This window comes from Peromyscus maniculatus, chromosome 11 (genome assembly GCF_049852395.1).
Source record: "Peromyscus maniculatus bairdii isolate BWxNUB_F1_BW_parent chromosome 11, HU_Pman_BW_mat_3.1, whole genome shotgun sequence".
Classification (NCBI taxonomy): Eukaryota; Metazoa; Chordata; class Mammalia; order Rodentia; family Cricetidae; genus Peromyscus; species Peromyscus maniculatus.
Window position 1 is genome coordinate 103,943,489 of NC_134862.1, and position 224,234 is coordinate 104,167,722.

Consider the following 224,234-nt stretch of genomic DNA (forward strand, 5'->3'; position numbering starts at 1 on the left):
GGGGGGGGGGCGGAATCCAAGGAATCTTTTGAAGGGGAGGCAAGTAGAGTTTAGATCCAGGGTTGAGGAGAATTTGGAGAGAAACCATCCTGGGTGCTGTGGATTAGCTGTACTATCTTTGTGGTATTGATAACTTCTATGATCTGACAACTAGGGAAATATGGATGGTCACGGGAAAATTAATAGAAATTCTGTAGATTTTTCTGGGAAAATGAGTGTAAAAGAGAGATGGGGGTGACAGCAGAAGAGCTGGATGGGTCAAGTGGCTGCTATTGTCCCGCTCACTTTTCAATAACTTTTGCAATTTTTTGTTTTGTTTTTGGTTTTTTTGTTTGTTTGTTTGTTTTGGTTTTTCGAGACAGGGTTTCTCTGTGTAGTTTTGGTGCCTGTCCTGGATCTCACTTTGTAGACCAGGCTGTCCTCGAACTCACAGAGGTCCACCTGGCTCTGCCTCCCGAGTGCTGGGATTAAAGGCTTGCACCACCACCACCACCACCATGGGCTGTCCCACTCACTTTTAAGATGCAGTACAGAGTCTACTGTGACTATCACTAAAGGCGTCTTCAGATTTGTGTTATTTCCTGATCAGCTAAAAACCTTAGTCCTGTAAACTCAGGCTCACAGTGGCCTCCTATCACACTTAAAACTTTAAAATAAAGAAAACAGAAAGGAAAAACTTGACCCTGCCCAGACGCAGCCAAGATGACACAGGGTTAAAAGTGAAGTAAAGGAGTTCGAAGACCTACTATCCCGATCTGCCCACTTACGGCTGGCCTGGCAAACTTCCAAGTCATCTGTCTGCAGCCCCAATCTCATGGCTCAGGTCCTGGGCCTCTGAGTTGACCGGGAACTCACGTTGGCAGCAGCCAAAGAGAGGGGCCGGCTCCGCCAAGACACAACAGGGAGGGGATAAGGCAGCATCCCCCACCCCCTCCGGACAGGGAGCAGGGGAGGAGAGCCAGTATCCCCCACCCCTGCGCAGGGCGGAGGAGCGCGTCCCGCGCCCGGCGCCTCCTGCACCGACGCATCTCCGGAGCAGTGCGCGAGAATGCAGGTCCACAGGGACGCGCACGCGGGGCTCCTGCTGCCGTGGGGATGGGTGGCTCTCTGCCTGATGAGTCTGCTGAGTGAGTATTAACCGCTGAGGGCCAGGCTACGGGTGGGGAGGAGGGAAAAAACCCCCGCTGTTGACCTCACCTGGGAATCCTTTGCTGGAGCTAGGTGTGAGCTTACTCTGATAATGCTGGGAGATGCCTGCTCCTCATTGAGTGGCTGAAGGTGCAAAGCTCAAAGTTGGAGCTAGAATGAGGATAGAAGGAAGGAAAAGTTCTGTAACTGTCCTTGATTCAGAAAGCAAGGGCCCAGAGTGGGGCCCAGGGAAGGGTTCAGGCACCCTTTGTTCCTAGGACATGGACATAAAGAATTTATGAGGGTAACCAATTCCAATGAGGGCCAGGAGACCCTCAAGGAGGACTGAGGAACGTTAGTGGAGGAGTTTGTAATAAAGAACTAGCGGAGAAAAGGAAAAATTTTTAAATTTAAGATTAGAAAGCTAAACTAGAGTCGCCCCTGCAGACACCACGCAGATGCTAGTGGGAAGGTGCTTTGATGTACACACCAAGTCCTTCTGCTCGCCAGTCTTCGTCCTGCACAAACCCACACTCATTACTCTTTTCTTGCCCTGCTTTCCTTCAGATTCTAAAGCTAGTGGGCAAAGACACCTCCTGCTGCCCACACATACTCGTACTTATTAAGCTATTCCTCTTTGGTTGGCAAAAAAAAAAATAGTATTCACTCAGTCTATAGTAAATTATATTGCATTGGAGGGTGCTGTTCATCCCACCTCATGTTCTTACAAGTTTTCAATGTTGGGATTTATTCCTTTTGCTTCTAAATCCCCATCGTATATCTTAAAGGTCACTCACCATGGCTTCACAGAGTGACCTAGATCTGCCCAAAAGGCCTCTTTGTCCCCAGTCTCCTGTACTATTGTCTTTGGGTCCACCTCAAAGAGAGCTGGCTGAGGAGAAGTTGAATTAGGTTCTGGATTCACCTGATTGGCAGCTCTGGACATACCCTTTTAGATGGAGTAAAACTTGCTGAAGACTGAAATGCCCAGAATGATGCTATACTGTGCCTTCATAATACAGGTGCATGACCATGGGCTGGAGTTCTCATTAGATGCTCTCTTGGTTACTCAGCTCAGCAGTGATCCAGGCTGGGGTGGAGTGCTGCCTTTTATTTCCTCAGCTGGCCAGTGTCAACCATGTCTTGAGCTGAAGGAAGGGGTGGTGGTGAAGAGCATAAAAACCTCTGCAACCCTTGGACAAATACGCTGATATCAGTGTCTCAGCTTTCGGGTAAAGGGCAGGGCAGGGGCCACCATTCCCAACCCAGCCAGACTTCATGGGCCAGTTAAGGCTTTGTACTTTTTCCAAGAACTTCCTAGGGTTTCTGTTGAAGTTCTTTTGTTTGTTAATACTGTTGTTTTCTGTCCTGGAATACATTGCGGAATAAATTAAACCAATGACTGTATGTAATTTAAAGTACCCACAGTGGACAACAGCAAAAATTCAGTGCTGCTGTTACTGGAAAATTTGGTTTTGAATGGGAATTCATTCTGAAGAGATAGATTTCCTCTGTCCTTGAGAGAAGCTGGTATAAATACCTACTAGCCAACCACAAGTGCCACTTTTTCAGGGGCAAGAGAGATCAGTGACCAGAGTCTAGGTTGTGGCTGGGGACCACCAGTCAACACTTTCATGCACCAGCTGAACTAGAAGCCTTTCAGGTAACTAAGGACCCTTTTTACCTGGGTATCCTTCCTTAAGGCCCGTGTTACCCCTTACCCCAACACTACCTTCAGCTCCTATTCACATTCCTTTCTTCCTTTGGATCCTTTGAGTCTGCTGACCCCACACCTATATCCTGCCTGGGGTTACATGTAAAAGAGGGGAGGAGGGAAAAAACTTTTATCAGATATTTTCCAGAAGGGAAAGGCCTCTACCCTTTGCTACATGATGAGGAGGAGTAAGAGTTTAGGGGCTGCTGAGTAATTCAGTGATCTGAGTGCTCCCCCTTGGAGGGCCAAACCAGGCTTCACAACCTTTGCAAATACACTTCTTCATCTTGGGAATTCCTGCCGGGCTGATAAGCAGGCAAGGGCCTAGGCCTCTTTTTCTTACCCCTTTGGCCCCACCCCTTGGGCTTGTTCATTGAGTTGCCCTTATTGCTTTTCTTTCCTGAATGGTCTTTGTCTCCAAAAGTCCAAGGCAAGAAGTGCCAAACTGCAGCAGATAAAGTTAGCCACAGAGTCCTAGAAAAACAAGCAAAAAGAGCAGGCTCCACTGTCTGTGATCTGCCTAATTTTCTCTGACTTTGTGCTTGAGGACCTGGGCTTACTCTCAGGGTTTCCCAGCTCCAGGCTCCAATACTTGGACTTCCCTCTCTCATTGATTTTGGTTCATCTAACTAAATGTCCTGTAATGCGGCAAACTAAAAATGGGAAGGCATGGAATAAACACAAATTTGTCTCTAAAAGAAATGTTCACAGTGGCCAGGGTAGAATTTACATATTTTGAGGAGGGGGGGGCTTTGATGTTTCTAATGATAATATTTTCTTATATTGGCTAAGAAATAAAAGCAGACTGTCTTTAAGTTTGCTCTTGGGGTCCTGGCTGTACTATAAGGAGAATGGTACATGCATCTTGGGGTGGAGTGGGGTAGCAATCCAAACAAACTGGGAGGCCTGGCAAGGTACACTTCCCTGGACCTACACTTGGGAAAGGCAAGGAATGAATCATTTCCCTAATGATGCAAAGGAAAAGGCCTCCTGGCTTAACTGGGAAGTCTGCTACTTCCTGGAGTGGAAAATAAAAGTGAGCCTTAGAGAAGTGGTATCCCTAGGTAGTTTGCTCCACTGCTTAAGAAAATGTGTACATGGGTCTTTGGTAAGAAATCTTAGAACCCTAGACAAGCTCTGAATGTCCAAAGGCAGGCAGGAGGCAGGGTGGCTAAGTGGGAAGTAGAGTCTTGTGTTGGGGTGGTCTAAGAGAAAAAAGGCAGAAGGACTCCAGAGCCCAAGGTGAGCGCAAAGGTGAGTTTCTTCAGAGTTGGAGGACTTATAGGAGATTTCTTACAGAATAGCTTTATTAGCACAGCATTGAGTAACATTTCAAGGTTGTGCCACTATCTCTTCTGACTGCTCTATAATTTATTCCATGTTTTCAAACCTCTGGCAAAAACTGCCCAAGTAGACCAGGTTTGCCTGAGAAGGACTCAGAGAGACTAAGGAAATGGTTCTTGGCTGGCTGACCTGTATAAGTGACAGTAGTGATCAGAGCAAGGCACTGAGCTGGCACCCAGGAGTGAGTGGCACCAGAAAAGTGAAAGAAAGGCAAGTGGGAGAAACAGAGGCCTCTTGGGGATCCAGAGAGGTGGAGGGATGAAGACAAGCTACTTGACAATAATGGGGAAATCGCAACGTAGTGTGGATGTTCATGCCAGTTCATGCTGACACCTCTGCCTTGCCTCTGAAGCTGAGGAAAGCTTCTGCCAAGCCCTTTGTTCTAGTCCAACAATGGCTCAGACTCAGGGTGCATGGCAGGTGTGAAGGGACCCTAATAAGATTTTCTGAATATTCACTTACCTACTAATGAGCTCATCCCATTAAAGCTATCTGCATTAAGTTAGTTTCCTGTATCGCTGTGAAATTAGCCTTTCTCTGACTTAAAATCATTGTCTTATTTCTGTTCTTTGGATTGTCCCAGGATGAATCCAGTCTTCATGAAAATCCCTAAAGACCTGTCTAGTCAGCCCCTCTCCTAGAGAGATTTGTGTAAATCACAGAGCTGCTAAGGACTAAGGGTGGAAAAGAATCAAATGATCCCTTGTTTTGTATTTTTTTTTCAGGACTTAGTGAGATCCTTTGCATGTCCTTTGTGCTTAAGGGAAAAAAATGCATATACTATGAAAGTGAAATTAGTCTACAAGAGGGTTATTTATAAACTTTTTCTGTGAAGGGCAAAATAGAAAGCATCTCAGGTTTGGGATCTGGATGTGGCTTCTGATGCATACAACACTTTGTCTTACTTTATGACACTTGAAAATGTAGATGACATGCTTGACTGACTGTCTGACTACTTGCTATCAACCCCAATGCAGAATTTGTCCTAGGAGCCATAGTTTGCCAACACCTGATCTGAGTGAAATCACGTCTTTAGCAATGTGACTTGGATTGTAGAATTTTCCTCATTATATGGAGAAACTGGATGTCTTTAGCAAGTCACTCCCTAATTTAAAAAATTTCCTCTTTATACAGAGCATTAGGGGTAAAAGTGCTTGCCATGCAAGTTTGAAGACCTGCGTTTGATCCCCAGAACCCAGATAATAGGAGAGAAATGACTGCAAGTTGTCCTCTGACCTCTTCGTCTGCTGTGGTACATCCTTGCCTGCCCTCACACCTCCCTCTCTCTCTCTTTCTCTCTCTCTCTAACACACACAATAATAATCATGATAAATAATAATAAGCCATAGAGCATCAGAATAAGACTAGAAAGTTGTAGGTGGTGTGAGCAGTACAGCTCAACCCAGTTGCTTATCCTAACGCCCCAAGATCTGCCAAGCATCCTGAGTAAAACACACATATGTAAAAAAAGTCTTGACATTCAAGAAATTTATAACTTAAGTGAGATGACAGTTAAACCTCTCCTGAGGAAGCAACTTGTGTGACTTTATGCCAGATGAGTGATAGAGATAAGTACTGATCTGGAAAAGCAGAAGGAAGGGCCTTTTCATGATAGCCATGGACCAGACAGTCTGGCTGCTTTGTATTTCCTCACCTTCTTTGTTTCTCAGAACAACCACAGGCAGGGCCTGCTTTGATCCCACTTTACTGGAGAAGTTTGAAAGTTGTAATGGCCATGGAGCCACACAGCTAGAATACAGGAGAGAAGCCCCTACAGCATCTATCTGCAAGGCATGGCCTCTTTGTCTCTGGTAGTTTGTCTTCAAATCAGTGGTTCAATGGCTCACCTCTCAGGGAGTGACTTTACCTCAGATACATCCAGAAAGGCTGGACAGCTAGCGGCTGGCTGAGGATGGGATCAGAAAACAGCATCAGAAAAAAACTAGAACTAGCTTGGTGTGGTGGTATACACCAGCAATTTCAGCACTCAGAAGTCAAAGGCAGAGAGAACAAGAGTTCAATGCTGACCTTAGCTAAAGTGAGTTACATAAAGTATGGTTTAGCCTGGGCTATATGACACCCTATCTAAAACAAGCAAACACACAAACACCCCAAAAACTCTAAAACTAAGGATATCTGAAAAAATTAGACCAAGAATGTTTGGAAATTTGGTTATTTGGGTAATAACTTATTGAATATTTTAGAATATGTAACCTTTTTACAAAAACTGAATCTCCAGTTTACTAATGTTAAGTAGATTTTTTTAAATGTATTGCACATGCCTCTGATTCTTCATAATATCCCCTACCCTAAGGACTTTTAACTTTTGTGACTCAAATGGATCATGAAAATAAGGTGGTTTTGTTGCAGTTGATGGCATGATTAATACATATCAAGGTGTTTATTTCTGTTTAATGTGACTATAAATGACTCCAGACCAGTATGTGTTGGTACTTAGGTCTGTTTTTAATTTAGAAATTTCAGTTTCTTAGTTTTCAGCTCTTGCATCTCCCTATTTGTTTCTAATTTTCATCTTTGACTGGAATATCAAGATTGCCAGGCTTCTTAATACTGTATGTGAAAATAATTGCTTCTAAATAAGTACCTGTAAGGCCAGTGTGTGAATTTCACTATACAAACTCTCTCTGTTACATCTGTTGGTGTCTTAAGATTCTTATTTAATAACTTCCCAATAGCTTATCTCCTGTCTTGCTCTAGGTTTATTGAATGAATTGATAGAAGCTGGAAAGATGACTTAGTGGTCAAGAATACTCACTGTTATTGCAGAGGATGCAGGTTTGGTTCCCAGCACTCACTTGCTAGCCTACAACATCTGTAACTTAAGTTCCAGGGCTTTTGACCCTTTTCTTCTGGTCCCCTTGGGCATACATGTACATACATATCTATGAGAATAACTAATCAAGTAGAGTCTTTGAGGTGGCACAGGACAGACTAGGAACTAAATTCATGAACAGTGTTTTACTTAGTTCGGAGTTATACTATCTTTGTTGAGGGATGAGAGAAGAGCTCTTCCTCATGTCTGTGTGTAATGAAAGAAAGGTTTCCTTAGTTTTTCAGCATCTGAAAGGCTTTCAGTGAGTGTAGGCTGCTCTTATGCCTTTCTAGAATGGGAATCAGAAGTTCAGAGAAAGAAGGCCAGTGTTTGATGGTTTAAGTAGTGGATATATGTAGAAAGAGAGAACAAAGAGACACATTGCAAGTCTTAGTACAGCCTTCCTTCGTGACACACTAGTAGTGGCTCCTGACCTATGGCCATGGCATTCCCTCACCTATGCTAGTTCTTACGAAGCCCTTCACTTAGCCTTGCCTTCTGCCCCTTTTCTTTGTCCTGTTCTATAGGCTCACAAGCTTTGCTGCTTACCCTAGGTTTGGAGCTATACATCTGAGGTTGGGTCCTCTTTTCATTTTCAAACTGTCCTAAGAGTTGGGGGTTGGGGGTGGAGATGAGACTGCTACAGCTGGGAGCACATCCCCAGTGGGTCCATAGCCGGCTTGGATCCGGAGTTGATTATTCACTGTTCTGGAACAGGCACCTCTGTCTTCAGAACTAGCAGCAGGTCTCTCTTCACATCTGGAAAAGTTCAAAAATGTTTGTCTAGATGAAGGAGGCCCCTTGGGGGAGGGGTTCAAAAGCATGACATCATCTCAGCCAGGCCCAGCTTCCTTTGGAGAAAAAGGAGGTCTGGGCCAACCTAGACCAGATGGGATTCCCAGGAATTGACGTGTTTGAGTAGAGCAAGGAGGGTGTGGGCAGAAAGGGGAATTCAAAAGATATCTTAGAATGGTACATTGAGAGTATGATTCCTTTAATTCAATATCTGAATGCTACCACCACTTGACCCTACAATGAATTCATGTCTTAGGGTCAGGTTGGTGGGGCCCTATCTTAAGAAGGAAGTAGCTTAGGTTGGCTATCTATCTAAACTACACACGTCCTGTTGTCTGCAAAGGCTTTGAGGCTGTATCCAGATCTTAACAACTACCAGAGTCAGCAAGACCCATGTCCTTTGCTGCTTGACCACATGATCTATATTCTTTCCCTGATCAACTACTAGGTGACATAGGGTTTTCATTTCTGGAATGAAGATGGTAATATCACTTTGTGGTGGTATTGTGTTCCCCCAAATATTGTGTACCTTAATAAACTTATCTGGGGTCAGAGAACAGAAAAGCCACTAGTGAGGCAGTGAAAGCACACGCCTTTAATCCTAGTATTCCAGAGGCAGAAATCCATCTGGGATCTCTGTGAGTTCAAGGCCACATTGGAAACAGCCAGGCATGGTGACTCACGCCTTTAATCCCAGATAGTGAGTCTTTAATCCTAGGGAGTGATGGTAGAAAGCAGAAAGGTATATAAGGTGTGAGGACCAGAAACTAGAAGCATTTGGCTGGTTAAGCATTTGGCTGGTTAAGCTTTCAGGCTTTGAAGCAGCACAGTTCAGCTGGGATTCATTCTGGATGAGGACTCAGAGGCTTCCAGTCTGAGAAAACAGGACCAGCTGAGGAACTGGTGAGATGAGATAGCTGTGGCTTGTTCTGTCTCTCTGACCTTCCAGTAGTCACCCCAATAACTGGCCTCGGGTTTGATTTTATTAATAAGAACTTTTAAGATTCCTGCTACATCACTTCTTTCCCTGTTTACCTGGTACATAATAAGACATGATTCCTGTGCTCAATATTAATACAGTCTGCTTGTTACAAGTTAGGAAGAAGGTAGAGGTGGGAGTTGAGACCCTGACTAGCACCTTATGGAAAACATTCTTGGCCTTGGGTTGACTAGAAGCTAAAAGTCTGACTTCCCTCTTGATTCTGATGACAATAGCAATCAGTCTACATTGTTGTTGACCTTGGAAAATGGAAAAAATATAGCGCTAGATTCTAATCAGGAAAATTTAGAGATGTACTTCAGGGTGTGCTGGAACCCTTAGGAACTTTCCTTGCAGATGGTATTACAGTTGTGAACTATGGAGCCTGAGTCTATCCTGGCCAATGAACAAAGAGGCTCACGTCCTGTATGTTTGAACTTCACATTGGTAGCTGAGGCCAACTTATAAACTAAACAGCTTCATCCTCATACCTTAATCATATACCTTCTCAGTCACTAAAAAAGCTAACTTTGAATTTGGAACTTTTTGGAATTCTGTCTTTATGAGGCTGATCAGGACAAGATAGGCCTTGGCCCTAGCTTACTTCCCTTCTTCCTATCCACAACTCTGGCTCCAGATCACTTCTCTTACTTTCTTCCTTCACATGACTCAGGATCATGGTGTGAAGGATCTTGCATGTACACATAGGATACTAGTATACCCATATGCTAGCTAACCCTTCTCTCTTCAAATGGTCATTCCTGGACCTTGGGGGTACACAGTGTGGTGCTGCAGTTCACCTCTAGAAGGATGAGCCATCATAGGTTAATACTGGTCTGGATGTGAACAAAGAGCCATTTTAGCAAAGTGTATAAAGACTTGTAGTCTCTAAATTGTCATCGTGAAGGGAGGGCCATCCTGATTGGCCCATATAGGAGGTAGAACATGCTTTGGGACCCATAAGATACAAGGTCAAGGTTCTCCTTCCTGAACCTAAGGATATATAGAATAATGGGGGCAAGAGTATTCACAGGGTATTCAGAAAATGTATACATCGAGAATCATTCTACCTTAGTAATTTGATTTTTCTGACAACTCATGTAAAAATAGACAAACTACCTATATTTAGGGATTATTAAACTGAGGTACACATGCATGAAAATATATGTTCCTGGTAAAGCCAGATAAGGCTCTGTGTCTTCCTTCTATGAGACAGTATGGGAAACCAGGCCTTAGTTCTCTAGTCCCATCAAGAGTTTCAGCTTAGAACCTCCTGAAAGTCTTCAGGTTGCTCCTTGCAGTTGAGTTCCTCATTTAAAAGAAACAGTGAGTTCTAAGGTCCTGAACTTTGAAAAAGCAAGACTGAGAATGAAAAATCATTTAAGGGGATTTTCATAGAAAAAGTATGAATCTAGACTATTTTCAATAATTAGTATATTGGATAGAGGTTGACCAAAAAAAGAGAAGTATGTAAAAAAAGGAACTAGGAACATAGCCTCTCTCATATTTTCAATCCTTGTAATGTTTACATAGGTGAAATCTTGGTATTTTGCTAAATACATTAAAAGTATTGTGTTGTTATAGTTTTTAATTATTTGTGACATTTCTATGTTTTATAAATGTTTAGTATATTTTCTTAGGGAAAACCTAGTATAGAAAACTAGTCTGATGTCCAGGAGTATATTATTAATGTTTACTCATTGTCAGGGGCAGCAGCAATCTTCAGGCAGATTCACCTTAAGTCAAGAAGATGAATCAGGTGTTGTCATGAGGCTCCAAGGTCAGGTTCTGACATTTCCTTATTTCCCTGTAACCTCTGGGCTCACAGATCTAAACAACTTGACTTATGTTGCGACGGAGACTACTGCCCCAGGAATATCTCCATCAGTTCCTACAAATGAGTCCAGTGAGAAAACCACCAACCCTAACATCCCTGGAAGTACCAGCTCCTACTTGTTCCCTCAGGGCAGCAATGAGACCACACCAACCATCTCAGGTAATCAGCTAGTAGAGTCTGTTCCCCACCACAGATGGGGTCACAGAAACCAATGCTTCATGCAAGGGTACTCTTTTTTGTTTTGTTTTTTTGTTTTTTTGTTTTTCAAGACAGGGTTTCTCTATGTAGCTTTGCGCCTTTCCTGGAACTCACTTGGTAGCCCAGGCTGGCCTCGAACTCACAGAGATTCACCTGGCTCTGTCTCCCAAATGCTGGGATTAAAGGCGTGCGCCACCACCGCCCGGCACAAGAGTACTCTTAAATAAGTTCTAAATGGCATTTTCTATGCTTGCAACATTTGTAGGCCATATATGACAAGTGGGTCCTGAACAGGACTGATTCTTGTATTTATGCTAAGTTCACCTGGTAAAAGAAAGGATCAGATTGGATTCCATCAATGGATGTCTCTGTTCTCTTCTAAGTGATGGAAGATGGGTCTGGGTTCAAACTATAGGTCTTTCACTTCTGTAGGATAGAATCATTTTCGATTTCAAAATTGGAGGGTACCTTGATACATTCTAGATCATGCATGTCCAGTCTGATACCTGAAGGCCTCATGCATCTCAGGTTAGCTATGAGGTCCAACATACTGGTAAACGACAACATGTTACAATGTTAAAAGGTTGGAAACCCTTGTTTTATATTATAGCTATGGTTCCAACAGCTGGCTTGAAATGAATTAGGTCAGGGTTAAGATATGAAGTAACTGTCATCTCACCAAATTCCTGTTTCTGTGCAGAAATCACAAAGTGAGATTGTGTGTTTCTGAGTGTATTGTGCAGCTGCATACACACACTTGTGTTTTGGTGTATTCCAGAGACAATGATCAACTTTACCGCTGCCACTGGAAATACTTCAGGCTCTGGAACCACACAAGCTTTTGTGCAATCACAGACGTCCCCAGCCATCACCCTGCCTACCACTTCAGACAATGCTTCCACTTCAGAGATGACCTGGGAGCCCAGCGTGCCGTCTGTAAATGTTTCTGATTACTCACCTAATAATATCAGTTTTGAGATGACATCAACCACTGAACCATATGCATACACATCATCTTCTATTGCCCCAATTACAATCAAGGTGGGTGAGTTAGGCTCAAAATGGCAGATTATGCCTCACTCCCTATCCTTCTGCTCGTATCAGTCAATGAGATTTGGTTCATCTTGAAATCAACATGAAATCTTGGAATATGTACTTTATGTATTACTAGAAAGGCTAGACAGGAAGAAGAAAAGAAGAGGGTTCCCAGTCCAGTGAGAAGTCTGATCTTTGGATTTTGCACTGGGGAGATTCTCAGAGATCCTTCTACTTCTCTGGTTCTTCAGAGGCACCATTTCTTTTGGGGAATATTTAGATCTGTCCCCCTGTATACTGGGGTTTCCTTCCTTAAAATGTGTAGGGCAAAGTGTTTCTGACATGGGAGGGCTTACAGAATGGCAGTAGGTCATCTGCAGAGGCAAGAACTGGACACATAGGGATTTGACCTTCTTGGCCTTGAGCCTGTGGCAGTCAATAGTTTTCAGCCTGAAGGAAGGGCAGGAATATGAAGGTCTAAGAACAGCCATGAGGGGCCTATTGTTCGTTTGTTTGTTTTTAAAGAGGTAGCAGAGACTCCTCAGGGCCAGGAGGAAAACAGGTGTCACCAACAGCTGCCTGACTACCCCATTGTCTGTGTAACTGACTGAAGGAAAAACAAAAACAAAAGAAAAACCAAAACAATTTTCTCTTTTCCCCTTAAGCATCACCCAAGCCAGGTTTCCCATGATTTCCAATAGCATCTTGCTATAAGCTAGGATAGTAACAAAAGGCTTTATTCTCTCTTTGGGAAAGTTTATGAAATAGGAGCAAACAATGTAACTACACTGAATACCCTTAATCTGAAAAGCTTGGGTTCAGGTTTTTTATTTTGGAGTATTTAATTTGATTTTAGAATATATAACATGAGATCTTGAAGATAAGAACCAAGTCAAAATGTAGAACTCATCTGTGTTTCATATATACCATATGCACATAATTTAAAGGTCATTTTATATCACACTTTTCAATAATTTTATGTACTCAAAAGTTTGTAGTTTGTATTTCCCACTTGTAACATCACATCAAAAAATTTTAGATTTTCAAACAATTTATATTCTGAACTTTTGGATTAAGGGTGCTCAATTCTTACTGCAAATCTCACTGGGCATGTCTGAAATCACAGCAACCAAAAGGCTGAAGCAGGACAATTATGGGTGAAGGCCTGCCCAGGTTACATAGCTACATAGTGAATTCTGGTCTGTAGCCTAAGCTACAGAGTAAGAGTTTGTCTAAAAAATTAGCTAAATAAATATAAATCCCTAGGCCTCTGAGAACTTTTAAATTTCCTTTTTCCTAAACTTTTCAAGAGAGTACCTTGCCATGAAAGAGGTGGGGGGAAAGTGAGGGGCAAGGATACTTGCATATTTACTTTGTCTTTGTTTTAATGTAGGGAGAAATCAAATGTTCAGGAATCCGAGAAGTGAGGTTGGCCCAGGGCATCTGCCTGGAACTAAGTGAAGCAGCTAGCTGTGTAAGTCTGCCTTGACCCTATTCCTCTCACACCCACCCCAACCCCTCTGAACACCTGAAGCCGTCTTGGATTGGCCTTACTTGAGTAAGTTGTTTGGGAGCTTAGCAGAGTCAGACTCTTTCTAATATTAATCCTTGGATTTGGACAAAAAGAGGTCCCATCTAGTGAGCATAAAAGGCAAAACCAATTTTAAATAAATTTTGTTATTTGATGTCAGATTTTAGCTTGTTTTTATGTTAAGAAAGTCCTTGTCATTGCCCAGATATTAACCAGCCAACTAAAATTCAAATGATTTTATTATTCACATCTAACTTTTTAATGTACACTGAATTTATTCTGGTGTTTATATTAAGTTTTTATATGACTTGGTAATATACTTCAGAGATACTTTATTTGTTCATGTTGATTATACTTTTGTCCATTTTAAATTTGTTGTGCTTTTACATTACAGTGCTTTTAATATCCAGCAATCCAGATCTTTCCTAATTATACCATAAAAGTGTGATTTTCAACTCTATTTTTTAGAAAATCTTTGGAGATATCTGTCAAGATTCTGTCCCCTCACTCCCCAAAAGTCATACAAATTTGAATAGGAACTTGCTGAAATCTTTTTGTTTTTCCTAGTCTTATTTTGTATCTTTCATCATCTTTTTTTTTAATTTAAAATGTTTCTATATTGGTCTCCACTACCCCCCACAATATATATATATATATATATATATATATATATATATATATATATTCTTTTGAATAAGGATGGAACCCAAGTCGGTGTACATGCTGGGCAAGTATTTCATTGCTGAGGCATATCCCCAACATTTTTCACTGTAAGTTTGATGGATTTTTAGCAAGGATATCCTAACATATATTCTAACTTACTATTGCTTAGATATTAGAAAATAATTGGAGTTTGAATATTTATCTTCAACTTGTGTCTTTCTTGAATCTGCTAATTCTAGGAGAGTCTCAGTTCTTTTTCATTTTTAAAATGAACTACAAATTATCTGCTATAATGTATTATTTTTCTCATTCTTTTTAGCAGTAATGATTCTTATTTCAGTTTCTTGTCATACTGCATTGGTTGGAGTGTATATGGCATGGTGTGAATTTTTGTGTGTTACAGTAAATCCTGTTTCCTGGCAGTAACAAAGCCCTGGAGTAAGGATGGAGGTGAAGGAAAAAGTGCTGTTTTCTTTTACAGTAGAATATTTTCTTATGGGAATGCAGTGAAGGGAACCTTGTAGGTAACAGCTGACATGGTTTGGACAGACTTTAGGCTGTAGAGACATGCCTTACTTATTTTGGCTACTCAAATGACTGGTTTCTTACTTACAGCTATCAGGTAGGTACCTCTGACTTACAAATCTTTTAAAACTACACATTAAAAGGACCATTTAACGTAGAGCATTTGAAAGTGGCAGAAATCATAAAGACACAAGTTTGAAGAATGAAATCACTCAATGAAGTTTTCAAAAACATTTAGGATGAACATAATAAAAAAAAGTACAAGCAACAGTTAGAGTGTGTCTGATGCCAGTTTTTAACCTCACTAATTAAAGATAAAAATAAAATCATTCCATCTATTTAATTTTACCTATCATCCTGATGGAGTATTTTTATCTATCTATCTATCTATCTATCTATCTATCTATCTATCTATCTATCATCTATCTAGCTATTATTTATTTATTTATTTATTTATTTATTTATTTATTTATTATTTTGAGCATTACACAGGTCTGTGCCAAAGTGCTTACTCATTGTGCCCAGGGTTTAGAGACAACTGCAGAGCATTTTTCATATCAGTCTGCTGTTCTCAGGATCTAATTTAACTAGGGTCATTGTCTAAGACAAATGATATTCCAGAAAGAACTGCTGTTTCTACCTGTGGTCTATGCTGTTAGTCTGTTTCATTCCTGACCAGAGAGCTCTTTGTGTGTCACTTTGAGATTGGTGGAGGGTGATTAGGGTCTGGAAAGAGCAGCTGCCCCATGTGAGCCAACAATGAAGACTTCTACACTGTTCATAAAGACTTCCATTGCAGAATACACGTGAAGTGCTGTCATCCTCTGGTGTTTCCATCACTGTCCATCCATTTCTTCCTCAGAACATTTCCTCCCAATCCACAAGCAGCAGTGCCTCCTTGTGCTCCCTGGGGTAATTTTTCTTAGACAGCACTCCTGGATCCAGAATTTCTAGCCATGGCTCCCAATATGTTAAGATTCCCTTCCTTGAATCCTCTTAGTTGAATAGTCTATTGCAGAGGTTGTAAGGGCACAGTCCCTTGTAGCTGCCATAGGTTGCGTGTTTGCTTTGGTGTCAGAAGGTTTTGAAGTACTGGTTCTAGTAGTACAGAGGTTCTCAACCTATGGGGTGTGATCCCCCTGGGATCGAATGACCCTTTCACAGGAATTGCCTAAGACCATCAGAAAACACAGATATTTTCATTATGATTCAGAACAGTAGCAAAATTATGAAGTGTGTTATGAAGCTACGAAGTAGCAAAGAAAATAATTTTATGGTTGGGAGGTCACCACAACATGACTGTATTAAAGGGTCACAGCATTGGGAAGGTTGAGAACCACTGCACTAGTGGGAGACTTCAGGCCCTACCCACAGCCCAAATTAGGAACAGGAAGGATTTTCCCTATTAACACATCCTGCAGAACTCATTTGATACTGATACCTACCTGCATCTAGTACAAGTTTCAACAGAACTGTATATGTGGCTCTCAGCCCTCCCAGCCCTCCCAGCCCTCATTTTGCAAGTTACATGATGAGCAACCAAGGTGCTAGCTCATCTTGTGTGGACCATTTAGATCTTTCTGTACAAACATTCTGTAACACTTAATTCCCCACTTACTCTAGTTCTGCTCTGCATCCTTTACTTCTGAGCATCCTGTACATGCTCAAGGATGGCAGAGATGTTTTCAAGCCTGTTTCCATATCTTAGGGCCCTTGTTAGTAGAGCATGTCTCCTCGGGTATAATTTCCATTCTCTCTGTTTCACTCTCTGCTTAATTTAGTGTTTATAGTCATGATTCCCAAGGTCATTTCTAAAATGTAAGACAACTTATCATAGTCATTTGTGCAGGGGAATTCACCAACATTTTTAAATTGTGATAAAATACACTTAACATGAAAAGTACTACCATTACAATTTCTAAATAAAACTGAGCAATGTTGAATACATTCACACTACACCTTGCTGCCAACATCTCCAGAATTCTGTGTATCTTCCTATGACCTCGTTCCTCATCCCCCCAACAACTGCTCTCCTTTCTGTCTCCATGAACATGGTTATTCTAGGTACTGATATGAGTAGATTGTGACATAAATTCCTTCCATATTAAGACTGAATAATATTCCATTATGTGTGTGTCCTTCATTCTGTCTGTCCACTCATCCATTGGTAGACACTTGAGTTTTTCCACCTTTTGGTTATTGTGAATAAAGTGGCTATGAACACTACTGTTGACATGTTTTTTGGCACCTTAATATAGATTCTTTGAGATAAATACCCAGCTGTAGAATTGTTAACTTATATGGTAATTTATTTTTGAATTTTAGAAGAACTACCATATTTTTGTTTGGTTTTGTTTTCATTCCTGGAGATTGAATCCAGACCTTTGCACATGCTGAGCAAGCTTCTATCACTGAGCTCCACTGCAGTCCCTCTCACTGTTTTTGTTTTTGATAGTGGCTACACCATTTGACATTTCTGTCAACAGTATACAGGGCTCCAGTTCCCCCACATCCTTGTCAGCACCTGCTCCCCTACACTCTCTGGTTTTTAAATACACAGCCATACTAATGCTCATGAATAATTATCTCATTATCTCATTGTAGTTTTGTTTACAGTTCCCTGGTGCTTAGTGATATTGAAAATCTTTTCATGTGCTCCTTGACCATTTGTGTATCTCTGGAGAAATATCAACTCAAGTTCTTTGTTGCAAGTATAGTTTTTGGAACCAATTTATCTATTCAGTGCCATGTCTGTTATATGTACTATTTATATCCATACAACTTGAAAAGATGAAACTGGGTAGTTTTATTACCTTTTCTAAGTTTATTTCACATTTCCTTACTTACACATTAAACTAACTTCCTTTGAGGCAGGCTGTTTCCAACCCTCTGATCATACACAGTCTCTGCCTGCCTTCCTTGCCCTCTACCCAAACACTAAAGATCAGTTCCCTTACAGAAAACATCAGTTACTGATGAAGGACTAATGAGGAAGACTGTCTATTGAAAAGAAATATTTGGAGACAATCTAACTTCCTGCCCTTCCTTAGTTTATTGCCTATTTGTTGTCTGACTTGTAACAACAGTCCTTTAATTATTCCAGTCTCTTCAATGAAGATATGGATTTTGCCAATTTAATACAGCAAAGAATGTAAGATTACTTTGAAATAGGTGGCTGCAGGGTATCTTAGGTAGGGTTTTTTATTGTCATGATAAACACCATGACCAAAAGCAACTTGGGAAGGAAAGGGTTGGAAGTCAGGGCAGGAACTCAAGGCCAAAACTGACACAGAGACCATGGAAGAGTGCTGCTTACTGGTTTGCCTGCTTCTGCTTTCTCGGCCTGCTTTCCCCAGTCTAGGACCACCACCTGCCCAGGAGTGGTACTACCCACAATGGCTTGGGCCCTCCATATTAAGAAAATGCACTACAGATTTTCCTACAGATAAATCTTATGGAGTCATTTTCAATTAAATGTCCCTCTTCCTAAATAACTTACAACTTGTGTCAAATTGACCAAAAAAAAAAAAAAAAAAAAAAGAAAGAAACAATGGGAGACAATTGATCCTAGAAACTCTAGAAACTTAGCATTGGGAAATACTTCCAAGACCCTTAGAAATGTGCCTGCCCCCTCCTCCCCACCCCGATACCTGATGTGCCTCTTTAACATGGTCAGAGGCATCACAGAATTTGAGGATGCAACTCTACAAAGGTTAGATGATATTATTTTTTTAAAAAGGAACACGTGAGCACAGATTCAGTTAGAAACTCTTAAATGTGATTCTCATGAACAAAATGGTGAGGCTGTGGCTTCTTCCTGCCCACTCTCTCATGATGTTTGTCCCTTGGGGGAGGATGTTTATCCTGGACATCCAGAGAAGCATTGTGTTTTGTTCAGGATCCACCTGCTTTTTTCCAGCCCAAACACAATTAACTGAGGCTGGTAAATTTCAGAGTAGGAGGCTGATCACTGTTATTGCCTTGAATTTAATCCAAAAAAGTAACCATGCAGTAGAGAAACTCAAGGTAGAGGCCAACCAGTTGGGGTGTTGGGCTGAACAAGTCCTTGAGTTCTTTTGTTTATTTGGTACAATAAATGCATTCTGGTTTCAAAATTACATGGCATGCACCCTCACTCTTACCACATAGGCACTTAGGAGTCTAACAGTTTAGTCAGAGGGAAATGACAACAGTAAGATGATCACAATTTGGATCTCTAGGTAATACACCAAGAACTGTGATTATTAGTAATAATAGTAACAGATGCTGTTTGTACCAATCAGAATCCTTATGTTTTAAATATTTTTATACATCACTGTTGTGGTCACCATATACCCAGTTTAGAGCTGAGGTACTTGATGATGTTGCACAGTTCATGATGACTTGAAAAGAGTCTAGAAAATTGGAGAGCAAGAATTAATGTCCAATTTGCCAAAGACAGGACTGGCTTCCTGGAAGACATGGAATTTGAGTTGAATCTTGAAGGACATGGAGCAAAACAGAGAAGGTAGAGTCTTTCCATCTTCTTTCAGCTGTAGTGAGGCTGGACAGGCTGTCACACAACAGACTTGCTTCCATGCATTTCCCTACCAGCTTTACCTGAGCACATTGGTTTATTTCTGCTAACACAATCCAGATGTTTCTTTGCTCTCTTTTGCAAGCTTACGTGTTTTGTTATAATTTTCTTATGGTAAACAGTCTTTGTAACTCAGTTTCTTTATCTATAAAATGAAAAGAATAAAAGAATTACAGTACTCGCTGTCTAGAATAGTGGGAGAGTCAAATGAATTAATATGTGAAAAGCACCTAAGACAGAGCATTGGTCATAGTAACTGGCATTTATTTTAATTGTCATATATCTATATCTATATCTATATCTATATCTATATCTATATCTATATCTATATCTATATCTAGACAATAGTTTTGATCATATGAAATTAATTCATAGCTACTCTTGTCTTCCACTTTATCCTCACATAGGGGAATCACACACACACACACACACACACACACACACACACACACACACATTTTCTTTTTTTTTTTTTTAAAGATTTATTTATTTTTATGTAGTGCTCTGTCTGCATATACTCCTGTGTGCCAGAAGAGGTCACCATCTGCATATACTCCTGTGTGCCAGAAGAGGTCACCAGATATCATTACAGGTGGTTGTGAGCCACCATGTGGTTTCTGGGATTGAACTGAGGACCTCTGGAAGAGTGCTCTTAACCTCTGGGCCATCTCTCCAGCCAGCCCCCACACATGTTTTCTGACAGTGCTTTACTATGTTTTGTTATGTTAGAATGGCTGAATATTGTCAAAGCACAGCTTCTTAGCACTGGAGAATGGGGGAAGGTCCCATTTTGTTTATCTACTTTAGATTCTGTGGGAGACCTGTCTCTTCTCTTCTTTCAGGAAACAAACATTTGAACTAAAGACTCACGAAGATTCCAGACTCATTGTGTGTAGTCTCTCTTGTAACCTGAAAAGCATGGTACCAGGGAAGGTGCTTTGCCCAGATGGAGAGGTTGTAAGGCTAGCCATGTCCTGCTGGCCTCACTCATGCCCAGTTATTTTCCTACTGCTTTCTGAAATCCCCCAAGGCCTACGGCCAATCTTGACTTTGTCTGGTGTAATCACAAAGGAGATTTTACTGCCTAAGACCTCAATAGAAGGAAAATACCCAGGCTCTTTTCCAACAGTGAAGACCTCTGGACTAAACCATGGGCAGCAGACCTGCCTCCAGGCAGGAAACCTCCAGAAGGCTCAGGTCTGATGGTAGTTACAAGCTCCAAGAGTTTTCTCCTAACAGGAATGTTGTCATGTCCATGAGGCATTTCCTCCTCTGACATCTGCCATCAAAACTGGGGAAAGTCTTGGTTTGGGTTGTCTAAGGGAGGCCACTGTGGTAGGAGGCTTTACAGTAAGTTCAGGGCAATGGGGGAGCCCATTCTGAAGGACATAGCCACGGCCTCCAATTAGTGCTGTTGCTGAGATTCAGTTGCTGAAAATGATGGGGGTTTATCTTCTGAGTTCCTAAGTCCTGTGGACCAGTCAGCAACCTAAAGGAGGACATGGGAACTTCACTATATCATTGAGAGCAGGGCTTGCTGACAATCTTGGGATAGAAAGAGGGAAGAAGCACTGGGGTACCTGTGTAGTCAATACTCATAGGCTTGTTCTCTACTCCTCACTTTTGTTGACTTTTTTCTATCATTTAGAGCTGTTGTAACCTTGAAGCATAGAATTCTTCTTAGTTATTAATTAGTATTAAACATTCACTATTGCAATGATACCATGTTTGTGGTGATTATGAATTCAGTTTGAGCAGCATGCATATATAGGCAATTATTGAATAAGAAAATATTTCCTGTTTGTATGTACACATCTTATTTCTTTCTTACTATAGTTGTTGCACATAATTTAGCAGTGGTGTTTTAAGTTGTAATTCTAGAAAGAATTTCTTGTGGAGGGCATAATAATGTGACTTGAGTCAGAATTCTTACCTTACTCTGGGTAAGGTTCAGTGTTACTAGTTATTACATCTCTTGCTTTTTATTTTCTTTTTTCTGTCTTCCCAGGATGAATTTAAGAAGGAAAAAGGAGAGGGTCTAACCCAAATACTGTGTGGGAAGGAGGGGGCTGAGGCTGATGCTGGTGCTAGTGTCTGCTCCTTGCTTCTAGCCCAGTCTGAGGTTAGGCCCGAGTGTTTGCTGATGGTCTTGGCCAATAGCACAGGTAAGGGCCACTTTGGGGGCTTGGGATTGACTAGGGCTGAGTCAATGGGGTTCATGTTAGAAGATCCTGGTTGGAACTCCTATACCTCAGCTTCAGAGACCACAGGTGCTGGGAAGAAAGGTCTGGTTGAAAATGCTCATTGGATAAAAGAGCTTCTAGGACAAGATGGGAAGATAGATCAAGATGAGCTGGACTAGCTTCTAGATTTAGCAACCCCTGTTTCTAATTCTAGAACTTTCCAGCAAACTCCAGCTTATGGAAAAGCACCAGTCTGACTTGAGAAAGGTATGTTCACAAGATAATGCATCTTAAGGGGAGCACTGGGTCAGGAGAGGAGATGGTGACCTCTTCAGGCATCCCCTTCTTTCCATCCTCTGACAGTCTGCATCAGGGAGTTGTACCCAGGGATATGGAGTGGTCTGGGCTTCTCACTAGAGGTTCTTTCTCACAAGTGACATGCTGCCATTTGTTTGTCTTTTCCTCAAGCTGGGGATCCAAAGCTTCAATAAACAAGACATTGGGAGCCACCAGAGCTATTCCCGAAAGACTCTGATTGCATTGGTCACCTCGGGAGTCCTGCTGGCCATCTTGGGTACTACTGGCTATTTCCTGATGAATCGTCGCAGTTGGAGTCCCACAGGAGAAAGGCTGGTCAGTTCTGGAGTAGGGGGGAAAGAAATGAGGAAGATAATGAATTTCTGGGGAGGTCCATGGATATCATGAAAAAGAGAGAGAGAACTACCATAAAAAATATTTCTAGTATTTTTGAGATAGGGATATGCATGCATGAAGACATTGTATCTACAAAAGAGAAGGAATAAGATGTAGTAAATGGGGAGAAGGTTAAACTGAGGCAAGCCCACTTGCTAGTCATTGTCACAGCTGATGGTTTATGTCATCTATTCATTTTGTCCTGGATAGTTCAGCTGGATAAAAGAGAATAGGCTGCTAAATTGGACATGCTTATTTGTAAACACATTGAATGCCCGGTGGGTGCCATTTTGCTTACAAGCATGGAACATATGGAATGACTATCTACTCTTGAAGTATTCTGGATAGAGGGAGGGAAAAGGCTAAAGTTTGAGTCTTGCCAGTGGCTGGTGTTTACTGGGGAGGCTCTTTTGTCCCTGAGATTGGTTTCTTATGGGGCTGGTTACTGAGCCACATTGACATGGTGTGGTGCCTCTCCTCTGTCCTTTCTCCTCCAGGAGCTGGAACCTTGATGGCTGTTGGGAAGAAAAGAGCCTGCACATGTAGCTGTACCTGCCCCCTCCTCCTACTTCCTTTGTGCTCTCCTCACAGTACCTCACAACCCTACTTACCAGATAATGCTACTTTATTTCTACACTGTCCAGGGTGAAGACCCTTATTACACGGAGAATGGTGGAGGCCAGGGCTATAGCTCAGGACCTGGGGCCTCCCCTGAGACTCAGGGAAAGGCCAGTGTGACCCGAGGGGCTCAGGAGAACGGGACCGGCCAGGCCACCTCCAGAAACGGCCATTCAGCAAGACAACATGTGGTGGCTGACACAGAACTGTGACTTGGCTGGGTGGGCAAAACTGGGTGGTATCTGGGAAGTGGCAGCTCTGCCTCTGACCTCATGCTGCCTCCAGCTCATGTCCTACCTTCTCACTTACATACACTTTAGAGACTGTTCCTAGGACTCTTCACCTATGGGGAGGCAGATAAACTTACCTCTGAACATTCAGCTCCCTGAACCCAAACTCTGACCTTTGGGTCAAGTTGTGATGGGGAGAAGCCTAGGTCTAGAGGAGCTGCCAAGGTTGGTGGCTATGTATCACTTGTCTTGGATCCTTTCTTCCTCTTCCCTTGCCTCTTTACAGAGGCTCTTGGGAAGACTAGCTTTTCTAAGCTACAACTTCCTCCCAGGAAACTTCACATTTTACTGTTACTTCTTTCTGTTTTCTTTCCCTACTGTAGGGAAACCAAGGTATTCACTGACATCTGCTCCCTTATAAGGATATAGCCAGAAAACAGTTCATCCCTTATAACTCTTCAAGACACTATGGATTTAGTCACCAACTTCTCTCTTGGTCGCCTGTTCCTGAAAATCTGTCTACAGAGGCCAGGACAACTTTCTATCTGAATCCTGGTACTGGGCTCCATGTTTTAAAGCAACAGCTCACTTGTTCTCTTGGGGTCACACAGGAATTCTCATTGGTTCATTGTAGACAGGACAGTGGAACAAGACTTTGAACTGAGCCTCTGGTTTTTATTTTTTTTTTTTATTTTTGTTTGTTTGTTTTATTTTGTTGCTAGGGATTGACCCCAGAACTCCACACATATTAGGCAAGTGCTCTACCATTGAGCTGTATCCCCAGCCCTCCTCCTTCTTATTTAGAGATAAGGTTTCATGTAGGTGACCAGGTTCGCCTTGAACTATGCAGTCTAGGTAGACCTTAAATTCTTGCTTTAGGCTTCCAAGTAGCTTGAATTACAGGCCTGAGCTACCAGGCTCAGTTGAGCTAAGCCTCCTGACCTGAGCTCTTCAGAAGAATCCTCTTGCTTTGAGGCCCCTAGTCTTCTCTAAAATCTATGACTTCCCCCACCCTCTGACTCCTGGGGGAGCTGTGGCCTCAGTCCCCTGGTAGATTCCTTTCTGTCTGTGCCTTTCCTAGCCTAAACCCCTTCAAGATTACAAGCTTCCTCTCCTGGGGTTGACCCAGGACCCCTTCTCTTATTTTTTCAGAGGGGAGAACAGGGATCCTGATTTCAATGAGGCTGGAAATAGAACTTTCCAGAGATATGAGGATTGGGTGGATTTTTTTCTGAATAAACAGTGATGAGTGAGAATAATATAATTAAAGTGATGATGAAATCTGTGCTGTGGCCCCATCATGCTGAGTGTGCTAAGTGACAGGGTGGTTTCCATATGAGGTCTGGGGAGATTGTGTGGCAGTGTGGGGGAGATCAACCAAGGAGGAGGTCAGCATACGGGAGGGACACAGCTGCCAGACAGGATGCCCAGAACTTGTGATTTTGTGAAACGTTCCCCTCCATGTTGGGAGGCAGAGAGGCTAGAAGCTTTCTATAGTGGAGAGAAGGGCAGGCTGCAGTGCATCTCAGGAGGAATGCTGGGTATTCAGAAACACCATTCTGAAAAGTGGGGCATGTAAGTGGCTGCATAAAAACATACAAAACAAAGGAAAAGATTTATGTTCTAGGCAGCCTTTGTTACCTAATCATCCTCTAACCCAGCTCATAGTATTTTTAACCAGGAACCACTATGTGAGGTCTATTCTGGAGCTGGCTGCCAGCTCCCAGATTCAGCAGCCATATGCAAGTACTTGCCCACCCCAGATTCCAGGTGACCTACCCACATGCCTCAAGTAGTGGAAGAGGGGTGCTGCTGGATTTTCAGAGGCCCCTGGGAACACCCTTAAGTGTGTCAACAGTGCATAGGGGTTAAAGGCTAAACAAAGTTTGCTTCTTCCAGTCTTATCTTGTCAAAGCCAGACATACCCCCAACCCATTTCTTTCTGGCATTTGTCTAACTTTGCTAATAGAGACTCCTCCCTAGGATTAAGGAAGCTAAGGGACAAGGCTAGACCTTGCCCAAAAGGTGGTGGCTATTTGGGGGATCAGAGAAAGGCAGGATGGTGATTGAACATAAAAGTCTAGTTAGCCGGGACTGGAGAGATGGCTCAGCAGTTAAGAGCACTGACTGCTCTTCCACAGGTCATGAGTTCAATTCCCAGCACCCAGCACCCACATGGCAGCTAATAACTGTCTGTAACTACAAGATCTGACACCTTCACACAGACATGCATACAGACAGAACACCAATGCGCATAAAAAAAAAAGTCTAGTTAGCCTCCATTTAATAGCATGTCTTGCAATGAATTACCAGTTAAGGGTCTGGCCCTGGTTAGTGGTGTCTGGAAAGTAGTTAAGGACTGGGAATGGAGTCCTTAGAAACATTAGAGGGAGAAAAGAAGCAATGGGGCCTCAGGACCATTTTACCCTGCATTTCTGAGGATGTAGGCTTTAGGGGAAAGGTGTATATGTGCTGGGGGCAGATGGATCAGTGGCTACGATGGCTGGATAGCTTATTCTAAAGGCCTCATTTGCTTCCTAAAGCATTACTTTTCCACTAGGCCTGAAAATCATGATGCAGCAATAGCACCACCTGCTGGCCCTGCTGGGTTCTCACTGTTCAGCCTCAGTACTTTATGTTTGTTAGATTTCTATCTGGTGGTGTTCTACCTGTTAACAGTTTAGTACAATTTATCTCATTCATAGCACACACACACACACACACACACACACACACACACACACACACACACACACACACACACACACAGAGAGAGAGAGAGAGAGAGAGAGAGAGAGAGAGAGAGAGAGAGAGAGAGAGAGAGAGAAACAATGGAGAGGACTTTAAATATATATTTAGTTCAACTCCCTATGTACAGCTATTCCACACTAAGGCTTTAGGAAGGATGTCCTGAATGTGAGGCTTCCTTTCATCTTAGCATCCTGCTCTTCTGCAGAGGCTTCTAGGTACCTTCAGCTGGGTGTTTCAATGCCAGTGGCATGTTTCAGAGTGAGTTCATGATTACATCTTTGCATCATTTCACAACTGTGTACTGTTCCAGGACTCAAAAGCCTAGCAGGTTCTGAGCCTAGGAACAAAAATCTTAGGAGGCTATGAGGCTCTGCATTCATTATGGTTGCACACATGGATTCTTTTGCCAGCTTTCCATCTAAGCAGATAAATGACTGTCCTTTAAGTCTGGACAAGCACACTATCCCCTTTCTATCTCTTCTAAATAAATCAATCCTATATTTCTTTATCATGGCATAAGCCCAGGTATAGGCAAACAATTTTGTGTAATAGGATACTACTCATTTCCTTATAAACCTACTCATGGCCCAATGATTTTCTATTACAATTTAGCCATTCAACAAGTTTTATCAAGTATATTCTGTGTAGTGGCTGCTCTAGAGACAGGATGAAGCAGACATTCATTGAACTTCTAGCTCTAACAGAAGAGAAAGACAGCAAAAAATACTCTAGCTCAGCAAACATACACATACATTTTTAAGTAATTTTCAGAACTATGAAAAATACATATGAGTTTATCTTTTAGTATATTCCAAGACCCTTGGTGGAGATTTAAACCTTAGCTAGTACTGAGACCTGCAGACAATCACTGTGATACTTTAAGAGTTGACCTGATAACCATGACAGCTACCAAAGGACAGAACCCCATTTGAGGAATTGCCTTCACCAGATTGGCCTGTAGGCATGTCTGTGTGGCATTTTCTTAATTGTTGATCAATATAGGAGGACAGTCCTGGGAGGTATAAGAAAGATAGCTGAACAGGAGCCTGAGAACATGGCAGTAAGAAATGTTTCCCTACAATCTGTGCTTCAGGTTCCTGTCTTGAGCTCTTGTCCTGGCTTTTCCTTGATGTAAGCCAGGTAAACTCTTTCATCTCCAAGTTGTTTTTGGTCAGTGTTTTATCACATCAACAGAGACAAAACTAGGACAGAAATGAATCGTTCTTTTTGTAGCTTTTTAATGGAACTTTTGGAGAAGCCTTCTTCATTTTGCTAGCCATGTTAGACATCACTGGCAACCAAATTGATGAAATTGTTTTACCTAAGAAGTTTGGATTCAATAAGCAAAAGAAAGCCTGCCTTGTCTTCCCTGATCACAGCTTACCAAAGATGAACACAGCACAGTGTAATTCAGAGACGACAGCATCAGCAGGTGAAGCAATCAGAGCAGCCATTCATTGATGGACTCTGGCAACTTAAGGGTCTCAGACACGAAACTATAGGCCAGCAGTTATTCTAAGCTCTAACTCATCTGAATGTCATTGGTCTTGCTCAATCAATTCACTTTCCTCTGAGCCCCAAGACTCTCCCATGGGAGGATTTCTTGAGTTACCCTAGGTTCATGAATAGAACTGCTTGGACCTGCCTGAGCTGCTTTGTGGTCAATCCATGAGGCTCTGGAGTCAGACAGCCTACAATTGGATTTAGCTCTGATATTAGCTATGTGACCTTGAGTATATTACATTTCAAAGCCCCTTACTTCTGTTTCTTCATTTATGAAAAAGGGTGAAATAATATATAAAAAGATGCTATGCTACAAATTACTGCCCTATGCCTTCATTAGGGTGGGGCAGAATTAATCCTAGAAGTACTTTGCTCATTGGTCAAAGAAAACTCTTCAGTAACATTTGGTTAAAGAGCAGACAATGGGACTGAAGTGGCTAAGAAAGCTTATTGTTCTTGTAGAGAATGTGAGTTCTGCTCCTAATACCCACATTGGATGGCTTACAATCACCTGTAACTTCAGTTCTAGGGGATCTACTGCTCTCTGGCCTCTGTAGGCATCAGCATAAGACATGGTGCACATACATTCATATAGGCACACCCAAACATCTTTAAGAGGAAGGGCAGATATAATTTTTCTCTGACCTCAGATTGAAAATAGCCTAGAGTGGAGACTTTGTCCAAAAGCTAAATTTCTTTGCATAATAATCTACTGTTTGCAGAAAGATATAGGAGGCAGTAGAGAGATGGCTGAGAATCTTAGAGAGATGGAAACATGACAGCAGCAGGGCTCAAGGTGCAGAACAGCTGGGAAGGAGTATCTTGGAGCATCAATAGAGGACTTTAGATATGGCTGCATTGGTGAACCTGTAAGTATCCTGTGCTGTGCCCTGCTTTCAGTAAAAATCTTTGTACAAATGGTCCTGTGTTCTGAAGCCTTAAAAAGAAGAAAAGACAATAGCAACACCTTCCAGAAACAGCTTGAATTCAGCTGGCCCAGGATTTCATAGGCAAACATGAATATGTCAGTCCTTTCTCCAGGAGTCCTTGGAGATCTTGGAAGAGCACACAGTTTTCACATAATTTTGTATGGGGGCTCAGGCTTTTAAAACAGACAGACAGACAGACAAACAAACAAACAAATCATGATTTAAGAAGGCTGATAAAAATCAGGTTACATAAAGATTAGATGAAAGAATGTACAAGAAGCAATTAGCTCGGAACATAGACCTTGATTGATAAGCACTCAACTAAAGGCCTTTATTATTTTGATTTATTATTCATTTCCTCCTATTTTCATCCCTTGGAACATCAAGGCTTCATAATATACTCATAAATTATGCTACTCATTTATTCTACTAGCATTCATCAAATTATCTTCCTATGTATGAGGTATATTTAACAGCTACTGAGGGCTTAGTATGTCCTAAGTACTAGACAAAATTTACTTCATTGGATCCTCAGATGAACCTTAGGGAGAGACAAATGGATTCCCACTTGTTACACAACTCTTCTTGAGGAGACTTGAATAAACATGTCTTCACCCCAGATAGGGCAACCAATGACGGGCCAAAAAAGCAATTCCATTCAGCTTGGTGAACCAATGAGTTTATTGGGCTTGAGTATAGGAACATGAGTGAAGGGTCACTTACATGCTACTCATGGGTGATTCACAAAGGTCTCCATCACCAAAAAGCCCCATCACACCACAGATGACAACTAGTGAGTGCTACTTTACTGGAATCCTACATTCTCTAGCATCTCCCCAAACCACATGAAGCTGGAGCAAGATTACACGAAACTTGGGGTAGGACAAGACTGCATGGCTAGAATTGAAATTGAAGGTCCATTGATCCTCCCCACCCACCCACCTGGAAGGAAGGCCTGATCTTGTGAGGGTCAATTGTGAATGATTATAGCTGTTCTGACTTCAAGATGGCAATGGCCATGTCATCCCCAAAAGATAAAGAGTTCCACAGCAACATTTTACAAGTGGGAAAACTGAGGCATAGTGAAGTGAAGGGACTTATTTTAGATCCTCTGGACAGCCAATGAGGAAGCTAAGATTGAAATCCAGGCTACTGAATGTCAATATATGCTTTTAAGGCCCATAATAGGCTGGTTCTGAAAGACAAAGCTGGTAGGCTATAACCATTGGTGGAAGGGGCCATGAGGACAGGGCCTTTAAGAAGCAAGCATGTAAAAGTAGCTGGATTTTCACAGTTCCTACAGTTCTTAATGGCATGAGAAATGGTGACATCAGCACTTCTGCCAGAGCTGCCTGTCAGCTGAATTGACTCTTCTATACTGCTTGAGCACACTATAGCAAAGGAAAGGAAGGGAATGAAGAAAAGGGATTGATTGAAGTTGTCAATAGCTAGAAGTTGACTAGTTTACCTTAATGTAGCACAACAGCAATAAATAAATTAATCACTTGAGGGTAGGGAATGACTTTCCTATACTCAGTTATTAAAGGCTTGTATCACTAATTAGTCTATTAGTTGGAACTGTTCCCTCCCTTCCACATGTTATCAGCCTTCCAAAGCAGGGAAAACCCAGCCTTCAGGGCAGAAAATAGGAGAAAAAAAGATGCAGCAGATACAAACAGCTGGGCTTCTGTGTGTTTTAAAAGCACAGCTCTTAGTGCCTGGGGCAAATCCACCTGCTACAAGGAAAGGAACATTTATCAAAAACCAAAGGGCTGTTGTCTTTGTTGAACAGAAAGGGAAAAAAAACCGATTTAATCTTTAAAGAAAAATAAAACACCATAATCATAAGAGGACCCATGAAAGATAGTTCCACTGGGTGTTTCCTGGAGCTCAAGACAGACAGACAGACACACACACACACACACAAATTCTGTGCAAAGTTGGCATCAGAAGATTCATCAGCAGAGAGGGGTTCTCTGCCCGATGCTCAAGTGCACTCATCTTAAGGAACTTATGTGTATAGAGTTCTTACTAAATGCCTGATGCCATTTCTGTCCTTAATATTTATAATGCCTTGTTTGATGAATTCATTGATATTTTCAAAGTACCTTCCAGTTGTTTCTGGGAATTCCCAGAAAGAAGCCTCAGATGAGCCCTGACCCTAACTGTGGTCAGTAAGAAAACTACTTTGCTCTTGCTCTCATGTTTTTGCAATCACTGGTGCAGGCCTCCTGCCTACCAAGATCTTGGGTAAGCCTCTCATCAAATTCCTTCTATGTGAGAGTGTGGTAATGCACACCTACGTACCTAAACTTGGGAGGCTGAGGCAGGAGAACTGCAAGTTTGAAGCCAAACTGGGCTGCATAGAGAGATTCTGTCTTAAAAAAAAAAAAAAAAAAAAAAAAAAAAACACTTTTGCATAACAGATAAGTTTACAGCTTTAGGCAACAGCCATTAACATAGCTAACATTACTGCATATGACTCACAAGTCATTATTGAACAGTTCCAAAAAGCTCTGAGCCTCAAAGCTGTTTCCATATCTCTGTGAAAGGAACACTAGAAGAGAATAACAGCCTTCATACTCCTTCTGTGCTTTTCAGGCTCCTAAGCGCCCCTCTGTCCTCTGCCTAGTTGATAAACAGACGTTCTATGAGCATAAAAACCATCAGACACAGGGTAGGATTTTGGGGCAGGTGTTTCCACTAGCAATAGCCCACCAACAGCTGTTTTATCATCTTGCTTAATTCACATAACAGCTATGTGCTGGGATATTATCAATCCCATTTTACAGAATGGAGAAATGGAGGTTCAGAGAGGTTAGTTTGGCCAGATGTCTGCAAGCCATAACAAAACATTTAATAAGAGTTTGATAGCTGTTTGGTGATGAGCACAAGTGTAAATATGGAGAAAACAGCCCCCAGCTGCTGGTAATCTTGGAGCCTGAAAGTGTCCAGTGTCATATAAAGATCATCTATCAATTGAGATTATCCTATTAGGATGCAAAGGAGGACAAAAATTCAAGTATATGGTTAGCCTCAAGGTCAACTACTCTTCAGCCCATTTCTTCCTATTCTGAAGTTTTCCCAACCAAACTACCTTATACATCAAAAATCCTTCAGAAGTTCTGTGTCTCCATTTGTTAGCTACATGACTATGACATATGTGCCCAAACATTGCTTCCTCCTCTAGAGCTGGAAGGGAGGAGCAGGTTGGGGGTTGTTGGTGGTAGAAAATACCTAGACTTGAAATGCAACCTCAAACTTCTGTTGCCTGGTGACTAGCTAGGTAACCTATGGAAAATGGTGTTCCATTGATTCACTTCAGTTTCCTCATATGAAAATTCCTCAGCTGTCAAATGAAAATGTTACTGCAAGGATCAAGTGAAGTGATATAACATAACTGGCTAATATATAGATGGAGAAGGTTTTAAAATTGTAAAGTACCACATATATTTAAGAGCAATCCTGGGTGTTATCATTCCCATTTTCAGTTAAGGAAATTGAAGACTCAGGTTGAAATCATTTGAAAATGGTGAGTGGTGCTAGTATTTAAAATCTGCCTTCTGTCTTCTAGCCAGGTGTGGTGTTACACACTAGTATTCCTAGCACTCAGAAGACTGAGGCAGGATTGTGAGTTTGAGGTCTGCTTGGGCTACACAGTGAGACATTATCACAATAAACAAAAAATCAAACAGAACAAAACAAGCCTGATCTTACCGAATTTCAGAGTACTACTATATTTGCCCCAGGGTCTCTTATCTGGGGTGTGTGTTATAGTCTACCTTTCATTTATTTAATTGGAATGTTCATGCTTCTACATAACATCAGATATTGTGCTAGGCATGGAGAACACTGGTGCAGAGGTATCACCAAGGCAGGGAAAGCAGATGTCACAGAAGTAAATATCGGTCTTGAGGGACTAATGCCACAAAAAGAATGGACTCAGAACAGAGACCCAAGAGAAGGCAAAGGGGATAGCCTTTGAAGTTGAGTAGGGTGTAGCAGGGAGAGTGTTCACTATTGAGTGGGAAGGAGGCTGCTGTTTAGTATGAAGGAAAGTACCAAGAGGGGAGGCTGGGGACACAGTTAAGGAGATCTTTGAAGCCTAGTGAGCCAAGTGAAGAGGTTTGGCTCTCATGTGGTTTTAAGCAGAGAAGAGATTGATACTTTCAGAGACCCTTCAGTCTGAAATGTTGTCTTTCTTCTGAGCTGCTATAATAGAAAACTATTGACTGGATAGATTACATAACAGGTGCTTATTTCTCATAGTTATGAAGGCTGAGGAGCCCAAGATCAGTATGCTTTCAAAGTTTGTTTCTGGTAAAGGTTGGCCTCTGTTTTTGCAGGTTTCTTTCTTCCTTCCTTCCTTCCTTCCTTCCTTCCTTCCTTCCTTCCTTCCTTCCTTCCTTCCTTTCTTTCTTTCTTTCTTTCTTTCTTTCTTTCTTTCTTTCTTTCTTTCTTTTTAAAATTCTGTCCTCTTGGTTTTGCTTCAAGTGGTAGAGAGCAGTGAGAATGAGCAATTTCCCTGGTGTATTCTTTTATATTTTTCTATATATATAGCCTAGGCCAGTCAGGAACTCATGATGTTCCTGCTGCAGACTCTAAAGTACTGAGATTGCATTTGTGTGTAGCTTGCACTCTGCAAATGCCCCTTCTTTAAATACATACATTCCATTCACAAAAGTTTCACTTTTATGTCCTAACTATATCCCAAATGTTCTACCTCCTGATACTATTTCATTGGATCTCTGGATTTGAAAATAATTTTTAAGAGGACACACATACAGCCCACAGCAATTGTGGGCCTGGATCTGAGCCTGGTGAGGCTGGAAGAAGAAAGTGTAGCTGAGGTGGAGACAAATGTGGAAACTCTCTCTCTCTCTCTCTCTCTCTCTCTCTCTCTCTCTCTCTCTCTCTCTCTCACACACACACACACACACACACACACACACACACACACACACACACACACAAAATGGTTCTGAGCTGGGAATAAAGAGGAAGAGGACCTCTGAAGTTTGATTTAGAAAGTAGAGTATGAATAGCATGTGTTACGGAGTTATTTCCATACTGCAACATACCCTCCTGGAGGCAGTCTTCTTACGACTCAGGAAGCAAACTAAATGTATAAGGTTCAAAACTGAGGAGTCTCAAAAAGCTCCTGAAATTTACAAGTCACAAGGCCCCACCTTAAGGTACACAATATTTTGGGGAACACAATACCACCACATTTCCTTTCTTTTTGTCTAAAATTAAAGAAATAACTAATACAAGAAAAACTATCCAATAAGTATATACAATATATACAGCTAAAAATTACATTAATGATGTCTAGTCCATTAACATTTGACAGATTCAGATAAAAACTCCATTATATATATTAACAATGTCCAGTCCAGTAACATCTGATAAACTCAGACCAAAAAATTTTCATTACTTATTTAAAATTTCATTCTTATTTAAAATAAGTAATTCCTTTTTAAAAGTAGCAACAGCTTCGGAGAGAAGATAGTCTGAGCTGTCTATACATAGGTCAGGAAGTTCCACAACTGCAGATTTCATGAATTGTCACTCATGATGGGAATTGGGCTTTTCAGTCATGCAGCCTCAGTTATCCATGTTCCTATAAGGCACCCCAATAAATTCACTGGTTCACTAAGTTAAACTTGATTGGAATAGTTTCTTTGGCTGTCATGGATTGGTTTATTCATATCTCCCAGGAAAAGTCACAAAACATAGTGATTGGCTGGAGGGAGTGAAAATCTTTGGTGACATTCTGGTTTCTTCTATCAGGTGCAATGGGTAGGGGGTGGTGCCCCTTATTGGACTCACGGACACTAGTGGTGGAATAAATAACTGCTGCTTGGCAGGTGCATTCTGCATGAACTTGTATCCTAACTCATCTAGCAACCACTGAATTGAGGCTGCTTTGTGCAGAAGAAAAAGAAATGAGAAGATCTTGCCATCTTAAGGACTCTGTTTTCCAGCCATGGAGTTATACCTGGGAGACTATATATTGCTGTTGGAGCAACCAAAGAGAAGTAGGGTACAGTTTCCTCTGGGTATCTCACTGCTAGCTACCACTTGGATTTCCCTCAATTCCTTCACTTTGAATATTTATAAACTATTGTCAAATAAATGAACTATGTAAATTACCTTAGTTGCAGAAGGAAAAGACTGATCTTAAAAGAGTTTACAGTCAACTACAGAAACATCAACATGTGTATGTATATCTAACAGTGGTTAAAAAGCAGAATGTGATGCCAGAAAATCAAGGAGAAAGAGGCTTTTGTGCTAGCCTTTAAGGAAAGGAGAAGGAGGAGGGTGTGTATGATCAGAAGTAGAGGCGGCTAGACTGGCCAGAAACTAGGCCCCTCTACAATCTGTCGGTCTACGCTCTGCCTCCACTCCCCATCGCTGGGACTACAAAAAGATATTTTTATAGGCAGAAACATGAGCTCAGAGACTGGTGAAGATGTCCCAGAAAGACAGCAAAGTGGCAGTTTCAGGAACTGCCAACTGGCTTACCTGCCACAGGCACCCACAGAGGTCTGAAGTTGGCGGTCACGACACTGAGAAGCTAAAAATATCCTGAAATAGCATGCAAAACTCTGCTTCTGTGTGAGTGAGCATTTTTTCTGTAGAGAGGGCCCCCAGTTCTTCTCCAATTTCCTACTGGTCTAAGTTAGAAAACTGTCAAGAAAACATCCCCTGAATAAGAATTTACAGGTACACGAAAGCATAGTCTTTTTCGACCGAGCTCCAGGAGTGACCTAGATGTACACCTGTGAATCTACCTTAGTTGCCTGAGCCCGACCCACATCTCCTACTCTTTACCTTACAAGAGGTGTCATGAGAGAGAAACTTGGGAAGAGAAGGTCAGAGAAACCAGGACTAGTGAAGAAAGGTTAGCTTGGAGCCGCCCTCAGATTAGGGCGGGCCTATTGGCGGCGAGAATGTGATTGGCTGGCTGGTCAGATCCTCTGCGGCATTTCGCACGGATGGGCGGAGGCGACCGCGTTCCCGGCAGGCGCAGCGCCGGACTTGGCCGCAGGGTGGCGCGGCGCGGGCGCGGAGCGTGGGAAGGGCGGGCGGAGCTGAGTCCGCAGCGTTGCGCCTCCCGCGGGTTGCTGCGCCGCGGGGCTGCGATTGCTGTGCTGCGCCGGAAGCCGCGGGCCGCCCAGGTAGGAGCTGCGGGGCGGGATGAGCCAGGCAGGCCGCGCGTCGCCCCTGCGTGCCCGGCCAGGCCGCGCTTACCCCTCCGTTGCCGCCTCGCAGGCAGGCGGTCGCGGACGGCGGTCTGGGCGGTGCAGGCCTGAGGGGCCGCAGCCCCGGGCTCACGAACCTGAACTGCGCCCTGCAACTCAGCTTCCCTGTAGGCGGCGAGCGTGGTGCTACGCAGGGGTGCGGCGACTTGGGAGAGGCTTCGGGGGAGGGAAGCAGAGACAGGTGGTTGAGGGGGCGAGGGACGGCGCAGCCTGTTTGAGATGTGGGAGCTTGCTCCTTTTAGCTCTTCAGAGGCATGGAGGTGCATGAGGGAAGGCCAGGGTGTATGTAGCTTGGGACTCGCAGGTGCAGCCAGAGGAGATGCCACCGGGCAGGTTCTGTGCGGTTCCCCTTCCCCATTAATAACGTGGGTGTGGTAGTGACGATGGGAGACTTGGATGGAGCGCTGAACTGGCCAGCTGCGCCCCCCTGGCCGGTGTGCATAGTCACCAGCCACAGACGCCTGCGCCGCTGAGAGGGGCGGAGGAGGAGGAGGAGGAGGAGCAAGCCCTCTGGGTAGCTGCTCTAGCAACCTAGGCAGCTGCAGGGATGGGGCAGATAGAGTCAAGAGTTGTGGATAGCTCTACGTGCTGCACCTTAAGTTCCTAGGTGGTGGGTCATCTTCCTTATGGGGAAGTGAGGCTATAGGGAAACAGGGTGAATATACTCAGGACTCCTTCGTAGCTTTGTTTGTAGTCAGGGATGGGATTTGGCACTTGACAAATATGCTTTTATTATTTTTTTTTCAATTTCACTTTTGGCGTAATTTGTTTTTTGTTTTGTTTTCTGGTTTGTTTGTTTGTTTGTTTTTTTAGAGAAACAGCAAGTGACACAGCAGAGGACAACTGGCCCAACCAAACCTGTTGCTGCTGCAGTGCTTGTTATGTCAAAATAGAGGGGTCTCTGGACCTTACCCCTCCCTTGCCAAGGCTCCTGGGTGTCCTTCTGCCAGGCTGTACAGAGTCTGTCTTTAGCCAGGGTGGTGTTGGTGTTGTGGTCCCCACCTGCCACCCAGCAGGGGAAGAATGCCAGAGCCAGGCAAGTCTCTCTGTCCTCTTAGGTGGAAGGAGCAGGTATAGGCAGGGCTGAGGCAGCAAGGGCCTGGCTTTCTTTGGCACTGGTGGCAAGAGAGTGTGTGCCAGCCCCTTGGGCTGGTTTCCACTCCTGCCCTGCCTCTGGCATTGGATAGCTACGTTGGTGCTATTGGGGCCGTCATGTTATATAACACTTATATAACCTCCCAAGGTGATAGCTTTCTCTGTCTGAGGTCATGCCGATAGGGTATAGATGTCTATGTAGGAAAAAGGATCTGTGGTTTTTGGATGGACCTTTTCTCCCAGCTCATCCCCAGCCAGGATTCTTTTGATGATTTTGGAACAGGAGAGGTTTAACTGGATAGGTACCCAGTACACTCCAGCAATTCAGTACTGAGGAAGGTGCTGGCTGGGCAGTTTTCTCCATTTTGTAATTTTATTTCTCCTAGCTGAGTGGATTGTTTGGTAGTGTGGATGCCATTCTTGAGCTTTGAGTCCAGCTGTTGGTTTTGGAGCTACCTGGCATGGCAGGTGGGTGTGGTGAGATAACCCCTAAGATGTGGAACACATGGTACATTGTGCTTGATAGTGAGGATCAGCTCTGCCCTTGAGGTTTTGAGCAACAGAGTGCAATGGTGATACTGGCATTATAAGACATTTAGAGCAGACCTAGGGGACAAGAGGTGGTCAGGGAAGGGTGTACAGGGAAGCGGATTAGACAGCAAAGATAAACATGGTGTTCTTTTACTGTACTCTCCACTGGGCTGTCCATGGTTACCAGGGCAACAGAAGCAGTGGTGAAATCATGCTTTTCCTTCAGTGGAAAAATCTGGTCCCTCCTCCAACTCCTCCTCCCCCTCTCCCTCCTCCTCCTCCTCCTCTTCCTTCTCTTCTTCCTCGTCCTCCGCTTTCAATTGTCTGCCAACCCTGCCCATTAGGAGGGCAATGCTCTTAGGCACCAAAGACTCCAGCATACCCTCTTAATGCCCTTCATTGTCCGTTTTTTATCATCTCCCCCTTTCCTGCATCTCTTAGCTCCCCCTAAAGCTCCACAGTTGGCAGTTGCGTGGGAGTTGGAATACATGGAGGGGGCAGGGCATCGACGTCATCACTGGGCAAGGTTAGCCAAGCGTGGGCAGAGATGTGATGCAGCAATGACAGGAACATGGAGAGGGTCAGGCATTGATCGGCTTGGCTCTTCAAGCCAGAGGTTGTTTTCAGAATGGCAGATAGGTAGGAGCGGGGAGTGAGATGGTAGAGGCGTCTGCAGATTGCGCTGCTCTGGGCTCAGTGTGGGAAGTAATGACAAGCCTCACGATGAAAATCAGGGTTCACTCAATTATTGTGCGCCCCTTAAATTAGGTAAGGTTCTGGAAGCTTGGAAGCCAGAGAGGTAGCAGTGAGCCTTGACCTTGAAAAGAATGTATGCATGGGAGGAGGATGAGTAAGCATATGGGGTAAAATCCTATATCTACATCATGGTAAGCCTGGCATGGGGTGGGGGAGGTGGTACAGGCAGAAGACAGCTAAGGTACCAGACTGGAGGTGGGAGTTAGTGTGAAGCCTGTGGGAATAGAAGGGAGAGACAGGTCAGACAGCCGTTTTGGCTTGGGGACAGGACATGGAGAAGGAAGGTGCTAAAATTTTGAGCCTTAATGGTTGCTGGAAATAGGAAAGTTAGTATTCAAACTTTTTCAAGGGAGACACATTTGATTTGTTTTTAGATATCTTTGGGATGACATTGGGATATCAGTATAGAAATATTTATGGTCAGATTTACCAAGTGTGTGAGTCAGTTCTAGGAAGAGCTTGAAAGTACAGGTGTATGCCTTGTTCTTGTTTTTTATCCCAAGACCCTTTCAGACTCCTGGGCTAGCTTCTGTCAACCATCTACATCTTCTATCATACCATATCTATTTTTAAAATGTAGATTTTTGTTTACACTTTCTTCTTTTTAGTAGCCATGTCTGAGTAATATAAAACTGACACATGCAGACACACTTCCTTCCCTATATTGGCCTTTGCCATTCACTCAGAGCAGTGGTTCTCAACCTGTGGGTTGTAACCCATTTGAGGGGTCAACTGACACTTTCACAGGGGATGCGTAAGACCATTGGAAAACAGATTTTTTTATGATTCATAACAGTAGGAAAATTACAGTTATGAAGTAGCAACATAAATAATTTTATGGTTGGAGGTCACCACAACATGAGGAACTGTATTAAATAGTCACAGCATTAGGAAGCTTGAGAAGCACTGACTTAAAGGCTCAGGAAGTGCTGTTGACACGCTTTCTTTCTGTCTAACATTTGCTGAATAGGAGTACAGAGTCAGGGTCAAGCTCCCAGAAATGATGTCTAGATCCATTTCTACTTTTGCTTACGTTTCTGATTCCAGGTTGGTTTTCAGAATAAACAGACTGGACTTTTTTAGTGCCTTATAGTGCAAGTAGCAGAAATGGAAACCTGAATCTCATAGTAGGGGTACATAGCTACATGATGGCCTCTGTTCCTCTCTGAAACATGAAATGCTAAAAGAGCAGATCCTAGTGAACAAAACTATGGCCTATAGACCAGGTGCTTATTTCTGTACTTTATTGGATCTTAGAAATGCCTGTTGCTTATGTATTACCACAATGACATGGTCAAGTAGGTACAAGAGCTGTATGACCTGCAAGCTTGAAATATTTACCATCTTATCCTTTAAGACATTAAAGATAAAAATTTGCCAACCTTGCCATAGGCTACCATGAGAGCACAAGTCTTCACTGGGAATTCTTGCTAGAACTGGTTCAGACCTCAAAGGTTCTTGAACATTGTGTATTAGATATTTACAGTCACCTCATGAGAAGAAAGTAGATGGTCAGAATAATTCTGTATTGGGAAACTCCTTTCTTTCCAAGCCGTTTCTGTGGAGCCTGGAAGGTACCCCACTCTGTTTTGAGACCTGGAGTCTAGAGTTCCTGAGCAGAGCTGGATTGTGGCCATGGTTTGACAAGTTGTTGTGCCTGATCCTCAGGTGTGTGCAGAGGAGCTAGACTGACCCCAACCAATCTTGGGGTAGATGAAGGGAGACTAATGAGTTCTTTAGTGTCCTGCAGGATATTTTCTGGTAGTTTTGCTTTGCCCTCCCAAGGGTGCTAGTCTAGAGATTTGTCTGCAAGCAGCCTGTTTGTCTTGTGTGATGATGGTGCCCATCCATACTGTTAGAACAAGGCCTAGGCTTGGGATTGTGGGAGGTGCTGTCTCTCATCTTGGGACTGGAATCAGCCCCTAGGTTTCTTACAGTTCAACTTTCTGGAGCCCTTTTGTTTCCTGATTCCCTCCTTGTTGACTTGGTCCTCAGCCTGGAGTCTTAGTAAAAAACCCCTAGCTGGTAATGGGACTGATTTAAGACTTGGTGCTATGAGCTAGCAGCAGCACAACAGCTGGAGAAATTTGTTTGGTTTAGGGTCGAGATAGAAACTGAAAGAGACTGGTGGCAAGAGGAAACCATATGCTCTAATCAGTGGGGATAGAAGGGGTAGCAGGTTTGTTCCCATTACAGATGGGAGGGAGAAAGAATAAGGTGTCAGTAGGAGGAGGGAACAAAGGATCCAGAATAGCAAAGAGAGTCGCCAACCACACCCAGAGTTGCTTTTAACTGGTAGTGGTGAGACTGACTCCAGGAGTTTCCTCTTCACCTCCTGATACTTCAAAAGGCCTCATCAAATACCCTTTCTACCTTTCATTTGTAGAATTAGGATGACCCCATACTATAGAGGTTTAAGTACTGTTGAGACAAATGCATTGACTTGAGTTATTGATTTCATTGTCTGGATATTTATTAAGGATCTGTGTTGGGCAGTATGTGAAGTTCTGAGGAGATAGGGAAGTAAAGCACTTACATTCTGGTCTGGAAGATTCATGGACAATTTGGATACCATTTGTATGGTGGTTTGAATAGGCATGGCCCCCATAGACTCATGTGTTTGAATGCTTGGCCCATAGGGAGTGGCACTATTAGGAGGTGTGGCCTTGTTGGGGGAAGTGTGTCACTGTGGAGGCAGGCTTTGAGGTCTGTTATATATGCTCAAGCTAGGCCTAGTGACACAGACTCCTTCTGCTGCCTACAGATCAAGATGTAGAACTCTCAACTCCTTCTCCAGCACCATGTCTGCCTGCACACTGCCATGCTTCCTGCCATGATGATAATGGACTAAACCTCTAAAACTGTAAGCCAGCCCCAATTAATTGTTTTCCTTTATAAGAGTTGCTGTGGTCACAGAAACCCTAACTAAGACAGAAGTTGGTATCAGGAGTGGGATATTGTTGTGATAAGCTTGACCATGTTTTTGGGACTTTGGGTTAGGAAAGCAGTAGAATGCTTTAAATGCTGCTTAATAGGCCATACTAGTAGGGACATGGAAGACAGTTGTGCTGAGGGTGATTTGAGCTGAGAAATCCTGGCTCAAGAGGCTTCAGAGGAGAATAATTTTAGTATGTTACCTAGAAATCCTTCTTGTGATATTTTGGTGAAGAATGTAGCTGCTTTTTGCCCTTGTCTGAAAAGTTTGAGGCTAAAGTGAAGAGTTTTGGATTAATTGCATTGGCAAAGGAAATCTCAAAGAAGCCTAATATTGACTCTGTCCTGTGGTTATTAGTGTTTGCTCTTGTGAAGATTTATAATGAAAAGGGGCGAGCTGAGCAAGTGAAAATACAAGATGTACAGATTGAGGAGAAAAGGGGCACCAGAAAGCGGAATGGATCTAAGTCCTGTGTTCAAGGAGATAAACAGATAAAGAAATGGAATAAATGGAGTGAGGACCTCAGGGCAAGACCCCACCCAGTTAAACTTCCAATTTGTGAAAAGGAATTAAAGAAACACTTAGGTCCAGGCATGGTGGACCTAACCTCAGTACTCAGACCTTTAATCCCAGTACTCAGAAGGCAGAGGCAGGTGGCTCTCTGAGTTTGAGGCCAGCCTGATCTACAGATAGAGTTTTAGGACAGCCAAGCTTAGGCAGTGAAGGAAACCATCAAACCAGATGGTCAGTAAAGATTTTTGAAAGAGGGGGCCATGTTCCAACCCCAACAAGCAGCAGAACTTGGCAGCTTCAGCCATGTGGTTCTGGCTTTAGAATCAAGGTTAGAAGAAAGGGGTTATGGGATCTCAGCTACAAAGGAAAGCCACTGAGGCCAGGCATGTGTCAGGGATGTCCCTGCATGGAGACCTAGAGAGGCCATTGTGTGAAGCTGTGAAGATGAAGCCTGGATGGCCTTGGAGACCCCATTATGTTGGAGATGCCAGAGCTGTGGGATATCTGCCAAGGAAAGCTGCTAATGGAATGGAACCAGTCCAGAGAAAGAAGTGTGTTGCAGTCAACAAAGCTGAAAGGAATTGGCGAGCTGAAGAGCATTTTGACATCAGACATGGAGGTATAGAGTTTGGAGTTTGTGCAGATTTTCCCTCTTGCTTTAGTCCAGTTTTTCCTCACTATTCTCCTTTCTCTATGTTTTGGAATGGTAATGTAGATCCTATGTTGGAAGTATGTAACCTGTTTTTTGATTTTGACTTTATAGGACTTTATAAGAGATTGCATGAATCTCAAAAGAGACTTTGAACTTTGGACTTTTAAATATTGTTGAGACTGTGATAAGAGTATGGGGACTTTTGAAGTTGGACTAAATGTATTTGCATTATGTTATGGCTACAAGCCTTATGGGAGCCAGGCCCCGATAGACTCATGTGTTTGAATGCTTGGCCCATAGGGAGTGGCACTATTAGGAGGTGTGGCCTTGTTGGGGGAAGTGTGTCACTGTGGAGGCAGGCTTTGAGGTCTGTTATATATGCTCAAGCTAGGCCTAGTGACACAGACTCCTTCTGCTGCCTACAGATCAAGATGTAGAACTCTCAACTCCTTCTCCAGCACCATGTCTGCCTGCACACTGCCATGCTTCCTGCCATGATGATAATGGACTAAACCTCCAAAACAGTAAGCCAGCCCCAATTAATTGTTTTTCTTTATAAGAGTTGCTGTGGTCATGACGTCTCTTCATAGAAATAGAAACCCTAACTAAGACAATTTGTGGTAGATTATGTGGTTTAGAGGATGTCTGCATCTGTCATATTTGTTTCTGTTACCTTTGTTCTGGATTCAGAATTTGGTACACAATAGACATCCAGATAATTATTTGGTTCCATCTTTATTTGGTTTGACTTGGAAATGTGCAGAAAGTAGCTGAGTAAGTAGATGGAAGAGAGGAACTCAGAGTAGCAAGAGTGACACATTTGGGAGAAAATTGATGTTATAGGGTATACTGGTGATATGATAGCATTTAAGGAAAAGGATAGAGAAGGGTTTAAGCTACATGGGCATAAGCTCCAGTGTCAGTGGAGCTTTGAGAATGGTGGGTCAAAGGCTGAGTGCTCTCAGTTACTGCAGAGGACTAGAGTAAGAAGGCAAAGCTAGCCGGGCGGTGGTGGCGCACGCCTTTAATCCCAGCACTCGGGAGGCAGAGGCAGGCGGATCTCTGTGAGTTCGAGGCCAGCCTGGGCTACCAAGTGAGTTCCAGGAAAGGCGCAAAGCTACACAGAGAAACCCTGTCTCGAAAAACCAAAAAAAAAAAAAAAAAAAAAAAAAAAAAAGAAGGCAAAGCTAGTATGGCCCAGAAAGGGACTGCACAGGAGATAGAAGCTAGTGAGATGTCAGTGGACTAGGGTGAGTGTAAATATGAAGCCCATGATTCTTAGGTTAATAGGTTGGCGGGGATGGAGAAAAGACAGAACTCTATTCTGCAGTTCTCCATTGAAAAACTGACAGTGTATGTCCCAAAATACCACTCAGTGTGGTGGGGCAAATGCACAGGTTTTATGGCTACTCTCTGTAAGTATTTACAGAATTTATTCCACCCTGTACAAAGGTGGAATTAGTGTTATAAACCTGTATGTTCCTGTTGCCCAGTGTTTCCACAGGTAGTCAGAATATGGCCTTTCTCATGTAAATCTCCACTTGTATTCTCCCATTTTACCCCCCATCCTGGAGTTACAGCAAATCTTAAGTGGTAGCATTTTTGAACAAACTCTATTATATATCTCCACCTGATAGGTTATTTTAAGAATGTAACTCTGTTAGTGTTATCACACCTTGAATAAGCAAAAATATCCCTAAATATGACCTGTTTTACAGTATGTGTTTAAACTTCCCTGATGGTTCATTAAAAAACAAAATTCTTTTTTAAGTCATGCTGTAAACAGGATCCATGTTTTATTTAGTTAGTAACTTGTAAATCACTTGTTAATAAAGAATCTGCTTTGTAGTTTGCATTTTAGCTTTGCTTATCTGCCTACCTTTATCCCCATCCAACTGCCAGAGCAGCTTTCCTGAGGTTTGTTCAAACATTGTTATTCTTACTGTGTTTATGGTTTCTTGGTCATTTATTATTTCTTTAGTAACCCTTTTTCCCTCCCTGTTTCCTTCTCTCTCCCCTCCCCTTCTCTCCCTCTCTCTTGTCTTACTTTGTAGCACTGGCTGGTTTGGAACCCACTGCATGGACCAGACTGGCTCCCAAGTGCAGAAATCTTAGGCATATGACACCATGTCTAGCTACTAACTATTCTTGAGGTCCTGCTCTCTGCCAGGCAATGTATTAGACCTTGGACAGATACCTGTGAGAAGATGGTCAGGGCCTGACTGTCATGGATACTACATTCTAAACAGTGAGAAGTACTGTCAGCTTTTCTTGTGTGCTGTATGACTATGACTCATTTCCATGCTGCTTAATCTGCCTGTTTTAGGGCCTAGGGTTCATGGATTCATGCTGTCATTTCATGTGGTTGATGAGAGGTGTCCATAAGAAGCCAGATAAAGTTCTCTGGCTTGCCTCCTTTTCATACTCCTGTAACTTGCCTTTTGTAGTGGCATTGCTTTACTATTGTGTTTAATACTCTGACTTGAGTGTGTGTAGCTCCGACAGTTGGTGAGCTTGCTTAAATAATGGATGTCAGAGAGAGTAAATGAAAACATTCAAAAAGCTCTTCCCAATTGGTACAGGTCTTGGCAAGTATCCAGTGGTGCTGGTATAATAGAGCAAGTTGGATCCATGTTTTTGCTAACTGTGGATTGGGTTGGGCTCTTGCCTGTTCTACCAGCTGGTCAGGTGACAGTTCCATGTTTTCAGTGTGCTGCTCTTTGCTGAAGCTGTACATTGTTAAGCATCTGTGCTACTATAGGAACAGAATCTGCTGATACAATTCAGGCTTATGCTAATAATTTACATTTCCCTATGTAAATAACTTCTCCAGATTTAAAAAATAACCTGTAATTCTTAGATATTATTAGGTTTATTTTTGTTATTTTTTTTTTGCATTTTCAGTTGAATTTCAGCTATATTGTAGGATTGAGTATTACAATTTTTAAAAATACTTTTTAGTAAATGTATATTCTCAGATGTAAAGACTGGTATACTTCTAACATTCATATGTTCTCTATTATATACTTAGGATAATACATAATATTTTAAATTTAGCATGATACCTGTCTCTAGTCACTGAAGGTTTAGAATTTGATTTTTTATAATAATATTTTGATACATGAACATATTAGTTAAACTTTTAAGTATCCTCCTGTATATATGTTATATATAGCATTTCTATATTAATAATACATAGTTAAACACAACATTGAAAGTTGTCAGTGGTTGTTATATGTGGTGCTTTCTCTTTTTGTCTGTTTGCTAGTTACAGTTCTGTCCTAGACAGCCCTTGTCTGTTGGGTATCCTTCCTTCTTGACTATTCAGGACATTGCCCACTCCCCTACCCACATCACCTGTTTTCCCTCTGTTGGATCTTTTCCACTGGCTACTGTTTTCTCATTTAAAGAAGACCCAGATTCTACTTTTTAGACTTCTTTACTCTCATGTTTCCATGTCCACCTAGAATCCCACCACTCTTGATTGACATGCTCCTGACACTTCCCCTGGTGAGCACCTGGGATCTGACTTCATTGGTGGCTCTTCAGCAGGGTTTGACAAACCTGGTCCTGCCATTTTCCTTGAGGCTGACTTCATCTTGTTTCCAGGGCATCTGTTTCTGGTCTCTTATTGCCTTCACTGGCCATTCATTTTCAATATTCTATCCATGGGGCACTTCTTTATCTTTTCCATCCTCACTGTGAGTCTTTTCTACATCAAGTCTTTAAATGTCTTACTTATAATGTCTCTAGTTCATTTCAAGTCACAGAAGAGAAATAGCAATGACCATGCATTGATTATTTCTGAAGTTGCTTGATGAGTTTTATTTTACTGCTTTCTCTATAATTTTATTTATGTTATACATTTTCCCTAATGAAAAGTTAAAGTCTGTGTGATGATGCTTCCCATTTTTTTTTCTTTAATCCAGGCTTTCTCCTGAGTTGTAGACCTGTATATGGGTCTGCTGGTTTAACATCTCAGTACTGATATTAATAGATATTTACACTGAACATGTCCCAAACTGAACTAACTTTTTTATTTAGTTTTTTCATCACAATGATGGGAGTGCTATCCTTTCAGGTGCTTATTAGAACACTAAATGTTGTATTTCGTTTTTCTCATTTTTGTGGTCCTCTATCCCCACCATGTGCAAATCTCTAAAGTACCCCCACATCTGACCGGTCAGAACTGCTTCCCCTGCTGGCACCTTGGCCAGTTGCTGTGATCTCTGCTTCTCTGTCCCTCAAAGGCTAGAGAGAGTTCTTACAGCAACTAGAATCTTCCTGTGAAGCAGAAGTCTTGTTATGCTCTGTTGTACTGAAACCCCAGTGGTGGCTTTCCATCACTGAGGAAATACTGTGGTCCTCAGTGAGGCCCCCCAGAACAGTGTAGCTTGTATCATTACTGTAAAATAGAGACACAATGTAAGAAACATTGGAGAATCACATAGGTAGTTTTAAAATATCTGGCAAAGGGAATGAAGCTGTTGAAATTAATTGTAGTCCTGTATTTTATTTAAGCTTGTATGTCAGAAGTGTTTTTATTTCTGAAGTGGGTTACATTGTCCTTGTTTAGTTCACTGTTTGTGCTGAGTCATAGCACATCTCCAGTGGTAGCTAGTGACTGCCATGTGGTACAACACAGGTCTGTAGGACCCAGCTCCTGTACTACTGCATCTCCATCCTCTCAAGTTCTTTTTTTCTTTAACTACACTTTGTGCCATCATCATTGACCTCCTTCATGTTTCTCAAGCACTGTGTTAGGGGCCTTTTTATCTCTAGTTCTCTCTGTTTGGAATCTTCTTCCAACTCAGCCTATGTTTTTCTCATATTTCCTGTGTCTTACCTTCTCAGGGGCCTCAGGGGCAGCCCTCACAATTCTCTAGTATTCTCTGTAACCCTTCACACAGTGCTTTTTCTCTATCACCATTTAATATAATAAATATTTCTATGACTGTGGCTTATAATAAATTTCGGTTCTACTCAATTATTGAAAAAAAAATAGCCAAATGAATGGAAACACATGAACTATGAACCAAAGGCTGAGGGGCCCCCAGCTGGATCAGGCCCTCTGAATAGGTGAGACAGTTGATTGGCTTGATCAGTTTGGGAGGCAACTAGGCAGTGGGATCAAGTCCTGTGCTCATTGCATGAGTTGGCTGTTTGAAACCTGGAGCTTATGCAGGGACACTTGGCTCAGTCTGGGAGGAAGGGACTGGACCTGCCTAGACTGAGTCTACCAGGTTGATTGCAGTCCTCGGGGGAGGATTTGCTCTGGAGGAGGTGGGAATGGGGGGTAGGCTGGGGGTAATTTATTATAAGCCATAGTCATTTGTTGTTCCTCATATTTAAAGGCCTGAGTTTCACCAATACTTACTGCTTGATGGGCTGGAGGATAAGTCCATCCTATGACCCAGGACTATAAAGCTGTGTTTCATAGGCTGGGTGGGAGGGGGGAGAATAGGGCAACCCATGGCTGATATGTAGAACTGAATGGTATTGTAAAATAAAATAAAATTTAAAAAAAAAAAGAACAACAATTAAAAAAAATATTTCTGTGCTGGTTTGAGTAAGAACGTCCATAGGCTCATATATTTAAATGCTTAGTCATCAGAGAGTAGCAGACTTGGGAGGGATTGGAAGGTGTTGTTATGTTGGAATAGGTGTGGTCTTGTTGGAGGAAGTGTATCAGTGGGGTGGGCTTTGGAGTTTCCCAAAGCCCAAGCCAAGCCCAGTGTCTCTTTATGACAATGCTCTGGTCATGGTGTCTCTTCACAGCAACCGAACACTGACTATAACAATTTCCATCAGTATCTTTTCTCTTTTTGTTCACTGGAACAGGAGTTATATGATTAGTGATTTTTGTCAGTTTTGTCCCTTGCTTTGTTTCAGAGCAGAGACAGAGCCTTTCATGTAGGAGATAGACATTTGTTGAACAATTAAATGGAATTAATGACTAAGAATGCTTATTAGTAAGAATAGCACAAATGAGTATACTGTATTGCTTTGGAATATGTTGGTGTCATCTAGTAGTTTAAAGTTCAGGTTCAAGTGAGTATATATTTTTCTTAATAGAGATTTCACAAATATGTATATGTTAAGGAAGTTCTAGATTCTATGTAATAAATATCAGTTTCTGAAACTCAGCTAATATATTAGTTTTAATATTTCTAGATATCAATAGTTACAAACTCATTGGAAGAGTTTGTATATTTTTATGTTTTAATAGCTGGATTCAAGACCATTCATTTGGGGAAATTTTGAAACTAGATATTTCTAGTTAAGTTTATGTAGATAGATTTTAGACATGTCCTTAATTGAAATTGGCAGTGTCATGACATAAGGTGGAAATTATTTCTAAGAGCTTGTTTTCAAAATGTTTTTTTTTTTGAGGAATTATGGCTTTTGCTCATTTTTAAAAGCTCAATTCATTTGAAAGGGACAGATTTAGTATTTGCTTCTTTAAAGATATTCCTAAACATTCTGTTGACAGGCATTCATCATAGAAGAGGTCAGCAAATTTTCAAACTCTCCTAGCTAAAAAAAGTATAATTCTTCTGTAAGTTGAGCTACTTTTTCCATATTTTGTGAGTCAGTCAGGGACTGCATAGTACTTTGGCTTCAGTCATCCACTGTGTTAAAGAGTGTGTCTGTAAGTAAGTTTGCACGTCTAACATGCCACTGCCCCTCTTCTGCCCTTGGGATCCTACATAGGAGGCCTCTTGTACATTAGGTAACAGTTGCCACACAAATTTAAGCATCGTGCCTGTGTCCATAAACATGCTAAATAATAGTTTGGTTTGACTTATTATTTTCCAGCAAAAAATAAAGGATACTAACATTTTCATCTTCATCCTAAGGTCCCTCCTTAGACATACTCACTCAGAGGTTCTTGACCACATTACTTCTGCTAACCTCGTCTTTGTTGTTCCTCATATTTAAAGGCCTGAGTTTCACCAATACTTACTGCTTGATGGGCTGGAGGATAAGTCCATCCTATGACCCAGGACTATAAAGCTGTGTTTCATAGAATCTGCCAGAACAGATTTATTTGGTAGCTGCTGAAGACATTGTATGGAATGATTTTGTAATGTTAGGGAAGACATCACTGAGGCATTTATTGACTATGTTTTTCTAGTTTCATAATGTGACCATTCTAGTCATGACCATGCTGTGATTTAGGGGGCTAACACTGCTCTGGAACAACATTCTGAAAGAGGTAGCCATGGTAGCTTGAGTAGCCAGCTTACTCCTTTAAAGCACATATACATGAATGTATATAGCTGCATACTTACACACAGACATATTTGCACATATTTTGGGGGCTGCTGGTATGCCAGTACATCTGTATAGTGTGTGATGGTCAAATCAGGATCATTGATGTTTCTGTCTTCTCAGATATAATTTCTTTATGTTGGAAACATTGAGAGTCCTCTTTGCAAGACCAGCCAGTCAGTTAATCAGTCAGTCCTATGCTAGCTGTTCTGAATTAAACAGTAAATTATTGTCAGCTGTAGATGCCCTACTACACTGTAGGAGATTAGAAATCTTTTGTCTATCTTACTTCACTGTCGTGAATTGTCCACTTTCCGTGCTTTTGACCCTTTCCTAACCTTTGACCACTGTTCAACTTTCTGCATCTGTGAAGTCAACTTTGTAGCTTCCACACAGCATTCCATGCCTATGAGAATGTGTGTTCATCTTTCTTTGCCTGGCTTATGTCACTTAATGTAATAGCTTCTAGGTCATATGGCTTCAAATAACAGGATTTCAGTCTTTTTTTTTGGTTTTTCGAGACAGGGTTTCTCTGTGTAGCTTTGCGCCTTTCCTGGAACTCACTTGGTAGCCCAGGCTGGCCTCGAACTCACAGAGATCCGAGTGCTGGGATTAAAGGCGTGCGCCACCACCGCCCGGCTTGGATTTCAGTCTTTTATGGTGAAATAATATTCTACTCTGTGTGTGTGTGTGTGTGTGCGTGCATATGCACCACATTTTCTTTGTCCATTCCCCCATTGATGGACATTGAGGTTGATTCTCTCTTTCTCTCTCGGCTATTATGACTAGTGCTACAGTAAACATGTCATAAAAATGTCTCTTTGACATACCAACTTCAATTCCTTTAAATATATTCCTTGTATTGGGATTTCTAGATTATGTGGTAGTTCTATTTCCAGGGTATTTTTTGTTTGTTTTGCTTTTTGAAATATAGTCCAGACTAGCCTAAAACTCATGATCTTCCTGTCTCAGCCTCCTGGGTGCTGGCACTGCAGGCCTGCACATGCCACGCCTGGTTTATTTCTAGTTGTTTGTTTGTTCCATTTTTAAGGAACCTGAATACAGTTTTCCACCGTAGCTGTACAAATTTACAGTTCTACCAGTGTGACAGAGTTACCTTTTTTACTTTATCCTTCCTGGCATACTACTACTACTACTACTACTACTACTACTACTACTACTACTACTACTACTATTTTATTATTATGTGCTTTTGATAGTATCCATTTTCATTAGGGTGAGATGATATTCCATTGTGGTTTTGATTTATATTTCTCTGATGATCAGTGACATTGAATATTGTCTCAAATACTTGTTGGCTGTTTGTCTTTTTAAAAGAAATATTTGTTTAGGTCATTTGCCCATTTTAAGATCAGACTATTTGTTTTCTCCTGTTGAGCTGTTTGAGTTCTTTATATGTTCTGGATGTTGATCCTGGCAGGTACGTAGTTTGCCAGCATTTTCTCAAGTTCTGCAGGTTGTCTTTTCATGCTTGTTTTCTTTTCTGTGCAGAAGTTTCTACAATACTTCATTGTCATCCAGCTTTCTTAAAGAGAAGCAATACCTCTTTGTTGCATTCTTTTAGTTCTTTCATTCACAATGTGGTCCAGGAACGTAGGCATACATCCTGGAAGGGCCCTTCTCCATTGTGTTTATACAAGAAGCTATGGATTATACATTTGGAGTCGTTGTCCAATGGTTATGAGCAGAAGCACACTTTTAAAAGGTGAGCTGCTGGAAGGAGACTTACTGGCTTTGGCCTGGTTATAGGCCCTCTATGCTATCTACTGCTGGGACTAAAGGCGTGTGCCATCATGCCAGGAGAGAATATTGATTTTCTAAGACATGGTTTTTTACTCTGATACCCAGCTAGCAGTAACCACAGATATAAAGACCAGTGTGTTGTGTTTCTGGGAAGGTGGACTGTAGAAAGGAGTCATTAGGATTTCATATTACTGTAGTCTGGGCTTTGGAGAATTCCTTTACTATTAGATCCATCAGGGTAGGCTGTCTAGAGGAGGAGGTGGCAACTTTTCATAGGCTACTTGGAAGACTAGAAAGACTAGACTAAGGATAGTTTTTAAATGAATTATTTTATCCTGTTGTTTTTTAAAAACAAAACTAAAATTGTCTCTATTTAACTAACATTAACAAACAGACTTTAGGCTCTAGGATTTTGTAGCATGTCTGATGTACAACTAAACTGTTAGAAGACGTGAACACAGGAACAGTACAGATGGCCTTTCTGTCTGGTGCCACAGGTCTGTTCAGTTCTGAGGCTACTTTATAGGGTGAGAAGTGCTGCAGCTGGTGAAGCATGTTGGCCAGGAATCAGCCTGTTGTGCTTGTTAGCTGGACCAGCACTAAAGGTATCATTGGAGCAAGAGGAAAAAGATCATGGGCCCTGGGAAGGCTTGAGGACTGGGGTAGTCCTAGCTGAGGATATTGCAGAGAAAGGACTTAACAATGGGATGGTATGAAATCAGTATAATGGGAGATCAGCATTAGAAAATATGCATGTATATGGATAAGTCTTAATGAAACTTCTTATTTTGTGTAGTTAAATGTTAGTAAAAAAAAAATATGTGTATATATAATAGAAAAATTGAAATGTATGATATGTGATAAAGGTATTATTTCATGAAATATTTCTTCATTTTTGCATACACACACACACACACACACACACACACACACACACACACACACACACATACACACACGACATATACACAATGGTGCAGGAGTTACTTTGAGTAACCTGGGCCTTACTTTGGGTCAAGCTCTAGAATATATAGGAGTACTGTCCTGAATGGGTTCCTGTGTTCTTAGCATAGACAGCAGGTTCCAGCTACTTCCCCAGAAGCTATCTCTATGGAAGCAACTGTACTGAAGACTTAAAAAAAAAATTTTTTTTTTTTTTTTTAAAAAGCAAAAAAACCTAGGTAGGTCTGAGGCTGTTTACCCATATGTGAGATGCTTCCTATTGTAGAGGAGCTGGGGAGAGAGGCCAAACAAAGGCAGGGATAGGAACAAATGTCTCTGTTCCTCCCTTCTTACTCAAGAGTTTCTAAGAATACAGATGTTTAGCCCCAGCCCTTGTCTCCTGCTTCCTGCTTTAATAGCTATTTCCTTGCTTTCTAAGATTTATTCTTTTTTTTTTTCTTTTTTAAATTTCCCAGCAGAAATATTTTCCACATATCAAGGTCTGGGCAAGAAAAAAGCCATTCTAACTTACTTTACTCTGCTAGTGTTGTGCTTCTGAGGTTCACTGAGGAAGGTGATGGAATTCACATACTTAGGTTCCTAGTGGATGGTAGTAGCTGACTCTTCCTGGTGATGTCACTGAGGTCTCAGAAACTCCGACTCAAAGTTACTCAGGCTTCATGTGTTTATTTGTGTGCCCTGCCCCCCTTGAAGCATTTCTCAGATCATGGCTGCTTCTCTGTGCCAATGGGCCTGCAGAGTACTGACCCACATGCTGTACCTCACACAGAGGTTTAAATTAGGATCTTTAATCTGTAAGAAGCTTACAGCTTGTGAGTAGCCAGCTGCTCTGGACTTGATGTGGGCAGAACTGAGCTTTGACTGGCTGTTGTGGGGTTCAGTAAATCATGAGGGTTGATGATTTGGTAGCAGGAGCCACAGGGCCTAGGAGTAGGTGAGTAGGGCCTTGTATGATGGAATGGGGCAATGATGTATCCTTGTGATTGAATGGAGGCTCAAAGTGCTATGGGTCTGTTCCTCCTGAGCATTAAGCCTAAGTACCTGCTGATGTGCAGTTAGCTCTGCAAAACATGCGTTTTCATATCTATAAAACATGTGTTTTCATCTTACATATGTGAATCTGATACACCTAGCACAATGCCAGTGCTGTGAGGAAAACTCAGAAGTGTGAGAATTGAGCCTTTCCTCATGTTACTTCTTATTTATTTGAGGGACAAGACTAAGCCCTGCTGAAACATTCATCCACAGGCCAAGTATTTGATTTGGCTGGTAGCTGTTTGTTCAGGGTAGCCAATTATAAAACTCCAAAATCATAAGCATGGGACATTGATAGAAACACTGACAAAGGAGGCAGTCCTGGGCTCTGAATGGTAGGATTTAGGAGTAAGGGCAAAGCACAGAATGTGGGAGGAAGGTGTGAACTGAGACAGAGAGGATGGATAGGCAGGCAGTGTTCGGACAGTAGGAGCCTTATCTCTTGTTCATGTCCTGTCAGTCCCACATACTTTCTCATTTCATGACTTAACCTAGCTCTTGGGTTCCTCCTTTCCTCCTGCATGTTGTTATAGTGATTCCTAATTCTTATTGAGCACTTGCTACCTATCAGTGTATGCATGACACAGAGTGTCTTGTTACATATTGAGAGCAATCTTGCCATAGGTGCTTAGTGTTTAGTAGGCACTTTATAGCCAGCAAAGATTGAATAACTTACCCACAGTGATGTAGCAGGAAGTGATTATGTCTGGAATCCCTACTAGTATGTCTTAAATTTCCAGAAAGTAGAAGCTGAATTCCCAAACCTGTGGTTGACAGACTTGTGCACAGAGGTCCTCGAGTCTCCTAAAATGTGCAAAGCCCAGACAAGGTAGCCGGTGTTTTGTTTTTTTTGTTTTTTGTTTTTTGTTTTTTTTTTTTTGGTTGGGGAGAGGTTGCAGGGGTGTCAGGAGTTCAGGGCTTCCTGGTTGATTCCACTGTAGAGTCTGATTTAGGATCTGCAGCTTGATCTCTGTCCTTTAAGGCCTCTAGTATTTGACTGTGTGTGCTCTGTCTCCAAGTTTTTCATAGAGCCCTGTATGGAGGGTGATTCTTTATCCGCTTATTTGGTGACAGGGTATCTTATCCTACCCTACCCTAACAGGGCACAGTATCTTGGACTCCCAGAGAGAGTGACACTGGTGTGAGGAGGAACAGACCTGGTAGGGTGATTTTCCTGGAGCCAGCAGCCATTTTCTCTGAGTGAAACCTTGAGTGCAGAGCCTACTCACAAAACTCAGGAAATCTCTGACTGGTTACTCACATATTCTGCTCTCCTGGGTCCCTGCCTTCAGTGGGGAAGAGGGAGGGTCACATGAGGGCAGATCTCAACAAGTTCTGTTCCTCTCTGTCCCCAGATGAACCTGAAATGGACACGAAGTGCCGAGTCGCTGGGGTGGCTGGGAGCAGCCCTAAATTTAGCAAAACTGTAGCTGTTGGGGGGCCGGCCTGGAGGAGGCCAGACCCAGCTGAGTGGACTAGATTTATAGTCAGCAATGCGGTCAGCATTGTCTCTGCTTAGTGTCACCTCTGCTGGGCAAGCTTGAGCTTATATAGCATCTTTTGGTTTCTAAAGACAGAAGTTTGTTGGGCTGTCCTGCAGGGGTCCCTGGCTCTGCCCTCAGAGACTAGGCTTCATCCACACTAAGGAAACTATCCCTTGGTTTTCCACTTACCCACTCATCTATTCCTCCCTCCCTCATGGTCTGGAATTCTTATTCTGCATAGCCATACCTTGGACTGTAGATTTCTTTCATGTCTGTTGGCAAGCTTGCTAACCTTTACCCCAAGGCCCTGGAGAGAAGATCTGAGCTTTAGTAGCTCATATGGCTTCTAGGATACTTTTGGGTATTGTAATCAAGGCAGGGGTTTTGAGAAGAGGAGTTGAGATGGTTAAACAGGGTTTTAAGGCCCAAGATGCTCTCTTTTGACTCCTAGAAAGTGAGCCAGCTGATGATAGTGGTTGTCTACATATCACCCAGAGTCAGTTGTGATAGTTTGATGTACAAGTCTTAGACACAAGTCTTAAAAACGTCTCTCTGGCCAGCTAAGACCTGTGTCCTGATATGGGCAGTTTGAGGGGAAGTGGCTTGTAAGATTAGAGAATGGCAGTCTGTGGGTAACAACATCTTCCCCTTGGGACTGTTCTCCCAGCCCTCAGATCTAATGGTGATTGCTTGGTCAAAGGAGGCTCTGTCTCATTAGTGTCCCAGGAGATGATAATCTGGCCGAATTTTCTCAGATCTTTAAGAGTGATGATTACACTGTTGGTCAGGGCTGGAATCATATCTGTGATATGATTTGCTAGTATAAATCACTATGTCTCGGTCAGGAATTGTTGGGCCACTGCCATTATCTTTGTTTTCTTCCCCCACTCCCATGTGTACAGGGATCTTGACAAACACTTCAGTGTCTTGCCATACATAATTGTACCCAGAAAGATGTTTCCAGGCACTTGTCACAGCTCCTGCCCCTTTAACACACTTACACCCCAGGCTGGTCACATGAACTACACAAGGCCATGTTCCTGGTGCTCCAAGCATGCTAATGATGCTGGCATGTTTAGGTGCTAATACCTTTAAGGGTAACAGGGAAGGATTTGCAAACAGGCATCATGTGGGAATGATTCTAGTCTAGCCTGGAGCTGTTTTCCTTCCTTCTGTAGCTGAAGTATTTGTTCTGTCTTGCAGAACTTCTGCTTGCTGAAGTTCTCTTAAATACAAGAAACACATACTTATTACCCTGGAGAACATGATATTGCTTCCTAGATAAAAGACCCAGCCTTTGGCTAAATATGTCAGTGTGCAACACTCAGTAGCCATCATGTGTTTTAGTTATATGTCTGCAGTTGACAAGTTGCTTCATTCTGGAAAGGGGAGTGAGTCTCCCAAGGAGGAACTCTGCTGGTTCTGGTTGGTAAAGGAAGGGGTCCTTGTATAGATTCTGGAGCATGCTGATTTTTTTAAAGTACAGGATAGGTATTAAGCTTCTTTCTATGTAATCTCATTCCCTATACTCTACAATTGTAATGTCAGAGTGAAGATGTGAGTGATCCCTATGTCTAGGAAAGAAGGGAGGAGTGGAGATCAGAGCAGAAGCTAAGGGACCTGGAGGATGTGTACATGCTCTTGTTGGGTGCTTCAGACATCCATGCCAGCAGTTTGCTGATTGATATTTCCTGTGTCCTTTACACTTACCATGTTTCCCTGTCGTTGAGGTAGCACATGCTTTTCTTGTGGTGAAGCCCACAGTTAGGAAGGTACTTTTGCTCCAGAGAGTGTACAGCTTTCACAAAGGATGTTTGGGTACCTGTCTTTTTATATTCTTCCCTTTGTTAGTGAAAATCACCAGGGTTTATTGCATGGTAAAAATCCTTGGTGTTCTTCAAGTTCAGGTTTATTTCTTGCTGTCTATTATAGGCAACTAAGGTGAGGTTTTTGGTCTTGAGCTAGCTTCTGCTGTCTCAGCTGTCAAGTAGCCTGGCAGAACCAAAAGTTTCAGGAGTCCTGATCAGTGAAGGCAAATATTTGAATGGATCAGCAGATGAGTACGTGTATTTAGAAACTCACCCCAGAGGAAGAACCCTGGGTAAGCCTGGCTGCTCATCCTTGCTTGCAGGTCAGAGCACACCCAGGCTGCATCCTCTTGTCCTAGGCCAGCTGAGGTCATTTCCTTATGTACCCAAGGCTGCCTACACCCAGCCACTGTTTCCTGTTTTGTGTCAGGAAGTGCAGGTCACTCGTCTTGTGACCTCAGGGTGGCTTTTGCTCATTTACCAGAGTTTTTTTTTCCCTTACAGTTCAGATCCAGAACTTGTCTTGTACTCCCTCTGTGCCTTCTTCTCTGACCTAGAGCTTTGGCAGCCACTGGGAATTACAGCCCTGGAATACTGATTCCAAATTGTGCATCTACTGAGTTTCTTGGGCTTGTTTTTCACAGACCCTTTGCCCCTAGCTTCCACCATTTCTGTCTCATTAATAAGTTCTGTTTCTTATAAAAAGTGACTCCATTTCACTATATTCATAAGACACAAATCCATCTTTAGACTCAGTCTCAAAAGAGTATATAAAATTTGACAAATTAAAGAATTTTGAAAGCATATTTCTTTTCTATGGGAGTAGTCAAATGTTACATGTCTGCCATACCTTCAAATGTGGTAAGAATGTGCTTAGAGGTCTATATGTGGCTTTTGGATTTTTTTGTAGCAGAGATGGAGGCACTGAAATTTGTTGTTGGTGGAAAGTCAACCTATTTGTACAAAAGTCCGTTTTCTTCAAGTTAAAAAATAACATTTAAAATTAGTTTATTTTTCATAATGTTTTTACTGACCTATAATATGTACATGTAAAAATATGACCGTTTAATGTGCTCAGCACAAGGTTTATACAGCCCATAAATAGCTCCAAGATAAGGGAAAAAATGGGAATATTACAATCTCCCAAAGATGCTCCAAAGTATTTTCTTGTCACACACTACCCATCCTAGGGTGGATACTATTTTCATCTAATTGCTAATAGATTAGTTTTCTCTGTTTTAAACTTTATATAAATAGAACCATACAGAATTTTTACTTTGTAGTCTGGCTTCTTTTACCCCTTTCTGTTTATGACATTCATCCATGTTGTGTGCTATTTTCTAAGAAGTGTAGTATTCCATATTATTAACAGACCACAGTGGGTACCCCTGATACTGTGGTGGATGTTTGGTTGTGCTTAGATTGTCATTGGAAATAGTACTACGTGACTATGTTTGTTCACGGCTTTTGGTGAATGAATATCAACATATTTATATGTTCTAAGCAATTTAGTTATGAGACCATTACTGAGTATTCTTAGTTCTGTCATTAGTGGGTAGAAGCTCGGGGACCACCATTGCATATTTGGTCTGTTGTTGACCTACCTATATAGTAGAATGTAACTACTATACAGCTCTGTAAACATATGCATGCATATATGCATGTGCATATACACTTATGTGTGTACATTTTTGTTGTATTTGCTTAGAAGTAAAATTGCCAGATTATATTTTTAAGGTAGTATCAAAGCAGTTGTACCAATCATGCTTCCAGCAGGAAAAGTAGGAAAGTTCTAGTTGTCCCATGTCCTTGCCAATATTTGATGTTATCTTTCTTTTCACTGCTAGTTATAATAGGTGCTGTGGTCTAAACATACACTTTAATGCTTAGCCTTTTGCTCATTTCATAATAGGTTTGCCTATCTTATTCTTGCTGGTTTGTAGGAAATTCAGTATTGATATATGTATTGTAAACATTTTTTCCTTCCCCTAACTTCTAGTCTCTCTATTTTCAGATTAACCCTTTGAAAATACTAGCATTGTATACAGTATTGTGGAGAATATCTTATTGCTAACCATATTGAAGTTGGGCCACATTGATCAAAATCATCTGCAAAGAACCCCTGAGGTATTGGTTATATAGGGTAGGACAGGATCTCTTCAAGTTATTGGCATATGAAAACTGATGTCTTTGGGACACATCAAAATAAAAATGTTAAGTGTTTGCTGTGTGTTATGTGGTATTCTAGACACTCCACATAGGCTGCCCCATTATTCCTAAAGGAATCTGGCCAATTAAGTGCTATTATTACTCCATATTCAAGCAATAATAAATAAATAAATAAATAAATAAATAAATAAATAAATAAATAAATAAATAAATAATAAATAAGTAAGTAAGTAAGTAAGTAAATAACTCACTCAAAGAAGTTTTATAAATGCCCAGGGTCACAAAGCTGGGTTCCAGGCTTGCAGAGTTTGTGCTGTTCATGCTATTCTGTACTATTCACTGCACAGAGGTTTCAGGCAGTAAAGTTCAGGGTGGCTGGAGAGAGCCAGGAGTATTATTGCCAGCCTGGACTTCCCTCCTGAATGGGGTCTTTCTTCTTGATAGTTTGTAGTACCTAGGAGGAACATATTAAACTCAGGAGGAGACTTAACTCAGGTTGAACCAGAAGAAGCTCCTGTGCATGTCTTGCCCAACTCTTCATTTGACAGTCGAGGAAATTAAAAGTCCAGTGAGAGGTTATTTAGTAATTAGCAGAGCTAGCACTAGAACCAGGTACCACACAGAGTTTTTCCTATGTCAAAAATTAAGAGCTGATGGGAATTGTGCAACTGATAAGGAGAGAAGATGGAAGGAAGGCCTTGAAGAGGTTAAGACTGGATTTAATATGGGAGAGGAGAGGGGGTGCAGGCTAGAGAACAGCCTAGGCTGGATTTGGATAAGGAAGCTACTTAGAAAATGACCATTGACTAGATATCTTTTTCAATCTTATTAAATATGATTTACAGAGACGTGCAACATGCTAGAGAATGGGCAAAAGGACTGAGTAAGAAGTAAGGATTGTACCTCAGCTGTGCCTAGACTTACCTGAGGCTTTAGGACTTCTTTTTGCAGAGCCTGGGAAGATTTAGGATTGGAGACCCACAAAAGGGACTCCTGAGATGCTCCTCCGGGGGACCAGCTTCTAGGGATTCTCACACGTAAACAGTGACATCACAGTGCACCTGGTCTCAGTGGGCTACAGGTGGTATTCGAAGGGTTTCTCTGTGTTTGTCCATTGAAACTTCACAGTAATTGCAGAGTAACTGTTATATCTGAAAGGTGAGGAAACTGAGTCTCAGATATAATATCTTTCCCTTAGAGGTATATATGGCAGAGGCAGAATGTGTGAGCTAGTTTGAGGATTTGGCACCAGTAGGATGTGTAGGAGCTTCTGGAGCTCAGCTTCTGACCATTTAGTTCCTGGGTTTTACCCTGTTGAAGTAGCTGCCCTGGTGCTTCAGAGAGGGGCGTGTTGCCCTGTGCATTTTTTATAGATTAGCCCCTGCCTTGTGGCAAAACAAGTCAAGTAGAAAAAAACAAACCAACATTTCATGACTTCCTGCAGAAAAAGCCACAAAGCTTCTCAAGTAGAGGTAAGACCACCCAGAATCCCTGGATATTTCCTGCTAAGGGGCACAAGGACTTTAACCTTACCTGTGGTGACACTGAGATCTGGCCCTCATGTTGCTGTTTCTTCAGTGGTCACTGTCTCTGACCCTCTTACACCTGTAAAGTTTAATATAGTGGCTGGGGCAATTCCTGGAGACCAAGGGTCTGTCCTCAGTTCTCCACAAGCTAATTCAGGGATTTTGAGAATTTCTGGGTTCCCTTCTGCAGAAGGAGGTTGGGTTTGAACAGTGTTTTCCAAAGAAATATAGAACATTATCTTCAATCAAAATATTACTTAGAGCTACAGAATATAAAACAGTAAAATAAGCAAAAATTTTTCAAAGAAGAGAAATAAGAAGAGGGGGAGATGAAAAAGGGAAAATAGGATGAGGTCATTAGATTTGGTTGGGAATTGCACTCAGTGCTGCTGTTCTGCTTCTGCATCTTTCTACATATGGTTCCTGCCCCTCACTTTGCCTTTGTTCCCTCTAGTCTCATGGACCATTTTGAATTACTCTGGGTCTTCTTTAGCTTCTGTCTTCTCATGGAATCTCAGTGCTGCTTTTTATTTCCTTAGCTTCTAGGTTTCTATTGCATTTGTCAAACATTTCAGTCATTTAATTCTTCATACTACCTAATGAACGCCTCCAAAATACATAGGTTATTTTTTGTTGTTATATACATACACGGCATGTGCTTGTATTTGCATTTGTACATAAATATCTGCATCTCTGTATGTGTGAATTCATACTGCACATAGACATGCACATACCGGTCCTTAAGGAAGAATCATGGGCTTTATTCCCTAGTGCCTAGTACATAACCTAAATGAGTCACCAGAGAAGTTTTGTAATCATGGGGTTTCCTTCCTTGCTATCCTGAATGTCTTGTACATTTCAGATGATACTCAATTAAGTATGATTGTGTAGATTGTGATTTGTATCTGGAAAGTCTTGGACTTGAATTTTGGTTCTGCCTTGTACTAGCTTTAAGTCCTTAGGAGACATATGTAGCTCTACTGAGGTTGGGGTGAGGCTCTGGCATTCAACAGGTACTTAGTGAAGGCCTGTATGAGATAGGCATTATTCTAGTTGTTGGTAATTCACCAGTTTGTAAAACAATAGTTCTGTCATAAATCTTATGTTCTAGTCAATCTTCAGGAAGCCCCCCACAAGGTTGTTCAGAGAGGAAGAGGAGAAAAGAGGACTTTAGACAGGGTTGGGATTGTTCCTGGATAGAAGTTGTCCTTTGGTCTGAGTGTTGCACAGGGAGTTCTGTGTGGTATTCTTTCTGTAAGATGAAGAGGGAAAAGGCTGCTTGGGTTTTCCTAAGGGACACGAGCTCTAAGACCCAGAAGGGTGGCCACAGGTAGCCTCATTAATAATAAAGCCAAATTTTAGTTAGTTGTGGCCATAACCATCTTGTTTCTACCTCCCAAAGAGAATGCTTGGAATCAAGGACTTCCCAGATGGAAGAAGTGTGTGAGATATGAAGTGAAATATCATCCAAGGGGTTTCCTTCTGCATTCTGAGGAAGAAGCAGCAGAAGGGGACATGTGTATGAGCAGTAGTCAGCTGTCATAGTCTGAGGTGGGGGACACAAATATATAACAAATCTATTTAATGTCTCCATGTCTCAGATGTACCGTGTGTTCAAGCAGCCTGCCCTCTCTTGGGGGATTTGTTTTTATTTTCTAAATTGACATAACATTTGTTCACGTTTATGGAATACAGTGTGGAACTTTGGTACTTACATACAACATGTGATGATCAAATCAGGGTGATTAGCATTTTTTTCTTTCTTTTTATTTTTTCTTTTTGGTTTTTCGAGAGGGTTTCTCTGTGTAACAGCCCTAGCAGTCCTGGACCTAGCTCTGTAGACCAGACTGGCCTCAAACTCACAGAGATCCGCCCGCCTCCTGAGTGCTAGGATTAAAGGTGTACATCACCATTGCTTGGCATGACTGTATCCTCCAACATTTATCATTTATTTCTATGTATTGGAAACCTTTGAACTTTTCCATTTATTTTGAAATATATAACAAATTGCTATAGAATATAATTGACCTACTGTGTTATAGAGTGGTAGAAGTTATTCTTCCCATTCAGCTACACCACTGTATTTATTGCCCTTTTTCCATTCCTCTCCCTCTTCCCTCCTCAGATCCTGGAAATCACTGTTTTCCTCTCTACTTCTATCAATTTTTTAAGCTTTTACATATGAGTGAGAGTACATGGTCCTTGTCTTTCTGTTGCTGGCTTATTTTACATATGAAATTATGATGTCCAGTCTCATCCATTTTTTAAATGATAGTATCAAATTATTTTTAAGAGTAAATAGTATTCTATTATATATAAATACCACATTTGAGCCAGACAGTGGTGGCGCATGCCTTTAATCCCAACCCTTGGGAGGCAGAGGCAGGCGGATCTCTGTGAGTTCGAGGCCAGCCTGGGCTACCAAGTGAGTTCCAGGAAAGGCGCAAAGCTACACAGAGAAACCCTGTCTCGAAAAACCAAAAAAATAAAATAAATACCACATTTGTTTTTCCATTTCTCTATCAGTGGGCATCTGGGTTGATTTCTAGTCTTGGTTATTGTGAATAATGCAGTGAACATAAGAACTATAAGCATCTCTCTACTGAGGGTGATTTTGAGTTGAGTTGAAGTTGACCTTTCCTATTCTTCAACTTCCTCATCTACAAAGTGAGGATAATACTAATTATACATACCACATAGGGTCATTAAAGGATTAAATGTACATAGAAGGGCTTAAAACAATGCTTTATAATCCTAATACTCTATGTCTGTAACTCTTATTGTCTGTCCCATTTGTGTGGCATTGGTAGGCTTGTTTGATTTGTCTGTGATCATGAGCTTGTTGACAGGATATGTCTTACATTTCTTATTCCCTGTGCTTATCTCAGTGCTTATAGCCTAGTGGACATACTGTAAAAATGTTTTGAAGAAACTGTGACCTCAGGATGTAGGCTGAGATTAGTGGGAAGGTTGAAGTGGCATCAGAGCAGACAGTTTGTGAGAAAATGAAGGGAAATGCTAGGGCAGATTAGGACCAAATGACAGCAGTTAAGTTTGTCACTAGGGAACCATGCAAAGTTATAAAGTACAGGATAGATGTGAAGGGTCATAGTTGCAGAGAAGATGCTGATAGAAGTTTCTAGACTGGGTTGGAGGAGAGAGCCTGGCCATAACAAGGTGGTTGCGAGGGTTCTGCGACACATGGCTGCAAGTCACGAGTTGTGTGGGCAGGAACATTCTGCCTGCATTTGCTCTCCCTCCTCCTTAGCTCAGTGCTAGAGGAAACCAGTCGTCAAATTGTGACCTTCCCTTGTCCAGCCCTGACTGTACCCAGGCCTGGTATTTGTCTGTCTGTGTCTTACTCACTCAGATATACCTTGCATGTGTTCCCAGGTTTCCAGGCTGCATGAGTCCTTGTATCACAGACCCAGTGCGGCTTCAATCCCTCTCGCTCTCCAGCCTTTCTGTGTTTTATTATTTTCATTTTAAGTGAGAAACAGTGAGGCATCTGGAAGTAAGCCATGTGCTTTTGTTTGTTATTCTCACCAAGGACAAGCCTGTTCCCAAGCTCCAGGAGCAGCACCCTAGATCCCTGAGGAGGGTGGTATGAGACAGAATTGGAGAAGAATCATCCTACGGAGACACTGCTTGGAAAACACTCCTGCCTGGGTGTCCATTTTGTTTCTGCCTGGCCACAGTGCTCCCAGCTTTTGCTTGTCTCACTGATTTACATTGCATTAAAATCAGGCGGTATTCTATATCCTTGTGGTGGCTGTGGCCAGAATCCTGGTCCCAGCTTCTACTGGCTGCTGTGACACTGTGTAGTGGTCATACCACCTACCTGTGGCACTGGGTTCTGTCCTCATGTCTTGTGGCTCTGGCCACAGTTGTTTGAAGGTAAACAGAAAAATAAGGATTTATCTTAAAAGGATATATCGGGCCGGGCGGTGGTGGCTCACGCCTTTAATCCCAGCACTCGGGAGGCAGAGGCAGGCGGATCTCTGTGAGTTCGAGGCCAGCCTGGTCTCCAAAGCGAGTTCCAGGAAAGGCGCAAAGCTACACAGAGAAACCCTGTCTCGAAAAAACCAAAAAAAAAAAAAAAAAAGGATATATCGGAATATAAAAAGTTTCTGTTAGCCTTTAATTAGCATCTCCCACATTCAGGAAACCTTCTATAATTGGCACACAGAGTTTGAGAACACCATTGCTCCTGCTTAAGCAGTGGTGTGTGATGAGAACAGACATTTATTAAACATTTTATATTTATAGGCTAGGCACCATGCCAAGCACTGTGCATAGATATCTCACCTACATATTAGCCTTTCACAGTGGCTGCATGCCACAGATCTTACTAGTGCTGCTTCATGGATAAAGATCTTGTAGATGGCTTCATGTCCCTCAGCCAATGTGAGTCTCCTGATTTCTGAGCCTACTTTACCACCCCAGTCTGCATACCATGGGTGTCAGAGAGGATGATTTAGATTTGGAAGTCTTGGGTTAAGTTTATTATGGAACTTAAGCTATTTTAGCTGATCTTGTTTTTCTCACTTGCTTATTTGTAAACTGGCAAACTTAATATTTATGTATTTCACAAGACCTCCTTAAGAGAGTAAATCAGGTGATTTGCCATGAAAGTATTTTATATACTAGTTTAAGTTAATAGCAAGGAAAAATTATTTAAAATTATAATATAGTAAAAGAAAGGTTCAGAGGCATTGGTTTTATTTTGGTGTGTGTGTGTGTGTGTGTGTGTGTGTGTGTGTGTGTGTGTGTGTGTTTAGTACTGATGCACACCAGGGGTTATAAGGTATGTAGATGGGGAGCAGTTCATTAGGGAAGGGTAGGCTTGGGGAGCTCTCCTGAGAAGCAGGAATGTCATTTATGTGTGCAGTCCTGTGAAGTGACTGTCTATTGATTGCTAACTGTGCCTACTTGAAAGGCTCAGTTCTGACCTGTTTAGTAGGACTAGCTGCATGAAGTGGCAAGGGTTTGCAGCAAGCCCAATGTGGAGTGAGTCATGAAGCCATGTTCATGATGAGGAGGCTGCTCTTTGGGTAGGTGAAAAGCGTGGGGAGCAAGTTTAGGGACTTGACCTTATTTAAAGGCTCTGCTAGGAGAGGGGCAAAGACAGAATCCATGCCCAAGGGCCTTGGGACGAAGTTGGATCCCTAGAAAGGTCTCTAGACCAATAGACTTCTATTATTCCACATTCCTAGTGCTGGTATTAGTGAGGTACAGGGTTGTGGGCCAGCAAAGAGGATTATGAGGAAGGCAGCTTCTGCCCATGGTCCTTCTGCAGGCCTCAGGGACATGGCTGTGTCTGAGAGATAACTTGGGCCTAAGCAGGCTCCAAATCACTGAGAGCAGGGAACATTCCATGGTGAAACTTTTCTTCATTTTCTTGTCCAAGGCACAAGGCTTACTCAGAGTTCTTGCCATTTTATTTTAACTTCTTCCCTGGTTCTCTGTGAATAAGAAAGGAGACAAGATGTTCAGTCTTGGGACAGTGAAATGCTAGGGTAGCTTGCTGGAACACGTTTTTCATACAAAGGTGTAGCTTATAGGTTGGAAGCGGCTAGTCAGTAGTATGTTGGCATTTTATAATTCTGAAAATAATACTTGTAGGTAAGCCCCAAAGAAACTGTCTTATGTTCCCATTCCTGTGTTCATTGGTCCATTTACATAGCAGATGGTTTCTGGAGATGGGGGGGCTATAAGACACAGTTCAGGTTCATGAGAAGCATCTCAGCAGTGAGATTGTTTTATAACTGTTCCTAAATCATGTTAGCTCTAGAAGCTATTTTAGGAATGCCTTTGGTTATGAACCATATCTTATATTTAATTTTGATTCTCTTTTCACTCCTGTCCTGGATTCAGTAGCAGCACTAACAAACACTGTGCCTGGCTTTGTCTTAGGTATTCGAAGTACTTAGAGCTCACTAGTTCATCAGAGCTGGCACCTACATACAGTCATCTCTGAGGGATAACCTTGGACATTGTCCTGTGTGGTCACTTTACCTTACAAATGTCAGAAGGACCTGAGCTTCCACTTGGGGCTCTGAAATGCTAGGACGGAGGCAAAAAAAAGTGGAGAGTTTTGCTGCCTTTTGATCTTGGGTCTGTGTGTGTTTGTAATAGGCTTTCAGTGCACCCAGGATATGTAACAGCTTGTAAAGCTCTGTCTTCCCACCTGTCTTATGAGACTAATGGCTTTCCTTTGCTTCTTTCCCTTCATCTACTACCTTATGAGGTAAGACCAGCATTATACTGTCTCCTTAGCAGAAATCTATATGTACCACAGGGAGATACTGGGATCTCTAGGGTTTGATTTGCTAGGTGAGAGTTGGTTTGACCCTGGTCTTTCATCAGTGTGACAGGACATCTGATTTCTGTGACTGTGCCTCAAACTGGTGCAAAGGAAAAGGAAGTCAAATAAGATACCTCCCAGAGATGAGTTAGGCTTGTGCTATTCTTATGGGAAAAAAGCTGATTTTAGCAGAATCTGCTAGAGGGTGAGCTGAGTGCTGGGGTTTGTGGCATTATAGGTTAGTTCCTCTGCTACTGCTTGGTGACCCTTTCTAGAAGCAAGAGTTGGAAGAGAAAAAGGTTCAGATCAAAGGAAGGGGACAATAGCAGAAACCTCAGAGGACCAGTATGGCCTGGAAGGGGCTCTGGCTCTTTAGCTATTCCCAGTGGGTTGTAGAATGTAGAAGCTGACCTTTTGACAGGGAGGTCTCATGTAGCAAGTGCTGATGGGACCTGTAGTAATTAGCTTTGAGAAGATTGAGAATTTTGAAGCTTTTCTGGGCCCTGTCTTTGCAAAGCCCACTCACTGGAGGCAACAGCTGAGCCCCATGGGACACATGGTATACTATCAAATTCTGGATTTCATGTGTTGTTGGCATTTAGAGAAGATGGCAGGCTTGTAACCTAAGAGTGCACTACATATAGGAAGACTTCAATAATGGCTTTCTCTTTTTTCTTTCCTTTTGCTTTCTCTTTTTTCTTTTCCTTTCCTTTTTTTTTTTTTTTTTTTTTTTTTTTTTAGGTCCTAAGGATTGAACCTAGGACTTTGTGTATGCTAGTCAAACACTATACCACTAAGTAGGATATGGAGTGGGGGCAAAGATGGGGTTATAGAGTCAGAATGGAGAGTCAAGGCAGCCACAGAGTAGCTCTTCTGAAGATCAGAATCTGTGAGACTTTAGGTGCCTGGACCATTTCAGAAGTCTGTCCTATTCTTAGTCCCAGTTAGGAGGGAAAAAGTCAAACTAGAAGTTCAAGGAAGGGTGATTAGCCAAGAATTCTTGAAAGCCTGAGAAGGTGAGGGGAGTTCTAACACATTACTGTGTATTTTGAAGAGCACTACTTTTGCAGCTGTGAAAGCCATGAGTGGGAAGTTAGGTGGCCATTCCTTTTGTAGATTCCACAGTGTTCACATATGAACAAATATGAACCTTACAGTTTTGCTACAGCAACGGTAACAATTTGGGTAAACATATTTAGCAAATACACTAAGTTCTTTACTTATATAGATGCATCACAACACTGGGAAGGATGTGCTGAGCTTGTTAGGCCATGAGACTAGTAACCCACTTATGATCTCCCACGTTGGATACAAATCCAATTCTTCTTGTCTAGGTACCAGGTAAAGGCAAATGATATTGAGGATTCCTTTGAAACCCCTGAATTCTTCTTTTTCCTTTTCTTTCTTTCTTCCTTTCTCTCTCTCTCTCCTTCTTTCCTTCCTTCCTTCTTTTTTTTTTGTTTGTTTGTTTTTGTCTTGTACATTAAACCCAGGGCCTCAATTTTACTAGGCAAGTACTCTACTATGAAGTTATAGCTTTAGCTCCAAACCCTAGGATTCTGAAGGCTCTGACTGAAAAGTCACTCTAGGCCATTTGGAAGGGAATGGGAGATCAGTGTGCTTAAGTGCAGGGATGGTAGTTGGTGCTTTTGGGGATCTCACTGTGATTACTGTTTTGTGGCTATGGGTCATTGTGATGGTTTTGATTAGGAAGATTTTATGAGCAAGAGAATCCTGTGGGCTCTTAGGTAAAGGCTTCTCTAGGTAAGAAGGCTGGTGAATCCCAGGCTTAGCATCTCAATACCTTCTGCTTTCTTTTTTTCCAGCCCCTGCCTCATGACTTTGGGGTCATAGAAGCTCCAGAGGTGCTTATGTCATGTCAGACCCATAGAAACTTCTTGATCGTGTCCTCAGCTTCCTTTCTAGCTCTGCCGCCACAGAAATGTGCAAGCCAGTAGAATCCAGGTGCTTACCTGAAGATGCAAAAGAACTTGAACCATCTTATTCTGGGGTCAGGTGGACCCAAAGAGCTGGCCATACTTGGTTTCCCTTATCATCTGCCTCTGCTGATGGGGGTTTCTTGGCCATGGTAGAGTTCCTCACAGTACTTTATGCTAACTGTGCATTTCACTGGGATAAATGAGTAGTCATTCTGTAGATACTGCTTGATTTCTAAATGCTTACCCTGGCCTCCAAAGGAGTTGAAGTTTTCCGAGGGAGGTTGGTGAATACCCCTTGCAAGGTGTTGGGAAAGTTTAAAGTGAGATGATTTGTCTTCAAAGTACATTGGACATTGCTGCCTTGCCTTTGGGGTGAGTACATTGGCTTTATAGGGTTATTATACTAGAGCCTAGCTTGAGAATAACATCCCAGAGGGCATTAGAGAGTGGAACTCCCTGGAAGAATATTACTCTATTTTCCATCTGCGTGTATTCATGATATTTCCTTACTCTGATCAACAGCTCTCTCCCTCCAAACTTTAGAAGATACTTCACATTGTCCCACATTTTGTGGAACTGTACTTTTGATAAGATTTTACATTATGACTATCATTATGTAAATATATCCCGGGTACTGTCCTAAATGATTGTGCTATTAGTCCCTCCTCTGTCCAGATGATGGCTTTGGCCCTGGAATTCTTATCTCTGATCTAACTCTTCAAGCTAACACTTGGTCATTGAAAGCCAGGTCCTGTGACCTGACCATATGTGATAACTTTGTTCTCTCCTCCTCTGTCTTAGGCTGTGGGTCTTGACATGCTGCCCTGGATTAAGGCTAAAGCAGTATAGAAATGAAAACTAAAGTTAGGGCCCTGTGTGTTAATAAGTCTTGATATCTAGATCTGACCCAGTGAAACAAAGCAGGATTTGTTCTTTAATAAGAAACAGACTCCATTTTTAAATCACATGTCACTAAGCTTGTATGGTCACATCAGTCAGCATAGTTTGGAGAGTGTTCACTTGTCCAGGTTCTACATGCCCTAGAGACATCAACCTGTACCCCTAGGGTCCAAGACCATCATATCTGCAGCCTGGTCTGTTCTGTGGCACAGGCTGTAGTCCGCAGTTGAGGAAAGGATTACAGATCTCTAGTTTTGGTTCACATGGCCCAGCCATGCTCAATATCTGCAGATTATTTCCATTCATTGACAGAACCAAGATTTTAAGAGCAGCCAGCCAAGAGACCCACAGGGAGTCTCAAGACTTTGTGCCCTTGTCCCTGGACAAGGGCCAGGTCAGTGGCCCCCAGGTACTATCAGGATAGCAGGTACATGTCACCTTGCCAAAAGGGGTTTTGCTTACATCCAAGGAGTGAGCAGGGCAGGAGTTTAGGTTTAATGATCAGTGGCCTAGGTTTCATAGATACTTTGGCTTCTTTCACTTTCATATGAAGTACTGGGAAGCAGCCTAGGCAGGACACTTTGGAGCCTAGATTTCTGGAATGAGAGACAGAATGATTCAATCTGTCCAAAAGAAAGTACCTGCTTAAAAGCAGAGCACATTGGTCACAGTGTCTGCTGTCCTGGTTCTGATCTTACCCCAAACATGCCTCCTTGTGATATAGCCCTTTCCATATTCTACAAGGGGCTCTGGGTGTGCTGAGTTCATTTGTGTTGTGAATTCAGAAGCTGGCATGTCTACTGTGCGTATTCATCACTCTTCTTTTGCCCTTTTGTCTTCAAATCTCACCTGTCTTGGTCCTGAACACACTTGCTCCTGTCTAGCTATTCCCATAAATAAGAAACAAGATGTTTTGTGCCTGGTCAGTACTTGGATGGAAGACTTGCAAATGCTAGGTATTGCAGAACTAATGAGTAGCTTTTGTTGTAAGATGTTTAAAATCATCATCTTCATTGTTATTTTCCTTGCCACAGTGTTAGCTAGGATCAGTTGAACTGCTTTCTTTGGGTTGGGCTTTGAGCTGAGTGATTTTTTTATTGTCTCCAAAAAAACCAGTGATCTACAGATGAAATTGAAGCAGGAAGTACATGAAAGTTAATTGAGTTGTTCAAGTTTATATAACTAGTAAAGACACTGCACAAGAATTCAGATTTAAATCTGTTTCATTTGAGAGTCAGGAATTTTTAACCAGTCTTTGTATTTAATACTATGTATTTAATAAATGTTTGTGTAAAGTTGGGATTGCTTCAATAGGCTAGCAGTCTTCATGGTATCACTATTAGTAATTAGAAGCAGTTTTTGAATACTTACAGTAGTAGGCTTTCCAGTTCTATGGAATAGATATCTCCATTTTGCTGATTAGGAAACCAAGACTTAGAAAGACCAAGGTTACTTGCCTTAGGTTGCACAGCTAAGTAGTATAAATTGGGATTTGGGTGCAGGTTATCTCTAGAATTCTAAATCTGCACTCTAAATCCTTCTGTTTTTGCCCATATTAAATAAGACTCATTTTCTTCCTCTTCCTTTCTTTTTGCTTCCTTCTTTACCTTATGGTGCTTTTCATAGTTTGTACCTGCTCTTCCTATTTTCCTTTTCAGATTGTGTCTGTTCATGTGAAGCTTACTTCATAGGACTGACTCTTCAGTTTGTGTTTGCTTAAGCCTTATAATGACCTCTACTGCAGTATGTCTCCCCTTTCCCTCTCCCACTTTCCTTCTCTCTTTGAAGTGCTGGGGGTTGAACCTAGGGCTTTACATATGCTAGGCAAGCACTCTATCATTGGTCAATATTCAGAGCCCCCTCCCTTTTTGAGCATAGTGCTGTGTAGCATAGGTAGGCCTTAAACTTATGATCCCTCTGGATTACAGGTTTACACTATCATGCTGGTTCTATTTTATTTTTGACTAAAAGAAAGGAATAGGAAGCCCAGAAGTAGACACACATGTGTTGAGACCCCTGATTTATGACAAAAAGATTTATGTACTACTGAGAGTAGGGAATAGATAGTTGTTTTAGTAAACACTGCTTGTTCAGTGGGATAAGATTGAGGAAAGAAATGAATCTGGACCATATAAAAAAATTTCAGCAAGATTACTGATCTAAATGTGAAGGTTAAAGCTTCATGTATAAGCTAATAGTATCTTCATGACCTTGGGATAGGCATACAGTTCTTAAAGATGACACAGAAAGCCCTCACTATAAAGGAACAGCCTTATAAATTGGATATTAAAATGAGAAGCTTCTATTATTGTGACCTCGGTAAAAAGTAAAAACAAAAGCAATGTGGAGAATATCCATCCATGTAGCGTAGCACCTGAGGATGGAAGGCAGGTCACATCTAGAATATGTGGTCTTCCAACAGATCCTTAAGAAAAAAAAACAAAAAAACAAAAAAACTCCGCCTTTCACTCCCAGTGAGCAGAAGAATGTTCTGCACTTAGGAACATGAGTCATAGGCAGTTTTTTCTCCCGTTACCACGTTTTAACCTATCGATCTTGAATTACTGGTGCAGCCTGATGGTTGACTTCAGACCTGTTTCTCCTTTCAGTAAGGGCACCAGGCCTTTCATTTCCCATGCTGCTTCACTCAGCTATACCTCTTTTTTCATGAATGTTTTGTATATATATATATATGTCTTTAACTCTCCTTTTGCTTATAAACTTTGATCAGTTATTCTAAGAATTTTTCTCTCTAGCTTTTTCCCTCTTTGTTTTTCATTTCCCTTTTGTTCCCTCAACCTTCTTGCTGAGCCTTAAATCTTTAGGTTGTAAAAGCTACCATACAATATCTCAAAAGACTTGGGGAGAGCATGCTTGTTCTGTGGGGCTCCAGAGACCGAACAAAGACCCACAGGCTCATATTTACTTACATGAGGTTTGTTCTTTGCTGTGCTACAGTTGTCCAAGTTCTCTAAAGAATGGTCAGAGTTACCACAAAGAGACAAAACAGCATCTTGGCTGCACTGTTTTCTGTGGAGGGCCCTATGCCTTGGATGGTGTTAGATTATGATAATCTCTTCCAATCTTGTCTCTAAAGCCCTGATCAGACCTTCCACAGACATTCAGGGGAGTAGCCCTCAGTGGGAAAGGAAGCCAGTGTACTAACATGATCTCTCTGCACTGCCAATTGGTCAAGGTGGGCTACAAATACCATTACTTTAATGGTAATCATGTCTACTTAACAAATACTTTTAATACAGCATTCCACCTGCATCCATCAGGGATGGATCTGAAAGCTTTGATTACCTTTGTTTTCTTCAAATGACAACATATGTGTGTTGGTTTTCTTTTGGAGCTTATTCTTGTTGCATCCCTCTCTAGCAGTACTTGTTCTCCCTGGCATTACACATTCATTATTGGACCCATGAACACCCTGGAAGTTTTGTAGGTGTATGTGGACTTTGCAAAGTGTTTGTTTGTTTGTTTGTTTGTTTTGTTTTTGGCAGTGTTTAAAATCTTGGAGCTTAACATAAACCTTTTGTTCTGAAAAATTAGACAGTCTGGATTCTGTGATCTCCATTTTCAGATAGCCCTGAGCACAGAGCTGGAGGGGCAGCCTACAAGGACTAGCATATTCCTTCTTGGGACATTATTTCCCAGAAGACTGCTTCTCTTCTTTATTACTGTTTTTTTCTACTTTATTATTTTATTACTGGCTGGGAGACATCGTAGTTGGTTATTTCAAAAAGGGAAGTATGGGCTAGCCTGGGCATTAATCAGTATGTTTACTATTAATTCATTGGAAAAGCAAATTCAAGCTTCTAAAGAGTAGATTTCTTTTTTAGTATCCATAATGCAAATTTGAGAATGCTTAGAGGATACTCAGCTGGCAGATCTGTTTGAGGTGTTGGCCCATTTCCTGTACTTCTGTAGTGTGTATTAGCTTAGCACTCACTAGGTACTTCATGAATGCTTTACCTCCTGAGGTCACCAAGCCCCAGCTATTTGTCCACTCCCAGGTTCTTAGCAGAAATGCCTTCCACATCTAGTACACCACATATGCATCTAGCTGGCCACTTCCATGGGAGACTAGATTTATGTTTAGTATATCTAGGCTACACACTCGGGCCCCAAATGTTCCAAGAGTGTGTTAGCTTCTTGCACAGCTCCCCTGCTTCCCCTAAGGATCCAGTCTTCCAGAGCTGGGCCTGATGGGAGAAAAGAAAGGCAGCAGACCAGCAGGAATCCTACTTTTGCCCACTGATGTGGCTAATGGAGTTTGTGACCAGTACAGAGTGCATGCAATCCATACCCTGGACAAGGATGGGCCAAAGTTTAGCTCCACCCCTTTAAAGAAAAAGAAACATTGTTTTTGGCATTTTGAAATTTTGACCCATGTCCTTTGGAGGCCAAGGAGAACTAACTGTGTCTGGAGAATTTGTTTAGTCCCCAAGGCCTGTAGAAATTGAGAAGCTGAGGAACCTGGAGCTCTTGGGCAGGAGCTGACGCCCTGCCTTTTCAGGTTCCCAGGCAGGCCTCTGAGTATAGATGGCAGAGTTTCTGCTCAGGAGTTATCCTTGCTGCCCGAAATCAAATACTAACCATAGCATCCCGTAAAACTGCTTCCTTGTATGTTTCACTAAGTAAACATCCACCCATGTTTTTGAAACTGAATTCATCTCTGCTTCCTGGTCATCCCTTGGGTTTTTCTGTTCTCAGTGCTCCATAGAATTAGGTTAATGGAAGAGACCTAGAATTAATCAGAGGCACCTAAGATAACTGCTTTAATCTTAGTAAAATTCTGAGGAGGGTAAATGGACTTGTAGGAAGAAAACGGAAACAAATCTTCCTACACGGTGTCATGCTTTGCGAGCTGTCCCTGCTGTCATGGGCATTTCCCTGTGAAGGCTTAGCACAGTCTTGCTGTGGTTGTAGACCACAGTGGCCTCACTCCTCAAGTTCTGTGGCCTTGTATGTCCCTACTCTTGTCCTGTGCATCTCTTGACTAGTTCTCATGGTTTACCTCTTCTCAATTCCACTCACCCATGACATTCCTGTTGCCATGGGACTGAGAAACCACATCATTTCACCAAGTTTGTGAGATTATGGGCTAACTCTGTGCCTAGCCTGCTTCCCTCTGGTTCCCTTTCCTGAAAGAGAAGGCTCTCTGGCAGAGCTCTTTGTTTATTTGATCCTGGGCTCATGGATAAATCAGGAATGTCCTGATATGAACTTAGGCATGGGGGGGGGTGCGCGTGCGTGCGTGCGTGCGTGCGTGCGTGTGTGTGTGTGTGTGTGTGTGTGTGTGTGTACACGTGTGTGTACATGTTTTTCCCCATGGAGAAGGAAACTGGCAAATGGGAATTTGGGTAAGCAGAGAACCATTCTGGGGGACTTGCTTTAAGTGACATCAAAGCCATATGCCTTTGGTCATCAGACCAGTAGGTAACTTCTTTATTGGCACACTCTACCCTGCCTCCCAGAAGGTGTAAATTTGAAGCACTTTCCCCTCTGTTGGGAGCCTGGCATAGATGCCCCAGGCTTCTTTTAAAACCAGGGAATACCAGGTTGTCTTCCAAGAGGTCCTTCTCTCTGCTGACTAAAATGTTGGCTAGAGTGGTTGTGTAAAGGCTATACAGAATAGTGGGTGTAGAAGAGGAGGTTTCCTGGCCTCTTGTTCCTGTTCTTCTTACTGAAAGTACAAGATCCTGATGTGATGCACTTTATGAATCAGCTTACCGCCCCCAGGACCCGAACACATCTGAAACATCTGGTTAGAGGCTGGATGGTTTGAACACAAGCCTTGTTGAATGTGTCTGGTTATGTAGGGTTCATTGGGTTGGTATCTGAGCTGTTATTGGAAGCATTCTCAGAGAAGGGGGATGTTAGAAGTTCTGTGCTTTGGTGCAGTTGAGAGCTGTCGTTATCCTAAGGTAACTTCCACCTGCCTCTGAAGCATTAGTGGAACACCTTCCTCATAAGAGTTTCTGGGTATGTGGGTACGCTAAACTGTTGCTCAAGGATTGAGGGTTGGGCTGGTGTATGTTCATCTTGGTTGGTTACCAGTCCTGAGGGAAGAACCAGTTATTGGCTACCTCAGGTCCAGGCTTGGCCGTCTCTCTGTTTGCTGTCATTTATGTTGTCGGAAGGCTCTTGGGAACAAATGACTCAGCAATGAATTGCAGACTGTGTGGCCTATGTGCCTTTTGGGAAGTAATTGGACAAACCTATCCAGATCCTAAAATTTTGACACTGAATGAATAGAGAGCTACATTACACTGGATTTCTTCAGGCTGCTACTTGGTTTGTTTTTCAAATACCTGGCCTGATAGAAGGATCTCATTTGTGGGTTAGGCAGACACTGTTTTAATTATGCTTTTTATCCTTAGGAAATTCAGGATATAAAAGTCCTGATTTCGTAGCTAAAAACGAAACAAAATAAAACAAAAAGATTTTAAAAATGGAAGGAAAGAAGAAAAAAGCAAAAATAATTCCAGAAAACAGCCGTAGCTGTAATTTTGGATTTGTCTGTGGCAGAAAGAGTTAATGGGATAGGTCTTATGGTGAGGTCTATTTTAGCCTATGGCTAGGAGAAGCCCATATGGCTCAAGAAAAGATGATGCAACATTTAGTACAGGACAGGCCTGACTGGGCCCTGGGGGCTGCCACTCAAAGAGTTAAAGTTAGTCTTATTGCCATGAAACTCCAAAGGAAGAGGAGAGGCTGCAGGGACAGAGACCTGTGTGTTTCAGAGCTGTTAGATATGAAAAAGGAAAAAAGGCTGAAAAGTGTGGCCAAGAAAACAGAATGTAGGTCCAACTTTTTTTTTTCTCTCTCCCTTGTTTGACCAGCCTTGGCACTGCCCTCTGCCTCTCCAGGGGAAAAGCTGCAGTTCTGCTTCTGCAACACAAGGAGCAGAGTGGAGAATTTAGATCTGCGTCACAGAGCTCAGAGCAGAGAGAGAGAGAGAGAGAGAGAGAGAGAGAGAGAGAGAGAGAGAGAGAGAGAGAGAGAGAGAGAGAAGAGGAGAGAGGAGAGAGAGGAGGAGAGGGAGAAAGGGAGAGAGAGGAGAGGGGGAGCCAGCACGAACACACAAGCTGTCGATAGGTCTGCTAGCAGCAGCCGTGCTGCAGCAGAGAGAGAAAGCAAGAAACAAGTCGTAGCAACACTGGGCACCAGGTTCTGCCAAGCGTTCAGAAATCTGTTGGGGGCCAGAGGCCTCTGGGTAGCCTAGGCTAAGATGTCACGCAAGGTGCCATGGGCGGTTCCCATGGGAGGAGGTGAGATGGGGGGGGCAGGAGTGGGGTGGCAGGGGAAGACTTAATCAGAGTGGATTCTGGAACATTCAGGACTGCGACACCTTGTATCTGGATAGAGATTTGGGTCTGCGCAGGAGACGACTGGTGGTCCAGTGAGGCTTAAGGACTTGATGGCGTAACCTACTTCTTCCCCACGTATGTATTTTGTGTGATGAGGGCAATGTCTAGGGTATGTGGGTGCTCTGCCTTTTCTCACCTCTCTTGCTTTTTGCTATTTTTCCTTCCCTTGGAGGTTGTTGTTGTTGTTGTGTTTTCCACTTTAATTTCTTCTCCCTTAGTGTCAGCTACTTAAGCCTGACCAGGGTGGGGGAGGAGTGAACCAGCCCTGGCTTCTCACTTAACCTCCCACCCTTTACCCTGCTTTCTTCTGGTGGACAGAGAGGCTGGTTTTCCAGGTTGTTTGGGTGTCAGCGTCCATCTGTGCAGGTCTCATGGGGAAGGAGGAGAGTGAGAAGTGACAAGAAGCAGTCAGGAGAAACTGTTTTTCCAGGCATTCCCTTTTAAAATGTCTAGTCCTGGGCATCTGGGGTGGTAAAGAGCATAAGCATAAGGTAGGGTGTGGGCTGGGAGAAGTGGGGTGAAGCTGGTAGGTTGTCACTGCGTAGTTGAGAAAAGTGGAGATTGGTGACGCAGTCACTGTTGCATCTTGTCAGGAGCTCTGTGGGGACAGGTAGTGAGGCTCCTGGGATCTGTCAGGCCAGCAGAAGGGTTAAGGATGAGCCTAGGTGGAAAGCTAGCATTTAAGGATTAAATGTCATCCTTTTGGCGTTGGAAAGTTGTTTACCTTGCGTTCTCTGTGTCTCCATGTTGGCTCCCTTCCAGTTCACATGTGATGGCCTTCCCTGTACTGCTGCATCATTAACTAAGTGACTGAGCTGGCCTTCTATTGGCCAGGGGAGGGCTCTTACTTCAGATACTTCCTCTCATTGGTGGGAGGGCCAATGGCAGGTGAAAAGCTCTTTTTGGTTGGCTGAGGACAGGGTATCAAATCTGAATTTGCATTTCACTTGCTTAAAGGGGAGGGGGAGAAGCCCAGCAGCTTCTAAAATCTCTTTTAGGGGTGTGCGTAGGTGCGTGTGTCTGCCTGCTTCAGACTGCCCAGTCGCAGCTTCTTCCTTTACCTTTTTAAAATTTCAGTCACTATAAGGAAGAAGAGCTTAGAGTGCCCCAAACTTTTTTTTTTTTGAAGGAGGAGATTGGGGAGACTGGTTTGAAGAGGATTGACCAAATTGGAAGAAAATATTTGTCCTTTGCTTTGGTGTCAGAAAAGGGAATTTTCCGATCTGCCACACCTCAGTGTTGCGGCAGAAATAATTCTTGGCTCCCCTGGAAACCATCAGGCAAGGTAGGGCAGAGCTGCTGCTGCTGCTGTTGCGACCACCCTGGGCTTCCTACTGAGTGGGCTGCCCCCAAGTGAAGGGATCTGCATTGATGCTCTGATCATCCAGAGGTCCTTAGATCAGCTCTGAGCTGAGTCCACTCTTGGAAGAACCTGCCTTTTGGAAGCTGCTGCTATCTTGTGCTTGGAAAGGTGAGCATGGGGACTAACCTCAGGATATTGCTTGGAAACTAGTTGTTGTAAGGTTTTCTGAAAAATGAGTGGGTAAAGGTTTGAAGAACTCCCATTAAAATGATGTGTCAGTCTAGGGAACTAAGAGATGAAGAATAAAACTGGGACAGCAGCAACCGTCTTGTATTGGGGGAGGGAAGCTGGAAAATCAGAGTTCTGGCATCCCATCTTGTCCCTGTGGTGGGTCTCATATTTGTGGGAGGGGGTTTGCTGGGCCCTGTACTATGCGTAGTGGCCCCACCCATGACTGCGCATCCAGAGCATGAGCGCAGTGCGCCCTGGGTCTCTGGCCTGGGACAAACACCTCCCTGCTTGTTATATAACTCAGAGTGGCCTGTGCCTTCCTTCTCAAGCCTTCTTTGCAACTCTACTTCCCCACTGCTCGGGGCTCACAGCTGAGGGTCTGATGGGGAACATTGGGAGGTTCCTCCCTGTATGGGCTAGCCCTTGCCCACTTAGTGACCAAATTTGAATACAGAAATGGTCTGCTGTCTCATTTGGGGATGTGGGCCCCAGAATGTCCTTCTGAGTACCCTGTGTCACCTATGGTCCCTGGGGCTTGGAGGTGGGGGTAGTGTCCTCCTTTCCCTTTTACCCTTTCTGAAGAAGACCTGACAGTATTAGTGTGAGGGAAGGTGTGAAAGCCTATTGGGAGGGGTTGGCAGTTCCCCTTCCCTGTCTCTAGCTTTCCTTTCCCTGGCTGGGTTCTGGATTCCTTTGAGGCTGCCATTTTGAAGCCATCCCTGCTGGTCTTCCACATGGTGGCTGGTGCTGTTGGTTTTGCTGGCCCTGCTGTGCCAATTCTGGGAAGTGGGTGGGGGTAAAAAAGGGGTCTATGATAGAGGGGTACAGGCACTACATATATGGATGTAACTATGATTGCTGCAGTGAAAGTGGTCTGGAGGCAGAACTGCCCGATCCCACCCTTGGTCACAAGAACTGGGTCGGGGTCTAAATGGAAACCTTCTGGGTCAGGGTTCCATGACCTAGGGCCCCATCTTTAGAGTGTCGGCACTTGGCTTCCATACCCTAGTTAGCCTGAAACTCAGAGATGTTCCATGAAGAGCCTAGTGTTAGGGAGAGTAGAGGCAGACACAGCAGCTCATCTGAGATGTGGCAGACCTGTGTTTTGTGTTCTTCAAATAGGCTCTGTCTCTGGCAGCCTCCACATGGGGATGGGGGTGAGGTACACAGCAGGCAGCAGTGTTTGGTCGGTAGCCCTGCCTTTCCCCCATGCCCCCTGCCAGGGCTACAGTTCTAACTGCTGTCCTCTAGTGAGGCTCCCTGCTGCCCAACCCTTTCTAGGCTCTGCTGCGGATAGCGGCCATCTTGTCTTCCTGCTCAGAGATTTAAAATGGTTTCCTATCATTGTCAGGTTGAAATTCCTCCCATTCAGTCGAATACTCAGGGCTGTCTGAAAGTGGCCTTAGCTTTCCCAAGAAGCCTTCCTCAGGTAAAAACTGGCCAACTCACATTTCTCTGCTTTTATTTTCTCCCTTTTCAACACTGGTGTTTTCCATGCCTACTCTCTACCTGTTGCAGTCCCACTGTCTTCATGGAGCCCTCCCTGAGCACCCTCTGAGAAGAAATCCCTGTAACCACTGTTATAAATCTCCTTTCTTTCACGGTATTTTGTTGTGTGTGGTTCCGTGTGTTTTCAATCAGAGTTCGTGCTCTAACAAGAAGCCTGGGGAAGAGGGAGGAAGACATCCCTATTCAGGGCTTCTGTTGCTGGATGCCACATTAGACACTTCAGGAACAGTTACTTGTTTGTTTGTTTTTTATCATAACCCTTTTAAGAAGAGTCCTGTGGCTGACAAGAATCCAAGTCTTCCAGAGTCTTTTTCCTGTATGAATCTTCCATGTTTGCAAAATGTTAGAAGGCGACACCTTTCAATGTGGCTATTTTAGGGATATTGTAAGTCTCTTAACACTATATTAGGTCATTCAACTGGTCTATATCTACTTTGTAACATTCTCCTCTTCTTGCATAGCCAGATTTGGTCAAGGTGATATATTTTTTGTAGATGAAATAAACAAACCTTGGTTGTTTTTTGTTTTGTTTTTCCCTGCCTTCCTCCTATAAGAACAGCCAGAGGTGGGTAGGTAGGAATCCCTTCAGAGGAGGGTGAGCCCCAGGCATTGAGGCAGGTGAACACATTGGATTGGTCATACCATGTCTGTACCCCAATCTCAATTGGGTAATTTTAGACAAGTCATTCTATTTCCAACCTAAGTGACCTTAGTTTTTGAAGTAGAGCCCTAGCAGCCTATTCTGTAGGCATGTCCATTGTATTGTCTGTTCCTTGTAGATTTGTCTGAAGCCCTCTTTTCCTGCCTGGGGACTTATGACATGTAAAATGAGATAATAGCAGGTGACTACCAAATTAAGGGAGATTTATGTACTTCTGTGCTGTCACAGCAAGTCCAGAGAGGAATGTCTCAGTAGTTTGGACCTCAAGCCCACAAGGTGGTGGTGTTCCCCCAGGGGTAGTGCCCCTTTGTTTCTAAAGCAGGAAACAAAGGGGCACTGGTGGTAGCAGAATAGAGGTTAAGCAGGGAGTGTTCCTGGGTAGGAGCCTTTTGATGCTAGGTTTGTTTCTCTTCTTGCTGAATCTCAACAGTGGCTGCATGCTTCCTGATGCTGTGAGCCCTGTGGGAGGGGAATCTGAGCACCCTGATGGCCCTCATCACCAATTCTGGGCTGTGTAGCTGAGAGTCCTCTGTCGACAGCAATCTGGGCCCTGGTGATAGCTGTTTTGGTGTGTGTGTGTGTGTGTGTGTGTGTGTGTGTGTGTGTGTGTGTGTGTGTGTGTGTGTGTTTCATTTTTTTCCTCTTTGGAAGATGACTCAGTGTATCAGGAGCCGGGAGATGGAGCTCTCAGCTGAACAGCCAGAATGTTCTGACAACATGAAAGCAGCAAAAACAGCTCTTTGGGGCTCTGGGCCGATTCTCAGCCTTGGGGCATTTTTAGGGAGGGCTAGGTAGTAAGAAGGCCACTGCTGTGTGTCATGGATGGGGAGACACCAGACACCTCACAAGGGTTCTGAGACCCTTGGATTTTAGATTCAGAGGAGAGACAGCTGGTTATTCAGTGGGCTTAGAAAACAGTACCTTTTTACACCCCCCCTTTCTTCTTCTCCTTTTTTCTTCTTTTTTTAAAAATTCTTCTCACTGGTCCCAAATGATAGACATATTTTTCAGAGCTGGATACCCCTTTGGGATTTCTCAGTGGGTCTGTATGTCTTCTTGAGGGTAGAAGGTGACGGATTCCTTCTTCCCAGAGTGGCCAAGGAGATCCTCCATGACAGTGTACTGTAGTCCCCTGGAGTAGGTGCTTTAGTAGAGGCAGGATGCCGGAACACCCTTTGTCTGCTGAGCTTTGTGTGGATGGTAGTCCACCTCACTTGCTCTAACCTCCCCTGTAGTATGTCAGCTTTCCCGTTCCTTGTGGTGGCATGTCAGAGTTTACTTTTTCCTTCTATCTTCCTCGCTTTCTTTGAAATGAATTCTCTCTGCATCTTCCTTCTGCCCCTTTAGCACATCGTCATGGAAGCTCAGAGTTCTAGGCTTTTCCTGCAGCACTTTGCTAAAGACACATGACCCCTTGCCCCACCCATCATGCCTCCATTGCAATTGTATCCTGGTCAAACTATTACCCTTTTCTCTCTGGCATTTTTGACACAGTCTAAGGTGAGGAACAAACAATTTAAGTTTGGGTATGAGAGACATCCTGGCCCTGAGCTTCATCCAGGCTTTTTCCAGGTACCACTTTTAATTATTACATTTTCTAGCCACTGATTTTAGTGTAGACATTTGGCACCAGAGCACTTCTTCTACCCAAGGACCACCTAGAATGACTCATTTGGGATCTCTGGGAGGTATGTCTGAGGACCAAATGGGGGCAGGGAGATATGACTGACATCACAGCAGAGTGGAGCAGAACAGGCATAGGAACTAGCTATAACTATATCTATACTCACAGTGCTCTCAAAGGTATCCAAAGCCTCTAGCTTTTGTGTCCGAGTAGAGAACATGATGACTACAAAGGCTGCATATGTGTAGGAGTTGGGTACTTGAGGGTTATACTTCTTGGTTCTGAGCTATGCATATGATGAAAACCTGACTATCATGTTTCAGAGAACTTTGTTGTTTGTTTGTCACTTGACAAAAGGGTAGTGGATAGGTACTCAGATGTTGTGCCCACAGGTACTGGTCTTTTTCCACATTACTCTGCCCAGGGTTATCTTGCATCTGTCACAGCTGAGGACTATTATCTCAGGGGCTAGATATAAACTCTGATTGCAAATCATTGCTTGATTAATTTTGTGAGCAGAGCCCAGCTGATCTACCTTCCTTTCTCTTCCCAACAGAGAATCAACAGAATACAACTCCATCTCTAAGTAGGTAACAACCTCTTGGCAACTCAGACTCAGCTGAGGATGATGTTTGTGCATCTGAGCCATACTGCTGGTTAAAGCATTTTTATAGAACAGAAAAGAGGAGCTACTTGACCATTTTGCTTTCAGTAGGTAAGTGTTCATCTTCATTCTTGTATGTTCTTTTCTACTTTCAAATATGCAAAGTCAATAAATATCTGTAATCCTGGGTGCTATACCTTCTTCCTCTCCTATGTGCCCTCCCTTTGTCCTTCAGAAGGAAAGGCTGGAATTTAGTATTCATCCTTAGACTCACATTTTAGAAGCTAGTTTTCTCTAAAATGGATCCAGTAGCCATGTCCTTGGTGAGGAGTACTAAGAGCCTCATGAAGGACCCTGCTCCACTCACTGTGGCCAGCATGTGCTGAGGCTCTTAGCTGGCTGGCTGCATGAGGATGGTCCTTGCCAGCACTTGGCATAGATCTGCCAAGTTCTAGCTCCAAATCTCTAGACTGGTAGGAACCTCAACTATATATAGCCTTGAGCTAAGCCGTTCTTATCAGACGTGTCTACCCTTCCCTGTGGGAGAAGAGTACTTCTATCATAACCACAATGTGGAGAGTGAGTTATCTCCAAGGGCTGGAAGGTATATATGTCCATATCAGGCTTTGGTCTGCCATACTTATTCTTCTTTTTCCTATTTCAGATGCTGATAAATGAAAGGTCATGCTGGATGAAGTTGCTGAGGTGGAATGAGGGCCAGTAGGATGCCATGTTTAGAGAAGGAAAGACTTGGGCACTCAGTATGGCTAAAGGTGGTTATGCCCTACATCAAATACAAGCTTCCAGTGTCTCCTCTGTTTCCTGCTTAACTTGCCCTACTCAAGAATATCTTTTGACCTTTCTTCACTCTTTTGACCTTTTACTCTCTGTGCTTTCCTACAACCCTTCCTCTTCTTCCCTTTGATTTTTTTCTTTAGGATGAATGAGAACATTCTCAGCTGCTGATCCAAGAGCCATGTCTGTTCTTTCTGTTCTTTATCTTTACCCCCATTTAGCAAGGCAGGGAGAGGAAGTTGTCCTGGGAAGGAAGGTGGGTAGTGAGTAAGCCCATAGTGTTGGGTGGTGGAGTATGGTAGATTAGATAGTCTTTTCCTTCTCGTAGGTACTCTTGATTCACCAATTTATGTGGCTCCATGACCTCAGCTGTGGTCTGATGTAACATGGACCTAGTCTTGTTGGTGGACTAATATCAGGCTGCTGATTAGAAACTAGAAGCAACAAAGGAAAGGCCTGAGCCTTCCTCCCAGATAGGTAGAGTATGTTTGCTTCCTGGACCTGTTCCCTCAAACTTTACCATTCAGAACCTCCAACAATTGCTCTTTTCTTTCCATTCCTCCATTCCTGGCTTTTCTGTGAATGGGGTGAGTAACTGGCAGAGTGCTGGCATAAGGTCAGCCAGCTCAACTAGCTAGGCTGTGAGATATTTGGGAGACATTTGGGCAGCACTGTAGACAGGGTATGATAGTACCAGGGCACTTTTACTTCCCACAGTTGTGGGAAGGAAGCTTCTTGGCTGCTGACATCTAACCTGAGCTTATTCTGGGTGTAGTTCCTTTTACAGTCCCTAAGGTTCTAGGAACTACCCAGGGCTCAAGCATGCTCTTTCCTCTGAAGAATGGGTATTTTGGACACACTGAGCTTTTAAGGAGCTTAGGCTAGGTCTGGGGTCTAAAGTTTAGACTGGGCTGAGCAGTGACTGGATTCTAGCTTTTTCTCTACTTGGGATTTTCCTTTGAACAAATCATTTTCTTCTTTAGGCCTTCAATTGTCTTCAGAATATCTCCAGTCACTTGACAGGGAAACACTTTTCCTCTGCCTTATAACAACAGCAGTGTTGAGTTAAAGTGGTGATGTCCCTCAAAACTGGAATGACAGCTCCATTGTAGACACAAACCAGAAAGCAGACAGCAGGTGCTTGCTGCGATACTCAGAAGTCCCAGTCTATCATTGCTGGCAGTGTTCTTGGCCCTTAGGGCTACTAGGAACTAACTAGCAGCCAAATGTCTAGGGTCTAAAGAGGAAAGGAATAATCATGGATAATTCTACTAGGTACCTGTAGAATCTCAACCCCAGCCAGGTCATGCTACTTACACTACTGGCATTATGTAGATGTGTTTCACCTTCCCTGCCCCCTCCCACTACTGTCCAACGAAGATTAATGAATCCGACTCACACATTTGATTGTCTTGTCTCTCCCCTTGAGACAAGCCTCTGAGATCCCTGCCAAGAAAGTAAGTTTGGATGAGTTATCTGTTATTTTAAGGAGCTGGACAAATTCAGTCACTGCCTCAGTGGTGTGCGAGGGACAGCTGGGGAATGGAGGAGCAGAAGTTTGACAAAAAGGTAAGTTCAGTCAGCTCTACAGATGGGAGGTGGAAAGGAATAAACATGGTTCTTCAAGATGAACCCCACTGGGAGGCTGAAGCCAGATGTGCTGCTAGCTGTACTTCAGAACCCTAGGTCTTGTGCCCAACTCTAGTGACCTCTGCTACCATTCACAACCCTTCCTTTGCCTGATTGGGAAAGTGGGTGGAGAGCAGAGGATCTTGGCTTTTCCTTTTGTCACACAGCTGTCTCTGTAAATTAGGGCTGCACCACCCTGCCCATTTCCCTCTTTCAGACCCTCATCTAATGCTTTGCTCCTAGTCACTAACCTGGCTTCTGCTGTGTGACAGGCAGAATTATGCATTGCCAGCCAAGCAGGCAGGACAGTTAGCATGCCTTGTAGGATCTAAGCATGCCTGGCACTTTTCCCTTGGCCTCTGAGTCTGTGAGTTCTGGAAGACAGCTGTGGTACTGAAGATGAAATAGCATGGCTGACCATAGTAAAATGCAAGGTGTCCTACCCAGGGATCTGATTGGTCCACACCATCTGGGTTCCATGGTATCTTTTCCTTACTAGGGCTATGAATTGTTGAGAGCATATCTTGGCTCTATCCTCTGGCTTTAGTGTGTCCCCAAGACTGCAGCCTTAGAGGAGGTCACTTTTTTATACATATGGCATGCCTCTGGAATAAGTAAGAGATACTGTCCTTTTAATCAGCCTGCCATCTATAAGGGGGCATTGCTTTCCTTCCTTTTCCTGGTCAGTGGCCATGAGGAAAGTATACACTGGGTTTGGTTCCTTGCTGGTTCCTTTCCACTGCTTATGGTTGATAAGCAAGAAAATACTCTTGAGGCCCCATGGTCTGTACAGAGCCTGGTGCTGTAGAGTCATGCCCATGTGGGTAGAGTACAGGAATAGGGTGAAGGGAACCACACAGGGCCATGGTTCTTTGTGTTTGGATAATAGGAACAAGTCACAAGGGCGTGGGAAGACACATCCAAATGTCTAGACTCTAGGCAGGGTGGAGCCAGGATGAGTCTCTAGTGAAGAAAGGAGATGGCATATCTTGGTCTCCATATGCCATCCATGGAAGAGGAAACTGTTCTCCCAGTCTTGGTTACACATATATTATTTCCTTTATATTGTTAGTGAGAGTGTAATTATTGAATGATTTAAATTAAAGTCACACAGTTGATGAGTGATGTTGAGATTTGATTCAGCACTTCTGATTCCAAAGCCCTTGTTTTCTCCTCACCCTTGGGCTGAGGTCAGACATTTTTGTGAATTAACATCCTCAAGAAATTATATAATCTCAAGTGAAAGCAAACTCTCTATGTCCTAGCAAGGCTGTGCACATTTTTGGGGGAGGTGAGGCAGATGTTATTTGGTGTCTGTGGAAGAGGGAAAAATTCTCTTCTAAATTTAGCAGAAAGTACTAGGTGCTGGAAGTCCAGAGGCCCAGGACTAGATTTCTTCTTGTGCTGTGGGTGTAAGAGTGCCAATAACAAAGCAGCGTAAAATACACAGTAGGCATAAGTAACATTGTGTGTAGATGAGGAAGATACCACCCACTGAAAATATGGTGACTAATTTCTGTCATGTCAGCACTTAGGAGGCTGAACCAGGAAACTTGAGTTCCAGGCTTGCCTGGGCTATGTCGTGAGACCTTATCTCAAAACAAAACAAAACAAAACAAAACAAAACAAGAGAGAAGAAAAAGGGGTCCAGATGATAGACAAGTCCTGAAGCACCTCAGTACCCTGGGAAACTGTCTTAGTTGGGCTGTCTTCCAAAAGATTAGAACTGATATGGACACCAACTCCTTTTTTCCCTAGGTATTAAAAAAAAAAATCCTTACAAGTTCTCTGTGGCTCACAGAAGCCTGTACTAGGTTAGGAATCAAGGCAGGAGGAGAGGTCAGACTCTGAGCCACCATCTTACTGTTATTTTCACTTTGTATGGCTGCCCTTAACCTCTGTCTTCTTCAACCCTCATCAGGCATTAGCTGCCTTTGTGCCTCAGTCTAATCACCATGCCTTTCTTGTCTGTGCAGCACAGGAAGCATTCAGGTCAGGTCTTTGCTAAGTCACTCACTAAGTATGTGCTTACAGGAGGCTAATTTGAATCCCAGTCTCTGCTAGGACTATGGTTTCTTCAGGAAACGGACAAGCCCAGGTGGGGAGAAGTCACCCAGTGTTAGATGCTTTGTGTGCTGTGTGCTCTGTGAGGTTGAGGTGGGCCAGTGGTGCTGAGCCACAAGTGCTTCTGCTCCATGGTGTTCAACTTCAGGACTCAGAACTTGTTTACTTGGAAAGAGGTGACCCAGGCTATGCAGTTCCCTCCTCCTTGGCCATTGCTGCTTGGGACTACTCAAAATATAGGAGCTGCCATTGGCTGAAAGTGCCAAAAGCTGCACAGGGATCAGGTGATGTGTGGTTAGAGGTTATAGCATGGGGAAATAGGTCAGGGAAAGTGGATTTATGCTGTTTTGTGTTCATTCCCATGAACACAAGTCAGTTTACTTGTCTGTGAAACAGGTTCTGAATGAGGATCCTGTTGGAGGTTCCAACTCGTGTTACCTCTAGGCCTGTCCTGGATGTTTGTGCAATGTTTGCTTAGCCAGAAACTCAAGGCCAGGAAAATGAACCCAGGTGAGAGAGAAAACCAAGTTTTGTTCCAAAGAGGCACCCTAGCTAGTGCTAGTGAGAATGATGGTTGGTGATGGGCTTTGGGTAGGTAGTAGGAATGTGTTTTTGCATGGGTGGCAGTGAAGAGAAAGGGTTAACTGAGTAAAAGTAGTTGGTGAGGACCTACTAGGTGACAGGATAGGACACTGTTCCCTCTTAGAGACAAGAGATGTGCATATGAGAGCTGGCTGTGGTGCAGGACATGGATTGGAAGACCCTGTATGTTCAAGGGAGGTGTTCTGTTCAAGGCCTGCTCCTGTGCCTCCTTTGCACAGTAAGTGTGGTTGGGACTCAAAAATTCTCCAAAGCAGCCTGGGTAGGAGCTCCTGGGCCAAGGAACATGTGGAACAGTCTTAAGGATTCTCAGGAGCTTTAAGAAGCCTTAAAGTCACTACACACTTATATCTCTTGACATTAGCTGGTTCACTGAGTCATTTCCCAACACTGCGCAGAGGGGTAGCATTGGTCTTGCCATGACTGAACTGAGCCAGGGAGAGCTCTCTCAGGACCCAATTGCTTGTTCCCAGCTTTGGATTTCCAACCCAAGTCCTCTACTCCAGCTAGACCAGGGGTTGGAGTGGAGCATTGAGGTCCTTAGCAGTGTTCTGGATCTCTGAGGGCTTCACTTCTTACTTTGCACATTGGAGAAGAGAAGGAAAACTAAGAATATCTTTATTCTCCCGCCCTCTGTTTCTCTGACTGGTTGGAGCTCTTGTGAGAGCTGGCTTGCACTCAGCTAGAATGCCAGGCATTCCCCATGTTCCTGAAAAGATTTCTTGTTAAGGCATTTGATACCTTCAGAGTTTTTCCAATGAATCCGGGCATGTTTCTGCCGTGTGTTGCTCACTGAGAGGAAGTCTCACTGTGGCAACTTTGAGGTTTTTCCCGTTCTGTTTGTGAGGGATCCCTGGAGCTTTCCCAGCATGTGTGTTGTGTCTGTGTTACCTGTTTGCTGGCTAACATATATCACCCACTGGAAGCACTGGCTAATGTGCTGCATAGTCATCAGCTCAGAACCCTTGCCGCATGATCAGTGTGGAAAAATAGGCCTCCCTTGTATAGGAAAAGCAGGTCAGAGGAGTGATGGGCACCAGGCTTCTTTGAGTCCTGAAAACAGTCCTCAATTTTTTAAGGGGTGCTGAGGCTGAGTATTGGGATGTATGACCTCTTGACTATTCAGCTTCTAAGTGACCTTTATTTTAATAGATCAGGGCTCTGACGAAGGGCTAGAGAAGTGCTTGCCTTTGCTTATCATGAACTTGGACACGAAGGATTAGACTTTCTCTGGGAGTGTTCCCTTCAGAACAATTGAGGTTGGACAGGGTCAGCTAACATCTGTGTCTGTTGATAAGCGTCTGTCCCTCTCTGTTCCCTGAATGCAACTATAGTTTGAATGGGAGGGTGCATGGGAGTACTTTTGATGGAGGATGCTTGTAGCATCCTTCTATGAATTTGTCTTGTATTAAAGTTGGTTCTGTCTAGTCACCTGGAGAATGAAAAATAGAGTGGACCCAACCCAAAGCTGTGAGGGAAATTCATGTAGATGTCATGAAAGGCCCCTGTGTAACTTTGCTGAGTTCCTAAAGGAGGGTAGAACTCCTGAGGAGGAGACTTTGGCTGCTCTTGTCAGGTCTGCCTAGCCCTGAGGCTAGGGACTTTGAGACAATCCCTGAAATTATGTGGCCAAGGTACTAGGATATAAAGTGGCTCCTTGGTTCTACCTTTAATCAACCCTGGCTGCCTTTATGACATCCTTAAGCTGGGAGCATAGAGGAGACAATGTAGGCACAGAACCTATGCCTATAACCCTTTTTCCTTTGCAGAGAGCTTATGAGAACTGTTCTTGATTCTCATATAAAAAGTAGAGAAAGTATATATCTTCCAGGGAATATCTGTTCTATTCCTGTATTTGTATCATTACTACTCCTACCCTGTGCCATTACTGAAGTGAAGTGGACACTTGACAATCATTGTAGTTGGGAGAAAGGTAATAAGAGGAAGTAAGATCAGATGAGGTTTTCTAAGGAAGAAGGTAGAAGAGTTTGAGTAGACTCACAGCTCTGGGAATCACAGGCATTGGTTTTGGTGCTAAAGGCTTAGTTGTGTGTTGAAGTGGACATACTACTTAGAGGGAACCAGGAGTGTGAAATGATTAATTAATGGCTCAATGAAAGTTGTGCTAAGTATGGAAAATCCTATGTCCTTTTGAGTTATTTGCTAGCTGTAGATTTAGTACCAGAAGGCTTGATAAGACAGGCCTGTCTTAAGTTCACACTTACTATTGACTTTCTTCCTCCCTTCTTTTCTGTTTCCTACTCTCTTACATTCCTTAGCCATTTCTGAATATAGTCATTTTAATCTATGGAGGATTGGACCCACAGATGCTGAAGTCCTTCTGTCAGGTGAAAACAATTTATACACATCCTCTCGTGAACTTTCAACCATGCCCAGATTTCTTATAATATCTAACTCAAAGCAAATGCTGCCAAATAATGGTTATAAGAATTCTTTAGAGGATAGTGGTAAAAAGTCTGTGCATATAAAGTAGTTTAGTTCATATTTGTATATACATGTTCATGCACAATGATTGGAGTACAGGGAGGCAGAACCTGGGGATATGGACGGCTGACTATAGTATGTACAGTTACATTGCTACATTCTTGAAGTACAGGTCTTCTGGTATCAGTGAATGAGTGACTTTGATTTGGAGTATAAACAGACTGCCCACTGCAGGGACCTTTCTGTCTCCAGGGTTTAGCTGCCTATAGACCCTGGTAGAGATCAGGTTGCCCTATAGTAGATACCTAATTTGGAGTGGTGGTTGTTTAGGTATGCAAATCCTAAACCTGATTAGCTGTTATTTCTTTTCAGCTCAAATCCTAATATCCTTGGATATCTAAGACCACATGCTGCTCTGCTAGGTGCTAGGCACAGAGAGGGAGGGGACACTGCCTCTGGCCACTGGCTGGCTGCTCTCCAAAACAGGTGAACTTTGTGTTCAAAAGGAATGCATTTAATCTTTTGGGCCTAATAGGAGTTACTTGTATTTTCTCTCCTTTTTGCCCTCCTTTCTCTTCACCCCCACCCTTGCTGCCTCCCCAGCCACCAAAGAATTTAATCTGCTGGACAACAAACAATACAGTTATAAAACTTTGAAAACAAGAGGGTGCGGCCTCCCCAGTGAGGAAAAGGGCATGCTGGGTAATGGCCCCAGGGAAAATGCCAGGCTTGAGACTGAGCCTGTGAAAGCCCAGTTGGCTGGGTACCTGAGTGCCTGCCCTGCCCAGTTCTAAACTATCCCCAGTCCAGAAAGGGGACAGAAAAGGGCTTGTAAAGGGGAAGTTGTTCATGTTCCCCTCTGATCTGATGGGAATGCACTAGACTGTGAAACTTCCTCCTCTGCCTCTTCTGACTCTCTCTTCTCCCTCCTTCTTTTCCATTTCCCCCCTCCCCCCTCCCTGCTCCTTCCACCTCCTCCTCATTTTTCTTGAGACTAGCAGACAGAAGTTATAACTGAAAAGGGTTAGAATAGCATTATAGGTGCCGCTACTAGCTGGGACTGCCAAAGGTGAAACAGGGTTTGGGGCTTGTGTTGCCTAGAGGCTCAGACATATCTCTGCTAAGCCTAACCTCCCTCCCCGACCTGGAGCAGTGCAGCCACATATGCATCATAGCCTGTGCTCCGGCCTGTGTACTGCCAGGTGTGTGCCCAGATACTGGGCAGAACTGCCACTAGGAGATCAATAGGTCCACCCTGGGTTCCTGAAATGCTTTCTTCTGAGAGTGTTTTACCCTCCACAGGAGGAGTGAGGTTTGTTGCAGAGAACTCCTGGGAACCCAGTGAATAGGCACATGATCCAGTGAGTATGGCATCAGATAGGATGTTCTGTCTTCCCTTCCCTTGCTTTTTGGCAGGAGGAGGAATTGACCAGTCCTGGCTGGTGAGTTAGGGAAGTTGAAATTGGGTATCTCTGCCCTGACCTGATTAAGCTGGTCCTTATTGAACCCTCTCCACTGAGCCATATAGACCATTTGGGAATGTTAAAGGTGTAGGCTATGTAGGTCTGGGGCCATGAACTTTGTGGTCGGCATTGGAAGACCACAGGCAGGCTTGCCTTTCCTCCTGTGGCAAGCTTCAGCTTCCATGGAAGTGCTTCTGCGCAGTTTCTCCTTCCTATGAGAGCAAAGCCCTCTGCCACAAGGAGAGCACATTACTCTCTAGCCCTCACTCTGTACCTGCCTCCCTCCTTCTTTACTATGTGTATTTCATCCCAGAAGGCAGCCGTAGTACCATGCTGCTGTGGGATGTTCTGTATGTCCTGTGGGAGCCCGTTCTTGGGTTCCTCGTGGCTTTACCCAGCAGGTCCGCATAGAGGATGATTAGGACCACGGGCCTGAGTGCAGGTGTCTGAGATGGTCTGCACTTGGCTGTGCTGGAGGGGGCTGCTGTATCTTATGGGGATGCAAAGAAAATTTTAGGCTTATGGTGTAGTCCGTGAGGCTGTATTGTCTGAGCCAGTTGCCTTGAAACTGTTCTGGATGTTAGATTATCTGGGCCATGGTGTCATCGGAGACCTTTCAGGGGGTCTTGGCTGGTGAAACCTGATGTATCTTAATCTGGAACAAATCCATAGCCTCTGGCTTTCTGTTGAAACAAAAGCAGAACTTCTTTTCCAAAGCAACATATCCTTACATCTAAATTTTGAAGTCAAGGTACCTTTAAAGTATACATATTGGTTTAATTCAACATCTTTCTCAATCAAATGTTTTTTTGCAGTTAAAAATCCCAAAGACAACACAATCCAGATTTTCTGTGTAATATTCATCTTTACATGGCTTTTTTATATTAATTTATCTTTTTTTGTTTCTTTTAAGCCTACCTATATTTTAAACACATTGTAAACTATTTTATCTGAATCAGTCTTATTGTGAGCCTATTGTTTTAAACTGCAGCATTCTAAGACTGAAAAGGTGTTGTGGCTGCTGGCTCCGCCCACTTCAGCTTCCCAACATGGCCGTGGTATGTTTTCCTCCAGTTCTGTGAGCCATCAAGTCTTACCATGTTAAAGTTAAAACCTTCTTTTTTTAAAAAAAAAAGAAGAAAAGGGGAAGTGCTGTGGATATCACACTATATAAATAAAACACTGATGGCCAGTGACCAGACAGGAAGTATAGGCAGGACTAACAGAGAAAAGAAATAAAAGAACAGGAAGGCAGGAGACACTGCAGCCACCACCAGGACAAGTAACATGTAAAGATGCCGGTAAGCCATGAGCCACGTGGCAAGGTATAGATTTATAGAAATGGGTTAATTTAAGATATAACAACAGTTGGCAAGAAGCCTGCCACGGCCATATAGTTTATAAATAATATAAGCGTCTGAGTGATTATTTTATACGTGGATTGTGGGACTGTGGGGCTTGGTGGAACCTGGAAAGAAGCCCTCCAGCAATACTCTGCCTTGTCTAGCCCAGATATTGTGCCAGGACCTAGTGCCCTGTATGGAATTGCACTAAGTTTGGGAGCTTTTGAGACCCAAGACTTATTCAGTAGCATTGAGGAAGGGACAGAAAAATCTAATTTTTAGAATGTGGTTGCCCAGGAACATAGGTCTCCATATCTCTAACTCAGTGAAGCCAAGAGAGGCTGGCCTCCATGGACTTCTGAAGCCTTTGCTTCTCCCTTGGTTACCCAAGCAGGCACTTGCAGGACACACTGGGTCTCAAGGGTACTATGCCCACTTTGGGAATCAGTTGTCATTGATGTTAGGCCAACAAGTTCCAAATTCCCCTTTATCCATGTATTCTCAACATATATCCCTTGTTTTATCACCCTTTCCTCTGATTCATTAACCACAGCTATCCATGTATCCTCAACATATATCCCTTGTTTTATCACCCTGTCCTCTGACTCATTAACCACAGCTTGTTGGCAGCATTCCCCACCTACCCTGACAGCCAAAGACAAAATGTCCTGGATGCTGGGCCTGGGCTACTACTGAGAGTGACAGGAAGCCAGGCAGCCTGTTCAATTCATATATGTGCAGTCTCTCTTGGAGGTAAGATGTTCCTTTTCTTTCAAAAAGACCTTCCCTAGCCTCCTCTCCCAAAGATAAGTTCTTTTAACTGGTGGGAAGCCCTAAATCAGTCTTCAGACGCAGACAAGAAAATGGATGGCAGGCTTCTGGCACCCTCCCCCACTCTGGCTGGAACTCTCATCATGCATAACTGTGACTCAGCACCCAATGCTGGGTTAGGAAGGAGAAGCTACTGCCTGGCTGGAACCTTCCCACGTTCTGCATGTGAGCACATCAGACAGCACAGGCTGGGCCAGCAGGGTGAGGTTTCTGGAGCAAGTATTTTCCCCCTCCCACCGATTTTCTTCCCACATTTTTTGGGGTTCTGTTCTGGGCTCAGGATATTTAGGATTCTAAAAATCATAGCAGTGGTCATAGATCACTTTTTAGTCTTTGTTTTTAGCCAGTGGCCCATGAAGAGTATTTAACCTTTAATTGTACTGTCTGGACTGCTTGAGTTGGTTTTTCTGTGTGTTAATTTTGTATATCTCTAGACAGAATATGATTTTGTAGATTACTGTACCTCTCTTGCATGCTGTTGCCACCTCTGGCTATTTCCTTCCTAAGCACTGTGTGTGTGTGTGTGTGTGTGTGTGTGTGTGTGTGTGTGTACACTAAAGCCATTCAGGATGATGGCAGGGCCCTAATTTCAGCATGTAGGTAAGCAGGTGTTCTGATTTACAAGGAGTGACCTTGCCTCCGCCCTTCTGGTCTCTGCCTTGCCAGAGAAGTGTTCTGTTATGGGTGGGTAGAATGGCCCCCAGAGAGAAACAGGTACAGGAACAGATGAAGGCTAGAGAATGGTGTCTCAGACTTCTTCTATGTTTAGTTACCATTGCAGTACTGCTAAGTGAGGTAGGGTGATTTCTTTCCTAGACAACTCCATCAGACCTTGTAGCTCGAAGTTTACTTGAAGCCATTTAATTGAGGAGGGGGATCCTATTACTCACACTGAGAGCAGAGCCCTAGCAGCCCAAGGATTTCATGGGCTGCTGCCAAGACATGCAGGTGACTTTCAGGCCTGGTGCCAGAAAGCTAGAGCCTTCTAGAAAGCTAGAGCCTTCCAGACTTTAACAAATCACCCAGTTATTCCAAACTAGTGAAGAATCATCACCTTGTTGCAGAAAAGGGACATTGCTCAGCTGACTATGGGAATTCTGCTTTTGTGGAATGCTGAGGCCTGAGTGGAGTTGGATGGACAAAGGGTCTGAATGCTAAAACTACTTTTCTTTCCCTCTTCTGTAGCTTAGTGTTTAAATCACCATTCAGTGGTTCTTATCTACCAGAAACCAGGGTTTGCAGTCCAAGAGTGGAACCCTAGACCTTACCTTTTCCTTCACTGGTAGTTTTCCCTTGTCAGGCATAGCACCTCCCCTGGGCCTGGGCAGCATTTCATTTGCTGGGTAGGAAGAAAGGCATTAGCTTCATGCCATGCTGAGAACCAAAAGAAATAGGTGTTTTCTAAATTAAAGCAAACAGGGCTAGCCTTGGAGAAAGCTTTCTAGAGCTGAAATAGGACAAATGGGGGTGGCAGCAGAGGGAGTAGGTGGAGAGTTGCCAAAAGGAGGTAACAGCACAGGCTGGGAATTCTGGGAGGAAGGGTGTGCCCTGTATCCCTGCAGGATATCTCTTAACATAGAGGAAGGGGGACTGAGGATACTAGCAATAGGAAGTTGCTAAGAAAAATTTGGCTGAAATGATAATCAGAAAAGCTGAGTATTATCATATGCAAATCTCATCTGTTCCCTTCATTTACAGGGTTTTGACTCTTGTTAATAACTTCCATCTAATATATTTACGACCTACCATCTAGTTCATAAGGCCCTAATTTTGGCAACCAGTGTCACTGTCACTCGGGAACTCAGTGTACAAATTTGCCTGCAACTCCTCTATAGCTGAGACCTTGGAGAAGCCCAGGGAGGGTGCTGAGCCTTCTGTTTCTCCTCTGGCTGGCCCAGGTTCTTAGAAGCTAAGCCTGTCAATGTCATTGGTAGGCTTCATTGCCATCATCTTCCCTATTGCTGGGGAGGACAGAGGCACCAGTGGGCAATAGAGCAAAAGCAGGTTCTAGACTACCTGACCCCTTGCAGTACCAACACCATGCGCCCTCATCTTTAAGCAGGTGTAGCATATATTACAGGGAGTCTCTTTCACTCCCATCCAGATTGCCTGGGCTAAATACCCTTCCCCAATCTAGCTAAGAGTTCTCTTTGGAGATTAGAGTCTAGCTGTACAGACCAAGCAGTGGCAGTGGGCAGAAGGACAGGAATACAGACATTAGTCCATCTGTTCCTATGACTACAGTTTTTTGTGCAGACATCAGAATAATACCTGCTTCATTGGACTCTTGGAACAACTACGTACTGTGACTCTGGATGTTTACATTATATTTGCTCTATTACCAGATAGCAGCCATAAAAAGAGATAAGCTTACATCTGGGGAGGCCAAAAAAGAGTTGCTGGGGAACCAGAAACATACATCTCTATTCTTTCTTCCATGAGATCCTCTTTCTTTGGGTTGTGACATCAGAGGAAACACACAGCAAAGAGGCAGTCCAATTTGAAACATAGTTTGTAAATCTTATTTTCAGATAAATTTTAAAAATATACCTCATTTTGTGTTAGAGAATTATCTATATAATACAATAAGATACCAGCTTTTAAAAATATTCTGCGTTAAATCAAATTGCCAGCCTATGGGGTCATGGGATGGAAAGGATGAACATGTGCTCTTTTTGAATAATACTCGTGGAAGAGTTGTCCTGACACAGGTGCCACACTTGTGTTCAGTGGTTAACATCTCATAGGTCACTGTCCTGAAGGAGTGACATAATATATGACACTATGCATCTTGGGAAATACTACATAAATTCAAGTCATTACAATTGTACATGTGTAGAATGGACATGGTTCTTTTATTTCATTGTGTATAATAATTTATAATGACTAATGTGAAGTCATACAGGGAACAAGCTTTGCATTGGTCTTGTCTGCTCAAAATGTTGACTGTGACTCTGATGCTGCTTTGCACAACATTGTACAGCTGTCCTCTGCCTCTGACAGGCACGATGATTCTCAGAACTAAGGCTGGACCTTCTGACTGCACTTCTCTGCTTTCTTCAGTGAGATCCTCTTCTTCTGGAAGCTGGTTTCACATGGTGGCTTAGATTTTTCCATCTTTGTATCTAGCACCATTTGAAATCAGTGTTTTAGGAGTAAGAATTGCAGCACAGCAGAGGTTAGGCTACAGAGAAGCAGCTGTACACAGGATTGGCTCTCTCCTTCAAGAAGTCAAAGGAAGACTTGGAACAGTGAAATTTGCTCATGAGTCTCTTTGGTTTAGAGGCAGTGATAATGGGCAAGTTGTTGTGTTCAAAATAAATGCGAGGGCATGATCAGGGGCAGGGAGTGATCCACTTTATCCAGCATTCCATGGGAGGGGGAGGGTGGCTTGGTCCTGGTCCTGTAATTTTCATCATCGTCCAATGATGTTCTGGGTGTTGATTGTAGCAGGAAAGGGAGAGTGCTCCGTACATGGAGAACTGCTTCACCCACATCAATACTGCCTGCCTGTACCTGGAAGATGCCTGGAGTACTTAGCCATGGTTGCAACACAGCTGAAATGAGACTTGTCACTTGTCTGCCTTGAGGTTCAGACCTGAAGACCACCACTGGCCCATCTCTTACACAGGCTGACCGATTTCTCCTGGTGTTCAGAGTCTGTTTTTGTCTAGCACCATTTGAAATCGGTTATGATGTAGGGGGAAAAGCACCAGTCTCAGAGCCTCGTGATGTCAGCAGCAGCCTGTCGTTTCCTACACAGGCAGAGCAGAGAAGGAAGATCGAAGTTTCCTAACTTCTTTAGTGTATATGTATGTGGTGGCAGAAGTTAGAGATAACTTAATGGAGTATCAAAATTAAATTGTTGTAATTTATGATATCCTCAGTTGCGCTTTCTGACATGTGGTACATGTTAATTGTATAAACTGGTTACTGTTGAACCGTCTTTCTGTCAAGAGTATGTTCATGCATCCTGGCTTTAATAAATAATTTGCTATATTCAGTTTATCATGTCTGTGTTTTTATTTGTTATTTTCCATTCATAATTCTATGGCAATGAGAAGTGGGCTCTGGAAAGTTAATTTGCTATGCCAATTATAAAGAATTGGAAGTAGGTTGCTATAGACAAACATTAAAAATGAAGGTCATTAAGACAGGAATGAAATTCTAAAGATGAAAGATTATCAGAGACAGAAGGTTGGAGCTCTAGGCTGGGGGATGTTACTAAATAAGTAGACTATTCATGGTTCCAAGGGAACAGTGGACTCTGACCCTCCTCCTGTCAGTGTTGCTGCAGGGAACTTACTTAACCAAACTGTCATGCGGCCCTTAAAGGGGAGCAGGCTAATTTCAGTTCCATTTGTAGCAGATGGAGTTCTACTTTCAGCTGATAGTTTATTTCAACCCTTGAATAGGCGGTGAGACAATTTTGTAAAACTGTTCAGAGATTTGACAGCATTGGGGTGGTGGGCAGGGTTCATACTTGGAGAACCTTCAGGAAGAAAGCAGGTGGCCCCTTCCATAGAAGTTGCATAGCTAACTATGAACTATCTGCAGTATAATCATTTCAATATCATTTCAAGCCAGTGGGTTTCAATAACTGATGGCAAATCAGCTGCCCAGGAAGCTTTTTCTGAGCCCACATCCCAGTAGTCTTACCCCAGATGGCTGCCTTGCCTATTGTGCTGGAAGTGGGAGGTGAATGGAGCATTTGCTGGAAAGACTTCTCAGTGACTATGATACATCCTGCAGCTGCAGAGCTATTTCAAGCTTTTGATTGAAGAATACATGTTCTAAGTCTCAGGATGTGGTAGTGGGAATGGCAAAGTCCCTCAGCTGTATTGTTTAATTTGCCCCACTAAAGTAGGAGACTGCAGCTCCTCTAAGTATGACAGTTTGAGTCTGTGGTATTAATTACACATTAAGCCTTTTTTTTCTTTTAAACTTAGCTACCCTGTCCAATGCTCCCAATTAATTATATTGGAAAATATAATTAAAATACCCCCAGGTCGTGATTCTAGTTCTTAAATGAGTTAAATGCTAGAAGTTTAATATCAAAGCACAAAAACAATGATACAAGATTTCTTTCCATAACAGAAAATTATGACATCCTTATTGAATGCTTAAACAGTTCCATATCCTGAAGTTCTGAGAAGCAAAATGGAACCATAACACCTCTCAAACAGTTTTTTTTTTTTTAAATCTGGATGCTTAGAGCCCTTTATATAAAATTGCCACATGCAATTACCAGTCATAATTGATTGGTAATGCAGATTTTTTTTTTTTTTGGCAATACCCTCCTGAGTCAGGCTTATGAAACCATGCTGTCAACCCAGGTAGAAGGTCTTTTGTTGAAACATTATTAACTTAAGCCTTACTAGACTTTTTAGAAGTGAATATAATGCACTTTTGTTAACTGGAGGAAGAAAGATCTACAGTCAGTTTAGTAGATCAAATGAATTAAGTCTGGACCCTAGCATCTCTAAGAAGTTGGTCCAGACCTTCTATTTGGAAGATGGTATATAGTCTCAGGAGTAGCTAGCACACTGATATGTCCATACTTTTTAGGGAAGCCTAAGGTAGTCCCTTTAATATGTTATATCTGGGGCACATTCTAACCCAGTAGTACCTTGCCACAGCTTTGGTCACCAATAAGGAAGTACTATTTTAACTGGTCTCAGAATGGGGCTCAGATCAGTCTAGTGTACAGTCAGGACTGAGAACCATTTTCCTATTTCTGAAAAGCCCATACTATTTTGGTCATAGTTCTTTGCTTCCTTCCAGTTATTGTGTTGGTGCATAAATTTCCTATAACTGCTCTAACAAATTAGCACAAATGTGATGCCTTAACACACACATTCTTAACAGTTCTGGATAGCAGGAATCTGACATTTTTATTGGACTGAAATCAAGGTGCTGTCAGACACAAACCCTTCAGAAATATGAAGGAAAAAGAGGTTTCTTGCCTTTCTTTGTCTATAAACAGGCTATATTCTTTGGCTTGTCCTCTTCAAGCTTCACTGATCACACTGTCTTCTCTGATTAGTGTTCACCTTTTAATAAGATCACGATGTGATTAACCTGTACATCAGAATTTGAGAAGCATATTGCTGTGGGAACCTACAGAAGGAACTCGTCGTGTTTGAAGCTCACCTCAAGTTTAGATTTAATATTTTTTGAGGAGATGTTGCAGGTGGAGGTAGGTAAGCAGATGACCTGATTTTTCCAAGCACCATACTTATTGTGTTCACCTAAGCATTAGATGTTCCTTGAATTCCCAGTGAAGCCACAAATGCCAAACACCAGGACACCAGAACTCCTGTTTCTAGTGGTTCAACACAGGGTTTAGCATTGCGTTGTACAACAGTATTCATAGCTAAAATTTTGTCTGCTTATTCCTCACATCACTCTTACTACCTGTCTCAAGTTTTACTGATTTTGTCCAGTCATGTCAGGAATCTAGGTGGGTAGTTTTCCAGCATTGTGTGGCAGTGTATTCACTTGCTGTATGTAAGCAAGCAAAAAGGGAAATTGTGCACTCACCTCTGTTCCCCCAGTATTATATTTTCTCCATATTAAGAAGTAAGGAACAAAGAAATTGTTACTTTCCCAAAAGCAGAAGAGAGCTAGTGTTCTACCTGACATAAAATAAAATTAATGGCTCTGAAGTTCCAGCAATGACAACCTCACAGGGAAGGGGCAGAGGACTGTCAAATACTCCAGTCTATAGGATGGCGGCAGTGCTATGTCTCAAAGGTTGACAGCTCATCTAGGATAAACCCTGGATGAGCCTAGAGATCCAAAACATAGGAGAAAACACTCATGTATCAGATTCACTCAATTCTGAATCAGTTCTAAAAATTAATAGGCTGTTAAATTCTGCTCTTAAGTAGGCAAATTGTTAAAATATGCAAAATCTAGTCTTGGTTAAAATGTTAGCTATCTGGTATCACAAGCTTTAGAACACTGTAGAACTGCTCATTTCCCTAAAACCTTAAAATTACTTTAAAGTGAAAATTCAATTTTGCCTCCAAGCCTTTCTAGCATAATTTAGACAATTTATTGTTGGTTACTGTAAAAGTTCTCTCTGTATTTTATGCCAATTAAAAATATACTAGTCTCATACTAATTGTCTAAAATGCTTTAGTCAATGTAATTTCCATTCTGTGTTGATATTCACTAATATTACTATTATATTTTAAAACTTTATCATTGCTTATTTTGACAGACATTAAGATTTCTAGGCAAACAAGGTTATGTTAATAATCTGTTAATGACTTTTCCCCCAGTGCCAAGAATTGAATCTAGGGTCTTGTGCATGCTGAGCAACCTTTCTGCTAAACTACATCCCCAACCCATGAACAACATTAAATTCAAGTCTTTGAAAATTTTTTAATGAGCAGAATTAAACTGTGATTTTTTTTAAGTTTTTACCCTCTTTATAAGTTTATATGGAGAGTTGACTGTCAGGCCTGAGAATCACTAATGCAGGTTCTCAGCCTCAGCTGGCAGATTAAAATCATCGGAGAAATCAAAACCGCCTGTGTTCAGGTCACACCTCAAGTTAATAATATGAGTGCCCACTAGGGTGGTTCTTAGTGTCAATAAAAACTCCCTGGGGAAGGCTAGTGGACAGCCTCAGGTGAGAAACATTGGCTTGGCTCTACTTAGTCTGGCTTACTTCACATCTGCAAAGGCAGCAAGAACTCTTTTTGCATAAAGAAAACCAAATCCTATTAGTTACACAGGTCAAGTTTTTACTTTAATTGGTAGACTTTATTTTTTGAGTCCTATGAATGCATTAAAGTGATATGAAAGTTACATCTCCAATTAGACACATATATAGAGTCTTAATGTGGCTAACCTAAGGCTAAGCAATAAAAGATTAAGAGCCTGAGGAGTCAGAGCTTCACAGGACAGGTAGGACATGCATTGGCCTTGGAGATACAAGGATCTGGAGAGGATGTTAAGCATTTTAGGTAACGAGATTGAGAGTGTGGAAGACACAGATGTGTGCTTACTGCACAACCATTATGTGCAGTGAAAATGTGAGGCATAGGGAGAAGAATTGGAATTATAGAAGGTCTGATGTCATGCTTGGAAATACGGCCTTCTTCCTGCAGGTAACATGTCACTGAACATTTTGCTCAGGACACAGGCACTCAGGGCTCAGAGTTGAAACCTTGGTAAGCTGGAGGGTCTGAGATGTGAGGAGATGGTAAAAAGGTTAGACACAGATCGCAGTTAGAAACAGAATATTTACACTACACACACCTACACACACACACACACACACTACCACAAATGAAGCTCCTGCAAATATATAATTTTACTTTTGCCAGACTTGAAGAGCCAGTTTTCAAAAATGGAACAGTAATGACTTCCACACATGGGACTTCTCATTTTGCTTCAGATACAGCTCTGTAGTTAAAAGAACATTTTAAGTTCAAATATGCCTCTTTCTCTATCATTTAGACAATCTTAAAAACAAAAAACACTTTCCCTCATACATTTGTATAACTGACAAATTATTTGGTAAAAATAAAAATATAGATTTATACATCTTAAATATAAGTACTAATTTGAAGGTTAAATTTGAAGCAGAACATGCTATTGATTAAAAATATTTTAAATTAAGTTTAAAAACAGTAAAGCCATTTCTTGTTTTTAAACAATTAGTAAATTATTTTTTTAACCTATCTTTTTGTTTGTTTTTTAAATGCTGAGATTATAAGTATACCACGAGGCCTAGGTACAATTGCTACACTTTTTAAAAGTTTGTGAAAATGAGTACAGACTTCAATTTTTCTTAATTCAGAGTTTCTGGGCAGTTTGTTTTTCTGTTCAAACATTATCTTTCCAAAGTATCCACTGGGGGGCACAAAGGGAGAGGGGTCACTCAGAGTGACTGCAGGTGTTTATACTCAAAACAGGATTCACCTTTATCCAGTCTTCCCAACACGATGCTTCTTTGGCCATTCTATGCTACTGAATGTAAAGTTTAAAACACACCTTAGAAAGGACAGCTAATCAGGAGTGGCAGTTTCTTCTCTCAGCACTAGTTCCTCAGCCACTGGGTTGGAGCCTGGTGGAGGCCAAGCTCTGTCCTACTGCTTGAGTGTGACCTGCTAACAGGGCTCCTTCAGTACAGCTGACAGCAGGTGTACCTTCAGTAGAGTAGTTAAGAAAAAGGCTTCCCCTGGCAAAGGCTATGTGCAGTGCCTGTTTTCCACACTCTTGAAGTTATCTGATGAATGTATTCTTTACAAACAGCTTAGGTGGCTTGTTTAAAGACGTGTGTTTAATGAAAGAAAGTCATGAATAGCCAGAACTTCAGAGTGAGTGACTCAACAAAAAGGCTACAGTGTTCACTTTGTAGATTCTTGTTATGGGTGTCACAGCCATATAGCCTTTTACAGAAGCATGCAACTAGCTGTGAAATCTTAGTAGTGTTTCTTTGGCTGGTTTATTGATGTTCAAAAAAGTTAAATGCCAGACATCAAACTTCTAATTTATTTAAATCATTGAAGTTGTCAGAAAAGTAGGATTTTACTCTACTAACATTTACATAGTTCTGCTATTAATATTCTCAGTTAAGGATTTCTAAATTGTTTATATTCCCAATTTTTAGTGTTCTGGTTTTAATGGATCAGAGCTGAAGGGGTATGTGCATTCATGAAGGCTTTTTGTAATGAACCATATAGAAAATATATTTTTAGAATTGTCAAAAAGAGAAATCTTAAAAATTAACATTTAAAAGACTTCAAAATCACCTTCTTTTTAAAACAAATAAAATGTAACTTTTAAAGACAAGGTTTTGCTTTAAAATGTAGCCAGGCTAACTTCAAACTCACCATTCTCCTACCTCTGGACTATAGGTGTGTGCCACCATGTTAGCTGAAATGTAATTTCATTATAAATTATATTTCTCTGAGTTACACATTATTATGAAATTAATAATTTCCCAATCTCAAGTGAGTCAGGATATGGTATTGACATGCTTTTAAATACAAATGATAGTTAAAGGAAACCAAACACATTTTCTATACAACATTCATACACATTTTAAAGTGTATGAATTACACATTAAATTGTGAGCACTGTGACCCAATAATTGCATGCATGACAGTGGAAACAGTGACTTACAGATTAGAACCAACAGATACGTTGCTTCTTGAGCTTTGTGGCAATGATGCAGTTTTCTCTGTTTGTGAGGTTGACCTTTTCAGGGAAGTGGTAGACTTAGCTTTAACCCCAGTTTTCCTACAAGACAAGGTATAAGGGCAGCATCAAAACAAATATAACTACATGCAGAAATTAAGTTCCAGAAACCTACTTTGAAAATAGGCATTTTTTTTTCTTGTGGTGTTGGGAATGGAATCCAGTTCCTAATACATACTAGGTAAGTACTCTACTACTGAGCTATATTTTCCCAGCCCCAAGGTAGACAATTAAAAAAAAATACTTTTATTGTATTGAGTCTGTTCATGTCTCACCCTAAAAAAACGAAACAAACAAAAACTCTTCTATTCTTGTGTTTTTGATCCCCTCTAAAACAAGTAAAGCTGCTATGTACATAGTACTTAGTAAACGTTTCCTTTGTTTTGATTTAGGACCATGGGAAAGATGAGGGAGGCATGCAGGCTTGTCTAGTCTCAGAGTTTTTCATCTGATGAAGTCTGAGAGAAACTGTGATTCTAAAAGTCCATACTGTGGCCACTCACTTTTGAGTAGAGAAAGCTGCACTCTAGGCCTTGCCTTAGGAAACTGACTGCAATAATTTAACCCAAAACTTAGAGCAACCAGTTATTTACCAGTGTGCATGCATTCTTTAGGGATGACCACACAGTGCAAAAGCCAGCAATGATTACCTGTTCCTGTCTGTGAGCTAGGCTGTCATTATGATCCTGTCACTAGACTCATAACAGCAGTTTCTTAAGACTGCTATAGTAAGTGACTTAATAGTTTAGCTTATCACTGAATTATCTTAAGAGTGCTATATTTTTCTGTTGTCAATTTTATTTAGTGGAATCTTTTTTCTTTAATATTTAAAAAGAAATCCAACACTCAGAAAAGGTTAAAAAAAAAAAAAAGCAATGATCTTGCATAAATCTAGAGTTTGGGTCCTAGCCTCCATATCGGGTAGCTCATAACCACCTGTAACTTCAGCTCCAGGGGATCCAAGGCCTCTGGCTTCCATAGGCACCTGTATTCACATGCACATAATCCTCAGACTCATAAAAATAAATCTTTCTTTAAAAGCAAAGATAAGTTTGGAATTGCATTTTAAAAGCTATTTTAATGAGGAAAAATTGAAACTGAATTTCTAATCGGTTTTTAAAATTAACTTTAGCAGTCACTGAATTATCTCTAAATGTTTACCCACACTTTCAAGCTCAGTTCTAAACACTGCTTTCCGAGTTAGCTTTCCTCAGCTGTCCCAGGAGACTAGAAAGTATAACTGTCATGACGGGACAGACCAGAGGCCTCTCCTAGTTGGCACATTTTGTCTTTCCTCTACCTTGTGATCAGAGACACCAACTTTGTTCATGAAACAAGCCTTCCCATGAGCCTCTGTGGGTCTTGTTCCCAAGATTTCATGGACTAGGCAAAGGTGTTATAGGATCTGCCCTAACTCCTAGCCATGTAGATATACATTGTAGCACAAATAGAGGAACAGTTTTTTTTTTTCTTTAGTTTTTAGGCAGCCTTACTAGGTGGTCCTGGCTGCCCTTCATCTCTGGAATCTTCTGCCTCACCTTCCTGTATCCTGGTATTATGGGTGTGTACCACCATAACACTTAATTCATTTAAATCCAAAGATAAACTGGTGGATGGAGTCAGAAATCTTAAGGTAAAACAACTATAATTTTTTTGGGAGGAGGGATTCTAGACATTTCGAGATGGTTTCTCCATGTGTCCCTGGCTGTTCTGGAACTTGCTCTATAAACCAGGCTGGCCTCGAATTCAGAGATCCACCTGTCTCTGCCTCCCCAGTGCTAGAATTAAAGGTGTGCACCACCACTGCCTGACACAAGTATAATTTTTCAAAAACTGAGGCTACATTGTTTTTCTATAATATGCCAAATATATTTTGGTTCAGAGAAACAGGTAAATACCTTTATGGAATTAGTTTTAAGTTGGAGTTGTGTACATTTGTAAAATGTAAACTGTATTTTGGTTTCTATAAAGGGGCATTTTCTTCCCCTGCTTGCACTTGAAATGAACTGGTTCTGTTGACTGTTTCCCTTCAGGCTCAAAAAACACTTTTATGTCTAGGTTTATAGCTGTTTCAGTAGAGACAGTTGGACTACTAGGAGGGTACTGGGTCATAACTGTTTAAGACTACTTCACAACAGAGTCCTGTCTGTGTTAAATTTGGAAAAAGAATATAAGAAAACATCAATAATTTGGTGAAGAGAACAGGAATCTAAGCTTCCTCTTTTATCTTTCCTGCCAATATATCTGAACTCATGAGACTGGTGTCTTAATATCAACCAGCTGCTTTTCAAAACAACATTTTACATTGAAGATAAAACTAAAATGCTCAGAGAGTTGTAAATTTTACTTCTCTGTAGCTCTCATCAGTTAGGTATGTGTTAAACAAAGGAAAGGAAAGGGGCTAAATAAAGTCACTGCAAAGGAAGAGTTGCCTAGTATGGGGTTTCTGAATGAAAATGATCTCCAGGCTTATCAACTGAGATTTCAGGATTCTCACTCAAGTACATAACATTAACTCTGAAATCACATACCACTCATCAGATGAGCACATATGACAGAGCTGTTCTGTGTTTACCTTTGAACCACTCTGTAATACTGTAAAAACTCAAGTTCAGGTTTGTATAATTTTAATCTCGGAGGAAAACAATATATATTAAATCTCTTATGAATCATCTTTATGACAAGTCAAGTGTTTTCTGATGCATCTTGACTTTGCATTGGGTATAATTTCTTTCTATGGTATGAATTTTTTCTTTTCCATGCAATTTTCTCTTTATTTCTTTGCTTTTTCCTTCTTTCTTTTTTTAGGCAGGGTCTCACTATGTAGCCTTGGCTAGAATTCACTTAGGCTAGCCTCAAACTCAGAGAAATCTGTCTGCCTCTTCCTCTTGAGTGCTGGAGTTAAAGGCATGTACAGGATGATCCTCCAGTAATTTACAACATGACCTCTAAATTTAGGGGTTGTAATTTTGGTATGCACTTTCTAAACAATTACACAATATTTTCCTATGTATTCTTTGGTACATAAAATTGTAGAGGCCAGGAAATGGTGGTGCATACCTTTAATCCCAGCACCCAGGAGGCAGAGACAGGTGGATCTCTGAGTTTGAGGCCAGCCTGGTCTACATAGTGAGTTCCAGGACAGCCAGGGGTATACAGAGAAACCCTGTCTCAAAAAAAAAAAAAAAAAAAAAAAAAAAAATTGTAGAAAAGTCTATTGAATGCTCAGAAGTTTGAGGGTCAAGTAGAAAAAAATGCTGAAATTAATTGGATCCTTGACTTTCTGCACCTTGTACTCCTCAGATGTCTGTACTGGTCATAGTTTTTAAGCTGTTTCATTTAAGCCCAATTTACAGATGATAACATGACTGAACCAGTAAATATTAATTTAAGTTATTCCAGGTAGTAAATATCACTAATGGAAAACAATAAAAATTACTGTCATGTATAATAAAACATGAATTATGCAAATAATTTTCATTAATGGAATAATTCTTACCTCTCCAGGGATGTAAGTAAGGAAAATCATGCATATGTGGGGGGAGGGGAGTCACAAGTTAAAACATTTAAACAAAAAGCATCTGTGGTTCAGAAGCACACAGACTTGTAAGATGTGAGTCAAACAGTATGTTGCTTCTTCAGCTGATCCTGTTTCCTCAGACTGGAAGCTTCTAAGTCCTCATCCAGATGGATCTCAGCTGAACTGCTGCTCAAAAGCCTAAAAGCCTAACCAGGCTCTACTTCCTCATGCCTTAAATACCTTTCTGCTTCCTGCCATCATTTCCTGAGGATTAAAGGCGTGAGTCACCATGCCTGGCTGTTTCCAGTGTGGCTTTAAACTCACAGAGATCCAGGCAGATCTCTGCCTCTGGAATGCTAGGATTAAAGGCGTGTGTGCCACCATTTTCTGGCCTCTATATCTAGTGGCTGTTCTGTTCTCTGACCCCAGATAAGTTTATTAGGGTGCACAATATTTTGGGGGACACAATATCACCATAAAGGGATGAAGGCTAAATGATCTAATTAATCATGATTTAAAAAAAAAAAAAAAAAAAGAAAGAAAGAAAAGAAAAAAAAAGGAAGAAAGAATTGGGTTTGGAGATTCCAGACAGGGGAACAAAAGAGTTTCTAGGGGTAGTTATTCTAGAAGTCATGGAGCCCTCTTGCCCTTCTCTGACACATCTTTTCCTCTGCAATTCAAATTCATGATTTATAGTTGGTGGGTCAAAAGCACAGGTAAAATAGCTGAGCTTAGGACTGACATCTAAAAGGGAAAGTTGTGGAGATCTACCTAGCTGTGGAGATTTGAATTGAACTAAATAGCAGACACCCACTGGTGTCTGCTGCAGATCTGACAGATTTCTGTGTGCGGGAAATTGACATTTTCTCACAGAAGTCTTCTGTGTTGATTGTCAAGTGAGATTAGAGGATAACAGGAGTTTATTTATTCCTGTTAACTCAGAGACAATGAAAGCCACTTTGAGGGGAAAGGTTATGGACATTAAGCACTATTAAGAAAATAGCACAAAAGATTTAAATAAAACAAAGACCGACTCTTGTGAACCAGGCACATACATTTATATACATGTAGACAAAACACGCCTACACATAAAATAAAAATAAATCTTTAAAAAATATATAGTGGCTGGGCACAATTGTGCATACACCTTTAATCCCAGCACTTGTGAGGCAGATGCAAGTGAATCTCTGTAAGTTTGAGGCCAGTCTGTTCTACATAGTTTCAGGAGAGATATTCACTATGAGACAGAGACAGAGATGGAGAGACAGAGACTTTAGTGACCTTAAATATCAGAAAGGAAAATAAACTAAAAGACAATGAGTTTGACAGCGTTTTTTTTTTTTTTTTTTTTTTTTTTTTAATTTCAACAACATTGGCCCATGGATAATTGTATACAGTGGACCATACAGCACCCTTGGGACTGCATTAGACAGTAGGTGTCAGACTTATCCCATACCAAAGGATCAGAAGATCTCCAAGTGATTCATGGGCCTACAAAGATGTATTGCTTGCTATGTTAAAGAAGAAATGCATCTGATCCCTTAGGAGAGTAAATTTAGGGATAAAATATTACCACTAGGGAGGCAAGGCAGGAGGATCATCACAAGCTTGAGACTAGCCAGGGATACATAGATATTCCCTGAAAAAAAGAAAGAAAGAATACCCCACACGTATATGAACTTCAGTGTTCTGAAGCCAAGCATTCTGAAAATTAAATTACTTTTTTGTTTGCTGGAGATTTACTCAATGCCTTTGCATGATAAGCATGGGAAGAACCTAATTTTTAATTTAACCATCATATGTTATATTGGCTTCTTGTCATTAAAAAGGGCAAAGTGTATCCTGAAAAGGGCAAAGTATATCCTGAAAGACTATCAATGCAATTTATATTTTAGCTCAGAGGCAATTAAGAGTTATTCTTCCAATACCATTCTTGGAAACTTTTTCTAAAAGTGTACTACTGTATACATTGCACTGTTAGAAGACAAATAATTTTCCCAAAGTATTTTTAAATTGAATATTCTGATAGACCACTGTAGTGTTACATATGAACAAGAAAAATGACAAAACAAATTATTTTTAGATTTTTAAGTCACTATTGAATATTTGTGAGGACAATGACCAGGTAATTGCTTAGCTTTAAAAGACCCATTAACTGATAGCTATACAGTCTGTATAGTATATTAATATTTCTAGAAATCCATTATGAATTTTTATGGAGTGATGTTATAAACAATAACAAAAAAGGCAATGAAAATCTACTTTGTTTTACTTTCTTTGGAAGTTATTTCTACACAATCCTTTTACAGTAATAAAACCACTGATAGTATTCCTTAGTAACATTGTTTATCAATGTAATTTAAAGAAATACAATCAATAGATAAATCAAGTGTTATTACTAGATGTCCTATAAATACAAGATTTGAGATTCAAATAAAGGAATTACAGGTACTTAAAACAGATAATAAGGTAATATTTAAAAGCTTCAAAATTTATTTGCTTTTTCTACTTTTAACTCTGACATAGTCCCCTCCCCCTTTTTCTGCTGATGGGTAAGTAAATAAAAATATGATTGACAGAGAAAATGTAAAACCCTAAGCAACGCTCTATTACTTCAGAATGGCTATACTAATGATATAGAAGATCATTAAAATGTATAGGATTTGGGACTGGGCAAGTATTTGAGTGACTTCCTCAATCTAGCTGTGTGATGTTTTTACTTGAGTTCATTAGAATAAAATGATTTTATTTAAAAATAAATAAATAAAAATAATAAATAATAAGTAAATATATAATAATTATAATAATAAATAAAAATAAAAATTTATATAAATAAAAAGACTGAGCTTTTTATAAGTGAAGAATATATTTCTACTTAATAGCCCAAACCTGATGATTAATTTAAAATGAAACATGAAATACGGGTCTTGCATTTATTAGGGATGATGTCAGAGCTCTTTTATTTTTTATTATTGAACTTTCTTTTTTATTTGTTCTTTGTGGCTTTTACATCATGCATATCGATCCCATTCATTTCCCATCCCTTTGCAACCTCCCCCCTCCACAATTAAAATAAAATAAAATTTAAGAGAAAGAAAAAGGAAAAAAATCTCGTTGTGGAAGCTTTAGTGTGACATAATGAATCACACAGCAAACACTTTTATCCATATATCTTTATGTAATATAAAAGACCATGGCCCTGGGTGGCAATGAAGCCACCCACCTCAGCCTGCTTTTCACCACATTCGCCTATTCAGATATACCTTGGAACTGTTTTAAAGTAACAAGAAAAAAAATGAAATTACCTAATTCCTATCAGAAATGTCAAAGCACTAATCTGATCCATGTCCTAAAATTTTTTCCAAATCTTATATGTAAATTTGCTACATTTAATTTTGATACTTTGAATCCCTATTTTCACCTATGGACATACCATCCTGAATACCTTTGTCTCTTCTAAACCTTATTTCTTTTTAAATATATGTACTTGTAATTTTTCCTGTTCTAATCCCCCTTTGTTTTCATTTTTATAGAGGTAGAACACAGATAAAAGATAATAGAGTGCCCTGTGAATTTTAGCCCTTCAGCTACTTTTAATTCATTCATTAGTCTGTAGGACAAAAGAAACATTTAGGAGAACAGAAGAGAGAAATCAAATGGTGATGGTCTCAATCACCCTGGTTAACATTAACAACTTTATAAAGAAATCAGGCCCCTACATAGCTTCTTACCACTAGCCAAGTTATATAAATGTAAGCTTTTAATCATAAAATTTTAGTGACTTTAAAGTGAAAATATCACACCGAAATATTTCAAATATAATTTTGGCAACTTTCAAACTTAGGAAATAGGATTTACCTAGAGCAGGAAAAACTTCATAATGACCTTGCTTCAATAAGAAACTAAAGCTTCAAACTCCATAGAAAACTTTCCTGTAGCCATAATAGCTGCTAAAAAAGCAACTTCACACAGATCCTTATGCTGCACTGATGTTAAAAACAGCTGACCATGTTTTAGCAAAGAAATGCAATTTGTAGGGCACATGACTGCAGGCATACTTTAAAAAGGACGGTGCTCAAGGCAGAGGACAAACCAGTTGCACAAAGGCATGCTGAAGATCATGGCTAACTCAGAATACTTACCCTTTCTTCCTGTACTCAAGATATCTGAGTATGATGAGACAAACTACAACAATGCCAACAACTACAAGAAAAGGAAAATGAATAGAATGTAACTCTTGGAATGATTGCCAAGATTCAAAATCTAAGCAGAAGAAATAAATCAGTCATATTTCAGTGGTAACCAGTTAAGCATTTAGATTCCATCTGCACTCTTTATTCTCTAAATACAGTTCCCTGGAATCACAGTCTATAGTAAGACAGAGGAGAGTCCTGGCTGAATTTAAAGAAATTATCAAAAGCATACTTGGGATGAACATTCATAGTACATCATCTTAAGAAGGCTTGCATTGCTTACAGGCTACTTCTAAGTAGACATACAGAATATGAAATAATATAAATTAACAGAGGGTAATACATAAAAGACCACGTTTTCTAAGTTTGTTCATCTCAAGTTTAAAAACTTTTAAAAATGTACTGTTTTACAGTAACAATTGGATTTAAGCAGTGAAAAGTTTGGGATACGTACTTGAAGTAATAGCAATCAGAGCAATAATCCATGCATCTAAGGAGAAAACAGAGAAGCCAAGCATTTAGAAGTCTCTAGGTTAGTTCAGCTAGTCCACACTTAGGAGTTTATTTATCTACTTTGAACACAATCATTAACATAACTAAGTCATTTTGATCATAGAACACTTGTAAACCTGTTTCTAGGTTTGGGGTTCAACTTGTGAACTTCAATTTTCAGTGTTATTTTTTTTCTAACCCCATCAGGTTATTTAGTAAAGGTTATTACAGAATTAGAATTCATCATATAGAGGAAAACCATTACACAATATACTATCTTCTTATATTTGGTTTAGTTCAGTATGCATTCTATAATGTGTTATAATTTTTAAAAAAATCAATTTCCCCAAAAAGTATATCTGTAGAATGTCATAAGTTTCAATAATTTAAACAAATCTATTTGTAGTTCTTACAAATAATATTCTGCCTTATCAGGGTCCTCCCTGTCTTCCTAATGCACTCACAACCACCCCCCAAATGAAGACATAATCCTAAATACCAGACCTTCTCTTTGCAAAGTGTAACCTAAAAGGTGGAATTCAGTAGCAGAGCATTTATGTGACATGCTCAAGAAATACCAGCATACATTGATGAGCAGTATAGAGGAATTTAAACAAGCATAGTTGACTAACTGGGTGTTCTGGTTTACTCTGGCCAAAAGCAACATGGGGAGGAATTTGTCTGGTTTATACTTCGCTGAGGGAAGTCAGGGCAGGAACTCAAGGCAGAACTTGAGGGCAGGCCTGCCAGCTATTCCATGCAGCATTACCTTTAACTAGGGAAATCACTCACCACTAAGGAATTACAGCAGAAACCATGAAGACTACTGCTAGATTGATAGCAGGTTCATGCTTACCTAGCTTAAGAAAGCTATATATACAGTGCAGAACTACCTGCCCAGGGAATGGTGCTGTCCACAGTGGGCTGAGCTCTCCTACATAAGTCAACAATTAAGACAATCCTCTTTCCCCATGCCTACAGGCCAATCTCATCTGGGAAATCCCTAAATTGATACTGCCTTTTCAGATGACTCTAGGCTGTAGCAAATTAACAGTTAATGCTAACTAGGTCACCAGAGAACATTAAATTCTACAAATTCCTAAATTTTGAAAGTATTTATGTCTAATAATGTATTTGTTTCTAAAGTTCCATACTTTTAATTAAGTTGCTGTCAGTCAAAGCATAAAGTGTTAGTCTCAATTCTGTGTGGGGAACTTGCCCCCACCTTTTCCCCCAGGGTACCCATGAGGAGTGAGGGATAAGAGATTTAGACAAAAATATAGAGGGGAGAGAGAGATTATGTTTCTACATAGGATAGTCTCAGGAGGGCCTGGATCCTAATCCACCAGCCCCTTCTGTCTCTTATAAAGGGCTTTTTAAAGGAATGCCAAGGGGTGGTGCAAAAGACCTCCCCCAGCACAGCCAAGTGCAGGCCCTTCCAAACACCTGGTAACCATGCACATGGTCAATCTATCCCCTTATACAGCCCTGCTGGGTAAAGCAAGCTCAGATCACACTAGGAAACCTCTGTGGGTTCCCACAATTCTGCTCTTCTCATTTCATACACACTTATCACATGTTTAACAATTTAAGAAAGCACTGGATTTACTGGCATAGTGACATATAATGACCACAGAACCTGAAGCTAAAGCATGTATAGACAGTTCACAAACTGTGATGGTTTGACTGAGTGATTTTCATTTTACATTGGTAATACACTGATGAATATTCAGCAGAAACCAGTGTTGAGCTTTGAATTTTGACCTTTGCCTGGGTTAGCAATATGACATGGGACTTTATCTTAGATCTTGGGCAGCAGTGGACAGCCACAGTTCCTATAGAAGTAGGATCACACAAGTGAAACCCAAACTTTGACCATCTGACCATCTGTGATAATCTTTAGGCAAATGTGCTAAGTACATTTTCAATTTACCATGGGTTTATCATACCCAATCTCCTATGCATACAGAGACACAAATGTATAAAAGAATAAGCCAAATGTGATTTTTAAAAAAAGAATCATTGGCCGGGCGTTGGTGGCGCACGCCTTTAATCCCAGCACTCGGGAGGCAGAGGCAGGCGGATCTCTGTGAGTTCGAGGCCAGCCTGGGCTACCAAGTGAGTCCCAGGAAAGGCGCAAAGCTACACAGAGAAACCCTGTCTCGAAAAACCAAAAAAAAAAAAAAAAAAAAAAATAAATAAATAAATAAATAAATAAAAAAAGAATCATTACTAATCTAGTAAGTAAAACATAACAGATTTTTGTCCTACTCATTATGTCTTTAAATTTCACTGAATTTAACTGTTGTAACTACACTTGCCTTTGTTTAATGTACTTTGTATAAACTGAGGCCTACATAAATTGTGCTAAACCAGTCTTTCACAGAAAAACAAGTTTGTCCACCTTATAGCACTTTAAGGTCTGTGTACGTCAGACACAAAGAGGAAGAGAATCACATGGAAGGCAAGTTGTATTTTATGGACTGTAACCTCAGCTTACTAACTTCCCTATATTCAGGCCCTTCTATGAAACTGTACTTACCTATGTATCATTCTATAGAATAGTACTTACATTTGTCATGGTATCAGCCCAAAGTAAGTAATCTTAAATTACTTAATCCTAAATGTCAACTATTTCTACTGACAAGATATGCTTCTTAACTGCCAGTAACTGAAATGTATGATATTTCCATGTTAACTGTTAAGGTCTCATACTTCAGGGGTATAAATAACTGAAACAGTAACCTAATTCTTGGGCAAATATTCCTTCACGGGGATTAGGATATCCTAGAAAAAAAAAGAAAGAAAACTGGGTTAAGTAAAATAGAACAAAAAGAGAAATAAATAAATAAAAATAAAAATCCTTTGAACTCTCAAATTTATTTTCACCCATATATAAAAACTCCTAAACTTTCATTTTCCTTATAAACACCATTAATATATCTTATTTTGAGTAGTGTCATAGAATCCCACAGTTTCATTTTTTCATTATTTGCTGTTTACAAGTATTCCCTATAGTAATATTATATAGTAGCATAGAAATTTGCTTATTAGTATATTCTCAAAACGAGTCTGCAAATTTCATGAGATTCTAATTAAAATAAAAGATACTGAATTGGCTCAATAAATACTTCAGTTATCAACCTGAAATGGAAAGAAACTTTCTCAACAAAATAAATCCCATATAAAAATAACCCACAGTTAATATTATCAATAATGAAAGTTGAAAACTTTCCCTCTAAAATCAGGAACAAGATTTGGTGGTACCCATGTTTGCCACTTATAGTCAAGATGGTATTGGAATCTAACCAATGCAATTAGGTAAGAAAAACAAATAAAATGAATACAAGTTAGAAAGGAAGACATACAAATATATGTTTGAAAATGGAGTGATCCTTGTTTTCTTGTGCTGTTGGGGGTTGAACTCAGGCCTAAACTAGGCTAGGCTAACTTTGGAAATCAGTATGGAGGTTTCTCAGAAAATTGGGAATCAATCTACCTCAAGACCCAGCTATACTACTCTTGGGCACATATCCAAGGAATGCTCAAATATATCACAAGGATACATGCTCTACTATATTCATAGCAGCATTATTCATAATTACCACAACCTGGAAACAACCTAGATGCCCCTCAACCAAAGAATGGATAAAGAAAATGTGGTACATATACACAATGGAGCACACTCAGCAGTAAAAAACAGTATCATGAAATTTGCAGGCAGATGGAACTAGAAAATACCATTCTGAGTGAGGTAACCAAGACTCAGAAAGACAAACATGGTATGTACTCACTCATAAGTGGATACTAGATGTAAAGCAAAGGATAACCAGACTACAATCAACAGCTCCACAGAAGCTAGGTAACAAGGAAAACCCTAAGAGGGAGGCAAGGATTGCCCTGGGAAGGGGAAATAGATGAGATCTCCTGAGTAAACTGGGGGTAAGGAGGGCAATGGAAGGTAGGGGAAGAGGGATGGGAGCATGGGGGAATGGGATGGTTGAGCTGGAACAAGGGCAGACTGGGAGAGCAATGAGGGAGATATCTTGATAGAAGACATGCTGTGTGATGTCTTTCTGTATGCTGTGAATATGTGTTGCTTTGATTGGTTGATGAATAAAGCTGCATTGGCCTATGGCAAGGCAGCTTAGAGGCAGGTGGAAATCCAAGCAGATAGACAGGAAGAAGAAAGGCAGAGGCAGGGAGACGCCATCTTGCCATCCAGGGAGCAGCATGTAATGGCACACAGGTAAAGCCATGGAACATGTGGCAACATATAGATTAATAGAAATGGGCTGAGTTTAGTTATAAGAGCTAGGTAGCAAGAAAATTGAGCCATAGGTCATGGCCATAAGTTTGTAAATAATAAGCCTCTGAGTGATTATTTTATAAGCAGCTGTGGGACGTGGGTGGGAGAGATTTATCCTGACTACAGTACTGGGCAGGACCAGAGAAAACTTCCAGCTACATTTGGCTGCCCAATGTGTTGGCTTGACTTTCCACCTAAAACTTGAGAGAACTTAAAAAAAAAAGATTCTAAAACAGAGCTAAAAACAGTTTCCTAAATGTGTCGCTCAGGCAAGCTGTGAGCTACAGTATGGTGGGTTTGCAGCATGTGGGCTTGACTTGCAGCATGGTGGATTCCTGCTGTGGTACACAGAAGCATCTCTAAGCTGTGCAGTATGCTGCATATTAGCTTTTGCTAGTACAGACAAAAAAAAGTTTCTGAGCTACACACTACTGGATGGAGGCATGGACCCACTGCCTCCCAGAGTCAGTAGAATGACTCCCAGAGCTGGAGGTGAATTACCTCTGCCATGTTGAAAAGCTGAAATGGGCGGAAAAGGATTATAGATTCACAATAAGGCAAATTCAGATGGAATAAACCTCTAAATGGTTTACATTATGTGTAAAAGTGCATGTAGGCTTGGAAGAGAGAGGAAAAAGAAGATAGACAGTTATATAAAGAAGTGTTTTTTTTTTTTTTTAAAAAAATAAAGTCTTTAAAGAGACAGTAAAAGTAATATAAAAAATAAGCCAGGTAAAGATGGGAATTACATAGAGAATCTGGATTATATTGTCTTTGGGAATTTTAACTGTAAAAAGACATTTGATTGTAAAGGCTGCTGAGTTAAACCAATATATATATTAAAGGTATCTTGACTTCAAAATTTGTGTCTAAGGATACATTGCTTTGGAAAAGAGGTTCTGCTTTTGTTTCCACAGAAGATGAGAGCCTATGTATTGCTTCCAAGCTAATATGGTTTGATCAGCCAAGACCCCCTGGAAGGTCTCCAATGGACCATGGCCCAGATGATCCAACATCCAAAAACAGCTTCAATGCAACTGGCTCAGACAATGCAGCCTCACAGACCATTCCAGTCAGGACTTGACCATAATTCTTAATTTTCTCAGGATCCCCATAAGATTGCCTGTGGTGGTATTGTATTTCCCCAAATATTGTGCATGCTAATAAATTTATCTGGGGTCAGAGACAGAGCAGTCACAATATTAAACATAGAAGTTGGCAGTGGTAGCACACGCCTTTAATCCTAGCATTCCAGAGGCAGAAATCCATGTGTTCAAGGATACAGACAGGCATGGTGACTCATCACACCTTTAATCCCAGAAAGCAAGCCTTTAATCCCAAGGAGTGGTGGTAGAAAGCAGAAAGGTATATAAGGCGTGAGGACCAGAAACTAGAAGCATTTGGCTGGTTAAGCATTTGGCTGGTTAAGCATTCAGGCTTTTGAGCAGCAATTCAGCTGAGACCCATTCTGGATGAGGACTCAGAGGCCTCCAGTCTGAGGAAATGACCAGCTGAGGATCCGGCGAGGTGAGGTGGTAGCTGTGGCTTGTTCTGTCTCTCAGATCTTCCAGCATTCACCCCAATACTTGGCTCTGGGTTTGATTTTACTAATAAAACTCTTTAAGATTCCTACTACAATTGCCGGCACCCTCAACCAGCAGGAAGTAGTATGAGAACTACGCCCAAATTCCCAAAATATTGTTTATGTATATTTATTTTTATTTAAAGGAGGTTGATTATAAATGCAATCTCTTTCTAAAGAAGAAAAGGGGATATAGATATGATAGGATAAAGAGTAACAACTTGTTTAAAATATTTTACATTTCTATGGATTTTAGTTTATTGATACAAATTTAAAGTTAATTTTGTTATATTGTACATATATTTCTACTCTCATTTAAGGTATTATGTTTATGTAACTCATTTAGATTATAATGGGTAATTAAGAAACACAGATTAATAATTAGTCTTTTATGATAATCAAACTTATAGTCATGTTAGTTAAGTTTTCTAGGTATATATAGATATAATTCAATTAGGTGGGTAATCTTCAAACACTTCAAAGACCTACAGAATATGGCATTTAAAATGTTTCAAAAACTTAGACTTTCTGGACAATGAGACATGTCTGCTCCTGGCAGCACCAATTTACTTCAAAGAGGAAGATGGGCATCAAAGACACTCCATATGGAGTTTATCTTCTTCTTGGCAAAAATAGCTATTTGGGCAAGAAACTGTTCTTGCCTGGACTGCTGATAATATGTTATATAAACTGGACATGCAGGAAGGTGACCACTGAACTTTACAAGGTGAAATGGTTCTTCAGGTTCCTGCTTCACAAAGGAGACTGCCAAATATTCTACAGCACACAAGGAGAAGCAATTTAAAAACTCTAGACCTATTGGCTGAAGATGGATGCTCCAACATTACAGAGGAATTTTGGATGACTGTCCAGGCAGGCAGCTGTCTCTGTCATTTCCAGAATTTTGGAAGGTGCTTACAATGCATTTCCTGTTTACTGTGGTAATATTATATCCTTCTGAGGTCTTTGATGTAGTTGAAGACTAAATAGTTATAATTTTCTTTGGTTGTGATAAAAGATAAATTAGATATGAAACTTTAAACTCACAAATATAGGATAGATGATAGAACATTTTCTTTAATTTTGCCAAATACAAATAGACTAGATGTTGTAAGTGTAATTCTTGCTTGATAACTGTTTTGTTATATGTAATTTTACTAGGTTAAAATTAAAACCTTCCTCTTTGATTAGAAAGAAAAGGAGAATTGCTGTGGGATGTCTTTCTGTATGCTGTGAATATGTGTTGCTTGCTCTGATTGATTGATAAATAAAGCTGCATTGGCCTATGGCAAGGCAGCTTAGAGGAAGTGGAAATCCAAGCAGATAGACAGAAAGAAGAAAGGCAGAGGCAGGGGAGATGCCATCCTGCTGTCTAGGGAGCAGCATGTAATGGCACACAGAACACATGGCAACATACAGATGAATAGAAATGGGCTAAGTTTAGTTATAAGAGCTAGCTAGCAATAAACTTGAGCTAATAGGTCAAGGCTATAGAGTTCATAATTAATATCAGCCTGTGTGTGTTTATTCGGGTCTGAGTGGCTGCGGGACAAGGGGACACAGGAAAACTTTCGGCTACAGAGATATCATGGGGATAGGGAGAAACTAGGTGCGAGGGAAGTTCCCAGGAATCCACAGGGATGACTCCAGCTTAGACTGACTACTATCAGTGGTGGAGGGGGTGCCTGAGCTGGCTTACCCCAGGGATAAGATTGATGAATGCCCTAACTGTCATCATAGAGACTTCATCCAGTAACTGATGGAAACAGATGCAGAGAGCCATGGCCAAGCACCAGGCCAAGCTCTGGAAGTCCAGTTGAAGAGAGGGAAGAGGGATGCTATGAGCAAGGGGCATCAAGACCATGATGGGGGAACTGACAGATGCAACTGAACCAAGCCAGTGGGAACTCATCAAATATGGACTGACAGCTGTGGAGCCTGTATGGGACTGGACTGGGCCCTCTTCATGGGCAAGACAGTTGTGTAGCTTGGTCTGTTTGAGGGGCCCCTGACAGTGGGAATAAGATCCATTCCTGGTTATGAACTGGCTTTTTGGAGCCCATTGCCTATGGTAGGACACATTGCACAGCCTTGAGGCAGGGGGAGGGGCTTGGACCTGTCTCAGCTGAATATGCTGGGCTTTGCTGATTCCCCATGGGAGGCCATACCTTTTTGGTGGAGAGGATGGGGGATGAGCCTGGGGGGAAGGCTAGTGGGGAGAGGGAGGAGGAATGAAGGGGGACCTGTGGTTGGTATGTGGAATGAATAAAAAATTTCTTAATTAAAAAAAAAACATGCTATGCTATCATTCTACTATCACTTTGCTACAGCCTCAGCCACAAGGTGACATGAACTTTTATGTAGGCAGTCTCCCACAAAAGCCTACTAAAACTAATGAGTTCAGCAAAGTTGAAGGATACAAAAAACAAAGAACAATGAATACTTTATAAAGGAAATTATGACAACTCTACTTGCAATACCATAAAAAAGGTAAAATACTAAGAATAACCCCAAGGCAGTAAAAGACTTACACAGATAAATCTATAAAACTTTGCTATAAATGATTCAAGAGATAAATACATGGAAATACATGGTTGTGGTTTGCATATAATGCATCCCCCAAAGGCTCATGTGTTGAAGACTTAGTACTCAACTGATGGACCCAGTCATTGAAAAATGGTGGCATTTTTGAGGACTTTGATTAAATTAATAGAATACATTGATAGATATGTAACTTGGTGGCAGCATTAGTAAGTGGTAGCAACTAGCAAGTGGGCCCTGCTGGAGGATATAGGCATGCCTTTGAAGGTTATGCATGGTCTGTTTTTCTCTAATATCTAGCTGTTAGAAGATGAGTAGATTCTTCTGCTACACACTCCCACTTCCGTGATGTTCTGCCTCCCCTAGGTCAACAACAGTGGTGTTAGCAGAATATAGAACAAAACCTCTGAAACAGTTAGTGAAATTATGTCTTTTTTTTATTTTAAATTGTTTCTCATGTTTTGTCATAACAACAAATCCTAACACAGAATCCTGTGTTTGTTAGACAAAAGATTATTTTAAGCTGTTTATATTACTCAAAACACTTTACAGACTCAGTGTAACCCCCATTAAAATCATGATGACACTGTCTTTCTGCAGAAGTAGAAAAATCTATCCTATGGTCCATATGGACCATAGGATTATCCATCAGTATGAAATCTGAAGAACACAAAGTTGAGAGAACTCATACTTCTTGGTTTCAAAATATACTAAGATATATTAATTAAAACAGGGTATTATTGATATAAAGATAGGCATACAGACCTATTGAATGGAATAGAACTCAGAAATAAACACGCATACACACTTTAAGGTGATTTTTTTTTTAAACGAAGCACAGGAACAGTCATTGGGAAAGGGTGGTCTCTTCAGCAATTGGTTTTTAGAAATTAGATATTTTCAGCCAAAAGAATGAGGTTAGAGCCTTAAAATATATAAAAAATAATTTAGGTGGATCAAATTATTGAAGATGATTCTAAAACTCATAGAAGAAAACATGGGGAAGCACTTCATGATTTTAGATCTGACAATGATTTCTTGAATGTGACACAAAGTATAGGCCACAATAACACCAAAGTAGATTAATCATATTTCATTAAAATGACAAGTTTTGTACACTAAAGGACACTAGCATAAAAGCAATGTAGAGAATGAGAGGAAAAATTTCTAAATTTCATATTTGATAAGCTATTATAGAATATCCAAATTACTCTTAAAACTCAGTAGCAACATACCCAATTTGAAAAGTCCAAGGACTTGAATAGATATTTCTCCAAATAAGATATATAGATGACCAACAAGCTCATGAAAAGATGCTCAACACTTCACTAATATTAGAGAAATGGAGATAAAACCAATATGATATATAATCATATTTACTAACTTGGTACTATGACTTGAGTGCTTTCTTTCTCTAAAACTCAGGCAGAAATTTTTGCTGGCATAAGGGTATTCAGATGATCAGGGCACAAATGTGTCATGCCATTATCTAGGGACTGGGTTTATTATTGCAGGAGTGAATCTGCCCATGTTGCATACACTGTTTCTCCTACCTCTCTTTTCCCTTCTGGAATGCTATGATGTAGCAAGAAGGCATTTGCTAAATAGCAGCACTTTGACATTACATATCTCCCTGAACCCAGAACCATGAGAGTTAAGTTTCTGTCCATTGTAAATCAGCTCATCTGTGGTGTTCTGTTATAGCAACACACAAAAAAAAGACAGATTGCTCTTGTTATAAAAGCAAAACAAAATGAAATGAAACAAAAGACCAGTACAAGTGAGAGTGAAGATGTAAGAAAATAGTATAAAATCATGTAGCTGCTGTGGAAGACTAGGACAACATTTCCTCAAAAATGAAATTGAATCACCTTATGACCTAGAAGTTCTACTCTTAGATATACATCAGAAGAATTAAAAGTGAAAACTTTGAACAGGTGTCTAACTCCATGTTCAAAACAGCACTGTAGAGCATAGCTAGGAGGTATACACAAACCAACCTTAGTTTACCAAAATGAGCAAATAAGCAAAATGTGGCAATACAAATAATGGAGTATTATTCAGACATAAAAGAGCCTAGCACAAGATGAAAGTTACATGGATCTTAAAAAGATTTAGTTTGAAAGGATTTAGTTATAAGAAGTAAGCAAGGCTTGTGTCAGGACAAATGCTGTATGACCTAGGTATAGGAAGTACTAAGAACGGGCAAAGTTATAAGGGCAAGCAAGGAGAACAGTGTTCAGCAGGTGCTGGGAGAGGGAAGAAAGTGAAGTCATTTAACAGTGAAAGTTTCAGTTAGGGATGATGAAAGGGAATTGGTTGCACAAGAATGTCTGTGTGTGTGTAATGCCAAAGAATTGTCTAGTTAAATTGTAAAATTAATGTGAGAGCAGTCTAGAAGTTAAAAAAATATGTCAAATGCTAAAAAAAAAACAAGAGTACTGTAGTTTAAAAAAAGACCTGTGACTTTATGTACAGTGAAAAGTTTGGCAAGCTGTCTTCTTCCAAGCTGAAGAAGCTCTGCTTATACTTCCACTTAACTATCAGCCCTTCTTAGCCCCTAAGTGAGGAGGAAGGAGGAAGCAACCTGTTACTCCTCCCCACAAATACCATCATGTGTTTCAAGCATACCAACAATTTGATACAAAGAACTCAGATATATGAATGAAAATGTAATTCCCACCAGGGGAACACCAAAATCCTCTTTTTATTTAAAGATTTAATTTTATTTTTTTAATTCGTGTGTGTGTGTGCGTGCGCGCACGTGCGTACATGTGTGTGTGTGTGTGTGTGTGTGTGTGTGTGTGTGTGTGTGTGTGTGTTCCATGTGTATGCAGTACTTGAGGAGGCCAGAAAAGAGTATCAGATCTTCTGAAGTTGGAGTCACAGGTGGTTGTGAGCCACTCCACGTGGGTGCTGAGAATCAAGGCAGGGGGACTGAACAAGAACAGGGTTTGCTCTTAGCTACTGAATTATCTCTCCATCCCCATTCTCACGTAAAGCTTTTTATATGACATACAACTCAGAGCTATTGGAGGAATAATTAATATATCTAATCACCCATTTATGTAAAACTTCTGGACACATATGACCACTAGGAGATTAGTAAAGTATGATATATACTATGCAACTACTATGGGAATAAATCTAAATAAATCCCAATCTAAGACATTAAGTGAAAGAACAAATTGATGGGAAATATGTGCAGTTTGATATAATTTTTGCTTTAAAAAAAAAGGTGGGTGAGGAAGATAGCTGAGAGATGAAGCACTTGCTACATAAGAGTGGTGATCTAAGTTTGGATCCCCAGAAATCTACATAAACATAGACAGTCTACCTGTATTCCTAGCCTTGGAAAGAGGGGATGGGATTCCCAGAGACTAGAGAGATTAACTGTATCTGTGAGCTCTGGATTGATGGAGACATCCTGACACAGTGAATAAGGTGGAAGAGGGAGTGAGCCTGAGTCCCAACTTTAACCTTAGATTTCCACAAGCACATGCATATATCCTACATGTGTATCCACATACATGTAAAAACACACATGAACACACACACACACATCACACACAAAATAATGAGGAAAATGGGAAAGAAAAAGTAAGAAAATGTTGATGTACAAAAATAAATAAAAACAACCCTAAAATATTAGTATCAATTAACCTTGACAACATTATATAATTTAAATCTATAAAAATAAATCTATATCCAGCAGTATAGAAAATTTAAAACTTATTAGTGTTAATAAATATACTAGAAAAACATTCATTTCACATTATAAGGGTTTTAATTTATAAAGAACAATTAAATTCAAATCAATAAAATTTTTTTAGAAAAAAATGGTAAGAGGATATGAATAAATGACCATTGGACTCAGTGGCAAGAATCTAAAGGCAAAGATCACTTGAGATAAGAAAGCCTGAGCATCTTTACCCCCATCTCAAAAGATGCTTTAAAATGTATTTTTAAAAAGTTCAGCCTTATTAAAGAAATGACAATTAAAACAAAACACCATTTTTTATCTATATCTCATTGAATTCTTAATTACATCAGTAGGATAAAGAACTATCAAACCTGGGTAATTATAAACCGGAGGCTTGGTGGGATGAGTAGGTTTAGGACCTAGAAAAATAAATTGAGTCTGTTAATTCATTAAACTTATTAATATAAAGTTATGGATTTAATTCCAATATTGAAAATTTTTAAAATATTACCTATCAAAGTAAAAATACATATATATTCTGTACTTTATAGTTCTATTAGGGATTTAATGTATGAATATATTTGATCTGCATATATAATTGCATAGACCTGTGTACAAGACTGTTCATTACAGTTTTATATTTTAAAAATACAAATGCTAGAATATAACTAAAAGTAAATCATAAAGAGAATGTGTTCAAGGTAAGCATGTGCACCCTAACAAGTCAGATACCATACAAAGGGTACTGTAATCTCTCCACTTGTCACACACCATCAGACCTGCCATAACACGAGTACCGATGGCTGCTGCCACTGCCGCTTTCCAATGCACATCTTTCTCTCATGGACAATAAAAAGTGACTGACAATTCTACCAAGATTTTTTTTAACAGAAGAATTTCTCTTAGTTTCACTTCTTTTTTGTTTTTTTTTTGTTGTTGTTGTTGTTTTTCGAGACAGGGTTTCTCTGTGTAGCTTTGCGCCTTTCCTGGAGCTCACTTGGTAGCCCAGGCTGGCCTCAAACTCACAGAGATCCACCTGGCTCTGCCTCCCGAGTGCTGGGATTAAAGGCGTGCGCCTCCCGGCTTAGTTTCACTTCTTTATGAACCTTTTCTCACATACCTTGTCTTCCAAATAGGAAACTAAATTCGTGTTTTATAAATATTTTATCAAGTGCTTACTGTCAATGCTTTCAAAAATTTTCAACAGAGACTCAACTATGATATAGAAGGAAGCTACTGGGAGGTGTCAGGTTGTTGTAGGAATTATCAAAATGTATTCCAGAGTTTGGCCACGGTGGTACATGCCTCTAATCCCAGCACTTTGGAGGCAGAAAATCTCTGTAAGTTCCAGGCCAACCTGATCTACACAGTTTGTTTTAGTACACAGTGAAAATCTTGTCTAAAAAAAAAAAAAAAAAAACAATAAAAAAGAAAGAAAAAGAAAGAAAGAAAGAAAGAAAGAGAAAGAAAGAAAGAAAGAAAGAAAGAAAGAAAGAAAGAAAGAAAGAAAGAAAGAAAGAAAGAAAGAAAGAGAACACATTTTAATTGCTGGGTAAGTAACTGAGCATGTACAATTCTCTCCATCCTTTAAAATGTTAAGGAAATAGGAAATACTTTAAACAAGTTAGAACCAATAATTGAGATTTACTTGAGTTCAATATCCTTGTTAAAGCAACAGGAATCCAAAGTTCACAGAAATGAAGTCAGTTTGGTTAGGCAGAGTCAAGCTAGGATCCTGTGGACAGCCAGTCCTGTCTGATGCTCTTCCTACCACCCTGGGTGAGAATGATGGTTCCTCCCATCATAGCAACTTCTCCATGCTTAACAGCAGCTGATTAGGAGTCTCCAAAAAACCTATTTCACTTCAGTAGCACAGGCTTCCTAGCTCTCAGTTGTTAAGTAATCTGGTTTCTATTGTCAACGCTGGCTGGTAAAAACAAAAATAACAAACAAAAATTTTAAGTAGGTTAGGGGAGTGGGGAGGAAATGCAAAATACTAGTCTCATTCTGGAGGCAGCACAAATTTCTATTTACATGCCCTACTTTAGAAAAAAAAATTGAAAAGCTGGGCATAGTGCATGCCTGTAATTCCAGCACTGAGGAGACTGAAGCAGGAGTATTGTGACTTTGAGGCCGACTTGGGTATATACAAGACCCTAAACAAAATGACTAACAAGACTCTCACCCCTAAGCTGACCACAGTTCAGGAAATGAAACATTACCTGAGTCTAACATGATAAGGAGCAAAAGTGTAAGCAAATCACTTGGGGGGAAAAAAAGAACAAAGTAGCAAAGCTGAACATGGAAAAATCATCAACAAACAGAAGCCAAGGATCTTCCTTTTCATAAGATTGATTCAAATATTGAAGACATGTAGTTAACTTTAAGAGTATCCTACACACCAAGTATTGTGTTAAGTCCTTTAAAGGCATCCCACTTAAGTATTGAACACTGTAAGAACAGTACTAGATCATTTTACACATGGAAATACACATTTAAAATTGATGTGCCGGGCGATGGTGGCGCACGCCTTTAATCCCAGCACTTGGGAGGCAGAGCCAGGAGGATCTCTGTGAGTTCGAGGCCAGCCTGGGCTACCAAGTGAATCCCAGGAAAGGCGCAAAGCTACACAGAAAAACCCTGTCTCGAAAAACCAAAAAAAAAAAAAAAAAATTGATGTAACTTTTCTAAGTTCACATTCCTATTTATGTGTGGAGCTTTAGCAAACAAAATAGAGTTACCACAGCTGACAAATGATATGGCTGCAAATATATTCTTTCTTTCTGTACTACTAAATGACTAAAAGTGTTGAGTAAAGAGACACTGCAGGAATTTTAAAGGGTATCTGAAAAAAATTACCAGGAATTTAGTTTTTTTAAAAAAATATAAGCAGGAAATAGTTAAATATGAGAATGAAGATTTTGAACTGGGAGTTGGAACTAGAAAACAAAATAACAATGTCAATTTGGAAAAACACAAGAGTTATCACTGGCCAGGTGGTGGCATTTGCCTTTAATCACAGCACTCAAGACAGAGGCAGGCAAAGATCTCTGTGAGTTTGTGGCCAGCCTGGTCTACAGAGTGAGTTCTAGGACAGGCTCCAAAGCTACACAGAGAACCTTGTCTCAAAAAAAAATATATATATATATAAATATATATATATATATATATATATATATATATATATATATATATATATATATATATATATCAGTGGCCCTTCCACTAGGAATTTAAAGGTTTTCAGAAAAATGGAAGCAGAATTTTACTAAACCTGAATAACTCAAATGTTAGAGGTTTTATACTGGAATAGACCACATTGGAAATCAACCTTTCATTACCATGAGCCATGCCTTTCATTCTTAACTTAATTATAGAGCAATAATCAGGCTTCAATTTACTCTGAAAAAATGTTGCAATCCACTTTTTATATAGAAATATTCTTAAGAGAACTTACATACTGCTATACTCTATCTAACAAACTAAAGTTTCCAGAAAAACAACAAAAATCCCAACAGCAGAATTTTATGTCATATATATGGCACAGGATGATTATAAGCCTGAGCTATGTACCAAAATGATTGCTTTCCAGGTATCACAATATTTAACATCAAAGAAATTTCAAAACAAGCAAGCAAACAAAAACTACCTGAAAAACAAAGAATGGACATAAGACATCTTTTGTACCTTTAAGGCACCTTGGGATTGGAGGCTCCCAAGTACTGTTAGCATCGCAGACCACTGTATCACTGCCGTTCATGTAAAAACCCTCCATGCACTCAAACGTCACTGTTTCTCGGTAGGAAAATTTTTTTTCAATTCCTGGTGTCATTCTTCCATTTTGTAGTACTGGAAATGGACATTTTACCACTGAAAAGAGGAAAATCACCCAGAATTTAATAAAAGTGTTGTTTATTTTTCATTTCAGTTTTCTGAAACTTTTAAAACTATAACCCAGAGTTAAAGAAGAAATATATTTTGTGTTCCAAATATGAGCACGCAGATCCCTCAAAAGTTTACAATAATACTCAACCTATGCTAGTACACAGGATATTTTCCGTTCTTCCCTATTCCTTAAGTAAAATGAATCACAATCTATTATCATAGTCTACTAGGAGAATTGTGGGAGAGGGACAAAATTTCTAGGCTAGGCACTATGGATATGTCAAACTATACTGTGAAGTGAAATCTAAGCAGCAGCGGAGACCAGATCACATTCAGCTTGGTAAGCTTAAGTGTTCTTCCTTTTCCCTGTGGACCTGAACTTATGTCTGATACCATTTCCTTTCAGACCTTCCTTACAGGCAAGTTGTGAACTGCCATGTGGGTGCTGGGAATTGAACCCGGGTCCTTTGGAAGAGTGGCCAGTGCTCTTAATTGCTGAGCCATCATTCTAGCCCCCTTTAGCAATTCTTGTAGGTTGGCTAGTAAAGTTCTCAGCTTTTGTGTATATGGCAGTGGTTCACTTATTTTTAAACCTTCTGTCTTGAAGGATTTCTTCTTGATAAAAAAAAACCTATAGGTTAATTATTTCATTTCTTTTTTAGTACCTAATAGATACCATTGTTTACCAGCCTCAATTAAGAGAAGCCAACTGTGACCTCTTTTGAGTGTTAACAGCTTTTGTGGTTGTTTCTTTGACTACTTTTAATTTTTTTCAGTAGGTGTAGCAAACTACAAAAACCTACAAAATTGCTTGCTCTGTGTGTGTGTGTGTGTATGTTATACATGTTAATTTTCTTATAACTGTAACAAAATATCTGATAAGAAACAAATTAAGAGAGGAAAGGTATATTTTGGCTCACGGTTTAAGAGGACATAGCCCATCATGGAGGGAAGGGCATAGTCACAAGCATCTCCTTGGTGGCAGGGTTGTATAACTAGGATTTCTCGAATCTTAGTGGAACAGGAAGCAGAGAACAGACAGGATGTGGGACTGGGTTATAAAACTTCAAAGCCCACTCCCAGGGACCCACTTCCTCCAATAAGTTTCCACCTTCTAAATGTTCCCCAATTTCCCAGCCAGTGTTCAAACACTGAGGCTATCTGGTCCATTGACATTCAAATCACTACATGTACCATACAACCCAACAACACACATTAAGTGAAAACATGTAAATAAAAACATGTTGAAGGATGTTCTTGCTACCTTGTTTACAATCACTCCAAACTAGAAACACATTCACCTTGTGGCATGAGAAATAAGTATCTATTGCTAATTGAAGTAATGAATTAATCCTTAACAACAAAAATAGTGAATTCCTGGTTTATGCAAAGCCGCAAATTGTTTCCATATGCCATGTGCTCAGTCAAATAGCCACTCTGAAAGGTGGGTGGTCCACTTCCATGCTCGGAATAGAAAACAGACTAGTGGTTGGCTGGCTGTGGAACTAGGAAAGGAAGGGTGGATTACAAGCAGACCTGGAGACATTTAGTGCTGGAACTTCTCTGTTTGGACTGTGGTAGTTAAGTGTGCTTCTTAATATGTTTGTCAGATCTCCATAGTACTTGAAAGGATGCGTTTTACTATATTCACATTATAGCCAATATCCCTAACTTTAAATAGATACTTCATATAACTAAATATAATAAAAGAAAAGATTAGTTAATCTGAAGACAGGTCAATGGAAATCCAACCTTATTTTAAGAAGAAATTCTTAAAAGAAAATAGGCTTATAAGCTTATGAGGAACATTAACAGTCAAATATAAATGTATATACTAGTGTATATATTTATTTAAGTGTATGTGTATAAGAAATTCCCAAACGTATTCCACAAAATGCTTGCTCTGTTTTGTGTTGTTCTTACCAGCAATTTGTTAGTTCCAACTACTCCACATCCTTGCCAGTACCTGGTACTGGTGTGTGTGTGTGTGTGTGTGTGTGTGTGTGTGTGTGTGTGTGTGTGTGTGTGTGTGTGTGTAGTATCTCAAGTTGTATTCAGAAACAGTTTTACTCTTTGTTTTTCCTTCTCATAGTTTATTGTTCTGGTCAGGAGCTCCAGCACAGCACTGAACAAAGTGATAAGAGTAGATTTTATTTTATCTAGATCCTTAATTAGAAAGAAATGAGTCTTTTACCACAATGTTGACTATAGAACTTTTGTAAGATATTGTTATCAGGTGAAAGGATAATTATATTCTCCTAGCTTGCTGAGTCTTATCACAAAAAGATGATGAGTTCTATCAAATACTCTCAGTTACTTTTTGCAGTTGTTACTTTTTTTTCATCTAATAAGATGACTATATATATAGGGTTAGAGTATATATATACTTCTTGATAGTGAATTACATTAATTTTTGCAAAGAAGCAGATTTGTAACCATGAGTTACAAGGGTGAGTCCTGTCATCATGAAAAAACTTTTCTTTTTAATGTACCACAGGATTTGCTCTCATATTTTGTTGGGCATTTTTATTTTTATATTCTTTAAGGATATTGTTGCTAATTTTATCATTTTATTTATAACTTTTGGTCTCAGGACAATGCTGTTAACTACAAATAATATTTCTCTAAAAGATAAGGACTATTGAGGTGAAGTCAGTATCTTGTGTCTTTGAGAAATGTTAGTTTCATTTAAATTGTCAAACTGATGGCCATGAAACTATGTGTAATATTCCCTTATCATCCTTTAAATGTCTGAAAGATCTTTAGTGATGTCCTCCTCCTCATTATTTACAGTTTTTTTATTTGTTTTGTTTTATTTTCTAGACATGGTTTCTCTGTGTATCCTTGGCTGTCCTGGAATTCACTCGGTTGACCAGGCTGGCTTTGAACTCACAGAGATCTGCCTGCCTCTGCCAGTGCTGGGATTAAAGGTGTGTGCCACCACTGCCTGTTCCTTCTCATTCTTAATGTTGGTTCCTCCCCACCTCCCCCTGCCCCATACATCTGGCTATAGTTTTATCAGCTTTATCCATCTTCTCCAAAACACAGCTGTTGGTTTCAATTATTTTTCTTATTCCTCCCTCTCATTTCAGTTTCATTGATGTCTGCTGTATTTCAGATGTCTGCTGTACTTTCTTGCAACTTGCTATTCAGGTTTAATTTGCTCTTTAGATTACTACAGTGGAAGGCTAAGGCTAGGTCCCTCAGTCCCTGATTTACAATTTTTATTTTTCTAAAGCAAACATTTTGTGCTAGGAAATAATACTTCAGATGAACCCTGGCAAATCCTGACCATCTGAGAAGTTGTTTTCATTTTTATGTATTTCACATACTTTCCAATTTTCTTGCTGACTTCTTTACCAATAATTATTTAATTATTATTAGATGTATCTTGCATAATTTTCAAATTTTGTGGATTTCTACTTTCTTGAGATTAGGTAATGTACTTTAAATTACTATTATTTTATATTTGTTTAAAAATTGTATTAGTCACCAGTCATGGTGACATACACCTTTAATTCCAGCACTGATGAAGCAGAACCTAGAAGAAGGCTAGCCAGGTTTACATAGTGAGACCTTATGTCAAAATAACAAAAAGCAAAAGACAGCAAAACAAAACAAAAATGTCTGTATTGTTTTCTATTTTGCAGATGTTCCATGTACACTTGGAAAGATAAACATTTGCTATGATGCAGTGGTATTTCTCTTTCAGGAGAAAAATCTTTTCAGTGTCTCCATGTTTTTGGTAACTAGTGTCTTAAACATGTTAAGTTTAAAAAAAATACAAAAACCAAACATTTTTGCCAGATTTTACTATTCTTTCAATGAGAGGGCTGCTAATTGTAATCTATTCTGGCATTACCTATAGCTAGATTGTTCTGTCTTCCTGTAACACAAGATAACACTTTCTTATTTTCCAGCCAGTATATGTTAAGAGTTTTGGTTCTTTCAAACAAAAATATTATACTTCATAGCTATAGGTAGTAGCTCACACTCTAGAAAATGAGAAGGAAACTCCATAACTAGAATTTTTTATTTAACTTAACATTTATGAAATTAAATTAGAAAACTGTTTTATAAGAGGATGAAGGACATATAGTCACTATGTTTATTTTTAAGTAAAACTATTTACAAATGAAGGAAAGATGATTACCTTTACATTCTGGAGGCTTGCTACTCCAGGTGTTATGGCCAGAACAGAAGAGCATACTCATTCCAATAAGGGAAAACTTATCTGGTCCCGGCTTAGGATCACAACTGTAAATTACTGCTTCACGGTATTTGAATACTTCTATATCAGTAAAGGTGTGTGTTCCATTTTTTATTTTTGGAGGTGGTAAACAATAAACTTCTTTATAAAATGGGAAAAAAGGGAAATAAGTTAAAAGCAAGGTAGTGTATCTACTCAAGACAGTGTTAGGAAGCTCTCTAAATCATTGTCAACAAATTCATCAATACAAGATTTCTATAAGTTATTTACAACCCCAATTTTCATCTAGAAAAGGGTTTCTATGAGAAAATTCATCACCTCATATTTAAACCACTAATACAGAAATGACCTTTCAGGACAACATTCATTTTTCTAAAGGAAAGAATGACTGTTTCATGAGGTCATGCTAAGTTTTGTCCTAGTCAATAGAAAAGATGCTGACCATCTGGTGAAAAACTGCTTGTCATGAACAAAATCAAGCTGAATACTGATTGAGAAATGTGCTTTAAGGTACAGGTACATTCATTCAATAGGATGGTGACTTAGACTCATATTAACATGCTGTCATTTATCATTTTCATCCTCACAGTACAATGTTTTTGCAGAAGTGACAAACTTTGATAATTGAACAAACTAACACCCAATATCTTCCTCCAAGCCAAATATTAAAAAGATTTGCAAAAACATAAAGCAATGTCCCTATTCTTACTTTCAAAATTTCAATAAAAACATGTGAGATATATTAATATGTATTGAGTTTATTGCCCTTAAAATATATCCATTATAATTCCAACATGATCAATATCAATAGATATAACTGTAAAGAAAAATTTGGGGGGTACTTATTAATCTAAAATCATAATAGGGTTCTGAGGCCAAAATAGTTGAGACCTGATAGTCTAAATTTTAAAAAAAGAGAATTTACTTACTTTCACAATGTGGGGGAGGACCATTCCAATATGCATGATCACCTTTAAGCACACAGTGTAGAATTGACATACCAACTACGTAATAACTAAATGAGCAAAGAAAAGTTACTGTTTTCTTTGGCAGTTTATGGTAAGATATACACAATAATGAAGGACAGTTTTTTAGATAGTTTTTTTCTGTACTATAGTAGTTGAAGGATAGGTTTCTTAAATAAGTTAAGAAACTGCTAAACAAATCTAACTAAACTTTAGTCAGATGAAGAATTTCTGTCTGTGAACACACACTGTCCAAGAGCTGTGATGTCTAGACACATCTGATGTGACCCGGCATCTTTGCTATCTCCTACAATCATATTACTTTGCTTCTATGTCTTTAATCATCCATTCTGCTCTGGGAGAATGGAGCAGAGGAGAAAAGCTTCCTTAGGAAAGGACTGCCTGGGCTCTAGTCCCATTTCTATGACTGACTCAAACTTGGGCAAACCATTTAAAGTTTCTCTTGTTCCTCAATTAAAAACATGCAAATAACTAAGAGTGGTGGCACACGTTAGTCCCAGAACCCAGGAGGTCGAGGCATGTGTAGTTCTGTGAGTTAAAGGCAAATTTGGTCTACACAGCAGGCTCCAGGCCAGCCAGGGTTACATAGTGAGATCCTGTCACAAACAAACAAACAAAATAAATATAAATCAAACATCTCGTAGGATTGTTCAAGAGAATTAGATAAATTTGAGTCTGGAGCACAGCAAGTAGAAATAATGTGTTATATTGTACTAACATATCTTGTACTATCATATTATGATCATAATGTCTTTCTAGGAACTTGTCAGAATTAATCCTGTCAAGTCTCCCGATTATTTACATTCATAGATTATTATTCTGGACTCTCATGTGATCACATGATGTATTCTTATCTGGAATCCTTTGCTATTTTGTTCTGATAACTTCTGTATCTACTGGGTTTCTCAACAGGCTTAGTCTTTGAAAAAGATTTATGACCTAAACTTTGGTTCCTTCAAAGTACCTAGAAAATTTCCTCCACATAGCTTTACCTGAATGTGCTCTTACTTGACAAAGTTAAAAAATTATTGCCAGGCATGGTGGTGCATGCCTTTAATCCCAGCAGGCGGATCTCTGTGAGTTTGAGGCCAGCCTCGTCTACAAAGCATGTTCCAGGACAGCCAGGACTGTTACACAGGGAAACCTTGTCTCAAAATACAAAAAGTAAAACAAAAAAATCATCAATGAAACTCAGCCAACTTTCCCCAAGAGTCACAGTTACTTCTAAAAGAGCTCTAGAGAATAACAACTTACTCAGTGGCTAATGCCCCCTTTGGAGACACTTTAGGTTACATAGCAGTCTGAAAAATAAGGTTTTCCAACTGAAATATTCTGTGGTAAAGATGAGTTATATTACATTTTGACTTGTTAACACCTTCCAGAATTCTCCTTTGGTTAGTTGTTCTACCTCGATTTCATGAGAGCACCAATTTAACCTTGAGTTGGCAGTAGGTCCACTTGACTGTCAATGATAAAGTCACCATGATTATCTATCCCTTTTGGATATGTAGCCCAGACTGCCCTCAAACTTATGGAGATCCACCTGCCACATCTTCCTGAGTACTGAAATTACAAGATAACCACCACCCTTGGCAGATTACTCCATTCTTAATGTTTAATCATAGACATTATAGATACAGCAAGTATGATACAGATTTGTTTTCCTTCCATTTCTTTATTTATTAAGCATCTCTCTTACCTCCATAAAGTACCCAAATGTTGTTTGGCTAGGAGCACACCTTGTCATATAGTGAGCAAAATTAAAGCCAATTTACTTGAATGCTTAAAAAGAGAAGTAGAACAATGGAATCAGGAACATTTACCTTATTTCCCATAAGGAGCAACTTACCCATCCATACATGTAAATTGAGCTCGACCACCCCATGAAATTCTGCCATCTAGGAGGTGTACTTTGCCAAATTCAGGTTCTGCTAATGTAGGACATTCTATTTCTAGAAGAATATAATAATAAAAAATTTAATTCAACTTCAAAGCCAGTTGCACTTGAACTAAAGTAAAAAAAGTCATACTTGGTTCTTTTGAGTTTATGGATTATTTTTCTCTAATAGTTATGAGTGTGGTGATATGAATAAGATGTCCTCCATAAGGGCATTTGAATAATGGGTCCCCAGTTGATGGCTGTTTGAGGGAGATTAGGAAGTAGAGCCTTGCTGGAGAAAGGATGTCACTAGGGCGTGCTTGGAGGTTTCAAAAGACTTGTGCCATTCCCAGTATACTCTCTGGTCCTACTCGCCATTCTGAGACATAAGCTCTCAGCTGTTCCTGCCACCATGCTTTTGATCTACCATCATGGACTCTAACCCCTGAGACCACAAGCCCAAATGAACCCTTTCTTTTATAAGTTGTCCTGGTCATATGCTTTACCATAATATCAGAAAAGTAACTAAAACAAAAGACAAGCACAGATTGACAATTACAAAATCAACTAAATTTCCAAGAAAAAAAAATCCCCATAAATTTCTCAAAGCCTGGAAAAAACCCTCACATTTAAATAAAAGCTTTGTTTCACATAGGAAAAGCATCGCTGCAATAAGGGCATATGCACCCCATCCTAAAAATCAAGCAAAAAAAAAAATGAGTTTACTTACTAGCACAACCATGATCTGAAATAGGGAACCATGTATGATTTGGTTCACAGGTAGCAACCATGATGAATGGATACAGAAATATGTATCCTCTTTTACACTTATATTCTATTGTCTCTCCAACCTCATAATAGGGTTTAGTTTCTTCCTTGGGTTCCATAGCTTCAAATGGTGGTGGTAGTTCACAGGCATCTAGGGATAAGAGGGCAAGAACATGAAGATGAAGTGTGAATATCACTTTTATCAACTAAGAAATGTTATTTTGTGGCAGGAAGTACAGAAAAAAGAAACGTTTTTATCAAGATTCTAAACTATTAGTACATGCCTTTCTTTACTCAAGCAGTGGCGGTAGTGCAATAATATCCCTAACGAGTTTAAAATAACATCAGCTTTTGGGTCATTTCAGAATGAACTGAACTTTTATTCAAAAGTAAAGCAAGGAGACATGGTTAATGGTTTTGGTTTTTTTAAGAAGAAAGATACGAGACCATCCTGTTTTTAAGGTCTATGTCTCATTCCTTATCACTTCTCTAGTACCCAGTACCGAAGTTGAATGAGTCCTGTGATTAATTCTTTACTCTCTTTAAATTCAAATTCATATTCTTTATTAGTCAGATAATTTGCTTTGATGATATATGAAAATCATGTTTTATTTGCTGTTTTTCAGCCAGTCTTAAAAACAATTTTTTATTGGTTTAGCTATAAATATTTCCCTGTGTTAGTGCTTCTTTCATATTACACTTTACTGGTTTATTATGAACTCATTCTGCATTACTGCTATAATTAGAAAGTGAATTCCAAATACTGTGGGTTGTATTTTCCTGAAAGTACAGTAATAACAGATATCAGAACCTATAACAATAGTGATGAGGATTTTTATAAAATTAGAAATCCAACACTCAGCACTCTTCATACTCATTATTTAAAAGTTTCTCCCTCTGTAAGATGAGAAAACTGAAGTATCACAAGGCGGAATAACCTTTTCAAGAATGCATTCCAACTATGTAGCAGACTAAGTGCCCAGTTAGGCAGCCTGTGTCTGGGCCACACTGGGCACCACTGCCAATGCTGTGACCCTTGTCCTCATCTGGAACTCCCCAAAGCAGATTCCATCCTATCCTGTGTTTAGTCCTCAAAAAATTGCCTTTTATGGTGCTTGGAGGCATTACAGCAGCTCTAGTTTAGACTCAAGTTGTACTAAGTACATCAGGTAAAAACATCACAGCCTGAACTGTTCCAAACTAGGCCCTCGCTTCTCATGATTCTTTCGCACTCTATTATTCTCTTGTCGTTTTTTGTGTCAAACTAAGTAGTTGCTGGTCAGTTGTGTCCTACTTGGGCTGTCTTTGCTTACATTGCTCCACAGTCCAGTTCCTAGCTATGCACACTGAGCAACTCTCTCCTCTTTATAGACACCTGGAGGGAACATCTTGTGCCTCAACTATGGAAGCAGCACTCATTTCTCTTCCTTTGGGCTGTCCCCTACCAGGGTATCTCAGCTAGGTCACATGTTGGCTGTGTTCAATAGTTAAGATGAAATCTACTCATCAATGTGGCCACAATATCCAGCACCAGCTCTTCACAGTGGCATAACAGTACAATAAAACACTTGCAAGGATTATATTGTCATTTTTTTATAGTGAAAATAGTCATTTTAAAGATTTAATCATTGGAGAAAGGAGAGCCATTTTTTTTGGGTCTGTCTGCTAGTATTTTATAACTTAGCACCTGATCATATAAAGACTATTCCCCTACACTGTAGCATACAGAGTAAGGACTGACATACTAGAGTGTAAGCATTTATTGATCTTAGAAAGACCTAAAATAGGTATTAAGAGCAGACACAACAGGAAGCAGCAGCCTTGTTCAAAGAAGCAGCCGCTCTTCTGAAGGAAGGAGACCAACCTAAAAATCTGACAGATTCTTTTCTGCAGTCCTGATGACAGGCTTTCTATGCTGGACACTGTCATAAACCCTTTTCCTCACAAGTTGAGTTGTTCCAAAAATGAGACCCTATTCTATCCTTCAATTCTCCCTGCCTACCACATGAGTTTTTCTTTTATGTTGTCCAGGTTTCATATCTATCTTTAGTTTTCAGATTTTATATTGTTTTCCCTCCTCTTCATTTCTACCTCCATTTATGTTATATCCTATTTATTTATCTGTTTTTGTCTATTTCAAATAGCTTCAGAGTCTTCTTAAACATTTGGCTTGAAGTCTATTCCAAACATTATTCTTCTAAAAAACCATTGGCTTCTTATTATTGCTAGTACCTGCCCTTTCTCTTCCTTGTGAAGTGAATTTTTATAGAGATCAGTGAAAAGTAAAGCTCTTTAAACAACTTTCCTCCTGCAGGAAGGAAGAATCTTCTCTGTGCTCTGTGCCTTGGCCAAATATGATATTTAACATTCTGGTACTTGAGTTATGTAAGAGTGCCAACACTAAGGCAAAAAAAAAAAAAAGCAGCCATTTGAAGTAGTAAATGTGAAAAAAGATAAGATCTATGCTTTCCAATGGGGAGTGGTAGAGAATAGAAAAGACAATTTTAAAAGTGATTGCAAGTTGAGAGGAGGATAAGCTGGGCTATGTCTACCGAGGGTAGTCAGAGGAGGTCTCCTTAAGAGGTAACACTACAGTGAAGTTTGAAGAGAAGACAGTCAAATATGTAATGTCAGGGGATGGTTCCATATACGGGAAAAACAGTAACAAGTCAGTGGTTTAAAGTGGCAAAGTTTGGATTGTTGTTTGTCCTTCCCCCAGTGATTTTTTTAAATCTAGTCAGAAAAGCATGCTCCTTTACTCCAGAGCTTGGTTCTATTCTTCTTCCTCTTCCTCTTCCTCTTCCTCTTCCTCTTCTTCTTCTTCTTCTTTTTGGTTTTTTCGAGACAGGGTTTCTCTGTGAAGCTTTGTGCCTTTCCTGGATCTCGCTCTGTAGACCCGGCTGGCCTTGAACTCACAAAGATCTGCCTGGCTCTGCCTCCAGAGTGCTGGGATTAAAGGCATGCACCACCACCGCCCGGCAGTTCTATTCTTTAGTGTGAAGCTTTGGTTAATATTCACCACTCCTAATAAATATAAGCAAATATTTATAGATCATCTACTATGTATCTGTCACTAGGGATCTATCAGCATAATGAAGTGCCTGCTTATATTCATACACATATATGTGTGTGAACAGCCAGTGGAAGAGGATCACAAGAACAACACTGGTTCATGACTGCCTCCCAGAATATTCATCCTTAGACAAGCACAGAGTCTGGAACATTGAAGGCAAATGTTGCTGAATGGATGCTACTAATGAGAGATACCGAAATACATACAAACTATATGTAAAGGATTGTGTGTGTGTACCAGGATTTTTCTTTTGGGCCACTAACTAGCTCTCAAATCATGACATGGAAACTTATTTAATGTTTTGAATGCTCATCCTAGCTTAGGCTCCTTTCTGGCTATTTAAATCTATTTAACTTAAATTAACCTGTTTCTCTTCATCTACCTTTTTCCTTGGGGGCTTTTTCCTTTTCTCTCTCTCTCTCTCTCTCTCTCTCTCTCTCTCTCTCTCTCTCTCTCTCTCTCTCTCTCTCTCTCTCTATCTCCTACTTTCACTGCCTGTGTCTTCTGGCTAGTGGCTGCGTGGCATCTTGATCTAGGCATGTCTCTTGTTGACTCCTCTCCTCTTCTCCTCCTCATTCTCCTATTTATTCTCTTTCCTTGCCAGTCCTGCCTATCCCTTCTCTGCCTAGCTATTGACCATTCAGCTCTTTAGTAGACTAATCAGGTGACTTAGGCAGGCAAAGTGAAACAAATGCACCATATCTTTGCATAATTAAACACACATTCTTACATTATTAAACAAATGCAGCATAAACAAATGTAATAATACACCTTTACACAGTTACAGTAATATTCCACAGCATAAACAAATGCAACATGTCTTTACATAGTTATAATATTCCACAACAGTATGTATCAGGGACAGACACAGAGGATTAAAAAACAGGACACAGAAATATTGTTCTTTGTGTAAATTTTATACAGTAAGCAAGTATAGTACTTATTCCATGTAATGAAACACCACCAAAATGTGATGGGAGAAACCTTGAGTTTTTGTTCATGAGCTGAGGTGAAAACCAGACTGTTACTTATACTTGTCTTAGGAGTGATGTTTAGATTTTTTTTCTACTATGACTTTGTCTTTAAAGACGATAAACAATGTCTCAAAGCCATTTGGTAATACCACCAGTCACTGTCTATATTGGCTATGATAACTCCAAGTCAGGAGGAGGGGTGTGAGGAATATGATCAAATATGTTTTATGTGAAAAAAATCTAATAAAAATGTAAAGCCAAACAAAACAGCCACTTGTAAACCAAGCCCATTTTGCCTCAGGCAACAAGTAAACTTGACTCAAGAAAAAACAAGCCAGGTGTGACTTTCCCTTCCCTCTAAACCTAGAGAGTTGCTCACCCACAGCACAAGCAGTGCACTCTGCCTTCCCCAGAGGTAAACACCAGGGCTACCCTAATTCCTGAAAACAATGCAAACTGCTACTAACACAGCCAGGCTCTGGATGAACATCTACTCCTCTCTCCACTCAGGCAGCTTACCCCTTAAGTGCTGCCCACCAAGAAAGTCTGCACTTTGGGAATGGAGACTGCATGGTCTCCACATTACACATTTGCACAACTCTAGAACTCTACCAGGTCCTCCATCCCAACCTTGCCCATCGCAAACTCAGATGAGCTCCTCGCTATCCACCTGACCTACAGGCTAGGTACCAACATCCCCAAGACACGGGCTCTCTCCTGGATCCTACCAGATAAAGTAGACAGCAGGAACAGAAGGGCCTCTGCGCAAATGCCCAGGAAGCACCACCAGAAAGTGTAGGTCTTCCTCCTGCGGCGGGGAGGCTTTGCGTCCGGCGCGAGAGGCGGCGCCGTCATGTTACAAGAATGAAGGGAAAACTGAGCGCCAGGTAGTCAGAGAGCAGCTTTTGAGCTAAGTGAACAGACGCAACAATCCTGAAACTAAAGTGTGCTGGGCGACACAACAGGTGGGCGTGGCCAGGCCGCTCCCAGGAGGTTAGTGACTTAAGGTGGTGCTGGCTAGGCCAATCGGCTGGCAGTAAGGCGGGGCCTCAGTTCAAGGGGCTGGAACAATGGGGTTGAGCTCCTGCCCAGGAATATCTGGCTTGTCAACTGTCAGGTGTGCTGCTTCTGTAAAACATTTAACTCCTCCCATATGTAGCTGCACTCCTCCCAAGTCCTCTAGGGCTTTGCTGCACCCCTCGGCTTGGGTGGCACTCTTCCACAGTCAGGGTTGTGCTCCTCTACGGGCTGTCTCCTAAGTGACATTGCTCTGTTCCTCCCGCAGCTGCTCTACAGCGGCTCTAGGGTGTGCTTACCAGCTAGAGCTGACCCTGGCTCACATAAACGAGACTACTCAACTCAGGAAGGGTGAAAGACCAGTTGGCCCTGTGATCGTTGCTCGGAACTTGAGCTTGAAGAATAAAAGCACGGAGACCTAAAAACAGAGGCCTGGGAGCACAGTTGTGGGTCATGGCACAGCCAGCACCCCAGGTCCTCATTTTATCCATGCTGCTTCTGTTCGTTGTTGTATTTGGCATTAGTCATATCGCATTAGGGAAAGTACCTATATTTTCGTCGTTTGAATTATCTACGGTCTCATCTCACAATCCTCAGATCTCAAAGGTTTGCCCACTGGGTTCCCAGCCTCTAAAGTCATTCCCCCCCCCCCCGACCCACGGTTGCTGTAAATTATTGTACAGAACATTTCCCTGGGGCAGCGAGCATTGCAAGCCCACTCTTGAAGTGGAGCTACCCTCTGCCTCAGCCCTGCTTTGGAATGCTTTCAGTGACTGTGTTGACAGGATCCTGACAGCTGCCTGAAGTCTAGAGTCAAACCTTTGGATGAAGGAGGTTTCAAAACAGAAGTGGTTTCTCCAATTCATGGGAAATATTTGGTTTAACTGTCAAAGAGAAGCAAACAGGGAGGAACACGAGGCATGTGCATCAGAAAAGGACTCAACTTCTTGTAAGGTTTTTGATGTGTGGCAGGACAGTGGAGTGGAGGGGCATTTATTAAGTGGTGGAGAAATCAGCTGTTGGGTGCTTTTTGTGTGTGTCCCTCAGAAATGATCATGTTTACATTATGTTTTTCAGAGAGTGGGGTAACACCTACAGGCCAGCTGACCTTTCTGCACAGTGGAGCAGGATCTAACTTACTCTCTGAAAGTTTAGAAAAAACCAAGTAGAGAAACAAGGACTGTTCTTAGAAGGATACGTATTTTGTCCATTTTTGGCTTTGCATCTGTTTCTGTGCCTCTGTGTGTGTAGTGTGTTGTGTATGTACTTGTTAGTATGAGTGCATGCACCTGTGCATATAGGTATGTGTATGTGCATGAGTGTGCATGTGGTTGTGGGAGGCCAGGGATCAACATCTGGTGTCTTTCTCAGTCACTCTGTCTTAGCTAGGGTATCATTGCTGTCAAGACACACCATGACCACAGTAACTCTTATAAAGGAAAACATTTAATTGGGGCTGGCTTACAGTTCAGAGGTTGCTTATTATTGTCACGGTGCAACATGGTAGCACACAGGTGCTAGAGAAGGAGCTGAGAGTTCTATGTCTGGATCCACAGGCAGCAGGAAGAGACTGTGAGCCAGTAGGCCTGGCTTGAGCTTCTGAGACCTCAAAGTCTAATGACTCACTTCCTCCAACAAGGTCATTCCTCCTAATAGTGCCACTCCCTATTGATCTGTGGGGGCCATTTTTATTCAAAACACCACATTCCCCATCTTATTTTGTGAGGCAGAGTCACTGAATCTCAAGCTCATGGAGCCAGCAAGCTCTAGGAATCTTCCTGTCTCTGTCTCTCCAGCTCTTGGCCTTAGAGCACTCTGGGGTGTAGCAGGAATCTTAGAAGGTCTTATTAATAAAATCAAACCTGAGGCCAGTTATTGGGGTGAACACTGGAAGGTCAGAGACACAGAACAAGCCACAGCTAACCTCACCTGGCTAACTTCTCAGCTGATCTTGTTTCCTCAGACTGGAAGCCTCTGTGTCCTCATTTCTGAATGGCTCTCAACTGAACTGTGCTGCTCAAAACCTAAAAGCTTAACCAGCCAAATGCTTAACCAGCCAAATGCTTCTAGTTTCTTGTTCTTATGCCTTATATACCTTTCTGCTTTCTACCACCACTCCCTGGGATTAAAGGCTTGCTTTCTGGGATTAAAGGCATGAATCACCATGGTTGGCTGTATCCTTGAACAGATGGATTTCTGCCTCTGGAATGCTAGGATTAAAGGCATGTGCTACCACTGCCTATCCTCTATGTTTAATATTGTGGCTGTTATATTCTCTGACCCCAGATAAGTTTATTAGGGTACATAATATTTTGGGGGAATACAATACCACCACATTTCCCCCTTTTTTTGTCTAAAATTTAAAAAAGCATATAACTAATACAAGAAAAATTATCCAATAAGTATATACTATACAGTCAAAAATTACATAACAATGTCTAGTCCACTAACATTTGACAGATTCAGAGAAAATAATTCCATTATATATCCTATTTTGGTAAGTCCAAAATGTACCTAATTCACTTTCTATCCTAACTAATCTTCAACTCTAACTAAGTAACCTTCAACTCTAACTAACTAATCTTCAACTCCCTCAGAGACCCAAGAAAGAAATAATATTACCTAATAAATGTAGCTGGAGAGTTTTTCTCGCCAAGTCCCGGCAGTCGGATAGCCCACTTATAAAATAAACATACAGTCGCTTATATTATTTAAACTGTTTGGCCTAATGGCTCAGGCTTCTAGCTATCTAGTTCTTACATCTTAAATTAATCCATTTCTATAAATCTATACCTTGCCACGTGGCTCATGGCTTACTGGCATCTTCACTTGCTGCTTGTCCTGGTGGCGGCTGGCAGTGACTCCTTCTGCCTTCCTGTTCTCTCAATTCTCCTCTCTGTTAGTCCAGCCTATACTTCCTGCCTGGCCACTGGCCAATCAGTGTTTTATTTATTGACCAATCAGAGCAACACATTTGACATGCAGACCATCCCACAGCACTGGGGCTTTTATGTGGATTCTAGGGATCTGAACTCAAGTCCTCATGCTTCCACAGTGGCACTTAAAAAGTCAATATATTTTATTACAAACATCCGAGAGTTCTCTAATAGATAATATCCTTTTGTCAACAAGTTGTCTTTTTGTGTGGTGGTGGTGGTGAGGATGGGTAGGTGGGAGGGGGTCAGTGGCCTTTGCATAGGCTACTTTTCCTTCCCTTATCTTTCATATCTAGCTCTTCCTATGGGGATTGTCTTAGACAAAATACCATGACCAAAAAATAAATTGGGAAGAGGTTTATTTGGCTTACACTTGCACATCACAGTTCAGCATCAAAAGAAGTCAGAACAGGAGCTCAAGCAGAGCAGGAACCTAGAGGCAGGAACTGATGCAGAGGCCATAGAGGAAAACATCTTACTGGCTTGCTTCTCATGACTTGCTCAGCCTTTCTTTTCTTTTCTTTTTTCTCCTTTTTTTCTTTTCGAGACAGGGTTTTTCTGTGTAGCTTTGTGCCTTTACTGGAGCTCACTCTGTAGCCCAGGCTGGCCTTGAACTCAGAGATCCGCCTGGCTCTGCCTCCGGAGTGCTGGGATTAAAGACATGCGCCACCACCTCCCGGCTCAGCCTGCTTTCTTTCAGAACTCATGACCACCTGTTGGAGGTAGTCCCAAACACAATGGGTTGCATTCCCACATCAATCACTAATTAATAACCTACCGGCCTACATACAGCCTAATCTTATTGAGGCATTTTCTCAATCGAGGCTTCCTCCTCTCCAGTGACTCTATCTTGTGTTAAGTTGACATAAACTAGCCAGCACAATGTCAAACCAATTATTGTATAACACATCCTCAAAGCATCTATTAAAACAGAAACTAGCAATAATTATAATGCAAACCTTTTGTTCACTATCCAGGAGTCTGACATTCTCTTGAGATCATGAGCATAGCTCAAAGTATCACACATACACACAAAGAATAACGATATGGGGCCACTTTTTGTTTTTTCTTCACATGTATATATGTGTAGTATGAACGCATATATGCATGTGTCCATGAACACATGTACACACATCCTTGTATGTATGTGTGTGTCACACACACATACCTTTGAGGCCTGAGGTTGAAATTGGGAATTTTTTTTAAAAGTTGTATTTATTTTTATTCTATGTTTATGAGTATTTTGCCTGAATATATGTCTGTACACCATGTATATGTAGATGAGACCAGATGAGGGTGTTGGAACCTCTGGAATTACATCTGGAGTTACAGATAGTTGTGAGCTGAGCCACCACATGGGTTCCAAGAACTGAACCCTAGGTTCTAGGCAAGAGTAACAAGTGCTCTTAACCATCTCTCCAGCCCCAGAAATCTTGTTCAGTTGCTCCCCAACTTTATCTTCCAAGGCAGGGAAGGTCTCTCAATCAAATTCAGAGCTCACTGTTACAGAGTTTTATGGTCTTATTAAATGGTCTTATTAATAAAATCAAACCTGAAGCCAGGTATTGGGGTGAATGCTGGGAGATCAGAGAAGCAGAACAAAAAAGCCATAGCTACCTCACCTTGCCAATTCCTCAGCTAATCCTGTTTCCTCAGACTGGATGCCTCTCAGCTGAACTGTGCTGCTCAAAAGCCTAAAAGCTTAACCAGCTACTAGTTCCTGGTTTTCACGCTTTATATACCTTTTTGCTTTCTGCCATCACTTCCTGGGATTAAAGGCTCACTTCTTGGGATTAAAGGCGTGAGTCACCATGCCTGGCTGTTTCCAGTGTGGCTTTAAACTCACAGAGGTCAAGGCAGATCTCTGCCTCTGGAATGCTAGGATTAAAGGCGTGAGTGCCACCATTTTCTGGCTTCTATATCTAGTGGCTGTTCTGTTCTCTGACCCCAGATAAGCTTATTAGGGTGCACAAAAATTTGGGGAACACAATACCACCACAGTTTAGATAGCCAGTTTGCTCAGGTGATAATATCCTCAGCCTTCTGAGGCTAGAATTACAGGAGGGATCCTGGAATCTGAACTCTGGTCCTCTTACTTGGGTGTAAGGGCTTTAACTGCTAAGCTCTCTCCCTAGCCAGGACCATTTATTTTAAAAGTGTGAACGTGTGATTATTAACTAGGTAAGTTCTTTAAAAAAGTAACATATAATTTATTAATTTCTCTGAGGTACCATGTGATGTTTATAAAGTATATGTCCATATACATTGTATAATTGTGATGGTTAAGGAATCTCCATTCCATACCAGGTGCCCTCCTAGTACCTTTTGGCCTCTGGCCTAAATTCCTGAAAGATGAGCCCCTAGCATTCTTAACCCTCTCCAGAATGGTGAAATGGCTGTGAGATAATCAACTGCTTGCTTGCACTGGCTTCTGTAAACATACTTATTGCTGTGCACAGGGGAGTGAGACAGCTCCTTTATTGCTATTTACATGGGGAAAGAGACAGATCCTCATGTAGCTGAGGGGAGTGAAACAGTTTCTCATACAGCTACAAATTCCACAGAAACAAGATAATTGTGGTCTCCACCTTTAAAAACCTTCCCTTAAACCTTTCTGAATAGCACATCTTCAATTTAGCCTTAAGGCTGCTCTGCAAGCAGCTTCAATAAAAATTTTAATTATAGTCTGGATTGAACTGAACTCTGTTGTGGTGGTATTGTGTTCCCCAAAATATTGTGTACCCTAATAAACTTATCTGGGTTCAGAGACAGAACAGCCACAATATTAAACATAGAAGTTAGGCAGTGGTAGCACACACCTTTAATCCTAGCATTCCAGAGGCAGAAATCCATCTGTTCAAGGATACAGCCAACCATGGTGACTCACACCCTTAATCCCAGAAAGCAAGCCTTTAATCCCAGGGAGTGGTGGTAGAAAGCAGAAAGGTATATAAGGCGTGAGGACCAGAAACTTGCAGCACTTGGCTGGTTAAGCTTTTAGGTTTTGAGCAGCACAGCTCAGCTGAGAGCCACTGGGATGAGGACACAGAGGTTTCCAGTCTGAGGAAACAAGACCAGCTGAGAAGTTGGCCAGGTGAGGTTAGCTGTGGTTTGTTCTGTCTCTCAGATCTTCCAGCTTTTCACCCCAATAACTGGCCTCCAGGTTTGATTTTATTAATAAGACTCTTTAAGATTCCCGCTACACTCTGTAACATAATATCTGTAGACGAATTTCTAAACGGTCTTATGAAATAAAAAAAAAAAAAAAAAAACAAAAAAAACAAAAAAAAAACTAGGAGCCAAATATAGGAATGAAAACCTGAGAGAGATCAGAGGAACAGAAACAGCCACATGCTAACCTCACCTCACCAACTCTACAGCTTCCAAAAGCAAGACTTCCTATCTACCTATGCCTATATGCCTTGATATTCTGCCATCTGATTTGTTCTCTCTGTCCAGCTACATCACTTCCTCTTCCTGCCCAGCTCTGCCACTTCCCGTCAGTCTGTACAGACCTCCAGGGTTAACTAGTGTTGGAATTTAAGGCATGTGCCACCACACCTGGCTCTGTTCCCAGTGTGGCCTTGAACTCACATAGATCCAGACAGATCCCTGCCTCTCAAGTGATAGGATTAAAGGCGTGTGCTAACATTGCATGACTTTTGTTTACTATAGTGGCTGGCTTTTTCCTCTGATCCTCAGGTAAATTTTATTGGGAGACACAGTATATTGGGGAACACAATACATCACCACAAATATTCAAATAAGTTAAACATATCAATCTCAATTATTTATCATTTCTTTTTTTGCATTTTCATCAAGTTTTTTAAAATTTATTTATTAAATTTAATTTTACATATCAGCCATGGATTCCCTTGTTCTCCCCCTCTCCTGCCCCCCCTATTTATCATTTCTTTATAGGAAAAAGTTTATAAATAATACAGAGCATGGTACAAAAGAACTTTCAAAGTAGAAGAAATGCAGTGTTTAGTTTTTTTCAGACAGTCTGTTGAGTAATCTTGGTCACTTTGCCCTATCACCATTTAAAATATTTTTAAATAAGCAAAAGTTACTTCTATTCCATAGAGAAGGTGGTGATATTACATAAGCTTTTTATTGATATGTTTAGAGTGTGTTCTTTTTTAAAAATGTATTAGTAATGGCTACTGTTACACAGAATAATTATTATTTGTTTTCATATATTTTTGCATTTTCCTAATGTTTTTTAATGAACCCATTCCATATTATGAACATTTTAAAATAAGAAAGGAAAATGATGGATTTATAAAGCAGAACTCTTGGACTACATCTTTCTTTCTTTCTTCAAGTCATTCAATTTTCTGTCCACTCAGTCTTGTCCTCTAACTTTAGGTGTGTGATTTCAATATAAGGTAAGGGTGCAAGGGAGTAACAACCAAGCAGGCAGGCTAAAAGTGAATTTTACTGGATGCTGTGGAAGCATTATTATCCCTAAACAAAATTCTCTGAATGTCTGTGAAGTAATGTCAAAAACCTGAATCTTAGATCTTTCTCTGTTGAAATGAATTGGCCTCTTAACTAACATAGAATCCCAGGTATCCTCTAACTTTGCAGTTTTTGCTGATTTTTGTTTTTGTCCATTTTGTCAAGAAGGGACATTAAAAATCACAGGATGTTTTCATTTAGATAACAGCATGATGGATAACTGAACTATCAAGAATTCATATGCCAATAATCAGGATGCTGGTATTACATATAAATGCAGATTCATCAAAAGTGTTCATTACCCTCTTTTCTGTTTTTCGTGTAGGGCACAAGAAAGTATGATGTAAAGGAGGATGTGGAGTGGAAAGAAGAAATTAATGAGTACTTTCATGTTTTTCCTTCTGTCAGTTAATAAGCAGAGACTTGATCTGGAAAATACATAGGTCATCCACAATGCACAAAGCATTTCCTTGAGTCTCTTTAGAAGTGTGCTTGTGGCAGAGGTGTAAATGATGGCTAAGCCTCTCAGAGGAAAGTTAGCTTTAGAAATTGTGTCCATTCCTGTTACTACCATGAAAAATAAGCAAGGATGGCATATTCAGTACAAGGTACCCAAGTTCTCCCCTAATAAAACTGCTGCCTTTCCTTTATGGCCTGAATGTTGTCCCTCAACCAGTAGACAAATCCCTAAGAGGTCCACCTGCCTTCCATTGGTTACTGCCCACTTGATTGCTCCTCATTGTTTTCTTTCTATCAAGACTGGTCAGCATCACCCACCTATACTCCTATAAACATTCTCTCCTTCACCACATAGCTATATCTTTGACATATGCCTCCACCTTTTCATTTCGCTTTGACATCTGGCCTGGGCACACAGGTCTTGTGCTTAGTATAGATTCTCACTCATTGTCTACAAAATGTTGCCAAAAATAATTAACCTTAATGCTTTGGTAGACTGCAGTCAAGACTGACCTTGATCTCTTTATATGACTTTTGATCCTCTTGCCTCAGGGTTTTCCAGAGTGATTACAGGAGTCAGTCATCACATCTGGCTCAATATATACAAAATATTCTGTGTATTTACCATTTTAAAAATGAATTTATACCACTTATTTATTTATTTTTATTTATTTTTGAGAAAGGTTAAATGTCATGAGAGGCCTTGAACTTGTAGCAATTCTTCTGTGTCAACCTCTCAAGTGAAGGAATTACATGTATAAATTTTATACACGTGTAAAACATTACAGGCAGGATATGCTTGGTGTTCCAAACAGTCATCACTTTGCAATGTGGCTATTTAGGAGGCCTCTTGGGTGAGTGAATTCCGAGGTGGGCTAGTGGAACTTGGGCAAAAAGAAAGATGGGAAAGAATTTCAGGTGGGTAATCTTGCATATACAAGTCTAAATAAATGATATTTTGAGCACTTTCATGGAATGTTTTAAAAACAGTTTCCTGTAAAAACAACCCTAGCTCCAGTTGTTATTTTCTTCCTACAGTGTGACTACATGGTTAGCCTGGAATTGATTCTGCACAACTTTCCCATCATAGATCCCAACAGTAAAGGAAACAACTCAACACCTAAGAACCTTGGATGAAGATCTTAGAGAATTCCCTCAAAGCACAGCATTCTATGTCATTCTGTCTCAAAAAATTTTACATTATTACTCTTTTCCTCTTTTATTCATTTATATGTGCTATTAAAGAAGTAGTATGATTTTCCCTTCAAACTTCTGGACTAACATAAAAAGACATTGTAGGATGGCATACTGCTGTCACCTCAACTTTCCTATTCCCTGGTGGATTATCCATGATGACAATAGTCTCTTGAGGAAGATGATCACTAAAACTTAGGGGATAACATAAATTCTAAGTTAAAAAAAATGAATATTTTATTTTCTTTTATATATAATATGGAAAAACAAGCTTCAAGACAAAAGGGAAGAAGTGACTAGGAAACCAGAAAATAAACAGAAAGATTTGCAAATTCACCTCCATTGCAGAAGAAAATAGTAACTGTGGTTTTTTTTGTTTAAAAAATTTAAGTTGCCTGTATTTAAATTCTACTGATTATAAAATGCCTTCCTTGTGCCTCCTATTTTTTTTTCCTGAAGGCCTCTTCCACTGTTCATTGCTGAATTACAGATTTTAGCCATATATATCGGGAGAAAAGGCCAAGTTTCAATTAATGTACATTTAGTCAGAAAGAAGGACATAGAAGAATTTTATTAAACAATGTGATGTTTTTGCTTCTGCTTATTAGGAGAGCAGCCCAATTCCTTTCCAGAGCATAAGCTGCTATTATTTGTGTGTGTGTGTGTGTGTGTGTGTGTGTGTGTGGCTTATTTGTTTAGACAGGATGTCAGGTAGCCCAGGCTGATCTCAATCAAACTCCTTATATAACTGAAAATGACTTTGAACTGATCCTTTTGCCTCCACCTCCCAAGTATCAGGATTACAGACCTGCACAGGTTGTGCTATGAAAAACAGCTCTGTGTGGTACAGAGTTATGTGAGGGGCCCAAGGACAGGGATGAGGTAACTGAGTAAGAAGTAGAGATCTGAGCAATCTGTAAGACATTACTGAATAAGGCAAGGGAAGAGGATAGAAATCCAGGGCTTAAGGGGACTAGCCAATAAAACATTTGTTGTCACTGCTGGACCTCTGATAGAAAGTTGAATTTCCTAGTGTCACTTGTGACCACAGAGAACAATGCCATGTCAGTTTACAGTGAAAAGCTGTTGGTATGTGAAATTGTCAAAATTGGAGTGATCTTATTTACTATTCAAAACTGCTTTAAAAATAGGACAAATTTGTGAGTATCTAGGGCTTGGTGGGCCATGTGGCTTCTGGGCCTGATTCATCGCTCACCTGCTACTAGGGTTGGAAAGCAGCCACTGACAACATGACTGGGTGAGTACGCGCAATTAGAATGGCTTATGCAATACGAGAGGCCAGCTGAATTTGGCCCAGATGGCAGTTGGAGCCTTGGAATCATTATTTGGTTTTTACTTCAGTTATGTCATCATGCTGCATTCGGTTGTAGTATTACTTCTCTTTCAACCCCAAACCTTTGTCCGATATTTGACATATAAGGGATTGTGGTGAGGACGCATGGAAGAGGTGAATGATGAGTTAGGGATGGAAAGAGATACAGTAGAGAACAGAAAAGAAAGAGAGAGAAGCCAGACGGTGGTGGAACATCCCTTTAAGTCCAGCACTTGGGAGGCAGAGATGGGCAGATCTTTGAGTCTGAGGCCAGCCTGGTCTAGAGAGTAAGTAAGTAAGCCAGCATAGCCAGAGCTACACAGAGAAACCCTGCCTCAAAAATTAAAAAAAAGGGGGTGGTGGTGGTGGTGGCAATGGGGGGAGTCTCAGGAAGTGAGGAACAAAAATCAGTGAAAATCAGAAATCAGGAAAGAGGTGAAGAGCCTTAAGAGATCCAAATGAGTATGTGGGTGTCCCCCTAGAGATGAGGTACTTGGCTTCCATGGGAAAAAGCAAAGCCCACTGCTCCCCAAAGGCTCATAGTACACACCTTGACAGTTCCCATGCAAAATCATAAAAATGGCAATAATCCAGCTCAAGAAGTTTCCAACTTCTGTGTGTAATACCCTGTTTGAATTGTTTCTATTTTTGAATCTTAGTTGCTGCAAACATTTTGAACTCAGGATGTGCATAGATACCTGCTGTTCTCCTGACTTGCGAGCAGAGCTTGAGGGTGAATACAGCTGTCTTCTTGAGAATTGAAATGGATACTCACTTCTTTACACTTTTCATCTGTGGTATTGCTAATTGGTAGGGAGAATAAAAGTAAAACTATATGAATCATGTTAATTTTGAAAGTAACTAATAACTTTCATTTTGAGATTTAAGTTATAGATTTACTAAGTAAAATCTTGGATTAGGAAATACTAAACCCATTATGTCAGAAGACTTTAGCTTATCTATATATGTATATCCACACCTTAAACAACACATCTTACTATTTCTAAAATAATTTTGGTTAGTAAATAGGTTTACATAAGATTTTGACAACTTCATATACTAATAGCTTTTCAATGCAACCTGATACAGCATCATTGTGCTCTGTGATCATTAGTGATGTTAGGAAGTTCTACCTTGTATCAAAGTAATCCCCACCATTAGCACAGTAACAGCAGGTGTGATAAGGAACCCATCTTCCTTTCTACCTTTAGGCTCCACATCTACATATTCAACAAACTGCAAGTCAAAGCCATTCAAAATAGCTGCAACTCTGATGAAGTTGAGTTCATATAAAGTTCTGAACATAAAAAGGCTTTTCTCTTGCCATTTTCTCTAAGCCACATAGTATAACTATATAGTTTAAAAATATTTACACAGAATTTTCATTGTATTATATTGTCACAAATAATCTAGAGACAATTAAGATATGTAGGAGGTTACAGGAAAGTACTACCCTCTTTTTATGTAAGGTATTTGAACATCCAAAGATTTTGGTATCAGTGAGATTTCTAGAACCAAGGGCCTTCAGATTATAAGCGATGATTAGATACAGTAACTTACAGAAGAAGAAAATATTTAATTATTTTTAAGATCAGTAACAATTTAAATAATATCTAGCATTTTTCTGGCATTCATTATAAGCACAGCACTGCGTTCAGTAAGATAGGAGTTATTACCTCATAGGCAAGGAAGATGAAGCCTGAAGGTCAGTGTTTTGGCCAGGGATTCATAGCTGGTGACTGACAACACACTCAGGTCTGACTATAGGCCCCATGCTTTCACCAGAAATGCTACACTGTATCTTCTAGGGTAACTTAGCAAGTACTTTATATAACATAAACAACAAGTATGTATACTGCTGGATTTTTTGTGAGTTGGTATTAGAGTTAAGAACAAAAAACACAGATAACTCACTTACCACTACTCCTCACCACTCAACTCCTCTTTACCCTCTTAGACAGAAGCACGTAAGACACAGAGGAAGACCATGAATCACAGGCCAGTTTCTCTAGCACATGGAAGGCCAGTGTGAGACTGAAGATAAAGAAGAGTGAAGGCTGGTGATGTAGTAGTGAGACAAGCCATGTTGGAAAGTGTGCATAAATGATGAGTGGCACATGTGGGTGAGGTGGAACCTGCTGAAAGAATGTCCTTCTGGTTGGTTACTAGTGGTAATACAAACATAGGAAAATGCTTTTATAGATAATGGCTCTAAGAGTTTTGTTACTTCAAATATCATATCCAGGTAGGTGTCAATTTTTTCTCTGACTGGACAGGAAGGCTGCTTTGTATAGACCCAGGTATGATTAGAAACAGCAACAGGAGAGCAAGGTCAACAGCTCCAGTACATGCCTTATTAGACATCACAAACTGTCACAAAAAATACACTGGGAAATATCAGGATGTACAGAAGGAAATTTTTAGTTTATTGTCCCTGCACTCCATTTTCTTTTCATTGTAGTAATAGACTAGAGCATGTAAAAGGAAAGGCCATGGTTGGATACACAGGAGTATGAGACAAATCCAGTGAAGTGTGGGGGCAGGAGAATATTATAAAGAGGAAATACTGTAAAAAGGTAATAATTAGGTTTGGTAATATCTAAACTATTTGGTACCGTTGAACTATAAAAAATTAGTTCTGGATGCTGAATGATTTTACAAGATGGTAATTTTAATGATTCTCAACTGGATTTTTAAAAAGTAGCATAAAGAGGTCAAGATCTTTAGAATGATGATTTAAAATGTGGCTCAGAGGACAAAAGAAGACAATAAATGCTAAAGCTTTTTATAAAACCATGATGATTATGGTTATTCTTATAAAAATCTGGAGTACTTACTATATAAGAAATAAGAATCCACAGTGACAGTAATTATTTTGATATCCTGGCCATGGCCCACAACTCAGGTGAAGCCCCCTGCTCCACCAGAGGTCATGCAAGCCACCAGAACTCCAGGTAGGCTGCATGCCGAGGGACCCACTTCACTCTCTCAGTTTCCCCCAACTCAGGTAAAGTCCCTCTGCTCAACCACAGGCCACTCTAGCCAGAAAGACCAGAAAGGAAACAGAAACCAAAAAACAAAACACCCATCCGATACAAACTCAGAAATCAGCACCCAGACCTATAATTACCCCAAACCCAGATGCTTGGACACCAGTGCAAGAGCACAACCAACAATAGCTAAGGAAATATGCCACCAGAGCCTGGCTACCCTACTACAGCAAGCCTTGAATATTCCCACACAGATGAAGCACAAGAAAATGAGCTTAAAAACAACTACGATAGGGGTCCTTAAAGAAGAAATGAATAAATCCCAAGGAATACACAAAAAGACAAACAAAAAACTGGAGGAAATGAATAAAACCATTAAAGAAAGCCAAGAAAAAACAGATGAAGGAAATGAATCTAAATGTTCAAGACCTGAAAATGTAAACAGAAACAATGAAGAAGATACAAACTGAGGGAATTCTGGAAATGAAAAATCTAGATAAGTGAACAGGATCTACAGATACAAGCATCACCAACAGAATACAAGAGATGGAAGAGAGAATCTCAGGCACTGAAGATATGATAGAAGAAATAGATATATCTGTCAAAGAAAATGTTAAATCTAAAAAATTTCTGACATAAAACATGAAGGAAATTTGGGATACTATAAAAAGACCAAACCTAAGAATAATAGGTACAGAAGAAGAATCCCAGCTCAAAGATGCAGAAAATATTTTCAATAAAAATCATAGAAGAAAAATTTCCTAACCTAAAGAAGAACATGCCTATAAAGGTACAAGAAATTTACAGAACACCAAACAGATTGGAGAAGAAAAGAAAATCCTCTTGCCACTTAATAGTCAAAACACTAAACATACAGAATAAAGAAGAATATTAAAAGCTGTAAAGGAAAAAGGCCATATAAAGGCAAACCTATTAGAATTATATCTGACTTCTCAATGGAGACTCTAAAAGCCAGGAGGGCTTAGATAGATATCCTGACGACTCAAAGACCAGAGATGCCAGTCCAGACTACTATACAAACAAAACTTTCAATCACCATAGATGGAAAAAATGAGATATTCCATGATAAAGTCAAATCTAAACAATAGCTATCCACAAATTCTAGTCCTACAGAAGGTACTAGAAGGAAAACTCCAACCCAAGGAGATTAACTATACTCACAAAAATACAGGAAATAATCTCACACCAGCAAAACAACAAGGGAAGCAAACACACACACACACACACACACACACACACACACACACACACACACTACTGTCACCACCACCACCACCAAAATAACAGGAATTAACAATCATTGGCCACTGAGATTTCTCAATATCAGTGGACTCAATGCCCTGATAAAACGACAGACTAACAGAATGGATGTGAAAACAGGAGCCAACCTTCTGTTGCATACAAGAAACACATCTCAGCATCAAAGATAGCTTTTACCTCAGAGTGAAGGGTTGGAAAAAGATTTTCCAAGGAAATGGACTTTAATGGATACAAGAAAATGGAAATAACCTGCATCCTTTCACACCATCATGGATTAAAGCTGATTTCAACAACAATAGAAATAACAGAAAGCCTACAAACTCATGGAAACTGAACAACTCTCTACTAAATGACTACTGGATCAAGACAGAAAGAAAGAAATTAGACTTCCTAGAATCCAATGAAATTGAATGTACAACATACCCAAACTGATGGGACACAATGAAAGCAGTGCTAAGATAAAAGTTCATAGCCTACATAAATGCCTACATAAAAAAAATTGGAGAAATCTTACACTAGCAATTTAACAGCACACCTGAAAGCTCTAGAACAAAAAGAAGCAAGCACACCTAAGAGGAGTAGTGGGCAGGAAATAAACTGAGGGCTGAAATCAATAAAACAGAAACAAAGAGAGCAATACAAAGAATCAATGAAATAAAAAGTTGGTTCTTTGAGAAAATCAACAAGATCGATAAACCCTTATACAAGCTAACTAAAAGGCAGAGAGATTATCCAAATTAGCAAAATCAGAAAGAAAAAGAAGGACACAACAACAGACAGAAAAAATCCAAAGAATCATCAAGTTATACTTTAAAAGCCTATACTCGACAAAATTGGAAAACCTAAAAGAAATGGATAATGTTCTTGACAGACACAACTTACCAAAGTTAAACCAAGATCAGATAAACAACTTAAATAGATTTATAACCCCTAAGGAAATAGAAACACTCATTAAAAGTCTCCCAACCAAAAAAAGCCCAGGGTCAAACAGTTTTAGCACACAATCCTACCAGCTTTTCAAAGAAGAATTAATATCATTACTCCTCAAGTTATTCCACAAAATAGAAACAGAAGGAACATTGCCAAATTCATTTTATGAGGCCACCCAAGCCACACAAACATTCAACAAAGAATTACAGACCAATTTCCCTTATGAGCATAAATGCAAAATTATTCAATAAAATACTTGCAAACTGAATACAAGAACTTATCAAAAAGATCATCCATCATGACCAAGTTGGCTTCACCCCAGAGATGCAGGAATGGTTCACCATATGAAAAGCAGTCAATGTAATCTACCATATAAACAAACTAGAAGAAAAAAAAAACACACACACACAACTATCTCACTAGATGCTGAAAAAACCTTTGACAAATTCCAACACCCCTTCATAATAAAAGTCTTAAAGGGATTAGGGATACAAGGGGCATACCTAAACAAAAAGACAATTTATAGCAAGCCTGTATCCAACATCAAATTAAATGGAGAGAAATTCAAAGCAACTCCACTAAAATCAGGAATAAGGCATTCTTTTCATACCTATTCAATACAGTACTTGAAGTTTTAGCTAGCATGATAAGACAGCAGAAAGAGATCAAGGGGATACAAATTGGAAAGGAAGAAATCAAAGTATCATTATTTGCAGACAATATGATATTATACATAAATGACCCCCCAAAATTCTAATGGGAACACCTATAGCTGATAAACACCTTAAGCAATGTGGCAAGATACAAGAATAAGTAAACACACACACACACACAACAACAACAACAACAACAACAACAAAAAACCAGTAGCCCTCCTACATACAAATGATAAACTGCCTGAGAAAGAAATCAGGGAAATACCCTTCACAATAGCCACAAACAATACAAAGTATCTTGGGGTAATCCTAACCAAGCAAGTGAAAGACTTGTATAACAAAAACTTTAAGTCTGTGAAGAAAGAAACTGGAGAAGATATCAAAAGATGGAAAGATTTCCCATGTTCATGGATCAGTAGAATTAACAATATAAAAATGGCCATCCTGCCTAAAACAATCTACAGATTTAAGACAATCCCCATCAAAATTCCAACACAATTCTTTTCAGACCTTAAAAGAACAATACTCAATTTCATACGGAAAAACAAAACAAACAAACAAACAAACAAACAAAAAACAGCTAAAACAATCCTGTGCAATAAAAGAACTTCTGGAGGCATCACTGTTTCTGATTTTAAGCTGTAATACAGAGCTATAGTAATAAAAACCACAAAATAATTGGCATAAAACCAGAGAAGTTGATCAATGGGTTTGAATCAAAGATCCAGACATAAATCCACATACCTATGGACACCTGATTTTTGATAAAGAAGCCAGAAATATACAATGGAAAAAAGAAAGCATCTTCAAAAAATGGTGCAGGTCTAACTGGATGTCTATAGGCAGAAGAATGCAAATAGATCCATATTTATCACCCTGCACAAAACTGAAGTCCAAGTGAATCAAAAGACCTCAACATTAAACCAGACACACTGAACCTGACAGAACAGAAAGTAGGGAATAGCTTTAAATCCATTGCCACAAGAGACAAATTCCTACACAGAACAACTATAGCACAGGCATTAAGATGGACAACTAATAAATGGGACCTCATGAAAGTGAAAAGCTTCTGTAAGGCACATTGTCAATAGGATAAAACAGCAGCCTACAGAATGTGAAAAGCTTTTTCACCAACTCCACTTCTGATAGAGGGCTAATATCCAAAATACAGAAAGAACTCAAGAAACTAGACATCAAAACAACAACAAAAAAACCCAAACAATCCAATTAAGAAGTGAGGTACAGACCTAAACAGAGAATTGCTGTGTGATGTCTTTCTGTATGCTGTGAATATGTGTTGCTCTGATTGCTTGATAAATAAAGCTGCATTGGCCTATGGCAAAGCAGCTTAGAGGCAGGTGGGAAATCCAAGAAGATATACAGAGAGAAGAAAGGAGAGGGGGGGAGAGAGAAGCCAGCCACCGCTGTGCTGGGGGATGGTCTGTATGTCAAATTGCTCTGATTGGTCAATAAATAAAACACTGATTGGCCAGTGACCAGGCAGTAAGTATAGGCATGACTAACAGAGAAGAGAATTGAGAGAACAGGAAGGCGGAAGGAGTCACTTCCAGCCACCGCCATGACAAGCAGCATGTGAAGATGCCTGTAAGCCACAAGCCATGTGGCAAGGTATAGATTTATGGAAATGGATTGATTTAAGCTATAAGAACAGCAAGAAGCCTGCCACGGCCATGCAGTTTGTAAGCAATATAAGTCTCTGTGTTTACTTGGTTGAGTCTGAGCGGCTATGGGACTGGCGGATGACAGAGATTTGTCCTGACTGTGGGCAAGGCAGGAAAACTCTAGCTACGCCGCTGAAGAAGCAACAAGATGCCAGCAGATAGGCAACGCCATGGCCACATGGCAACATACAGATTGATAGGAATGGATTAATTTAAGTTATAGAGCTAGCTAGCAAGAAGCTGAAGCCATAGGCCATACATTTTGTAATTAATATAAGCCTCTGAGTATAAGTGGCTGCGGAACTGTGGGTGGGAGATTTGTCCAGACCTTGGGGCCAGGGTGGGGCCAGAGAAACTTCTGTCTACAGAGAATTCCCAATAGAAGAATCTCCAATGGCCAAAAAATGCAAAGAAATGTTCAACATCCTTAGCCATCAGGAAAATATAAATCAAAATGACTTTGAGATTCCATCTTAAACTTGTCAGAACAGCTAAGATAAAAAATATAAGTGACAGCTAATGTTGGTGAGGATGTGGAGCAAGAGGAACAATCCTCTATTACTAGTGGGAGTGCAAACTTGTACAGCCACTATGGAAATCAATATGGTGGTTCCCCAGAAAACTGAGAACTGACATATGTCAAGACCCAGCTACATCACTCTTGGGCATATGGCAAAAAGTTGTTCAACTACATTCTACATTCATAGCAGCTTTATTCATAATAGCCAGAAACTGGAAACTACCTAGATATCCCTCAACCAAAGATTGGATAAAGAAAATATGGTATATTCACACAATGGCACTTCTAACAGTGGGAGGGGGTTATCTTTGACTCTTTTGCCTGCTCTTGAGACCCTTTTCCTCCTACTGGGTTGCCTCATCCAGCCATGATATGCAGGTCTGTACCTAGTCTTACTGTATCTTGTTATGCTGTTTGATTGATATCATTAGGAAGCCTGCTCTTTTCTGAAGGGTAAGAGAGGGGTAGTGGATCTGGGAGAGGAGGGAGATGAGGGAGGTAGAAACTTGGAGAAGTGGAGGGAAGAGAGGCTGCAGTTGGTATGTACTGTATGAGAGAAGAATAAATAAATAAAATAATAATTTTGTGTGAATAAAGGTATTTCCTGCTCACAAGAAGCTGATGATCTGGGAAGGAGTGAGTAGAATCGCATGGAACAGGAGGTGATATTAATAAATAATAGAGTGTGAGGAGAGGAGTTTTTCAAAATCCCTCAAGTATCACTACAATTTGTAAGGCAATGTTTTTGTTTGTTTTTACTTTTTTTTAAAAAAACTAAGCTGGAATAAAACAAGCAATTCCTTAATTGGGGGCAGGAATGGAATTACACAAGTAGATATTCTAAATCTGGGAAAGCTGGGGATTACAGTGACATGTGAAATCATCAGTGTGACAAATGTTGCCAAATTTGATATATTATGATCAACTGTTTGTCCACTCCCAAAATGACAGATTGAAATCCAAAACTGCAATGTGAGAGTATGAGGCAAGACTTTGAGAAATAATTGATTCCTGAGGGTGAAACCCCTGTGATAGAGATTGGTACCCTTGTGAGAGCTCATACCTTTTTTCTGCCACGTGGGGACAAGTAAGAGGACTGTAATTTATTAATTGTGAAGTTGATTCTCACTAGGTAGCAAGTAGGCTCTCCAGCCTTCAGAACTGTGAAAAATCAATGCTCATTTTCTAAGCTACCCAATTTTGTATTTTGCTATAGTTAGCCACATAGACTGAGATGGCTGATTCATTAGAACAATGAACATGAACTGTGAACTAGGTTTAGGACTAGTTAAAATGCATTCTGATCTTTTGCAATACTCTTAGTAATGGCTGACATGTTTATTCCTTTATTCATGGTAAATATTTCAAGCACCTCTGTGTATCAGGGACAGCCAAATTTCAATGCTTCTACATTGGCAGCCTAGGATGTGTGTGCCATAGGATACCCCATTCAACTTCTGGTGCTGTGATCAGTCTATGTTTATAGGTCAGCATCTGCTGTATCTCAGCCACAATAAGATGTCAGCAGCTTCATACCTTTAAGAATCTTTAATACTGTTAAGAAACTCCTTCTGCCTGTTTGCTCTTTCTTTAATTTCTTCTGAAAAGGTTGTTTCTTTTTACCTATTATTTTTTTAAGTGCTGGTGGGCGGGCATTATGGCTCAGTGAGTAAAGGTGCATGATGCCAAGCCTGATGATCTGAATTTGATCTTGTGCCCTAAATAGTGGACTGACTTCCACAAGTTATCCTCTGACTACCACATTGGTGTTGTGGTGTGAGTTTGTGTGCGTGCACACATGTGTGGGCACACACACACACACACACACATTTACAGTGATTTTTATTATATATACTTCTTTTGGTGTAAATATATTATTTTGGGTAACCAAGGCCACCTTCCTGAGAATTACCACATCTGTCTTTATGGAAGTATGTTCTATTGCTTTGTTTTAATTTGCTTTGCCTTCAAGAAACATAAAATGATTTAATTTTTTCCTTTATTCATTCTCTCTCTCTCTCTCTCTCTCTCTCTCTCTCTCTCTCTCTCTCGCTCGCTCGCTCTGTGCATATACATATATACATATTTGCATGTGTGAGAGTACATGTATGTGATGTACATGTTAGGAGTCTTCCTCTATTGCTTTCCACATTATTCCACTGAGACAAGGTCATTAAAACCCAGAGCAAACTTATAGGACAAGTCTGTCTAGTCAGCTTGTTCCAGAAGAGTCACTGTCTCCACCTTCTGTGCACTGGAGCTATGGGAGGGCCACCATGTCTACTGGCATTTACCTAGGTGCTGGGGATCCAAACTACACTTGCCATGCAAGTGCTGTCACTACCAAGCCACCTTCCCAAGCTATCTTTGTTTTGTTTTGTTTGAGACAATATTATTCTGTGACACACACAGGCCTCAAACTCATGGCTATCCTGTCTAAGCCACCAGAATATTAGGGCACAGGTGTAGACCACAGCTCCCTGCTGCAGTTTTTTTTTTTTTTTTTTTTTTTTTGAGAATGTGGCAATACTCACCGTTTTTTATATTTCCGAATCAGCCAATAGCAAACAATGACAAGTAAAATAAAGATCACCCCAAAGACAATGCCTGAACAAGAAAACAAAATAATTAAGTAAAAAACACAATACAGAAGTTCTAAATTCTGTCTTAATAGCTAATCACACTGTTGGTTACCAATGACTCTTTCACATGTACCTTTACTCCAGGTCTGCTCTACCCTGGTTTTAATCCAGAACATCAGACCTACAACCACAGTACTATAGTTATGGGTGACCAGAGCATTCTATAAGCTTCTTCTCAATAATACAGCCCATCATAGCAATGGTGCTGCTTGGCTCAGCATACAAGGCTTACCTAAGTCTTTAATGTAAGGCATGACACAGGCCACCCTATGCAATAGAAATCCCCTTGATATCAAACTCTGTATTAATCCATTTGTGCTGGTTAAATAGTCAACTTGACACAGTTAAGAGTCACTTGAGAGTCTGTCAGGAATTATCTAGCTCTGGTTGACCTATGGGCATATCTGAGGGAGGTGTCTTAATTACATGTATTAAGGTGGCACCGCAGACCTACACTGCAGGTGGCATCATTCTCAGGCAAGGTATCATGAACTGTGGATGTGAGCAGCTGCTTCAAGTTCCTGCTGCCCTGACTTCCTCATAATCATGGATGATATCCTGCAATTATTAGCTAAAAATAAAAGCTCCTTTCTCTTTTAAGTTGCTTTTGTCACAGTATCTTATCACAGAAACAGAAACTTCAAAGGTGAAGACAATACAATATCCTTCTATCTCCAGACACAAGATTCACTCACATGGTGGTCTTATGACTTTAATGGTACAAATTATCAGGGTGACTACCCAGAAACATATTTCCAGGTACAAAGCAAAGAGGAAGTTGTCTCTCCTGCAATGTTAAAATAAAGAATTGTCGACAGTGAAGAATGTTTACCCATTCAAATGATTCAAAGATGAAGTCCCTCAATGTGCACAAGGATGCCAATCTTATGACAACCCTAAACCAGTAGTTCTCAACCTTCCTAATGCTGTGACCCTTTAATACAGAGTTCCTCATGTTGTGGTGACCCCAAAAACAAAATTATTTTCATTGCTACTTCATAGCTGTAATTTTGCTACTGTTATGAAACATGATGTAAATATCTGTGTTTTCTGATGATCTTAGGTGACCCCCGTGAAATGGGGTCATGACCCACAGGTTGAAAACTGCTGCCCTAAAATTACATTAATTTTAATTGAACTTAAAAGAAGGTATTTTGACTTCTTTTTACATATCATTTATTATAAGTAGGTACTTACTGTTTCTGATATTGGAATTTCTCAGCAAACTCATAACAAGACTTACCAGCTATGAGACTGATGTTTGTGCCTAAAAGAGAAACAAAGCCACATAAATGTTAATGGCACATAATGTGGCCACATGGCTGCTTTGGCTAGTATGGTTCATTCTGATATTAATCTAGGAGTCAGTTATTGTTTTTATAATACAAAAAGCCTTTGGTGTCACTCCTACAATCTCATTTTATCATTTTCACTCACCGAAAACTTCTTTATATTTTTATTATAAAATACTATCATTACAGAAGAACATTTATAAAGCTTCTTTCACCTCAGAAATGGCACAGGACTTCTGAACTAGGAAGATCTATGAAGTGAGAAGACAGCAGGGCATTTGTGCTTTTGAGAGATAGTTGGGACCAAAAAAGAAATAAACTGGGTTCTAATAAAGCAGTTGCACCAATGAAAGGGATCCTGGAGCATAATGAAAATGGACTTCAGGACATGCTTTGCATATCATACTGGGAGCCTCACTGAGAATTACAATGAAGACTTCTCTGAGTTTTCACATCTTCTCTGAAGATGAACTTACCAGTCTTGAAAGCAACACCATGCTTACATGTGTTATAACAAGATTAGTCCTTGCCTAAATGGCTGTGATCTTACTAACAGGTCACTGAGCTGGTGATGTGGTAGGCTGGAGAATGTCAGGGCATTCATCCTCTGGGATTGGTACGCAAAGGTAATTGTTCTTCTTTTAATTGCTCTCAAAAGTTCCCATAGTGAGCCATTCCAAGGCTATAGCAACTTGAAAACTTACTCTCTAATTTCCTTTTTTAGGAAGACTAATGGCTGGTATCTTGGGTAATTTATTCTCAGTCATAGGGTCAAATACTGTTTTTTTTTTCTTTTCGTTCATTTTTTTTCCCTTCTACGCTCTCACTTGGCTCTTCTACCCATAAAAATTTCAAGGTTTGTTACCAGATGGTATTGAAAGGATTAAGAATCCAAAGGAGGCTGCTTTAGTCTAGATCTCAATCCAGAGAAAAAGTTCACAAGTGATGCAGCACAATCCATGGCATTTACCCTAAAATCTGATTCCAAGAACCTTCTATTTGGTACATATTTGGCCCCTTTTGTCTCTAACTCTGTGATGGATAGTTTTGTGTCAACTTGACATCTGCTAAAGCTATCTGAGAAGAGGGAATCTCAATTAAGAAAATGCCTAAGCCTATAGGGCATTTTCTGAATTGGTGACTGATGGGGGAAGAGCCCAACCCATTGTGCATGGTGCCATGACTGGGCTGGTGGCCCTGGGTTCTATAAGAAAACAGGCTGAGAGAGCCAGTAAGCAGAGTTCCTCCATGGGCTCTGCATCAGCTCCTGCCTCCAGGTTCTGGATCTCTTTGGAGCTCTTGTCCTGGCTTCCTTTGATAATGGACTACAATGTGGAAGTGTAAGCCAAATAAACCCTTTTCTTCTCCAGTTGATGTTTGGTATCTTTATCTAATAGCTGTCCTCCCTTTAACTACAGTACTGGAAATTATTCCTCTTGACAATTATTAATGTAGGACTTTTGTTCGTTTATTTGTTATAGCACACTGTCTCTAACGGTATGTGCCGTGACTGATTGTACCTAGGCTACATTATTTTTGTGGTTTGGGGCAAGTTATCTAAGCCCTTCATGTTTCAGTTTCTTTATCTGTAAAAACATTAACATTTATTAGAATATATCTATCTATCTATCTATCTATCTATCTATCTACCTATCTACATACCTATCATCTACCACCTATCTTATGCCTATCACTAGCCTTTGAACATCAGTACTAAATGTTCAATATACTTTAACTTTTATAATTATTACCATTACAGCAATAGTACTTATGATAAAACTATTAACCTTTTATTCTATTTTATATGTATTTTCTATCTCTTTAGTACTTTCTTATTTACATTTCAAATAGGTCAACAGGTCCAAAATGTGAACAATTTTTATAAAATGTTGGCTTCTTTATTTGTTGGTAGTGCTAAAGATCAATGAAGGGTGTTTGCAGAAGACAAGGTGGAAAGACTGTAAGAGCCAGGGGGATGGAAGAGGAAACAATGCCTTTTGGACATAACAGGACTGATGCACATATGAACGCACAGAGCCTGTGGTAGAATGCACAGGGTCTGCATAGTTCCAAGCCAGATGGAGTCCCAGCACTGAGAGGGGGAAGTGGACATGATCTCCAACTGACAACAGCTTTCAAATGAAAACTTATTTTTCTCCAATGGAGTCTCACTGGGTACAAAGCTACACTCAAAGACAGGCCCCATGCCCAGCAGTAGATGACCAACTCAAATGAACACAGCGGTATTGGAGATTTTTTTTTCTGTCTTATGTTGCTTAACGTGGGCATTTTTTTTTTCTTTTTAGCCTTACTGGTCTTTTGTTTATATATATTATGGTTTCTGATTTTGTGGTTTTCTGTGTGGGTATATGTCTCTCTGTGTATGTGCTTCTTGTACATTTTCTACTCCTGAAGTCATACTTGAAGTGATTTTACTAACATCCTAACTTGTTGTATTTTGAGATAGCATATTCTCAACTCTCTTATCCCTACACACTGTAACACCTCATCACAGTAGGCACCGGAAGAGATAGATGACTGGGCAGTCAGTGACTTTGCTGGGCAGGGGCTCCAATCCTTACATTTTGTACTTACGAGATACACATTTGGCCAGAGGAGGATCCCAGCTGGCATCTGACTGGCACTGGCTCTGAGAACTGCCTTCTAGAGTATACCCATCCTCACATTCCAAAGTTACATTATTTCCATAGTAATATTCTTTCATTTTCAACTCTTTCTGGACTCCACTCATATCCTGTGGGAGGCTACATATCACTTCTGCAATTAGAAAAATCACAAGAAAATTAGTATTTTGTTGTTAATTGAAACTGCTATTATAGAAATATTTGCAAACCCAAACTTTGCCTTCTACAAAAATGTGCATATTTTCAATAAAGAATTATTGTCACCTCTCCAAACTTTTTATGCTTTAAATATTTTTCTTTCAGTTTTGGTTTACAGTAAGGAAATGTGGGACACTTGTGATTATCAAATCTGTAGTTGGAAATTTTTAGAAAGATCAGAAGTTAGGACAACCATGATTGAGCCCTGGATCCATGCAAGCCACACCTAAAGAAAATACCAATTTTATGTTAAATCTCTAGGTATAGAACAGAGTATGATATTTGAGCTCTGGAGTAAGTGAATACTTCCAGTCTGCTTTTGTATATAGAACAAAGAAGTTAGTAACTTGCGATTCTAATTTTAAATACTAACTTTCTATTTAATTCCTTTATTTGATTTCACTCATCCTTGAAATTGCTTTCTTTTTCTTTCCAGCCATCAATATCTTCCTCAACTTCAAGTAAAACCTCTTTTTCTGTTGTAATTGTCTAAGATTTACCTAAAATATGTTTCTCTCTAAAGGTATCAACAACGTAAAGTGACATTTCTGCAAGTGTGGTTTTTCTATATTAGAGTATTTTGACTGATTTGTTAAAAGTAGCCTTTTGACCCTTCTTAGAACAGAGTCCAAGTTCTGGAATGGAGCTAAGTAACATTCCAGGTGATTTTGCTACTATGATGGATGGAACTATAGATGAAAAGACACTGGTGTAAAGTGTGCTTTACTGGTTAAGAAAAAATGAATTATGCTAATAGTGGAGAGGGTTGATTCAAAACAAACTTTTATGAAAGTAATCAACTTCTGTCAATAAGTCAAACTAGAATATAGAAGAAATTCTAAAAGGGAGGGTGTGGGTTAAAATATAAGAAGTTAGAGCAACTAGATTAAAGTATCACTATATATACTCACTTTCACACACAGGAACATGGCTATCCCAAACACTGTCCCTTCCAGACAGAACACAATGACTAGCAGAATTTCCTTTTAATTGAAACCTAAGGAAGAAAATGGTGGTGGACTGTAAAAAGTTTTGGTCAAAGTAATACTCAGTTCCCAGGTCTAGCCAAAAAAGCATCGAGGATTTTGAGGAAATGGAACCAGGAGGTGGAAGGGGTGTGCAGATGCTAAGCTACTCAACTACCACAGCTTCCAGCAGGTGGGTAAAACTGAACTGCAATATAAAGTCCCAGCCTAAACTAAAGAAAGTAGTGAGGGCACAGCCAGATCCTGGACCTTTACTCAAAAGCACTGATCAAGCTAAAAGGAACCTGGCGCTGCTCACTGTCACAACTGCAAACCCAGACTGCTAATGAACACCTTGCTGACACTGTCACTGGGAAAGTCGAGTTAACTGGTAGGAAATAGAGATTGTTCTTATGTCTCAGTTTCTGCGATTGTTATCTAGGAAGCTCACAACAGCATGCTAAGCTACTGAAGAATAAGTTACACTTTTGTAAGTAATTCAGAGAAGCAGATGACTTATGAAGTACATGTCTATGGCCTGTAACAGACTAAAAATTTATTAGTGTTTTGTTCTTCGTGGTGGTGGGCGTTTTGTTGTTGTTGTTTGTTTTTCCTTTTAAAGCACTGGGACTGGAGAGAAAAATGGGAAGAGGAGAGGAGCCAACTTTTGTATGAAGTCATTTAAAATTCTCAAAGGATGTTTAGACCCTTATGCCCTCCTAAATCTTATTTGGCCCTAGTATTTGGTGCCTGCCAAAGATTCTGCGAAGCACTGGAGGGCAGGTTCTTTGTTGTCCATGACTGGTAGTTTCACAGAAGCGTGTCTGCTGTGAAGAAGGTTTATGACCTCACCTAAAATATTAACATCAGACACCATGGTCCCAACTCAGAGCCCAGAGCCTATTGCTGATTCAATGATACAACAGTGGGCTTTAAAAAGCTGCCCCTTATTTTTTGTTTCTATTTTAAATTCTATTAGTAAGGTATTAATTTTTTCCCTAAAACATTGCTAAATGTATTGTTATTTGTATAAGCTTTTGTAACATATAAATTTTCTCAAAATCACTAGTGTTATTTTCTATTTAGAAAATGATTTTTTCACTTAGTGCATTACCTGTATATTTGAAACCAGTAGGTTTCCTTCATATCTCTTTTATCAATTCTACAAGTCACCACTCTTTCCTATATACAGCATCAGAAATTGTTTCTTTCCCATTTTGGATAAGCTCAGACTTAGTTTTAATGTCCAGCAGATCAAGCCTGCTCACACTCACCCTGGATTACAAACAAAGGACACTTTGGCTCCAAGTTGAAGATTTAGTGGAAATAGCACACGTCCATTAGGAAGATGTTCCAGGAAAGCACCACAGGATTTCACTGGAGAAAAAGAGCCAAACAGAAATAATAGCAATGTGTGGAGAAAAAAACACAAGTCATATATGTCAAGCCAGATGACAGCCTAGAAATCTGCATATGCAGGAGCCACAGGACTCTGAAGTGCAGAGAAATAGCTCCATGGAGAGTGTAGCCTGGCTCACAGCAGTAAAGCAGGTTCTGCTTGGGAGGGAAAAAAATCATCTTTGTTTGGGGGTATACTCCTAGTGTTGGATTTCTGGGGGCAGCTGACATATTAAGGGGGAAAAAGTCTCAAGGTGTGGAAAACATTTCTCTCAATGGTAAGCTGGATCACAGATGCCAAGAGGATCACAACTATGTGGAAAAAGAAAGAAGAAAAACAGAATAGCTTTATTATATAGGACAAAATAAACAACCTTTCTGTCAAATGTGACAATACAATTCAGACACTGTGACTACACCTGATGAATCGTGAGTTTATTGTTTCTCTCTAAGATGTACACTAAGGTCATAACACTCCCAATTTCTTTTTTGTTTTGTTTTTCCAAACAGGGTTTCTTTGTGTAGCCTTGCCTATCCTGAACTAGCTCTGTTGACCAGGCTAGGCTCAAACTCAGAGATCCACTGGGATTAAAGGTGTGCACCACCACTGCTCAGCTACACTTCCAATTTCTACTGACCCTACACAAAATTAAAGACTGATTATTTATTTCAGATTCCCATACTACCTTTCTAGAAAGGCATCACCAACTTTAAGTTTCACATTTTAGGCAATAAGGAGAACCTAAATTTTCTAACATATTTCCCAGTGGGCAACCACAATGGTGCTAACAGATTCTATTCGGATCTTTGAATCCTACTTCACTAGAGAACTACCACACTTTGCTCACTACACAGCTGGTGCTGTTGTCACTCATTTCATTCCATTGAGAAGACAGTTGGATAGCCATTGAGCAAAATCTTTTAAAAAACCTCCAGTTATCATAATGAGAACTATGCACTATACATTAAATATTCTAACAGTCCTAGGTCCAGCTTCTCTTTAAGCCAATTGTTTTGAACTCAGGGAGTGAGGATGCATGTGAGTCTTAACACAATTACTTAAAGCTGCAAAATGAGGGGGAAAAATCACACACACACACACACACACACACACACACACACACACACTAAACAAAATCCAAAACCACATATCAACTCAGTTCTCCTCTCTGAACTTTAGACTTCTCTAGTAAAACATGGGGTATTGGTCTAGAATGAATGATTTCCATGAGAATTTCCAAATATTTTTGATATTATAATAATTGTTTTGAGGGCTCATCTTTCAAGAGCTTCCCTTGACTAATACATTGAGCTGTGATATTTAAAGACTAGGCTGATTAAATTTCTAATGATTCCCAGTCTCATGCTATTTATTGCCTTTTAATTGTTTGTTATGGGTAGAAATATGAAAACTACAAGTTCTATGCTCTAAGACAGTGGTTCCCAACCTTCGCAATGCTGTGATCCTTTAATACAGTTCCTATATTTTGATGATCCCCAGCCATAAAATTATCTTCATTGCTACTTCATAACTGTAATTTTGCTACTGTTACTGAATCATAATGTAAATATTTCTGGAGATAGAGGTTTGCCAAAGGGGTCTATGCTCTAGAGGCTTTAATTAAGTTCTGCCACCTGGAAGATATATATCATTATAAAGGGCAAGATGTGACAGACACCTTTATGCATCCAGGGACAGCATCAGTTGAGGCAATCTTGGTGACTCTCAAGTGAGCAACAGCCACCCAAATTCTAGCAAGAGTAATGACCAGCAAGGACTGGCTCTATCCTGGAAGCAGTGGCAGGGTCTGGCTGTGTCAGCCATGACAGTGTCAACCATCACAGGACCAGCTGTGTCAGCTCTACTCCTGTAGTAACAGTAGCTCCTTGATCTTTGGCAACATTGTCTTCCTCCTTTTATTCTTCCTGTCCTTCTAAGATTTTATATCCCATTATCAATAGGAAAGCCTTCTTTCTTTTAGAGTCTGCCAGATGGGCAACCTTGGATTCTAATCTTTGCTCTGCAAGTTACTATGTATATTGTCTTAGAACATTAACCCCTAAGCCTCAATATGGAAGGAATGGTAACTACCCCATAGCTTCATTTTAGGAGTTAAATATGCATCCATTTAATATGATTAGCCATGGACCACTCATTACATATTAGTAAGTATTATACATATGAATAACTGATATGGGCTGGAGATGGCAATACATGGAAAGAACTTCTGTGTATGAGAACTCCCAGGATGTATCACATTCCTTGTTCATATTCAGCTCCTCCTCAATTTGAACGGATGTGCTTGTAAGGGTGCACAAACACTCACACAAACACATGTCCCTTCTTGATTTCATATTCCCTCCCAAGAAAATTTATTTATCCACCCTGTTCATCTTATGCCCTCTTCCAGAACCAACCCTTAACTCTGGTCCTCCAACACCCCATGGCATTGCAGGCTCTCCAAGCCCTGGTCAGACTTACCCTTGAAGCAAATTGGTAACTCTGGCTCCCATTTGTTTAGGTCATGACACTGCACACTACTGGCTCCTTCCATGCTAAAGCCAGGCTGACATTTAAACTCCACAATATCCCTTAAGGAAAACAAGCTTTTGTTTTCTGACACTATGAATGCATTTTCAACATGAGGAGGTGTACATTTCTTGAGTTCAATGCACTGAGGAGGAGGGCCACTCCAGACTCCAACTTTCTCTTCATTGCTGGTACAGTGTAAGGATGCCTCACCCACCAGGTTAAAGAGCTTCTTCCCTCTTGCATCAGATCTGCAGCGATAGGTAACCACCGTTCCATAATGATAATCTTCTGAGGTAGTAAGTAAATCTCCATTGGCAATGGAGGGGGGATCCTTACAAGAAATTACTGGGTGAAGAAAGCAGATTAAATTTTATTTAAATAATGATAGGGCAAATCTAATGAATCACTGAATTGAAATATTTATACTCATTATAAATGAATACAAATGTTCATTAAAAGCATTTAATATTTATTGACTTGTAGATGAGTTTTAAAATATTGCTATTCAGGTGCACACAGTAACATTTGTTCTGTCTTTCCTACCTATTTCTTATAAATACATGCAGTTACAAGTACAATCGACTTTTTCATTTGAAATAGCTCTTTGATTATATTACAGAGTTTATATCAGTTTCCAGATTTTTCTTCTTGCCTATTAATTTGCAAATTTGTTGTTAACTGAAAGGAAGATTAAAAAAAACATTCACTAAGAAAGAATAAGTGGTGAATGAAACACAAATGGATAGTACGAAACATATTTTGAATTCCTTCAAGTATGTAAGAAAATTGGTGAAACTGTAGATTACTATATACTAAGCATTTGAAAATGTAATGGATAAATGAAAATACAGACCATTAATATTCATTCAAAAATATGTAAAATGCTGAATTTGACCAAGAACTTTTAAGAATATAAAAAAAAAATCACAAATAAGATCTTTCAAATTTTCAAGTAATACACACATCCAAATATAATTTCAAGTACTTTGAGACATGTAAAAGACAAAACTCTCAAGTTTATTATGAGATGGGTTTTTATGACATAATTCACTAAAAAAACTAAATATACTTAAAATGAAGAAAGTGTTTGGCACTGGGCTGCTGTTCCATGGAGAAGGGGGAGCCGAACCAATAGTAGGGAACCAAGAGTCTACTGAACTTGTGATGGGCTTACCAAATCAAGGGACAAAAACTGGAGTCCAGAGATTCCTAAACAAGGAAGTCCTGGTAATATCTTGTAAAGAACCATACTCTTAGAATCAGGGTTGACTTATAACTGCTATTTCCAAGGCTGGAACTCTTCAAGTACTGTAGATGGCCAAGAAAAATTAAAATTCATGATACTGAATCAAAATAGTGCCATTTGGGCAGTGTCCTAGAGCCTTGCAGAAAAAAGAAATGTGTTCTCTGAAGAGTGTGGGTTATTGCTGTGTTTTAAATATGGGTAAATTTTCCTCAGAAACAAAGCACTAAAGGCTTGGTATCCCAGGTGGCATGAATGCAGTGGAACTTTTAAGAAGTTGGCCTCCTGGGAAATGCTTAGGTCACTGAGGATGTGAACTTGAGAAAATGTGGGACCATGACTCTTCCTCCCTCTGCTTTGGCTCATCACTTCCACATGCCCCTGCCCTGAGATTTTGCCTCAGTAGAGGCCCAGAGCAATAGAACTACAAAATTAGGGAATATACCCTTCAAAATTGTCAGCTGAAATAAATACTTTATCATACAAGGCAGTTGTCGCAATTATTTCATTACAGTGATAAGCAATTGACTTCATTAATTTTGTGTTTGTCTCCTTTATATTGAGTCACCTACAAGCATGTTAACCATTCAAAGAGAGTCTCTCTAACCTTGCTCATCCCTCAAACTTCAATCACGGTTTCTCTGTAATTCAGTCTGCTTTGTTGTTATAGCAGGGCTCTAGCAGACCTAATAGTCTAGTTTTGGCCACTGGTCCCCAGGAAGCCATTTAAAGAGATGGCAAATAGCAGAGAAGGGAGAGTTATTCAAAGAGAACACACAGGAAAAAGGAGGAGAAAAGGATGCTCACTGATCCCAAAGCCTGTCTTCTGGGTATTGAAAGGAGCATATAGAGGAAGAATTGGGACAAAGGACAAGAGTTACTTATGATTAAGCAGTACTACCTGCTCTAGGTATAGTCTCCTTTCATTGATCATTGTCTCAGCTCTGGTCCTACAAGGTGGTCTGAAGAAGACCTTACTGCTGGAGAGAACAAGGTGGTTCTCTGGAGATTACTTCTGTACCAAGTATCGTCTCCCTCTCTTGGCTAATTATATATCAGGGTAAGGGGTTGGGGTGGAAGGAGGCTGTTCCTCATGATTTTGCAGATTCAGACACTAATTAACAATTCATCTCGGGCTACCTTTAGTACTCTAAATAGCCACTCCTTGTCTACTTCTGTGTCAGACCTAATATTCTGTGACTAACAGGAAAAGACATATTTTGGATATATTAACATAACCCTGGATTCTACTAATCAGAAGTCTAGGAATACCATCAGGCAGCATCTGAGGTCTAGCAGAGGTTTCTCTGCTTTACTTCAGCCCACCTACTTAATGTTTCCATCAATGTATTTTAAAAGCACCTTGATTATTTTCTTTTGTTTTGTTAATCTAGAAACTTTGTGAGGAGAAATTCCTGAAAAGAAGCTGTGTGTGCAGAGACTGGTTGTGGCTGATTAAAACTTCAATACTAGAGAGATCAGGATGTTGTAGGTCCAGAGGCTAATTACCTATCTTGGGCTAGTTCTAGCCTTCCAGAACAGCCATTCCTTCCCTACGTATTTGTCTTAATTAACATTCTGTTACTAACAGAAACCTTTTGGGATCTATTAACAGAGATCCTAGCCTGGCTGTGCCTCCTGAGTGCTGGGATTAAAGGCGTGTGCCACCACTGCCCAGCAGGGTATATGTTAATTTACAATATTCAATGATTACAGTATTCAATGATTACAGAAACAAGACAAAAATATTTTTATTTTCTGTATGCTCTGAGGGTACATGAAACACATGAAGTAAAACAGAGGCCAGTCAGTGTGAGGAGAAGGCCCCAGAGTGACCTAAGGGACAAATCTCTATTGGAATCCCAGTGTTGGTCAGGCCAAGTTTCCATTAACTAGTGTGTATGGTGATATTTTATTTGTATTCAAATGTTATTTGTATGTTAATAACTAAAGTTGCCCAGGTGTCAGAGCTATTAGCAAGCCATAGGAAAGCAGGGCAGTGGTGGCGTTCGTTTGTTATCCCAGCACTTGGTTAGAAGAGCTAGGTAAGTTTCTGTGTGTTTAGGGATACAGCCAGTATTGGATACACATGCCTTTAATCTCAATACCAATCATAGAAAACCTGGAGATCTATGCAGACAGGCCGTGACGAGGTGGTCATGTGGTTGGGTTTACAACCAATGAGAAGGCAAAACAGAAACACTATAAAAAGACAGACACACAAGAAGTGGTTCTGGTTCGGAGAGGTAGGACCACCGCAGGAGGAAGGGTAAGGTTTTAGCTCTTAGCTCTGACCTCTTGGCTTTCTTCTTTGCATTGGTTCTGTGTTTCTTATTTAATACGACCATTGGTTACATCTACAAGTGTGTTCAGTCAAAGTAGGCACAAATTCTAAGAGGATATGCACGTGGGTGAAACTTCTGTAAGTAGTGGGGTTTAGAAGAGCCATACAGTATCTTTTACCTAGCTGTTCCATAGAAAAGTGGTCACCAGGGGGTGGTTGTATGAGTCAGATATCTGGAACAAGCACAACAAAGAAGCTGGGGGAAAGCAGAACAAGAATTTCCTTCAAGGACGACTAATTTCTACTCCTGGTATGAGAAAGCTATCAAGTAGTTCCACTTATCCATAGGAGACACAACCAAAACCATCACAGAAGTCTGAAATTTCAGCTAGTACCAGGCCCTAAGATATTATTTAATTTATGCTATTACTCTCTCTAGTGCTCGCCCTAGCCATGGTCCTCTTACTATTTTCATGCTTTCTGCACTTTCTTCAGGTTATATATTCACATCTGAGTTTAATTCATTCATGGGGAATATAGTTTCATTTTCAGGAAGATAGATGGAACTGGGCATCATCTTGTTAAAGGAAATAAGCCAGACTCAAGAAGGCAAATATCACAAAAAAAAAAGAAAGAAGAAAGAAAGAAAGAAAGAAAGAAAGAAAGAAAGGAAGAAAGAAAGAAAGAAAGAAAGAAAGAAAGAAAGAAAGAAAGAAAGAAAGAAAGAAAGAAAGAAAGAAAGAAAGAAAGAAAGGGAAGAAAAGGAACATCCCAGGACAAAGGAGAACTTAAAGGAAGTTGCAGTTGTCTTCTGTCTTAGAGTTCCTATTACTGTGATGAAAAATCATGACCAAAAGCAACTTGGGGAGGAGAGTTTATTTGGCTTACATATCCGGAAACATAGTCTAGTGAGAGAAACCAAGGCAGTAACTCAGTTTGGGAAGGAACCAGAAGGCAGGAGCTGATGCAGAGGCCATGGAGGGGTGCTGGTTATGTTCCTCATGGCTTCCTCAGCTGGCTTTTTTATAGAACCCAGGACCATCAGCCCAGGCCTGACACTTCCCACAATGGGCTAAGCCCACCCACATAATTAAGAAAATGCCATACAGGCTTACCTATAGCCAGATCTGATAGAAGCATTTTCTCAATTGAAAGTCCTTTATTCTCAAATGACTCTGGCTCATGTCAAGTTGACACTAGCCAGAACATCTTCATTTACTTGAAGAACAGATTATACAAAAGCGATTTTAATAAAGATTTAAAAAATCCCTTATAGGGCTTTATGTTTACAGCTTCCTAAAAGGCATGAGGCCCTGGGTTCAATCTCAGCCCTCCAAAAATATACATATAATTCCAGAGAAAATATGAAGTACATGAGTCAAGGTAACAGAAATAAAAATTTCAACTTACTCTGACAAGTAGGTGTCTCGTTATCCCAAGCAACATTTTGATCTGAGATTACACATACAGCAGAGGAGGAACCAATGAGGCGGTATCTACACACAGAATAAAGAATGTTAATTAATCCATAAGTAATTGCCTACTTAAATTGCTGCTTCCCAGAGATTACTACCTTGGAAGCTTTAGGACATTTTTTTTCTTGTCAAAGACCATGAGTTCTCAAATCTTACATTCCTCTTTGGACTTTTTGATTTTCATCTTCACGATTCGCAACTAAATGAGATTTTTCTTTTCATTATCTTATCATACAATCTGTACTTTGTTTATACAAATGTATAGTTATTTCCTATAAGTCTTATTTTAAAGATATTACAAGCTTCCTGAGGGCAAAGTAAATGCCATGTGTATGTGTGCATTATACTAATATCTATGAATTAAGTTATACTGTGAAAGCATTAATGTCAATGCCTAGATAAGGGCAAGATTCATTATCCTAGAATCAAGGGACTCCAATCTGAACAAAGTTGAACCAATTTTTCCTACTTGATTAAAGTTAGCAATACTCAATTAATATGCTACAAATTGTCTAGTATGTCATAAAATAAAAACAATTCATGACAATTATTTCACAGTAACTTAACTCTTATACCTACTTTGTTTTATACATAAACATGTCATTTTGGGAAGTACAACTGTAAACGGCTATGTTTTATGTTTACATTTAAATTCCACTTGCTCATTTTCCTATGGGAAAGAGACCTTTTCTGCCCTCCCCCCCCTGCCCACCCCACATACCTTCTTCTTTTTTCTTTTTTGTGCTTTTGGTTTTTCAAGACAAGGTTTTTCTATGTTTTTTTTTTTTTCTTTTTTCTGGCTTTCCTGGAACTCATTCTGTAGTCCAGGCTGGCCTTGACATCCAAATGCTGGGACAAAAGTCATGTGCCACCACCAACCAGTGGGAAAGAGACTTTGACACAATTTTACATGTAGGCTTATGTATTTTCTACCACAGCAAGAACTAAAATAGACACAAGATCTCTTGTTCTCTCTATTTACTGTGACATTCCCTTTGTGTCTTCCCATTCCTGATTTTTCTTGCACATTCTTATTGCTGGTAATCATTTCTATAATTACATAATTTTTAAAAAATTATATAAAGATTCATATAGAATGTAACCATATACAATTAGCTTTCTACTCAGCACAATCCTAGAGATTTATCAAGCAGTCCTTTTTGTTATAGAGTCCATCACATGGATGCACCATCATTCATCTAACCATTTACCTATTGTTGGACATTTGAGTATGTCCAAAATCAGGGAGATCCATAGAGAAGTAGGTAGTTGTACAGAAACAGGACAGGGCACATTTTCATTTAAGAATGATGAAAATGACTTTGTGCTCCTAATCTTATAGAAAAGACTGCCTTTCTCCACTGAATACAATGTTAGTTGTAGGCTTGTCATATGTGAAAAATATATGACATGAAACTATAATACTTCTATGACTAATTTTTAGAGAACTTTTCTAGTGATGGAAAATTTGAATTGTTTTTCAAGTCTTTTCTTCTTCTAGCAATGACTATGCTTTTACACCTCATTCTGTCAGTGTGATATATCACATTTTCTTTGTACACTGTCAAGTGAAGCTTGCATTTCAGGGATAAATCCCACTTAATCATGATGTATGACAGTGTGTATGTTGTATGAGCATACATGGGGTCTGTGTGATAATGTGCCTATATGTGTGTACAAGAGGAGCTCAGAGCAGGATACCAGGCATCTTCCTCTATCACTCTCAGTCCATTGTCTTGAGAAAAATCTCTCACTGAGCTGAAAACTCACTCGTTTGGCTAGGCTGGCTGGCCAGCAAGCCCTTAGGATCTGTCTTTCTCTCATGCTCCTAGTGCTGAGATTACAGGCATCCATTTTACATGGATGCTGGAGATTCATCCCACTCACCCCAGTGTATGCACTTGTGAATTCTGTCTGATAGTAATTTGTAAAGAATGAATGTTTATAACATGTTTATTAAGGATACTGGCCAGCAATTTTCTTCTGTTGTCAAGGCTGGTTTGGTATTAGCATAATACTGGCCTTGTAACACAAATTAGAATCCAGCGGTGAAGCCCACAGGTCCTAAGGTTTCCTTTGTTGGAAGGTTGTGGTAAGTAATTGGAATTTATCTAAGTATTTATCTTTTGCCTCTTTAGCTACATTCAACTATATAGCTTTGCTCTCAAACATGTATCTGCAATGCCAACTCAGAGTCATCACAGCTTCTTCAGCTTCTTTCTCACAGTTAGATTCAGGATTCATTAGCAATGCAAAGACTGTGCCATCTGGTTTCCTAGCTTTGGTTTCTCTGAAACTCTTCTCTAACTCTTTGTGGTTTCTCTCTCTATCTCTCTCTCTCTCTCTCTCTCTCTCTCTCTCTCTCTCTCTCACACACACACACACACACACACACACACACACACACACACACACACACACACACACACACACACTGGTTGTTTGAAAAAGAATGGACCCAAAGTTTCATATATTTGAATGCTTAGCCATCAGGGACTGGCACGACTTGAGAAGAATTAAAAGGATTAGGAGATGTGGTCTAATTGGAGGAAACATGTTACTCGGGGTGGGCTTTGAGGTTTCAAAAGCCCCCACACCAGGCCCAGCCTATCTGTCTGTCTAGCGATCAGGATGCAGCTCCCACTTACTGCTCCAAGCCATGCTCCCCACCATGATGATAAAGACTAACCTCTGAAATTGTAAGGAAACCATAAGCAGCACTCTTCCATGGCCTCTGAATCAGCTCCTACCTTCAGGTTACTGCCTCTTCTGAGTTCCTGTCCTGACTTCCTTCAACATGAACAGTGATTTGGAAGCATAAATCAAATAAACCCTTTCCTTCCCAAGTTGGTTTGGTCAGGGTATTTCATCACAGCAATAGTATCCCTAACACATACACAGAGAGTGGTATGTGTGTAATGCATAACCTGGAAGTTAATATTAGTAATTAAGAATGTTTTAACAAAAAACTTTGTATTTGCCTCAGCCAGAGTCACCAAAAAAAGAAGTACTATCTGGTAATGGTAAGCTATTGCCATTGAAACCATGATAAATACCTAGTGAATTTATTGTTACTCAATAAGTTCTGATATTATGAAGAGACAGAAACGAATTAATCTTTTTCTAACACAGTATATTCATGGCAGTGGTCTAATTTTTTACATGTTTTATAAAATGTTCTATGTACACTTGAGAAAAATAAAGCTTCTTCTGTTATTTGATGGGCTGTTTCATTTATAACTGCTCCTTTTTTATTGAGTTTGATGAATGATCTGTAGTGGGTAGCTGTTCCAGCTTTGATCTGGAAGGACCAACCCCACTGAGGCTTCCATAACTGTCATGCCTACAAGGCGGAGCGGAGAGAGGACCCTTGAAGACCCAGGATCTGAATGGGCTGGCTCTCTTGGTTCCTGGACCCTGGATGCTGGAGGCAGACCGAGCAGTTTTCCAGAGAACACTGCAGGACTGTGCTACACCTTTCCCTGACCCTGTAACCTATCTCTTCACTTGTAAGTTACCCCACAAAATAAACCTCCCTTTTAACTACGTGGAGTTGCCTTAATATTTTAACCAATAATGATCTATCTATTGTTGAAAGTGGAGTATTGAAGTCCTGTACTAATATGGTATTGCTTTCAATTTCATCCTTCAATTCTGTTAATATTTGCTTTACAAATTCATGTGCTCTGATGTGAATATGCATTTTTAATTGTTCCATCCTTTTACTCAATTGACCATTTTACCATTCTATGGCTAGAGTGCATCTAGTTCCTCTGAGCTTAACATGACCATCACCAACAATTAATTGTTGTAATCTATAGGAGAACTTGGCCTGCAAAAATAAACAGAAAATATAGCTCACAGCTAGGTCAGCATGCATTTATGGAAGGAAAAGGAAGGGTCACAAGACCCTCACCAGAAATTACTGGTGCCATTCCCTCCTGCCCCAACTACCTACAGTCATGAGGGTTACTAGGATTTAGAGGAGGCAGAATATGGACTGGAAGGTGGAATACTTCAGTAGTGTAGCTTTTCCTGAGTTATCCATGCCAAGGGTGGGACTTTTTGGTGATGAAGTTGCCTTTGTGACAATCATTCTCCTGCAAGTAATACTGATAAATACATTGATTCATCAAGCTGTACTTGAATAGAATCTTTTCTTTGATCTGTCATTGCCCTCTTTACCTGTGTGAATAGCTAGCTGTTTCTTTACTTTATCCAAGAAAAAGTTATACATCCATGATATTGCCTATTGTGATAGTTTTCCACTTAGTTTCTCTAATAATTAATGATCACCCAGATTTATTCCACTTGACATTTTCATGGAGTATCATTTCCCTTCATTTGCTTTCATATTATGTGTCTTTAAAGCTATAACTTAAGTTTTTGTAGGAAGTTGCTTATTGTATTTATTCAGCCACTGGGATTTTTTTTAATAGAGCATATAACTAATTTTCTTTTCAAGCAAATTATTTAGAGGTAAGGAATGGCACATATTAATTTTGTTTTCTGATTGATTTCCAGTCTGTTTCCATTGTTTTTCACTTGTTTTCTTCCTTGGTAATTTGATGATCCACTGGTAATGGTTATGTTTGATAACTTTATCTTTGTATATTTACTACAAGTAATCGTTGTGATTAGTTCAAAGCTGACAAAAAGACCTTATAGTAATAAGAATGTTGAAGCCGATGGCATCTTAACTAAGGTGGTGTGAAGGAAGAAGGGGGAATAATGAAAGAGGAGGGGGTTAAATAGGGTGGAGAATGAGAAGGTAAAGACTGTAGAGAGGGATAATTATCCTAGTCTGTCTCCACTGCTGTGTTAGAACACTGATCAAAAGCAACTAAGGTGAAAGAAAGTGTTTAATTGGCTTACACTTCCATGTCACAGCCCAGCATTGAGAGAAGCCAGGGTAGGAACCCAACCAGGACCTGCAGTCAGGAAAGCAGAGACCACAGAGGAGTGCTGTTTACTGGCTCACTCTCTTGCTCATACTCAGTCAACTTTCCTATAAAACTAAGGACTGCCTGCCCAGGGATGGCACCATCCATAGTGGGCTGGACTCTCCACATCAACCATCAATCAAGACAATGCCCCACACACATGTCCACAGGTCAATCTAATGGAGGCAATTCCTCAACTGAGATTCCTTCTTCTCAGATGTCTCTAGTTTGTGTCAGGCTGACCAAAACTAACCAACAAAATAACACTAAAGAACTTTGAAAAAGTCATATAGAAACCTACTACTATAGAAGATTTTTAAAATACATACACATATAAAAGAAGCTTAAATGGAATTACCATATTACCTGGGGACAATGCTTCTTACAGATACCATAGTATATTAAATAAAAAGCCCACAGTGTCAGGTATAGGCTGCCTCTTCTTGAGTTGTCAATCAGTGGAGTCCCATAGATGCCCCCTCAAACATAACAGGCTATTACCATTGCTCTTGGTGACTTTTCAGGACTTGTTGGTAAGACCCTATTGCTGAAGTAACCACACACTTGAGTCATAGAATATGAAGGAATCAAGGCGGTACTAACCTGGAAACTTCATCCCTATTGGCTGGCTTTCATGGTACTTGAATGTTCTAGGTACCCTACTATGTGTGAAAAGTCATCAACTGTCTTACCCAACTATAAACTCTTCAAGTGACAATAATTACTGGCATGGCAAGATATGCCTGGTCATGCAATACTGACACAAATATTAAAAATAATATCACTGATTGGATCTAAGGCCTGCTACACAAATAGGAATTCATACCTGGTACTGTTAAATGCACCAAAAATCAGAGGTTGGCTAGTTCATGCCCTAGAGGAGACTCCAATAATATTCTTTTGCCAAATAAATATAGTAATAAACTGCATTGTAAGGTCTTATCTTTACACCCATAGATTCCACTGGACAATGTCCAGAGAATAAGGAAGTATAGGGTGGTCAGCTTTAAAAAGGACACCAATAACATATATTCTACACCCAAGGCTCAGGGATCAGCATAGAAAGAATGGCAAAAGGATTCTAAGAGCCAGAGATAGTGGTTGACTGCTAAAGCACAGCGTTTTCTGGCCATGACAGGAACACTGCACACATGAACTCACAGCAGCTGTGACTGTGTGCATAAGACCTGCCCAAGATCAGGCCTGCCAAAATCCCAGAGTGGATGGCGAAGGAGCTCAAGAAGTCCCAAACCTAGCTGAGGAGCTGTTGGCAATTGATGGCTGCTGTGGGAAGGAGAGTAAATTTTCTTCAGGGAGGTAGTCCCTGATAAGTTACCTATGTTTCAATAGATGGTCTTATACCCGGTGAATAGGCAGCACTAAGTGGATTCAGTGAGTCACGGTACTCTAATGGGATCTATAAATTGATTTGTTGTTAGAGTCTTCAGACATATTGGCCTGTTGTCTACTTCAGAAATGTATGGGAACTTCCATTTCTTTGCAATTTTGTCAACACTTCCTACTGTCTTCCCTTTAGAAATGTTTTCATAGGCGAGACAGTATCTCAGCATGGTTATAAGTTACATTTTGAGGACCATATGGAGTAAATATCTTTTTATTATAGTCCATTTGTGCATTTTCTTTCAAGAAATGCTTAATCCTTTGCTTGTTTTATGCTTTGTTTTGTTTTGAGACAGGGCTTCATTATGTAGACCTAGCTGGCTTGGAATTCACTATTCAAACCAGACTGGCCTTGAACCCACAGATTTATTTGTTTTTTTAATTATGTGTACATGTGGTCTTGTGTGTGTACATGCAGTTCCAGTGAAGGCCTGAGTGTGTATCAGTCAGTTCAATGGAGTACAGGCTGAAGAGATGCCAGGAACCGACCCAGGTCCTCCGCAAGGGCAGACTATACACTAAACAATTGAGCCATCTCTTCAGGCCCTCCTTTGCCTATTTTAAAGTTATTTGCCCTTTCCCTGGAGTTATAAGAATTCAGCTGGGCAGTGGTGGTGCACACCTTTAATCCCAGCACTCGGGAGGCAGAGCTAGGCAGATCTCTGTGAGTTCCAAGCCAGCCTGGGCTACCAAGTGAATTCCAGGAAAGGTGCAAAGCTACACAGAGAAACCCTGTATCGAAAAACCAAAAAAAAAAAAAAAAAAAAAAAAAAGAAAAAGAAAGAAAGAGGGAGAGAGAGAGAGAGAGAGAGAGAGAGAGAGAGAGAGAGAGAGAGAGAGAAAGAATGCTGTGGATATCGGATATCGCTCTATATAAATAAAACACTGGCCAGTGACCAGGCAGGAAGTATAGGTGGGACAAGGAAGAGAATTGAGGGAACAGGAAGGAGGGGGAGACACTGCAAGCCACCGCCAGGACAAGCAGCATGTAAAGATGCCGGTAAGACACAAGCAATGTGGAAAGGTATAGATTTATAGAAATGGATTAATTTAAGATATAAGAACAGTTAGCAAGAAGCCTGCCACGGCCATACAGTTTATAAGTAATATAAGCATCTGAGTGATTATTTTATATGTGGATTGTGGGGCTTGGTGGAACCTGGAGAGAAGCCCTCCAGCAACAAATGGCGCCCAACGGCTCGAGTTCCCACCTTAAACCTGAGAATATTTAATAACCAATTATGAATAGAGCCAAAACCAGGTTCCTGCTTCATGTCTCATATGGGTAGCTACACATTGCAAAACGCGGGTTTGAACTACTGGCGGGTTCCTGGCATGTGTGTTTGATCGACAGTATGGCGGTAATGAGGCGTCTGCCAGGGGCACATTATGCTGTGTGGTAGATTTAGTCTTTACTAGTATTAAAGAAAAAAAAAAGGTTTCTGGTCTACACTCTGCTTTGATAAAAGCGTAGACCCACTATTTCTGAGACTTGATGGCTCACAGAACTGGCGGAAAATGACATGTTGGGAAGCTGAAGTGGGCGGAGCCAGCAGCCACAGCACCGTTTCAGTCTTAGAATGCTGCAGTTTAAAGCAATAGGCTCACAATAAGACTGATTCAGATAAAATAGTTTACAATGTGTTTAAAATATAGGTAGGCTTAAAAGAGATAAAAAAAGATAAATTAATATAAAAAATCCACGTAAAGATGAATATTACACAGAGAATCTGGATTGTGTTGTCTTTGGGATTTTTAACTACAAAAAAAAAAACATTTGATTGAAAAAGATGTTGAATTAAACCAATATGTATATTTTAAAGCTACCTTGACTTCAAAATTTGGATGTAAGGATATGTTGCTTTGGAAAAGAGGCTCTGCTTTTGTTTCTACAGAAAGCCAGAGGCTATGGATTTGTTCCCGATTAAGATACATCAGGTTTCACCAGCCAAGACCCCCTGAAAGGTCTCCGATGACACCATGGCCCAGATAACCCAACATCCAGAGCGGTTTCAAGGCAACTGGCTCACACAGCCTCACAGACTACCCCATAGGCCTAAAATTTTCTTTGCATTCCCATAAGATACAGTGCCCACCTCCAGCAGGAAGTAGGAAGAGATGCTACGCCCAAATTCCCAAATATACCAAGCTGACTTTAGAGGTGGAATTGGCTTACTCCCCCTCTATACCCAGAAATATTTAAAAAAAAAAAAATGGTTAAGAGATTCTTGTGTACCAAATCAGAAGAGCCCTCTGGTGTGGGACACAGAAAAACCAATATTTTTATTTAAAACAGGTTAATTATAAATGCAATCTCTTTTTAAAAAAGAAAAGGGGATATGATATAGATATATAGGATATAAAGATAAGAAAAAGGGTAGATTAATGAACCTACTTTTAAAGAACAACAACTTGTTTAAAATGTTTTACATTGGTATAGATTTTAGTTTATGTTTAAAATGTTTTACTTTTTTTTTTTTTTTGGTTTTTCGAGACAGGGTTTCTTTCTGTAGCTTTGCGCCTTTCCTGGAACTCACTTGGTAGCCCAGGCTGGCCTTGAACTCACGGAGATCCGCCTGCCTCTGCCTCCCGAGTGCTGGGATTAAAGGCATGCGCCGCCACCACCGCCTGGCTTAAAATGTTTTACATTGGTATAAATTTTAGTTTATTGATACAAGCTTAAAGTTAATTTTGTTATCCTGTATATATATATTTCTATTCTTGTTTGAGGTATTATGTTTATGTAACTCATTTAAAATTGTAATGGATAATTAAGAAATAGATTAATAATTAGTCATCTATGATAATCATATTTATAGGTATGCTAGATAAGTCTTCTAGGTATACATACATATATTTCAGATACATAGGTAGTCTTCAAACACTTCAAAGACCTACAGAATATGGCATTTAAAATGTTTTAAAAATTTAGACGTTCTGGACAGTGAGACATGTCTGCTCCTGGTAGCACTGAATTTACTTCGGAGAGGAGGATGGGCATCAAAGACACTCCATATGGAGTTTATCTTCACCTTGGCAAAGATAGCCATTTGGGCAAGAAACTGTTCTTGCCTGGACTGTTTGATCAACTGGACATGCAAGACCCATGGAAGGATGACCACTAAACTTGCTTGCTTGACAAGATGGTCCTTCAGGTTCCTGCTTCACAGAGAAAACTGCCAGACATTCTACAGGACACTGAAAAAAATGACAGAGAGACTCTAGGCCTGTGAGCTAAAGACAGATGCCCCAACTTTACAAAGGAACATTAGATGACTGTCCAGGCTGTCAGCTGTCTCTGTCTACCCTGTAAGACTCCCGAAAGTTGCTTACATCCTTCTCCCATTTCTCAGGTAATATTATATCCTTCTGAGGTCTATGATGTGGTTGAAGACTAGATAGTTGCAATTTCCTCAGTTATGATAAAAGATAAGTTAGATATAAAACCTTAAATTCACAAATATAAAATAGATAGGACATCTTCTTTAATATTGTAACTGTAATTCTTGCTCGATAATTGTTTTGTTATATGTAATTTTACTATGTTAAAGTTAAAACCTTCCTTTTTAAAAAAAGAAGAAAAGGGGAAGTGCTGAGGATATCGCTCTATATAAATAAAATACTGGCCAGTGACTAGGCAGGAAGTATAGGCGGGACAAAGAGAGAGGAGAATTGAGGGAACAGGAAGAAGGAGGGGGAGACACTGCAAGCCACAGCCAGGACAAGCAGCATGTAAAGACGCCGGTAAGCCACAAACAACATGGCAAGGTATAGATTAACAGAAATGGGTTAATTTAAGATATAAGAACAGTTAGCAATAAGCCTGCCACGGCCATACAGTTTATAAGTAATATAAGTGTCTGAGTGATTATTTTATATGTGGATTGTGGGACTGCAGGGCTTGGTGGAACCTGGAGAGAAACCCTCCAGCAACAAAAGAACTCATATATTATGTAAAAATCTTTATAAATTCTATGCTTTAGAAATATTTTTTTCTATATGTGTTGTCTCAAAAGTGTTCTTTGAAAAGCATATGTTTTAAAATTTTTGAATCCCTAAATATCATTTTTATTTGACTCTTATTAAGAACAGAAATTTAGAACAAAGATTTCTCACAGATAAATCTTTATAAATTCTATGCTTCAGAAATATTTTTTTCTATTTGTGTTATCTCAAAAATGTTCTTTGAAAAGCATATGTTTTAAAATTTTTGAATTCCTAATTATCATTTTTATTTGACACTTATTAAAAACACAGATTTAACATTCAGAATAAGGTTAAGGCAAAACTCTTACTCTGTGTTGAATAATGAGGAGTGCTAACATCAGCAACACCATACCTGGTAGGACTTCATGCCAGACATGTTCAAAGAGTGATTTCTGTGGTTAAATTGTGTTCCCTAAGTGATATTCTGATCCTGTAAACTCGTATTCCTGTCAATTTGACAGTATTTGCAAACAGGACCTTTGCAAATATAATTAAGTTAAATTTAGGGTCTTTAGAATGGATCTTAATCCAAATAACTGGCATCACTATAAAAAAAGAGAGAACATTGAATATAAATACACACAGAACAACAAATAAACACAGACACAGAGAATAAGCAGTGATATAGATAGACAGAAATTAGAGTTGTGCTCTACAAACATAGGAAGGCCTAGAGCTTCCAGAAGCTGGAAGAGGTAAGGAAGTTCCCTCCCCTAAAGACATCAGAGGGAGCAGCATCCTGCCAACACCTTATTTTGGACTTCCAGACTCAGAACGAACTCCAACAATTTCTCTCATTTAAAAACACACTGGTAGTCATTTAGCAACCTTAGCAAACTAATAAAAGCTGTGAATTTAAGACCTGTTCTTACTCAGAGCTCCCTAGGCTTCTCTCCTAGCAACATTCATGCTGGATTTCAGAAGTCTGTGTGGTTAGACTGTACCATCTCACCCAGTGGGTGCCTCACTTTCTATTTATGTTGCCATAGTTAGGAACATCCCCATAAGGCTCCTAGATAAAAGGCTTAGTCTGCCAGGCTAAAATCTTATTGGGATGTGGTGGAATCTTTAAGAGGTGGGCCTTAAGGGACAAAGTTAGCTCACCAGCTGTATGCCTTTGGAGAGGGTACTGAGATCTTATCCTCTTTTTCCTTTCTTTTCTTCATGTCAACCATGAGGTGAATGGTTTACATGTTTTCCATGTTCCTGCTGTAATGGACCATGCCACCATAGACCAACGCAAGAGAGTCAAGTGAACATGAACTGAGATTTCTTTAACTATGAAGTAAAACATACCATTCTTCCTTTTAATTAGCTCAATTATTTTGTTATAATAATGGAAAGCTGCTAACATGTGTTGTCTTGATTATTCATCAGGGATAACATATCTTTTCCACCTAGTCATGTAATATTTTTGTACATTTCAATCAAGAATTAAGCACTTACACTTAAGCCTTGTAAGGCTAGGCAACATTCTGATGGTGTGGACTCATTGTAGAGCACTTACCTAGCATGTTTAAAGACTTGAGTACAACCTCTAGCACAAAACAAATCAAAACACAACCAAAAACCAAATTAGGAAGTAACAGATTAGATGTCTTTCCTGAGACCTGCTGAGAAAGTAGTACTACTGTTCCAGAAGTCTTGAATGAAGAGATGTTGTTGTCAACTCACCCTGGATTACAAGTATAATTAATACTGGATCCAAACCGAATGTCTGTGTGTACATGTACTATGCCATTCTCAGGATCTTTAGGAGTTTCACATGGTTTACCTGTGAGATAGAAACAGAATTTTGGAACCAAGTAAAGTAAACTAAACTTTCCTTAGTTTATGAGGTTCTAACCTGACTGTAACTTACTCTAGAGAGCATACATAATTGTAATATTTCACAGATTTTTGCCACTTTGAGGAAACTTAATCAGACCCTACTTTCCAAAAGAACTCCTATCCAAGTTCCTTCCTATTTTCACATGATGACTCCCCAAAACATGTTTACTTCATTTATTCCCAAAGCATTCCTCTGAGTGTTCCAATTCACAGACCTCAGAGTCTAGGATTTTTTTAATCTCTTAGTTTTAAATACACTTTTCTTTGCTTCAGAATCACTAATTACTTAGTGACACCTGTTCAAAGTTGGACACACTAAGTGAAATATCCTGAGGATATTTTCCCTCAATCATGCCCTGTGATGGTCATTATTATTAAATTTATTAACAATTGAGAAGACAGAAGCACAGAGTAAAAAGATATGACCTACAAGAATGATCCAATGTACCATACACCTTAGATAACATTATTAATGGCATGTGTCATAATTTTAAAATCCAGACAAACTGAAGCAGACCCTACTATTTGTCACAAAGTATCTACGGTTTGTCAGCTTCCTCTGCAGTTACTCACGTATACATATATCTTCAGCACTTGTCCAGTCTGAGTTTTGTTGGCAGATGATGGAGAACTGCCTCTTGAAATATCCTGGGCGGCATTCATACATCAAAGATGTTCCAATGGGAAAACTGGATTCATCAGTTTTATTTAGACGGCTGGCAAATGAAAACCATGGTGGGTCTGTGCACTGGCCTGGAAAATGAGACCATAGCAACATTACTTTTAACGGAAGAATTTCTAGTGCACCTTTTCTTTCTCTCCAATATACTTCATAGATGTGATCAAAGAAGGAAAATAATAATAGTAATAAAAGGAATGATTTCTTTAATGCTTATTTTTATAAGGTTTTAAAATAACTTTACTTAGCATGTATGATTAAAGTCTCTACTTTAAGAACAATTTTCAGATTTATTCATTATTTATTCAAAAACTGAAACTGTATTTCATTTTGTGAATGTATTTTCTGATACATGTTTTTATTTCACTTCTAGATTCAGTTATCTTCCCATAAGGCTTAGCAGAATTAACTTAATTACCAGTTAGGGTCAAATAATAAGTAATCAATAATTATCTGCTGGAAAAAAAATCACCTTAATTTAACTTCAGAAATATTACATTTTTTTTTTTTTTTTTTTTTTTTTTTTTGGTTTTTCGAGACAGGGTTTCTCTGTGTAGCTTTGCGCCTTTCCTGGAACTCACTTGGTAGCCCAGGCTGGCCTCGAACTCACAGAGATCCGCCTGCCTCTGCCTCCCGAGTGCTGGGATTAAAGGCGTGCGCCACCACCGCCCGGCCGAAATATTACATTTTTGTTATGACTTCTTTTCCTTCTCAGACTCTCAGTTAATTAACTCAAGTACAAGGGGTGGATTAAGGCATACAAAAAATTTGAGCAATGTACTTCTAGCTATTTTTTAAACTGATTGCATCTTATTTTGCATATGGCCAGCTTTGGTATGTATGCTAGTTTAAAATTATTTTATATATTTCCTCATTTTGGTGGGTCTGCTTGTTCTGTTAGATGCTAAAAAGTCATGTTCAAATATTCTATTTGATTATATACTTGTTGATTTTTTTTCATTTTGTCTACCTTTTTATACTGTATGATTAGAACATGCAAATTTAAACATATTTCATGAGAGACTAACCTTTATCATAATAAAATATCTCTAATTTGATGTTGTGTGTGTGTGTGTGTAATGTGTCTGTATTTGATCTGAATACAAATATTCATGATTTTGCATTGTGTGGTTGCATGATCATATACGTGTGTGTGTTCAAATATTCTATTTGATTATATACTTGTTGATTTTTTTTCATTTTGTCTACCTTTTTATACTGTATGATTAGAACATGCAAATTTAAACATATTTCATGAGAGACTAACCTTTATCATAATAAAATATCTCTAATTTGATGTTGTGTGTGTGTGTGTGTAATGTGTCTGTATTTGATCTGAATACAAATATTCATGATTTTGCATTGTGTGGTTGCATGATCATATACGTGTGTGTGCGCGCGCGCACGCGCGCGCGCGCGCGCACGTGCACACACATGCAAGGAAGCCTGAGAAGATGCTGAAAATCATTCCTCTATCAACTCTTCCAATTTTCTCATTGAAGCAGTGTCTTTCAGTGAAAAACAGACCTTGCTGATTTGGCTAGTCTTGCTGGCCAATTACTCTGGTGATCCCCTTTGTATACCTTCAGAGGCTGCCACACTCAACCAGCATCAACATGAGTTTCTGGGGATCTGAACATGAGTTCTCATCCTTGTACAAGTACTTTAACTGCTATCTTTCCTACCCTGTATCAATAATTTTAAATAGAAACACATATTTATTAAAAGACAATAGTATCATAATGCCATTTAACAAGCTTTAAATTGGTTTGTTTTGACATGGTGTTTTCCATCCTTTTATATTCACCTGCCCTGTCTTGAAATATGTGTTTTATTCCTTTTGTTTGTTGTAGCAGGAGTCTTAAAAGTTCTTATTAATAAAATCAAACCTGAGGCCAGTTATTGGGATGAATGCTGGAAGGTCAGAGAAGCAGAACAAGCCACAGCTAACCTCACCTGGCCACTTCTCAGCTGATTTGTTTTCTCAGACTGGAGGCCTCTGAGTCCTCATCCAGAATGAGTCTCAGCTGAACTGTGCTGCTCAAAACCTAAAAGCTTAACCAGCCAAATGCTTAACCAGATAAATGTTTCTAGTTTCTGGTCCTCACGCCTTATATACCTTTCTGCTTTCTACCACCACTCCCTTGAATTAAAGGCTTGCTTTCTGGGATTAAAGGCCTGCATCACCATGCCTGGCTCTTTCCAATGTGGCCTTGAACTCACAGAGATCCAGGGATTTCTACCTCTGGAGTGCTAGGATTAGAGGTGTGAGTGCCACCATTTTGTAGCCTTTGTATCTAGTGGCTGTTCTGTCTCTGAACCCAGGTAAGTTTCTTAGGGTGCACAATATATTGGGGAACAAAATACCACCACACTTTGTATTACTGTTTTACTGTTGAGTCATTATGACAGACTTTTCAAACTTAGGCTACAATGTCTTTAGAATCTCAGCAATTTTTAATGACAGTCTAAAAGAATATATAACAGTTCCATTTATTAAATATGTTCAAATAAGATAGGTTCATATCACAATTATGCAAAGAGTTTTGAGGCCTTATGTAACGTCTCAAAATCTGGAATCAAACTGAAACCACCCATTTCATTTTCTGCTCCAAATTAATTTTCATGTGGTACCCTTTCCATAGCAACTGTTAAAATCCAAGTTTACAAAATTCTGGCCTACTATGATCCATCTCTGGAGCCAGAAGCTACTCTGAACTAGTTCTTGTAGTGCATACAGTAACTGAAAGAAATCAAGAATTGTTGTTTTCATTGCAATTTTAAAATCTTCCCATGCTGGTGAGTCTTTCTCAACTTGACACAAACTAGAATTACCTGAGAAAAAGGAACCTCAATTGAGAAACTGCCTCTACAAGACTGGCCTGTGTACATGTCTGTGGGGTTATCTTCTTTTTTTTTTTTTTTTTTTTTTTTTTTTTTTTTTTTTTTGGTTTTTTCGAGACAGGGTTTCTCTGTGTAGCTTTGCGCCTTTCCTGGAACTCACTTGGTAGACCAGGCTGGCCTCGAACTCACAGAGATCCGCCTGCCTCTGCCTCCCGAGTGCTGGGATTAAAGGCGTGCGCCACCACCGCCCGGCGGGGTTATCTTCTTAATTAATGATTGACTTAGGAGGGCCCAGCTCACTGTGTGATGCTGTTCCTGGGCAGGTGAACCTGTGTTGTAGGGGAACAAGCTAATAAGTAGTATTCTTTTGTGATGTCTGCTTCCAATCCCTTGAGATCCCTGAGTTTCGGCCTTGGCATCCTTCCCTCAGTGATGAACTATAATCTGTGAACCAAATAAACCTATTTTTCTCCCATAGTACATTTGGTTACTGTGTTTATCATAGCGACAGAAAGCAAACTTAACACTTTCAAAGTATTCCTGTGAGTCTGCCATGGCTCCAATGCTCCCTTAGCCCATAATTTCAGACATTTGGACACATGACAACTTCTTTAAATAGGAACTGACTATTAATATTTAATAAAATTAAGGTTAAATCTACCATCTTACTGTTTCTGTCTTTTGTGTTTCTGTTCTTTCATTTTGTTTTGATTAGTGATTACATTTGTTATTCTTACTTTTATTTTACTTTTGTTTTTCTTTCAAAAATAACATGATCTCAATAAATAAACATCTACTAACAATATAATTTCCCCAACAAGAATCACAGAAATGCTGACTCCATCTACTTCCAACCTTTGTTCTATTACTATCAAACATTTAAATACGATGTGTATTTTAAACCACTGCTAATCATCTTCAGTACTAATAATGTATGCTGTTTGCTGAATGTTACTTGCTACTAGGCTGGATGCTAAAGGCAATCGACTCCCTCATGTGGCTGAACTGCTATCTATGGTTTGGATGTAAATGTCCATCACTGTCACTCTTGGATTGCAGTGGTTGGGGCTGTTTTGGAAGGTGGTAGAATCTTTGGGGCATGGGACCAATCTGGAAGTGTGGGACAGTAAGGGCATGACTTTCAATGATATATCCACTTTGGGGTCAGGCCAGTGCTCTCTGTTTCCTGTTCTGCTACCAAGCAAGAAGCCACCTGCTATAGTCTCCCACTGTTGCAGATGGAGGGGCTCCATTTGCCATGCCTTCACAACCAGCATGGACTGAACACTCTGAAAACATAATAAGTTTATTCTCCTTTAAAGTATTTACATTAGTTATTTTGTCCTAGTGGCTAGAAAAGCAATACACTAAGTAACTACTTCCCAAAGATACCCATGTTCTAATCCCTAGAGAATGTGAACATGGCATTTTATGATAAAGTGGCTTTGTATGTATTACTAAACCTTTTAAGATCTGCCAATTACCCTGGATTTTCTGGATAAACACTAAATGTATTTACAGTAGTCCTTTGGTAAGAGGTTTGCAAGAGATGGAAGGATATTTGAAAATGCAAAGCTGCTGGCTTTGAAGTACAGCAAATAGCCATGAGCCATGAGATGTAGGCAGCATCTGGAAGCTGGAAAGAGTAAGGAAACTCATTTTCCTCTTTGGCCTACAGAGCAACATAGCGATCTAGACTTGAAAATCTAGAATTAACTATAAGAGACACATTTCTTTTGTTTAAGACCATAAAGTTCAGGGAATTTGTTTCAGTATCAAGATGAAACTGGAAAGACATAGTATTGAAAATAATAGATTCAGAGAGACCAGACTTTGGGACCTAATGTCCTTCCATTCCTGCTTTGATGTCTTGGGCAAACTGCTTAGTATGTCAGTCTCTGCTTCATCTTCTTGACGAAGATGACATTGTTTACTTAGTAGGCTTCCTAGGAGTATCAAAGGAAATGTATGTAAAACATTTACTAGTATCACACACACAGAGGGGTGCTGGTAAGTTGTGTTATTCATATAAAAGAGAAAATAGTATCACTTTACAGTATGCAGCTAAAGTGGGCATATGTAACTATTTCCAAGAGGTTTTTTTTCTGTCAAAATTTGTAGGAAATGAGCCTATTTTGTCAAGAAAGCCCTGGTACACCTTTGCAACTGATGATTTCAGAGATCTTCTGAATGACACATTTCACATTCAGCCTGGGATTTATTGTTTACATCTCATAAATTCTTATCATGGTTCCTAAGCATAAATCAACAGATGTAAGAATTCCTAAGGCTGATTTTTTTTCCTATTGACAATAGTTATTAGAATGGGGACCAACTCTGGATTTCGTATTAAAGTAGAGGATTCACTTCAAAAAAGCTCATGTTCCTAATTTGTCTCCTATATTAGAATGGCTTTGGCTGTCCCCACACACTCCACTGAACCATAGGTGTTCTGTTCTGTGTTTTCACATGTGTGTTTCATCATCTTCAACTTGACTTGCTACAAGGCTCCAGCTTCCTACATCTCTGTTTCTTCCAGACATGCACTCTCTATCCCTAAACACATCCTAAGTGAGTTCATTTTATTTCTCTCTAGTTTTCACTCTTCCTCCACATCTCAGCTTACATACCATTTGCCTGACCTCCTGAGAATATGAAAATTAAACCACCTGTTCTTACTTTACCCATTATCCTTTTTACTATTATATCAATATTATTATAATTTGTGATATTTAAATATGCATGATTTTGATAGGATTTCTTTCAATAGCTATCAGAGATAATTTGAAGGTAAGAGACCAAATATCTTTTGTTCCTCTAAATAAATACCTGGCCCAGAGCTTAGCACCCAATTACAAGCAGTAGATGTATTTTGCTGCCATGAGCAAATAAATGATATACTGCAAAATAAGTACCATCAAGAGTCCAGACAGACTACATCCCAAAAAGCCCTAATTTGCAGAGTCTTGGCTAGAGTCCATATATTTTTAAGTTTCAAAGTTAATATCACTTTGAGAACTACTATATAAGAGGAAAAACAAATAAAAAAACCTACTAAGTGAAAAAAATAATTCCCGTGAAAACCTCTGTGATAACAACAATAAAACCACTGAGTGAAAGTTTCTGTGATTTCAAATATTATGTTTTCACCTTTTCTCTAGCTGACATGTAAGATGAATGCAATGCTGATAATTGTCTCCTCCATTAATCTCAGGCAAGGGAATCAATCCCAAGTGTAGCATACAGTTAAAAGAAAAACAAACAAATAAAAAGGCAAGAGAAGCTGATCATTATAGCAAAGCTTCCAGGGAGAGGCTGGAAAGAGTTCTAAAGCAATACAGAAATTTACTGGAACTATTCTTAGAGAGATGTTTCTTTCTTTTAATTATCTACACTTATTGAAGTTGAACATACAAATACGGTATGTAATAATAACTATTAATTTGTAAAAAAGACCAAATGAAAGGGTACATATGAACCTTCAACAGAGAAAGGTCATCTAGTTTCCTTTGCCTCCTGTTACCAATCCCTCAAACTATGGCTATTTCTATGATAGGTACGTTAACAGGCACTTCATAAAGTCAAAACTTTCATCATTCAAGTTATTTTTATGCATCTATTAAGATATAATGCACAGAGTTGATAAGCATTTAAAGTACATGAATTTATTATGACTTGATATATATGTATGCATGATGAAACTCTCACTGAAATAAAGACAAGCATTTCCCTCATACTCCAAGTTCCTTTGTCCTTATAATCCATCTGTTTGCTTCCTCTGAGTATTTCCAGCCTGCTTTTTCTAACTACAAAGACTTAACTTAGAATGTCATGTAATTATCATACAAATGTCAGTCTTTGTTTTCTCATTGGTCTAGCTTTACAAAGTGTAATTACTTTGAGATTCACCTTGGTTACATGTATTTCATGGCTGGTAAATATTCAGTTAGATAAATAATATGTCAAAATTTAACTGAAGGACATTTTAGTTGTTTCCACTTATTGCCTACAACCAATAATGCAGTGTTGAAGGAGCTGGAGAGATAGTTCAGCAGTTAAGAGCTCTTTCTGGTTTTCCTGAAGACCCAGGTTCAATTTCCAGCACCCACATGGCAGCTCACATTCTTCTGTGACTCCAGTCTTAGGAAATCTAATGTTTTTTTCTGTCCTCTATAGGCACTGAATGCACATGGTACACAGACATACATGCAGGCAAACACCAATACACTCTAATATGGGTAAAATAAAAATAAATAAAATCTAAAAACAACAAACAAAACAAAAACCACTCAGCTATAAAAACTAATGAAGATGTCTGTTGGGCACAAATTTCTATTTCTCTTAAGGAAAAACCAAGGAGTAAAACACCAAGTCACATGATAGGAATTGTTTGATAGAATGCTGAGCCACTTTCCAAGAGTAGTGTCTTACCTGCCAGTAAACAGAACATAACAAATTTAGCTACTTTACTTATCGCTAACAATTGATATGGTGAGCCTTCCTAATTTTAACGGTTCTCATGTATGTATATTGTTATCTTATTGTATTTTTTGGCCCTGAATGACATAACCTCCTTTCAAATCGTCTATTTAAGTCATTGGCTGACTCATCATAAGTAATCATGATTGTGAACTCATGACCACTTCCATGACTGTGCTGGAGAGGATGAGCTGTCAACCTGAGTTACACTCTGGTCTACATACTTTGCTCTTCAGTGAAGAGATTCTTTGAAGATTTTGCTTAAGCAATTTTATCAGTAAAAATAATGAGCTCAAAATTAAAAAAAAATAAACTTTGAAATGTGGTATGCATAAAAATTTAAAAGGATACCATACAAATGGAATAAGATTTTATTTTATTTATTATTATTTTTACTATTATTTTATTACTACTATTATCTTGTTTTTTTTTCAAGAGGTTTCTCTGTGTAGCCCTGGCTGTCCTGGAACTCACTCTGCAGACCAGGGAGGCTTGAAACTCAGAGAGATCTGCCTATCTCAGCCTTTGAGGACTGAGATTGTGTGTGTCACCATCACCTGGCTTAGAATAAGAATTTTAAATACTTTAATAGACATAATGATTTAATATCATTAGTTAACACTGAGTGACAAGATATTATCACAGATTCTGTTAATAGGAGTGTATATAAAGCTGTATCTCAACTAGTATTCTTGATATTTTCTAGATTGTTGTTGTTGTTACTGGTTTTTATCTGACAGCATTTCTTCCTCTGAGTGCCTTTTACATACAACTTAGGTATGTGTGTATCCTTAGACAGATAAAGGGGTAGTCTGTGCAGCAATCTTGTTTTCTGGAATTACTCTTACTATAATCATCTTCAGTGAGTATTTCTGATGTGTAAGACATGTTGGAAGTTGCTTTTCTAAGTGAGGTTATTTTGGCTAACATTAGATAATATAAACCATAAATTACACATCTGAGAATACAGAAACTGAGATGCATTATGAAGTACAGGAAACAGACTCTAACTCCCTTCCTTTGTCTTCTCCATGCAGCAGAATTAACAGAAATGATCCTACAGGAGTACCTTAGGGCATGCCAGAGTCTACCAACTCCAACAGTATATTAGTAAGACTTAACTACTGTGCCATTTTACCGCCTTGAATGTGGTTTATTTCAATGAATGGCCTGTATGAGCCTGAGAAAAAGGTATATTCTACTGTTGTGAGAGGATTCCAAACTTGCCAGTTATACTGGTGTTGCTGAGTTCTGCTGTGTGTGTCCTTACTGTTTTTTTTCCATGATACATCTGTTTATTTCTGGTGGAGGGGTATTGAAGCTTCCAGCTCTAAGATGGGTTTATTTATTGCTGCTCACAAGTCTGCCCATTTTTGCTTCATATATTTTGATAATGCTCTCAGAGGCACACATGTGAATACTTGTTAAGTGACTTGCTGGGTCTGATGTCCTCAGTTGTAAGTAGCAGAGACTAGAAATCCAGAACCTATTTCTCTGTAAGTATACATACCTTCGAGGTGAAGCTCTCCACCATATTTTGTTTAAATTACAAAGTGCTGTGGCCAGTTGGAGCATTCTAGTGGTATTCTCCATTTCAACTCTGTTGACTATTGGCTTGAGTCACAGTTGAAGGTTACTATGATAACCTTGGTTTCCTTTGCACACGATAATGCCTGTTTATAACTATGACAAAACTGCCCCAACATTTCAGCCAGAAGATGACAAAGCCACAAAGATCCCTAAGCACTGATAGGAGAGTCCCAACATTCTTGGTATACTTCTTTTCTAAAAATAAAATTTCATCATATATCTTCATCTGTCCAGTTACTATGTGTGCCTGGGAAGATAAAAATTTAAGCACAACTTTTTGCAGAAATTTTGTTTTTTCTCTACTCTCAGAAAATTAGGTTCAGTTAATATATGTAATCGGTCTAGTGGAAAACTTAAACCTCCAGTTGAGCAAAAACACAGGACTAGCCCATCGGTGGTGGCGCACCCACTTTTAATCCCAGCACTGGGGAGGCAGAGACAGGCAGATCTCTGTGAGTTCGAGGCCAGCCTGGGCTACCAAGTGAATTCCAGTAAAGGCGCAAAGCTACACAGAGAAACCCTGTCTCTAAAAACCAAAAAAGGTGAAAAAAAAGTAAAAACAAACAAAAGGTGAAAAAAAAAGTAAAAGCAAAAAAACACACAAGACTGTCATTTCAAATGTCATTGAGTCTAAACAATGCAAAAAGACTTCAAGGAAGTCTTTCTGTAAGAAAGTTCTTACTGAAGAGGAAGGAAGGGAACTTAGAACTTCCATAGCACTCTATTTTGTGCTTAACCATCACTAAGTGCAATATGTAAGTTCTACAGTCTTTTTTACTTGCAAATATTTCATTGCACCCAGGGGCTTCTTTGCCCTTCAAATCCTAACCTAGGTTGGGAATGGGAGGATCTTCCTTCAAATGGGAACTCAAGTGAGTAGATGAGGTTTGGGGGCAGAAGATAAAGTACACAGTCACTCGGTTTGGTTGTCTAGGCCTTCAGAGCAATGAATGAATTAACAAGGGCCCAGGGATAGAAATAAATTAAGCAGCAGGACTTGGGTTAGACACTTAACACCAATTAAATAGCAACATCACTTAAGAACTCAGTATTTGCATTTCACAGATGAGGAAACACACAGGCATATTTACTTTTCTCACAACCAAATTCTAGGATTAGAAATTGCATCTCGCAGGTTTACACAACGTCCTCCCTCCCCCCTAACCCCTACACCTCTTTTTTTCACTACAATTTACTCTACACTCAGTACAGACAGCAGGTAGGAGACCAAGCGTTCCTACCGGCTGAGTACAATCTGGGTTCAGAGCTCTGCACTCACCCACAAGAAAGGAGCGCTGAGCACCCCCATGGGACCCTAGACCACCGCTGGAGTCTGCACTGCGCCCATTTACCGCGGGTTTCGCTGCAGGGCACATCCTTGCCTCCCCGCGCCTCCCCGTGGCTCACCTAAAGTAGATGGCGCCAAGGACAGCAGCAGGACCGCCAGCTGGACTCTGCCTTGGCAGAAAGCTACAAGGCGTCCCACAGTGCCCAGACGCTTTGAGATCCCAGAAACCTTCATTTTCTTCACACGGGTCTCAAGCGCTGTAGAATCGCAAAGCAGAGAAGGCAACCCCGCCCAGGGTGCGGGAAATGGCGCTGAGTTCCGGAATAAAGGTTTTGACCACAGCTTCCCCTTGTTGGGCGGGGTCTTGTTTACGACTTGTTCGTGGGGTTTCTGTGGAAATTCTCCTGGGAGATCGCTTCACGGATGCAGGCACAGAACAAAAAACCTAGCAAGTCAGTTCCAGGATGTCTCTTTAATAAGTACTTTGGTTCCAAAGAAAACAAGGCATTATGGGAACGCGGGTTGACTATAAACCGGCCTTACCGCTCTACCCCTCCCCCGCGCCTTTTTTTTTCTTTCAGAAATCGAAAGGGTGGAGCCTAATCAAGGGTGAGCCAGCAGTTGCAGGCCCTGTGTAGTATACAGTTAAGAACTTATCTCCTTGTGATAAATTCAGATGTAACGTGCCACAGAAACAAAAATTAAAGCAATAAGCTAACCAGATATAAAATTTATACACATATGGACACAATTCCATGTCCCAACGTGGAAGCAGTTCCACAAAGTTTCATAGTTTTACAGAACAGAGAAAGTCTTAAATCAAGTTTAAAATACATTGGTGGGTACATCAGAAAGGGGGTACATTAATGAATGTGCTTTTCCATAGGCTCAAGATGGTATCTGACTGCACCCTTATTAGCTTTTGGATTGGTAGAAGCTAGTTGCCTGCTAAGTTAATAGATTCCAAAAGATTACTTATTGTTTGCTTGCTTGCTTTGTTTGTTTGTTTGTTTTGTTTAATCTATTGTCCCAGATGTTAGTTCTGACACAGGGGGCAAAGAATGGCTATTTCAGAAGTCCAAAAGAACATAAGGTAATTAACCTCTGGACTTCAACATTACAATCCCTCCACAATATTGAAATTATAATTAGCCAGTCAGTCTCTGCAAACACAGATACCTTTCAGGAGTTTTCTTTCACAGCCAGATGCAGCTTCTTTTCAGAAGATTTTGTTCACAAATATAATGTCAATGCTATTCAGCCTACATTAAGACTGTAGTAATGAATGGGGGAGATCAGTCCTTGCCATCATCCAAGTGAGATTTGATGACAGGTGAACAATTAATAAGATCCCAAAAATGGATTTAACAGGGTTTGCTCTGGATTTCAGTTCCCTTCTTAATAATGATGATGAGGAAAGGAAGAAAAAGAAGGAAGGGAAGGAGGGAGGCAAGGAGGGAAGAATCAAGAAATAGCCCCCTAATTAGAGATGGATGGTGGTACTTTTTGAAATAACAAATATAGAAGGCCAAGTTTAGGGAACAGGATTAAGAATTCAAAGATTACAAGATAGAGCATGTGAACAAAAATGTCCACATTCTGTTTTCAGAACCTGTGGTATGGCAGAAAGACTTTGCTGATTAAATTAAACCAAGAATGTTGAAATGGGGAGGTAATCCTGACTATCAAGTTGGGTTTGACAATCCCAAGGATCCTTACAAGAAGGCGGTACTAGATCAGAGATGGAGAATAGTGAGAACAGAGATCAGAGTTTGTAGCTGTGTAGTTGCAAAAGGAGTGTGTGTGTTCCACAGGGATCCATGGAATGAAGACACAGAGGCATCTTAAGAATGAATCTAGCCTATCATGGCTGCAGGGGGGTCCAGCCTGGAAAAACTGAAGCACTAACCCTTTGCCTAGGGCATATTTATTTACTCCATTTTACAGTTTAGATAGTTAATCTCTGTACCTTCAAAGCAACCCAAAAGGAGCTTCCAGAGACCAAATGCCAGGTGCAAATTACTTGATTTCTCAGGTACCTTGGTTTTCTGGGATTCCTGGACCAAGTTTTGCATAGACCTTTGATCCTTGGGGGACTCTCTGATCCTTGACTCTCAAACAAGATTCACATAGAGTGATAAGAGAAGCAAAAGGTAAAAGAAACAAAAGGTGTGGTTAAACAAAGGAAGGAGTAGGGCTAGGTGCTGCTCTCTGGAGCCAAGCCAGGATCTCAGGAATACCACTACAGAAGCCCCTGTTATTAAAAATAAATATAAATAAATAAATAAAATTCAACTATCTTAAAGGTTATATAGCCTTACAGTAAATATAGCCTTCTTTTTATCTATTTGTCTTATAATCTTACGCAAGTATACCAAAACACATTTTAAAGCCAATAAAGTTACCATTGCTAAAACAAGGGCAACACCTGTCAGGATAAGAAATCTATTAAAGTGACTCGTAGGATTGAATGAGGCTGTGGTATCTGTTAGATTTTCCATAATATCCATTTCTGTTGTGTCTGGTAACGTTTTTGTAAAAGTTTTTTTGATTTATTTTTGTAAATCAAAAACCAATTTGAGAAGAATTAGGGTGACCCAACAAATGTATTTTAACCTTTTTTAAATCATATTTGTTCTCATTAAATCTTAAGGGTGTGATACAATAATAAGAAACATTCCAATCACATTTTAATTTTAACTGTTCCTTTAAAATCTCTAACTGATCACCTAACAATATAATAGCTTGTCTTAGTTTAGCTAACTCATTTAATATCTCATTATCAATTTTATTTTGTTTAGTCCAAAGTTCTTTTGAATGTCTATGTTAGTCTCTAATGAATTTAGTGTTTGGATTTCTTTATGAAGCACTACTCCAGCCGTCACTGCCGTCGCTGTCAATGTAATGATTCCCATAATAACTGTAACCACCAGTCTAGCCATACGATGTGTTCTTTTTAATATTCTTTTAACAAGCTTCTGTACCAGGATCATCCCAGGAAAGTCTTGCCATGGCCTCGACAAGGTCAAATTTAAAAACATACTAGAATTAACACAGGTATGAAGGGTACACCATTCACAAGTGATGCTGCAATTATTTTGGTGCCATTGTACAGGCCCCTTTAATAGCAAATAAGGTAATGGTACACATGCCATAATAGGATGGCTTTGATTTAGTCTAAAAAACAGTGTATTTATTATCCTTAATGTATAATTTTTTTCCCATGCCTTAAGAGGGTGGAAGCTAATTTCTACAAGTTAGTCTGAATTGAATCGCCAAATTGTAGGAAAGGACTTGCCATTCCAACTCCATGTTATCGAATAGGTTTATTAATAGAAGCACTGATTTCCACACTTCCATTTATATTATACTATTTCCATCTTAACTCTGAGTGAGAATATTTTTCTTGAGGTGAGCCGTAAGCGCTCCAATCAATGATGTCTCCATTGGAGATATTAATTAGCATTCAAGGTTTTTTACTCTTTCACTGTTGCCAATGTACCCAGATTCCTTGTTGGTAACCCTCATCTCATAGATTGGTAGATTTATGGAACTAGTAGCATTAATCTCTTGTCCTTTAAAATCAGACATATGAAGACTATAAAACTTATTTCAATAATCTTTGGTCATATTGACTATGGATAGCCATGCTTGAGAGGTAATTTTTAGGCATTGAATTCCATTTCTCAATCAAATAGGAATTCCTTGTGTTCTAACAGTGTAATTGTCAATCATTTTACCCTCCTTCATTGGCTGAACAGGACCTCAGTTGTCATAAGGACCAGGTAGCCAAGAAGATTTATTAACCATTACAGGGATATTCTTATCTCCCTAACTTACTGTTATGTTAATTGGGGAATTGGGGATTTAAGCCCAATAATCATGATCCATCCCTTTTACCTGTACCGTTACCACAGAAAGCATGGCAAGAAATAAGTTTGTAGCATTTAGAAGTTTGTACTTGTGAGTTATGTGAAGTATCATCTCTCCTTTGTCACATAAACTCTTAAGCTGTCCCCAGGTGGAAAGATTAGTTGTTGTAAAGGTCTCCTGTGGAAACATAAGCATAACCTCGGCCCTAACTTAACATTTTCCCTGGACTATTTAGATGTTAAAATATTTATAAAGCATTGACTGGCTCAATTCAGCAACTCTTTATAACTCAATTTTGTTCTTGTTTCATTAGTGTTTAAAACATTTTTAAATTAGTAGGTTATTATTAGATCTGTCTCTGGAGGGTCTTCCTATCCCCCTTCTGTTTAACAAGCATCTCTTTATAAGGTCTAATCTATCCATATAAGTATTTTGTAATTTATGTTCTACCAAGGATAATTGTTTTTTAGCCTCAGCTGTAAACTGTCTTGGATTGTTTAAATCCAAGTCACCTTGTAGAATTTTAAACAATTAATAATTTTTGAGTAAACAATCCTATTGTAGGCTGCAACCAGTTAATATCGTCCAAAAATTTTTGAAAACCATTAAGAGCAAGCAGTTTGTCTCTCCCAATCTGTACTTTCCATGGCTGAATTGTCAGTTTACTTAATTTATAGTCTAAATAGCTAAGAGAATCTCCTCTTTATATTTTTTCAGGAGAAATTTGTAATCTGCAACAGGGTAAATTTTTTCTGTACCATATTAAACATTTTTTTCTAAGATATCTGTATCAGAAGCAGCCAATAAACTATCATTCATATAATGATAAATAATAGATTGAGGAAATTATTTATGTATCATTTTTAGTGGCTAATTTATAAAATATTGACACATTGTTGGTCTACCAGCAGTGTCCCCTACTCTAAATTTGGATAGCCAATTTTTATTTTACCTTGTCTTTGTATAACCTTTATTTATCCTTTTAATTTTTTTCGATGCTCTCTCCAGGAATATATCCCAATTTAAACATTAATTTATGAACTATTTTTGAAATTGTAAGAATATTAATTTGAGGTCTCCATTGTTGTAACAAATCTCCTTTTTATAAATTCATGGCTATATCAGCCATATAAGGCTTTAACATTTTTATTTGTTCTTAGGCTCTAAACATTTAATCCATTTTACATTGATTTATTTGAGATAAGGTTTAAACGTCTACAAATAGAGTGGAGACTTCTTGTAGAGGCCAGTTGAGATCCCAGGATTCTTGTGAAATTATAGATGCATCCAGCACCAGAATCTAACAATCCTTCAATATCACTCTTATTTAATTTTATCTTAATTTAGGCCATTTATCATTGATAACTGTTTGTTAAAACATCTTTTTTCTTGTGCTTTTAAAGCCTTTAGTTCTACATATAGGCACCATTTTGTGTTTAAGATATCACTAGCTTCTATTTTCATGGTCCTTTTTACATATGTCATCTATAAAGCCATTAAATACAATCTCTATAGGATTTGAAGAAGTAACTTTAGGTAATACTATCTAGAGTATTTTTATAAAATCTTAAAAATACTTGTAGATCCCAAGAAACACATTAATGTAAATCGCCAATTATTAACAATGTGGATCAAACAATTTATCTGTATTTTATTTACTGGAAAAATAATTTTGTAACCTCTTTATCAGTAAGAGATTATTTTCTATGGGTTTTTATCCTAGCAATCACATTATTTAATAAGCTAACAGCCCAATCTGTTTTAGGTGTTATATTTTTATAGAATTAAACCAAGAATTTTTAGAAAGCAACTTAAAGAGCAGAGACAATTTTTCAGTAATGATCAACAGACAAGAGCATATTCAATATATAGTTGAAAATTATGAATCCTGTTCCTTTAGTTTATCTACCATGAAAATCAAACATTCATCCAACATTTATTAGACAATCAAAAGAAGAGAACATCCTCTATACATTGAATGATTAATATCTCTGGAAATTTAGACAGCATTGACTTAGCATTCCCTGTCTTTACTGTAACCCTTCTTTACCAGAAGTTGGGCCTTTTTAAACTTCCCCTTTCTCCCATGAAGGGACTATACTAATAATGAGTTATTCCCACCATAAGGGAAAAACAGAAAACATTTCCCATGAAGGGATCTTTAATATTGAGTTATTCCCACTCTGAGGGAAAAAGAAAAAACATTCAAAACAAAGTTAAGCAAACATACAACAAAATTTTAAGCTCTGGGCTTGCTTGCTAGCTCAGCCAGCAGCAGTGAGGCCCACCTGCTGACTCTTTGTAATTCAGTTACCACCACTCTGTGCTTCCAGGCTGAAAGAGCTCATAGTTTTAGCTACCCTGAAATATTTATATCACAAAGAACCTATTTCCTCTATTACTACTGGGAAGAGGCTTTTTTTCTTTCCTTTATTTCTCTTTTATGGGGCCTTAAAATCTTTAGGCCTACTTTCAATATTTTCCCCCTTTTTACTGGGAAAATCCTTTTTGCTTGATTAAAAATTTTTCCCCTTTCGACTAAGAAATTTCCTTTCCTTCATTCTTCTCTATTGGGAAGATTTCCTTTTTTATTCCCTTTCTTTCCCTTTTCTCTGTTGAGAAAGGTCTTTTTTTAAATTATTATTTCCTGTCTCAGGAGCCATTCTATTTTTATCTTTAAAAATTGTGCAGTTACTGCTTTTTATTTTGACAAGCATTTAGCAACTGTACGTTTTGTTGCTCCTGAGATGGGGAGTTTAAATTCCCCATGACCCTGCAAATCCTGGAGTCCTCTTACTCTGAGAGTGCTCCCTCTAGTTCCTAAGATGACTGGCTTCTCTGTCCTTTGTCTGTGGATTGTTTTCCTCTTCAAGCCCCATGTTGGGTGCCAAATGTAGTTGTGTGGTTGCTACATAAGTGTCTTCATTCCACGGATCTGCATGAACACACACACTCGTGTAGTGACCACACAGCTACAAGAGTTACTGCCTCCAGAGAGCAAATGCCAGCAGCCTCTATAAGGTAGAAGAAATCAACAGATTCTCCTCTGGAGCTTTCAGATGGAACCAACAAGTCCTGGTAGCACTTTGGATTGAGTACTGTAAGACTTATTGAGAATTTAAGTTATTCTCAAAAGAGTATGGAAGAAGAAGATATATTGCAGTTAAATGGATTCAGTTCCTCAACTTCCTTACACTGAATACTATCAGAGTAGGCTCCTCACTCCCACATGGTTTTGGGCTTCCCTCTTATCCTCTGCTTTCTTTCCCCAGTCCTTGATGGGTTTAGCTCCTGGCTGACATTCACTTCCACCAATGCTCCTCTTATCTTAGTCCTCACCAACTTCAAAGGTCATAGAAACGTTTTTGTTTTGTTTTGTTTCTTCACATACTTGGCCTCATAGTTTCTTATCTTTGCCTATGATCTTGTCCTCCACTCTACAATGCCACCAGTGCCCATAGATTATCCTGGAGTTGTCACTAACTGTATCCTCTCCATAAGCTCAACTATTCCACTTAACCACAAGTCCTACCTTTCTAGTTCACCCCAGTGTCTTGTCTCTCACAACCTGTATCTCACAGTACCTATAAATCCATGGACCTGCCACAACTGGTCTCTTGCTAGGTTAGATTTGTGCTCCACTGTAGGAGTCACCATTTTGCATACACTTTCACTTACAGTATTTATTGGACAAAACCAACATAAAATTCAATTCTCTATTATTTTGCCTAAATTACTATAAAACTGAATGTGACTAGAAGAAAATAATTGATGATGACTAGTCTTACTTTAATGACAACTCATTTCATTTAAATGTTTGTGTTAGGGTGACAACAAAGGCCTATTAAGGGACACTATGGTTAAGAAAATATAATACCTACAACAAAGGCCTATTAAGGGACACTATGGTTAAGAAAATATAATACCTGGCCTGGATGGATACCTCATATTCCAGTTGGGCAAAGCCTTGTCAAGAGACCACCTCTAGGAACATGGGCTCACCTTCAGCCATGCTAAAGAGATAGGTAGAATAATCACCTTAGTGAGATTCTTTGCCTTTTCTCCCCAAATTCTCACCCCCTACTGTAGTCTTTTGCAGCTATGTTGCTTTCTAAGTCACCGTCTTTTCTGAAACACACAGAAAAGGATAACTTCATCTTTCTTCCTTCTTCTTCTCCCTTTTCTTTTCTTTCTTTTTCTTTTGTTTCTACATTGTTCCATTTTTATTTATTTGCTTTTATGTGTACAGGTGTTTTTTGCCTCTATGTGTGCTTTTGTGTGCACTACTTGTTTGTAGTGCCCACAGGGTCAGAGGAGGGATTCAGATCTGCAATTGGAGTTACAGAAAGTTGTTAGCATCATGTGGGTGCTGGAAATTGAGGTCCTCTGATGCCAAAAGATCTGGCTTTTGGCAGGGTAGAGAAATTGGAAAAGAGATGTGGAGTCATGAAGGACTAGACATGCACAAGTGCACACACACACACACACACACACACACACACACACACACACACGGACCTTTTCTGAGGGGCAAAGCTTAATTCTTCCTTTTATTCTGCTGCTTGTTATATACTTTATTTTTCTCTTACCCCCTTTATACCATCCAAGACAAAAGCTTCTATGTAAGAAGGAAATCACCTTACAACCACAAGTTACATCTTTTCCAAAAACAATTAAAATCTTTATGCAGGGAGAAATCACATTATGATCACAAGTTACATGTTTTCCTTAGAAGACCACAAGTACTTAAACATTTTCCTTTGTATTAATTTCCCCACCATAACATCTTGACCCCAAAGCAGTGATTCCTTTCTTATTGATTAATAAATTTTTTTTTTTCGTGTTTTCTTGAAAATCCTGTTACACAAAATTTCTCTGTGTAACAGCCTTGGCTGTCCTAGAACTGGCTCTGTAGACCAGGCTGGCCTCGAACTTGCAGAGATCCACTGGCTTCTGCCTGCCAAATGCTGGGATTAAATGCTGGCACAATTAATAAAAGTTTAAGCAAGGCAAGTATATTTCAGTGAGTTCCTTTTGAACTGCAGGCAGCTGTTTGCGGTTTCAATGTAGCAAATTTTCATCTTATTTCTACTCCACAAAAAGTTTAGACAAGTGGTCAGCTAACCATGTATTTTTCTTAACAAATAATAGGGCAATTTAATTTACTTTCACAAATTTGGTTTTTCAAGGTGCATACTAAAATCTATGGTTAATTCTGTAATTCTACTTGACCAAGGAACTCAGTCCTAACCTTGAGTGTAGGGACATAATTGCTTTTTTTTATCATCAGCCTGTTTTTCACAGACAGAATCCATGGGTCTCTAATGCATGAAACTTCCGTGTTCTTATTTTCCATCCTCTACAAATCTCATATATATAACAGAGGGAAAGATGACTTCTAGCCTATTTTATCCTTTTTTTGTATCTCTTTTTGGAGCAATTGGCAGAAAATCCCAAAAATTTTCCCTTTTTGATCTTTATTGCCTTAACCACTTGTTCTCTTAGGCTAAAGTTCAGTTAAATCTTTGATGCAAGTAAGTATCATTGCTCTTATAAAAATCATCTTCATTATGATCTGCAAGTAAATTGCACAGTGAAGAGTGGGATTTTCCCATGAAATAATCACACTATACTAGATACAGTGGGATCCTTTCATGTAGAAATCACACCATGCCTAATAAAACAGGAAGAGGACAGTAGCAAGCAGGAGAAGGCACAGTAGAAGCAAGGGGCATTCTGGAAACATTGTTCCCAGAACCTTACCTTTCCAGGGTTTAATCATCATAGCTTTGTTATCTGGTGGGTTGTATTCCATAAGTTCCATTGCTGACTGTTAGTTATTTAGCGGCACTCTTTCCCTGCAAGGAAATGTCATGAAATACGATAAAATCCACTAACAAGAATTTTATTAAGATAAAAGAGACATATGAATGCTCAGGCCTGCGGAGAGTCATGTGTGTGGGGAAGAAGAGAGAAGGAAAAGAGGAAGCCGGGAATATGGTGCCAGCTTATAAAGGCTGGGTGGTGCACTCATACACAGGTCTACGTAGCTACTCCACACATGCGCAGATCACATGGTTGCGTGGCGCGCTTTTACACAATCATACAAAGCCAGGGGGTCCTGGTCACACGAGATGCCTTGACCCGGAAATGGCTATTTTGACCTGGAACTGGCTAGGTGGAAGTGTCTAGGTCTGCAGGGCATGTGCAAACATGCCCAACTGTGGGGGCGTGTTGTGAATCCATCATCCCTGACTCTTCCTTTTTAAAAAAGAAAAAAAAATTTGGTTGAGTGGGTATGGGGCGACAGTTCTCTCAAAGACTGCTTCTGGCTGAATAGTGGGCGTCAGTTGCCTCTTGGGGGAAATGGGGAGGGTAGCTTATTAAGTCCTGGGATGATGGGGTGGGGGGTCCTGGAATGACGTTCTGCTGTCCCTTTGTTCTGCAGCTGTCCATCTATGCTGTGGCTGGGAACCTTCTGTTTGACAAGATACTGTTGACAGAGGAAAAAGCTTAGAGAAAAAAAAAGAATCATTATTTTATTTTTGGAGTTGGCATTTATCTGAGGTAGATCGGCCTGCCCAGATGGAGACATGTGACTTTTATCTGAGGTAGATCTGGCCTTAGTACTCTGCTTAATTTTTATCTGAGACAAGCCTTATTAGAGGTAGTTTATTTAAGGCACCTGTTTCCTTTATTAGTTTAGCATTTAGGAAATGCAGGTGATCAGTTACTGAATATTGAACAATGATAGATTGTTGTATTATATTTTTCCTTACCACCTGGATATTTTTGATGGTCCTTTTAGCCTCCAGCTCTGTGTGGCCCTGGTTGGGAAAGGAAGAGGTGATACCTTATTCTTCTGGAATTGGTGACAAGGCAGTGGATTCTGATGTCATCTGGAGCTTGAGAGTACAAGGCCCTGCTTGTTTCATTGTATATGAAGAGAGATTTTTCTGGGATGGAGGTGAGATAAAAGGTTTTAGATGAGACAGGTAGACCCATTGAGGAAAGCCCTTGAGTTTAGCAGCTGTAGGAGTTACAAGAATTACCTGAAGGGTCCCTGCCACTTACCGGAAAGGGATAAAGGGCACTGGCCTGGAGGGAAGAAAAGAACCTGATCCCCAATGTGTATTGGAGGTGGACAATTATTGTCACATGGCTGAGGTAATGAACAGTCTGCGTAGCTCCATAGAATAGACCTTAGGTGACATAAAAGAGGAGTTAACACGCTATCTGGAACAGTTGGAGGGTTGGATAAAAGACCTGGTGTTAGAACTGGCTTTCCATACTTTAGTTCAGAGAAATTGAAAGAGGCTTTTTAGGAAAAGCCCTGATCCTGAGAAGAGCTAGAGGCAATAATCTTACACAGTCGAGATGAAAGTTCCTGTGACATCTTAGTAAGAATAGTTTTTAAAGACTAGTTGGTATGCTCCACCTTTCCTGAGGACTGAGGACGGTATAGGATATGAAAATGCCAAGGAATGTTAAGAGCCTTAGCTAGTGTCTGAGAAATCTGAGAGGTAAACTCTGGGCCTTTGTCAGACTGAAGAGAAGCCAGAACCCCAAACCGAGGAATAATTTCTCAGAGAAGACGTGGGAGATGGCTAGAAATTTAGGCCATGGCCTAAATAAAGACCATGGCCGGGGGTTCCCCGGTTTCAAGAATACTTAGTGAGGTGCCTGACGCTCAACAGTCGTTCTCACAGATTCAGGAAACCGTTTACGCTGGCTGAAAAGTGGGGGACTCAGCAATCAGAGAAGCGGTGTTGGATGTAGTTTAGTGCAGCTAGGCAAATGAGAGCGGTCTGTTGCATACGGAACAGAGTCCCCGGGTTGTGTGAAGCAGTCCCCTGTTTATGGGTTTCCAGGCACAGGGCGTCTAGAAGCACCAGCTTGGTCTCGGCACCAGATGTTAGTTATTTAGCGGCGCTCTTACCCTGCGAGGAAATGTCATGAAACACGACAGAATCCACTAACAAGAGTTTTATTAAGATAAAAGAGACAGACGAGTGCTCAGGCCTGCCGAGAGACACATGTGTGGGGAAGAGGAAGAAGAGAGAAGGAGAAGAGGAAGCCAGGAATGTGGCGTCAGCTTATAAAGACTGGGTGGCACACGCGTACACAGGTCAACATAGATACTCCACACATGCACAGATCACATGGTTGCGTGGCGCGCTCTTACGCAATCATGCAAAGCTGAGGGGACCTGGTCACACAGAAATGGCTATTTTGACCTAGAACTGGCTAGGCGGCAGTGTGTAGGTCCAGTGGGTATGTGCAAACATGCCCAACCATGGGGGCGTGTTGTGAATTCATCACTAACTGCAGCTCTTCTGACATGGACACCAGTACTCTGGAAGGAGCAGTCAGCACTTCCCCCAGTAAGCCATCTTGAAGCTCTAGCCCACTGGTACATGTCACTGGCAGGCCTTGCCCTTCTCTCCCATTCCCTCTGCCTTGCTAAAAACTGCTAGCCACCTAGGACTATTCCCTTATTTGGCCACTTCCTCCTCCTGTGGCTGACTACCAAAGTCCAGCAATCAACAGCACCCTGTAGTTCACCTAAAGAACATGCCCAATTAAAATTAAACACCTCATCCTAACACAGAGTATTCCATTTTATCTTTATAAACCACCATTTTCTTATATGCCACATCTGTCTCCCCTGTATTCAGAGGCAGTCCGTTGTCCCTGCAGGACAAATATCCCTGTCACCTTTCCCTTGTTCCTTTCCTTCCTCCCTTGTCTCCTATCTCCTTTACCACCTCATCCTAGCCCATTCTAACACAGACCTCCCCATTTTCTCCTCTTAAAAATTATACCTGCAAGGTCATTTGCTGCTGTTTTTCTGCCTGAGTCAGCAAGCATCCACTTTAACTTTTATTTCCTGCTTAATAAAGGATCTCTCTGTGAAAACCAGTATTTGGGTGTGGCTTGTGCCTAATCTGGGATCTGGGAGGGAGCCCCTGCTGTTCAGGAGTCCCCATCACATCTCTCCAGCCCTCTTTCCACCTCTTTTTTAAGCATACTTCCCCTAACCCTTAAGGCTTCCCAAACACTGTCATTTATTCTTTTCCTACAGTCTTCCTTCCCACCATGTGACTGCCTGCCACCACATGGCTGACCTCATGGACTTTTTTCTTTTCTTCTCCAATTTCCTCCTCTGAGATTTACAACTCACAGTTCCTGGTGTTTTTCTGTGAAAGTCTAGTAAAATTGTCATAGTGCTTCTGTTTTATTCCATTCTTAAATTATTTTATTAATTGTGGGGGACCAGACCCCACTTTTATGACTTGGGTACTCTTGACCAGGGAGAAGTGAGGAATATTTAGATATAAAGAAATATCTAGATGAGAGGAATGATGGAGACACAGGATAGCCTTGGGAGACCTGGGTCAAAACCCACCAGCCCAGAACTTTATTCAAAGGGCTTTTTATAACAATGCCAAGGAGAGGGGAAAAAGACCTCCCCCTTGCTAGATACAGCCAAATGTAGACCCCCTCCAATACCTGGTACCCAGGCCTGTGGTCCATCATCCTCTTATGCAGTCCTGCTGGGTAAAGCCACTAGGAAACCTAGGTGGGCTCCAACAATTAATGAAACTAAGAACTCAAAGAGGAAACCCCAATATCCCCAGTATTATTTGGTGATCACTGTTACGTTTATCTAAGCTGTTCTTTACCAATAAAGACTCAGGAGTCAGATATTAGGGTGAAAACCTGATAGATCAAAAAAGTGGCGGAGGAGTGACCAGTTGATCCTCTCTCCACACTTCCCAGAGCGAAGAGACAGTGAAATCACTAAATCCCTCTCTACTCCTTCCTGTGCATCTTCTCTATCCATATTCCTGGCTTCTCTATGGCTAATTCTGGTCAACTAGTTAGTGACTCTGTTCCCTGATTCAAATTTAACTCTATTAACACAGTCTTGGGGCATCACAGAGTGACAAATATCCCACTACATTTCTCCCTTTTTATCTAACACAGTAAAATTATACACAGTAAGGATAATTATCAGGTAAGAATTACATTTACGCCGGGCGGTGGTGGCGCACGCCTTTAATCCCAGCACTCGGGAGGCAGAGCCAGGCGGATCTTTGTGAGTTCGAGGCCAGCCTGGGCTACCAAGTGAGTTCCAGGAAAGGCACAAAGCTACACAGAGAAACCCTGTCTCGAAAAACAAAAAAAAAAAAAAAAAAAAAAAAAAAAAAAAGAATTACATTTACAATGTCCAGTCCATTTGTATTTGGCAAATTTGGAGAAAATTCTCTATATCTGTCTTATCTTGATGAGTCCAAAGTTTTATTCCTAAGCCTCTTTTTATCAGAACTTGTATTTCCAATCTAAAAATATCTTTTTAGATATTAAAAGATTTTCTTAGATAAACAACATTAGCTTTTATGTCTCTCAACCTTTATAAACTTTACATCACTCTTGTAAGTTTCTTTTCTGAATTTGGTAACAAAGAAAACGATATAACTATCTAGTCTTCAGCCCACATCAGTGGCCCAAGAAAGATAATATATTACCTGGTAAACATGAAGTGCAGAGCAAACAACTTCCAAAAGTATATAAATGACAGAGCCAGCTGGCTGCCTGCACAGTCACCTAAGGTTCCTCTGTAACACTGGGGGATCCATCTTCGGCCTACTGGCCTAGAATATCTAACAGACTTTTCTGTGAAGTAGCAATTGTTCTAACTTTTGTTGGTAAAGTTCAGCAATCACCTTTTGTGTCCTGTTTGTCCAATTTGGACAGCATACAGTCAACATTCAAGGCGAGGGCAGTATCTTGCCCAGTGACTTACTTTGCCACAGTTAAAGTAAACTCCATATGGAGGTTCTTCAATGCCCATTATCTTCTCTGGAGTAGAGTGGTGCTGCCAGGAACAAACATGTCTCACTCTCATGAAAGCCTTATGTTATTTTACATCTTAAATGTCATATTCTGTAGATCTTTGAAGTGTTTGAAGACTACCTATCTATCTAAAATATATCTGTTTGACCTTGAAAACATATCTAACATGACTACAAGTTTGATTGTTATAGATGGCTATTAACCTGCATTTCTTAATTATTCTAAATAGTTTGTAATAATAACTTCCAAGGACTAGAACTTTACATTTTTAAATGAGCTGCATAGGTACAATAACTCAAATAAGAGTAGAAACATATATATATATATTATGAGATAGCAAAAATAACCTTAAATTTGTACCAATATATAAAAATACCTTAAACAAGAGAGAAACATATCTACAGTATGTTATAATAAAATAACTTTAAATTTGTGTCAGTATACAAAAAATGTATACCCATGTAAGATATTTGAGACTAGTAGTAGCTTTTTAGTTTAAATGTAGATTTAATAATATACCCTTTTATCCTATCATTCCTCTACCCCCTTTTTCTTTTCAGGAAAAGATCCCTGAATCAAACCTCCTTTGCTTAGTTTTGTCCATGACCATGACCAAAGAACTTGCAACCAATCCCCCTAAATGATGACAAACATCGATAACCTGCTGAATGCCCCCAAACCACCCACCCTACCCACCTTTTGGGAATGTGGATGTCATGTACTTAAAATTACTTCCTGTTTTCTTGGAGTGATTACATCTTTAAGGGACCCTAAGAAAATTGAGCTAATGGTTAATTCCTGGGAAAGCTAGCTGTTGTCCAGTCTAGTGTGATAGCAAAGCACAGATCTTATCTGAAGTCCTGGCTGGAGTAGTCTATGAGGCTGGACTATCTTAGCTAACTGCTTTTATGTTGTCCTGAGCAGTTTGCAGCCCAAAGTTTTTGTCAATTTAATGGCATTATCACAGTCCAGTTGGATTGGTCATTGCAGGGCCCCATCATCTTCTTGAAGACCTCAAATGTCACTGGCAGGTGTTGTCATAGTTCACTGGAGAAAGCTTAAACATTTTCATTGTCATATGCAGCAGGTATCTAAGAGGTTAAAGGACCAAAATCTGTTGAATACATCTCAGGCATACAAAGTTAATTCCTAGTTACCTGCTTCAGACTCAAACCCAAAGACATGTACAGGAAGCTAGATGAAGCTTATTTCTGGAATTAATTAGTACTCTATATGATCACCAATATCATAACAGAAAGTTTATGTATATAGCAATGTTATGAATTTTTGAGATAATATTTATACCTTAAGAAAAATTTTAAAGAATCAAATGAAAAACAAAAGATTATGAAATTAGTGGCAACAGACTATTCCCTTAATTTTGGTTTTTCTTCTGTCCCATACCAGGTAGATCTTCTGACATGAGACACAGATTTTGGATTTTTATTTATGGAGAATGCATGGGTTTAGAGAAAGAGATATCCATGAACAATGCCAGCTTTAATTTTGAGTTGGGACCATAAAAAGACCATTTGCCTTATATGTCTGTAGAGAATAGCAGAAACAAATATTTGGGAAGATTTATGAAATTCTACCCTGTTAGAGATGTGCTATACCATTAGGCCAATTTACTCTTTTTCTTGGGACATTTTCTTTTGATAATTTGTCCTTTTTTTCCAATGTCTCATTTGTCCAGTGGTCTTCAGATTCCTTAGTTGGATGCTTTTATTCATCTGGAAAGACAATACAAAAACCTTGTCCCAACCCTAACTTAGGGAAGTCCCTTTTTTGTCAGGTTATATCTTTCTTAAGGCAAAATGTTTTTTGTTTTTTTTTTTTTCAACAGAAAAAGTATTATCATATATATTTCATATCTGTCAAGTGAAAAACATTTGTCATATAAGTTATTTTGCATAGTATGACCACACTGTTTGATGAACTATCACCTCTCCTAATCAAGAGGTCTCTCCTGTTCAAATCTAAACTTTATCAATCTTGATGACATTCGTAGATTTTTTTTTTTGTCTTGTGGAAACAAAAGCAAAACCTCTTCTCCAATATAACACATATCCTGGTTTCCATTCTGAAGTCAACACATCTTTATAATATACAGTCTGATTTATTTCAGCAGTTTTTTTCTACTGTCCTATGTCTTTCTGCAGTTGTCACTCCTTTCTCATTTGCATTTAAAAATTTAAAGTCAATAAAGCAGTGTGTAATCTATCTTTGGGGGTCTTAATTACCTCTTTCTGTTTATTAAGCCCATCTTTTAAAGTGGTATTAGGTATTTCTAAAACTGTTTGTCTTGTCAGATTGTGTGGTATAACTCTGATATGCTTTATGCTGTAATATGTAAAACACTGTTCCATTTTACTAGAGACATATGCTGGAGAGGTCCCCAGAAATCCATAAAGATACCTCCACTATACACTACTGGCAATGGTCAAGAGAGTGCCTGAGCTGACCTACTCTGGTGATCAGATGGCCAAACACCCTGTCATGATAGAACTCTTATCCAGTGACTGATGGAAGCAGATGCAGAGATCCATGGCCAAGCCCCAGGTGGAGCTCCAGGAGTTCAATCAGCGAGAAAGAGGAGGGATTATATGAGCAAGAGATATTGAGATCATGATTGGAAAAAGCACAGGGACAAATAGCCAAATTAGTGGAAACACATGAACTGTTAACCAATAGATGAGGATCCCCCATGGAACTGGATCAGGCCCTCTGGATAAGTGGGACAGTTGATTAGCTTGAACTATTTAGGAAGCCCCAAAACAGTGGAACTGGGACCTGTCCTTGGTGCATGAGCTGGCTTTTTGGAACCTAGGGCCTATGCTGAGAGACTTTGCTCAGCCTTGGTGCAGGGAGGAGGGGACTTGACCTGCCGCAACTGAAGCTACCAGGCTGGGCTGATTCCCTAGGGGAGACCTTGCCTTGGAGGAGGTGGGAATGGGGGGTCGACTGGGGGGGGAAGGTGGGGGGTGGGAGGAGGGAGGACAGGGAAATCCGTGGCTGATATGTAAAATTAAATTAATTATAAAATAAAAATATTTATATGTAGATGAACAGTCTTATTAAATAAGAAACACAGAGCCAATTGCAAAGTTAAAAGCCCAAGAGGTCAGAGCAGTAGATGAGAGCTGAGCTTATTCTTTGCTGCCACTGCTTTCTTTCCTCTCAGCAAGAGCGCTACTTCCTGTGCATCTGTCTTTTTATAGACTTTCTGTTCTGCCTTCTCATTGGTTGTAAACTCAACCACATTACCTCCTCACCACTGCCCATCTATACAGACCTCCAGGTCTTCTATGGTTGGTATTGAGATTAAAGGTGTGTGTCTCCATGCTGGCTGTATCCTTGAACACACAGAGATCTGACTAGCTCTGCCTCCAAAGTGCTGGGATTAAAGGCATGCACCACCACCACTCAGCTTCTGCTATGGCTTGCTATTAGCTCTGACCCCCAGGCAACTTTGCCATATATTTGTTGTCCATTTTATTTTATTTTATTTAAGAAATGTCTAATGTCCACTTTGAAGTTGATTTTCTTTTGTTTTATTGAGTAGCTTCAGTTCCTTATATATTCTGTGTACTAATTCCTTGTCATATGTACAATTTAGAAATATTTTCTCTCTTTCTGTATGAGCTCTCTTCACTCTATTCTTACACTTATCATAGAGAAACATTTTATTCTGTGTAATACCATGAGTCTATTTTTGCCATTGTTTTCTATGCTTTTCATAGTCTTATCCAAAGCATGTTGACTATTTCAATGATCTTAAGTATTATATCTATGTTCTTCAAAGAGTTTCATATCTCATAATTCTATTTGGAAACATTCCAATGACTTTTTAAGAGTGTGTTTTACTTTCCCTTATAATTATAGTACTGCCCTAGAATATAATAAAATCCTCATTTCTTTGACAGTTAGAGATCTCCAATGATGATGGACTGGTAAAGTTAATAAATATTATTTCCAAATTTTACTTTCAAATTCTTTATCCTATAAATCCAGGCACATATTCCTCCTACACTTTCTATAGGTACCATGTATCTGTTCTGCAAAACCTCTGGTTTTATTTACAGATACCCAACATTTTAGCTCAACTTACCCTTGAAGCATGTTGACAGTGGAGGGCTCCATTTTCCCGTTTGGCTGGCACCACACTATACCGCCGCCTTTCATAGTAAAGCCAGACTTGCACTTAAACATTACTGTATCATTTAAGAAGAAGGAGCATTTAAATCCAGACTCCACATCTCCATTTTCAATTTCTGGCACTGGGCACTTGACTAAAGAGCATAAATACCAAAAAGCCCTCATTATTAAATGTGCTAATGGAGTGAAGATACAGTTCTTAAATGAAGTACAAATGTTCAATAAATATGAAAAAATATTCAACCTCATTAGTTATCAGAGAAATGAAAATAAAAACTACATTAAAGTTCCATCTTGCAATAGTAGAATGGCATTCATAAAGAAAATAACAACAAATGCTGTTGTATAAGGGTATATACAAAAGGGAATATTTTTATATTGTTGATGAGAATGTAAACTAGTCCAGTCATTGTGAAAGTCAGTCTGGAGATTTCTCAACAAAATAATAGTAAATTGTATTTAATAATAATAAAAATAGATCTACCAAATGATCCAGAGCTTTAGTCAATATTTTCCCAGAAGATTCCAAGTAAATATATCACAGATATACTTGCACATCAATGCTTATTGCAGTACTATTCACAAAGGCTAAGCTATGGAACCACTGTAGATGCCCACCAACAGAATAGATTAAGAAAATGTGGTATATATGCACAATGGAGCAGAATAGATTAAGGAAATGTGGTATATATACACAATGGAATGTTATCAGTTATAAAGAAGAATGAAGTTATGTTGTTTTTAAGAAGATGGATGCAACTGGAGAAAATAATATCAAGTGAATTGAGTCATGCTCAGAAAAACAGGTATCTTTTTTCTCTCTCATATATACTTGAAAGTAGAGGCAAACAGTCTGGGGGAACAAAAGGTACTAATGGAAGGGGAGAAGATTAAGAAGGAGATGGTAGTAGGATGTACTCAAAGTACATTATATAGCTGCATGAGAATGGCCTTATATAACTTAATGTAATAATAATAATAATAATAATAATAATAAATAATAATAATAAAATAATGAGTCTACATACTTTTTTGGTGGGGTGGAAGGGAAGTTATGTGAGCTATTTGTACCAGTTATTTTTCTGATCATTGTGACCAAATACTTGACAGAAATAACTTAAGGGAGGGGAGATTAGATGGCTCATAGTCCAGGGGATATCATCCATCATGGTAAGGAAGGCATATGACTGGAGCAGCTCAGACTGTGGGGAAGGGAACTGCAAGAGTTGCTGGTTACATGACACCAACCAGGAAGCAGAAAGCTTAGCTGGAAGTGGGGAGGAGATATAACCTCTCAGAGCTACAATCCAGATAGATCTCTGGTCTCCTAAAGGTTCTATGAGTCAGCTGTAGATCAACTGTTCAAATTTGTGAGCTTGTGGTAGACATACTATATCCAAACAATAAGGGGTACAACAAACACCCTCCATTTTCATAATAAAAACCAGAAATATACAAGTAAAAATCTCTTTAAAAATTCTTTGAGGATTTTATTTTTTATTTTACATCTAAGATTGTTTTGCCTATACATATGTATGTGCACTATATGTGCTCAGAGCCTGCAAGGTCTTGAAGAAGGTGATGGATCTCCTAGAACTGGAGTTACAGGTGATAATGAGGCACCAAGTGGGTTCTGGGAACCAAATCCTTGTCCTCTGCAAAAGCAGCAAGTGCTCTAACTACTGAGCAATCTGTGGTAGTATTGTGTTCCCCAAAATATTGTGTACCCTAATGAATTTATCTGGGGTCAGAGAACAGACAGCCACTAGATACAGAGGCTAGAAAATGGTGGCACTCACGCCTTTAATCCTAGCATTCCAGAGGGAGAAATCCATCTGGGATCTCTGTGAGTTCAAGGCCACATTGGAAAGAGCCAGGCATGGTGACACACCTTTAATCCCAGGGAGTGAGCATTTAATCCCAGGGAGTGATGGTAGAAGGCAGAAAGATATATAAGGCGTGAGGACCAGGAACTAGAAGCATTTGGCTGCTTAAGCTTTTAGCTGGTTAAGCTTCAGGCTTTCTAGCAGCAGTTCAGCTGAGAGCCATTGGGATGAGGACACAGAAGCATCCATTCTGAGGAAACAAGATCAGCTGAGAAGTTGGCCAGGTGAGGTTAGCTGTGGCTTGTTCTGGTTCTCTGATCTTCCAGTTCACCCCAATACCTGGCTCAGGTTTGATTTTATTAATAAGAACTTTTAAGATTCATGCTACAGCAATCTCTCCAGCCTTACAAGTAAAAATCTTATAAATAAAAACTTTTAGCACAGGAAACTAAAGTACTACAGATATTATAAAATCAAAATTACTTTAATTGATTTATATGATTATTTAATCACTAAACTTTTAGGGTATAGAGAAAATATATTCATTCTTTATTGAATTTGTTTATTTATTATTTGTGGTTTTATAAGATAGAGTTTCATTATATAACCCAGGCTGACCTTGAACTTGGAATCCTTCTGTCTCAACCTCTTAGTACTCTACTTTTCATGATATTTATTTCCTTATTTTAACCAACTAGAGTAATAAAGCCCAAAAATATCTAGTAAAAACTTTCTTATGTACCAGAGAAAAGAGCTAGTCATTAACAATGAAATAAATTCCACTCTGTGAGATGGCTAAGAGACTGCAACATCCATACACTTGAGTATGTCCCTAGAAAAGTAATTTTTCTATATTTGAGTGAAGACTCACATTTTACCTCCTTAAATTTACTTGCAGAGATCCAGAAGTTCACTCTTATTCAGATCAGAGGTGATTTAGGCAAAAATGCCATTTGTGAATCCCTCCAAGAGTAGAAGTATAGCTGAAAATTTACAAATTTTCATTTTTTTCCATAGAAGTGTGAGGCAGGCACAGGTAAAAGTTAAACAGAGAATGTCTGCTGACTCAGACATCCCATGAGCACCCGTGGACACAGACTAACAGATTAGATTAGAAAACAAGATCCATCTTTTTAATTTTTATGTTTGTGTTGTTGGATGTATACATTCAGTTAAAATAATCTGTACAAATAGAACATTGTCAATAGATTTTTTTCTAACTACAAGAGAATGTTGGGCCCTAAAGTCTAAGTTAAAACTGCTGGAATCATGTATCAACGTGGTGACTGTTGTTAGGACAATATTTCAACTTCTCTGTTCCTCTTTTGTGATAAGGAACAGGTGAATTTTTCACTGTCCCTCAGAGTTCCCCAGTTTCAGTTGTATTCAAAGGTTACTAATATGACACAAGCATTATTGGTATGGTAGTATGAATAAGTATGATCCCCATAGACTCATGTTGTTTGAATGTTTGGCCCATAGGGAATGGCCCTATTAGGAGGTGTGGCATTGTTGGAGGAAGTGTGTCACTGTGGGGATGGGCTTTGATCATCATACATGCTCAAGCTATGCCCAGTACAGTCTCTCCTTCTGCTGCCTGCAGACCAAGATGTAGATCTCTCAGTTCCTTCTCCAACACGATGTCTGCCTGCATGCCACCAGATCCTGCCATGATGATAAATGAGCTAAACCTCAGAAACTATGCCAGCCCCAGTTAAAAGTTTTGTTTTATAAGAGTTACCATGGTCATGGTGTCTCTTCACAGCAATAGAAACCCAAACTAAGGCAACTGGTTTCTTTCCTTCTCTCATTTTCTTATTCCTCTAATAATATTTTCTAGAATAGCTTTCCCTGGAGATGACTTCCACTCATATATGGGTAAAAATAAATTACTATAGAGTTTGTTAATGAAAAAAGTATGTAGAATGGATGAATAAATTTAGAACACCAAATGCCTATGATTAAGAAATGCATTTAAAAAAAGAGAATGCCTTCAGTCATGTCCAAACTGCAGGAAGTTTTCCATGGTGTATCAAGATAACCCCAAAGTTCTGCCCCAGTGCTTGTTATAGACAATGGCTCCTGAAGATGAGGGAAGCAGTATCTTTACAAAATAGAGACTGTTACTTAAAAGTCTTTCCATGTGATTACTGGTAACCTATTTTTGGAAGTTGCCATTTATTTCACAGAACTCATTCTAGAGCTTAATAGTTTTTATAGCTTTCCTAAATTAATTTAGAGTTTTAGATTGTTAGTCTAGTCAAATGATCTCATGTATTTTTTATTATATACTTTAAAATGGTTCAGTATAAAGTATTCATTCATTCACTTTGACCACTACATTATTCTACTGTACATTTTTCTTATGTGTTTCCTATTCGTGAACTGTCAATTCTTCCTAAGGATATATGATATGACAAATATGTATTTTATTCATTAAATTCTTTCTATCAACCCTTAAAGTTTATATTATATATTGATTCTAACTTTTGGATAAAGTGTCTACTTAACTATTTTTTTTGATTTATTTATTTATTATGTATACAGCATGTATGACTGCAGGCCAGAAGAGGGCACCAGAACTGATTACGGATGGTTGTGAGCCACCATGTGGTTGCTGGGAATTGAACTCAGGACCTCTGGAAGAGCAGTCAGTGCTCTTAACCTCTGAGCCATCTCTCCAGCCCCAACTATTTTTTTTTTAAATGCCCATTATTTCAATATAAAAAATTATGTCATAAGCAAATATATGTAAAATAATACATATATATATATATCATTATCCAAATACAAAATAAATTTTCTACTGTTATAATAATAATAATAATAATAATAATATTTATCACCGTATCACTAGTACTGGATAGTTGGCTGGTTTTCCAGTGCCAAGTGTAATTTCTTTCCTGTTGAGTGGGCCTTAAGTCCAATTAGAGAACTATTGGTTATTACCAATATGTAAGTGCCACTACTGCATCTTGAGGGATATCATGACATGCTGGTTATCATTGTGGTTCATGTATTATTGAATCTCTCCCTTGGAAGCTTACATAGCATCTTCCAGTACTATGAAAGCTAGTCCTCAGAGATGAGGCTTTCAAGCCAAATCCACCTTGAGTCCTCTGGATCTTGTGTCTAAAATGTGTGGTATCTCCATAATTAAGAACATGCCTTTAAGCTCTGTGGGGTAGCCTTTGTTTTTTGGGAGTCTCTTGGACTTCCATGACCTACAATTTGAAAGGGTATTTTTTTTTTAATGTCTGGCATTGAGAATTCTGTTAAATAGTCTTGAGAGGAGAATTGTCGGTCTATATGTGATTCAAACTATATCTGTTAAATGTATATGCATAAAATTATATATATATATATATAATATGCAATTTTAGGTAGACAAATATCAATATGATTCCTTATGACTTCTTCAGACATCCTTAGTGTTATTTTACCCTCCTGCTTTTTCTGTATTGATCTCCTGTCCCTATCCCCAATTAAAGCCTCCTCCATTTTACCCATCTCCCTTCAAATAGTGTATATTCTGCTATTACTCTCTCTAGTGCTCCCCCTAGCCATGATCCTCTTACTATTTTCATGCTTTCTGCACTTTCTTCAGGTTATATATTCACATCTGAGTTTTATTCATTCATAGGGAATATAGTTTCATTTTCAGGAGGACAGATGGAACTGGGCATCATCTTATTAAAGGAAATAAGCCAGATTCAAGAAGGCAAATATCACATTTTGAATTTAGATTAAAATGTATACATATGACATGAAAGAAGGGGAGGGGAGGGGAGAAGTAGATCAGAACTGGGGAGAAAGTAAACAAGGGAGGGTAATAGGGTGGAAATATTTACCGAAGTACAATGATATATATGTATGAAAGTCATAATGAAACATTATTTATAGTTAAGGAATAATGATAATTATAGTTTCTACACAAAAACAGTGACATTTTGTTAAAATTTAAGTTTATGGAACTTTTATAAAGTCTTATTTTGTACTTGATTTTTAAAATTTCATCAGTGGAGCAACATCCTAATTTTCTTTCTATGTGTACTGCAATATCCCTTACTAGATGCAAGTCTATTGAGGACTTTTCCAAAATTTTTAACTTTAAATTATCTTAGTGTCAGTGGTATGGATTTACCTGTGGTAGTAGAGGAAAAAGAAATGCTGTCTATCCAGGTTCATCTTAATAGCACATAAGTTCTACACATCTAAATTTCACTCTTTGTAGTATTGTTGTTTTGTGTGCACTGAGTTTCTGGCTCTATCTTCTTATGGTTTACTTGTAATGTTAATATCACTCAATAAATGGCCTGGCATTAGCCTCCAGCTCTTTTCTTTAGTTCTTCAATTATCAGCCATTGATCTACATCAGTGCCATCCTATGTACATGCAGAGCATATCAACACCTTGTTAGAACTTGTCAGTATAAGCTTTATTGACTGTTAGTTACATCTTCCATTACCACCACTCACCTCCATCTAAGTGAGGCTACTCATCCTGAGAGTGGTGTCTAAAGCTAATGCTCTTAGA

At 40.0% G+C, this 224,234-nt stretch overlaps 4 protein-coding genes and 1 long non-coding RNA gene across 17 annotated transcripts; 2 read left to right on the forward strand and 3 right to left on the reverse strand.

Annotated features, from left to right (window-relative positions):
* Nucleotides 1-841: 841 nt before the first annotated feature.
* Nucleotides 842-24,167, forward strand: Cd34 (CD34 molecule). Of its 2 annotated transcripts, none has more exons than XM_006986756.4 (8): nucleotides 842-1,127; nucleotides 10,622-10,789; nucleotides 11,607-11,869; nucleotides 13,257-13,337; nucleotides 21,167-21,323; nucleotides 21,556-21,608; nucleotides 21,810-21,974; nucleotides 22,532-24,167. In XM_006986756.4, the coding sequence occupies exons 1-8, from the start codon at nucleotides 1,049-1,051 to the stop codon at nucleotides 22,544-22,546; spliced, it is 981 nt and encodes a 326-aa protein (XP_006986818.1). In that variant the 5' UTR covers nucleotides 842-1,048; the 3' UTR covers nucleotides 22,547-24,167. The 2 variants fall into 2 exon arrangements, with proteins under 2 accessions (XP_006986818.1, XP_006986817.1); XM_006986755.4 differs by having other exon boundaries at nucleotides 22,679-24,167.
* LOC143267892 (uncharacterized) lies at nucleotides 14,963-36,151 on the reverse strand. Of its 4 annotated transcripts, none has more exons than XM_076548311.1 (4): nucleotides 34,903-36,151; nucleotides 34,594-34,637; nucleotides 21,890-21,981; nucleotides 14,963-19,303 (listed from the first exon to the last, which is right to left on the reverse strand). In XM_076548311.1, exon 1 carries the CDS (start codon nucleotides 35,597-35,599, stop codon nucleotides 34,991-34,993), a length of 609 nt encoding a protein of 202 aa, XP_076404426.1. In that variant the 5' UTR covers nucleotides 35,600-36,151; the 3' UTR covers nucleotides 14,963-19,303; nucleotides 21,890-21,981; nucleotides 34,594-34,637; nucleotides 34,903-34,990. The 4 variants fall into 4 exon arrangements, with proteins under 4 accessions (XP_076404426.1, XP_076404424.1, XP_076404428.1 ...); XM_076548309.1 differs by having other exon boundaries at nucleotides 34,594-34,656; XM_076548313.1 differs by having other exon boundaries at nucleotides 21,092-21,981; nucleotides 34,594-34,656.
* LOC107402435 (uncharacterized) lies at nucleotides 35,144-86,362 on the forward strand. Of its 2 annotated transcripts, XR_013043553.1 has the most exons (8): nucleotides 35,144-35,249; nucleotides 36,147-41,782; nucleotides 42,241-42,339; nucleotides 43,870-76,238; nucleotides 76,336-76,440; nucleotides 77,495-77,836; nucleotides 79,251-82,408; nucleotides 82,962-86,362. It is a non-coding gene; the product is annotated as an uncharacterized LOC107402435 (long non-coding RNA). The 2 variants fall into 2 exon arrangements; XR_013043552.1 differs by having other exon boundaries at nucleotides 77,495-82,408.
* A 3,428-nt stretch (nucleotides 86,363-89,790) lies between these two features.
* On the reverse strand, nucleotides 89,791-140,778 carry Cd46 (CD46 molecule). 5 transcript variants are annotated; one of them, XR_001579575.3, is made up of 13 exons: nucleotides 140,532-140,775; nucleotides 135,719-135,907; nucleotides 134,959-135,061; nucleotides 133,053-133,138; nucleotides 132,067-132,264; nucleotides 127,716-127,898; nucleotides 124,400-124,447; nucleotides 114,639-114,680; nucleotides 111,856-111,891; nucleotides 111,351-111,411; nucleotides 103,614-103,730; nucleotides 101,801-101,888; nucleotides 101,222-101,667 (listed from the first exon to the last, which is right to left on the reverse strand). XR_001579575.3 is itself a non-coding variant. In XM_076548306.1 (12 exons), the coding sequence occupies exons 1-12, from the start codon at nucleotides 140,656-140,658 to the stop codon at nucleotides 99,517-99,519; spliced, it is 1,194 nt and encodes a 397-aa protein (XP_076404421.1). In that variant the 5' UTR covers nucleotides 140,659-140,777; the 3' UTR covers nucleotides 89,791-99,516. The 5 variants fall into 5 exon arrangements, 4 of the variants coding, with proteins under 4 accessions (XP_076404421.1, XP_042114830.1, XP_042114829.1 ...); XM_076548306.1 differs by lacking the exons at nucleotides 101,222-101,667; nucleotides 101,801-101,888 and adding an exon at nucleotides 89,791-99,520 and having other exon boundaries at nucleotides 140,532-140,777; XM_042258896.2 differs by lacking the exons at nucleotides 101,222-101,667; nucleotides 101,801-101,888 and adding an exon at nucleotides 89,791-99,548 and having other exon boundaries at nucleotides 140,532-140,777.
* Nucleotides 89,791-199,542, reverse strand: Cr1l (complement C3b/C4b receptor 1 like). 4 transcript variants are annotated; one of them, XM_016005286.3, is made up of 22 exons: nucleotides 199,101-199,542; nucleotides 188,675-188,854; nucleotides 187,946-188,045; nucleotides 175,876-175,961; nucleotides 170,888-171,283; nucleotides 168,282-168,384; nucleotides 166,954-167,039; nucleotides 165,795-165,977; nucleotides 163,151-163,174; nucleotides 161,800-161,872; nucleotides 151,905-152,009; nucleotides 135,719-135,907; nucleotides 134,959-135,061; nucleotides 133,053-133,138; nucleotides 132,067-132,264; nucleotides 127,716-127,898; nucleotides 124,400-124,447; nucleotides 114,639-114,680; nucleotides 111,856-111,891; nucleotides 111,351-111,411; nucleotides 103,614-103,730; nucleotides 89,791-99,548 (listed from the first exon to the last, which is right to left on the reverse strand). In XM_016005286.3, exons 1-12 carry the CDS (start codon nucleotides 199,213-199,215, stop codon nucleotides 135,898-135,900), a joined length of 1,461 nt encoding a protein of 486 aa, XP_015860772.3. In that variant the 5' UTR covers nucleotides 199,216-199,542; the 3' UTR covers nucleotides 89,791-99,548; nucleotides 103,614-103,730; nucleotides 111,351-111,411; nucleotides 111,856-111,891; nucleotides 114,639-114,680; nucleotides 124,400-124,447; nucleotides 127,716-127,898; nucleotides 132,067-132,264; nucleotides 133,053-133,138; nucleotides 134,959-135,061; nucleotides 135,719-135,897. The 4 variants fall into 4 exon arrangements, with proteins under 4 accessions (XP_015860772.3, XP_006986820.3, XP_006986819.3 ...); XM_006986758.4 differs by lacking the exons at nucleotides 89,791-99,548; nucleotides 103,614-103,730; nucleotides 111,351-111,411; ... (6 more) ...; nucleotides 134,959-135,061; nucleotides 135,719-135,907 and adding an exon at nucleotides 144,099-144,469; XM_006986757.4 differs by lacking the exons at nucleotides 89,791-99,548; nucleotides 103,614-103,730; nucleotides 111,351-111,411; ... (6 more) ...; nucleotides 134,959-135,061; nucleotides 135,719-135,907 and adding an exon at nucleotides 147,759-149,563.
* Nucleotides 199,543-224,234: the final 24,692 nt, after the last annotated feature.

Coding starts and splice junctions, on each gene's coding strand:
- LOC143267892 (XM_076548312.1), bottom strand. CDS start 35,599: ATGCACCTCCATGCCTCTGAAGAGCTAAAAGGAGCAAGCTCCCACATC.
- Cd46 (XM_042258895.2), bottom strand. CDS start 140,658: ATGACGGCGCCGCCTCTCGCGCCGGACGCAAAGCCTCCCCGCCGCAGG. Junction 111,892..114,638: donor AATATTTGCCCAAGAATTAG/GTTACTGTTTCA, acceptor TTTTCTCCTTAG/ATGCATGGATTATTGCTCTG. Junction 103,731..111,350: donor CTTGAGTACAGGAAGAAAGG/GTAAGTATTCTG, acceptor CTTGTCTTGTAG/GAAAACTGGGGTTAAAGCTA.
- Cr1l (XM_006986757.4), bottom strand. CDS start 199,215: ATGAAGGTTTCTGGGATCTCAAAGCGTCTGGGCACTGTGGGACGCCTT. Junction 188,046..188,674: donor TGCTGAAGATATATGTATAC/GTGAGTAACTGC, acceptor TCTATCTCACAG/GTAAACCATGTGAAACTCCT. Junction 149,564..151,904: donor GCAAGTCAGGAGAACAGCAG/GTATCTATGCAC, acceptor TTTTTGCCCAAG/TTCCACTAGCCCACCTCGGA.
- Cd34 (XM_006986755.4), top strand. CDS start 1,049: ATGCAGGTCCACAGGGACGCGCACGCGGGGCTCCTGCTGCCGTGGGGA. Junction 11,870..13,256: donor TTGCCCCAATTACAATCAAG/GTGGGTGAGTTA, acceptor GTTTTAATGTAG/GGAGAAATCAAATGTTCAGG. Junction 21,975..22,678: donor GTCCCACAGGAGAAAGGCTG/GTCAGTTCTGGA, acceptor TACACTGTCCAG/GGTGAAGACCCTTATTACAC.